Below are 288,358 nucleotides of genomic sequence, written 5' to 3' on the forward strand. Positions count from 1 at the left end.
CAAAGAAGGAGGAGAAAATGATTCCCCTACCTACATGGGGAGGCATGGCAAGTGAATTCTTTTCACCAAGTCCTGTTTCATTTTGTCAATTCACTAGAACCCATCTTGTGGGAGGGCCACTACTGACTCACCATGTAAAAATGGGAAGAACAGTTTCATTAGAAGTGGGAAGTTTCACACACTTCTTACATACACACATCAGGACGCAAAGTGGGGAGACATGGTTTGCCTGATGTCTAAGTGTCCTCAACTCGATAGAGAGATTTTAACCAAATATAACAAGAAGGCTTCCATTTAAGAATCTAGCTCCCTCTTCCAAAGCAGATGATGGGAGAGAGTAAGGAAGGGGGCTGGAGAAGTGGGGTAGAATAGAAGTGAGTTAAAATAAACCTGAGAGGAAAGAGCAGAATTCTCAAGAGAGGAGGGAAGGAAAACCTCATCTACACTTTCTGTTTAATGCCTGGCTCTGACCATAATGGCTTTCAAAGCAATAAAGGAAACAACTAGAAATGTATTATGTCGTGGGGAGAAAAGGTTGAGTTTTGTCTGGGGTGTGAGAACTAAGATTACAAATAGTGAAGAAAACAAAAAAGAGTGGTGTTTAGTTTTTCACACTTGTCACAGATCAAAAATCACATTTTAATCTTAAAACTTTGTTGTGATTATAACATTATCATTTTTTTCTATATTAAAAAGAGTAGGGCTTCCCTGGTGGCGCAGTGGTTGAGAGTCCACCTGCCGATGCAGGGGACACGGGTTCGTGCCCTGGGAAGATCCCACATGCCGTGGAGCGGCGGGGCCCGTGAGCCATGGACGCTGAGCCTGCACGTCCGGAGCCTGTGCTTCGCAACAGGAGAGGCCACAGCAGTGAGAGGCCTGCGTACCGCAAAAAAAAAAAAAAGGGTAAAGACTAGAACAAAACAATTGTTTCTGAGGTTTTTGGAAGTGTGTGAATCAAAAGAAAATCTTTTTTCCCTGCCTTCACCCCTGCAACAGGGGCTGTAACATCTCCAGGGTCCTGGATATTCAGTCTCATAGCATCTTGGAGTCTGGCTAAACCCGTGGGCTATGCAAATCTCACTCCTAGGTATTTAGCCAAATGAAATGTGTAAATACCTAGGAGTTTTTCCATTCACACGAAAACCTGTACACAAATGTTGATGCATCTTTATTTATAACCCCCCAAACTGGGCACCACCCAAGTATTCTTCAACTAATGAATGGAAGCCAACTGTGGTACATCCATACACTGTAACAGTACTCAACAAAAAAAAAAAGAAAAAAGGAACAAACAACAGATGTATGTAGCAGCAGCAGAAGGAGTCTCACGTGCACTTTGCTAAGTGAAAGGAGCCAGTCTCAAAGGGCTGTATGGTTCCATTTATTCTGGAAAAGGCAAAATAGACAGAAAACAGATTCCTGGATGCCCAGGGCTGCTGGTGAATGGATTGACTACAAAGGGGTACCAGGGGATTTTTGAGGGTGATGGAACTGCTCTATACATTGATTGTGGTAGTGGTTTTACAACTGTATGCATTTGTCAAAGCTCATAGAATTGTATACCACTAAAAAGGGTAAATTTTACTGAATGTAAATTATACCCCAACTTAAAAAAAGGCATGAACTGTGGAGTCCCCAGCCTGGGAAAAACCTCAGCTCCACCACTTCCTTTTGTGTGACCTTGGACAAGTTACTTAGGCTTTCTGGTTCTCGGTTTCCTCATCTGTACACGAGGGTTCAATAGCTCCTGCTTCATGGGTTTGTTACAAGGATTCGGTGAATAAACACAGTGCCTGACGCCCACTCAGCATCAGATCTCCGAATGACCATACAGCCAAGAGTCACAGCGTGAAGTCCCTCCCCACTGGGTCCTGATAGCTCTCAGCCCTGTACTCTTCCACCCCAGGCCTTCCGCCACCTGCCCTCTGTCCAGCCTGGATTCCTGGGGAGATATTGACGCCATCCTTTGAGAACTCTGGGAAGCAATCTGGGTTGCATTAGAACTTGGTATTACTGAAACCTGGCTTTGAGTTCCAACCAACTGCCCAGGTGGGGCATCCATTACAGTAGGTAACAAGATGAATCCCCTCTAAAGAGGTTTTCATTGATTAGGATTGATTAGGATGAATCATTCATTAGGATGAAGTTCAGGGCTTGGACTGCACTGTGGGCAGGAATTGAGTGCTCATTCGTTCACTAACAGAGGCAATCACGCAACAAGTTTGCATCCAGCAGCTCTTCTGTGCTAGGGTCTGTGCTGGGGGTGCTGGGTTGCAAGGGAGGGTCACACCACTCCTTCCCAGCGTCCGCCCCTGTGTGTGCACAGGGTCAGCTACAAACACCTCACTCCCTGGGGTCCTGGCTTTCTCAACTGCCATTGTTGAGGCCAAACCCATTCCGGAACCTAATGGTGCTGGTGAAGAGGATGGGGTTGCTGACCTAAAGAAGAGAAGGAAGTTAAAGGAATGTTTTTAATGGTAGTGGCTAATTTACAAGTTTCCTTTTCTTTTACTACTTTGAAAATACTTGTGATGGACTAGAGAGATACACAGCCCCTCAGATGGGGTAGAGAATTGAGGGGCGAGCACAAGAGGGCTTCAATTGATATTTATAATGCTTATTCCTTGAAATTTTTTTAAATGTCAATAGCCCTAAATGGTAAGTCAGGATGTTAGGAGTTCATACTCATGAATTACAATATACTCTGCACTTCTTCATATGTTTGAAATATTTCTTGTTAATATTTTTAAAGACATACTTCCCTCTTTTTTAGGTAACTGAAACTGTGGTGTGGGGCATTTTTTTTTTATCATAGAAAGGGTATTTCTGTGTTTACCTGAGTAATCAATCCTTCCTTGGAAATAATACCCTGATGCTGATTCTTTGTCTCTCTGTCTCTCTCTGTCTTTCTCCTCTCTGCCTCTCCATCTCTTTCTGTCTCTCTCCCCTCAGAATGTTCTACGGGATGCTGCCTATACAGGTTGGATGAACAAATTGATGACTTAAATCCTGACAGCCGGAAGTATTGGTACTTCAATGCCTTTAAATGCTTCCTACCGGCAGGTCAGCTGTACCTTCACACTCCCGGGGCCCGTGGCCACAGCATACTGCAGATGGGGCAGCTTTGAGCTCTCTTTGCTCAAGGACAGGCTCAGGAGAGAAAAGGACTGCATTTCAAAGGAAGGGGCGAGGGAAAGCGTGGATCAGCCTCGCCTCAAAGGCTAAAAATAAGCTGGCTTTGTAGACCTCCAACTAGTTGGCAGGAAAGGGGGAGGGGGGAAGACAGGGTAGGATCTTTGCATCCTGTTAAGCTTGTGCTGGTCAGAAAGAGTTAAACTGGGAGTCTCCATCCTAGGCTTTCTCCCAAATCAACTTCTTATAACTAGAGCTCATCACTCATCTCTTGGATAATAAATGTGATTAGTAGAAACCAGGTGGTGTTCTGTCCATCTGTCCCACTGTTAAGAGGAAAGCCCAGTGGGCTGGAGATGCAAGGCAGCCTCCCTGTATCCTCAGTGCACCTGAGCCTGGGCACCTGCCATCTCCGGGCACAGTCTCATCCTTGTAAGGGGTTTGGGGGCTGATGAAAAAACAACCCCTTCTTTCCCTAGAGGGTTTCATAACAAAGGAGATAATGGGCAGGAACTGCTTCCAGGCTCCTTGAGGAAATCCAGGTCATGTTCCCGGCTTCTTGCGGTCAGATGCAAGCTGCCCCTTTAGCCAAGTATGGATTTTTCTCTTCACTGGGTTTCCTTTACTCCTGGACTGTAAACTCTCTCAGTGAGACAAGGACTCCTTACTGTACGGGATGCTTCTCCTCCCCCACCCATATCTGGGTGTTTGTAAACCTGTCCAATATTCTTTCCAAAGCGATGACTTCCTTTGCAAACAACGGTTAGAGGCATCCAGGAAGCCCAGTAGCTGGCCGGCACTGGGGAATGTCAAAGATACAGGCTTGACAGAGATTCTGTGCTTGACAAAACTTTAGTCAGGGGCTTCCCTGGTGGCTCAGTGGTTAAGAATCCGCCTGCTAATGCAGGGGACATGGGTTCCAACCCTGGTCAGGGAAGATCCCACATGCCGTGGAGCAGCTAAGCCCATGTGCCACAACTACTGAGCCTGTGCTCTAGAGCCCGCGAGCCACAACTACTGAGCCCATGTGCCACAACTACTGAAGACCACGCGCCTAGAGCCCGTGCTCCGCAACAAGAGAAGCCACCACAATGAGAAGTCTGCGCACCGCAAGGAAGAGTAGCCCCTGCTCACTGCAACTGGAGAAACCCCGCGTACAGCAACGAAGACCCAACACAGCCAAAAAAAAAAAAAAAAACTTTAGTCAGGATCCTGATCTGTGTACTTCCTTGTAAAATCCAGTTTGGGCAAGAACCCTGCTAAGTCAGTTTAACCAGAACCCCCCCACCCTCGATATCTGGTCAGTTTCATCATCTTCCACCATCCCCAAGTGATGTCTGGTCACCCTGGTCTGTCTTCAGCAAGAATCCTGTGAGGTCAATTTAGCCAGAATCCCCCTTACCCTTGATGTTTCCTCTTAGTAATATTTCATCCCTGACCTCCATCCTCCTGCTTGGCTCTAAATTCCCATTTGCCCATGCTGTATTCTGAGTTGAGCCCAATCTCTCTCCGCCACTATAAAGCCCAGTTGCAGTGGTCCCTATAACTATTGTGTTGGTCCTGAATAAAGCCTGCCTCACCGTCTTTAACAAGCATCACCGAGTATTTTTTTTCTTTAACAATCTCCTCCTAGATCCCTGGGCTGAGCATCTGTCCCAGGAACGGTGAGCAAGGAACGAGGTTCTGCTTCTTTGGAGACACCAAGTAAACAAACTACCTCCCTACAAACTAGTTCTTCTTCAGTGAGATGACCTGTCTGTCAAACCCCACACCATGACTCACTCTAGCAATTCATTCTTCAGCATAGGAATCTCACTCAGCGAGGCTCAAAGCTGCCATGTAGCCAATTTCCCTTTTCTCTGGTGAAAATGCCCCCCACACTGGTTTTAAAGGTATATCAAGAACCCCAGCCCCTTCAACCCACGTGTTAATGCTAAATGTTTACCAGGACCTCATATGTTACAGAAACATGTCAGCCTTTACATGGGGGTAGCACTGAATATAGACGATTCTGTGCAACGTCTGAATGAGGTAAAAAGGCCCTCATTGCCTGGATGTGAACCCGAAAAACTGGCAGGTTCCTCCCCCTAAATTTCTAAATGTACTTCTTTGAATTACTTCTAAGAAAGAATATGAACAGCTAACATCTTTTGAGGCTTTACTCTCTGCCAGGCCCTGTGCTCAGCCTTTAAAGAGATCATTTCATTTAATCCCTCCATGTACAGGCGTGGCTGGTGACTAAAGCTGTAATAGGGTCATGAAACGTTCCACAGCCCCTCAAGCTTCACCAGGAAGAGGTGGAGCTGGGATTCAAGCACCCATCTCTCTAGCTTTGAGTCCAGGTCTCTTAACCACAATTTCCAGAAAGGCACCTGTTGAGATGCAAGCGGTCCAGGGTGGCAAGTGCACAAGAATAGACATTGGAAGACGTGTGCTTGAACCTCTAGGTCGCCTCCGAACTTTTTGTATGATTGTGAGGAATAGTACAACCTCTCTGGGCCTCAGAGATGCAAAAAAGGAAATAATGGTATTAGGTCAGCCTCCTTCACAAGAGTGGTGGATGGGATGGGTTTTACTGCTAATCTCTAAAGGGAGACAGAAAGGAGATAGGGAAACACAGGAGGAAGTTATCAAGGTTCCTCAGGCTTGCGATGGAAGCTTCGTAGAAAGTATCCCAGAAAGCATCCCGCGTCCCCACGGAGCTCCCTTTCTGGATGGTATCTGGAAGACAGACCCTCCCCGCAGCCTTCCTCGGGTTCAGTAGACACAAAGGGAGTTTGGGGGAAAACAACAAACTTGAAATGGGCAACTTTAGGTGTCCGGGTCTCAGAGGCTTCACTTACATATCAAGGGAAGTCACGATGGGCCCCCTTTCTGGGTGCTGGAAGCATTAAAGAGGAAAGGACTTTTCAAGGCCTGGCAACATAGTCATTTTCATTGAAATAGTACAAACAGATAAACGTCTGAGGCAGATCCTGAAGAGGCCCGATAACTGGCATCACATTTCTTTGATATTTGATCTATATCTTTTATTTATTTATTGGCTGTGTTGGGTCTTCATTGCTGAGTACCAGCTTTCTCTAGTTGTGGCGAGCGGGGGCTACTCTTTGTTGCGGTGCGTGGGCTTCTCAATGCGGTGGCTTCTCTTGTTGCGGAGCACGGGCTCTAGGTGTGCGGGCTTCATTAGTTGTGGCCCACGGGCTCAGTAGTTGCGGCTCGTGGGCTTTAGCACACAGGCTCAGTAGTTGTGGCGAACGGGCTTAGTTGCTCCATGACATGTGGGATCTACCTGGACCAGGGCTCGAACCCGTGTCCCCTACATAGGCAGGCGGATTCTTAACCACTGTGCCACCAGGGAAGTCTATATTTGATCTATATCTTTTAAAATATATGCAATGTTTTCATTCTAGTCCCCTGCATGCCCATTTATTTTAATAAAAATATACTTTTAATTACTTAGTCAAATTACTTATCTTTCCCCCCTAAAACCTTGAGTAATAAATTAGAGTTAATTATTGAGCACAGTGCTAGAAAATTTTCAGACATCATCTCATTTAAGCCTGACAGTAACCCTAATGGGGAGGTGCTATTACCCCTCCCCCTGCACAGATGGGGAAACAATTCTCCATTTCACCGCTGCCAGCACCATGCAGAGATGTTTAGCCTGTGGTTTCTCTCTCCTTGGTGTTAGGGATGAGTGCCCTCCTCTCTTTAAGGTCATATGAAAAAGTCTTTATAATTGTCATCTTCGAAGTATAAAAGGATATATAGGAAATATTATGGTAATCATAATTTCCTCAAACTATCCACTTCTCTAAGACTAAGAAGCCCCTCCCACTTCTTCAAAAGACCTGAAACAGAAAATTCCCTCTTGTATTGCATTATTTCAGATAAAGATTCAGTTTAATGTGGTGATTAAGCTGCTTGGACTTAAAGCATGGGCTCAGGAGTTACAAATCCCCACCAAGCCACTTCCCCCTTGTGTGCTCGTGGGCTAATCATTTACTCTCAGCTTCAGTTACTCACCCATAAATTGGGGATAATAATAGGACCCACCCATGGGTTGTTGGGAGGATTCAATGAGCTAATGCACATACAGCGTGTCACAAAGTAAGTGATCGATAAATGTGAAATGTTTTTCTTATTACAGAGATTTTGGATGGAGATTGCTTTCAGCAATGCCTATTAGTCAACAATGCCTGAAACCACGCTTCCAAGATTGGGAAATATACTGCCATTGATTTCAAATTCATCCTCAGATATCAGACTGGATCTGCTGACATTCGGCTGTGAAAATGAGATTCCTGAAGCAGCGTCTCGAATTATGAGCGTGGGAGTGGCTGTGAGGGTAAAGTCTACTGACTCCTGCCACCCAACTGAATTGCTTTAGAAATCTGGAAGCCATTTACAGGGAAGGACGAATCCATAAGGGGATCAGTTAGCTAGCACGGGGTGATCCCTCTGAGACCATGTCAGCACTTGCAGATATAATGAGATCACAGCTGCCTTGCCTCAGGGGGCGGCCCTAATCGCCCTCAGCCCTGGCTGAGCTGATGGTGTCTGCCCCCAGCTGCCCTCCAGCCCGTATTCTCATCTCTCTGGTGCACTGAGAACTCACAGAGACAGGGCCAGGCAGGCTTCAGATCTGCATAGCCACCCTTGGCACACGGTACCTGTCATGTAAATCCTTTCAGAATGAATTCATGGGAGGCTGTCAAATTCTCTCCACTCTTCTCTAGGGTATATCTGTGTAACCAGGGCCAGTGCTATGGCCTGTACCTATGGGTCAAAACAAGAGCCTTACAGCCCTTGCAATCTTCTTTTCCCAGACCTGGTACCTACGGCTGCCCTTCAGCTAAGTGTAACCTCAGAAAGAGTCAGGTCATTCAGGCACAATCTTTATATTCTTTATATTTTAATTGCATAAGTATCTTAGTCTCCTGGGTATCATCTTTCCCAAAGATTTCTGAAGCTGGACTACTTAGGCCAATGAAAGAGCTAATCTATTTTACGTTAATTCCGTTAGCTTTCTTGACCTAGTTTCTGAATTAGGAGAAAGATGGGGAAGGGGGCACCCTTCCACAGTCTTCTAAACCCCACCTAAGGAGAGGACTTGGGAGCTTTGGCTACTCTCCCACTCTGTCATTTGAGTGTGTGCTTGTCTCCCAACCCTGATCCTATATACGAAGATAGGAGAGAAGTAACATACTGGACAAACTTAATAAGAGCTTCCTTCCATGGACTTCATGGAGCCTGAATCCCCCACCCATAAAGAGATTAGTCTAGTGTCCTGACAAGGACCCTGGATTTATCATCATTGGCTCTGCCTCTTGCTGGCTGTGACATTTGGGATAATCATTTAACTTTCCTAGACTTCAATTGTTCATTTATAAAAGCAAGAGCAGCCTACGATATTTTTAATGTTCTCTGTAATACTAAAGACTAGATAGCCCTCTACAAATTCGAGGAACGATTAGTCTCCCTGGAAAATGCCTTCTTTCCCCGCAACATGAGCTGGTGGAAGGTTCAGAGAACAAAGGTCCCTAGGGAAAGAGAGAAGTTGCCAGCAAGTCACACTCAGAACAAAAAAAAAGAGAGGCTGCAGAACTCCCCAGGTTATCTCCCCAAACCTTTGTGGAGACATGAGAATCTCTCTCTGGCAGTTGCCTTTCCCATGGGAATGAATAGAAGCAGCGATTGTCCTGAAGACACATCAGTGGAAATCTTTGCCTTGAACCAGAAGCTCCTAATATATTAACTGAGGTAGGGACTGGCCCTTTTAGAGGGCAGAATACATCAAGACTTGCCTAAAGAACTAACCTGTGCTCTATAGTCCAAGGCTATTTTGGGTCTTAGAAACTATAAGTGCAATTAAAAAAAAAAAAATCAGTGCTCTCATCAACGGAAAGTCATTCCAGTTACTCAAAACTTCTCTCCACATATGTAGCCATGGACGCTCCTGGAGTCTGGCTACAGCATTTGAACCTTGTGCAGACACCAAACTACTCAGCCAGCAGACAAAACATAGGGAGCTCCAATCATCCAATCAAGAGACCATGAAAATATGGGCCATAACTCTCTGGCTCTGCCACTGCTCACCAAAGACAAAGTCTGGCCACCTTCCGGCCTTGCTGACGGTAGCTTCAGGGAGTTGGGATGGCCCAGGGTCCTCTTCCCCTCCTCTTTCTCTTAGTTGTACCCTAAGATTGTGGTGCACAAATAGAGAACTTTTGTTTTCTTACAAGAAAGGTATCTGTTTTCCCCAAAGTTACCTGAGAAGTGTTTAGCACCTCAGCCTCAGCCTTAATCCTGAAAACTTTCCATCTCCGGACTCTCTATGCCTTTGGCCACAAGCAGCCTCTCGAGGTCACCCCTGTAAGCCCTGCCCCAGTCCTCTGGAGCTGTGAGAGTCACAGGACAGAAGAGCAAGGTCTGCCCCGAACCCAAGCTCACCACGGGCCTGTCCTGTGGCCGGGGCATCTTGCGGTGACCTGGCGGGGCATGAGGAGGAGGTTGTGTTCTCCTCAGGAGTTGACGGTAGGATGCTCCAGGTCCCTCAGGCTCTATCCTGGCACCACTGGGTCTGAGAGGATCGATAGCTCAGCACCAATTTCAGTAGACCAATTGGGAAGCTCTGCTGTAGACCCTCTGCCCTCTAACCCATGGTTTCCTCATCTGCAAAATGGGAGAGTAACAGCAACCACACTGAGTGGTTGACCCCATGAGATTATTATGGAGGCAAAGTGCCCAGTACAGTGCCTGACACACAGCAGGCATTCACCACTCCTGGTGCTTTTTCCTTGCCTCCACCTCCATGCTGAAGTCCACTGCTGAGGCTGGTAAAACCATCTGATTTTCCAACTCTTGAGTGGTATGATCTATCAGTAGCCTTGCAGAAAACTAGGATGAAGAGTACCTTTCAGCGTTGCTTCCTTTGTTTTGTTTTGTTTTTGCCAGTGTTGGGTCTTCGTTGTTGTGCGCGGGCTTTCCCTAGTTGTAGCGAGTGGGGTCTACTCTTCGTTTAGGCGCATGGGCCTCTCATTGTGGTGGCTTCTCTTGTTGCAGAGCACGGGCTCTAGACACGTGGGCTTCAGTAGTTGCAGCACACGGGCTCAGTAGTTGCGGCGCTTGGGCTCTAGGGCGCTCGGGCTCTAGGGCGCCCGGGCTTCAGTAGTTGTGGTGCATGGGCTTAGTTGCTCTGCAGAACGTGGGATCTTCCCAGACCAGGGATCGAGCCCATGTCCCCTGCATTGGCAGGTGGATTCTTAACCACTGCACCACCAGGGAAATCCCTCAGCATTTCTTCTATTAAGAAAAAAAATTATCCACTAACACAATACAGTAAGTCCCCTACATATGAACCTTCAAGTTGCAAACTTTCAAAGATGCAAACGTGCATTCACATGTCCAATCACGTAAGTTAGTTTGCGTGTTTGGTGTACATTGTCACGTGCGTGCATCCTCTACAAGTAGTTGCGCTTTTGTGTATTTTACTGTACAGTAGTGTATAGAGTACAGTAGTACGGTATCTTTATTTCATGCCCAGGATGTCCAGAAGCAAGCGTAAAAGCAGCAGTGATGTAGCTGGTACTGCTAAGAAGTGTCAGGCTGCCTGGGACAACTTCAGTCTTCTAGCTAAGAAGACTCTGGTCTCGGGTGGGAAGGGTGCAAAATAGGTGAAGGGGATTAGGAGGTATAAACCTCCAGTTATGAAATAAAAAGTCACGGGAGTGTAATATACAGCATAAGAAATATGGTCGATAATATTGTAATAACTTTGTATGGGGACAGTTACTAGACTTATCATTGTGGTCATTCCATAATGTATGCAAACATAATATCACTATGCAGTACACCTGAAACTACAATAATATTTTATGTCAACTATATCTCAATAAAATAAAAAATAGGGAATTCCCTAGTGGTCCAGTGGTTAGGACTCCACACTTCCACTGCAGGGGGCACAGGTTGGATCCCTGGTCGAACTAAGATCCCACATGCTGTGCAGCCAAATAAATAAATAAATATAGAGAAAAAAATAACTTAAAAAACCGAACTCATAGAAACAAATAAACAAAAACCTCAAAGAAAACAAAAACAAAAAAAGAAGACTGGTCTCCACCGGCTGACACTTTTTTTTTAAATACGTTTATTTGTTTATTTTTGGCTGCACTGGGTCTTTGCTGCTGCGCGTGGGCTTTCTCTAGTCGCGGTCTCCGTTGCGGTGTGTGGGCTTCTCATTGCGGTGGCTTCTCTTGTTTCCGAGCACGGCCTCTAGGGCGCTGGCTTCAGTAGTTGTGGTGCACGGGCTTAGTTGCTCCGTGGCACGTGGAATCTTCCCGGACCAGGGCTCGAACCCACGTTCCCTGCATTGGCAGGCGGATTCTTAAGCACTGCGCCACCAAGGAAGCCCCCAGCTGACACTTTTTTTAAGTGTCTTAAAGATCCCAGGCCCACCTGTCTGTCCTGCTCTGTCTCCCCCAGGTTACTGGTTATGGCTCATTTCCCACAACTCTCAAAGTGCCTCATGACGGTGGCCTTGTATCTCCGGAGGCAAGGGGCGGTAAGCCAAGGTAGATGAGGCCTGATCCAGGAGACACCCGCCATCCTTCTCAGACCTACCTTCCTGGCTCCCACACCTTCATAACACTGAGGTCAATGCCTTCCAAGTTCTGGGGCCTAAGAACTGAGTTCCTCGTCAGGGCACTGGTACTGATGTGAGAGATGACTGATTAAGTGATTAACCGGGATGGTAGAAATACAAACCTGAGGCTAGTTATACATCTGCTAGTTTTTCATGTGGTTATATGCCAAACGCTTTCAAAAAGTCTGGCCCATTCATGATCCATTTACAAACTGCTACACAGACAATAAAAGCTGGATTTGAGTCTTAACAATAAAGTTAATTTTTTCAATACTTACACTCCGTTTGAAACATATGTTCGAAGAGGAATCATGTCAATAAAATAATCACTCCCTTAATGCTATGAAAGTTTTGTGTTCATTGTACTTCAGATCATTGCCACCTAACGCAATAGCACCACTGGTGTTCCTTTTAACTGACTTTATTGTTTTGGAACCATTGAAAAGCATTTTAAAGCTTTTGATTATTTTTTTTAAGCACTGACTAGGCCAAGCTGGTCATATGGAAATGTGCTCTATTTGGTGAGAAAGGGGAGGGGGAGAGAGCTCCTGAGCAAGCTGGGAATTGCCAGACACTACAGCCTGGTACATCCTCCTTGGGCTGCCATAAGGAGGGACTGAGAAATAACTGGCAAAGCTCTGTAGGTTGAGGAATGTCTGTACGAAGCATGCATGATATATATATAAAGAGAGAGAAAGGAGGAAACAGTAGAGATACCGATGTAGGTAGTCCAGATTGGTATAGAGATACGGGTACATATGAGCATTTGTAGAAAGATATTAGAGTGCTTCATAGTTTTCCAAATGCTTTTACACAGCATTCCAGGAATAACACTTAGTGAGCTTCGACTATGAGCGAGGTGTTAGGTCTACAAGGGGGACTCAGAGAAAGGCCCTCAAGCAGCTCACATTCTAGTTATTAACATGTAACATCACCTATATCTGTCCTATGAAATCCAAATGAAATGTTCACTGCTGTCAATATGATAACATAGATATCATCTGTTTGTTTATTTAAATTTGGAGATCCACTTGAGAGGATATTTTATTCATCCCTAGTTAATGGAGTGACAACAGGGTGAGCAAATGGAGACGGGAAGGAGGTAGATTTGCAAGGTCATTTGGTCAAGACATTGCCCTAGAAAAATGCCCTGGCATCTTAAGGGATCCCAGCACATCCTTTCTTGGTGAGTCAGAAATTGGTTTTGGCTGGCACTGTCCACAAGTTTGTGTTCCGGCATGGTGGTGCCCACACCTTTACCCCTGCATAGTCTAACACCCCAGAGAGAAGTAGATGAATGCCATTCTCCTGACCAACCGAACCAGTTAGGAGCCATGTTAGGAAAAAAGTTTAAACACAACAACAACAAAAAACACTTCATGATGAGACCTGAAAATAGAGCTTTTATCCTTGACAGCTATCCAGAGTAAGTGAGTTCCATGGCTGGAAGCCATCACGCCATCTGTCTGATAAGTCATTCAGAAAAGTTCCCCGTCTTCAGGTCTTTAAAGAAGAATGCCTCTAAGCCCGAATGACCTCAGCTGTGTGCAGAAGCCTGAAGCGCCTCACTTCTCTTCCCAGCCCTGATGCCTCTTCTGAAGTCATCCAAGGAATCATCCAATCATCCACTCAATTTCCTTATCTGGAAAAAGGATAAGCCATTCCAGTGCCTTTTGTTCCCACTTATCTCCCCAGGGAATTTGTGGTATCTGTGTACCTAGGAATCCTATCTAAAGTGTCCAATGTTACAGAGACCAGCAAAATGCCTGGGTGACTGACTTTGGATTGATTGATGTTTCCAGAATTTGAATAACTGGAGGATGTGGAAGTCGACGTCAGGTCTGGCCCTGTCTTTCGTGTTTCTGAAAACCTGGTGATATAAACAAGAGAGAAAATCGTGACTCTATTCTTTCTAAAAGACACTCTTCTGACGCATCACTACTATCTTCTGGGTCCTGGACCTATACACGGCATATTCTTGCTCACTTTTATATGGAAAAACATTTCTTTCCTTTGGTCTACCCACCGTGCCCAAGAAGAGAGACATGAGGTCGCCACTGAAACCAGTGCTGCTTGGAAGCCACCATATTGTAAACCAAGGCTTCCAAGTTCTGAAGCCACAGGGTGTGTCAAGAGGCACCCGCCCACGCCTTCTTTACCACTTCAATGGAAAGAGAGCTTAGCCAGGATTAGAGGATTTAAAGCAGCCAAAGAGAGTTAAAGCCAAAGAAGGACAGACTGGCATTGTCTTAGTGGTCTGCTTTCAGGCTCTATCTATTTATACTTCCTGTTTGATCAAACAATACTCAGGTTGACAGTGATTCGGACTTTATCTGGCATCCAAGTTACCTGGAGAGCTTATTAAAATTCGGATTACTGGGCCCACTCCAGTAATTTTGGATTCAGAAGGACAGAGGGGCCTCAAAACTTGCCTATTTCCTACAGATTTGAAGGAGATGCTAGTACTGCTGGTCCAGGGAATCACACTTGGAGAACCACTGGGTCGAAAGGTACTTTCTTTTCTTTTTTTTTAAAATAAATTTATATATTATTTTTGGCTGTGTTGGGTCTTCGTTGCTGCACACGGGCTTTCTCTAGTTGCGGCAAGCGGGGGCTACTCTTCGTTGCGGTGTGCGGGCTTCAGTAGTTGTGACGCTCGGGCTTCAGTAGTTGTGGCTCGCGGGCTCTAGAGCACAGGCTCAGTAGTTGTGGCGCACGGGCCTAGCTGTTCCGCGGCATGTGGGAATCTTCCCGGACCAGGGCTCGAACCCATGTCCCCTGCATTGGCAGGCGGATTCTTAACCACTGCGCCACCAGGGAAGCCCAAAAGGTACTTTCTTCCAGGTGAAAAATCTTATGTTCTGTGTCTAATTAGTGTGACCAGGTGTCCTGGTCTTGTTGGGATTGAAAGGTTTCCTTGAATGCAGGACTTTTCAGTGCTAAAAGTGGGATGGTCCTGAGCAAATGAGGATGGCTGATCACCCTAAAAATAGAAGAGATGGTGACAACCTAATCTTTTCAAAGTTTGGGTTAATTCAGCAGGCTAACTAGTTAGTTAAGAATTTACTCAGTCCCAGAGGCCACATCTGGGAGTATGAGACAAATTAAAGAGAATAATTGTAGTTCTTTCCTCAAAGAATTTCCAAGTAACACATTTTTATTGACTGCTTACTTATATGCTAGGTATTTGGCAGGGAGGGTACGTTGGTGAATAAGACAGACATGGGACCTGCCCTCATGGACCTGACTATCTAATGGGGAAGACAGAGAACCTGGGTGAACAAAGGTGAAATGGAAATAATTCTCCTCTTGAAGTGGAGTTATGAGGCTTAATTGAGTTAATGTCTGGAGCTACAAGAGGGAACAGTATGTGACAATTCTTATAATCACATGACCGGAATCTTCTGAAAAGTCCTGATTTATGAGATCACGTTTCCCAGTTTTTGCACGAGGGAAAAAAAAGGCCATGAAGATAGAAGTCAGAAACTCAGGCGTAGTCCTGGCTGGGCTATTCACTTCTGTCTGACCTTGAAAGAGACTTTGATGTCTTTGTTCCCCAATTTCCACACAACGTAAGAATCAGATGAAATATTATTATGGAAACACTTTCAATATCAACAAACTGATTTACTTGGAAGGCAAGTTATTTGGAAAGGTATCACACAAATTCCCTACTGTAGCCAAAGTATTCAAATCAGAATAATTTCTGTGACCTGTGGTTCTTTTATGGAAACATTTTTTAAAAATATAGAGAGCCTAGGTGAGTATAAGGTTTTCACTTTAAAGGAAGGAGCTTCCATGATTTAGGATGAGAGTTTTCTGAGGACATATGGAAAATTTTTCAAAGACTTGGAAATTTGCATCACTCTATTTGAATTCAAATTTCTAAAGCCAGAGATTCTAACATATACCTAAGTAGCTTTAGGAAAAAAAATACACATCTATTGTTGTCTCTATTTTTTCATCTCAAAAAAAGTCTTTTTTGTAAAGTTGAAAGCTATTTAAATCTATATTTCTAAGGCTTCCTTTTTTCTTCACTGGGTGTATGTATGTACAGGTATCCTAGGGGCTTAAGATGTATATCTGAGTCATGTCATCCCCTGCTGTCAACAATTTAGTAGTTTCCCAGGCCCTTAGATTAAGGCTTAAATAACCCTAGGCTAATGATTGTCAACCCTGGCTGCTTTACCTGAAGGAACCTAAAAAGAAAAAAAGAAAGAAAGAAAAACCTGTATCTAATCCCTCCTCCAGCTGAATCAGAATCTTTGTGGGTAGAGCCTGGGTAGTACATTTTGTAAAAGCCATGTGATCTGGCACTCATTACCTCTCCAGTGGCCTCTGCCACTGCCCTCACCTCCCTGGCTCTGCTCAGCCTCCCTGGCCGAGTCCTTGATACTAGACATAGTCCAGGGCATTTGCACATGCTGCTTCCCCCCTCTTGGCTTAAGCATTCCTTCCCTGACCTCCCAGAACTATACCAAATTGCTCCAATGCACATTCTCCTAGCACCAGGCCCTGGCCTCCTTAGCCCACCTCACGGCTGCATTGTACACTTACTTATGAGATCCTTGGTTTCACGTCCACCTCCGCACTAGGCTATGAGTTCCTTGAGATCAGAGGCTGGTTGGTTACTGCTCAGTGTGTCTTTCCCAGTTCCAGTGAAGGGCTTGACAATAAGAGGTGCTCAGTACTTATATCAAATGTAGAAAATGAATGACAGCATGGAAGATAATCCAGTATTTTGTCACAGGTTTTAAGAGATGAAAACATACACATTTTTTTTTTTTTTTCTGCTATACGCGCGCCTCTCACCGTTGTGGCCTCTCCCGTTGCGGAGCACAGGCTCCAGATGCGCAGGCTCAGCGGCCATGGCTCACGGGCCCAGCCGCTCAGTGGCATGTGGGATTCTCCCGGACCGGGGCACGAACCCGTGTCCCCTGCATCGGCAGGCGGACTCTCAACCACTGCGCCACCAGGGAAGCCCCATACACATTTTTTTAAAGTCATGTGTAAATCTAAGGAAGTATTGTCATAAAACATTGAACCTCATTTAACCTTAGCTATAACTTCCCCAGCCAAGATTCAAAGATAAGCATCATTTGGAAAATAAAATTACAGAACTAATATAACGAGCCATATCCTGTTGAGAGTTATTTGGGGAGGTGCCTAGAAAAGGAGGGTTGTCTGTTGCCTTTTCAACGCCACGATGGGGATCCACAGTTTGAGGCCTCCCTTCCAGAGAGATATTTTCTGAAAGAAGAGTTAGGCCCCGTGGTAACTGCATGCAAAGCCTGGCTCTGCTTTCATCCTGCTTCCACTGGGGCCTCCCTGTTAGTCGGTCAGTTAGTTCATAAATAATATCTGCTCCTAAATCCAGAAATGCAAATCGACCGGACTTCGGTTCACATATTTGTAGCTCAAAACATCAGAGAGCTTGAGTCTGCCATAGCCACTCCTGTAAGCCTCTGAAAAAAGCCACAGCTGGTCATCTTGAACAACTAAACTGAAATGCGCAGTAGGTAAAGTTAAGCCACAAAACAGAGAACTGGGTTCAGATCCTGCTTCTACCCCTAATTACCAGTGAGAGACCTTATGCAAGTTATTTAGCCTTTCTGCACCTATCTGTCCTTGTCCCTAAAAGGGCTTAATATTAATAGAACCACATCTCATCGGATGGTTTGTAGTTAAATGAATTAATACGCATGACATTCTTAGAATAGTACCTGGCACATAGCTCCTAGGAGCTCAAACTACCTCTGAGAATTCATGCTTGCCTTGAAAATGGGAATGTGAAGTGTGTATATATGTCTGCATCTAGTAGATCCAAAAATCACCTGCCGATATTGTCAGAATGATGGGAAAACCTAAAAGTCAACTCAGCTTAGAGAGACCATGCCCACACGAACACCCATACCCTACGTCTTGGGTCCCAGAAGGAGATACAGGGAACAGATCACATGCCCCAGGTAGCCACTGGTCCAAGGAGGATGAGAGACACATGAAACACAGTTGAATCCAACCTGGTGCTTGGATCCCAGAGCCAACAGCCAGCCTAGCTTAGTCAAGTCAACCTGTAGACCTATGAGCATGAGAATAAAGGATTGTTGTTTTAAGCAACTGAGCTTCAGGATAATTAGTTAGACAGCATAACTGTGGCAGTAGCAAGCTGACAACACCACTTCATGTCATAGGAATCCAACTCTAGAAAAGGGGGAGGAAGGTAGAGGCTGCCCCTTATGAGTTACATAAGAAGTGGTAAGCTATATTGATTCAGTCATTCATTTATTCCCTCATTCAAAAGATACCTAATGAGCCACCTACTATGTTTTAGATACTGGGGACAAAACAGTGAATAAAACAGATGGAAATCCCTGCTCCATGGCGCGTATATTCCAGTATGTGAGATGCATTTGCTACAGGCTTCCGTGAGCAGAGGAAATGGTTTTAGAGCATCTCGGCGCAGCCAACTGATTTACATTTGTTCAGCTATTACAACACAGGCTTTTAGCCATTCATGCAACCCAACTTAGTTCCCTTCTCTACTTCTCTTTTTAAAGGAATGACTTGCCCTGAGTTACTACTACTTGACAAGCACTAAAGCTACCTTATTTTTAATCATGACAAAATATCTAGCGCACGGTTAACAGTACAGGTTTCCCCCACTATCCGAAAAGAGAGTGTTCCTATGAAACTTTTCATATGCCGAAACGGCGTAAAGCAAAGAAGCAATTACCTTACGACACGTCTTGCTAATGGATGCTCACAGACACAGTTAAAAACTATGGCAGCTGGATGTTGAGATGCTGAGTGCAGTTCCCAGGGAAAGAGCTTGGCTGTTTCACTGTTGCTGCTTGGGGTGCGCTGCCTCCAGGATGGCTCATGCAAAACCAATGCTGAAGGCCTTTTTTCACTTTCCGACTGCTTTTTGAAAAGTGAAAATCCTCTTCGGATGTCTTGCAGTTATAGAAAACAGGTACTAATGCAGGTCTTTCGTAAAAGCGAAGGGGCATAAAGCAAACTTTCAAAAAGTACGGGATACATGTATTCTCATTACCTAACTTAGGAAACAGGTGAGAAAGGTGAAGTAATTTGTCCATAGTCAACAGCTGGGAAAGACCTTGGATTTGAACCAGTTATATAGCTACAAAGCCCTGTTTCGATGACGCCTATTGCCTCTCATCAGCCTGGCATTGCCCTGGAAGGTTTTAGATTAAAAGAAAATATTCTCTAATGTCTGATAACTTCGAGGTGTAATGAAAATGGTGGTTTCTGGAGATACCTCTATAACTTCATCTTCTCCTTCTAAATAAATTAGTTTCTTTTTTTCTGATTCATATTTCATGAGCACATGTGCTTTAAGCCAACTAGAAATTCTTCAAATTGCTACATATCTCAGAACATATAATCCTAGTTAGACCTTCAAATTTCTGGTCCAAAATCTAATCCCAAAACTTACTCCAAAAAAAAGAAAAAAAAAAAGCAACAGAAAACAACTCTTTGCCCTGGAATAATAATCTTAGAAGTCAATATAAATAATCAAATATTAAAGGTGATGGCTCTACTGACCAAACTTGAACATTAAAAAACAGTGATAATAGAGGACTACAACATTGAACAAAACAAAAAAAGGAATGTAGAATTCAGAGTTAAACATTTTAAAAGGTGGGATGGGACGCTATTTTTCAACAAATAAATGATAGATAATAAATGTAGAAGGAAGGATGTAATCAGAAAATTACCATTTTGCAACCACTGATGTAATAATAAATGCTTTGAGCAAAATCACCAATAGTTGCTAAATCATTGGGTAAACGATTTTGGGGGAACAGGATATTTCCTGCTCTCAAAGTATTACCTCTCTTTTATTCCTCATTAATGACAAAGGGTAAAAAGTACCTTTACAATAGAGAAATCTGATGGACACCACCTGAACCAAGCAGTCAAAATTAGCATCACAAATAATGGGTAAATTGATGCATACCTCCTGATGACTTGCAGAGGGAAATCCCCAAAATGTCTCATGTTATATCCTTGCCAAAAAATGTTTATCCAGAGTGCCTGATCACAAGGAAACAATCTGGCAAGTCCAGGTTGGAGCCATTCAACAGGACAACTGGTCTGGACTCTTTCAAAATGTCAATGTTGTGAAAGACGAACAAGAACAACAGGTGAGGAGACTGTACTAAATGAAAGAAAACCAAAGAGACATGACAACCAAATGCAAAACAATGCAACACTTGATCCTTGACTGGATTGGGGGGTGGAGTGGGGAGGACTTTAAAAGACATTCCTGGAACAATTGGAAAACTTTGGACTGTATTTCAGATAATACTCTTTCACTAATGTTAGATTTTGTGGATGTGATATTGGGATTGAGTTGTATAGGAAAATGTCTTTTCCCTTAGGAAATGCATGATGAAGTATTTGGGGTGAAGTATCAAGTTGTCTGCAATTTAATTTCCAAAGGTTCACCATGTATGTGTGTGTGTAGATAGTGAAGGGGTTCAGAGCAAGTCTCCCCAAAATGTACCACTTCGGCATGTGAATTATTTTGAGTTAACTTGAAGCTCAATTAACTTGAGCTTCAAGTTAATGTGCCCAAAGGAAGCCCAAAAGACTCAGGAAGAACTTTTTACCTACCCCTTAACTACTTAAAAGAATTTAGTTAGGGGTCTGGCTCTGAGAGAGAGCTATTACCAGAGATAACTTTCATCTGAATGACCTATCTGTTTGGCAGGGCAGCCACCTAATTACCAAACATCTGCTCTTCTTATTGTCTTGTGACTTACCCTCACCTTTGAAGCCCCATTCCTTAGCTCAGGATGGCATATAAGCCTCACTGTCTCCCTTGCCCTTGGGTCTCAGATTCTTATGGGGGCATCATATGTATGTCATTCAATTTGTTTTCCTCCAGTTACTCTTTCTTATGTTAATTTGATTATTAGACCAGCCAAAGCACCAAGAAGAGTAGAGGAAAAATTTTTCCTCCCCAACATTGGATGATAGATAGATAGATAGAGAGATAGATAAAGAATAGATAATCTCAAGCATGAAAAGAAAAAAGAGGATAGAAAAAGAAAGCAAATGTTAACAACTGTTAATCTAGGTGAAGAATCTAGCAATTTCATTGCTCTTTCTTTCAACTTTAAGTTTTTAAAAATTCAGAATAGAAATTGGGGGAAGAAAAATAAAGGTGTTGGAATAAAAGGTGTCTTCATTCCTCACCTTGCTGGCATTTGAAAAACGCCAAGATCTGAAGCAGATCATCCTGGAAGATGTGGTCCTGTCTGAATCCCTGGGTCAGGTCAACTGTCCTCACTGCAAACCCACACTGAGTGTCTGGCATTTTTATTCGGCACCCTCAGGAGCTGACCATGGGGTGATGGCTCCCCTGCTCCTTCCTTGAGTCTGGGACATTATGATGACTGTTTGGAGCTGGCTTTGATAGACAAGAGGATATTCAGGCATTGCTGGGAAAGACCGTGAAGGGTGAGTCAGGAAAAGAAGATGAGGGGGCAGAGAGACGGGATGTTCGCAGCCAGGAAGCAACTTAGGGAATGTGTGGGAAATGTGGAGGAGGGGAGTCTGGGAAAGGGTAAAGGAGCAGGGGCTTATCTAAAAATGCTTTAATACAAACGCAACGTCAGAAGGCTTATTTGGTCTCGTTTATTTACCTACCACAGGTTCCCACTGAGAAGTAGGCAGGCACCACTTACCTGCATCTCCTCACCCTGCCAGCGAGCATAATTCCTTCCACATTCTTTCACCCAAGCCCTCCTTGCCTTGCAAACAGCTGGTCTTCTTCAAGTTAATGTGCCCAAAGGAAGGAACAAAAAACCTTAGAGCTGGAATATGTGTGGAGGCAGATTGTAGGAGGGCAAGGGTAAAAACAGGAAGACCATGTTGGAATCTTTTACAGTCACCCCAGTGACGGATGATGGTGGCCTGGACCAGACGGTTACAGAGGAGGTGGTCTGGGGCAGTCGAATTCTGGATGCGTTTGCAGGCAGAAGTCAAGAGTGCTACCTTGCTGCCTGGCCTACAAACATCACTGGCCCCTCTAATGTTCCTATAGCATTCCCCATCTCTGTGGTTTATATTCTTCTTTAACAGGAGGGCTTGGTTCTCAGAGCCACAAGGCAAGTTGGAGTGTGGACCGAGGAAGGCAAATCCATCCTTGATCCTGGAAATAGGATTCAAAGGGCATGACCTTCTGATACAGATTGGTCAGCAACATCAGAGGAAGTCGGGTCCAGCTCAGTGCTCCACATTTTCCAGGAAGCCTTACTTTGCAATGTGATGCCTGCCTCCTATGAACCCAAAGGCAATCTCATCTATAGCAATAATATCCTACCTGACATGAGTATAGCACTTTACCCATGTTTTACACCATTTGGAGAGGTCTTTCCTAATGCCTAGACTAGATTATAATCCCTGTTCTTTTTCCCCCTGGTATCTTGTTCTTTCCCTATTATAATTCTCACTATATTTTATTGTAGATTTTTGTTTAATTATCTGCCTTTCTCACTAGATTGCAAACCTTTATGAGGAAAAGACAATGTTATACCTCTGGTGCCTAACACAGCACCTCGTTCATGAAAGGAATTTAGTACATCCCTACAACTGAATGAATAATCAGTCACCCTTTTAATTTTCAAAACAACTCTTCCAGGATGGGTGTTATTGTCTCCACTTCATTGATGAGGGGAAGGATCCGTTGGGAGATCGTTGTAACAAAGCTAGTTAGTGGAAGAACTAACTGGTAGTGGTACCCAGGTCCCAGTTCTCTCCTTTATGCTCCACTTGGAACCTAGAAGAAACATCCATTCATTTAATCAGTCAACACACACTTTTTGATTATTCCCCACACATCAGGCTTTACTTAGGGAACATACGCTCATTGGGGGACATACTAAAAGGAGTAAGATTTGTGTTCAGATGCTGGAAACCAGAAGCAGGGAAATGAACATGCAAATACATAATCGTATTATAGGGTGGTGAGAACCATGGGAGCTCCTAAGAGGAATGTCTAAATCTGCCTGGGTGAGGGAAGGCTTAAATGGGTCCATTTGATCTGGGTTTTGAAAAAAAAAAAGTACTTTTCTAGGAACAGAGCAGGAAAGGTTATTAAAGGACAAGGCTCATGGCTGGCACCTCCAAAGCTGAGTAACCTTGTTTCCGGCTCTGTTACTGACTCTCATGTCCCACCCAAGTCCCAGAAGCTGGCTTCAGGAAATGGAGGAATCGGTCCCAGGACCAGAGGCTTGCTTACCTCAAAAACAGTCAATGCAACAGGAGACCCACAGTGCGGAGCCAGGTTGCGTTGTACACATCCCTAGAGCTCACCTACCTGGGCCACCATATACAGATTAAAATATCTATATGAATGGCATTCATTGGATTCAGGCAATGCTCAACTCTCACCATCGCACATGTGGCTCCCACATCTCATTTCAATCAATATATAAAATCTATTTTTGCTAGAGATAAGAGAACGATGTAGGTCATCTGACATGGAATAAAGTGAGGTACAACTTGCTGCGAGTAATCGATCATTGGAACAAGGGAAGACCACTGGTTTATTGGAACCGAGGAAAAGTTGCCTCCTAAGAATATAACAAACCAGCCAGGGCAGTCAACAGTCCTTCTGAGATGTGGTGCTGGAGGGCAGCCAAGAGAGGAAAGTTAATCTGTGAGCATTGTCATACTGTACTAGGAATTGGGGAGGGGGGGACGCTATTACCATAAGCAGTTAATTGACAGGAATTTTTTAAATAGGAAAGCACAGTGATCATATTTACATTTTAGAAAGATAACAGACAGCAGTATGTTAGGGGAGCAAAGGACAGAGGCAGTGAGATTGTTTAGATTAATGAAGAAATACCAGTGAGAGATGATGAGGCGTCTGTCCAGGTAATGAGAATTAAGAGGAGGAAATGGATTCAGAAGCTATTTAGGAAATAGAGTCATCATGACCTGATGACTAATTGCATGTCAAGGGTGAGAAAATAGGAGGAGAGGATGACTCCTAAGTTTCTGACTTGGGAAAGTATTTGGATGGTGGTTGGAAGAAGAGAAAGAGAGAGAGGCATAGAGAAAGAGAATCTTTAGTGTGTGTGTGTGTGTGTGTGTGTGTGTGTGTGTGTCTGAAAATAGAATTCAGATTTCTAACTGTTAAGTGACTGTGGACCATAGGCATAGGTTTCCAGTAGGTAGCTGGATATGTGGTCTGCAATTTAGGAGAAAATACCTAGCAATTAGAAAATAGTAACTTGAGAGTGATCAGAGTTTAAATGGTAAGTAGGAGTGGATGAGGTAACCCAAGGAGACCACAGAGAGAGAGAAGGCTGAGGACCCAAACTTAGCGAACATCAACATTTACGGGGCAGTTAGAAGCAATTGCCCATGAAAAAGGCTGCTTTAAACCTTAAACACCACTGGGAGCCTTAGATGTTCTAGTTGGAATTGCATTTGGCTGCACGTAATAGAAACCTGACTTTCTCATCTAGAAGGCAGTCCAGGCAGGGCTTAATGAAGACTCAAGCTCCTTCCAGATCCTTTTGTCCTCATGGTCCTAAAATGGCTGCTCCACCTCAGGCATTAAGCCTGTGTTCCAAGCAGAAAGAAGGGGAAGGGCAAAGGGCAAGAGTCATTTGCCAAGCCTCCCCCTTTTTCTCAGAAAGATAATTGTTTTCTGAAAAGCCTCACCCATTAGGCTAAAAACTACAACTCATTGGCCAGGATTGGGGATACGAATATCTCACCCCATGGGTGCCTGGGAGAGATGAGGTGTTTTTGTTTTTTTAACTTTTTGTTTGGAAATAATGTCAAACTGATAGAAAATTTGCAAAAATAGTACAAAGGACTCCTGTATACCCTTCACCCCACCTTTCCGAATATTAACATTCACCACGTTTACTTTATCATTTTCTCTGCCTCATGCATATTTACTCCTACATACTTCAGGATATGCTTCCTTAAAGTAAGGGTCTTCTCTCACATAACCATAATACAATGATCAAAATCGGAATATTAACATTGATACAATTATTTAATCTACAGCTTTTGCCAATTGTCCCCCTCATGCGCTTTATCACAAAGAAAAATATATTTTCTACTCCAGGAACCAACCCGGAATCACACATTGCATTTTGTTGTCATGTTGCTTTAGTTTACTTTCAACTAGAAAGTTCCTAAAGCTCTCTTTATCTTTCATGTCATTGACATTTTTGAAGACCGCAGGCCAGTTACTTGTACAACATCCCTTATTTGGGACTGTCTGATGTTTTTTCATGATTCTGGTTACATATTTGTGACCAGAATCCTACAGAAGTGATGTGGTGTCCTTCTCAGGGTATCATATCAGGGGGCACATAATCTTTATTAACTGTGATCACTTGGTTAAGGTGGTAAGGTGGTATTGGTCCGATTTCCCTACTACAAAGTTACTATTTTCCCCTTTGAAATTAAATTAGTAAGAATGTGGGGGAGATGCTTGGCGACTATATCACCGTCATGTTTCTCATCAAATTTTCACCTGTTAATTTTAGCATTCACTGATGCTCTTACCTGAAAGAATAATAAGGTGATTGCAAAATAGTGATTTTCTAATTCTGTCATTCATTCTATAGTTTATTATTTTTCTTTTTACCCTATAGAAGAACTTTTCTTCTTCCTCCATCTATTTTTCAGTCTGAACTCATGGATTCCCAGTCTATTCAATGAGTTAAAATCAACAACCCTCTTTACATACGCGGGCCTCTCACTGCTGTGGCCTCTCCCGTTGCGGAGCACAGGCTCCGGACGCGCAGGCTCAGCGGCCATGGCTCACGGGCCCAGCCGCTCCGCGGCATGTGGGATCCTCTCGGACCGGGGCACGAACCTGCATCCCCTGCATCGGAAGGCGGACTCTCAACCACTGCGCCACCAGGGAAGCCCCGAGAGGATTGTTTTTAAAAGGGCACGTTAACACCTTGATAAAATCAGGCTTCTGTTCATAAAGAGCAAGAGGAGAGATGGAGATTGTGTGGGCAACCATTCGTGTCTACCACACCTAGCCCCTCACCATCCAAGAGCTGGTGGATTGAATCCAGGCGGCCAACCTGGCTTCTAACAAAACAACTTTGTTCTTGCTTTGTTCTAACAAAACAACTTTGTGCCCACATTCCAAAAAAGAGCCTCGAGGCCATGTAATTCCATCCATGCATTTCCTCACTGTCATCCTTTACCACCATCCTAAATGAGTACTCCTAGGGCCAGGGCCCTGTGTTGCACAACTCCAGGGTTGCCATACATATTGTAGACCATGAATGACCTACCAGAGCAGGGGCCGGCAAAGTTTTTCTGTAAAGGGCCAGATAGTAAATACTTTCAGCTTGTGTGTGCCGTTCAGTCTTTGCTGCAACTGCCCAACTCTGCCACTGAAGTGTGAAGGCAGCCACAGAAAAAATAGGTAAATGAATCGGCACAGCTGTGATCCAATAAAACTTTGTTTATAAATACTGACATTGGATTTCATATCAGTTTCATGCATTATTGGTAAGTGCAATTTTTAAAATGTAGAAACCAGTTTTAGCTCGTGGGCTTTACAAAAATAGGCAGCTGGTTAGGTATGACCATAGTTGTCCTCTCCCTGCCCTACTCAGCCCAGACTTGTCATATGCAGTGGCCCTGCCTCCAGCTGGGTCTCTTCTCCCTTACCCTAATCTCCAATCTGCCATCCCGCTCTGGGCTTTCTTTCCACCTTCTACCCTCTCCTTTCTCAGGCCTTTTCCTCTATGCCCCAGAACCTCCATTCAATTGTAAATAAACTTCTTTTCACCTTTAACCTTTTAGCTCCTTCCTTGACTCAACAGCAAAGTGAATGTATTCCCTAAGGAACTTTCTTCCTTTGTTGAATTCTGGAAAGGATACTACTCATTTTCCCACGCCCATGGGCATGGGAAGTGGTGTTGGCACTCTCCGTATTCCTCAATCCGACTTCTAAACCTTTATTCTTCCACCCTCTGGCAAAACCCCTTCCTCCTTTGAAGCTCTTATCATCCAACTCTTTGAACAACAGCTAACACACAGAGAGTGAGATCCTCACAACCTCTAGGAGATAGGTACCATTATTATCCCCTAAAGTCACACAGCAGGGCCAGGATTCTAATCCCAGCAGGCAGTGCTTAGTACCAAGATGTTACATTGCCTTTTTTCTATGGTCATGTACCATGTGGGTAACCATCCTGCATCCTCGCCTCACTATCCATTATCAGTTTGGCACATGGGCAGAAATAGATGCACACAACTTGAGTCATTTGAAGAGGATTTAATAGAGGAACTATCTATAAAAGTGCAGGCCAGGGCTTCCCTGGTGGTGCAGTGGTTGAGAGTCCGCCTGCCGATGCAGGGAACACGGGTTTGTGCCCCAGTCCGGGAAGATCCCACATGCTGCAGAGCGGCTGGGCCCATGAGCCATGGCTGCTGAGCCTGCGCGTCCGGAGCCTGTGCTCCGCAACGGGAGAGGCCACAGCAGTGAGAGGCCCGCGTACTGCAAAAAAAAAAAGAAAAAGTGTAGGTCAGTCTTCCTCAACCTTTTTTCATTATCATCCACCCTAAAGAGAAAAATTAAATCAATTTACTAATAACTTTACTAATTAAATTAACTTAATTAATAAAACATCCAGTTCACCCCAACCCAATCCATTCTTCCAACTACAGAGGAAGTCTTCTTTCTAACTGGACTCTGTGGTTGCCTCTGGGACAGGGAACTGAAAGGCTGGAGATGGGCAAGAGGAAGACCTTTTCAGCTTTTGTTTGCTGTACAATATTCATGTATCATCTAATTTTAAAATAAAATGTAATTTAAAAAATGGATCTAAAATGCAAATACGGTCATTCTTTCCCAGGCTCAAAACACTTCTGTAGCCCATCTGCCTCCAAGTTGAAATCCAAATTCGTTCACGTAAGGGCCCTCAGCATACTTCTTTAGCCACATCTGCACCACTTTCCACCTTAAACCCTGTGTCCAGACATGTGAGTTACTGAAAAGTAAATGCATTCCCTAAGCAAATTTCTTCCTTGGCTGCCAGTTTGCTCATAATGCCATTCAGTATCAGGCATTTTTGTGTACTTGCAGGTTCTACATCCTAGCATGCCAAGCCTCTCCATTCCCTCTTCACTTCTTCCTGGTGAATTCTTCTTCACTCTTCAAGGTCCAGCTAAAGTAACTGCTCTGCTCTCCCGTGGGAACAGCCGCCGACCTTCTCCTCCATGCCACGGCTCTGCAGCCGGTGATTAAGAGCACAGGCTCTGACGTCAGACTTGTGTGGGTTCAGATCCTGGATTTGTCACATACCAGTTGGTGATTTTGGGCAAGTTAGTTAACCTCAGTGCTTCAGTGTCCTTATTTGTAAAATGGAGATTAAAATATGTAGTTCTTCTCTTAGAAGGAGAGTGTTCATTCACCAAATATTTCCTATCTATGATACATCAAAACAGAAAGAAGTTCCTGCCACAGCAGAACTTACATTAGATTTTAGAGCAGGGGTTGGCAAACTATAGCCCTTGTGCCACATTGAGCCACCTGTTTTGTAAACAAAATTTTATGGGAGCATAGCCACACCCATTCATTTACGTATTGTCTGTGGCCACTTCCATGCCATAGTGGTTGAGATCAGTGGTTGTGACATAGATCACAGGGCCTGCAGAGCCAAAACTATTTACCTTTAAGAAAATATTTATCGTTTAGAAAAAGGTTTTAGCCCCCGCTCTGGTGAGATTGAGTTCATATATGTAAAGTGTTTAAAATTTAAAAACATTGCCTGGCCCTTGGAAAGCTCTCAGTAGATGCCAGCATTATTAACATTATTGCATACTCTTATAATAACACTTAACACAGGTACTCAGTAAAAATTTTTTGCGGAATAAATGAATAAACAGAGAGGTAAAGAGGAACAAGAAGCTGGGGTTGTGGAAGCTGCTGGAGGAGGATTTTCAAGAAGGTGGAAGTGGTCAGCAGGGTTAGGTGACAAATCAATATTGAAGGAAGATTGTCAGATTTAGCAATCAGATAAAATGACCTAAACTCGGAGCAGCTTATGTGAAGTGGTGAGGACAAAAGCTAGGCTATGGTAGGTTTAGGAGGGAGCGGAAATGAGGAAGAACAAATAGGAAAGTAGAGATTATACAGCTATGGGACAGCAAGTACTGAGATAAAAATGAACACATTTAGTCAGAAATGACTAAACCTGAATTTTTAAAAATCTGCTAACCAAAAATATCAGGTTTGATATACTGGGGTATCTGATGGCTCTTCTGCTCAACTCTAAGCTGTCTGGTGTTGGGTAAAACATCAATGGTTAAAATTCGAGTCCAGAACTAGAAGACAGACTTCAGGCAGAATCTTCAAGTCTGGACCATTAAAAGATTTATGATGATGTTGGTGATAATAAAGTAATGTTGTTTCTTTTTTCTCTTTTAAACACAACTCATTATTATTATTATTATTGTTTTATTTATTATTTTTTTGGCTGCATTGCGTCTTTTTGCTGTGTGCATGCTTTCTCTAGCTGCGGCGAGCAGGCAGGGGCTACTCTTTGTTGCAGGACGCGGGCTTCTCATTGCTGTGGCTTCTCTTGTTGCAAAGCACGGGCTCTTTGCACGCGGGCTTCAGTGGTTGTAGCACGCAAGCTCAGTAGTTGCAGCACACAGGCCCTAGAGCGTGTGGGTTTCAGTAGTTGTGGTGTGTGGGCTCGGTAGTTGTGGTGCCCAGGCTGTTTCTCTGCATCATGTGAGATATTCCCAGACCAGGGATCAAACCCGTGTCCCCTGCATTGGCAGGCAGATTCTTAACCACTGTGTCACCAGGGAAGTCCAATGTTTGTTTCTTTTGTGATGTTAATCATTGCGTCATCTTAACCGGTGTAAAATGAGAATTTCAATGCAAACAGCGATATAAATTTGCCTACAGAATATTTATTGTAATCGCAAAACAAAAACAGTACAGGCATTTTTGTTCATTCTATAAACATGTACTGAGTACTTTGCATGCACTATGCATTCTGATAGATATAGATATGTGTTTAGAACTTAGTTAATTTGGTCATTGCTTTCCCTATCCCCTCCAGGAGTTTATGATTTAGTTGGTGAAAAAGGCTAGTCCAAATAGGTTCAATATTTGTTATAAATGCTAAGGTACTAGTTTAGATGGGTTACAGCAGGGGCTCGAAAGAATAAAATAATTTATATGAAGCTATTTTGCCAGCTGTCAACTATTTGCCAACTATTTTTACATCTATACATATGTACATTAAGACTAAAGAGAATGATATCAACTCATAGCTGCTTTCTGGAAAACGTGTATGAGACATTTAGGATTCTGAACACATGAATATTATTACTGAGGTCTTTTTAAAGAGTCTACAAAAGAGTATGTTTAGTATGATCTTATTTTTATTAAAATATACACTATATTTTAATAAAATATACACTATACATAGAGGAAAAGTCTATAAAGATACACATTCAGAATATTATCAGGGGTTATACCTGGGAGGTGGGATTACTGGGATATTATTTTCCTTGCTATACTTTTTTGCATTTTAAATTTGTTTTTTTTTTTGTTTTTTTTCTGGCCACGCTGCCCAGCATGTGGGATCCTAGTTCCCTGACCAGGGATCAAACCCACGCCACGCCCCCCACCCTCCCACCCCCCCACACACAGTGGAAGCGCGGAGTCTCAACCACTGGACCAACAGGGCAGTCCCAGGGCTTACTCTTATAATCACAAATAACAATGGAACAAAACCATTGAATTTTAACCACATGTTACGAGCATACAACCTGTGTGCTTATAAGCTAGAGGTTTTTATGTTTTTTAGATTGTCAATGTTTGGTTGTTACATGAATAGCAACAAAAATTTCTTAGCCTACAAATGTTAGCAGATGATGTCTCAAAGAGATGTGTCTGGAAGTTAACTCTGTTGGTTAGTCCTCTTCTGCAAGTGGCAAACCAACCAGACACCTGCTGTTGAAACACTGGGATTTGCTTAAAACAGGGACTTCTGTGCATACAACGAATGAATACAGTGTGAATCACTTAGTTTGACCGCAAGTAACAAGACACTGGTAAAAAGTGGCTTAGGGCTTCCCTGGTGGCGCAGTGGTTGAGAGTCCGCCTGCCGATGCAGGGGACACAGGTTCGTGCCCCGGTCCGGGAAGATCCCACATGCCACGGAGCAGCTGGGTCCGTAAGCCATGGCCACTGAGCCTGCGCTCCGGAGCCTGTGCTCCGCAATGGGAGAGGCCACAGCAGTGAGAGGCCCGCGTACTGCAAAAAAAAAAAAAAAAAAAAAAAACAAAAGTGGCTTAAACAATAAAGACGTACTATTTCGCATCACCTAAAGTCCAGAGGTAGGTGGGTTCCAAGTCTGGTCAACTCAGTAGCTCAGAAATTCCAGGATTCTCAGTCAGCTCTCCTTTGATTTTCTTGGCATTCTCCCCCTGGAAGTGCTGAACACCACTGTCTCAAACAAGAACTTCTGAGGGCAGGCCCATATCTCTCTTTTGTTCAGGGATTCAAATTTTTTCCAGTATTTCCCTAGCAGACATCTCCTTGCATTTTATTGGTCACCCTGTGACAGTTCAGTGTAAGGAAAAACAAGGAAAAAAACAATGCTCAGTCAAAAGAAAAAACCGTGACCACCCCTAAACCAAGAACTAGAGAAAGGGATTACCGTTATTGCCCTAGACCAGCAGTGTGCAGTAGAATTTAACGGGAGCCATAATGCAAGAAAAAACGTATAGCTCCCTGGGAGTTCCCTGACGGCCTAGTGGCTAGCATTCCAGGCTTTCACCTTTCACTGCCACGGCCTGGGTTCAATACCTGGTCAGGGAACTAAGATCCCACAAGGCCCACGGCGTGGCCTACGTGTGTGTGTGTGTATATATATATATATATTTATATTTATATTTATATTTATATTTTTATATATATATAGCCGCCTGAGTAGTCTTTGGAAAGCCAAAAGCAAGTCTTCATTTTCTCCTTCATGAACGAGCTTCAACATCGATAAGCAACAGTGCGTCCTATCACCGTAACTAGAAATAAGCCCAAGGGTGCATCTGGTATTATTCCAACAAAGGCTCGTTAGTTATGGAATTTGGACTTTGAGTTCCTGAGGTACGGTTCTGGATGTGACCCTGACTATCTGTGTCATCTTAACGGAGTCACTTGGCTCATCTGGTCCCCAGTTTCCTCATCTTAAAACAGGTGGTCCTTTAATGTCCTTTGAACTCTAGTACTCCATGATTTTATATTACTGTTCAACCGGGGACCTTCCCAGCCCATATCTGAAATCAGAAGGCTGGGCCAGCAACACACAAGAAGTCATCAGAAGGGCACTTTCTCTGATGCCATGGAGCAAAAGGCACTTTTAGAGGGAAAGAAAGAAGGCAAACCATGGTGACTTGTCATTCATTTACTCAGTAAGTATTACAGGGCACCCACTATGTGTCAGAGTGACTCTCTATTCAGTAAGAGAGACAAAGACGTGGTCTCTGCTCTCAGTGAGCTTGGGAGGGAATATAGATAGGCAGATATCAAATTACAAAAGGTGTAAAGAGCGTTAGGGTAGAAGAAGAGGGTACACGTGGGAGGCGCCCCTAGCCCAACTAAGGGGAGGGGAGAGAAGCCTCCCTGGAGCAAAGCAAGTGATACCCAACTGAGGCCTGGAAGAAGAGTACTTGGTTGCCTCTCCTGGCATCATGGGAAATTGCCTGGCCTACTGGGCGTCTCATCCGACATTTTATCTTCTTCTCTTCTCTGACTTACTGTTTTTCTGGTCCTTTCTTCAATGCCTTTGCCCAGCTGTCTGTATATCTGGGATCTGGTGAGAGGACCACAGGGAAACTCTTGCAGCAAACTGAAAGTTTCTATTTCAGATCTTTCCACCACCATCATTTCCGTAATCCCCATAATCACCTCCACCACTATCACCACACCATCACTTCCACCCCATCATTGCTATTACCTTCACCACTACCACTCAACATCTCCACCATCATTTCCCCCATCAAAAGTACCACCTCTGCTACCATCAAAAAAGTACACAAGTAAGCCTTGCTTTAATTCCAAAATGATATATAAAATCTGAGTTAATACAATGAGCAAATTAAGGGATGATTATTTGCTTTTCCAAATTATTCAGTCTATAGCAATCTTAAATAGTTAAGTTTTCCTAGTGTTTTTTATATGTGCTTTGTTTTTTTCAGGCTCAGTGGCCATGGCTCACGGGCCCAGCCGCTCCGTGGCATGTGGGATCTTCCCGGACTGGGGCACGAACCCGCGTCCCCTGCATCGGCAGGCAGACCCTCAACCACTGCGCCACCAGGGAAGCCCTGTGCTTTGTTTTTTTTAACAAATATTTCAATTGCCTAGATCTCTTTAGGAATATACCTATTTTAAGAAGTAAAGCACACCAGAGACAGGATTTTCATGCTAAGAAAGAAGGGAAAGCATAATAAGTTTGAAATGTCTCTTTCTTCATTCACTAAATTATTGAGAAGAGTTTTATAGCACAAACAAATCTATTCAACATTAAGCAGTTTTAGTTACTTTGGCCGTAAGTCAGTGACTGTAAAGGCAGAAGTTAATTCTATCAATAGTACTCCTATACATAAATAGTATACCTATAAATATAGAATACTTATATTAAAATATATGACATACGTATATGCTTAGAGTATATTTTCTAATATATTTATCATATATTTGTATAAATAAATACATAGCACTTATATATGTGATCAATGTATATTATTACAAATATCCTTCCCTAACTGTGAAATTTGAAGTAGACTATAAAAATGGCTACAAATTCCTCCCATCCTTGTATGCACATCCCCTGCCATGTGACTCCGCTCCTCTTCTGGTCAAGAAGGAAAGTCTAATTCCCTGCTTCTTGACTTTTGACTCTGGGTTGGCTATGTGACTTCTCTGGCTAATGAGATAGTATAAACAAATGTGATGCAAGCAGAGGCTTGAAAAATGCATGTACTTTGGGGTTTGCCCTCTTGCTGATCTGGGAACCCTGCCACCACTGCCATGTGATCTAATCTGGGCAGGTCTACTGGAAGATAACAGACCACATGGAGCAGAGATGAGCTAGTCCAGCTCAGGCCAGACCAGTCAGCCTGCCAATCACCAGATACATAAGAGACCATCCTAGATCATCTAGCCCCAGCTGAGCTGGCCGAGGCCAGAACAGTCACCTGGTCTAAAGGCCACACACTCATGAGAGATAATGAAATGTTTATTGTTTTAAGCCACACAATTTTGTGTTTTCTTTTGTTTGTTTGGTTTTTGGCCACACAGCATGTGGGATCTTAGTTCCTTGACCAAGGATCAGACCTGAGCCCCCTGCAGTTGAAGCACCGAGTCTTTACCACCGGACCGCCAGGGAAGTCCCTTGTGGTGTTTGTTATACAGCAAAAGCTAACTGATACAGGGACCATATCTTACTGAGTTTTGTTTTCCTCTTTTCCTTTTACTCATTCCAAAAAGCTTGGGTAAAACGTTTGGTTGCCACAAACATATGATCTTTAATTTTCTTCCAATTCTAAAAGTTCATATTCTTATATTATTAAGCATCCTTTCTCAGTTATGAGCTTTACAGAAGAAAGAGGCTGGGGAATAAAGGTAGTAAAAATGAGGCATGATATTAAGAGTGAGAAGGGAGCTGGAGATGTGAAATAAGGTGGTGACAATGGGATGCTAAGGCCAAAAAGAGAGATTGGTACAACTCATATAATGTTGACTAACTTCCTGGGAGAAATTTGTTCTATTAAATCAGAATCTCTATGAAATTCCCTGGCACTGACCCCAGATGTCCCTATGTTAAATTGCAAACAGCAAACATACATTCTAAAATTCCCTTATGTTCCATTCCTTAGTTCCTCTCAATCTTTTTCACTATCCTAAATATGGCTTTCTATTTTGGTAGTTAGAATTTTTTTGGCTAGAAGTGACAGAAGCCCAACTTGATCTAAAAAGGCCAGATCATCCTCAAGCTTCAGGCAAGGTTGAATCCAGTTGCTCAACTGATGTCCTCAGGGAACTGTCCCTCCATCTCCATCTCTAGGTTCTGCTTTCCTATGTTCTGGCCTCCCTGTATCCCTCAATCCCTGACCTATTTTGTGGGTCTCAGAGTTGAGTGGTAGCAACTGTCTATTCGTGATCAAGCCCTCCTCCTGTTACCCCGATCATGTCAGAGGCACTGAGATCCATCCAATTTCCCAAGTCAAAAACTTGGAAGTTATCCCAGACCTCTCCATTAGTCTCCATATCTAATAGCTCATAAAGCCAAGTCATTTCCATCCCATCTGTGTCTTTGGAATTAGTTTTCCCTCTCCATGGCCAATGCCACTGTGCTTTGTCATGCATTGTTATTTCTGTTGTGGAAGAAGAAAATTTCTCCCTAACCAGTCTTTGCTTTGCTTCCTGCAAACCATCCTCCATGCCTGGAGTAATCTATTAATAATGTAAGTCTGAGTCTACCATTCCCTGCTTAAAATGGGTATGTAACTTATATAAGCCGCTCCATAAATTTAGGGTACAAACATGATCCCATTTGGGGAGTTTTCCAGTGGATCACTTGAACCTCACCTGCCCTGTTGGCAGAGATCTTAGGTTGAGTTCCCCAGAAATAGAGCCTGAGCTGGGGATAAGCGTTGTTATTTTAGAGGCCTTATTGCTTCCCTGCCACTGGGCTATGACTAAGCCCATTCTAAACCACCCTGTTTGGCCTAATTTATAATAGAGTCTTGGGGTAGGAGATCGAAGATTGGTGTCTTTCCTCCCAGGAGACCAGAGGCTCCTCATTTAAAATGCTGTGTACCTAGTGCCAAGCTCTGTCTACCTGGGGTCTCAGAGTGGGACCATGATCCAGTCATAAAGGATTCTTTTATGTCTGAGGTCAAAAACTCAAATGCCTACAGGAGCCAGAAGCCGGACAGACTCGGCAGCAACCACTCTGCTGCAATCAACTGTTACCAGGCAAGAATCTGGCACTCACCATCCCCACATCTTTGGAGTTTTTTCAGGAGGAGCTAAAAATCTTGATTTTTATGTGAAATATTCTGATTTCCAACTGTTAGCTTGATTTCTTTAAAAAAGCAGGCAAAACAAAATTTATCTGGGGCCTTATCTGACCCAGGGGCTATCAGTTTGCAAACCCCCAAACAATGGATGCCCACTTACCTTAAATTTGCATAACTATAGGGGCCCCTGCAAAGAGCTGGGACTGGACATAGCTCAGCTGTGAACCTGCTGCAAAAGGTTCCAAGACTTCAAGAGAGTCTAACCTCCTTTAGCATGGTCTCTGCTGCCTCCCTGACCTGCCCTTCTCCTCGCCTCTCTGTTACCCTGGCTCCCCACACTGTCACACCTTAGGGCCTTTGGGTCAGTTATGTACGCCCTCTCACCTTCCTTCAAGATCTGGCTCAAACACCCCTTCCTCTGGGCAGCCTTCCTTTCCCTGACCTCTGCTTTTTCTCCTGCTTACCGCATGTTTTAGAGCAGTTATGCCATTGTCCTAACGCTTTCTTCACGGGACTGTTGCCCCACCTGACTGAAACCCTAGAGGGCAGGAGGTTCATTGACCACTGTATCCCCATAGCCTCACAAAGCACCTGGCACTTTAAATGCAGGTTGGAGGAAAGGGCCTCCAGTTTGAAAAATAATGACCAGACCACTGCCTTTCACATGCCAGAAATACATCTATGAAGAACCAGTCATTTTATTTTGAGAAAATAAGTTGAAACTTGGTGTTTAAGAGAAGGGGTAAAAAACACCTCTGCATCCTGTCATCTTTAAAATGACTCCATATTTGTGAAATACAGTTGGAAAGAATAAGTGTTTATACTTCCTCATCTTTGGACGTAGCTGAAGCTTCTAAGAAGAGTTCTAGAACAAGAGAATGGCTAAACACCCGTTGCACTGCTTTTCTCCCAGACCTCAAATGTCCCCAGGGCTTTTACAGCCGGGGATGTTTGCTGCCTCGGAGGGGAAAGGGAACCAGCTCCTCCGAATGAAACAGCACTTCTACAGAGGCGAGGCCTTCTGAGGGAGAGCGAGCAGCCACAGCCGAAAGGACCCTTTGCATAATCTACTCATAAATTGAGGCTGCAGAGTTGTAAACTGAAACTCCAGGGGCAAACCCTAAGCGGTTACGTTTTCTCAACGAGAAGGTTGCCCAATCCTGTCAATCATCTCTTGCTCTCTCTCTCTCCCGGATGCGAGCGCGCGCGCGCACACACACACACGAGGTTCGGTGGACCGCTGCCTTGACCCTTGACTTTGAGCCTCTCTCCTACTTGATGTAGGGATTTCAGGAAGCAGCGAGCTTTCATTCATAATACATGAACTCAAGGGAGGAGGGAGGCAGGGACAAGAGCCTTTCATCTCTGCTATTTAAAATCCCAGCCTTACAGCTGAAAGGGAAAATGACCCGGGAGCCAACGCCATCGGCGATGAAGTATTCACGATAACAGGACGCAGGAGCGCGTCAGCGGCGTGCCCGCCGGCTATATATACCGCGCCGATTATGCAATCGGGCTCCAGCCATTCATGCCGGGACTGGGGCGCCGCGCGCCAAGGGTGGGGGTGGGGCATCATTCCCGGGTGCCGGGTCAGTTTCTGAGTTTGCATCATCCCCTTCATTACGAGAGAGCTTGGGTTTCCATTCCGGCCGGCGGGTCTGGGGGGAGGCAGCCAGGCTGCAAAGTCGCTTGGCACACCCTGGCACACACGACTGCTTATTTAAACAGAATAATAAAAGCACCCGGGCGCGGCCAAACTGAGCGCAGGGCTGGGCTCCCGGCAGGCCGGAAGGAACTGATAAAGCGGGAGCTAATGCTACCCGCTCCCTCCCGGGTCGGAAGTGTCTTCCGAGCGCCGGTCATTGAGAAATACCTAAGGGGCAGAATGGGGGTGAGGTGAGGACAGGCGGAACGCAGCTGCGCCCGCCTCGCGGGGCGGGGAGCGGGGGGCGCCGCGGCGGTAGGGGGGCTCCTGCGGGCCGCGGCCGGGCAGCACAAACCTTAGGGCACAGTGGAGTCCTCCCCCAATCACCCCCTATCCCACGCCCCCACACACCCGGGAGGAGAAGGGAACTGATTATCACCAGCCCACCCCGGGGAGATCTACACTCCCCGCCCTACCGGACCCCGACGGGCGAGAAGTGGGAGGACGCAGAGCGGGGGCGAAGGACAAGAAAGAGCAGATTGCTGAAAAGGAGAAAATGTCCGCTTCTCCCCGCGCCCTTGCGGGGCGGGAGGGGGCGGGGGCCGCGGCCGGCTTCCGACTTAAAGGAGACCTGCGGGTCTACTGAGCATGCCCGTCCGGCGGTCGCCGAGGGTCGCTCCGGTTCCGGGCTCCAGGCTTTCCAGGCGGCTGGCGAGGAGGATTCGGGAGGGGGTGCTCCCGGGCCCCGGACTCCGGTTGAGAGGCGGGTAGGTGGGGGTCCTGCTGGGGGCTCCGCTAGGTTAGCGTGAAGTTGTGAGCAGATCAATATTACTTTTGACGCTGTACGAGACACCTTTGGTTTGCTTTCCCTGCCCCTTGTTTCGCTGGTTGTGTGGGAGAGACCGTGATGCGGGTATTTAGCTCTTTCAGCAATGTCATTAAAGCCCTGAATCCATGATACCCCCTATTCTGGAAACAATCCAGTAGACTTTGATAACACCCTGATAGATCAAAAAACATTTAAGTTATTCGCCCACTACCGCCATTTATTTTTGGAGTTGCCGGAGTCACAGTTAGCAATTGATGGGGGGGAACAAGAGGTGACCTGCTAGGAACATTTTCATCAAAAGGCCCCTTTTGGGTAATGAAGAAGGCAGAAGAGAATTGCAAGGTTTTCTTTAGAGGAACACAGAGGACCAGGAGCGGTGGGGGGAGCATTTGGTAATCCACAGGCTAGAAGGAAGAAATGGTTGCCATTAATCTCCTATTTGCAGAGTGCGTAACACAGCAGTGCCTTCACTTTATAGCCATTTAATCCTCCCAACGACTCTATGTTGTGGGAGTTATCCTGACACTACAGACACCGAACCCGAGGCTCAGAGAACTTAAGGACCTGCTGGAGTCTGGCAGCAGGACAACCAATTTGGGACCTGGTTACTCCTGGACCTTGGAATGTTTTGTTCCTCCGGCTGCCTGGTCCCTGGGTTGGGCCAGTCATTCACTGCTATTAGCAGGGAGCTGGATGAATGAGTTGTGATAACACAGAATCAGCTTGCCTACCTGCAGAAATTAATAACCACCTCGCCTGCCACCTTGCCATTTGAGTACTCTGAAACTGGAGGGTGGCGCCGAAGAGATGCCCATTGGGTGGATAATTTTGACATGGACAAATGTCCATGTTCCTGGAAGTTCAGGAATGAATGAGTGGGAACTCTTTCAAACATTGTTGAGAAAAGCAACAATGGGCAAAGGTGAGAACTGGGTAGATGCCTTAGCCTTATGGGGATTTGGACAACAACGAGGTCTTGCTTTGTTCAGTGCTTTCTCATAGACCCTCAACGGCCTCAAAAACAGAAGGACAAGCGTGGCCTTGTTATCTTTGTTTTATAAAGAAACTGAAGAATTGCTAAAAGCCTCACTCAGGGTCTCAGGACTGCTAGGAGAAAACCAGAACCCAGGTGTTCCTCCCCTGTCTAGTGCCCTTTTCACCACCACACAGCAGCACTCAGCATCAAGGGTGGGTGGAACCCAATCCACGCCCACCAAGATCATGGTTATCGTAAACACGAAGGCTAGGGTAAACCACTAGCTTTTCCTTGACTCAAGGTGAAATTCTGTCTTCGGAGTACTTGTGGCTGTCCAAATGCATACATGTACACTTTAGGTATACTACATTTGAGGCATATAATCTTCTCTTAATTTGTTCAGTGGTTGCTATTAAGTTAAAAATCTCTGTGTAGTGTCTTGGCAGATTCAGGAGGATAGAAAAGTACTGCACTGGGAGATCAGGAAGGGGCAGAGACTGCATCTCTTGCTCCCTAGCAAGACCCCAGAAGGAAATATCCAATAGCTATGGAATTTGTGGGACCCACTGCAGAGTAACAACGTGAAGCCCCTTGTTCAAACACCATAAAGAATTTCAAGACTGCAACAGCAGAGCATCAAGCCAAGCAAAGATCCTGTTACAGTTGTTTAGGTTGCCTGCCCATTGCCTAGACAGTGCTGTTTTAGAAAGTGCAGGCCCATCCAGGCCCAGGGTCCCAGGCCAAGGCAGGAAAAATAATTTAAAAACAAAGGGGAGGTGGAGGGGGAACAGGGCTCGAGGAGCTCTCCATCTCCCCATCTCACTGTGCCAAAGCCCAGGCAGCTGGCAACCTCTGGGCCAAGAATTGTGGCGTTCAAGGGTCTGGGACAAGGGCCATCCTCCACCAACTTGAGAGAGATTTACTGAATAATTTAAAAAACATATTTGGGTTTACCTTTTAACCTGGGAAAGTCTTTCATTTCTACTGGAATGCAAACGTTTCTGGGTTGTGTTGGATTTCTTTTTTTCAATGTACAAATAATGATTCCTTAAAATTGCCCATTCCCCTACTAAGAAAAAAAAAGATCATAAGATTCACATGAAACTGAAAAGCCTCTGACGTTCAGAATCTTGGCAAAGGCACCTGTGCCGCCCCCCACTCTCCCGCTCCAAGGTCGGGGATAGTTGATCTTCTGATCGCGAGCACCCCTCCGGCCCTCCTCTGAGCTCCTCGTCTCCGCCCCCCCCCCCCCGCCCCCCTAGTCCTCCGATTTTTAATCCAGGGGTTTCGAAGGAGGGAGGGAACCAACCGGGAGCCAGATGTGTGCGAGTCTGCGGCTGCCGCCTCCTCCCTCCTCTCGGGCATCTTAAAACCCGGAGCGCTAACGAAGGAGGATCCGGAGTTAGACGCGGCGCAAGTAACTCCGCTCCGGGGCTCCTCCGGGAGTGGAAGCCAGGAGGGAGGGTGGGGGGTGGGGGGGAAAGGAAGCCGGGCATGCTCAGTAGACGGAACAAAGTTTTTTTTTTTCCTCCTTTTTTTTTTTTTTTTTTTTTTCGGTCGCAAGTAGGAAGCTTTTTGCACTCCACCACCTCTGGCCGCTGGGAAGACGTCATCGCTTCCGCCCTACTTCCTCCTCCTGTTGGCGGCGGTGAGAATCCAATATGGAGTAAATCGGCGGAGTCAAGAGATGGGGCTCGTACCGGGCGCCCTGCACCGCCTTCCAGGCGCACCTCCCCCGACCGCCGAGCGCTCCCCGGAACCGTGATTGGCCCGGTTCTCCGGGGGCAACCCCGGACCAAGCCCCCACCCGCGGCCCGCCCTCTCCTCCTGCTCTCAGCGGTCCCCGCCGCTCCACGGCGCTCTTGTTTTTCTCCTCCTCTCCCATCGCTGTCCCCTGCCCAAATCTCTCCTCTCCGCCCGCCCCCGAGCCCCCGGAGCCCCCCGCCCGCCTCGCCCCTCGGCGCTGCGGCGCTCACTCCCCCCCGAAGCTTGCCTGTGCACCCCTTCCCCCAGACCTCACCCCGCGCTCCGGTCGCCCTGCTTCCCCTTCTGCCTTCTGCGGCGTCCCCTTCATCTCTAGCAGCTCCCCCCAAACAAATCAGGCGATCTCCGGAGATGTGAAGAAGGGGGGTGAGCAGACAGGAAGATGAAGGGAGCAAAGCTGCCCGCCGCGGGACAGGCGTCTAGGTGAACAGGAAAATGACCGAAGAAACACACCCGGACGAGTAAGTTTGGCCGCGGGGTGGGACGAGGGTGCCCCGCAGGGGCAGCGTGGGGGCCGGGGCTGAGAACGCGGGCGGGGACTCTGGTTGGGTGAACTTGGCGTGGGGTGCAGTGACTCGCTGGCCTGTGGGCTTTGGGACGCGAAATTTCCTGCTTGTTGAAGTGAGGAGGGGGCGAAAACTGCTGCGGGCCAGCGGGGGCGCGCCTTGGGTCGGCGGGCTGGTGGCCGCTGCGGGGACCAAGGGCGCGCGGGTGACCTCGGGGCGGTCCCCGTTCCCTGTCCGGGGACTCACAAACACTCCTCCCGCCGAGATCCTCGGCGGCGGGAGCGGAAGACCTGACACCCCCGCTCCGGCTTCCCGGGGTCGGTGGGTTTTTACACGGTGACTTTGTGGCTCTCCCAACCGCCGCTAGCGCCGCGGTCCCTTCGGGAGCCCACTGGGGCCGAGGCTCCGCCATGTCGTTTTCCTGAATCGCTCTCATTTGCATACCACATTTTCATTCATAAAAAACACGGCGGAGCACAGGGAGGACTGGGCGCGGGCTGCGCGGGGGTCTGCGTGCGCCCGGGTCCCCGCGCGGGCCGGCGTGCTGGAGCCGCCCAGGGGTCCCGCGGCGCGTGTGAGTGTGTGTGCACGCGCCGGCGGGCCCAGCACAGGCGTCCCGCGGGGTCTGGGCTGCTCGCTGGGCGGATCAGAGGTCGTGCGGCGGGGGCGGGCGGAAGCGTGCGGGGCAGCGCGCTGCGGACACGTGTGTGTATGTATCTGTGTGTGTGTTTATCTGTGCGTGTGCGCGTGCACACGTGTACGTGCCCAGCCCGCGGGCCCGAGGGGAACAATGCTCGGGGCGCTTCGCTGGAGGGTCTCTGTGTAAAGCCTCCCGCGGGACCCGTGTCTTTCTCCAGCCCCGGGCCAAGGGTGCAGCTCCCTCCGGCTCCACGGTCGCCGAGTCCGGTTTGGCTTTCTCCCACCCGCGCCCGAGGCGTTTCCGATCGCGGATGCAATAGAATCAGGGCCGCCCGGCCCCGTGCCTGAGGTCGTCGGCTTCGGGTCCGAGCGGTCACCGCACCGCGGCGGCCGTCTCTGCTCAGTGGCTGTGCCCGCCGCCAGCCACTTTTTTTTTTTTTTTTTTTTTGTGAATAAGACGGTCTCCTTTATTGTCACATGATATCCCTCCCCTCCTCCCCTGCACATTCATAAATCCGGAGCCTGCCTCGGCTCCTTTCATTCAGAGCTGCCATTAGCCAAGGTAGCGGCGGCGCCGGCTGGGGCTCTTTGGCCGGGGCGCAGAGAGCGGGTCTGTAGCCGCCGGGACTTGCCTGGAGGGAGGCCCCGTGCGTGTGTGCAGGGGCGTGGGGGCTGTGGGTAGCCCCCGCCCGAGGCCCCGGGTCTTTTGCCCCCGCGAGCATTGAGACCCGGGGCAGAGAGGGGAAGTGACTCAGGGCTGGCCGGCGTTGAGGGCTATGCAGCAGGTGACAGAATGCTGTGCTCTAAGAATCTACTCATTTTTTTTTTTTAAATGCCCCTTTATCCTTTGGCGTCTGCTGTCACCAGGCTGGGCGGGAGGGGGTGTTGGGAGGGTTGGTGTTTGGGAAAGGGAATTTCCTTTCTGTGGGTCCCTAGGGAGCTTTGACTGTAGTAACTCCTGGTCTGCCGGACACGCGTCCGTAGCTGGAGAGGATCCCGCCTGGTGTGCGTGTCCGCTGCCCCACCACATCTACTGGTCTTTCTATTTTAGACCTTTTGCTTTGCCTTCATAGACTGTATCTTGAAATCGTAAAATGTTGCCCTTCTAGGGCTGAAATATGGGGCAGGGGGAGGAATATGCTGCTGCGCCTTGCCCCTTTTTGGACCTGACTAATAAACAGGTATTTTTATGGGTCCTTGTTTGGCCCTGCACACACAGTTAGCGGTAGCAGCAGGGAGGGACGGTTGCCATGCTCTGGGCTTGTTGGAGATTGGTTCATCGCCCTAGATTGGGTTCCTTGGCTCCATCCCTCGGGGATACTGGCCTGGCCGCTCCCTTTTCAGGGCAGCAGGTCGGCTGTACATCCTACCCCATCTGGTATCCAAAGCAAAGGGATTTCATGTGGAATCACCAGCAAGAAATAAATCTCTCTCTTCCAGGCTTTCTGAGCAGTTCAGCATGGAACCGGCTGCCCCCACTGCTGTCAGAAGCCCAGTTGAGACAATGGATATTTGAGGACAGGTTCTGGTTTCAGTTAGAGAATCAGAAAGCTGTGGCACCTTAGCGCACTGCAGAAGTGGCCTTCTCGGGATTTCTTTTAATGTAATGACCTTGTCATGAGACAAGAAATGCCTGGTAAGAAAACGGGCAGTTCGGGCTGTAAACTGCCATTTGTGGACTCTGTCCATTATATTGGTTAACGTTCTTATGTAATGATCCCTCTGAAAAAAATTCCTTTTACATGCTGGTGCCAGGAAGAAGGTTTCTCTCTGAGTTACAGAGCTAGCTGTGATTGCTTTTTTTTTGTTTTTGCTACCACTTTCTGGAAGCTCAGCTAAAATTTTTGCTTGATTATGGTAGCCATATTAGCTTAGGTTTTCGCTAGATTTGTTTACTGCTCCTCTATATTCATTACAGTCTCCTATTTTCTAATGGTTTTATGTTTGAGGTCCCTCAGATAATCTTTCAGAAGTAGACAAGGTGTGTTACTTATAAGGAAGTGACATCAAACTGGAGACTTGAGAGATATATTTGTGCATTAGGTGAAATAGATTTTCCTGATAGTCCACATATATTTAAGGGTTTTATTACACAATACAGGTGTTTAAATACGTTACATGTAGCATCAGAATACAATAACTCAGTCTTGCAACTGGTAAAATCATGCTTAATTTTTTTAAAATAATAAGTTTTGTCTTCTAATGTTCTTTTCCGTGTCAGTTTAAAACTCCTCCCTAGGGAATTCCCTGGCAGTCCAGTTTTTAGAACTCTGTACTTTCACTGCTGTGGGCCGGGTTCAGTCTCTGGTGGGGGAACTAAGATCCTGCTAGCCGTGCAGTGTGGCCAAAAAAGAAAAGAAAAGAGAAAAATAAAAGTGTTTTCTAATAAATACATGCTCATAAATTCAGGAATGCTCTTTTCGCTGATGGTCCTAAACAACAGCTTCCATATAGAAAATACCCTGATCCTTTTTTGATCCCACTCCAGATAGAAATGCATGTTAAGATTTACAACTCCACAGATCTGCTTTTTAATAATTGAAAAATTAACGAGCATCAATAAATTATTGAAAGTGGTCTTTTGTATACAGGGAGTAGAAAATGTTTTTTAAATCATATGTATTCTGTCTGTATTCTTAAATCATTTGATCACGGTTATAAATGATTTGGAAATTTGCAGACAAAATGAAGAAACCCTTCTCAAGCAGGAGACACCTGGCTACCATTCAGCTTTCTATTTTGTTCATGAACTCTTCTCTGCAACACACATCTTGCTGAGAATGGATTTGTAGCTCTGCCCTCGCACATATTTTCCCTAATGTTGGAAGATTTCCCATTTTTTTTAAAAAAAGGCTCTAATATTTTTGCTGAACCATTTCAAAGAAATTAGACATTAGAACTCTCATATCCAATTACTTGAGCTTACTTTCCAAAAGACGAGCATACTATCCCGTGAAACCACAATACCATGATCACACTTTACAAAATTAAGAATAATTCCCTGTTGTCTTTAACTCTCAGTCTCAACTGACTGAAAAATGTCTTTCTAACTGGTTATTTCAGCCAAGGGCTGAAGATCCCGCTTTAAATGCATTTGTAACATATTCTTATGGCTCAAGGCTTAGCCATTTGGTCACTTTCTGATCTAAGGCAAGTTACTTATGTATCTCACTTTGCTTTTATCTGAGTGAGTAAAATGGGAATAAATATTACTGATGTCGTGGAGTTGCCGTGGGAATTAAATGAGCCAGCCTGTGTAAAGCTTGCAGCCCACACTAGGAATAACAGGTGTCTGGTGTCGGCTCTGTGCTGGGCACTGAGATAGGTGTCTTACAGGCTCACTTTCAAATAACCGTGTGAAGGAGGTGTTACCCCATTTAACTGATGAGGAAGCTGAAGAGAGCAAATAACTTTTATAGCGCTTTACTCATTTAGTCTTCTCAACAATTCTATGCAGTAGATGGTTTTATTACCTCCATTTATAGGTGCGGAAATCAAGGCCCAGAGAGGTTAAATAACCCCAGCAGCCTGGCTCAGGAAGGACTGTGTTTTTAAAGCACCATGAGGTACTGTCTCAGAAGGGGAGAGGGTGGTCAGCCTTAGTTATTCTCAGAAGGGGAGAGGGTGGTCAGCCTTAGTCATTCTGACTTCAGAGCTCACACTGTTTCTGACAGTCACGCTGTCCCTAATTCTTCTGAATTGATGACAGTCTGTCATTGCCATAATTTCTTTCATTTCCCTTATCTTCCCTGAAAATGCTATGAAGCACATACTGAATTAAAGTGAATTTAAATAGACTTGGGCTTGAGCATTCTGTGATACACCTTAAGATAATGGGAGGAGTGTGAATTCAGAGTTGATTATTACTGGAATGTTCGCTCTACAGTCATTGAAATAAGAGTTGTGGTAATTAGACCCATTACAAGTATTGATCTGTTCTCTATGCATTAGCCTTAAAAAAAAAAGGGGTGTGTTTCTACTCTACCTGAATAGAATCCTTAAATGTTGAAAACAGAGTTGACTATGCAGAATTGGAATCTTGGTCTCTTCCTTAGAAAATCTTGAAAGCAAAACAAAAACCTTGGAAAGACCTTAACAAGCTTATAAGCCAGGACATTGTCACTGTATAAAGACTTTGTCATTGTATAAAGTGCCTACTGCAAGGCTGTATGTCTTGTTAGGTGGTGGGCCTGGACTAACCTCCATCTGTTGGGTTTATTTCCACAGGGATCTTAACAAATGCTACCTTTTTTCCAGTCCCTTTAACCAAAAACATGTATAAAAAGTGGATCAGTATCAGTACCGATACTATTCTGCTCAACAGTCTCCTTGCTTGTGCTGTTTATTCCGGAGTCATCTTTCTTCCTTTCCTTCTCCAGCAAGTGAAATTCTGCTCATTCCCCCCGCCAGCCAGCTCTGAGTCATTCCTCTTATGAGGTCCTCCTAGACTTTCCCCACCCCGACTCCCTAAGTCAAAACCGTGGGCTCTTTATAGCATTTTCCTCCCACACTGTGTGACAGTTATCACCATTTAGAGTTGGACTTACACCCAGCTAGATTCTGTCCCAGAACATGAGCTTTTGGGATTTAGGGTTACCTCTTAACTGCCTAGTTTTCTAACTGTTGTCCCAATACCATTGGGCACATTGTGGTTGCTTTTAATAAAGATCTATTAAATTAAAAAATGGATTTGATTATTTTAAAATGCTGTTTTGCCCCCGCAGACTAATGCAATAATTATAGTTGTCCTATTTGGTTAACTTAGGTTGTGTATAAACCTCCTTCTCAGAAACTCCGTGTTCACCTGAAACATGTCTTGTGGCAATTGGGTGCAGAACTATCTGGTGGTGGTGATCTGTGATTGACATCTCAAAACCATTTTGATTCCAATCACTGTTGTGAGAACTGGGAAGTAGAACGTCTTAAACACAATAAGCCAGGGCCTGTGTTTCTGCCTCTGCAGGAGAATCTCGGCAGAAATCACAGTATTATCAATTTGCAGTAGCTATAGGGTTCTGATGGAGTCTTAACACTTGAAGTTGGAGACAGCTGTGCTGATGAACTCCACTATTGGCAGAGTTCCTATATTATGGGGATGAACACAAATACACAATCTAACAGCAAAATCCTCAGAAACGGAACAAGATGATAACAGAGGCAGAGCAGGAAGTTTTTGTGTTCGGTTTTGGCTTGTTTTCTCTTAAGTAAATTGGGCTGATTTTTTTTTTTCAAAGACCCAGTCACATTGATAAACTCATTAACTATTCTTGTAAATGTTTCTTTTTGATCAATATTTAAGGCTAGAACACTGATGATTTTTTAAGGCATTGTCTAGGGCTTTTAGTCACTGGAGTCGAAGGAATGTTTTGCACTGGTGCACACCGTGCTCTGTGAAATGCGTTTTCTGTGTGCTTGCCCTAGTAGGCATAGAAGATTGTTACCACAGCTTGGTGTACCCTGTCAGGGAAAGGAAGTCAGGCCTGGATCTTAGTAAAATATTTGATATTAACTGGCATAGGAGTTGACTAAATTAAGAACCAACTGTTTTGTAACTACTCATTTCTCAGGTAATCTTTTGTCAACAATATGTTCACAGGGGGCACATGATAGCAAATCCTGTCTATGTTATTTATGCTACTTTCAAAGGGTAGTTGAAAATTTACTTGAAAACAAAATTTCTATGTTGACTTGCACTAAGGAGAAATGGATTTTGACTTCACCCTGGCATTTAGCAGTTGTGAGTGAAGAGATTGAAACAACACGGGCAGCTTCAAAATGTAGGGCTTTGGCCCCTCCTCTTTGTACTGAAATAACGACTTTTCAGATCTCGTTGTTTCCATTCTTAGATTTATCCCCTGTGGTCATTCATAAACGCTTAAAACTTAATTAGGCTAAGTTTTTTAACTTTTTAAAAATTATTTTTGGCTGCGTTGGGTCTTCGTTGCTGCACGCGGGCTTTCTCTAGCTGCGGCGAGCGGGGGCCACTCTTCGTTGTGGTGCGTGGGCTTCTTATTGCGGTGGCTTCTCTTGTTGCGGAGCACGGGCTCTAGGCGCGTGGGCTTCAGTAGTTGTGGCTCGCGGGCTTCAGTAGTTGTGGCTCGTGGGCTCTAGAGTGCGGGCTTCAGTACTTGTGGCTCACAAGCTTAGTTGCTCCGCGGCATGTGGGATCTTCCCGGACCAGGGCTCGAACCCGTGTCCCTTGCATTGGCAGGCAGATTCTTAACCAGTACGCCACCAGAGAAGCCCCTCAGGCTAAGTTTTTTAAGTTGTCTTTCCTAGTTCATCTTTGTGTTTCATTTTCATTGTTTATTCCTCTTATTTCTTTTTCTCATTGCTTTGGCTCTGCCTCCCTTATTGATTTTTCAGATAAGCACTGTTTGTTTTGTAATATTTGCATCCCACCCTAACTGAGAATGCACCCAGAAGCTTGGCCCGTCTGCCCTTCCCGGTGTGGGAATAATAGCTTATTGACCTGTATACCACATAGCTTGGCAGAGTGCTGAGCCCATAGTAGGCTTTCTGCAACCATTTATTGATTGGTTAACATAAATGTTCATTAATTGAAAAATAGTTTTACCTTATCTAAAAAATTAAATGACAATTCACATTGTACCCACATCCAAAAAGACTTTGAGTTTTATTGTTTGTTTGTTTTTGTTTTTTTCAGAACTACTGCGAGGGGCAGATTGTCATGATGGTAGTGGAAGAAACGTGGGCTTTGGGGTCACACTCTGCCTCTTCCCGCTACAGACTCTTAACAGTCAGTGTACTTATCTATAGTAGCATATAGTTGACTCTCTTGCCATCCCTGTCTGTGGTCTAGAAATCATATTACCAATAGCGTTCAAATTGTCTCTAAAACAAGAGTTAATAGGCTTGGTGGAAATGAGTGAGGCTGAGAGTTCTCTTAGGAGTAAGCTGGCTTATGGCTTGTTTTGTCTACTTGCGTGCCGTGTTGGTGTTCGCATTTTATATTTCCAGCCAAGGAATAAAGTGGATGCTGGACCAGAGGTTTAATTTAATCGTCAGCATCCCAATAATTTTACTCATTTTTACAGACCTTTGGAAGCTGGATAAGTGTGAATATAGTCTTAACATAGTCATTACATTTCTCTCCTTTGCTTAATAGTTTAAATCATATCTGGGATTTTTCTCACTCTCCAAATTCCAAAACCAGCCTGCTGTGCCAGGATGGTGTGCCCTGGCTCAGTGTTACTTTTCTGGCCCTGAAGGCTTAATGGTGGCCTTCTCACTAATCTGTGGGTGAACAGGTTTCAGATGAGGAGTTTGCTGTCTGCAAACCAGCTTTGAGGCCCCTACCATCCGTTCTTAGATGTCTTTTATGCTAAGGAAAATGAGTAGATTTGCTAGATTCCAGGTGTCCATTTGGAGTCTAGTATTCTCTGAATCTAAAGAACTTGACTTTAGAGCATACTTGGATCCTAACTGCAAAACCATGTATAAATTATTTATTGGCTAAAATAAATAGCAGTGGGGGTGAGGCTGGAGGAAAGGGAGAGACTAGCTGTGGAGTGCCATTCACTTACTGCACCCAGTGTTCCAGACACCTTACCTGTCAGGCAGGAGCTGAGCTGTGACTCGGAAGCACCCTCTGCCCTTGGGGAGCTTACATTCTAGCGTGCTAGACACTTCCATGTGCCTTAGGGGTGTGAGGCCAGTGTGGTCTGGATCATGGACTGACCGGCTGCCAGAGGTGTTTCCTCTCTTCTTCCTCTTCCTCTGCAGGGTTCCCCCCTCGAGCTGCAAGCATTGGGATTCCCAGATTTGGGGTGGAGGGAAGTCTTCCTCCAGAGCATTAGAGGAGCTACATGCCCTTCCTAGAATCCCCTAACAAGTTCTTCGAGTCATTTTTAGGGGGAGTGTGTGTGCGCTTGTGTGTTGCGTGTACATAAACTCACGCACTCATACGTGGATGGACTGTGCCCAAGAGCCAGAAGGGTCCACAGCTGCAGGCAAAGAAAAGATTCAGCCAGGTTAAGCATCTTGTCTGAGGTCACAGAGCAGGATTTGTTATTTTTACCCACAGTCTTTGACTTCAGATCCCGTGTCTGTAGAACAACATGACGTGTCATGACTTCACAGAGCCTCAGTTTTTGCAAAGAAACTATCGCGTGTACAGCTCGATTGACATTACCGTTGAGCGAATGAAGTTAGAATTCGTTTAGAATCCTGGAAATGCCTCGGAACTATGAGATGACATTTCTTCCTTGCATTCCTGTTCAGCTCTGTGGAGTAGGGGACCAGTGCCCACGGAGGTGGCCTTTTCTGTACTGATACAAAGAGCAGTTCCACGGAGACCTCTTTTGGAAAGAGAACCAGCCACCTTGCCCTTGATGGAGTGTGTGTGAGCAGGACGGCAAACCAAGCACGCTATACTCCTGGACCTGCTTTTTAGCCTAGCTGTTTTGAGAGGAGGATTAAACTTGAATGTGCATAGGAATCACCTGGGAATCTTCTAAAATGAGGATTCTGATTCAGTAAGGCCAGAGACTCTGCATTTTTAACAAACTTCCTGATGCTGCTGGTACTGCAGATCCAGGGACCTTTGAGTAGCAAGAGCCTGTCTGTGGCTGTGATGATGGTGAGCTCCCGGCTGCCAGGTTTGTGTCTTCAAAGGTGACCTCACATACTTGGCATTTGGAAGCTATTGAAGAAGCTCATTGGACAAGAAGGTGGTGCTTCCAGGCGGAGAGATATCATCAAGGGCCTGCCCTTCCCCATTCTTGGCAGGACCTCCAGCTTTGAGGTATAGCTTGATTTTAGATGCGAAGGTGCTGGAAGAAGTTTTTCTTCTTCTTATGGCTTAAAAAAAGTTCTTGGTGCATGCCAGGCGGCCCGAGAGATCCATCGCTAAAAGAGAAATAGGAAGTCCCAGCTCTTTGTGTGTAATGTCTGTCAGCTGGCATTCTGCACCTTCCAGACAAATCAGTCTCCTATGGAAAGCCAGCCGCCCTGGGAAGCAGGCACACTCAGCCCTAGAAGAAATCACAGGAAGTAATTAAACTGAGAAGGTCAGAGAAAGAGGAAGTGGTTGTGTTGTTTCTGAAGCGAATAGCATTGTTGTTCCTGGGGATCAAGATGATGATGTTTAAGTCTTCTGGAATGTGACTGCTTGGGGACTTGATTGTATTTAAATTGTAGCCCTTTTAGTTTATTCTTTTAGACAGCAATCTAGTTAGGAAATGAATTGCTTTTAGGTCTTATCAGGAATCCCCACGTGCTTAAGCAGAAGTCTTAGGCAGGGAGTTGCTTATAGCTTGGCAAATTGCACTTAAATGAAATGAATGTCAAGACTATTAAAGGTTAATTTTAGGTGTCTGGAGTTCTCCCTAATTCTCCTGATTAAACACTTGAACATAATAGTTTCCTTAATTGGAATAATGATAGAATATTAGCATGCATATTAAACCATTTACCCAAATTTGAATAGGGTTAAAATGCAAATGATCAATCACTTGTCAGCACTTACTCTTTAGAGATAATTCCTGGGGAGAGATGGGAAAGAGCCCGGAATATGAATCGGAAAGTGGCTTTCTACCTGAGGCAGCATTGCTGGGAAAGCCAAGAATAGACCAGAGGACTGAAGTAAGACCCTTTGTTTCCCCCCCAAAGAGGTACTAAAGATACCAACGCCTGTGATAAGTAATAACTCCAACAAGAAGGTAGATGGAGTGAGAAATCTGAAATGAGCTGATTGTGGACCCTCGTTGGCCTATCATATTTTTCTTTCAGAGGAAGAGGTCCCTCCCCAGCATTTAGGTACCCCCCCCTCTGAAGTTTTGAACTGATGCCACCACCCAGGAGTTGCCCAACAAGTGACTGGGGACCCATAAGCACTTCAAGTGTTGTTTGTGAAGCGAATATGTACATAACATCCGCCATGTACATGTATGACTCTTTCAATGTATGTAGCTACATTTATAGAATCATCAAATACAACCTCAATAAAATACTACTGTACTGAGTTCACGGTGAATGTTTGTGATATTTTTCTCAATTCACAGTTATTTAAAAATACAGCTCTAATCCCTGGGGAGGAGGGCCGAGCCCTGAATTTTCAACCTTTGAATACTTACTCTTAGAAAGTTGGGAATCGCTGCTGTGACCCTCATTCTGGATGTAAGAACACGAGTGTGGTCATTCTGTAGGGGATGCATATGCAAAGGGTGTGTTTATGCTCTGGGCCGTTTGGGGATTGGTTGGAAGGTCTGAAGGAAAGCAGAGGGCATTGGTTAGAGGTGGATGGGAGGAGTTGAAAATGAGTCAGGACATCCCCCCACAGAGACTTGGCACAAAGTTGGGTCTCCTCCTAAGAAGGGGTTCCTGGGGGAGTGTATCATCTGTCGTCCAGCTCTTCTCCCTTTCCCCTCCTGCATTTGCTGAACACCTGTGCTGGGCAGCACACAACTCTCTGTTGTGGAAAAGAGGATATACTCAACACTAGAAGCTCTTGAATGGATACCAAGTAGCAGAGAACATGGTACCAGGTTGCCATGTACAGTAAGTTCTGGGAGTCAGGAAACTTAGGTTCCCATCACTTCTTTGCCACTAAGCTGCCCTGGGACCTTCGGCAAGATGCCGAGCTGCTTCTCTGGACTTGGCTTTCTCATCTCTAAAATAAAGGGATTGGATAGTAACAGAATGTTGAAGAACTCTTGTAGCTCCAAGTATTGTAAGTAGAGTTCTTGTTTTAAGAAAACTTTTGTTCTTATTTATAAGTATAATATTCTTTTTAAAAATAGAGAGAAATACAAAGAAGAAATTCAAGTACTTCTTGCTGCAGTAGCCAGGGGAGAGTTCACTTTCGACCAGGTGGGACTTGAGTTTTAGAGAACTCAGATAAGGATGGTGGCGGTGATGGTGTGGGAGAGTGGTGGGTCAGGCAGGTTGGAGAGGAGGCATCTTATGTCCAAAGGTTTCTTCCACAGACGAGGAAACTCCACCTCTGGGTTTGTGCTTGGGGAGCTCAGAGAAAGAGCTGGTCCAGTCGGGCGAGGCTAAATTTGAGTGGTTATCCCCTGCCAGGCTAACAAAATACGTATTTGAGCTTTTGTTTCTTAGGTGGAATGGAGCTGTATAAAGTTTTGAAGCAAAGAAATGATAAAATGATATGTTGGTAAATTGCAACTAGTTGCAGGCTAGGCTGGAGTTAGGGAGGCCACTAAGAACCTGTATCTGGGCAGGGCTTTCCTTCTGGCTCTAATGAAATGCAGTAGGCCCTGCTGTGGGAACCTTTGTTCCAAAGAGGTTGTCCTTACGTTTATTGGAAGATAGGGGGGGTTCTGAAATTCAAAACAAAATTAACCAGCTTACTTTGTAGATCAAACTTACAGGCTAGTAATAAACCAGGTGAGGGGTTTTGTTTTTTGTTTGCTTTTAGCATTGTTACTTCTGCAGGAACACAGCACCACTCAATTGAAATTGCCCTTGTGAAGTGGAGAATACGTTGCCCTTTCTCGATGAAGTAAAATGGTTGCAACTTGACCATAAAATTATAAAACTGCAGAGTATCTTAGGACAATGCCAGCTCCCTTCTTTTACGGAAAAATTGCAATCCAGAGAGGTCGAGGGAGGAACCCAGGGTCACACAGCTAGTTGGTGCCTTGGGATATATAAGCAAGCAGATGTCATCTGGCCTTGGTTCCAGTCCCATTTTGGGTGCTGTGTTAAACATTCATGACAATTGTTACCCTGAGCTGTTGAACCCTCCAGAGACAGGAAAAAGATGGTGGAAACCTGTTCAATTTAGATAAACATAGCCCGTGTTGATGAGGAACCATCAACATTGAACAGAGTGTCAGCCTCGGTCAGCCCCTGCACAAGTTGAGAATAGGTGAGCTGCCAGGCGCTGTTCCTGCGTGGCTCACCTTCGGGTGGCAGGTAGGGGTCCCCAGGGGTGGCTTCCTCATGTGTGTTTCAGGAACAGGAGGGTAGGGAGTGGAAGCAGAGAAGGGCTACCCTCAGCTCCCCATTCTGGGGGAGAAAAGATGAGCCCTTAGATGAGAAGTTGAAATACATGTGACCAAGGTTTTTGCACCTGGGCGCTAGCAAAAAAGTCTATGAAACGTTACCTACGCTTGTCTTTCCTCCCCAGCTCCAGTGCCTTCTCTTCTCTTCGTGTGTTTGCTTTTGATGTTAACTGCCAAGGCGGTGTGGTCATAGACAGCAGGAAGTAATATTTGATATGCAGGTTTTGGGGGGTGGGGGAGGTGGGAGGTCGGTGGGAGGTCGGTGGGAGGTCGGTGGATGCCAGCATGGGAAGGGTGGCGGTTTTGGCGCACTAGTGTGAGAACTCCGAACATTTCTAAGCCAACAGGTGCTGTTACACCAAAGAGAGGGAGGGAAGAGTTGACCAGCTGGTCATATAATGAATATTTTTTATGGTATCATTTTACTTTCATTTTTGTAAGGCCGCTGCCCCACAGGTTAACTCCAGATAAAGTTGGGATTATCCCGTGTACCAGACCACATAGCTAAGTGTGGTGGCTGTGTAGAAACCTAGGCTTGAGGAAGAATAAAAACAATCCCTAAACCAAGACACACTATCCGCAAGAGCCCACGGTCCAGCAGACAGGCTGGGAAGGCACACCTCACCTTCCTTCTCTTGGGGTTCTACACCCCCCCGTTTTAATCTCCATCAGCTGGGCATCCTTCTTACTCATAGAGCAAAGGATCCCTTATGAGCCTAAAGACTGCGCTGTGGGGTTTCAGGTTCCACGTCCCAGTGCTTCTGGATCATCCAGATGGTCAAGGTGGTTTGGTTATAAATGGTTTACCTGCAGATCCCTCCTTTCACATTCCTCGTGTTCCGCATCTAGCAGTACAACAGTGACAAGGAGAACAGACAGCTGTGGTCCAGCGCCCACCCGTGGCATGCAGCCTGAACTAGAACTCCTCCCCTGACTGTCCTAATAAGGGCAGTTTATCAGTATATCAAGAGGCCCCAGGTGGAGCATATCCGGGTTGGTTTGCCATGCTTTCCTAGGACACAACACCTGTCCGTCATTCCACTCTCACCTTTCTCCTCCCTAGACCAATTGAATTAGAATTTCATCCTCACACCCTGTGTCAGTATTTCGAAAAATCTAGGAGATTCTACCGTATCTTGGACTAATCAGGGTTTCGAAGAGGGGAATACCACCAAACCTAGAGGGTTGTGACCAACCAAGATGGCACCACCCAAGGAGCATTACTCACTGTTTTTAAAGACCCCCCTGGGTTATGGGTATTAACTAGACTTTATTGTGGTGGTCATTTTGCAATAGCGAATCATGTTGTACACCTGAAACTAATGTTATAGGTCAGTTGTAGCTCAAACAACAAAAAAATTCCCCTGTCACTGCCCCTTAATTTATCCTGAGTCATCTGTCATACAGGAGGGGATTCAAAAGGTCACACACATCCATATTAGGGAAGGGGACTTGCTCTTTCCCTTCCCGCTTTTTCTTTGTGGTTCCATCTCATTAAAGTTAGTAACAAATAATTTCTTAGGGAGGAAGATACCAAATTGATGTTACATGTAAAGTGAGATCATAAGACACAATACAAAATAAACTCTAATTGTTGATCCAAGAGGCCTTCTATTTAATAAAGAAACATTCTAAAGCACACCAAGAAATCACCTACAGCTGTCCAAAATACGACTTTTTTCTCCTTTGCATTGGTTCGTTTTTTTTAATTTAATTTAATTTTTTTATACAGCAGGTTCTTATTCGTTATTCATTTTATACACATCAGTGTATACATGTCAATCCCAATCTCCCAAATCATCACACCACCACCTCCAACCCCCGCTGCTTTCCCCCCTTGGTATCCATACGTCTGTTCTCTACATCTGTGTCTCAATTTCTGTCCTTCAAACCAGTTCACCTGTACCATTTTTCTAGGTTTCACATATATGTGTTAATATACGATATTTGTTTTTCTCTTTCTGACTTCACTCTGTATGACAGTCTCTATATTCATCCACGTCTCTACAAAAGACCCAGTTTCGTTCCTTGTTATGGCTGAGTAATATTCCATTGTATATACATACCACATCTTCTTTATCCATTCATCTGTCGATGGGCGTTTAGGTTGCTTCCATGACCTGGCTATTGTAAATAGTGCTGCAATGAACATTGGGGTGCATGTGTCTTTTTGAATGATGGTTTTCTCAGGATATATGCCCAGTAGTGGGATTGATGGGTCATATGGTAATTCTATTTTTAGTTTTTTAAGGAAGCTCCATACTGTTCTCCATAGTGGCTGTATCAATTTACATTCCCACCAATGGTGCAAGAGGGTTCCCTTTTCTCCACACCCTCTCCAGCATTTGTTGTTTTGTAGATTTTCTGATGATGCTCATTCTAACCGGTGTGAGGTGATACCTCATTGTAGTTTTGATTTGCATTTCTCTAATAATTAGTGATGTTGAGCAGCTTTTCATGTGCCTCTTGGCCATCTGTATATCTTCTTTGGAGAAATGTGTATTTAGCTCTTCTGCCCATTTTTGGATTGGATTGTTTGTTTTTTAATATTGAGCTGCATGAGCTGTTTATATATTTTGGAGATTAATCCTTTGTCCGTTGATTCATTTGCAAATATTTTCTCCCATTCTTAGGGTTGTCTTTCCGTCTTGTTTGTAGTTTCCTTTGCTGTGCAAAAGCTTTTACGTTTCAGTAGGGCCCATTTGTTTATTTTTGTTTTTATTTCCATTACTCTAGGAGGTGAATCAAAAAAGATCTTGCTGTGATTTATGTCAGAGTGTTCTTCCTATGTTTTCCTCTAAGAGTTTTATAGTGTCTGGTTTTACATTTAGGTTTTAATCCATTTTGAGTTTATTTTTGTGTATGGTGCTAGGGAGTGTTCTAATTTCATTCTTTTACATGTAGTTGTCCAGTTTTCCCAACACCACTTATTGAAGAGACTGTCTTTTCTCCATTGTATATCCTGGCCTCCTTTGTCATAGATTAGTTGACCATAGGTGTGTGGGTTTATCTCTGGGCTTTCTATCCTGTTCCATTGATCTATATCTCTTTTTTTGCCAGTACCATATTGTCTTGATTACTGTAGCTTTGTAGTATAGTCTGAAGTCAGGGAGTCTGATTCCTCCAGCTCTGTTTTTTTCCCTCAAGACTGCTTTGGCTATTTGGGGTCTTTTGTGTCTCCATACAAATTTTAAGAATTTTTGTTCTAAGTTCTGTAAAAAATGCCATTGGTGATTTGATAGGGATTGCACTGAATCTGTAGATTGCTTTGGGTAGTATAGTCATTTTCACAATATTGATTTTTCCAATCCAGGAACATGGTGTGTCTCTCCAACTGTTTGTATCATCTTTAATTTCTTTCATCAGTGTCTTATAGTTTTCTGCATACGGGTCTTTTGTCTCCCTAGGTAGGTTTATTCCTAGGTATTTTATTCTTTTTGTTGCAATGGTAAACGGGAGTGTTTCCTTAATTTCTCTTTCAGATTTTTCATCATTAGTGTATAGGAATGCCAGAGATTTCTGTGCATTAATTTTGTATCCTGCAACTTTACCAAATTCATTGATTAACTCTAGTAGTTTTCTACTAGTAGCATCTCTAGTAGTTTTTCTACTAGTAGCATCTTTAGGATTCTCTATGTATAGTATCATGTCCTCGGCAAACAGGGACAGTTTTTCTTCTTTTCCAATTTGGATTCCTTTTATTTCTTTTTCTTCTCTGATTGCTGTCACTAGGACTTCCAAAATTATGTTGAATAATAGTGGTGAGAGTGGACATCCTTGTCTTGTTCCTGATCTCAGAGGAAATGCTTTCAGTTTTTCACCATTGAGAATGATGTTTGCTGTGGGTTTGTCATATATGGCCTTTATTATGTTGAGGTAGGTTCCCTCTATGCCCACTTTCTGGAGACTTTTTATCGTAAATGAGTGTTGAATTTTGTCAAAAGCTGTTTCTGCATCTATTCAGATGATCATATGATTTTTATTCTTCAATTTGTTAATATGGTGTATCACATTGATTGATTTGTGTATATTGAAGAAACCTTGCATCCCTGGGGTAAATCCCACTAGATCATGGTGTATGATCCTTTTAATGTGTTGTTGGATTCTGTTTGCTACTATTTTGTTGAGGATTTTTGCATCTATATTCATCAGTGATATTGGCCTGTCATTTTCTTTTTCTGTAGTATCTCTGTTTGGTTTTGGTATCAGGGTGATGGTGGCCTCGTAGAATGAGTTTGGGAGTGTTCCTTCCTCTGGAAATTTTTGGAAGAGTTTAAGAAGGATGGGTGTTAACTCGTCTCTAAATGTTTGGGAGAATTCACCTGTGAAGGGATCTGGTCCTGGACTTTTGTTTGTTGGAAGATTTTTAATCGCAGGTTCAATTTCATTACTTGTGATTGGTCTGTTTATATTTTCTCTTTCTTCCTGGTTCAGTCTTGGAAGGTTATACCTTTCTAAGAATTTGTCCATTTCTTCCAGGTTGTCCATTTTATTGGCATAGAGTTTCTTGTAGTAGTCTCTTAGGATGCTTTGTATTTCTGTGGTGTCCGTTGTAACTTCTCCTTTTTCATTTCTAATTTTATTGATTTTCGTCCTCTCCCTCTTTTTCTTGATGAATCTGGCTAATGGTTTATCAATTTTGTTTATCTCTTTAAAGAACCAGCTTTTAGTTTTATTGATCTTTGCTATTGTTTTCTTTGTTTCTATTTCATTTATTTTTGCTCTGATCTTTATGATTTCTTTCTTTCTACTAACTTTGGGTTTTGTTTGTTCTCTCTCTAGTTCTTTTAGGTGTAAGGCTAGATTGTTTGGGATTTTTCTTGTTTCTTGAGGTGGGCTTGTATAGCTATAAAATTCCCTCTTAGAACTGCTTTTGCCGCATCCCATAGGTTTTGGATTCTCGTGTTTTTATTGTCATTTGTCTCTAGGTATTTTTTGATTTCCTCTTTGATTTCTTTAGTGATCTCTTGGTTATTTAGTAACGTATTGCTTAGCCTCCATGTGTTTGTGTTTTTTACGTTTTTTCCCCTATAATTTATTTCTAATATCATAGCGTTGTGGTAGAAAACATGCTTGATATGATTTCAATTTTCTTAAATTTACTGAGGCTTGATTTGTGACCCAAGATGTGATCTATGCTGGAGAATGTTCCGTGTGCCCTTGAGAAGAAAGTGTAACCTGCTGTTTTTGGATGGAATGTCCTATAAATATCAATTAAATCTATCTGGTCTATTCTGTCATTTAAAGCTTGTGTTTCCTTAGTAATTTTCTGTTTGGATGATCTCTCTATTGGTGTAAGTGAGGAGTTAAAGTCCCCTACTATATTGTGTTACTGTCGAATTCCTCTTTTATAGCTGTTAGCAATTGCCTAATGTATAGAGGTGCTCCTATGTTGGGAGCATATATATTTATAATTGTTATATCTTCTTCTTGGATTGATCCCTTGATCATTATGTAGTGTCCTTCCTTGTCTCTTGTAACATTCTTTTTGTTTGTTTTGTTTTGTTTTGCGGTACGGGGGCCTCTCACTGCTGTGGTCTCTCCCACCGCGGAGCACAGGCTCCAGGCGCGCAGGCCCAGCGGCCACGGCTCACGGGCCCAGCCGCTCCATGGCATGTGGGATCCTCCCGGACCGGGGCACGAACCCGCGTCCCCCACATCAGCAGGCAGACTCTCAACCACTGCGCCACCAGGGAAGCCCCTTTGTAACATTCTTTATCTTACAGTCTATTTTATCTGATATGAGTATTGCTACTCCAGGTTTCTTTTGATTTCCATTTGCATGGAATGTCAGTTTCCATCCCCTCACTTTCAGTCTGTATGTGTCCCTAGGTCTGAAGTGGGTCTCTTGTAGACAGCGTATATATGGGTCTTGTTTTTGTATCCATTCAGGGAGCCTATGTCTTTTGGTTGGAGCATTTCATCCATTCATGTTTAAGGTAATTATTGATATGTATGTTCCTCTTACCATTTTCTTAATTGTTTCGGTTTTTTTTTTTTTTTTTTTTTTTTTTTTTTGCGGTATGCTCGTCTCTCACTGTTGTGGCCTCTCCCGTTGCAGAGCACAGGCTCCGGACACTCAGGCTCAGTGGCCATGGCTCACGGGCCCAGTCGCTCCACAGCATGTGGGATCCTCCCGGACCAGGGCACAAACCTGTGTCCCCTGCATCGGCAGGTGGACTCTCAACCACTGTGCCACCAGGGAAGCCCTCAGGTTTGTTTCTGTAGGTCCTTTTCTTCTCCTGTGTTTCCCACTTGGAGAGGTTCCTTTAGTATTTGTTGTAGAACTGGTTTGGTGGTGCTGAATTCTCTTAGCTTTTGCTTGTCTTTAAAGCTTTTGATTTCTCCATTGAATCTGAATGAGATCCTTGCTGAGTAGAGTAACCTTGGTTGTAGGTTCTTCCCTTTCATCACTTTAAGTATATCATGCCGCTCCCTTCTGGCTTGTAGAGTTTCTGCTGAGAAATCAGCTGTTAACTTTATGGGAGTTCCCTTGTATGTTGTCATTTTTCCCTTGCTGCTTTCAATAATTTTTCTTTGTCTTTAATTTTTATCAATTTGATTACTATGTGTCTTGGCGTGTTTCTCCTTGGGTTTATCCTGTATGGAACTCTCTGCGCCTCCTGGACTTGGGTGGCTATTTCCTTTCCCACGTTAGGAAAGTTTTCGACTATAATCTCTTCAGATATTTTCTCGGGTCCTTTCTCTCTCTCTTCTCCTTCTGGGACCCCTATAATGTGAATGTTGTTATGTTTAGTGTTGTCCCAGAGGTCTCTAAGGCTGTCTTCATTTCTTTTCATTCTTTTTTCTTTATTCTGTTCTGCAGTAGTGAATTACATTATTGTGTCTTCTAGGTCACTTATCCGTTCTTCTGCTTCAGTTATTCTGAGGCAGAAGATTCCTTGTAGTGTATTTTTCATTTCATTTATTGTATTGTTCGTCTCTGTTTGTTCTTTAATTCTTCTAGGTCTTTGTTAAACATTTCTTGCATCTTCTCGATCTTTGCCTCTGTTGTTTTTCCGAGGTCCTGGATCATCTTCACTATCATTATTCAGAATTCTTTTTCTGGAAGGTTGCCTGTCTCCACTTCATTTAGTTTTTTTGTTGGGTTTTATCTTGATCCTTCATCTGGTACATAGCCCTCTGCCTTTTCATCTTGTCTATCTTTCTGTGAATGTCCCAACACTCTGTCCAACTTCGCACAGCCAACTGGTAGAACTAGGCTTCAAATCCATGTATCGGGACTAAGAACAAAAGGGTTGACTGCTAAGCTGCTAGTGTTGGAGGGTCTCCTGCAGAGGCGGGGGGTGGCTATGGCTCACCGTGGGTACAAGGATAGTGGCAGCAGTAGTTCTGGGTAGTATTCCTTGGCATGAGCCCTCCCGGTGTCCACCATTAGCACCACCAAAGAGCCTCACGACTGTTTTTTATTAATTTTTTGAAAGGTTTGACTGAATCTTTAAAATCTCTAATAATTTTTTTTGGAAGTTTTCCTTAGTGATGTAACACAGATGCTTTTGGGATATGAATTTAGCTATTTTAATAAAGTAGTAAGTATAAGAGTTTTAAAAATTTTGTCTCTTTTTGGGGGTGATTCGAGCCAGTTAGTTTACAGGAATCAAGAATAGTTCTTGGGGCTTCCCTGGTGGCGCAGTGGTTGAGAGTCCGCCTGCCGATGCAGGGGACACGGGTTTGTGCCCCGGTCCGGGAAGATCCCACATGCTGCAGAGCAGCTGGGCCCATGAGCCATAGCCGCTGAGCCTGCGCGTCCGGAGCCTGTGCTCCGCAACAGGAGAGGCCACAACAGTGAGAGGCCCGCGTACCACCAAAAAAAACTAAAAAACAAAAACAAAAACAAAACAAAACAAAACAAAAAAAAGAATAGTTCTTGAATTTTATCTTTTTTTTTTGGCTGCATTGGGTCTTCGTTACTGCGCACGGGCTTTCTCTAGTTATGGTGAGGGGGGGCTACTCTTCGTTGTGGTGCACGGTCTTCTCACTGTGGTGGCTTGTCTTGTTATGGAGCATGGGCTCTAGGTGCGTGGGCTTCAGTAGTTGTGGCTCACAGGCTCTAGAGCTCAGGCTCAGTAGTTGTGGCGCACGGGCTTAGTTGCTCCACGACATGTGGAATCTTCCCGGACCAGGGATGGAACCTGTGTCCCCTGCATTGGCAGGTGGATTCCTAACCACTGCACCACCAGGGAAGTCCCTTGAATTTGATTTCTGACAAACCTTTGTTAATGTGGGACCAGCATCTGTTTGAATTTAAAGGAAAACAGCTATAGAATCATATGCTTTTACCTAGAAATGAAAATACATTGACTTAAAACCAATGTCTCTAACAAAAACTGATGCCAGATTTGAAGACTGTAGCTTGTCACCCAGAAGTGTGACACCACATGCAAATGAGGGAAAGGCTGAAAAAGCGTTTTAATATCTTAGGAGAAAATGTGAAGGGTGCACTTGAAAATGGGAGTCTTGCACAATAATATGAATGTACTTAATGCCGCTGAACCATACACTTAAAAATGGTTAAAATGGTGAATCTTATGTTGTGTATATTTTGCTACAACTATAACAAATTTTTTTTTAAATGGGACCAAGTCAACTAAGGACTTCGTAAGATCTCAAAGACTTCTTTGCAGAAAAATGGCAGCCTGAACACAACTGCCTGGGTCCACAGGCCTCAGACACCAAATCTCCTATTTCACATCCTCATTTGTAGATTTCCAGCTCCCTGTCAATCTACGCCTAGTCCCCTTTGCTCCCCTCTTCTGCCCCTCCCTCCAGAAAAGCTCCCTCAGGAAGCTGGAGGCAAGGTGGACCTTGAGATGAGGCCAGTGGTACCCAAAGTTGTGTATCTCCTAAAGGTTCCTCCAGTTGACTGTGTGTGTTTCTTTCTAGACTAGTGTGTCTTGACAAGGGGTTGGAACCTCTGAGAAAGCTTTAAAGGTCTAAACAGCTTTGTAGGAGAGCTAACAGCAGAGCTGGTCTTGGTTGTAGGTGGTGTGGGTGACGGGCCCTTCCCAGGCAGGGAGACCAGGGTTGAGGGCAGGCTGGCACAATAGTGACCAACAAAGCAGCCTTGGGCAAGCATTTTTACATCCAGAGCCTCGATGGTGAAACCATATGGGATGATAATGCAAAAAAGTGTAAAAACCAAGGAAGTGTGTCGGCCCTTCCGCCTTTCCTCTGTTTGGAAATGGGAGGACTCATAACCTGGAAGGTGAAATTACGAATCACTTAATTTAAACAAACGCATGAGAATGAACGTGTGCTGAGGCCATGCCTGTGAGAACAACAACTCGTCTTTTGAAAAGGTTAGGCCTTTTTTTGTTTCTTTTCGTAAGACTTGCTGTTTCCCTCTTTAAGTCGTTTTACTAGTAGCCTGTTGGTGGAAATTGGATCGTTAGAGCCTCTGAGGTGGCACACACCTCGAGTGGGAAGATTAGCAACTTCTTCTATAGCTTCTGTGAATTTTTCAAAAAAACTACACACTCACTGTTGTCCGCAAGTACTCATTTTGGCTGTTGAAAGTCTATACTCCTTCATAAACTGTTTATAGATCTGACACTTTCTGGCGTTGGGAATACTCAAGTCAGCACATTTGATACTTAGTTTGGCAGTCTCCATGTCCAGTAGAAAAAGCAAATGCTGTCATGAACCACTGTGATAAGCTTTGGGGAAAGGGTTACTCGTGGCCGGGGGCACATTTGTTCATGTGAAAGCACCCCCCGAATCCCCACCCCACCTCAGGGATGGAAACACGGGATCTGTAGATCCTCCAATTCAGGGAGCTGGGAAGTATGCGCCGTTCTGACACCCCGGATGGCCCTCCAGCTTCTACTCTGACACTTCTGAGATAAGGAGCCCTCATGCCTGGGGTGACTCGGGTATGTGGCCCTGACTGTCAGCAAGTCCCTCTATGGAACTACTGTCCTCTGCGGCGGCGACAGCCGGTTCCCTGCCGTTCTGACCGCCCCGCCGATACAGGACGGCAGCTTCCGCTGCCCAGACACCATCCCGGTCTCCTTATCAGTGTTCACGTTCAGCCGAGTCTCCTGTAAAATAGGGGTCCAGAGCTGGAGGTGCTTTTCATAGATGCTGTGGATGGTGGCCTCTCCATGTAGTCTGGGGTAGCGGGGCGCTGGGGTCAGTGCAGGGGCACCAGGCTGTTTGCGTGGAAAATGCGTGCTGCCCATGCTGAGCCTGTACCCTTGCTTTTCTGTGCTGCTTTCAGCTGCTCTGGGCTCTGTAGGAGTAGCTCTGTCTCCCTTTCAGGGGCATAAAGAAGGCTTTCCCGGTGCCAGCCTGAGTACTTGCTGGGCATCGGTTATTGGCTCTTGCTGTGCTGGGCAGGCCGAGGAAGGGAGTTCCCTGCTGCTCCAAAAGCTCTCTCCACTTCTGAATGAAGGACTCTAGTCTTTTGTATTCCCGGGGTGGTATTCTTTGGAAGCAGTGCGGAAGACCTGGTGAGAAAAGGTGAGTGAGTGAGCTGCTTAGAGCACTGAAATCATAGTTTCTTGAAGCTGGTCCTGGGCCACCTACTAAGCGTGGTTAGTCTAGAGGACTTGTTAAAATACGGATGTCAGCGGCCACCCAGACCTCCTGGATCAGCCTCTCTGGGCGTGTGGCCCAGAATCTGTATTTTTGAAAAGCTCCCCGAGTGATTCCTCTGCCTGAAAGCCAGAGTTTGAGATCTATTTCCTAAATTGTAATTACATCCTCGATGTTCGTTTTCTGAACCATCCAACTACTGAGTACTCAGGAATCTTAAAGGCCGCCTTTGTGCCTTTACTCCAGCCACCCAGTGCTGTTAATACTTCCTGAGTGTGTATTTACACAATCTGCATTTTATGAAGTCCATGAAGACGTATTTACCCAACAAGTCACCGGTGCTCCAAAGGTCAGCTGCCCTCGATTTGTATGAAAGGCTCTTAACTCAAAGTCAATTAACACCAAGATAGAAGCCGCTTAAAGCAAGGAAGTGACCTGTTCAGGCCGCCACTCCATCCCGAACTTTTCTCCCCTGTTGTAGTTTAGTTTTACAAGTCCCTTCATGCTAGTTAACTTTGCTTAGCCTATGCATGTGTGGCCCGGTGTAGCACACAGGTAAAGTACCATTTGACAGGTCATCATGTGAGAGTGCTGTTTAAAAGCAAGTAATTGAAGTTACTATTAAACGGTGCCGTGTTAGCAGTTTTGCAACTGACTAAATCACCCTCCCCACTGCAAGCAGCGGGGATAATCCTAGGAATGCTGGGGAAGAAGGGCAGAGAGACCCAGTCTCCCTCAGTGTTGCTTTCAGAGCCTGCTGTTGGATAAGTCTTGCCTAGGTCTAGAGCTGTGATTTCCTTGTTTTCAAAGAGTAATTCCTCAAAGACTTGCTAGAGGATTAAATGAGATAACCTGGGTTGTGTGCTCAGCTGTATGTGGAAAGCAATCAGTTGTAAAAGAGTATCTGCTACAGCTGATGGTGATGATTATAGTATAAAAGTGGAAAGCCCTCAGAGAGGACGAACAGTTACCGTTAGCAGTTGCAGGAGGCCAAGAGATTCAGCTGGTAGGCCTTCCATCGTGAACGCCGGGGGAGCAAGCAGCCTCAGGTCCTGCTGCACCGGCCAGGACCCCAACCACACACCAGCCAGCCGGCCGGGCGCACTGCACTGAGACACACTCCTCCAGGGAAAGGTATGGGCCATAACTCCTTCTGGTTTTTACTGTAGACCCTGTGCCTGACATCTTTCGCCTGACTTTTCATATGTGAAAGCCTCTTCCTTAAGAGCAAAAAGCTAGGTCCTCTTTTGGTTTGATTTGGGAACCATGTTGTGGCCTCTCCCGTTGCGGAGCACAGGCTCCGGACGCGCAGGCCGAGCGGCCATGGCTCACGGGTCCAGCCGCTCCGCGGCATGTGGGATTTTCCCGGACCCGGGGCACAAACCCGTGTCCCTTGCATCGGCAGGTGGACTGTCAACCACCGCGCCACCAGGGAAGCCCCTGGGAACCATTTTTGTCTGTCAGGGTTAAGAACCAGGATGGTGAGTACAACTACCGATAAAAAGGAGGCTGCCTGAGAAGAAGGTTTGATCAAACGCCAAGAGTGTGCTGAGGGGCTTCCCTGGTGGCGTGAGCCATGGCCGCTGAGCCTGCGCGTCCGGAGCCTGTGCTCCGCAACGGGAGAGACCACAACAGTGAGAGGCCCGCGTACCGCAAAAAAAAAAAAAAAAAAAAAAAATTAAAGTCTTCATCAGGAAACAAAATTCTTGTTACCATAAGTGAGGCTGTCAAGGTGGCTTTATTCTTTTTTAAGTAGTGTGCAACGTAAATTGCTAAGCGCCGCGTTCTTGTAGGGAGGTAGTAGGGCTTTTTAGTAAAGACCGTAGAATTTAGACCAGTGCTGTCCGATGCAAATACTACAGGAGCCGCATAAGTAATTGAAAATGTTCTGGTAGCAGTGTTTTTGTTTTGTTTCTTTTTTAAGTAAATAGAAACAGTGAGATTAATTTTAATATATTTTAATTCAACATATCTAAATCATCATTTCAATATGTAATTGATATTAAAAATTGTTAGAGATATTTTGCATTTTTGGTGCTACGCCTTTGAAAGGCAGTGTGTACGTTACACTTGTAGGGCATCTCATTTGGACCAGCTGTGTTTCAGTAGCCCCAGGTGCCTCCTGTATTACACAGTACCCCTCTAGACTAAGGCAGGCCTGGTGTCAACTCCTCTCTGCTGCTTATTAGCCATGTGACCAGGGATAAATCACCTGAACCATTCAAAACCTCACATGTAAAAGAGGGACCATAATATCTATTTTTCTGGGCTCTTGTAAGTATTAAGTCAGATGATGTATGTGCATAAAACTTTGGGTCCACAAAGAGGTGCTCTGTAATTGGCATCTGTGATTTTGAGATATCCACTGTTAACTGCATAGGGTTTGGATTAAAGGATGAGGGTTATGATGAAAGCCAGTATCAGGGCAATGCTTACGGGCTGAAGGAAAACTCCAGAGGGACTTCCCTGGTGGCGCAGTGGTTAGGAATCTGCCTGCCAATGCAGGGGACATGGGTTCAATCCCTGGTCTGGGAAGATCCCACATCCTGCGGAGCAACTAAGCCCATGCGCCACAACTACTGAGGCCCACGCGCAGAGAGCCTGTGCTCCGCAACAAGAGAAGCCACTGCAATGAGAAGCCCGCGCAGCACAATGAAGAGTAGCCCCCGCTCGCCGCAACTAGAGAAAACCCGCGTGCAGCAACAAAGACCCAATGCAGCCAGAAATTAAAAAAAAGAAAGGGGGGGGGAAGCCTATAATGTGAGCAAACAAGTTAAAATGTTTAAAAGAAGAAGAAGAAAAACTCCAGAAAACCTGACAGATTCCTGGGACTGGAGACTGGGATTTTGTACACAAGCCTTGGAAGGGGGCTTTGGGTCTGGCTGAGCAGTTTGCCTGGAGCTCTACCACCAGTTCAGAGAAGGTGATGTACAGGGAATTCCTGTAGGAATCACTGTGGCATCATAAATACAGTCTCCGCCTCAGAGGCAGGGGAGCTGATTTCAGATTTGGACCCTGTCTCTTGTATTGTATATTTATCTTCCTAGACTTTGGCTTCCTCATCTGTCAGCTGGGACTAATTTTATGAGGCGTGTGAGGATTCATTTAGACCCAGCAGTGAAGGTGCTTGCTGCAGTGCCCGTCATGTTTGAGCCAGGTGAATGTTTCTGGCATCTGGAAAGCAGTTTCAACTTAGAGCCTTGTTGAGGGGGCATGAGGTGTAGACAGAAGGGACAGATCGTGCCCCTCTGATAAGCAGCCTGAAAGATGGAACCAGCAAGAGAGGAGAGGGGCCCAAGAGACTGGATTTGCAAAGAACTCTCTCAAGCTGAAAACAGACTGATAAATCCTGTCTATGTCAAGTGAATGGATGTGGGGCGTCTAGAGCCCCTCACCCATTTGGTTCATTTAATACCAAGATTCTAGACTCTGCCAAGGGTCTGTGACTGTGCAGGGTGCCAGAGGGGACTCTGGGAAAGAAATAGGAAAGAGGAGGAACAGAGGCCTGGCCTGGTGGCATATTTTGGAGTTACCCTCCACATGCAGGCTATGTCATAAACATTCTGATAACATTCTTTTTTTTCTGCCCTTTTAGTCCTCTGACTTCCTTTCCCAGCTTTTGATACTTTTATTGTTTCTTCTGGAGAGCAAAATTATCACTAGGGCGTCACACCCTTTTGTGTTAGTAGCAGTATTTTAAGACACTCCCAAGAGCCCAAAAGGAGAACTGTCCTCTAAATGGAGTTCTGGGAAGTTACCTGTGCTCCCGTGGTGAAGCTTGAGCGGATACAGTGTCCACACAGGTAAAAGGACGACGTGATCCAAATACAAGTTGATCTTTTGATTTAAGCAAACCAGACACCAAAATCTAGGTTTGCAGAGCACGTGAACTCGGGTGTATGTGACAGTCAGTGTACACAAAGACTCGGCACAAAATTGCTTGAAATGAGCAGCATCCCCCCAGCCTGGAGCAGAGAGAAACTCTGCAGGCCATGCACCCACCCCTTTGATTTACCAACTTTTCTCCTGCATCTGTGGCCAACACAGCAACAGATTCGAGGCCACTCTCACTGAATCTGTACTTGATGAGGACAATTTAAATGTCTCTAAAGATTGTCATTTGATGGGTTTTCACTGCATAAGGTGTTTCCCTTGAACTCAGGCATAGGCATTAATCACCCTCCCCCCCCCACACCAAGTTCTTGTTAAGTCATTGTGATTTGGGAGTTTTTCATTATTCACATTAGCTGTGAGGTCCGAGACTTTCTCTCCTGGGACGTTTAGCCATGAATAAAGTTGCTGAATGCCCCCATTTGAGGAAGAGACTAAACTTTCTACTGCCCAAGTAGTGTCCAGTGACTTAGGGCAGAAGCCCGTGTGAGTGGAGGGCGCTGCCTCGCCTGCGGGTCTGAGCTCTCGGGAAAGGTGGATCTTATCTCTAGGGAAGTGGCGGCTCGCTTTATCTGGCCACTCTGGCGGAACAGGTTTGCTCCCAGCGAAGGAGAACTTGATGTTAACTCTTTCTGGCCTGTCTCGAACCTGCAGCCAGGAGGGCTGGTTTGTTGAGCAGCCTGAAGTCTGTGTTGCCACCTGCCCCTGACCTCCTCCTTGAATGGAAAAGATCCTCCCCAGAGATAAACAGTCAGGACATCTCAGGCATGGCGCACAGAGAGTGTAGTGACCGACTTCATTTCTGCCACCACCTTAGCCCCCTGTCACATTCTCTCTAAAAGCTCCTTGACACCTTTGAGACAAATGTGGGTCCCACCTCTCACCACTAGGCTCTTCGACTGGGGGGCAGGAGAGGGGGTGGGCACTGGTGTCACTTTCTGTGTTTTTAACATTTTGATTCATTATTCTTGACGGCTCTGGAGAGTGAATTCTAAAGAGGGTTGGAGGACTGGAACGTGTGTGGGTGGAGGTTTGGGTGAAGAGGGTTAGGAAACGTGCTTTCTTGCTTTTTCTCTGGGGGGCACAGGCCGAGGGATTTACTGCCTCTGGGATGGTGTTTGCGGCCCTGGGCATTTTGCCCTGGCTCTAGAGGGCCCTGCCACCTCCGGGTGGTTGCTTCTCTAACCTGAGGGCTGCGTCATCAGCTCCAAAGAGTGCCCACCAACAACATCTAGGCCAGAAGCACCATTTAACAGATGAGGACACTGAAGCCTGGGGAGTGGAGCCCCAGGTGACACAGTTGGCTGGCAGGGAGGTCTGGTTGGCTTGGTGGTCGTCTTTCCCCACCGGGATCATTCAGATGAGTGCCAGGAAGAAAGGGGTGTGTGTGTGGTGGGGGGGTGCTGCCCATTGCAGGCGGCCAGCTTTTTCCGCAGGATTAGTTTTGAATTTAAAAGAGTGCCTGCAGGGAAGTGGGGGCAGTCCCTGGGCAAAAAGGCGCTGGGTCTTCTCAGACAGGAGTGCTCTGGGGAGAAGGGCGGATGAGTCTGAGGACTTGTGGAGGGGCTCAGATGTAGCTGCTTAAATTAGTTAAAAGTGAGAAATGTAAATTACTAGCTCAAACCAAATGTCTGAACATTGTTATAAAATGAGGTGAAATCACAGAAAAGAAGATTGCCATGCAGCATTCCTCCCACAAAATGGCTTTTGTGTTCTCGAGAGCTCTGCGGGGCTGATCAATTGCTTGGGGGTTTTGAAGGCCTATTAAGTTCAGGTGTGTGTAATGGACTTTATTGGGGGGTTTTCCTCCTGCTTATTTGGACAGTCATTCACAGTTACTTTGCACTTGTAACAAAGCTGTGATGAAGGGGGAAAAACCCCTGTTAAACATTTTAACTCAGGGAGTATTTGGAGTCAGAATAAAAGAAGTAAGCAAGAGGAAAAACAGGATTTATGGCACTGGCCCTTGTTAACTGCTGTTGGAGTGACAAAAGGAAAGATGAAAAGGATATTTCAGTAACTACCTGAAAAACAGCTTTCTCTATCTACATTTTTATGTCGATTCTGTACTTTTCTCCACCAAACTGAAAAGTGCTCTAAGAAGGCAGTTTGAGTCCTGATTCTGCCATTTGTTAGTCAGGTGACCTAGAGCAGTTACATAAACTCTAAGGCCCTTAGTTTTCTCTTCTGGAAAATGGGCTGATGTAGGGACACACCTGGCTCAGAAGAAAGCATGCAGTAAATGTTAGCAAGCTGCTGTTGTCATCACCATTATTGTTTCTAATCATGTTTATAACACTGTGTCCATACTGCCCCGAAGATGGGAGAGAAGTGGGGAATGAAAGTGAGGTCTGCCCACGGATGGTGTCCTGGGCCAGTTGTTGGGCAGGGAGGGATTTATTTGGCAGAAGGGAAAGGATGATGTCCAAGCTGGGGACCTGTGCGTGGGATGACTGAGCCATGCCTGCATCTGTAAGAAGCAGACACGCGGTTTTGTAGACCCCCACCTGTACCCTTTGCCTGCTCAGTGGCTTCCCCCAGACCTTGTGTCCAAGACTTGTTGGGGGCGGGGTGTTGACGCTCCAGCTCCCAGAGACCCCAGGTCCACTCTGCACAATACGGTTTAGTTCCAGGAGAGCAGGACGTTTGCCTGTTTTGTTCATTGCTGTGTTCAGTGCCTGATATGATAGCGCAAGCAGTATCTGCCCAATGAGTGAATGGGGCCCAGTAGGAATAAGTACCTATGTTAAATTTATATGTGTTCCTCAAGAAAACGCCCCAAGAAAACTGTCACTGTTGAGACTGTTTAGTTGTCTAATAAAGAGAAGAGAGAAACTTTTAAAACAACTTGGTTTGGTTAAAGACACGTTGTATATACTTGTGCTTACCTAGTTCCCATGTAGTTCATTAATATATTTAATATATGTGATTAACTTTGTGAGTATATGTGATTACAGATTTTAACTTTACATGGTTGCCTGCCTACGCACAATCCTTAGGACAATTACGGGGAATATAATTAGCATGAACATTCCTTTTTTGAAAACTGACTATGCTGCTGCTTCTGGAGTGAAGTGTTTAAATGTCCTATTCACCTGATTATTGCTGTCACCAGCACAGCACCAGCAAATGCCCTGAGGTCCAGGCCTCCTAGACCAGGACTTACATGTGGGTGTGAGTCACCTGGGGCGTCTTGCTAACTTGCAAGTTCCCATTCAGCAGGGCTGGGCCCAGGGGCTGAGAGCCTGCATTTCTGTTAAGTTTTCCTGATGCTGCTGGCTGCTCTGTGGACCACACTTTGAGTAGCAAGGCTTTAATTTGTCTTTAGTTTTTTGAGGTTTCTCTTTGTGTTCTAAAGATGACTAGTGGGTTTCCCTGGTGGCGCAGTGGTTGGGAGTCCGCCTGCCGATGCAGGGGACACGGGTTCGTGCCCCAGTCCGGGAAGATCCCACATGCCGCGGAGCGGCTGGGCCCGTGAGCCATGGCCACTGAGCCTGCGCGTCCGGAGCCTATGCTCCGCAACGGTAGAGGCCACAACGGTGAGAGGCCTGCGTACAGCAACTGAAAAAAAAAAAAAAGATTAAAGATGACTAGTATATCATATTCTAAATGTTGACTTTTCTATACTTAATCCCTTCTGGAAATAGTTGTTTCCTTAGGAGGGCCATTGTTTGGTTTGCACATGGCCAACACAGTACTGCCAAGTATAGCTGCTCCTCGAAAAAGCTTGGACATTTCAGGATTCACTGTGGACCTTGAGTGAAGTCTGATGCTTTATATTTGGCTTTTGGGAATGTATTTGGGATTTTGGATGTAAATCAAATGTTACTGGGTTCAGTGTTGGCTAAAAGAATTGTGCCAATGAATTCTTTGGCAGAAGTGTAAAATGTCCCAACGTGTAGATTCGTTTCTCAGTTTGACTAAATGTGCTCATCACGGTCTAACCCTTTTTTTTTTTTTTTTTTTTGCGGTACACGGGCCTCTCACCGCTGTGGACTCTTCCATTGCGGAGCACAGGCTCCGGACGCTCAGGCTCAGCGGCCATGGCTCACGGGCCCAGCCGTTCCGCGGCATGTGGGATCCTCCCAGACCGGGGCATGAACCCGTGTCCCCTGCATCGGCAGGCGGACTCTCAACCACTGCACCACCAGGGAAGCCCCTGTCTAACCCTTTTTTGCTTAATACTGAAGCAAACCTTGATTATGAGTCTTTGTGTATCTGTACCATGCCTATTGATTTAATAATTTCTGAATTGTCAGAATGTCTTCAGATGCAGCTGCTTTGCAGAATTACATTGCTGTAATTCAGGCAGTAATATAGGTGTGCGTTTAACATCTACTTTGTCTTAAGATGCTGTGATTGCATAGTGAACTCTGATGGGAATTACTATGTGTTTACTAAGGCTTCACCTCCTTAGGTGCTGGAGCACCCCCTTCTCCCCTTTCTCTCCAGGCCTGCCTGGGTACCATCTAGTCCCACGGCTTTATGTACCATTCTGCACCTGTGTGCAGATGACTCACAGGTTGATTTCTCCAGGCTGGCCATTCCCAGAACTCCAGATTGGTGTCAGTATCACCACACGGACATCTAAAGTGCATCTAAATGTTAAGACGTTTTGGACATTAAATGTCCAAAACAGAACTTCCGATCTCCTAAAGGGGGGCAGCGCACTCACCTACCCTTCCCTGTCTTGACAAATGACACCACCATTCACTCAGTGGTCCAACTTTAAATCTGTGTAGGATGTACCATGGTCTGTTGATTTATATGTTCATGGTCGGTCTCCCTGTATGTAAGCAGGAACTACGTTTCTCTTTTCTCTAGTATACACTAGTGCCACCTAGAAAGTACCAGGACACAGTATAATCTTAAGTATTTGTTGAATAAATGAATGACTTTATCTGGAATGCAAAGAACTTTAGAGTTCTGCCAGCAGTTGGTATTTATTCACGACTGTTTGGACAAAAACTAAAATAACAAACATTATTCCTAAAGATTTTCTGCTTTGTTTTGTATTGTAAAGAGGCCATTTCTACTGTATGTCGGAAAGTGAGGTACTCTAGTTGTGTTCGAGTTTCTATAAAACCCAAGTGCCTTTAGAATTACCTAAGAAAAATGCACAGGTATTTGTATGTTTTAATATTCTGATTGCTTTACCATTTATAATCTGAGTGGTCTAATTGTTAGCATTTATTTAATTAAATTATTGACCCACCGCTATTGGCAAATACTTCTTGAGCTCTCACTACTTACAAAGTCTTTGTACTTGATGCTAGAAGGGAAAAAAATGGTGCAAGGCATGGTGACTGACCTTGTAATTCTGTTTGTAAACATTCAGTCCTTGATTTCTGGTTAGACGCAGTAAATTGAACAAGTGTATATATCTCTGCTTCCTCCCAAAACTCTAATAAAATGACAGTAAGGAATGAAAACAGAATGAACCCAGAAACCTCCCAGAGGGATAGCAACCATATTTTGCAAGATGGAGTGCCAGTGTGTGAATGTTGGCTTAGCAGAGAAAGCTGAAACCAAGCTGCCTGCTGCGTGGGTGGTGCAAAGTTGGGGGTGGGATAGAAGGCAGTTTCTGCTACAGAATCCTAAAGCCTAGGGTTCCAGATGCAGTACTGAACCAAAAACAGGGAGTGAGAGAACATTCCATCAGAGCATGGGAGAAAGAAAGGGAACACCATGAAATCCAGGAATCCAGCGCAGAACAGAAATGAAGGGAAGAAGCCACAGCCATGCAGCCACACATGTAGGCCCTGAGAACAGCCAGTCCACATGGGGGTGGTGTAGGATGGATGGTCTCAGAAGGGATGGCCTTCAGAGCAAAAATCCTTTTGATTGTATTGAAAAAATGCTTTTCAGCTCTGGCCCAGGTTGTAGATGAAATAATAATTGGTGCACTGAAAAGTAAGCAAACATTTTAAAAGAAGGCTGTTTTTAATGCAGGAATAAAACAAGCTTATAAGAAAGATAGCCATCACATTTTATTTTTGTTGTTTGTTTGTTTTTGCGGGCCTCTCACTGTTGTGGCCTCTCCTGTTGCGGAGCACCGGCTCCAGACGCGCAGGCTCAGCGGCCACGGCTCACGGGCCCAGCCGCTCCGCGGCACGTGGGATCTTCCCGGACCGGGGCACGAACCCGCATCCCCTGCATCGGCAGGCGGACTCTCAACCACTGCGCCACCAGGGAAGCCCAGCCATCACATTTTATAAGATCCACTTTAAATATTTATCTAATCATACCAGTGTACCACCAATTTTTTTTAAATTAATTTTATTTATTTTTGGCTGTGTTGGGTCTTTGTTGCTGCATGCGGGCTTTCTCTAGTTGTGGTGAGCAGGGGCTACTCTTTGTTGCGTCGCACAGGCTTCTCATTGCAGTGACTTCTCTTGCCGAGCACGGGCTCTACGGCGCGCGGGCTTCAGTAGTTGTGGCTCACGGGCTCTAGAGCGCAGGCTCAGTAGTTGTGGCACACGGGCTTAGTTGCTCCGCGGCATGTGGGAGCTTCCTGGACCAGGGCTCGAACCCGTGTCCCTTGCATTGGCAGGCGGATTCTTAACGACTGCGCCACCAGGGAAACCCCACCAAATCTTGATTTAATTAAAATGTCATATAACTACTTCAGGAGGAGTGAGGAGTGGAATTGTGGAAGGTGATATAAGAGAGCTAAGCCTGAGGAAGCCAGTGGATAATCACTAAAATTGATGGCAGAAGGGTTGTGCATCAGTGGTTTCACTGGAGAAGTATTCACACCTGCATATTCTCTACAAGGCTGCACGTAGCCCTGTCAAGTGCTTTGGAGGAAATGACATGTCTAAAGACGTCTAGCTAAGACTGCTGTCTTCAAGAAGTTTGCCATCTAATTAGAAAGGCCAGAGTCTGTGAATTAAATATAACTCCATATTACCTTGTATTATGAGCAAAGGGCCAAAAACATTGTAGGAATTTGATGGGGGAAAAGGGGAGATTTATGTTGGTTTTTAGGCAGTTAAGAGAAGCTTTGCAGAAGAGAAAGGAATTCAGTTTTGCCTTGAGAAGATTGGTACAGTTTGGGTAAAAAGGAAAAGAAAGATGTCCTAAGCCACAACCCAACCCAGTTACCAAAGAGAAGAGTTAATAATGGCTTATTTGTTCAAGATGGTGGCACTGAGGGCTGGGTTTATCACTTGGCACTGCTGTTGGCTGATTTCCGGCAGGCCTGGGTCATCTTCAGGATTTTCATCAGTGTTGGGATAAGGATCTCAGAGGCCGGGCCATGTAAATCATATAAGCCTGGTGAATGGGGTGTCAGGATATAGTGTGCATCTGTTTCACTATCAGAATTTTTCTACTTCAGTATTTCATTCAAAACAAAGAAAAGCCAAGTGTTTTTCCTTTTTCCTTTTCTTACGGCCATGACTGCATTTTTCTTGCATGAACGGTTCTTGTGTTCTTATTTAAAAGAAGAATTTGGCATATGGCAGACCTCCTCAAGCTATCTTTAGTTGGTTGTGGGGTGTAAGTGATTAAGAAGGCAGCTGTACTTGCTACCAACACAGGCTTTTAAGGAGTGAACTGCTAAGCAGACAGGCCTGGTTAGAAGTTTAGAATAGCCTCTTGGGATCAAAGATCTAATTTTTCAAGCACGGTATCAAGAGTCCCTCCCCTCAGGATTGAAGCCTGGAGGGCTGTTTATGCCCAGAAGCAGCGGGACTTATTTGTTTAAATGGCGGCCACTCTTGGCTCTGGAGAGGCAGCCAGGCTTCCCTTGGAGTAGACAGGAGGAGGCTGACTTCACTTTACTTTGTGTAGTTTGGCTTCAGTGCTCCTTTGGAATAAAACATTCTTTACTTCTCCGGTGTGTCCCAGGACAGATCCATCTCTGTCCTGTTGCTCAGTTACACTGTGGTGCTGGGTCCTTAAGTCTTCAAAGCTTGGAACTCCCTCTTGCCTTTCCTCCAAAAATTTGTTCTTTCACTCAGCAAATATTTACCAGTGTTCTGCCCTATCCAGGACTGTGTGGCTAACACAGAGATGAATCAGACGTGGGGCCTGTCCATAAATGTCGTCAGTCCAGGCCAGGACATCTTGCAGTGGGGCAGGTGCCCGAGAGTAGGGCCACGTGCTGCAGGGATTTAGAAGGGGAAGGTGATGAGTTAGATGGCTGAGTTGCAGGTAAACCCGTCATGGAGGAGGTGCCATTTGGGTTGAGCCTTGCAGGACAGGCTTAGCCATGCAGAGAGGGAGGTGTTTTAGGCCGAAGTATTTAACAAGGATTCAGACTACAAAGCGAGAGGAGGGATAGGGACCCTGAAGAAGAGTAATCAGTGCTTATTGAGGGCTCACTGTACCCCAGGCGCTTGGCCGAGGTATCAGCCTCGTTATCCCATGTAATCCTCATAGCAGCTTCTTTCCTGCTAACAAAACTAAGGCCTGGACCCCTTCAATAACTTGCCCAAGGGAGCTCAATAAGAGGTTAGAGTGGAAATTTGAACCCAAGACAGTCTGATTCCACGTCTCAAACTGTTGACCTCTTAAGACAGAGCAGGTATTGGCCACAGCAAAAGACATCTGAGGGGAAAAGGAGTAGTTTGAAAGGTAAGGTTTAGAAAAAGTGGTTTGGGGCAGATGGAAAAAAGAACCTTGAATGAGGAGCTAATTACTCTGTAAATCGCAGGGAGCAATGGAAGGTTTTTCACGGGGCGTGAGGGGACCCCAGCAGGGCTTCCAACTGTAAGGCAAAAAATTCGAGTTCATCACTAGGTGCCTGACACCCCTAATGTCTTTCAGTCCTCATAACAGCCCTATGCGATGGTGCTATCCAAGCCCCCTTATACCAACAGGGAAACTGAGTGAAAGTTTAGAGAGGCTAAGTGACTTGAGCCAGGTGGAACTGGGATTTGAGGTCAGAGGCAGAGAGTTCAGGCCACTGCGGGAGCCCATGAGAGACGGTTGGTGATGCACGGACTGGAAGACCGGAAGCCCGGATGTGGGAGAATTGGGGGGCAGCTAAAGGGCGTGTGAGTCCAGTGGCAGAGGTTTCCGACTTCCGTCTTGCGGGGTGCAGGTGTTGGAGGGAGCCCTGGGGAGTGCGTGGGAGAGGGCTCTGGTTGGCTTCCTTTCACCCCCCAGACTTGAAGGAAGGGTCGGGATGCGAGGTTCTGCCGCAAGTGGGGCGAGGGCTGCGCTAGGTGACGGACGAAATCCTCTGCAGAGGGTTAAAGTTGGTGAGAGTAGAGCATGGGGAGGAGGGGGAGGGGCCGCAGACTGAGCAACGCTGGACACTTAGAGCCCAGGCCGGAGAAGAACCTGGGATGGAATGAGGGACGTCGAGCAGCGGTACTTGGATGGGCGGCCAGTGGGCCGGACCCCTCTGGGGGAGCTGGTGATGGCGGGAAATTGCCAGATGTGGCAAGTCCTGCTGACCGGACAGCTCTGTACTCATTACACTTGTGGCTAGAGTCAAGCCCAACGAGAGCAGTCACGTTTTCCTTGTTTAGAAAATGAGTAAACATCGCTCGGATTGGCATAAACTTACCTAAAATGAGACATGGAAGTAGCATCATGTGAACATATAGTGGTTTAAAAAAAAAAATTCTTTTTTTTTTTTTTTTTTTAACTTCATATAAAAGGAAAAAAGACTGCTGGCCAGTCTTGAATATCTGCCTTCCACCTTCTTTGAGCCTCACTGTGCTCAGAACTGGGCTTGATGTACCGGGATATTGAGATAATAAGCAAGACAGCTCAGGGCTCCTAGCAAGCCTGCTATCAGAAATGGACAGAAGTGACAGAGGAAGGAGCCCTGCCCCCATGCGGGTTCAGTAAACACTAGGGGAGTGTGCTTCTTTCTTCAAGTTCAAGTGGGTCTGGTGAATGTTTGGTGAATGTCCGTGAAACATACTGATAAGAAACCAGTCTTCAGATAGTGTGTGGTCTTCAGTCAGATTGGCTCAGAGGTGATCCTCAGTTTGGGGGTTTATTGAAGCTGCTTTGCAACAGGAGGTCCATTAAGCCCTGTTCGTGTCCATTCACAGCGGCTTCCTGACAGACAGAAGCCTGTGCAGGGTGCCAGCAGCCACCTCCCATCCATGACCAGCCTCTAAAAGCAGCACACTTTGCCAGAACGCCTGTGAATTTTAAAAGCAGGGGTTCATCTGCGGAATCATCTTTCCGAGCCTAATGACGTGTAATTGCTTAGTTGTTGAACTGTGGTTGATCTATTTCTAGCAGATTAGCTACCTGAGAGGAAATGAGAATTTAAATTGTTCGCTGGACTTTAAAAAATTTACATCGGAGGAGACATCTGATCCACACATGCATGTGACACGGGGAAAGCTTTTTATTTTTTTCCCCAGGTAGCAGCCACTATTGACTCTGCCATTTTACAATTTTCTTGCCTTCTTGTACTTCTCACACACTCTACTGTCCTCACGGTAGCCTTGTGTGGTTTAAAACCCATTTTAGAGATGAGGAGCCCAGGTTCAGAGGTAAGTAGCTTATCAAGATCATCCCGAGGTGGCAATTGCGGGAGCTGGGATCTGGAACCCAGATGTCTCTGACTGCACCATGGCTTTCTGCTCCCATCATCACGAGTAGCCTGTCAGTGAGCAATAACAATTATTGAATGAATGAATAAATGAATGAATGACTTCTTCAAAAAGAATAGTCCATATGCTCCCCATACAAGAGGATATTTGAGATGATTGTTTGGAGAAGGGGGCCACAGATCAGGAGACACCAAAAGATCTCTTTTCATATCTGGTAAATCCCTTTATTATGATTATTAAGAAGGAAAAAACTATGATTATTCAACAAATAGGTATTGAGTAAAACTGCACTCTCCAGCTCTGGATTTGGGGTTGGAGAGCCAGGTGGAAGGGCAGGCTGGGGAGAGGTGCACATTCCCCACATAGTGTGCTTCCCACAATAGGACTGCATTTCTGTGCAGGCGGCTAAGAGGTGGCTGGATGCTATATTCGGCATTTTTTTTTTTTTCTTTGCGGTACGCGGACCTCTCACTGTTGTGGCCTCTCCCGTTGCGGAGCACAGGCTCCGGACGCACAGGCTCAGCGGCCATGGCCCACAGGCGCAGCCGCTCCGCGGCATGTGGGATCCTCCTGGACCGGGGCACGAACCCGTGTCCCCTGCATCGGCAGGCGGACTCTCAACCACTGTGCCACCAGGGAAGCCCTCGGCATATTTTGAATAACATGATGCTGCCTTGTTTTGATCTCTGTAGCAATAAATTTGTATAAGAACAATAGCTAGTTCTGTGATCTTTTACCTTTTGCAAAGGAGAGATCTGTTTTAAACTAACAAGCTCCTCCTTATTTCCTTATTTCCTGTTATTTAGTAGCAGGTAGAATCTCTCATTCTTTGGGTTCTGGAGCCAGAAGGGCCTGAGGGACCCCCAGCCTGCCCTTGTTATTGTACTGCCCTCTGCTTTCATCCCTCATCTTTTCCCCTCAACTCCTGACAATCCACTAGAACAACACTTACTTAGGAAGACTAGGACTGGCGAAGGAGGAGGATGGAGTGTCCCTGGCATGTTCTGCTTGATCCTGTTCATTGTCGAGTACTGCTTTTTTTTTTCTTTTTAATTAATTTTTATTGGAGTATAGTTGCTTTACAATGTTGTGTTAGTTTCTACTGCACAGCAAAATGAATCAGCCGTATATATACATATATCCCCTCCCTTTTGGACTTCCTTCCCATTCAGGTCACCACAGTGCATTAAGTATACTTCCCTGTGCTGTACAGTAGGTTCTCATTAGTTATCTATTTTATATATAGTATCAATAGTATACATGTGTCAATCCCAATTTCCCAATTCCTTCCACCCTCCCCTTCCCCCCTTGGTATCCATACATTTGTTCTCTGCATCTGTGTCTCTATTTCTGCTTTGCACATAGGATCATCTATACCATTTTTCTAGATTCCACATATATGCGTTAATATGATATTTTTTTTCTCTTTCTGACTTACTTCACTCTGTATGAAAGTCTCTAGTTCCATCCATGTCTCTACAAATGACCCAATTTCATTCCTTTTTGTGGCTGAGTAATAGTCCATTGTATATATGTACCACATCTTCTTTATCCATTACTCTGTTGATGGACATTTAGGTTGCTGCCATGTCCTGGCTATTGTAAATAGTGCTGCTGTGAACATTGAGGTGCATGTATCTTTTTGAATTATGGTTTTCCCTGGGTATATGCCTGAGTACTGCTTTTTTTTTTTAACATCTTTATTGGAGTATAATTGCTTTACAACAAAATGAATCAGTTATATATATACATATGTTCCCATATCTCTTCCCTCTTGCATCTCCCTCCCTCCCACCTTCCCTATCCCACCCCTCCAGGCGGTCACAAAGCACTGAGCTGATCTCCCTGTGCTATGCGGCTGCTTCCCACTAGCTATCTACCTTACGTTTGGTAGTGTACATATGTCCATGCCTCTCTCTCGCTTTGTCACAGCTTACCCTTCCCCCTCCCCATATCCTCAAGTCCATTCCCTAGTAGGTCTGTGTCTTTATTCCTGTCTTACCCCTAGGTTCTTCATGACATTTTTTCCCCTTAAATTCCATATATATGTGTTAGCATACGGTATTTGTTTCTTTCTGACTTACTTCACTCTGTATGACAGACTCTAGGTCTATCCACCTCATTACAAATAGCTCAATTTCGTTTCTTTTTATGGTTGAGTAATATTCCATTGTATATATGCCACATCTTCTTTATTCATTACTCTGCTGATGGACATTTAGGTTGCTACCATGTCCTGGCTATTGTAAATAGTGCTGCTGTGAATATTGGGGTGCATGTATCTTTGAATTATGGTTTTCTCTGGGTATATGCCTGAGTACTGCTTTTTAATGAGCTGATTCATTACTGAGAGTAGATCTCATGCAAATCTCCAGTTTGTATCCTGCAGATTTAATTTCTTAACAATTTCCTCATTTCAGCATAACTCCATTGTACCATGGGTTTTATGATTTCCTTTGAATGTAGAGCCTCACCTCACATTTTATTTCAAAACTGAAATAAATATTTAAAAAATGAAAACCTTAAAAAATAAACTAGAAGAACCCATAGGTAGATGTTTAACTCATCTCTACGAAAAGGATTGCCCACACATAGACGTACTGGAAGAAATTACAGAGGAAATCACTGATATCACTAATGTTTGCATGATAGCACAGATAATTTAACACAAAATTGCAAAAGAAAAAGTTTGCCTCACTTGTGATATATAGAGTTAATATAAAACTCTGAAGAGTTCAGGAAATTACAAAAAGAGACACTAAGGAAACCAGTAGAAAAATAGACAACTTAATACTTTAAAAAATACCAAGCTAACTGGTTAAAAGAGAACAATGTAGTTGGCTAAACATGGAACAAAATAGTCAACCCACGAATTATTAAAGAAATGCAGCAGAAACATAATAGCAGTTTCACAGCAGTTATTCCCCCAATTAGTAAACTAATGCAAATGAAACAATAGCATTTTTTCAACTGTTATTAATTATCAAACAGAAAAGTATTTTTTAATGCTGGTATGGCTTAGTCGGGGGGGCATTTTTCATATACTGCTGTTGGGAGTAGAATTTGGTGTACCCTTTCTGGAAAGCAATTCGGTGATATATATATATCAGTACATTTTTTTTTTTAAAGTTCATCTTTATCCAAAAGCCCTCTTCTAGAAAGTTAAAGATAATAATCAGGTGAAAACCCACTTATGGGCAGTGGTGTTTAAAGTTATGTGAGTTGAAAATGTCGATAAGAGAGCCTAGGAGAGTGGGTAAGCCACGTGGAACATCCGTATGACCAGATAGCATGCAGCCTCAGAAAGCAGTACTTTCAGGGAATTACTAATAATATGGAGAATACAGCATTGGGTGAAAACAGGATGCGGAACTCTGTATCTACATATCAGGATCCAAATTTTGCCTGAAACATGCATAGCAAGAGGACCGGAAGGAACTACACCAGCCTGTTAAGTCCTGGTGTGGTCATCTCTGAGCGGTGGTGTTACAGGCATGACTCTTGTTTTCTTACTTATACTTTTATGTGTATATTAAGGTGACTAACCATTCTGGTTTGCCCGGCACTGCCCTAGTTGTAGCACTGAAAGTCCTACCCTGGACAGTTTGTCACTCTAGTATATACGAGTACGTATTGAGATGAGTTTGTGCCATTTGGCAGGAAGAGCCAAAGATAAAGGACAAGTGACAAGCTGATGGGGCCTGGGGAGGAATCAAGCAATGGAGTTTCTAGTGGTACAATTAATATGACTTATTTTAGAAAGTGTAGGAAAAAATAAATACCCAATAACTTAAATGGTGCTCACATGTGGCCAGTATTGGTCTACATGCATTTCTTGGCTAACTCTCTTTAATCAACCAACCCTATGAAAGAAGTACTGCTATCACATCCCCCTTTACAGAGGCATAGAGAGATTAATTTACCCAGGTGCCCCTAGCTCTTGACAAAGTCTGGATTTGAACTCGGGCAGTCTGGATCCAGAGTCTGGGCTGTAAACCACCACCTGCATCTCTACAGTTCCTCCACTCCAGCCACTCCCGTTGCTGCCCCTCTTGACAATTACATTATTACTGCCTAGAGCAGGCTGCTGAGTTGGCCATGTTTGACTTAGTGCTGCTTCACTCCAGCCCCTGCCGTGGCTGGGACTGCCTTTGACATCCAGCAGAGGAAACACCTTCCCCCCATCCGGAGCCCGAGGTGGGGATTTCCATAGTAGAGTCGCTGGCCTCTGGTGATAGAGTTTTTTCAGTTTTGCCGCATGATCTTGTGGCAAGGGCTGGGTCCAGGTGCAGCTTTGGTTATTTCTGGAAACACTTCTCCTTTTCTTTTATTTTGTTAAGATCGCCTTACCAGTCGTCCTCTCTGAAGGTGATTTTGGCTCTTCTCCCCAGACCATCAGACATTTCTGTAGGTGTTGGAATCTTTCATGATGGTTCTGGACTCTGCAAATTTCCAGATGAGTCCAAGCATGGGGAGGGGATGATGTGTATATCAAGGTATCCATCCTCAGCTTTGTCCAGCTAAGACCCCTGTGATTGCAGGTTGCTTTATCGGCAGTGGTGATCTCTAGGTGGTGGATCACAGGTAGTATTTATTATTATTATTTTTTTGGCTGCATTGGGTCTTTGTTGCTGCATGCGGGCTTTCTCTAGTTGCAGCGAGTGGGGGCTACCCTTCGCTGCAGTGCGCGGGCTTCTCATTGTGGTGGCTTCTCTTGTTGCGGAGCACGGGCTCTAGGTGCGCGGGCTTCAGTAGTTGTAGCACGTGGGCTCGGCAGTTGAAGCATGCGGGCCCTAGAGTGCACGGGCTTCAGTAGTTGTGGCGTGTGGGCTCTAGGGTGCACAGGCTTCAGTAGTTGTGGTGCACGGGCTCAGTAGTTGTGGGTTGCGGGCTGTAGAGCGCAGGCTCAGTAGTTGTGGCCCACAGGCTCAGTTTCTCCTCGGCATGTGGGATCCTCCCGGACCAGGGATCGAACCCGCATGCCCTGCATTAGCAGGCGGATTCCCAACCACTGCGCCACCAGGGAAGTCCCATTCTTTTTGCTTACTTGCTTTAAACATTTCTTCAACAAACTTTCTTTACTTTCCAGATATTAAAAATGTACTTCAGGGTTTTTTTTAAACTTAAAATGAAGTTTTACTCCTGCAGAATTTCCAGCTCCTTCAAAATCTGTGCATGGCAAAGAGCTTCTTAACCCTCATTCAAGTTAGAGCAACTCCATTTCTGCACCAAAAAGAAATGCCTTCAGCCGTTGTCTGAACTTGTACCTTGCTGAGAACTCTGCCAGAATTTCTTGTTAATTGTTTGTTTTGCCACATTAATGCAACAATGAGAGGGCACTGGCATTCCTCACCCCTGAGGTTGAAGCACAAAATCGACATTTCTTTTTAGGTGTTGGTTGGGGGGAGGGATTTTTTTTTTGCTTTCAAATCTTAGAAATCTGTTATTTGACAAATAACAAAAAGTTTTAGGTTCTTAACTTCTTTATGGGGACTGTGATGTTTAGGCGAAAACAAAGTTTAAATGTGGACCTCGTGTGTTACATTTCCAAAGAATCTGTGTTTCCTTATCCTCTTCCTTGCAAAAAGTTCAAAAGTATATATGTCACCCTCCTTCCCCCAACACACTTTTTTAGGCGGTAAGAGGGAAGTAATGTAGCAAAATTATTCTTAATTGTAAAAGTAGAGTGTCTTCAGGATTTTTAATGTCCAGGGGAAAGACTATGCTTCCCAAGGCAAGATGTTCCCTTTTGCGGGGGTGGGGGGAAGACTAATATATCTTTGTATTGCTGCCTGTCTGGAAGGGGGATGAAGCATCTGCTGGGGTGAGAAGAGGGGAGGGTTGCCAGGTGGATTCCTGACGCTGGGGCAGAACTGGGAATCAAAGGGCCTTTTCACCCTTCAGAGGGAAGAGGGGTGGGGGCCTGAGAAGCGAGAGCGAGGGGACAGGCTGGGCCAGTCGGGATTTCCAGGTGCCTCGTGCCTACAGCTCCCTGCACAGGGCCAGCGTCCCTGCGGAGCTGTTAGAAACGCAGGATCCCGTGCGCCCCTCCCCAACCAGCGGCAGCTCCCCCAGATGGTTCGCCTTTAGTGCCTATGGAGACTGGTTGAATTGGTGGCTTGTGTGGCTGCCCAGGACAGCAATTTCCCTCTCAGCCTCCCAGCCAAGGAGACTGGGAGGAAGGTGGGTTGTGAGCTAGACTGAGGAAGATCATATAATTAAAGTTATAATATGATAATGTATTCTGAATACATAATATTAAAAAAATATAAATGTATAATATTGGACCACACGCTCAGAGTTTGGGTTTTGCTTTGGGTACCTAGGAAACGACCAAGAACACAACTGCAGAGAGAGGGGGAGAGAGAGAGAGAGAAGAGAGAGAGGGGGAGAGAGAGAGTGAGAGAGAGAGTGTGTGTGTGTGTGTGTGTGTGTGTGTGTGTGTGTGCGTGCGCGCGCGCGTGCGCGCGCGCGTTTGGGGAAGAATTGCTTTCTTACCACCCCCTCACCTCCCGCTGGTTTTGATCCCTCGTCTGCGCTGGTAGAGCCTGTGGAGGGGACCTAGGGACTTCCTATGCCATTGATAACAGCCCCTAAGAGCACACAGTAAACCCCACAGTGAGCGGACCAGGCCCTCCCAGCCATCCTCACCAAGAAAGACAGTGAAAGGCCTCATTATGCTCTCTGGGCTCAAGAAATCTCCAGCAGTGGAGTCACAAGCCCGTGGCATGGACCTTGGCTAATCTGAGCACCGCCCAGGATGGATGGGAGTGGAGACCTTAGCTGGGAGGCAGGTGCTGCGCGGGCAGGCAGGTGGGGCAGGCTACCCAGACGGCGCCCTGGGCTGGCATTACCTCACCCTTCTCCTTTGTCAGGCACTGATAATGTCTCTGGCCCTGCCCCTAATGGGAGACACACGATCCTTGCCTCGAGGGCTCAGATTCAGAGTTTCATAAGCTCTGGATTGACTCAGGTTAAACCTCTCCCCTCCAAACGTTGTACTGAAGTACGGGCCTAAACACAGCTCCTGGGTAAGGCTGGCTAATGCACTGAACATGGCCTTGACACGCGCTTCATTGCTAACTCAGGGTGGCTTTTAGATATTTGCTCTCCCTAGTTGTTCAGTGTTTGTTTATAAGTTCCCTTTTTTGCATAAACTTATATGTTTGGGTTAAATTTTGCATTTTTAGTTAATAGTCTAGACAGATCTGAATTGGAAACAACTCTGCCTTCTGTGTTGCCTAGGGCTAATTACTTTAATATTTCTGATTTTGTTGAACCAAATGCTACAGTATCTTCACTCTGGAGTTTACATGTGCACAATTACTGAACCTTTCCTGCTTAAGTCCTGTTTACTTGAAATATAATTTGGAAGCATTTACCCGGTATGGTTGAAAGTTTTGTATTATTTTTCGCTTACTAGTATCAGAATTGAGTATGTTTAGCTGTTGCTGTCCATTCAGTAAACTGAGACCTGAGTGTGCTTGCCATTATTTTGTGCAAAAACTAATTGATCAGGGTTATAAATTATTAGATAAGAAACTCAGAAGCCCCTGTTAGAGTTCCCACTCCCTTTTCCATGGTCACAGCTGGAGAATGGTATATGTATTCCTTATGCAGAAAGTACAACCAAGAGCCTCAGGTGCAGACTAAGGAGGAGATAGTTCTGGTAGCCATTTGGAGCTTGTGTTGCCTGTGTTCTGTGATGACAACTGGGGGAACCAGCACCGACTGAGTCCCAAACACATAACCCACCCCACAGAAGCCTTTTAGGGTACTCCCCGCAAAATCACCCTGTCACAGTGCGAGAGCCCCCAGCCCCTACCTTGGGGTTTTAGATACTCAGACTGTTTGCTGAATTTGTATTCATAATCGAAGTATTCTTCTATAATAGTAAAACCAGCTTCAACTTAAAAAAAAACAACAAAAAAAGTACCTGTTAAGGAGCCATACCTGGAGACTTCCCTGGTGGCGCAGTGGTTAAGAATCCGCCTGCCAATGCAGAGGACACAGGTTCGAACCCTGGTCCAGGAAGATCCCACATGCCACGGAGCAGCTAAGCCCATGCGCCACGACTACTGAGCCCATGTGCCACAACTACTAAGCCTGCTCTCTAGAGCCCGTGCTCCACAACAAGAGAAGCCCCTGCAATGAGAAGCCCACACACCGCAACAAAGAGTAGCCCCCGCTCGTCACAATTAGAGAAAGCCAGTGTGCAGCAACGAAGAACCAATGCAGCCAAAAATAAATAAATTCATTAATTTAAGAAAATATTTTTTAAAAAAAGAGCCATATGTGGGAGATGTTTGCTGGGTGAGACGTGGCAGCGAAAGCGGGTCTCTCCAAAGGGACATTGTAAAGGATGCAAGGCCTGGGACTTCTGAAACAACAAAGTGCTCTAAACCCACAGAGTGACAGCTGAAGAGCCCAAACCTGAAACGTCCTTCCTCAGACACCCTGAGCCTTGATTTCTCTTCCTCTCTAAAATGGGAACCAGACTGTAAGGGTGGAGATATCTTCTTGACAAATCCATGATGACGTTGACCTTACTAGGCTGGCAGTGCTGTTCTGGGTCTTGGGTGATCAGAGGGGACCTTACCTTCTTAAGAGGGAGCTACACAATAAGCAGGGCAACCAGTAAACAAGGAAGGTACAGATGGTCCCAATGCCAGGAGAGATGTGACTGAGAACAACTGGTCCAGCCCTCACCCCATGATTAACCTGCTCAATGATAGCTGCTATTGTTACTATGGTTACCGTTACTGAACGGCCTACTGCGGGGGAGGAGGTTCCTCGAAGATCTTCTAATACCAGAGGGTACACAAAGTTAATACCTGTGCTTTCTGGTACAGTATCCCCGCCTTTCTTGGCCTCACCATCTCCCATGAGAACAATCAGTTGACAAATGCTGGAAAAATCAACTTTGCCTGAATGTCTAGAAAGGTATTTGGGATTTCCAATATTTTTCTTCATGAAGAATAAGAAAGTGGGTCTACATTGAAGGGGTGGTGGTGAACAGTGTTCCACTCTTCTGCTCCCTAGTCCCTACCTCATTCTGCTTCTTTGCTCAGAAGGAACTTAAGGGCTCATAAGCATTTTCCCTGAGAAGGTCTTCATGTCAAGGGAAATGAGAAATCGTTTAAAGTTTCTAGGTGAGAACCCAAGGTTCTTGTCTTGAACCTACTTCCCAATGGCAGTGATAAGGCATTAAATTACACATGGCTCTACCCACCCCTGTGCCGGGCAGGGTAATGTGAAAGGTAGTGCTGGCACTGCTGTTTTCCTATCCCTCTACCACGCTCCCCATGGTCCTGGCGGCAGCCAGCAAGGTGGTGAGATTTCTGCCACTGGGCCACCTGTGAAGCAACTGCCGAAGTCAACATGTGCAGCTTTGGTGTCTGGCCAGTAGGTTTCATAATGGTGGTTAATGGAAGTTCCTGTTCGGACGCCCTCAAACTCGTGTGATTCTGTCTCCGGAGGACCTGGGCATCTCTTGCGCAAAAGCAAGATCTTTGGGGAATTTTTAAAAATTTTCCTTTTACCAGTTACTTGGCAAGGTCATAGGAGGCTTTGTAAGTGGCCGTTAGAGGTAGAGAGCAATATTCCTAGCGACCATTTAGTAGAAATGTATAGAGATCTAATGTGTACCGAGTTTTGTTCTGGAAAGGTGGAAGGGAAGGGCACAGTAACGACTAAGCAATGAACCCAGAGCCCTGGGACTCTTGGTCTAATTAAGGTGTGTGGAGGTGAGACAGATAAATTAAACCATGCTATCAACCAGGACCAGAGAACTCAGTGGAAGGGGCATCTGAACGGGTTACCTGAGAGGGTGGAGGCCCATTTCCTTGCCTTGAAGTCTTTGAGGGGAGGGGTGAGTTTCAGTGAGGGTGAGGCGAGGTGAGGCGAGGTGAGAAGGGTTCTTAGTGGTGGCGGCGCCCACTGCCCTCTGGGGTCGGTCTGAGGGAGGCGCATGGTAGGGGCCTGCCTCGTGGGTGTGAGCCAATGCCTTCACATGCAGCCTCAGCTTGGAAGGTCCCCACCACACGTGGTTTAATGCTCTGCTCTTGCCATTCTGAAATTCTTAATAATTTTTGAACAAAGCGCCCCACAAATTATTTTCCTTTTGCACGGGGCCCCGCAAATCACAGAGCCAGTCCTGCATATATTGAGATAGGGCTGTAAAGATGGGTTGGACCAGGTTGTGTAAAGCTCTGTCTATCAAACAGGAGAAGATTTGGCTTTTCTTCTCGAAGCAGTGGGGAGCCATGGAAGGTGTGGTGACGGGGGTTGGAGGAGGAGAAGTGGAAAGGCTGGTGAGGCCAGGGAGGCTGACAGTCTGTGGAGGAAGGCTGATCAGATCATGCAGGAACGGACGTAGCAGGAGCCAAGAGCTACCGGTCATGCACCTGGGGGAGATGGGCCGGCTTTGGGCCCTGGGGACGATGGCAGAGAGGGCTGGTGGCGATGCCTGAGCTTTCTAGCCGGGCTGAAGAGTCCACTGACCGGCAGGAATGTGGGAGGAAGGAGGCCCTGGGCAGTGGCAGCAAGGCAGATGTTTTGCAGGAGTGGGGCGAGGCCCTTTCCAGAAAGACCCGGAAATCTCTGGTGGGACAGCTTGTGGAAACACGCACTGCAGCTGCTCCGCTGCAGCAAATGACCTGCAGATCAAGGTTTCTGTCAGGATCGAGAGCTTCACTAGAACAAATATTCATCCAAAAATAAACTTCCCGTTCTTCCTGTTTTTATAACTTGCCTACTTCCTCCAAGTTTGAGGCTGGTCTCCAGTTCCGTGGGTTATTAATCTTCAGAGGATCAAGACCTCTATAGAAGTATTTCCTGTACATGTTTATCTACCAAGCCCTAAATTATATTTTCCAAATGATAAGAGAACTTTTCCATACTGATGTGTCAGGCTTTTCCTTTGAAGGGTTTCGATTTAGGCACCCCAGCCAGTAAGGCTGAAGCAGGATAGCTTATCCCAGCACACGGGAAGCCCTGTGATTGGGAGCTGCAGTGGGCTTTGATGGGTGTGCTCAGCCCACCTCCACCAGGCTAAAGGTGGTCTCTTTCTGACCAGAGCCCTAGGGAGACAAAGTGACAGCTGCAGAGGGCTCTATGTGAGGACATTTTAAACGCCCTACTGAATATCCCCAGGGGAATAATAGCTCCAGAAATGTCTCCACCCGCCTTAAGAGTTCAAAATACCCTTCATAGGACCATACTTTGTTCTTACATCTTACAACTTCCCGCGTCCTTTCGCACACGCGGTATACATGGTGCTCGTGACTGTGCACAAAGAAAAAGAGCCACGTTGAAGCTTGGGGCCAAGTTCAGACCCAATAGACAGATAGACCAGCGTGGCTCAGTAGGAGTGGACACCTTACTCCTCGGCCCAGTGAGTCCACCTGCCTCTGGAAGACTTTTTCTGGTCTCCTACTTTTTGTGCTTCACCAATCCCAGGCTAGCATGCTGGTGGGTATATTTTATTTTATTTTTCTTTTTTTCAAAATAAGTTTATTATTTTATTTATTTATCGTTTCTGGCTGTTGGGTCTTCATTGCTGCGCACTGGCTTTTCTCTGGTTGCGGCGAGTGGGGGCTACTCGTTGTTGCGGTGCGCAGGCTTCTCATTGCGGTGGCTTCTCTTGTTGCGGAGCACGGGCTCTAGGCGCGTGGGGTTCAGTAGTTGTGGCACGCGGGCTCAGTAGTGGCTCATGGGCTCTTGAGTACAGGCTTCAGTAGTTGTGGCACACGGGCTCAGTAGTTGTGGCTCACGGGTTCTAGAGAGCAGGCTCAGTAGTGTGGCACACGGGCTCAGTAGTTGTGGCTTGCGAGCTCTAGAGCGCAAGCTTCAGTAGTTGTGGCACACGGGCTTACTTGCTGCGCGGCATGTGGGATCTTCCCAGACCAGGGATCGAACCCGTGTCCCCTGCATTGGCAGGCAGATTCTTAACCACTGTGCCACCAGGGAAGCGCTGGTGGGTGTATTTTAAATGTAAATCTTCTTGTATGACTCTTACAGAGAGGCGGCGGGGACTGGGCTGTGTGGGTGGCGGCTTGTGCCTCAGCAGAACCTGGAAGGCTGCCAGCTGCCTCTCCTGAGCCCTTCCGAGGTGGGGTTGGCATGTCATGTTGTGCACAGGGCACCACCCCTCACCCTTGGCAATTCAGGTAACCAGATTGGGAATGGCCCACTGCTCTAGACCCGCACTGTCCAATACTTTAGCCTCCTGGGCTGTTGTGCACTTGAAATGAGGCTAGTATGAACTGAGATGGGCTGTAAGTGTACAATACACTTTGGACTTTGAAGCCTTAGTACCAAGAAAAAGAATGTAAAATATCTCCTTAGTAATTCCTTCATCTTGATTAAAAATATTATCCAAGATATTTTAGATATACTGGATTATGTCCACTATATTATTCAGTATTCTAATTAGTTTTGCCTGGGTTTTATTACTTTTTAATGTGACTACTAGAAAAACTTAAATTGCATGTGGGGCTCACGTTACATTTCTATAGGACAGTGCTGTGAGCTCAGCTGCCTGTTGTGGCTTTGAGGCGAATACAGGTCACAGAGGTCCCTCTGCCTGGTGGCCTGGCAGAGCGGTGACCCAGCCCTAACCATAGACTGCTCAGGGCAGTGGATGGGACAGCCTACTTCCAGGCAGAGGGTTAATAACTGAATAAGCAGCAGCAGGAATTTTTAAAAATCCTTTCAAAACTACCCCTCCTGGCTGAATTTTTTTTTCCCTTAGCCTCTTTCCCGCCCCCCACCCCGCACCGATTCAGAACTCTTTCCCTCAATCAGCTTGGGACATGCAGGGGTCGTGGTGTTCAGGGGGCTTATTGTTTCGCTTTATTCTCTTGTTTAGATTGTTCTTCTGCCCCAGATCAGGCTTCAGTAGCTGCCAACTCAGGAACTCTCCGGATGGGCCTGGGAAGCCACTATTTGAGACCAGTCCCCAGGTCCGTCACCCTCCACCCCTCCACTGCCTTTGGAGTCGTTATGCAATTGTAAACATATCTTGGGAAAACGCAAAGTGGATGTGAAGCTTCAGAAAGCCCTGCTTTGAGAAGTACAGAACCGCAGCCGACCTCCTAATGTCAGGTTGGCCTTTCAGGAAGAAAGGGGGGAAATTCCAACTGGTGTTTGAAAACCCCAAGTAATTCCCTGTTACAAGGAGTTTCATGTTGACTTCAGAGGTCCAGGAAGAACCTGATGGATTGTATAGTTATCATTTGCCAAAGGATATGACACAGTCAGATTTCTCTGCTTGGGCACCTGTGCTGACCGGCAGGGTGGCGGCGGGGGAGATCTGTCATCAGGCAGCAGAACAGCACTGCATCAGGGCACTCCGTAATTCTGACATCTTTTGTCCACATAGCTGTCTGTCGTATACTTAAGCTCTGCTGGAATAATTGACATAAGAAATCGCATTTTTTTAAAGTTCTTGCTCTGTGCGATGTGCTTTATTACACGTACACTTAATTGGCATCACAAACTTTGAGATACCCCAGAGTAGGCGGCATTGTTTCTCCATTCTATGGATGGAGAAAACGCACTTTAGAAAGACGAAGTAAGTTGTCCGAGGACTCATAGCTGGAAGTCGATGGGGCGGGGAGGGCAGCTTGGGCTGTGCGACTCCAGATCCTAGTGTTCAACCGTGGGGTGTCACTCGGCACTGCCAGACCAGCCCATGGATGTATTGCTCCATTCTGCACAAGCATTAGTTTGTTATCGAAACGTTGACGGCACAGGCTGGGACAGGACACCAGGGGAGGGTTCAGTCCTGGGTTGCTGAACCCTCCGAGCTAAGAATTGAATACTGTGGGTGCTTCTGAGCTTTGCTGGGAGGACACCCTCTCACCTGGCTTTTTTTTTTTTTTTTTTGGCTGGGTTGGGTCTTCGTTGCTGCGCGCAGGCTTTCTCTAGTTGTGGAGAGCAGGGACTACTCTTCGTTGCGGTGCGCGGGCTTCTCATTGCTGTGGCTTCTCTTGTTGCGGAGCACAGGACCTAGGCACGCAGGCTTCAGTAGTTGCAGCACGCAGTCTCAGTAGTTGTGGCACACAGGCTTAGTTGCTCCGTGGCATGTGGGATCTTCCCAGACCAGGGCTCGAACCCGGGTCCCCCTGCATTGGCAGGCGGATTCTTAACCACTGCGCCACCAGGGAAGCCCTCACCTGGCTTTTGAAATACTGTGTGCTACACAGCCTTCTCCCCATGTGTTTTTGTGGTGGAAGGTCCAGGGCCGACTTGCAAGATGTTGCATTTGCATCACCAGGGTGCTCTGCTGCTGTTGTATTGGTGCAGAAGGGGCAGCTCCACCAGTGGCTGGCTCACCTGGTGAGGTTTGGAAATGAGCCCAGGGGTTGAGAGCTGTATGCCCCGGAGTCCGACTGCTCTTTTGGTTCTGCCACCCAATGGGTTCATAGGGCAGGTTCTCCATTCTCTGGGTGGCAGTTTCCCCACCTGTAAAATGGGGGATACTCATAGGCCCTGCCTCAGGTAACTGCTGTGAGATTTCAAGAGGACACAGAAGGCATAGTGTCCTTGGCACATGTTAGGTCAATGTCAACCAACATTTCATTATGATTATTATTAATGCCATTTAATGCTGCGTGATGGATTATAGGCACATATAAAATGTACCATAAGATATCATGTGGCTTGAGTTTTTTGTTGTTTTAAGGCAAACAGTATCAGAGTATGTACCTTTGTATCTGAGTCCGTACACCTTGGTACTTGAGTGTATCTTTCAAAGCTGTGATCTCAGGCACCTCCATGCCCATCTCCATCTCCTAGCCATTTGCTTGAAACATTTTCAGGAGCCTTTTTGGAACTCTTCAGAAGAAGAAAAGGTGGTGATATTAAGTATTTCTATTGTAAAGCTAGATTTTAAGTTTGGAAATGGCCTTAAGTTCATTAGAGCTAAGTCTAATGAATAAGTCGACAATAAGCTTTGGTGATGGTTCCACTATAAGTTAAGAAATGGTGCTTAACTAAAAAGTAAGGATTGATTTTTTTTTAAAAAATTTTTAATGGCAGACTCATTTATTATAAGACTAGCCTTGGGCTTCCCTGGTGGCGCAGTGGTTAAGAATCCACCTGCCAATGCAGGGGACATGGGTTCGAGCCCTGGTCAGGGCAGATCCCACATGCCACGGAGCAACTAAGCCCGTGCGCCACAACCACGACGCCTGCGCTCTAGAGCCCGCAAGCTACAACTACTGAGCCCGTGAGCCACAACTACTGAAGCCCGTGCGCCTAGAGCCCGTGCTCTGCAACAAGAGAAGCCACCGCAATGAGAAGCCCACACACCGCAACGAAGAGTAGCCCCCGCTCGCCACAACTAGAGAAAGTCCACACGCAGCAACAAAGACCCAATGCAGGGCTTCCCTGGTGGCGCAGTGGTTGAGAGTCCGCCTGCTGATGCAGGGGACATGAGTTCGTGCCCCGGTCCGGGAAGATCCCACATGCCTCGGAGCGGCTAGGCCCGTGGGCCATGGCCATGGCCGCTGAGCCTGCGCGTCCGGAGCCTGTGCTCCGCAACGGGAGAGGCCACAACAGTGAGAGGCCCGCATACCACTTAAAAAAAAAAAAAAAAAAAAAAGACCCAATGCAGCAAATAAATAAATAAAATAAAATAAAAAGACTAACCTCGAAGGCAGTTCCAGAAGAAGGATTCCAGGCAGCTTTGACCTGGGACAGCATCTTTGGAACAGTAACAGAGTCTCCTAGGACCAAAACTTTAAAGGCAGGGGTTTGATGGTAAGTGGGCAGTACTAAGACCTATAAGGTTGTGTTTTGGGAGAAAAAATTAGCCTTATGTACACCTACTGGATTAAGTACCAGCTGAGTTGGCCTTTCATTTGCCACTTGTGTAGCTGCTGCTGAAGCTCATAGCAGGAGGTTTCCTGCATCCAAGGAGTAGAGGCCAAAATCTGGCTTTGGCCCTGGGTTGACTTGTGTTCCTGGTGTGTTTACCCCTTGTGACGTACAGAATTCAAATCTGAAGGTGGGAGTGTGTGTATGTCTAGCGCAGGGCCCTCAGCTTGCTGGCCTCCGCCAGGACTTTAAAGCTGGGCGTTTGAGAAGGACTCCTCCCTCCTTCTGGATTCCACGGACTTCTGAGTGGCTGGAGAGCGGCACTCAGCTGGGGCTCACCAGGGGTGGAGGACAAACGCATGTCCCCATGGAATGATGGAAGAAAGTTCAAGGGTTTGGTGTCTATAGATGCTCATGATGACTAATAGGTTCATCCAGGAAGGCTGGGCCACCAGCAACCTTTGGATTATTTTCTATGGGTGGATGTGAGAGGTGCCACGTTCAGTTTATCTTGGAGGACGTGGCTGTGGAATTTGTTTGGTCGAACTCCAGCTCTGCTGTCTATTGCCAGGTTGACTATGGCGTCATAGCATTGCCTGGGCCTCGTTTCTGTCCTGTGTAAAGTGAGAACACAATAACACTTCAGGGTGGTGGTGAGAGAGGGTCAGAGGGGTTCCGTCTATGAGAAGCTTTGACAGATGCAAGCTCTCCACCTCTCCCAGGGCCCTGAGAATGACACCAGAATTAACCCCATTGCCACAGAAATGTGGGCAGAGACCCACAGTTGTACATCAGAATATGCCACCTGTCACAGGAAAACTTCCCCAGTCCCTCTGTGAGGTGAGGCTCATACTCCCAAGAGGAGAATTGCCACTTCCTCTCTGCTTTGAATAAGGTCAGCTGTTAGGGGTCCATTGCCCAGCAGCTCTAACCCATTAAGCTGCCTAAGACCCACTGTCTCCTCTTAGAACAGACGCTTTTCTGTGGTAAACACAGTGTGGCCTCAGCAGGGTGCACATTGGCACTTAATTAATGCCCAGGTGAGTGAAGGTGGACAGTCATGTGAACTTCAAGCCTGATGTTGACAACAGGTCATCTCTTGTTTGGATTTAAAGTAGGCCCAGCTTCTGGCTTTCATCTATTTGCCAAGTCCCTGCTTGTACTGTATAGCTCTAGTGTCCTCCTTAATTGCACCAGTAATTCAGGTAAGCTTGGCCTGAGCCCCAGACTTGGGGGCCCTGGACCGACAGCTGAGTAGACTAAAGAGGTTGCAGGTAGACTCGAGCAGAAGGTGTCTAGCTTCCACTGTCCTCAACACTTACCCCTGACTTTTTCCTGAACCACGCTTTTAGGTTTCTGGAGCGCTGATTCTCAAACGTTGCTGTCCATTAGAATTACCTGGAACTTTGAAAAATCTAGAAATCCAGACCATGCCCTCAAACAATTAGGTTAGGCACCAATTTGAAAACACACACACACACACACACAGAACTCCCAGGTGATTCCAATGTGGAAGTTTGAGAACCAGTGTCTTACTTGACAGGAAGAAAAATCTTCTGGTGCAGTTACTTACTGAGTTGACTTGCTTTCGTGGGGTCACTAACTCTATCATCTGGGGCCAAGGTGTCCGTCCTGGGGGTTGAACTGCCTGTCCTCAGTAGTGAGGTCTCAGTGGCATATAGCTATTAAAACAACGTGTTTTCTTATGAAACATTTTACATATTCTCAAAGGTGAAGAGGGCAGTATAGGACTTCCCTGGTGGCGCAGTGGTTAAGAATCCGCCTGCCAATGCAGGCGACACAGGTTCAAGCCCTGGTCCGGGAAGATCCCACATGCCTCAGAGCAACTAAGCCCGTGTGCCACAACTACTGAGCCTGCGCTCTAGAGCCCGCGAGCCACAGCTACTGAAGCCCGTACGCCTAGAGCCCGTGCTCCACAACAAGAGAAGCCACCGCAATGAGAAGCCACGCACTGCAAGTAAGAGTAGCTCCCGCTTGCCACAACTAGAGAAAGCCTATGGGCTCCAACAAAGACCCAGTGCAGCCAAAAATAAAAATAAATAAATTTATAAAAAAAAGAAAAAAGAGGGCAGTGTAATGGAACCCATGTCCTCACCATTCAGCAGTCATTCACCACACACTTTTTTGAAGAGATGGGGTGGGTTGTATTTTAAAGCAAATCCCATGCATCATTTCATCCATAAATACTTCAATATGTATCTCTAAGAAATGACTTAAAAAATATAACCACAATACCATTATCACACTTAAGAAAATTAACAGTAATTATGTAATCTCATCTAATAACAAATCCATGTTCAGTTTTTTCCTATTTGTTTTAAGAAATGCTTTTATACATTTGGTTTGTTCCAATTTGTGTCCAAACAAGTATAGTTCATTTTTAATGTTTGGCTTTAACCCTGGGGTAATTAAGCCATCGCTGTGTACAAACACAGGTAATGATGCATGTGGACCTCTGCAAGGAGGTGTAAATGGCATTTGGTCTCCTCCATACTTTTCTTAGCCCTTCTGGTGGGACCTTGACCTGTCACAGAGGAAATGCTCATTGAGGCCCCAGCCGCAGCCACTTCTGTGCTGTTCTGCTTCTGCCTGAAGGCATGTTCCCTTTGGTAAACTTAGAATAGAACCTTCAGGATGCTTGTGAAAAGAGAATTATGAGTCAGTTCCGTGGACAGCTTAGAATTTCCTGCTCCTGTGCTGGAGGCGGTGGCTGGGAAGGGCTAGGACTGCCTCTTGGGCCCTCTCTGGGCTCTGCTGAGGGGTCCTATTAGCTGTTTACTTCTGGGGGTTCACCTGGGACTGAGGCTCTGTTGCGGGGAGCAGCCTACAGCTCAGCCCTGCCTCCCCAGGGGTGCAGCTGGCTCTGGGTGCCTTCACCTCCAGCTGGACCTCTGAGTTTAGGTTCAGATGATGACCAGCGACAGAGATGGTTACCTTATGCCCTCTGAGGCAGCACTAGACACCTCATAGTCATCGCTTCGGCACCATGTCTATGAGATAGAATGCTGTTAGAATTTCTTAAAGGGGCAGATGCCTGGATGTCTTCTAGGATGGATGGGGGCTGAGGCTTTCGGGGGGTGAGAAGGAGAAGAATGATAATTGAGTTATCATTAAATAATAATTGAATAATAATAATTCTGAGGGGTCAGAAGTTAAAGAATAATTGAATAATAATTATTATTAATGATAATAACTGAATGCTGTCTCACTCCTACAAATGTCGACGGAGTACCTACTCCATATGTATCAAACCACATCAAAATCTCCTTTTATATACTTCCAAAATCTGATTTTTTTCTGAAGTCAAGATTTCAGATGGATTTGTAGTTGTAAGATTTTCTTCTTTCTATCTCTGTACCATGATCAGGTAGTTACAGAGCAGTAAGTAAACATCTTAATATATAAAAGCAACTCTACTATATAAAGTTGTTCATCCCAGGATTGTTCTCAATGGCAAAAGGTTTAGAAGAGCCTAAATGTTCATTAATGAGGGACTGGTTAAATAAACCATGGTGTATCCTTATAGTCGGATATTGTACAGATGTAAGGAGGGAATGAATTAGTTGTCTATGTTTCCATATGGAAAGATCTCCAAGGGATAAAAAGCAAGGTCCAGAACATGTGACTGACATGCTACCTTTTTTGTGAGAAGGGGGGAGAATAAATGTATTTGCATAAACCCCGGAAGGATACGCAACTTTTAAAAGGTGGTTACTGCTGGCTTGTCAGGTGGGAGAAGAAACAGGACAGATGGGATGTGTTGGGAGTATACCTTTTTATATTTTGGTTTATAAATCATGAATGTGTTACCTAAGCAGAACAATTAACTGAATTAAAAGGGAAAAATACATCTATACTTACATTGTACAGATAAATTGATTACTTGTTATGCCCCATCTAATCTGTTTTGCAAGCTTCTGACCGCTGATTACCTGTACTTAAACATGCCAGGTCTGTTGTGAAATGGACCAGTGAGGCTCTGGCCAGCCCAGGAAATGTGTGGCATGTTCTTCCCGTGATGCCTTGCTCAGTAGTAGATTATAAATATTTGGTGCTATTCTGCAGCCCATAGGCTTTTTCCCTTCCTCATCCTGAGATCCAAAGTTGAACTGTAGGGGACAGGGAAGGTGGGCTGCCTGTGTCCTCCTGCACATTTAGCTGCCGTCTTCTGAGGAGGGGGCGTGGTGGGTGGAGCTGGGGAGGGTGGGCATGGCTTCCTTTCCCATTCTAGTCCCTCTGTGCAATCTTTTGCTTATGCATTGGCATCCTGTGTGCCATATTGTCTATGTTTATATTTATTTCAGCTTCTCTTGAGTGGTAGCAATCCCTCTGAGCTGAACTGGTCCCACCCTAGTAGCATGGGATGTTGTGATGTTAAGACTTGCTCTTCACATCCGGCATATTCTCAGTATCAGGCAATTCCTCGGGGCTCACAGGAAACAAACAAATGAAGTCCATGGAACAGTTTTCTCCCCCTTGAGTGGAGAAAGAGGTGCAGAGAGAATCTTTGGGGAGACTTCAAACACAGAACATGAAGGAACAAGCCTTGTTTAAAAGCACTCTGAAAGATGAAATTCAAGGACACTGAGGACCTATTCTTCTTCTGCTCTGCCACAAATGTACCTTTTATATTTTATTCCAGTTTGTGCATTTGGGGCTTACTCTTTGGTTTTTCATCTATAAAATAGGTGGGACCCGCGTTCGTTGTCCGTTCCCCCTCATTGTTCCCTCTTAGCCATCTGATACTTATTTTAATAAAACTTGAAGACTGTCGTTTTAAATGGCAACTAAGTGAAGAGAGTGAGTAAGCCCTCCTCTGTCCCTGTAGTAGATTATAAATATTTGGTTCCTTTGAAAGGGGGATGCTTGAAGCAAGTTGTATGTTCACCACCTATGCCTTCCCTACATAGAACTCAAGAAGCTTGTGCCTATGGCAGTGATCTGTAATCTTTATCTGATAGTTTGCAATGTATTGACTGGCAAGCCCTAACTCGGCTTCACTGGCCCATTTTAAAAATTTCTGATAGAACTTAAATGGCAAAGTCAGAAACACTTTTCAGAATGAGTAACTTTGGCTACCCTTCTGATGATTTATTTAACCTGGTACCTGAGAATTCTAGTGCAGGTACATATTCTGGACACCGTCATCTACTTTTCTTGTTTTGGAATCATCTCTGATTGCTTTTCCGAAACCAGAAGTTAACAATGTGACAGAATTTAGGGATGATTTTGGTTTTAGCTAGGTAGGTAATTCTCAGTAAAGAACAATGGACTTAGTGTCAGAAGTTTTAGGCCCAGTTCTTTCTGGCTGCTACAACTGAATCTGAACAAGAAACTTGGCCGATGATCTTAGTTTTCTCATCTGTCAAATGTGGTTGGTGTAGAAGTAGATATTTCTAAGGTTCATTTTAGAATTCTAGGCTGCTCTTCTGGGTTTTAGTTAACAGTCAAGGCCCATAAGGTGCTAAACCTGTAAATCACTTATTTGTCGCTAGGGGGTGCTGAACTAAAAGACGGAACAAAAAAATCTGGCTAAGCCCTACATGCAATATCTTTTGTTTTTTTTTAAATCAGAAATGAATAAATAGAAAAATGGGGAAATATTATTTCCCAATTATTTTTTAATAGGATTCAGATAGTGGCAAAGAATACATTAAATTTAATCTAACCCACACATTTAAAAGGATGCGGATCTCATGCCAAAGCTTGAATTGACTTTTCCTTACAAACATTAGTCAACAATAGCAGTTAATCTCCACCCCCTATTTAAGCCAATAAAGGTTAACCTGCATCTGTTGAATGAATGGAAGAAACTCAATCTACCAAGGGTTTACCATTTGCCAGACGCTGAGCTACAAAAGTGAAAAAAAACTTTTCTTAAGAGTCTCAAGTCCAATGGCAAAGATAACGTGCAAATCATAGCAAAATGCTGTCGTTGTGGTTCAGATAGCCATGAAGACGGAGAAGAGGGTGTGCTAGACTGTTCCCCTATCTCTAGTTTCTGTCTGTGATTAAAAATCCTGTGAGATTGTAAGGCTCAGCACCTGCCTATAATACAACCATGGCTAATGTTGACATTAGCTGCTATTGTTGACTAATGTTGTTTGTAAGGAAAAGTCAGTTCCAGCTTTGGCATGAGATCCTCATCCTTTGTGTGTGTGTGTGTGTGTGTGTGTGTGTGTGTGTGAGAGAGAGAGAGAGAGAGAGAGAGGTTTATTGAAATATAAACATTTGAGAACATGTAAGACAGAAAATAACCACAACATATATAGACACTTGCTGCAAGAGGACTTCTGAGGTATTTATCCACTGCCTAGGCTATCCATGTGCTATCACATTTTTTCCTGGTTAAATACAAGTAAGATGGGGAGGGGGAGGGGACAGAGCGACCCTGGCCGGTGGCTGCCATGTGACCTCAGGGCTGCACTGTCAGGAGAGCTCCTCTTGGCCCAGGGCCCCATTCTGGGGGCACCTGCTGGCGCTCCCACCCTCGGACTTGCTATTGCCGTTGAGGGCAGCAAGGGCTTGCCGAGAGGGCAAGCTGCGAGATCTGCATCCTTTTAAGCGTGTGGGTTAGTTTAAGCTGGCCTCTTAGATCCAGGGTCGGGAACATAGCTCTGCCCCAACAAGCCCTGAGTCTTGAACCAGCACTGCCCAGCTTTCCTTCCACTCCACTGTCTCCTCTGTCTCCTTTCATTACTGGGCAGTTTTCTCGTTTAGCTGTTATCAATTCATTCTTTGTACAATTTTGGAGCTTCAAGGACTGAACTAGTTTAAGCTCTGTGTTTTCTAGACAAGGAAATTGAGGCACAAAGAAGGGACTCTGCAGCCCAAGGTCACATAGCTAGTGGTAAAGCCAGGCCCAAGCTACTGCCTCCCAACAGAATAAATTTGCAGGATTTCTAACCCCAGTCATGTGCGCTGTATACGTAGGCAGATGATTAAAGAGTACTCTTGGGAGTTCTCAGAAGCGATTTCTATTTCCACAGCTGAATACCTGCAGAGCCATCTGACAAATAGAGGTGACTACCATTGTCTTGCATATGTTTTTAGCGACCAACAGCAATCAAGATGAGTGGTAGACTCCTCTTCTGAAGACTGTCCCTGCAATTATGCAGCATTTGAGTGGCTTCGGGTCTAATTCCGGCCTGAAGTTAGGAAGACAACAGATTGGACTGAGCTAGGCTGATGGCAGATTCGGGTCTAGTATGCTCAGTCTGTGCCGTGATCCTCATGATAACGAGTGTACCTTGAGGAATAAGCTGTCCAACCTTAAGCAGATTTCAAGCAAAGACCTCACTGTTCAGCCTGGCAGATGTTACTAAGTACACAGAGTCACCTCTTAGGCACTCCCTATGTGTGTGTATGGGGACAGAGACAGAGAGAAAGAGTGTCTTTCCAGGTCTTGAGGCAACCTCATCCCTTGAACTTAAAGTTCCACCCCTAGATGTAGGTTTGGTTTCTGTCTGCAGCCCAGGTCTCTGAGGCCAGGCCCTGTTGCCCTGTTTGCTCTCCAGGCTGGAAGCGAAAAGTGATCTGCTGGACGCCTGGCCTGCCCCTCGGCCATAGACCCAGAACCCTGAATGCTCTTACCTATTCCTTGCTAATCAAGTCCATGGTTCCTTCTGTAATTTCCCAGGGTGACATTCCCATATTTCTGATGTATTTCAGACTCCTTCTTCCTCTTTTATCAGTCTTGTTTGTGTAACATCCTGTGCTGAAAAATTCAGACTATCTAGCCTAGATCGACCTAGTAGCTCATTCCTGTTTTCCTCCACACAGGCCAGGAACAAAATTTGCAGGTGCATTAATATAGCCCTACAGAGTACCCCACACAAAATGGGCACCGGGTGAATGTGAGTTCCCGTTGCCTTTCCCTAAAGAAACCTGGCTGAATCCACAAGCCCAGCTCTGAAAGGTCCTCGTATCATAGGGACTATTATTAAAAAAAAAAAAAAAAAAAAAGATCTGCTTAGCTTAACAGCTCATATGCATTTCATCATCGCAGGTCTTCTGGCTCTGGCCGAGCTGAACATCCCCAAATTAACCGTGAGCTCTGGAGAAAGCCTTCCTTTACCCCTGTGCTAGACAGTTACACCTTAAAGGAACGCAGCTGAAAACTGAGCTGGCTGCAAGTGCGATTTGTCACTCTGTGCCATCTCTGAAATCCTCTGCTTCCCTCCTCATTCTTGACCAGCTGTAGTCCAACGCTCATCCTTCACTTTAGTATTTAACAAAGGTGGTTTTCTATTGGATTGACGTCGCAAAGATGTTGATGTATGCCGGGAAGGCAAGTGACCACCAGAAAAACTGGGTGTCTAAGTACCCCCCAGATTTCATCTCTGTCAGATCAGCTGGCTAAGACTTTTTTTTTTTTTGATAAGAGAACTAACTGAAGGCAGTTCGAATGGTTTCTTTTGTTCAAGTTTCCTCTCACAGAGACCAGTCCCAGGAGTCCCTTCACCTGCATTATCCATTAATACTGTGGGTTTATTTTCCCCAAATAAACAAGCGTTCCTGCCAAAGAAAATAGGCAGCACGACTGGATGCGGGGATGAGTCTTGGGACCTGCCTTTGAGGCGTGTTCTTCATTTTTCTGGGTTGGCCCCCAGTCTCCTCACAGGACTCCTGCTGGCTGGGGCAGTGTTGCAGCAGCCGTTGTTTCTGAAGGCCGCTTGTGCTGTATGAATCCTGCCCATGGCTGTCCAGCCCTCTTGAAAGCACCCTTCATTTCTTTTTGCTCAGTTTCCTAAATGCCTCTTCCAGATCATCTTTCACCTCTTGCTTGAGGCTCTGGGGACGCATGTGGTTTCGACATAATGCACAGATGTGACTTGGGGGAGGGAAATTACAGCTGTGGAATCACATCAGCTGAGGTCACTGGACTCTGAAATAGGGGAGGTCAGGAAGGAGGGGAGGCGGAAAGACCAACAGGCAACCTCAGGCTCTGTGGATTTCTCCACCCACCATGAGACAGCACTGTGGTGTGTGTTTTGCATTGTAAGGAAAGCATGAGCTACACAGCTCATGTGGACCAAATCACCAGAAATAATGCTTGTGTATCTGATTCTAAATTGAGATATTAAACAAAGTAAGGGAGCAACGACCAAAACTTCTATAGGGAAAAGACCTGGTTCTTTATCCACCCAGACGTTAATCACCAGGGGTCGAAAAACTTTTTCTGTAAAGGTCTGGATAGTATATATTTTCACCTTTGGGGACCATATGGTTTCTGTCACAACTGCTCAATTCTGCGTTCGTAGCTCTAAAGTGGCCACAAGACGATAGGCCACAGACCAGTGTGGTGGCTGGCCGTGATTTGCCCACGTCTCACAGTCTAAATTCATAAAACTTGCAAACGTCCTCATGGTTGTTGTTTGCATGAATTAACGAGTGCTCTGTAGGTGGCCAGGCCCTATACTAAGTACTTACTGTGAAAGATCACATTTATCCCATTCAGAACAATTCTCTGAGGTTATTAATAGTATTATACCCATTTTACAGACAAAGAAGCAAAGGCTTAGAGAACTTACATAACATAGCTAAGGGCCAGGCTGGATTTTGAACCAAGATAGCGTAACTCCAGGCTCAAGCTCTTTACCACTGCACGGCACAGCCTACGGTACCTACATCGTTGGCGTTCACATTTGCTTTTATGCTTTTAGATCTTGACATTAACCAGTATTGGGACTTTAGCCACCCTCTCCCCCCCGCCCCAAAATACATGCAAAGAGATAGTTGCTGAAAACTCTTGTATAAATTAATACATGACAAGAATGAAAAAAATAAGAGTCCTTTAGCGAGTTATAAGAAATTGGAAGCCATGTTCTGCTGTGCTTCCCAGGGAGTTCTGCTTCTTGACACCCAAGGATCAGTGCTGGGAGATGAATATTTAAAGGCCTAGGGAATTCAGAAGCCAGAGACCTCCAGGCTGATTTTCACGTTCCAAGACCCAGTGCTCTGAGGCTGGCCAGGTGGAGCTGGGCCCGGGCAGCTCTTCTGGATGGCCTCAGCCAGGGCCTACCCGCTCTTAACAGAACCACCAACACCAGCATGAGCTGTTAACCTGCTGTGCCCAGGTGCAAGGGTCCTCGACTGGCACTGATGGTGGCGAGGCCATTGTAGCGTGGTCAGGGCAGACTGCTGGTGGCCATCAGTGTGCAAGTCAGCCAAATAGAAATCTCCATTACAAATGGCAGAAACCGAGTCTGCGTGTCTTTTGTTCTTATAGTAAGTGAGGCGTGTTCTGAAGAAAACTTAGAGTAAAAGATCAGGGAAAAAAAGCATTCCGTAACCCATTACCTACAGCAGTAGTTCCCAAAGTGCTTTCTTCAGCTCATAGGAATGGGAATGGGTGAGCGGTTGCTGTGGCCAGATGAGCTTGTGAATTGCAACACTAAACAAACGGCATTCTCAAGGATGGAGTATGTTGTTTTCCCAAAATGTTCGTTCAGGGGGTTTTGGTTTTGCTTTGTTTTTGGAGCCTCTTATAAAATTGTTTGCAAGGAACACCCTTTGAGAAACCCTAACCCAGAGAGGCTTTCCTAACGTTTACATTTTGGTAAATTTCCTTATGGTCTAAGTTTTTTTTTTTTTTTTAATGAGTGAGGGGAGCAGCAGCAAAACTGTGGTGGCTATTAAATCCATAAAAATCTTGTTTTTCTTTGTAACAGGGATTGTGTAGTTTCTTGTTTCTGTGTTTATTTTGAAACTTACAACTTTTTTGTAAGTGAGAAATGAATAGTGTGAAGGACTCCTCTATATCCAATTCCCCATTTGTTAACATTTTACCGTATTTGCCATATTCTCATTCCTTTTCTCTGTGTGTATGTACATTATTATTGCTATTACTCTTGTATTTTTAAAAAAATATTTGGTTGTGCCAGGTCTTCGTTGCAGCTCACAGCCTCCTTAGTTGCGGCTCACTGGCTTCTTAGTTGTGGCATGCGAACTCCTGGTTGTGGCATGTGGGATCTAGTTCCCTGACCAGGGATTGAACCCGGGGCCCTCCTGCATTGGGAGTGCAGAGTCTTAAGCACTGCACCACCAGGGAAGTCCCTACTCTTGTATTTTTAATTAGTGAAATATGAGTTATACAGTTCTTTAAAGAAGTATGGATTTATTTCTTAAATACAGAAACTCAAATTAGGCTAGAAGTTCATTAATTCCTCCCATTTCTACCTGTTGCATTAAGGTCAGTTATACTTCGCAAGTGTGTGGAAGGTTATTTTTAAATTTCAAGGGGACATTTTGATAAGCCTGTAGCTTACAGTCCGATTGAGGAAAGAATCTGTCAAAACCAAGGAAGGCTTCAGTTCCGGCCCACACAGTCCTGAACAGTCTGGATTCGTAAGGGTCACTTGATGTGGTGTGAGGACATCACAACCGTTTGCAGCCAATTTGCAGCCCTCTTTGCCCAGTCCTTTGAGGCTGGTTGGCTGGTGGCTGAGGTGGGAGTCTCGACCTGACACTTCCTCCTCTCCTTCGGTGTCAGCCCTAAAGGGAGCAGTCCCGAGGCCCTAGGCTTTCATAGGACCTCTGTATTTCCAGTGCCCTGTGATGACTTGTCACACTTGGAGAACATACCTACCAACACAGATGGCTTTTTAAACATCTAGTTTCAACAATGATTTCCTTTAACATACATTGGAGCTTCCACATATGGGGTTTCTCTTGGCCATAAAATCAAAGCTGTCTTCCTCCTTCAGGTGGTTTAATCCAATTTGAGCATAAAGCGAGTCGTGCAAACGCCCTGCCACCTCCCGGTGAGGTTTGTTGGTGTGAGAGGACTTGGATGGGACTTCTATAATCTCTCATGGAACCTTTCCAAAACCATATAAGGAAGCTGGAGTCACCCATCCCTCGTAATGTCAATATTGAGCTCACGAGTGAAGTCCTCAAAGAAAGGCTGTGGAACAACCACCAGACAGTCTTGGGAGGAGAGGGCACCAGGCATTGATGGGTCCAGGGGCTGGGTGCCTCAGGACACGTGTATCGTACCTTCCAGCTGGCACTCCCCCACACCCCCAGGGCCGCTTGGTTGCCCTGTGTGAATGATGCCCCCATTCACACATATGGTGAGTTCTCACCTAACTAGAAAATTGCCTTGTGTCGGTACGATTAGCCCATAGGACTGAATTTTTTTCTTTTAATTTTTAAAAATATTTTGTTGTGAAAACTGTCGAAGCTACTCAAACGAAGAGGGAATAATATAGCCAGTTCCCATACACTCACTACGCAGATGCAACAGTTACCAAGATTTTGTCACATTTCTTTAAACTTCCCCTTTTTGGGGCAAAAATATTTCATAACAAATCCCAGATATTATAGCATTTCATCCCTAGCATACTTTTTCTTAAAAGTAGACATTTTATAAACACAATGCCACTATCCCACCTAACAGTTATTCCAGGGACAAAATTTTGATGTGTATTTTTTTTTTTTTTTAAACAAAGCTCTTGCAACTAGGTAACCTTACAACATAAGAACCAACATACTGATTTCACTGATAGTTTAAAAGAGGAGGGAGGGTCCTTGCTTTCAACTCTGAACAAAATTATTTGGGGATGGGGGTGGGTAAACAACGTGCCCTTGTGGCTGTATAGACTGTGATCTGGGGTATTGAGCCGTGCCATTTGCTCCCTGTGCATTTCACAGTATCATCAATGACTGATCATCAAAACTTACAAGAATTTTTTTTTAAACAACATTTTAATTGGAAAAAGCATCTGTCAGCTGTCAGACTTCCAGCTTCCACTTTTGAGAAGCAGGATGTTGAATGTGAGTAATGACACAACAGGCCTATAAAATGCGGACTAACCCTCAGATGACTCATCCAGTGCGATGCAGTATATTTGTCAAGGAGACTGAATCATATATGGGGGAAACCACTTCTCAAGCAGCCAGCTGGTTCTCAGGTCCGCAAGAGCCGATCCATTTTTCTCGGAAGCTCTATAGTAGTAATAATGCTAATACCCAGCACTTGGGCTCTACAATGTAGAGGAAATGGCATCGCCCGCCAGGTATGTGCTTACTGTTTATATGAACTTCATTTTCTTGTGGTTCTCCTCTGCCTAACCTTTCTGGTGTTTGCTTTTAACATTTTTTAAGGGAGGGGAAAAATTATTCTAATTGTGCAGAACTGAAGCGTGTGTGTGTGTGTGCACCCATGTGCGAGGACAGATAGGTAACCACTGGTCTTTTGATTGACACAGAGCTCTTGTCCACTCATGTTCCTTTCTGGAAACAGATTTCTCCTTAGACGTTCAGATAGAAGTGGTGTTAACCCGTCCCTTTTATTAAGCCCTGAGTTTAAAAGATGCTGCCTAGGAAACAGCAGAGGTGGTATACCTTTTTGCGGGGAGTGGGGTAGCTTAAAACTTTTTAAAAAATGAATAAGCAGAGATGAACTAAGGAGGTGGTCTAATGGTAACTATTTTATTTATTATGTTGGATTTTTTTTTCAATATTGTGCTTTTTCCTACCCCTCCAAGATGGATGACTTAATGCCAGAAAGCTTTATTCCCCGACTAAGTGAATATTTTTTTGCAAATCATAATTTGCTCATACTGAATTCATGCATTAACTTTTTCTAGGTGGGAGAAAGGGTGGTGGAGATTTGGTAACAACATTTAATTATAGCTTTCACATGATCTGAAGGATTGTTCTGCATAATTGGGAGGCTGTGTCGCCTGTCTGACCCTCTCTTCACTCACTAAATTTAAACAATGCCTGGCTAGTTAAGGCACATATCTTGTTTATTTGAGTGTATTAAACATTCCTCCAAGTGTTGACAGTCCATTCAGCGTCTCCTCATGTTTTTTAAAAATACTTTTTGTATCCTACTTGTTAGGGACAGATGCTATAGTTAGTTTATAGCAGTGCTATTTATGCTTTTCTGGTCTGTCTGTCCAAAATGGCTGGGTCAGGGCCTGTAACACAATTGCCCACAAATTTGCCTAAGATTTAGCATTTGTGGAGCAGCCCTGTCTGTGGCGGTAAATTTTGTTATCACTCAGAGAGCATTAAACAGATCTGAGGTTACCAAGCTGGAAAAACAGGCAGTCTTTTTTTCTCTTCCCCTTTCTTGTAAAGCCCATAATAATGACTTGTTTTCCTTGAGGTATGTGTATTCTAAACTGTCAGTAAATGTATTAAATTTATTTATTAAAATGCATTCAGCAGTTCCGATGATATGGTGAGCCAGCATGAAATGAGTTTGTTTGGTGTGTTTCTGTTTGTTTTGTAGATTAAGGGGTACACTATTTTTAGAATGGCCAATTTGTTTTTGGAGACAGGACCATCTCCAAATTTCATTAATTTTGCATTCTATAAATGAAAGCCACCTGTTAGGCTGTAACATGCTATTTATGGTAGAGGACAATAATGTGGAAGAACAGTATTTGAAATATGTGGGAGTTTTGCTAAGAATTTTCCTGCCCACATCTGTACTGCTTATTTTTATATGTGTGTGTGTACACACACATATATAGTGAATATTTAATAATAGCACTTGGCGATATTAAAAAAAATACTTCAGATTCAAAGTGAGAGTCCTCTTCATTCCTTCTCATTAACATTTTTTTTTAAAGTCATGGAAGAAAAGCTACTTTAGAAATGTAGCTTGAACTAAAGCCCGAATTTTGCCGTCTTACAGTGAACGGGGGTCTCTTGGAGCTTTGGTGGATGCCACACTCAGCCCAGGGCTCATTTTGTCAAAAGTCATCAGAAAAATAATGTGACTAAATAATGTGAATTAAGGGGAGAGGAGCTAATTTGCCCTGATTTCGCTAAAATCTTAGGGGTTTTTTTTTAACATCTTTTTTTAGTTTTTTTTACATCTTTTTGGAGTATAATCGCTTTACAATGGTGTGTTAGTTTCTGCTTTATAACAAAGTGAATCAGTTATACATATACATATATCCCCATATCTCTTCCCTCTTGCGTCTCCGTCCCTCCCACCCTCCCTATCCCACCCCTCCAGGTGGTCACAAAGCACCGAGCTGATCTCCCTGTGCTATGATCTCCCTGTGCTATGATCTCCCTGTGCTATGCGGCTGCTTCCCACTAGCTAGCTATTTTACATTTGGTAGTGTATATATGTCCATGCCTCTCTCTCGCTTTGTCACAGCGTACCCTTCCCACTTCCCCATATCGTCAAGTGCGTTCTCTAGTAGGTCTGTGTCTTTATTCCTGTCTTACCCCTAAAATCTTAGGTTTTGATAGCTTTTTTTTCCTTGAGGCCTACAGAAAGTATTACAGGCAGGTATATAAAAACATTTCATTTAAAGTTCTTGATTTATTGGCGTTTTTCTATGTCTGTGAAAAGGCCTTGGTCTCCTGTGATTGGTGCAGTTGAGGCTAACTCAGGTCCTGTCCGCATTATTTCAGGGCAGCGTGATTTCTTTCGGTTTTGGTTACTTTTCACCCTCAGGGCATATTGATCTCTGTAGTCACCCCTGGGGTTGTGGCAGCCTTTGGGAGCCCCTTGGATGTAAGCCCCAAGAGCCTCAGTCCAGAGTGACCACGTGGTTTTCAGATTCCTTCTTTTCCTTTTGAGGGAGAGGGGATACAGAGCGCAGTTGGTACCGTGGGTTTCCCATCATTCAACTTGGAAGCGATTGATAGATATTGAGTGAGACGCTGCCCTTGTTCAGAGCTCTGCGCTGGGTAATATCACATTTGAAAATGCTGTGATCCGGGCCCAGCCCTGTCCTTGCTTTCATTCCCTCTTCAGTGGGGATCCATCATTATAGGCAACAGTTTCCTCCTGGGTTTTTCATTCATGGATTTAGCCGGAGCCACTGATGGTTATTTGTAGAAGCAACTTTTACCTCTTCCCTTCTGGTTCTTCAGAATCTATCATTTCTTGGACGGCTCTCATATCAAAGAAAGAACTGCCCTACTCAAAAATTCATTTGATAGTTTCGGTGGCCGTGTCTTCTGAGCCAAGCAGACCGACAACCTGGGACAAAGGATTTTTCCCCCTTCTTCCTTGCGGGGAGTGGCAGTCAGGGAGGGTGAATCCTGAAAGCTTAGAGCGTCCTGGAATATTTTAGTGGCACAGGTTAGTAAACACCAAGGACAGTCTTTGTCAATCTTTGAGTTTTGAAGACCCCTCCCCTTTTTAGCATCGGCTAAAATTATATTCTAATGACTCAAAGCTATAATGAATTCAGTAATCCTTTCAAAATACTATACGTTATCTATCAACATTTAAAAATACTTATTTGTATTTAGAGAGACCTGTTCAGTGAGTTTGCAGTCTGTCCTTCTGTACTTGGTGGATGGTTTATGGATGCGTGGTTGTAACCGTAGCCCCCGGGGGAGAGCTGGACCTGTCCGTTGCCTGTTGTCCTTTGCCCACTGTTCTGCTGTTACACTGTCCTCCCCACATCCGGGGTTTATGGCCACTCTGCCTACACAGTGGGTGGGATTAATAGCACTTATAGATAAATCTTGTATCGTTATCTGGGAGTATCAACTTTCTCATGTGGCTCAGAAAAGCCAGAGACAGGTACAGAACAGCCTTAGGGCATCAACCCCTGCTCTTAAGGACATGTGAACGGGGTGAATGACCACTCTCTTATCAAACCAGTATGGACTCTTATTAGTCCTGAGCATTCTTCCAGGTATAAGTTTGCTGACAACCTGTTTGCATTGTCATCTATGCCCAGATTGCCTTAGGACAGATGAGGGACAGTTAATGGAAGCCATGCCCATTCATAGTTGGATTCTTAATCACCAGCATTTCTTCATGACTGATAATCACCAAAGAGCAAGCAAATGCCTTGGTGCCAGGATGGCAGTTCAGCCCTCTTAGAAAGCTGCTGGCTTGCAGGACAGGCTGCCTTCCTTGAGCACCCGCTTGAGTGCAGCTCGGGGAGTTTGCTGCACTGTCTTCACAGAGCTCTGTGCAAGGAACCACAGCCAGATACTATCTCTTCCCAGATTTCAACCCAAGAGATGACTTTTCATTTTCAGTGTTAATTCATAGAGTTGTAAAGATTTTCAGATTGGGGACGTACAAGTTGGGTTTGGCTTTTTTGTGGTTTTCTTTTAAACACTCATTCCTTGTGCCCATCCCGTGGAAGAGATGGGTTGCCTGCCATTGCTCCGGCCCCGCGGGGCCTGCTGTTTGACTGGGCCTCTTGAATTCCATCAAATGGAGTATAGACAGCATGTGTCATAGAGGCTGCTTGGGAAGAGTGAGGAGCAGAATTAGTGTCTGTGGGTGGGCATGTGTTCTCATCACATTGCCAAAGAACTGCAGTGTGCAAAATCTGGCAGGAGCTCATTCCAAAGAAAAAGAAAACAGCCCCTTTTTCTGCTTTGAAAAATACTAAAAAAAAAAAATCTAGCCCCCGTGTTGAAGAAATGGAACCATTAGAAAATCCTTGAGTGTGTGTGTGTGTGTGTGTGTGTGTTTCAAATAATTTTAAAAACTGAGGCTGGTATAGGAGAAATAAACAGGTACTAATCATAAAAAGTATTTTTAAGAGGGAAGAGATATGGGGACATATGTATATGTATAACTGATTCACATTGTTATAAAGCAGAAACTAACATACCATTGTAAAGCAATTATGCCCCAATAAAGATGTTAATAAATAAGTAAATATTTTTAGAGATTCTGTCACTTATAACTATATTAGTGATAAGTGACAGAATCTTTTATAGTTACCGTGAGAAGGTCTTGTAGTTTGTTAATCATTCCTCACAGTATAGAAGAATATTTCTTAAATCAAAGCGTGGTTATAATGTGTGTAGTTTGCACAGTGGACATATGCTACATTCATCATTAGAGGAGAGTTTTGTGGTTTTTTTAAAATAGAGGTAATGTTTACCTAAGGACAATAGAAATGTTCTTTAGCCAAAGTCCCAAATTTATGAATTTGGGGTCCTTCTTGAGTATACCTATTTCAAGTGGCCCCTTTTTATTTCTCAAATTAATTGACTTTGTGTGTGTGTGGCAAAAAACATAGCATAAAATGTACCATCTTAACCATTTTTAAGTGTCCAGTGTATTAGTGTTAACTACATGTACGTCATTGTACAGCACATCTCTGAAACCTTTTCATCTTGAAAAACTGAAACTATACCCATTAAACAACTCCCATATCCCCCTACCCCAGCTCTTCACAACCACCATTCTACTTTCTGTTTCTACGAGTTTGACTACTTTAGATAATGGAATTTAAAAGTGGAATCATGCAGTGTTTGTCTTTTTGAACTGGCTTATTTCACATAGCATAATGTCCTTAAAGTTCATCCATGTTGTAACATACGACAGGATTTCTTCCTTTTCTTAAAGCTGAAAAAGATTCTGTTGTATGTATTTTCTTTATTCATATCCCCTGATGGACATTTAGGTAATTTCCACCTCTTGGCTATTGTGAGTAATACTTCAGTGAACCGTGGATGTGAAATTAATTGCCTTTTGAGATAGGAGTTGACCTTCAATAAATGTGAGGGTTAATTCCCTATATGCAAACACACGAGAAAAAGTGCCATCGTGTCACATCACTCTGTGTTTAGCTTTTTCAGTTCACCCAAGAGCTTCCATATACCGAGTTTCTCACTGTGGGAATTTGCTGGGTGTGGAGCAATTTTCAGTCCCGGTGGCTCCCTTCAGGGATTGTGACTTCCCTAGGGGTGGGCTTAGTCCTGAGAGGCTGCTGAAGCACGCTGGTGAATGAGCTGGGCTGTGAGTAGTTCCTCTCGATCAGGCATTCAGACAGAAGCCCTTTCATCCTTTCTTCCTGATACTAGATGGCAGCCTGCAGCCACAGCACGGCTTCGTGGTAGTGTAGTTGCATCTGTTGGGCCACACAGACCGCCACCTTGCCTGTAAAGCTCGCTGCTAGAAGTGGGCCCTGGCTGCTGGATTGACTTCCCTCAGGCAGTGGTCTTTCGCTACCGCTGAACGCATGACCAAAAGCTTGGTCGGGCTCCCTGGAGCAAGCGTGTTGGTGGTAGCCAGGAAAGTCCATATTCAGCAGCTTATTAGCCTCCGAGGCTCTCGATTATCCGTGAAGATCATGAGTCTTAAAATCAAACGGCTATTAGTCTTCCTAATTATCTCTCATGTTCCTTGGAAGTTCTTTCTGAGATCAGACTAGAATACTCTCCTACAAATGAAACAACATTTTAAGAAGATGGTGTGAAACTGTGAGCCAGCTTCGTAGCTAGTTGGCCTACACATTCTCCTTACCCCCCAGTTCTTTTATGGCAGGAAAGAAACTGAATGGAAGCACGTGTACCAAGAGGATGGCTCTGTTTTGTAATATCTCAGAAGGAAATTGCCCTCGTAGGTCAAATCCTGTCCCTCTATGTATAAGTCAAGAACTAGTTGAGTTGCGTGTTGATCCTGTGAGCCTTGCCTTGTGGCTGCCTTTCTAACTGCTCACCGGCAGTCATCGCCATCATAAAAGAAAAGAACAGGGTTTCCCTGGTGGCGCAGTGGTTAAGAATCCGCCTGCCAATTCAGGGGACACGGGTTCGATCCCTGGCCCGGGAAGATCCCACATGCTGCGGAACAACTAAGCCCGTGCGCCACAACTACTGAGCCTGTGCTCTAGGGCCCGCGAGCCACAACTAGTGAGCCTGTGTACTGCAACTACTGAAGCCCACGCGCCTACAGCCCGTGCTCCGCAACAGGAGAAGCCACCGCAGTGAGAAGCCCGTGCACTTCAACGAAGAGTAGTCCCCGCTCGCCACAAATAGAGAGAAAGCCCGTGTGCAGCAACAAAGACCCAACGCAGCCAAAAATAAAATAAATTTATTAAAAAAAAAAAAAAAAACAGTTTCCCCAGGGACGCTTGTTTGGCATTCCTAAAGCGCTGGTACTGGTACCATTGTCACACTGCATTTAAACCAGTCCTTGTGAGTTTGGGTACCTTACGTGCTTTCTGTTTGGTTTGTCTGCTGCTTGCATAGATGTAAAGATTTCTCAGCCTTATTAGCAGGCGATCGTCAGGCTGGCTCTTTTCTGCCCTCTTCAAGATCCAGTAGTGCCAAATTCCAGGGACCCAAAATGCAGCCAAAATGAGGAGTTTAAGAGCTTCTCCTTGCTTGCCCTTTCTCCTGCACCCCACACCCAGGGAGGAAAACTCATGGCAAATCCCAGCCGAGAACTGGCTGTTCCACCAGAGGAGGGAAACAGGCTTCTGTTGAGATCGTCAGCGGGCAGTCAAAACCATTTGGGAATAGGCCTGTGATTCAGGTATTTTAGGAATTGATTAGGCTTCCATGGACCGAATTGGGAATCCTACTGCTCACCCTTTTAGGTTGTTCTGTGGGGAAATCACGTTCTCGTTTCAAACAACTGATTTACAAGTAAACTTTTTTTTTTTTTAAGATGTTGGGGGTAGGAGTTTATTAATTTATTTATTTTTGCTGTGTTGGGTCTTCGTTTCTGCACGCGGGCTTTCTCTAGTTGCAGCGAGCAGGGGCCACTCTTCATCGCGGTGCGCGGGCCTCTCACTATCGCGGCCTCTCTTGTTGCGGAGCACAGGCTCCAGACGCGCAGGCTCAGTAGTTGTGGCTCACGGGTCCAGTTGCTCCGCGGCATGTGGGATCCTCCCAGACCAGAGCTCGAACCCGTGTCCCCTGCATTAGCAGGCAGATTCTCAACCACTGCGCCACCAGGGAAGCCCCGACAAGAAAACTTTGACCAGAGCTCATTTGTGACATTGAAGCAGCCTGGACCCAGTGGGAAACCTGAAGTACACAGAGTTTCTTTATCAAAGGCCTATGAGTAAACGTCTCTCCCCATTTTTAAGTTAAGCAATTGCTTCATTGCTTTTTCTTAACATTTTCCCTCTTTCTCTCTGAAAGTAGTGAAGATTGGTACTGGAGTGGCTGTCTTGAGTCAAATGATAAAGCTTATAGGATGAACTGTTTGGGAGAAAAGAGACAATTTCTCTTCTCTTTTTTGCCTGAATTTGCTCCATAAGTATGTCTTGGCGATTTTCTTCCATTGTGGCTAAGGAGAATCTCGCATTTGTGGATGTGTAATCCCAGCCGGATGGTAGGTTGTACCTATTTTGTTCAAAGGAACTTATTAAAACGCAACTTTCATCATTTTCTTGCTTTTCTCATAGTACTTTGATAGCCCAGCTTTGCTCCTGGGAGCTTTATAATTGCATAATACCACTTGCACTGAGGGAGCCTATCTGTTAGTTTGTCATGGTTTCAGGTCTTTGTGGTTTCAGAGTTTTTCTTCAATTCGAAAGATGTTTTCGGTTGCATTTCACTGCTGAAAGTTTTCTGATACGCTTTTGTAGAATATTTGCTAAGTCCTCTGGCATGACTTTACGGCCATGTGGTTTTTTTTAACACAAAGTTATAAAGAGGCCAAAGTTGAAAAGGGACCTCAAAGGTCATTGGGCCCCCTCCCTCATTTTATACATGAACAAACTGGGGCTTAGTGGGTCTGGGGTGTCTCAGCCAGGAGTGAGAAGGAGTTGTGCCACAGAGGTCAAGTCTGCTGACGTAGGGCACTAGCTACACCCTGTGGATCCAAAAATGAGGATTTGCCTCCGTTGGTGTGAAACTTTGCCAAACTGGGGAGGACTTCCCAGCCCCACCCCCAGCTCTGCCATTTTTGCACGCGGCTATGTTAGTGATACTTGCTCTTTGATTCCTTTGACAATCAGTTGTCCATCCAGTACATTTTAAGAGACCCATGAGAATAACCTCTCTTATATCCTCTGGGTGACCTAGCTGAGATATGAGACCTTGGCCACAATCCTGGACCCCTTTAAAACAAACCGTGGGGAGTCTGCGAGAGTTGTTTGGAGATTGGATCTTAGTTCTTCATCTGTCCCTAATGCCAGTGACCTTGAACAAGTCCCTTCTCCGGTCTGGATTTTTTTTTTTTTTTAAGAAGATGTTGGGGGTAGGAGTTTATTAATTAATTAATTTATTTTTGCTGTTTTGAGTCTTCGTTTCTGTGCGAGGGCTTTCTCTAGTTGTGGCAAGCGGGGGCCACTCTTCATCGCGGTGCGCGGGCCTCTCACTATCGCGGCCTCCCTTGTTGCGGAGCGCAGGCTCAGTAGTTGTGGCTCACGGGCCTAGTTGCTCTGCGGCATGTGGGATCTTCCCAGACCAGGGCTCGAACCTGTGTCCCCTGCATTAGCAGGCAGATTCTCAACCACTGCACCCCCAGGGAAACCCTCCAGTCTGGATTTTAATTCTTCCATCTGAGTGAGGGGTCTGGAGTAGATAATTTCTACGATTCTTTCTAGCTTAAAAAGCGAGTAACTAACTTGTGTGGCTCTTCACCAGTGATAATTGAAGATCTAAGCTCTCCGTGCAGGCCTTCTAGTCTCTGCCTGGGAAAGGAAGAGGTCCAGAATTCTTCAGGGAGAACAAATGCTTCACATGTGCTTTATTTGTTTGTTAAGCTTTTCATCTCTGATGAGGGAGGTGGCAGAACCCTAGAAGAAAAGGAATTAAATGAATTGGTAATTCTTGCCTCCTGAAAGGGTGTCCGTGTCCAGTGGATCATGATCCAGTCAGCCTGTCGCTAACAGGACATGCTGACCTTCCTCCCTGTGGGCGAAATTATCACCTCCTTTTGAGAACAGGTCTTATTAAAGACTGGCTTGTAAAGGATTTTATAGCTTTAAAATTTGGTATCAACATAGGTAGATAAAGTAGTTTCCTAACCTTTTGACCATGGTTTGCTTTGGAGTGGAGGGTGGTAGGTGACAGGTAAAAAAATGGAAAATGTGTCCTGGATCACGTGAGGAGAAGTAAGCAGACTTTTCAGTACCTTTGTCAGCATCTTCTAGGTTTAGTGTTGATCTCCATTTAGAATCTAGCACTAAATTTTCTCTTTCTCCTTATATCTTCAAGTGTTCAGAAAAGTTGAAAGAAGTATACGGTCAACACCCACCAGCTCCAGCCTGCAAACTAGTATTTTACTTCGACTGCTTTATCACCCACATAATCTATCCATCCATCCCTCGGTCCATCTGAGACACCCTGTTATTTTTTTATGCATTTCAAAGTAAGTTGCAGATATGGTGTGCTTCTCCTGGATCAATTCAGCATGTGATCATTAATCACTCTCTTCCTTTTTGTTTTCTCTAATTTGTTAGAAAGCGAAGATTTCTGAGATAGTCAGGCGCAGAAGTTCAAGGGCTGCAATTTAAAGACCTGAATTGGAGATTATTAACTTTAAACAACTCCCTTTGCCATTTGTGTTTTGAAGTACCAATTTTTCTATTACATGTGTACTTTAATGTGGTGAGAGTTAATTTTGTTTAGTAATCTCACGTTTCCATTAGCTGGCCTTTGGGGGTTTAAACGTGGATCGTAAATACCATTTTTGGAAGGGTGTGTAAAACAGGGAAAGTCAAAGAAAATTAATTGCTTTTGGAGAAAAACATAGGAGAAGAAAGGGTTCTTTAGCTGTGGGTTATTTTGTTTCAAGTTGGTAATCCTTTGATCTTGATTAATTATGAACCCCACTGAACTCTGGGCTCAGCAAAGCAGCAGACAATAAAAGCAAAATCATAAACCTAGAGGCAGACTTTGGCCTCTCGCCTACCAGGACTCCTGTCCCCACTTCGCACTGTGTGATCACCCTGAAACTCACCCTTTAGGACAGAACCATTTCAGTCTGTAAGAAGCAGATTCATTCTATCTTGGTTTGAATAAGATAAATTTCATTTTTTTAAAGTGGCTTATTCATGTCGAAGTTGTTCGTGTTTTGATGATTTTTGAGAATAACTCAGAAATCTCCCATCGGTTGCCTTTAATGTTAACGAACTGTTGTGATAAAATCTTACTATGATTTCCTAAAATGTTTTAGGTGATCTTAAAATATCCATGTTAACCATGTTAGAGAATCTGTGTATAAGGCTATGGTAGAATTCACATTAAAATAAAACACAGATACATGGATATATTTATTTGTTATTTCAGTAACTGTCTACAGCAGATATGGTTCCTGGATGTACAGGTAAAAGGAACGAGGAGTGGAGGCAGGATGCAGACACGTCTAGGTGGGTCTGGCAGCCTTGCCTGGTGAAGGAGATTTGCCTTGAAAGGAAGAGTCTAAAATGGAATTATCCCCCTTGTGCTAACATAATCCTCATCTGAGGCAGTGCAGAGAATCATTTGATGCTGGGTTTTTAAAAAGAAACCTTTTCCAAAAATTTTTTTAACTTTGTTGAATTCAGTGGGATTGTAAATTGAAAATTTTTTTTAATTGTATTATATTTACTTCCAAATCGAAGGATTTTTGTTCGTGGTAGAGGGTTGTGTGAGTTAATTTTCTGGAGCCAGTGTTTTAAAACTCAAAAATAATTTTTTAAATTAATTTATTTATTTATTATTTGTGGCTGCGTTGGGTCTTTTGCTGAGCGGGGGCTACTCTTCTTTGTGGCGCACAGGCTTCTTATTGCGGTGGCTTCTCTTGTTGCGGAGCATGGGCTCTAGGCGCGCAGGCTTCAGTTGTGGCTTGCGGGCTCAGTAGTTGTGGCTCGCGGGCTCTAGGGCGCAGGCTCAGTAGTTGTGGCACACGGGCTTAGTTGCTTCACAGCGTGTGAGATCTTCCCAGACTAGGGTTCTAACCTGTGTCCCCTGCATTGGCAGGTGGATTCTTAACCACTGCACCACCTGGGAAGCCCCTAAAACTCAAAAATAATTTAAAATGCATTCCAGAGCCTCCTATTAAGGTAATTATCCACTGTAGAGATACTTGACAAATAAGGATACAGAGGTCCGGAGTGGTCTGTCAACCAGGAAACCCACCTAGGATTTAAGGGGCCCATATGCCCAGGAATCTCCAGTTCCCTGGATCCACAGGGTGGGGAAATTAGGATTTCTGCTATTAGTAGAGATTAGAGCAAGTAATCTTCAGATTTCAAGAAAAAATGATTCCTTTCTTCACCAATTGTACAATAAGCTACCATGCCTGTCCTGCCCTATCTCTCCAGGCTTGACCTCAGCCGGGTCTTGCTTCTCCCAGCTGGGTCCGTTACTCACCTCAAGAGATAGTGGCTCGGGAAAGTTATATTGACACAGGGAGAGTTGCCAAAGAGCCATTAAAAAAATCTGTCTTAGACACAACTTCTAAAATTGCTAAGATTTACTTCAGCCAACACTTTATTGCCCAGGTTTAACACTGCCCGGTGTTATGGTTTTAGGTTGTACATTAGCATAACAGCTCTAATGCCTTTATCTTTATTGTGCCCCAGTTATAAGTGATCCATCTTTGTGGATATTATATATTTATCAATAGTATTCTTGTGGTTTCTGAATTTAAATGTAGGTAGGAAAGGGTTTTTTGTTGAAGAAAAAAAAGAACTGTAGCTCCATCCTTAAGACATTGGATATATTAAATAAGTAAAATCAAAAGGTTTTGGTTAAATGATTTTTCCAAAAGGGGAAAAAAAAAATCGAGAGCAACAGAAGTATAATCTAGCTGAATCACTCTTTTCCTGTGGAGGATTTATGCTTGTTCAAACTACAGGTGAGGAAAGCTTAGAGGTTAAATTTTAAATTGTGGGTTTTTTATTATTTTTGGGGGGGGGCGCTGCATTGGGTCTTCGTTGCTGTGCGCAGGCTTTCTCTAGTTGCGGCGAGCGGGGGCTACTCTTCATTGCGGTGCATGGGCGGCTTCTCATTGCAGTGCATGGGCTTCTCATTGCAGTGGCTTCTCTTGTGGCGGAGCGTGGGCTCTACGCGTGCGGGCTTCAGTAGTGCACGTGAGCTCAGTAGTTGTGGCACACGGGCTTAGTTGCTCCACGACATGTGGGATCTTCCCAGACCAGGGCTCGAACCCGTGTCCCCTGCATTGGCAGGCAGATTCTTAACCACTGCCCCACCAGGGAAGCCCTAAATTGTGTTTTAAAGACAGTACAGTGGAGTGATTCTAATATAACTTTGTAAACCTTGCTGAGAAGGAAACCCCAAAACCAGTGTTTTGTAAGATAACCTCCAGCGTACCTGGGCGCTGCCGTGGGTATCACCACCTCCCGTTCAGCGTGGGAAGGTTTGCCCTTGGAATTGGGGCTGTCACTGAGGTGAGGGATCGGGGGCCACGAGAAGCTCTGACTTGCCTCGCCAGCTGTAGGTTTTTCTAGCTCACCAGAGTGCTCCCTGGTCAGTGTTTCCAGGCTGTGGGGATGTCAGAGGACCCCTAACTGCCTCTGGTATTTCCTCAACTATTTCCTCACAGGCCTCTTAAGCATCTGTCAAGCTTACATGTTTAACTCCCAGCCCTGATCTTTATTCCTTTGTGTCTTGGCTTCATTTCCTTTTCTTGGCCATTAAGGGTCACAGGACCCATGAACAGCAAGTACCCTCCACTTGGGACAGCTGGCAGGGTGTCCATTCCCATGGACGTCTGCAGGGTGTGTGTTTCAGCTCCACGTGCCAGAGAATGATTTTCGGTGTACATGCTACTCTGGCTCTTGTGGCTGAAAGTGTGAGGAAGCACTTGGAGATTGGAAAATGCACATTGTAATGTAAAGGAAAGTATTGTACATAATATTATAAACAAGGTAGGGGCATTTATTTTGAATCATGGAAACAGTAGCTCATAGAAACGAGTTTGCAGTGGTTATTCTAGAGGAGAGTTTTTGTATTAAAGTTTAAGTAGGAAAATAAAAGTACTAGAGGTCCATGTCTAATAAACTTCAACTTCCTAGGATTGGTTCTAAGGAATTATTTATAAGTTATTAAATTTAAGAATCATTCCTATTTCAAATATCAGTCATGCTGGCAATGTCCTTCGTAGTAATGGAGAAAACAACCCCTTTTAATACATGCACTATAAAATAGTGTGTGGGTGAGTAGGTCTATTTATATGCTTCAGGGTAGCTAGGTAGCCTGAACAACAAAGATGCTGGGCTTATATGGGGCATGTGAGGATGAGAATAAGCACGCCCCATGCCTCCCCCTCTGGCTCAGGGTGGAACTTGGACAGGGAGGGCTCTAGTGACCTTGCAGGACAGCAGAACTTACTAGCTGTGATGCAGGATTAAAGTGGGGATTCCTAGGGAATTCCCTGGTGGTCCAGTGGTTAGGACTCTGCACTTTCACTGCCAAGGGCCCGAGTTCAGTCCTGGTCGGGGAACTAAGATCCCACAGGCCGTGTGGCATGGCCAAAAATAATAATAAAGTGGGGATTCCTAAAACATTTTCTAGTTATCTTCACTCCCAGATTCTGAGCCCAGCACATAGTAAAGGAGGAAAACCTATTCACACTCCACAGTATAAGCAGGAACCCCTGCTTTCCGCCCAGTTAGTTTCTGGATGAAGGTTACATCCCCAGTCATTGCAAGGCAAGCACCCACCACCTTCCAGGTACCATGTTATATATTGGGGTTCCATTCTGAAAACTCATTACATGCCATTTTAAAACTGCATAAATTGATCACAAAGATAAAACACATAAAAGCTCTGCTGTATCGTCTGGGGGAATGACTCTGCATGGGCAAGATGAGCTGCAGCATCTCAGAAATGCAGGGACACTATGAAGATTGGATGAAGAGCCTGCTTTCTTCTCTGGGTGAATCTGGTCCCTGGCAGAGGGCCTTGGTGCCATGCATGCAAAGTTACGGTGTCAGTACCTGTTCGAGGTACCTGGATTCTCTTACTAGCAGATATGGGGGTAGGGCTGTTTCCAAGACCACTCTCCGTCAAGTGTACTTCATGGCTGATTTCATGGATGTTAAGTTAACTGTGGGGAAGCCTTTCTCTTGAGTGGTCTTAGCCCACTTTTTAGCTCCCCCAACTCTGATATCATGCAAGCCAGTTCTCTTTAAGAAGCAAACACTTGATGTTCAGAAAAGTCCTTCTCTGCTTCGTAGTGGCTGCTCATTTGCATTTGAGAGGAGAGCCAGGTACCTTCCCCAGAACTGGCTCCTGTGGGGTCTCGCACGTCTAGATGCTCTTCTTACCACTGTTGCCCGTAATGGCCTAACCATACAAACAACACACATTTTGTTTGACAGGAAGCGGGCAGAGCTAGTGTTCTACCTGTAGGGGCTTGTGCAGAGCTGAAAACCACGTTTCCACCATGCATAAAACTCCATTATGTACAGCTTTCCTTTCCAAACTTTATGAAGTTTGGATTGTATACATTTCTAAAACCAGCGCAGCCTACTTTAAAAAAAAATTCTTAAGTAGTTGATACCTACTAAAACTCAAGAAACCACCACCCTTTTAAATAGAACATGACCAGTCTCTTTGGCTCCTCAACTCATTTGATTCTGCCGAAATATTTTGTTGATCCTTTTTAAAAAGATGACAAGACACATGTATTTCACACACATACGTTTTACACATACATGTAATACTTTATATACACATAACAATTCGATTAAATCAAAGAGCTTTTTGAAATCTATAGGCTCAAGGAAGACTGGGGGTGGGCCGGGCGTGTGATTACAGTGAAGAGGGGTCCTCGTCCCCCTGGAGGACGTGGTGTTATATTTGGCTCAGCTGGCGGCTCGCGGTTGTGCTGGGACCAAAAGGGAGCCTGACAGGCGGCGATCTGGACTAATCCCTCTCAAGGTCTGGTGACGTGGAGAAGGATGGAAAAGAGGCCTGGGAGGAAGTGAATGTAATGTTTAGCATAATGGAGAGAACCCTGTGATCAGATAAGGGCTGGCTGCGTGGGGGCGGGGGCAGGGGGAGTATTTATGGCGGATGTCAAAGTTCCAGGCTCTATCTCTGAAGCCAGTGGGAGAGCCAGAGGAGCAGAGCGCCAGTTCCCACATGACAGACGGACTGCTTCCCTACAGGTGTGCCTGAAATGTAGGCTCAGACCTGTTCTTTATAAATCTGCCTTGCATTAATCATTGCTGGAGGTCCGTTTTGGATGCTCTCCTGCTGTCCAAGGCCCGACAAGCCTCCCTGCCACCCCGTTCTCCGACAGCTAAAAAAGGCAGGCAGTCAGGAAACCCAGTCCTCATGGGCCAGAAAGCCTTGTCTTTAAAGGACCTGCTTTTGTATTAAAGTCAGCCTTTCAGCAAAAATAATTATGATGGCTACAGTTGACCAAGCTTCTTTGTATCAGGCACTGGACCTCAGTTACTGCCTTTAACCCTCAGGACATCCCAGCACGGTGTAAGCTGCTTCTTCGTGTTTTGCAAATGAGGAAACTGAAGCTCAAAAAGAGGCTTCTTCAGCTGCTGAGAAGGTCAAGGCAGTGCTGACCTGTCTGGCTGTGAACATTCTTTACAGACACAATGCTGCCTCATCACTGTTTCCTACAATCCCTTTGTTTACTTCTGTAACGTGGCCCAGACAGGGCCTGGTTTGAATCTGGGGAGAACAGCTTAGAACATAAATGCCTGAGATGCAAAACTACTTGTGCCACCTTGGAATCAGCACCCCAAAACAAAAATCTAGCTTTAAAATTGTTCTTTCTCTCCCTCCCCATCCTGCCATGGGCTGTCACCGACCTCTGTTGCATGTTGAGTGATTGCAGGACAGCAAGTCCTGTTTTTACAAATAAGGCTGCATGTGGGGAGTGCAAAGCTTTGTCCTTCAAGGAACCACGTTTGGCCAGATCCCCAGCCCAATTTGAAAAAGCCAGTTTTACTCAAAATGCATATAAAGAATGTAGTGGTGTTCAGGTGGTGGTCAGACACCATTTGTAATGACATTGACTCTGAGGGTCAGTTTAACTCAAGTTCAGACACTAGGGAGGGCTCCATTCAGTTTGTGTTTGGACCCACGCCTGGAACTTCACCAGGTCCTAATCAGTTACACCAGTTGAACAGTTGAAACTTTCAGAAGCATGAGGTGATTGTTGTTGTTGACAGTAGCGTTTGGGGGGATTTTCTAACGCGTACCTGCAGCATTTTTCTTGTGCACATGAAGACGTGCATCTGCTTTAGCCTCTCCTGCTTCATCCCGCACCCCACAGACAAACCCCCGCATCTGGCTTAAGCATGTTGTTTAATTCTTTCCAGAAAGAGGCAGGGAGGGTGGGAAGGGAGTTTCTTCCTTCTTTATACCTTTTTGGTAGTAGAGTTCATTGTCCTTTCTGTTCTGGGCGGGGTGAGTGCCTGAATAACGTAAATACACCGCGGATAGGAAGCAGTTGGCATGCGGCCATGCAGCTGGATTATGCAGACACCCGTCGCAGCTTTCAGTGCAACACTTTATCCCCCTGCCTTGTTTTCAATAGTCACTTGCCTCAGTTAATGCTGGCGATTGGGGTTGCTGCCAGAGGAGATGGGGGTCTTCTTTCCCCCACTCTCAACACCAGGTCCTAATCAGTTACACCAGTATTAACAGTTGACCTGGTGTTCAGCTGTTAAACTGGTGTGACCATAGAGAAGCGCACCACAGAGAAGTCTGTGCCCTCGGGAATGGGCATGGAAGGAATCAGGGCAGGAAAAGAGGATGTTGCAGACCACAGTCGAAGGCCAAAATGAAGAGCCCCTGTCGTCTGGAAGCCAGGGGCTGGGGTATTTGTTTGAATCTCTAATAAATGATACTCTTTGGAAATAAGTTTATGGCACCAACATAAGTAATGCAAACTTCCCTTTTTCGTGTTTACTTAATCCCTTCAAAGGAAGGGAGAAGAGCACACAGCCGCAACAAAAAAAAAGTAAAAGCATGTTTTAGCAAGAGGCGTGTAGCGTTTCAGTTACTCACCTTGGCCATTTCCTGTTGGGATGAACCCACGGTACATTCACAGACGATTTGAGAAAGCTGTGTTTCATACTAGAGAATTACACATCCTGGGAACCCTTAGTTTTTCTAGAATAAATGGGGAATGTGGGGGAAGTGTATTCTCAAATTGTGTGTATGTAACTAAACAGATATTATAAAATGTTCTTAATCTCTCTCATCTAAAGGAATATGCATGTTGAATCCTGAGGTGAATGGATTAATGATAAAAACCACGTGACTTTTTAAATTCAGTTTTCCTGTTAATGAAAAGGAAATCTTTAGCCTATCCCAGTTAAGCCGTTGTGGCTCATAAGCAAATGAGTATTGAACACTATATTTTCTCAGAGATTTTCTTAGCTACAAATAATTTTTTAAAACCTGTTTACAAATATTGTCTATTTAACCCATTCATTCCTCGACCTACTACATGAAAGACATCACTCTAGGTTCTAAGGATATAGCGGGAAACAAAAAGGGCAAAGTCCCTGCTCTCATGGAGTTTACATCCTGGTTGGGAAAAGTGGGCAAACAGGGCAGATGTTGATTTAGTAGCATGTAGAGAGACAAAGCGCGGTGAGAAGATGTAAGAGGGATGGAGGGTGCTGCTTTATATAAAGTGGACGGAGAAATCTTCTCTAATGAAATAACCCTGGACAGAGACCCGAATGAATTAAGGAAATGAGCCTGGTTGGTGTGTGGAAAGAAGAGTGGGAAATGGGGTTTGAAGAGAAGGAAATAACGAGTGCAAAGGCCCTGAGGTAGGGTGCTTAATGCAGAGGACCATCAAGGCCAATGGGACTGAAGTGGGATGAGCAAGGAGGAGAGTAAGATATGCACTAGATTTTGACTTTTACTCGGAGTGATATAAGAAGCTTTTGGAGAGTTTGAATAGAATGTCGTAATCTGACTTACCTTTCGACTTCCTTAGAAAGTTGGGCAGGTATGGGAAGTAAGGAGGCCAGTTAGGAGGCTGTTGCAGTCGTCAGAGAAGTGTTCTGGATATATTTCAAAGGAAGAGCCAGTTGGGAATCACGAGTTCAGTCTTAAACGTGTTAACTGAGGTGACTACTAGATGCCAAAGCAGAGAAATCACACAGGCAGTTGGTTTTACTGATCTGAAGCTTAGGGAAGAGGTCTGGGTGTGTAAATGTGAATTGGGGCACTGTTAGCACATGGAAAATATTTAAGTGGAGTCGTTGGCCCTGGCTTAGATCATGGATCGTTTAGGCACAGTTAAAGGAGGGGAGGCAGCAAATACTGGTACCAAGTAGTAGGCGTGCTAGTGGGCACCGGTGCAAGGTCTCTTCTGAGTGTGTCTGTTTTCTCAGTGAAGGCTCTGAGCACTGGGCCTGCGGTGCATAGAAAGAGAGGGTTCTATGTTACTCTGCATCTTTGTTTCCCTAGAATCTGGTACAGTGCCTGGCATGTAGAAGATGGGGATGTATGTTTGAAGGATTAAAAAAAGCAATGTTGTTCCAAGAAAGAAAACAGCAAGTGAGAATTTAATGGCCTTGCCGAAAATCCAAATAAGTTTCGGAAAAGTGATGAAGAACGAAAAGAAGCTAGAGTTGGTCTCTGGAGGGGAAAGAGGATTTTTGGCCAATGTGCAAAGGAACTTATTGCGAAATCAAAGTTTAGACTGGAAAAAATAAAATCATAAACAGAAGGCTACACATGTGTAAAGGGTATTTGAACTGAAATATAAATGATCGCACCGTGAATTTGTGATTTAGGAGTGGGCTATCGTCTACTTAACGCTAAATCAGAAGATTATTATCCTTATAAAATGTTAAGCCTTGGTCATTCGTTATAAACCAAGTTTTAAGGGTTGAAACCATAATGTCCTCTTAAGTTAATAGATTCGTCTTTCCGAACTTATAGATACCAAACTGTAGATAGAAGTTCATTCGTTTTATTATTAATATGTCCACCTAGAAACTGGAGAATGTTATGCTTGCATACATTCTCAAAGATTCACAAATATTTTTTAATGACTGGGCGTCTTTTTTTTTTTTTTTTTTAAACGTACTTTTATATTGAGTTTAAGAGTTTGGGTTTTTCCCTGAACATTGATACAGGCTATCTTTTAAAGTTGCTGCCAGGCGTAGATTTTCTTTTGATGAGTCCCAAAAATGCTGGCTATGGTCCCCTTGCACTGTGAAACGTGTCCTCCAGCTCCAGACCATTGTCATGCCCCATTCTTCTTGTTGTTGTCGTTTTAGTGACAGCTATATTGTGCGCGTCAAGGCTGTGGTTATGACCAGAGATGACTCCAGCGGGGGATGGTTCCCACAGGAAGGAGGCGGGATCAGTCGCGTGGGGGTCTGTAAGGTCATGCACCCCGAAGGCAATGGACGAAGCGGCTTTCTCATCCATGGTGAACGACAGAAAGACAAACTGGTAATGGCAGACGTGCAGCGCGTGGGTTAAATTAGCCACGACTGATTTCTTGACATTAAATCATAGCCCTTTTCCTGTAGGTATATTTTTCCTTCTTTCTCTGACTTCAGACTCTTGCAAAAGCTTCCAAAGTTAGAATTCACAGGGCTGGCGCCAAATTGCAAAACCTAACCTTGGCTTTTCAGTGAAGTCACTTTTTACTACACACCGTATAACTCAGATGCTTAGAAGCCGTGCATTTGGCTGTCTTGCTGTCACTGTAACAAGATGTTCAAAATGAAAGTACGCTCTTTATTATGAATCACATCGTAGTGAGCTGTAAAGTCAGAGTTTTTTTAAACATTGGGTTTATTCATGGAGCATGCCATCAAGGTTTGGATGGTGAGAGATAGAATGCAAAGAGGAAGTGTCGTCTGACGTTACTTCTGAATAAATGTTTATCTCAAAAATACTGCAGCTTCTATTTCATAAGCTAATAAACAAAACACTTTTGGGAAAAGAAAGTAACAAAAAGCAGCGGCATTACACTCCTGTGTAATAATTCTACATGCTTAAAAATAGGCACTTTGGAGAGTAATCATTAACTCACAAAGATGGGGGCGTTGATAGTTTATAACATAGTTTCATGGAGGGACTGGATGTCCAGTTCTTTGTTATGAAGGAATCTATGATACGAAGGAAAATTGTCTGTTTTTAATTGGTGGCCTTGAATCTGGGAGAACATGCTCCTATCTGTATTCGATCCTGGAATGTATACTCCAAAGCCAACCATTGATTCAAAATGTGCAGGATCTCAACAGAGAAAATACAAAGACACCACAGGAATAAGTCAGTGGTACATTTGAGACCCTTGACAGCGGCATGTGTTGAGTTTTATGTGCTGAGTATACAAACTTAATCTTCTTCTGCAACCACTTCTTAATGTTTATAAAGGTTACAAAATAAGGCAGAACAATTTCTAAATGTTATATATGGATTAACAGAAATGGTATTTTCACACTTGATTCATTTCTGAAAATGAAATGAATGAAAATTTAAAGGGAGAATGTAGCTCATTTTAAGAAACATGGCCATTCAAGAAATTCCTTACATAATAGTCAAATAGTTAAAACATTCTTGTTTATAAGATATTCACAATAAAGGCAATGTAACCACACTAACAAGGAAAAGTAAAATAACTACCTTTTAGCCAGCATTTACCTAAGGGCTGAGTACAATGCTAGCCCTTTAGTTGAGATGTATCATTGTATCCTTACAGTAGCCTATATAGCTATAACTGAAGAAACTAAGATTCAGAAAGACTCCTTGTTCTGGATGACCCATCTTGGGGGCCGGGAACCAGTATTTGATACCCTGTCACTGACCCCAAACTGAGCCAAAGTCGCATGTGCATAACCACCTGTAGCCCTTTGATATAGTTTTTTTCCGCTTTGTGCGTATTTTTATTTTTACCTAGCTGTAATCAGAGCTCGTAAACAGTTTTATATCTGTGTGTGTGGTGTGGTTTTGTTTTGTTTTGTTTTTTTGGGCCACATGGCATGTGGGATCTTAGTTCCCCGACCAGGGATCGAACCCTTGACCCCTGCAGTGGAAGCGCGCAGTCTTAACCACTGGACCACCAGGGAAGTCCCTAAAGTTTTATATCTCATAAGATATTCTCATAAGAAATTTTTCATGTTGCTGGTATCAGGTTGATTTTCCACTGTTTATTTGAGGATCTCCTTAGTGTCAAATGTTAAGATTCCTTCCCTTCCCACTACCCCCAGTATTATCTACCTGCATTTTCCACACTTATTATTTACTTGGAATAAATTGAGGGGTCAAATTTTTATGACTTTTGATACTTGTACAAAGAGCTGCTACCAGCATATGTGAGAATTTTCTTTAACACACTGAGGGTCACATATTTTAAATCTGTACCAATTTGATTAGAGTAACAGCGGTATCTTGTTGATTAATAATGAGATCAAATGTTTTTCTGTTTGTTAAACAGTCTTAACTGTGAATTATCTGTCAGTGTCCTTTGTGTATTTACCTTTTGGGGCCTGATTTTTCTCCTTGATACGTATGCCCTCTGAGTATAATAAAGATACTCATCTTCATCAACATAGTTGCAGATATTTTTATAATCTGTTGCTTGCCTTTTTTATTTTAGTTGGGGTTCTTTTCCTACAAAAATTTTGCTAGAAAATTTTTTTTCCCTTTTTCCCTTTTTATTTTTATTGTTACTAGTTTTGTGTTAGCAAATTATTGTACCTGAATGGTTACATCTTTTTAGGTCTATTTTTTCCTGGTATTTCTGTGGTTTGTCACAGAATATGTCAACCTGGAATAGCCTTTAGATTGTCTAATTCAGCCCTTTCATTTTATAGATACATTTGTAAACTTGTATCGTACCACCGACTTGACCATAGTAATTGTGAGCGTCTACAATTTTGTTTGAGGCCCTTTATGTAAATAACCTCAGTTAAATTCCTGCAACATTCTGAAGGAGGAGGATACTACTGATATCATCTACACTTTGTAATGGGGAACCTCAATTCTCCAAGAAGTGATCCATTTCCCCAGTCTGGGGCACATAGTCATTAGCAGAGCCAGCACTGGGAACCATTTCATTGTGAAGCCAAAACCTGGTCCCTTCATACCAGCTCTGCATGGGAATAGGACAGTCCTGGCTGTGGACCAGCTTCTGTTGTGTGTTGCTGTTGAACAAGGATCGTGTGCCTCATCCCCTCCCCTGTCATGTTTCTCCATCACCTTCTCCCTCTTCTTGTCCCCCTTACATTCTGTGACTACACTTCTGGACTTTTATATATTATATCCACTAGTAGTTAAATCACACACCCATACACCCAGATGTGCTTCTGCATCTTTCCATCCCTCGCTGTGCCTGTTTCACACTCCGGTAAATCCGGGACTCCTAACACACAACCCCACACACACTTCCGGCAATATGGTGACTCCTCCTTTGGCCTCCAAGCTTACGTAATGCAGCATTTCTGCCCACTGGAGGGTATGAATCCTCCTGGAAGCTGTGCAAATGGGGTGGGGTTGTTGAAGGACACCCCTCCCCCTCAGTGGTGGAATGGCGAGGAGAGGGTGGAGATCATTTTGGGAATACAGAGAACGGATGGTATCAGAGTTCCCAGTATTCCAACCGGGACAACCAGCCTTTTCTGATAGAAACTGTTGTCAGTGGTTTTTCCAACGTAGTGCAGTTCTAGAATTCAGCACATTGGTTTTTGTTGTTGTTGTTACTTGACTTCTGTGTTGACGCCTGTGGACTTAACTTCCATTGTTTCTACGGGAAAAGTCTGTGTTCCAAATATCCATTCACAAAGTCGTTATTTGGATAATTTTTTGTGAGTCGGAGACAATCAAGTTTTCCTGAGAAATTATATGTAAACTAAAAATTTCTGAGTTGAATCTTATTTTAGATAGATTAGAGGATTTTACTTCTGAAATGAATCCTGTGCGAAACTACCTTATGAAGGTGAATCACAAAATCTAAAAGGTTGCATTCCAGTGCAGGTCTGTGAGCGCTCCCACACACATTTGGTGGGAGTCACAGCCGGCAAAGCTCTCTGAAAGGCAGTTTGGCAGGATATGAATTTAAAGTGTGTATTCCGTTTTACTTGGCAGTTCCACATCTAAACCCTATCCTATGGAAATAGACAGCAGAGCTTTATGGATAGCTACAGTTATCGGAGAGTTTTGGTCTCAGAATCCCTTTACCCTCTAAAAATGTATTGAGGACCCCAAAACGCTTTTATCTTGTAGCTTCTAGCTACTAATATTTACCATACTAGAAATTAAAACTGAAATTGTTAAAAAATCTTAATTAAACAGTAGTGTTAGCATAAATGACATTCTTTACAGGCAAGAATAGGCAAATAACTATATAACTATTTTCCAGAAAAAAAATAATTAGAAGAATAGCGTTGCTTTGCATTTTTGCAGATCTCTTTATTATCCGACTTAATAGAAAATAGCTGGATTCTAATGTCTACTCTTGCTTTCAATCTGTGGCCATATGTTTTGGTTGAAGTACATGAAGAAAATCCAGCCTCACACAGATACGTAGTTGGAAAACATAGAAATATTTTAATAGCCTTTTCAGACCATCGTAGATAGACTTTGATGCTACACCAAAACTCGGCTCGTAGTAGTTTCTTAAATGTGGACTCTGAAACCATATCAGTGACCTTTTTATACTCTATTACATTAAAATCCACTGGTTTATCTTTCTCTTTGCATGGATCTTTTACTCATTCCTGATTTTGTAACGTCATGCATTGGTCATTTGGAAAATAATGGTTTACTGAGTTAAACAGATCTTCCAAATGTTGACACATTTAATTCTACAATATCAAAAAATCACATTTCTTAATATCACCACTGATCTCATTAGAAAAGTCTTAAGTATTGGGAAGCTGTCCAAAAAATTCTAATTTTCACTTGAAAGTTGAAATTTCATTATTGGCAACAAATATCTCCTCGTTCTCCTTGAGGTGACAGGCTTGCTGTGTTCATCTTCAAGAAAATGTCCTCCAAGTACCCAAGTCTGAATAACCGTAGTTCACCTGTAGGCTGTTCTTTCGAGTAAACCTGGTGATCCATGAGGAAAGTAGTTGGTTCAACTCACAACTGCAGCAATTACACACCTTTTTCCTTGAGACAATCGTCATTCTTCCCCATGCAGTAGAAGTAAGAAGGATGAGAGATACTCTTTCCTTTTCTAATTACACATTTGTGCAAAGCCAGAGTTTCTTCCCATACTTCAGCCAAAGCAACGTATTACAGCGGATCAAATGCAGAAGCAGATATGAGAATCCAATTATGTGTACTTCCCATTTCATCACACGAGATGAAAGATGTGTATTCACAGGTCAAGATGTAATAATTTTTAACTGCTTCGTCAAGTACAATCCTACGTAAGACTGGCCTTTTTTACTTTGACCATGTGACAGTGGTGAATCCGGTGACTTTGGTACTGTTTGGTGCCACTGCCTGGCCTTGATTCATGCCTCAGCACAGCAGTTTTACCCACCATTCCTTTTGCACCATTAGCAGAACTGGCAACACAATGAAAAAGCAAAAGTATCTTAATACATGAAAATAGTTTTGCCATCCCAGACCCCGTGAAAGGACCTGGGGGTGCAGAGGGAAGGCTCCCAAGAGACCAAACTTTGAGAACATGTTCAAGGATGTTCATTCCAGCATTAGACAGTGTAAAAGCAACCAATTAGAAATGACTTAAATGCCCATTAGTGTGGAGAATGGCTGAATAATTTTAATATATCCGTACTGAGGAATATTATTTATGCAGCCACTAAACAGAATCCTTTTTACCTTCCTGTATCTCCAAGACACATTTTGGGGAAAAAGGCAAGTTAAAGACCAATTTATAGGCTTGGCTACATTTAAACAGACTCACACACACACACTTACATGCATATGTAAAGAAGCTGCAGGAAGGGAACTGGAGTTGTGTCTACCATACCGACAGTGGGCAGTTCTGGAGAAGGGAGAGGCGTTGAGGCTAGGGACGGTGAGATGGGCAAGAATGGAACCTTCATGGACTCACCTAAATTACTTAAATCTTCTACAATATGGATTTCTTGTATCGATTTTTTTGAAACCTCCAACAAGAATATATAATCACTTTTTGTCTCCCCACGCATCTGATTTAAAAAGCTATTTTTAAAAGCCTTTCTCAACTTTTAAGTCAATGCCTAAACTTCACTTTAGAAGATTGATACCTATTATGCCAAAACTTTACTAGAGGGCTTATACCTGTTAGGAAGATGAAAGCATTTGAACGTTTTCATTTTTGTCATTAAACTTAGATAGGTAATGATGTAATTTTGTTTAAGAGAACAAAGAAGTGGTATCTGGCCTCCTCCCCCTCACATAATTTAGGTGGCTGAACTTTACTTTTCTAAGAACTTATTGCACTTCTCTAGGAAGATGTACCTTTGGAATAATCTTAAACACAGAAAACGTCAACCAAAGACTAATTTTTTTCACCCAAAAAATAGGGGAAAATCCAGAAGTCTTTGTTTTTACAAAAAAGTTTATTTTGAGACTTTGCATTGAGACTATTAAATTCTAAAATAGATAACATTTGTTAGTTAAAGCCTTGGTTATTTGGATATCCCCAATTTGGAATGGGGCTGGGCTGACATTTAATCATTGTGCTATTCTTAGGGGAAAATGGCCATAGTAAGCAATTTAATCATAAATAGAACTGTGCGAGGGGACTGTTGTCTTCATTCAATACAATGGAATAAAGTTAACTGGGACTGCTATTTGATATGCCAATTTGACTATTATTCTCATCTATTAAGTTAGGGAACATTTATTAGGCAATGTTTAATTTCTGTTTGCCTAGATGTATTCTTGAAAGTTGTGCTCATTTAAAGATATTCTCTCTAATTGGAATTTTTATTAATTTAGGCAGGCCTTGATTCTTTCACTTAGTTAAAAATTAATAAGATCAAAAAAAAATTAATAAGATCTCATTTTGTTAAATGTAGAAGTTTGCCAGAACAAGATCAAAGCTAGTAGAAGTTAGCAAAATCATTTTGATATATATATAATGGAACCATAGAAATAAATATTGTCAATATTTTGGAGCTTTCTATGAATAAAGACTGGAGTTTACGTTCGCATGATTGCAATGCCTCTTTTATTCTATAATCTTAAACTCTGGTATCTCTACCCGCAATAGCACTCTACACACAGAGGGAGTTATTTTATAAAACATCTTGATCTTTTACAGTCTAGTTAGGGGAACAAAACTAATGCACACGAAACTGGTAGAGAATAATATGAAACCAAGGACTAAATTGTGAAGGTGACAAAAACGGAAGTAAATAAAAGAGTAAAACATAATGCGATATACTGGGAAGCGTGTGTGGCCCTGTTAGGTTTCTTACTGTTTGGTGTTTTCAAAGCATGTTCATGTGTACGTTCATTGATAACGTTGGTGTTGCTTCCGCTTTAGAGATAAAAAGGTCAAAGGTCTAAGCCAATCTGCTCAAAGTCATAGCTTAGTCAAAAGGCCGTTCTGAGACGAGATTGCTAGAAATTTGGAGATTGTTCTAATAATCCAGATAAAAGGTTAGTAGAGACCTAGATCACGGTAGTAGCAATTGAAACAGGGTTGATACAAAAGATGTTGAAGGAAAAATGAAATGGACTTGGTGAATAATAATACGGGGGATAGAGAAAGCCGAAGAGGCAAAAGAAAACCACAGAGATTTGAGCCAGAGAGAATAAAAAGAGAGGGGTTGGCATTGCTAGATAAGGGGAAGTTACTAGGGGCAGAATTTTCAGAGCAAGTTAGTTATTTTCTCAGCTTGTTGAATTTGAGGTCACTGAGAGACACGCATTAGGACAGGAGAAGGAAGATTGAGAATCCACCAAGGGAGGACCACCAAGGGTACGGGGTAGCAAGGAGTGCATGGTCAACAGAGGCAGACAAAGCCTTCCTCCAAGAAGCCTTCAAAGATACGTGAAGGCAGAGGGGAGGGTTTTCGTTAGTTGCCACCAAGGACGATGGTTCCTAGTTAGCTTTTTGTAACCAGACACAATCATGACGATTTAACAAGTAACCCGCCTGTGTGTTTCAATCCTTCAGGTGGTATTGGAATGCTATGTGAGAAAGGACTTGGTCTACACCAAAGCCAACCCAACCTTTCATCACTGGAAGGTCGACAATAGGAAGTTTGGACTTACTTTCCAAAGCCCTGCTGATGCTCGAGCCTTTGACAGGGGAGTGAGGAAAGCAATTGAAGACCTTATAGAAGGTATTGAATTTATTACTGCATCCTCAGCGGGACTATGGGAGGTTTCCAGGTTCTTTTTAATCTGAATTGTCTGCCATCATATATTTGTGGATTATTTGCAGGAAGGTTGGGGGCCAGGTCAGTAGAGGCCAAAACTTTAGGGACATCCAAGGAGAAAAAAACTTTAAGTGACAGTGCAGGGGAAAAGGAGATGGGTTTCAGAGTAACGAGTGGTTCCAATTGGTTTTTAGACTCTGCTCTGAAAAGACAAGTTCTAGACTTCCATGTGAATGACTTTTTGATGTGTTTTACCTTTCCCTGACTATTGAGAAACAGCTTTGGTCAGATTTGGTCCAGAGGTGGAGAATAGATTCTAATGGGCCCAGAAATCTCCATGCCTTCCCACTGTTGTGTAAGGAGAGCCCAGGGGGTACGTCTGCTACTGAAAAGGCAGAGGGATCTGTGACTCCTTAGTCCCTGGGTGAGCAGCTGGTAAACACTGTGTTGCATTTAATCGTGGCCTGGAAGGCTCTTGGGCAGTGAGTTCTCGTGGGCTTTTCTAGAATCCACAGAGTCCAAACACACAAATTCTCCACTTCGACACATTCAGTTATCAAATCAAAGGGTTCAAGCTTCCATAGCCAGGGCCCTGTGAAGAAAGGAATATTAAGCAAGGCACGGTAAAGCCAAATTCAGAATTTGGGGAGATTAATCACAAAAGAATATATGTTTTATTTGTATATGAAAAAATATGTTCTGAAGTCATTTTCTTCCTTGTGGATTTGGGGGAAGAGAGAAAAGCAAAAGAAACATCTCTTAACATCAGCAGGGAGACAGTTCTGGCTGGAACACGAATCAGGGAACTGCAATCCCAGGGTGGCCAAAATGAGTAACAGCCAGTGTTCACATCATAGATCTGACACAAGTGGCAAATGTTTAAAATCTTGTTATTAAACATAGCTTTTAAATGTTTAGAAGAGAAAGTATCCTGTATTATTGGTAGAAGCAGTATGTCCACGCACTTAGTCACTGAAGCTACACACAAAATTTGATTCTTTTGTAATTTTTTTCTCTGTATACACTCTACCTAGCTCTGTTCTATCGAACTTGCCTTAAACGTTGATTGACTAGAGTAATTCAAATAGTAGAGAAAAATCCTCAGAGATCAACAGGAATTGCACACAGGGTATTGTGGGACTTGTTTTTCCTCCTGTGATCCCTCATTGGAAATGTAAATGTTTCTCATTTCTTTCTGAGCAAGTCTTTTGATTTCAGTTTCATGTAATAGCAAAATATTTTCCAAATGTACATTTTGTAAGACCTAACGAAGAAAAGGAGAAGATAGAGACTAAATTTCCCTTTTGGTAGATCTATCACTTGTGCAAATTTTTTTTTTTGTGGTACACGGGCCTCTCACTGCTGTGGCCTCTCCCGTTGCGGAGCACAGGCTCCGGACGCGCAGGCTCAGCGGCCGTGGCTCACGGGCCCAACCACTCCGCGGCATGTGGGATCTTCCCAGACTGGGGCACGAACCCGTGTCCCCTGCATTGGCAGGCGGACTCTCAACCACTGCGCCACCAGGGAAGCCCTACTTATGCAAATTTAAGTATGTTTTTCCTTTTGGCCATTAACAGCGTCAGTTGATTTGATCCACACATTACGGAGTGGTATTAGGAAAGAAAAGGGGAAGTTATAGTGATTTGCCTACCAGAATGAAGAAAGCGTTGAACAGATAAACCAGTTGAACCCTAAATGACCATTTTTTTCCCTGATGGAATAAACTGGGTTTTCTGACATGAACCTAAATGAACCTAAATGTTGGCCCGCAAAAACGAAGAAAACTCATCGATACCCTAGTATTGCAAGAGAAAACCTCTTTGCCCAGGTATGAGCTTAGAAGGTGGCTCCCACAATCTGGGGTTTAGAGTACAGTGTCTGAATTTCAGTACAGGAAGCAATCATACTAGCTACTTAGTCAAATCCCCTCGTGAGTAAATGAAAAGCCCTGACCTCTAAGTCCAGTTATGCAGTGAGATTGTGGCCCGTCCAACCCGGAGTTCTCCATCCATTGCTTTTCCCACTACACAGTGGGGGCACGGGGGTCGCTGGTGGAGGCCGGTCATGATGCTGCTGGCCTCTGTGGTGCCTCTCTGTGTACTTGGTCTCCAGTGGCCAGTGAGGGAGTTTGAGGGATTGATTTGGGAACAACAGTAGGCAAAGTTCATTTAGGGAACATGCTGGCTAAAGTCAATTAAGAAGGGTAAATTAAAAGCATTTAGTTCCCAGGTAACATATTTCTGCTGGTGATTCACATGTGAAAGGAATAGGATGTGGTTTATTTAAACATACTTTTTTAAATGATTGGCTTTGACTTATCCTCTTTAGAAACACTTTTTTTGTGATTTTTGTGTCTTTTTAGGCTCAACAACATCATCTTCCACCATCCACAATGAGGCTGAGCTTGGTGATGATGACGTTTTTACAGTAAGTTCCCATTGTCCTTTGCTTTCCAGATGAGTTGGTGAATAATCAGAGAGAGGTTCTGTTTAGGGGCATGAGAGACACATCGCAATTTGGTATTTGCTGTTGCTGTTGGGATGCTGTCAGGGAGATCTCTGCCTTGTCATAATTTTGCTGCCCTGGGTCTTCCCTGGTCCCTCATGTTGCCATGATGCTACAAGACACATAGTATCGGCTCTCCTAGAGCTGTCCAGGGCGCGCTTCCGGTCTTCCTTCACACTTAAGGTGACTAGCCATCCTGGTTTGCCTGGGACTGTCCTAGTTTTAGCACTGGAAGCCCCTAGTCCAGCAAAATACATACTTCAGTCCCAGGCAAACTGGGACAACTGGTCACCCTACTCTCAGAGTTTTGCATTAACAACCAGCTCCCCCAACCTCCCTTGCGCGGCGGGTGCGGGGCAGGGGAGTAGCGTTCCTGATGAGTAATTAAACATCTGATAAGAGTCCTGAAGGCGGAGTTGAGGTTAGAGCCAAGTGTGCTAAGGCAGGAAATGGCTTGGATATTTTGACACAGCTTGAGTTAATGGGATGTAACTGGAGACAAAATGATTTCTCAGCTTGCCCCTTCACTAAAATTCTGTGCTTTTAGAAGTTAATTAAACAAACAGTTCAGTGTGCACCTGCTGTGTGCTTGTGCCATCAGGAGCTGTAGGGCAGCATTTCAAAGTCTCAGCCTTGACGCACAGGAAGAAATACATTTGAATTGTAACCTAGGACACACATCCATAGAGATCCCAAACCAGATCGTATTTCATGCCCTGCGTTGTGACTTTTTTCTCTTTTTATTTTCTTCTGCTTTTCATTATGAAACTTTTCAAGCATACAGGAAAATTTAAAGAATAGTACAGTGAACACCTGTATACTCTACACCTAGAGGCAACAGTTGTAACATTTTGCCCCATTTGCTTTATCTGTGCATGCGTGTGAACTTACACACGCACACACACATAATTTTTCTGCTGATCCAGTAGAAAGTAAGTCGCCTCTAAATACGTGAGCATGCATCGCGTAAAAATAAGGCGTTCTACGATACAACACCATTACTGGACCTAAGAAAATTAATAGGAATTTCATAATATCATCTAATAGTTCCCTGATAATTCCTCAGTTGTCCCAAGAGTATCTTTTATAAGCTGTGTTTTTATTTAATATTTTAAATATTAGTTGCAATCCTTTAACTTTATTCCCGACCCGCTCATCCTGCAACTAGTAATTTGAAAAGCACTACTTTGGGAAGACAGAGGTGTGTGAACCCAGCTCAAGCCCTCATGGAGGTCACTGGGTGGTCTGGACAGCAATGAGATAGGCCTGTGAGAAGCTTAGAAGCCAGCACAGACCGTAAAGTGCTCTGGCCCAAGGTCCTTTACAAGGAGGGTTGTGGGGGTCAGAGAAGACCCCTGGGAGCTGAGGCTGGACCAGACCTCGGTGGCATTAGAACAGGGTTTGGGAACGGGCTTCGAGGCGGGGAGTGAAGGTGGCAGCAGGGATGCATGTACTGAGTTGCCTGAGCATTGCAGACCCCGACCTGACATGAGTAGAGAGTGCTTGGGACGGGGGCAACGGTGTGTGTGTGGGGGGATATGTCAGGAAGTGAACTCAGTTGTGCCTCCGCACAGCGGCTGGTGTAATGTGGCTCTGAGCAGGCTTCCTATAGCGCTCCAAGCAGATCCTCTCGACAGTTGGCATGTTGCTTACATCTGTTCCTTTGTCACGTTTTGAGAGACAAACAACAGCAGGCGGGTTAAAAGGTGGCTTCCTGTGCTCCAGAGCAAAACTGTCATTCGCAGCTGCTTCCCAGCTACCTGCCAGAAGTGATTTATGGAAGCAGGAGAGGGCAAGAGGGAACAGGCTGATGATGGAAGCCAGCATCCCTCCTGGTTTTGTCCTTTAATCCACAGGGAATCAATGTGCTGTTCTAGGGTAAGGCCGAATGCCTGGAAGGAAGTATAGAAACAGCTCCGCTGCTTCCAGACACTCGGAAACTCACTGCAGGAGGAGTGCGACTTAATTGCATTCCCTGTGGGCCCTGATGTCTATGATCCTTGCCTTCATTCCACTTGTTTACAAACAGGGGCCTATTAATAATACTACCTCCCTTCCCCAAGACAAGCCCAGTCATTAAGCCATTGACTATCAGCAACATCCCATGTAAGGATGGGAGTGTCGTCAGGGACTAATGTGCCAGGTTTCCTGTTTGTTCACGAGCTCCCTGTCTTGAGACATTTTGTCCTAAGAAATCAGGGAGATTTCTGAAAGCTGGAGCCATGGAAGAGAGCAGCTGCGTTAACTCCTGTGTAGCCTATAGCTTCCCAAGGTTTGTTGCGTTCTAAAACTTATATTGGTAAGACAGATGTTTAGAACTTGGAACTCATTTATTATAGAAAGAGTATAAATGGTGATAGACCCTCTTACAACTTTTGACGAGCCAGAATGAGAATTTTCTAAGAGAACAGCGTATGTGGGAGAAAACCTTTAGAGGCATAACTTGAGGAACCAGGAGGAGGTCTTTTGTTTCTGCTGCTGGAACCAGGAGTTTCCCTCTGTTTCAGGGGATTCCTTGGGACCGGGAGGAAAATAGGACACTGGACAACATATGGATGCATGTTCCACGTTGGGGGATGAAGTGGAGGAAGGGGCACCCCCATATCCACCGTGGAGAAGTTGTTGGGCTTGGGTGCTCGCCAAGCATGGGCTGTCTCATACTTTCCTGACTCTCGGCGCCTAAACCAGCCTGTCCCCCGACTTCTCAGGATGGTAATTAGCATCCAGCTTGGCATGTGTGCACGCGTGTGCAGACACATACCCACGTACTCTGCCCATGCGTCTTGCCAGTCGCCAACACATTGCCTCTGCAGTCATCCCACGCCTCTCCTGCCACCAGCCTGGTGTGTGTCCACATCTTTCCTGATGGAACCACCACCAGAGACTCCAGATGAGCCACTGCTCTGATTTTCTGAGTCTTGGGCTATTTATCCATCTATGTGTCTTAGTATTTCTCCCTGAACCAATTATGATTGTTCTCTCTTCTTTCAAATCCCACAGTACTCTTGTTTATTTCTCTCTTGCTACTTGAAAGCCTGCCGCTTTTTTTGGTGTTCGTATTTTATCTGCTGAATGAATGACTCTTCATCTAATTAGAAGCAGTCCTCATTATAATCTCTACAACCTTATAAAGCTTTGCTGTATAGGTGCTCAATAAATGGGTGCTCTGAACCCCAATATAGTACATAACAATCATAGCGTTTCGTATTTTACTCATTGGCTTTATTGCTATCCTGGGGGACCATCTAAAGGTGGGTGAGTTTGAGGGATTCTCAGTAGCTTCATGTCATATTTTTCTTGCTGTGTTTTCCGACGCATCTACAACTAGGAGACGAGCTCCAAGCATCATCACCCACTCTAAGCCTTTGGCTGTTCATGTTCCTTGTTGCCGTCCACCCCGCACGGTCTCCTCTGCTCCCTGGGAGACCTCAGATACCGTGATCCATCCAGGTGCACGCGAATCCCTAGGTGGCCAGGGTGTGCCCGGCATTAAATACGGATGTGGGAGGGAATTCCAGTGCCTGAGCCATTTGGTACAGATTTGTAAGATGAGTAATGGAGAGGGTATAAAGCAACGACAACAGAGGCTAGTGTTCTGTGGCGGGCATTTGGGGGCCCTGGTGAGAGTCAGCCCGCTCTCATCCGTGCCTCTGGCAGACAGCTTTTCATTTCTCTCCCCGGAGCAGGAGAGCCTTGAGAGGGACAGAACGGAAGGACCCTCGAGAGTCTATTCCTCTGTTGTGCTTTTGTCTTGTGGGGGAGACACGTGCTCTGGCGTGTCTTGTGGAGGAGGCCCACGTGCCCTGGAGAGATGGACAGTGTAGCTCCGCGGAGAGGCCGAGCTGCTTTGCTCCCCAGCCTAGGACTGACGTTCTCCTGGAGCCCTACAGTTGAAGACTCTGGGCCCAGAGGGTTTGGGGCCCACAAGGAAGGGGGGTCATCGGGGATGGGGAGGCAGTGAGTAAAGGGACTACATAGAACTAGAGAGGCTCTGGGTTTTATAGTCATTTAATGAACAATCTTCCAAGTTCCTATCTTGTAGGATTGGATCCATTGAAACCTGGTGGTTTATTTACTGCTGCAGAGCTCTAAAATCATTTACAAATGGTATTAGCATCTTCGTAGCTAGACAAGGAGAATTTTAATACGATCTTGGGAGAATGCAGCTGCAGGGTACACGTACTTCCAGAGCAGGCTCGTCGAGAATCTGTGGTCAAGTGCTGTCGGTGCTTCAGCTGTCATTGTGCTGAGTGGCTGGATTCTGTCTCTAAAGCTGGGGGATTAGGGAAATATTTGCTTTATAGAAAGATACTTGGGGTGTAGAAAATAGCTAAGTCTTCATCTTCCATAATAAGAAGGCCTTAAATAATATCCAAAGCTGCAAATCAGGAAAGAGTAGTATTAACAAGATGCTGTTAGAAAGATGGAGAGAGAAATACAAGGAGAAAGAGCCACAAGAATTGAAGGTTTATTTCTCTGGGGAGTGAGAAGCTGAGATGGGGAGGGGCGAGATCGCTACTTGAGCTATTAAATGATATACACGTATTGATTTTTTTTTTAAGAAAGAAAAAAATAAGAGGGAGTTTGCTCAAAAAGGCGGGGAGGGGGGTGGTCAAGGGAGGAGGAAAGTGTGTCCACCGTGGAAATAATGGCACATTAAAGGTAGGAGACCTGACAAAAGAGTTAGCTGGAAATGTTTGGCTTGCAAGGAGGTGAGAATACCTGTAGACGTGCCAACTCCTCGGCATTCTAGGTCTTGGAATTGGAAGGGATTTTTTCATGTCAGCTGAGCCAGCCTCCTTCCTTCTGGCAAACAAAGTAGGATTTGCCTCATTTTATAGACACAAGTCGTGCAGTCAGATGGGCTACTTGCCTAAGATGACACAGCCAGTTCATAGTGGAGGAGCAACAAACACCATCTCCTCGCTCATCCCGTTCACCACTGCCGTTTTGCTCTGCATTTATTGAATAATTATATTTGTGGTATTTCAGCTGCTCTATTTTTTATATGTCAGTCTTATGCAAGAGTTATGTTTTAGGTTCTCCTGGACCCAAGTTGGAAAGGGGAGAAGAGATAAGAGGATAAATATGTAACCAGTGCCCCGTGTGGCCCATTCATGTGACGGACTTGGAGCCCGAGTGTGTGTTACAGCCTAGAAGTCCGCAGAATAGCAATACGAAGTCCGGCCCTATATGAGGTTTTTTTTTTCTTTTTTATTTATTTGGTTCTGCCGGGTCTTAGTTGCGGCACGCGGGATCTGTTAGTTGCGGCACGCGGGATCTTTTAGTTGCGGCACGCGGGATCTTTTAGTTGCGGCATGTGGGATCTTTTAGTTGCGGCATGTGGGATCTTTAGTTGCGGCATGTGAACTCTCAGTTGCGACATGTGGGATCTAGTTCCCTGACCAGGGATCGAACCCGGGGCCCCCTGCATTGGGAGTGCAGAGTCTTAGCCACTGGACCACTAGGGAACTCCCTATAAGGTTTTGATTTATTTTCCCACCTCCAAGGTTTATTCTCCCACCTCAGTATTGCTTCTGGATTTGGGCAGCACTTCTCAATAGAGATTCCTAATGAACCCCTCACACTTCACAGCATCCATCCTATGTAACAAGTTAACTTCTCTCTTGTGCACCTAGAATAGCACTAACTGTGTACCGTCATTTGCAGAATCGAGAAGAGTCATTCATAGCATTTTGTGTGGGTTGGAATTCTCTCCTAGAACCCAGTTAAGAAAGGCTGGCTGGGATATATGTATACATATAGCTGATTCACTTTGTTATAAAGCAGAAACTAACACACCATTGTAAAGCAATTATACTCCAGTAAAGATGTTAACCAGCCTTTCTTTTTTTTTTCTTTTTTTGTTTATGTTGTGGTGTTTCATCGTCCTTTAATTGTTTAGGTAGGCAGTCCTCCTTCACGTAGGAAAAATGTCTTTTACAGCATTGTCAGATTTTAGCCATGTTTTTGCCCAGACTGGAAAACGTGGTTCTTCCTCGTGCCCTATGCTTGAACCCTTGATATCCTGTTCCTCACAAGCTGCATTTGATTACTTTCTGGTTATTCAGAGCAGTTGCTCCTAATGACATCTCCAACACCTCCTGTCCACTTCAGGTATTTTCTAAAGCGTGGCTAGAACATGTGGTTGAAACCAAAGTATGAAGCAGCAGTTTGTCTTAGGTGAGCTTTTGAGTCTTTGCAAGTTGTGGTTATTTTCATTCTTGATTAAGTAGAAAAAAATGAATTTGTGGAACTCTGTAAATATCAAGCTTTCACTTATAGAAGCAGAAGACTGCAGCATACCACAAAGTTTTCCTTTTCTTGAAGAGTTTTTTCCACCTAATCCATCCCCAACACACATTAAAACTGAAGGCAAATCTACCAGTTTTGTAATAAATGGGGTTCGTTTACTGATTTTCTAAGAAAGGGGATGTTTTTAAAAGGTAAAGTGGCATATGACTCCTGTTTGTGCAGAGTTTGGAAGTTGGGGGGAGGCCAGGAGTCTAAACTTGGTTCTGCCATTAATTAGCTGTGATCATTGATCCTTTTGGACTCAAAACCTTCCCAGGGTGAAATATTTCCTTTGAGTTTCTGTTTGCTGGCCCAAGGGGAGGAGAAGGAAAGGCACTGTGGCGTGGGGCTATCCCTGGCACTGTGCCCTGCACTTTCACGTACGTTACTGTATTTGGTCCTCACAACTGACCATGAGGTACTTATTGACACTTCCATTTCTGCAGATAAAGTCCCCAAGGCTCAGAGAGGTGAAGCAACTTGTGCTCAGTTCCATACACTGTTCACCTAGAATGCAAACCCCAAATCTGCTTGTGACTTTCAGAGAACTTTAAGAAAAGGAAATATTTATTTAATAAGTTTCAATAGATTTCGCATATGAAATATACCAGATTCTCATCATTGCCAAAGAGCCGCCTAAATAATGGACTTTTCAACTAGTACATTGGCTTAAAACCTCACTGACTTCTTCAGTGGCACTGTGGGGTTCTCTTGTGCCCGCCTGAGAGCCCCAGTCACATTTTAGAAGGTCAGTTGATCGAAAATGTTTCTGTTGGGCTTCCCTGGTGGTGCAGTGGTTGAGGGTCCACCTGCCAATGCAGGGGACACGGGTTCGTGCCCCGGTCCGGGAAGATCCCACATGCCGCGGAGCGGCTGGGCCCGTGAGCCATGGCCGCTGAGCCTGCGCGTCCGGAGCCTGTGCTCCGTAACGGGAGAGGCCACAACAGTGAGAGGCCCGCGTACCGCAAAAAAAAAAAAAAAAAAAAATGTTTCTGTTGTCTTTACCCTTGGAATTAAGGGACTGGGATAGAGTGGTGCAGGAACAGAATAAGTAAAAGAGAAAATAGGTTGAAATGTAAATTACCTCTACAGAGTTTGACTAGTGGAACTAATCTATGGCGGTTTGTTAAGAAAAGCAAAAATGTTTTGGGGGAAGGACAGCTATGCTTTGTGGATGACACCAGGGAGCGGCGTCCCATTAATGCTGCTGGCTGAGACCCAGCACTGCTTGGGGTGGCATGGAAGTTCTCAGAAGATGGGTGGGAGCTGCTTTATCTTCTGAATGCCAGTAATTATCAAGCTCACATTGCACAGTAAGAGGAGGATCTTTTTATTCAACACGTAATACCTACAGTGGCTAAATTAAAGCAATTAAATGTCTAAGGTTCAAACAAAAGCTTTGAGATGCTCTCAATTTCAGGAAGCCCAAAGGCATTTTGGTAGTCCACCAACTTGTGTCTTTCTTCACTTACACATGTATCATCTCATCTTTTTAAGCTGTGGATAGTAATATACTACTATTTCCATTTTATTAGTTCATGCAGAGTACATGTTCAAGGTTACCTGAAACCCGCTTCCTGATCACAGCCCTGCCAGTGAAGCTAAGCTGTGGGTTTATCAGAGTCCTTTCCTTTCATGTCAAAATTTCACCTAATTTCAAAATTTAGAAACATAAAACTGTTTTTCCTATAAATTTTTTTATTTTTGGCTGCGTTGGGTCTTCGTTGCTGTGTGCGGGCTTTCTCTAGTTGTGGCGAGCGGGGGCTACTCTTCGTTGCAGTGTGCTGGCTTCTCTTGTTGCGGAGCATGGGCTCTAGAGTACGCAGGCTTCAGTAGTTGTGGCGCGCAGGCTTAGTTGCTCCACGGCGTGTAGGATCTTCCCGGACCAGGGCTCGAACCCGTGTCCCCTGCATTGGCAGACGGATTCTTAACCACTGCGCCACCAGGGAAGCCCCAAAACTTGTGTTTTTTTCTTAATGTGTGGGAATTTTGGTTTTGTTGTTGTTTTTCACCGTAGAAGAATGCCCACTTTATCTACCCTCCGGGTCCTGGACAGAATAATGTCTTAGAGTCTAGGACAGAGTCATCTCCTTTCCCCCCACCAGCAGCCTCTTAGACCCACACTGCCTGCTAGCTGGAGCCGTAAAAGATTTCCTGCTCTGCTTGCCTCTTTGAAAGAGGACACCTGGAACCAATGTAGGCCCTGAGGACAGGTGAGCCAGTGCGACCTGTTGACAGAATGGGGGACAAGTTCCTGTTTACCAAAGGGAAAAGGATTAGCCATAGGCCTGCCAGTCTAACAGCTACTGAGGGGAAAGGCTTGCTTTGCTGAAGAGTTAGAAACGACAACTCAGCGCCAAACCACCGGAGCCGGCAGTCTCCTGACGCCCAGAACAGTTTACTGTCTTCTGAGAGGCAGAAGATGCCCAGACTTCCATGAGATCAGTCTCATCTCCCAGCCCGAGGCTGAGGAGAATGCTATATACTTATATATAAATGCACATGTGCATACATGCTTTTTAAAAAAATTAAATGGAAGCCCCTGCAACAGGAAGAATATTGAATATTGCTTTGGTTGTATCAGTGGCTGAAATCTATTTTGGTGGTAGATTGCAGTAAAAATAATACAAATTGGGGTCATAACTACTAGCTAGCTGTCTTTAAAAATTCAAAACATCGGGAATTCCCTGGCAGTCCAGTGGTGAGGACTCTGCACTGCCACTGCAGGGGGCCCAGATTCGATCCCTGGTCAGGGAACTAAGATCCTGCACAGGGCGCAGGGTACAGCCAAGAAAAAAAGATTCCGCAGCATCTACAAGACAGGGCAGAATTCTGCTTTTGTCAGCCTGAATTAATCCTGCAGCTTTTTTTCCTGTGTGGTGATGACTTCTTATTTTATTTACTTTTTATTGAGGTATAGTTGGCATCCATCCTGTGGCTCTCGAATCAACTAAGCAATAGTCTGACTCCTCTGTAACGTTCTGAGGAGGAAGCCAGAACGATTACACAGAAAAGTTTTAGAACTCAAACAGCCCTTGGAGATCATCCAGGGCGACTCCCTGTTTTACACATGAGGATGCTGTGGCCCACAGAGGTTAACACCTGGCCAAGACACGTGGCCTAGCCTGGCCTAGAGTCGAGGTTTCCCAGTTCCCTCCGAGGAGTGCTATTTTTGCTTAACGTTTCTGTATGATTCCTGGATGGCGCAGATTAGCTCCTTAAAGAGTTTCTTCACTTCGTTTTCTATGCCTTATTCAAAACACATAGGCCTGTCACTCCCCAGAAATGGCTGCTCGGATCAGGCTTGGCTCTACAAGCTGCGTGTTCACATCAGCTCATGTGCTCCTGGGGATACAGAGAGGATCAAGCAGCTGTACTTGTTTGCTTGCCTCTCTGGAGGTGGCATCCGTCCCATGTGCCTCCATCCCCAAGAGAGACGAGAAAATTAATGGTTGGTTGCCAGCCTCCCAGTGTTTTCCCTACCAGTGTGGACTTGATCAGGCTGGTCGTGTCTCTATTTTATTAAGGTTGGAGGGGCCCACTCTTTCATGTTAGTGCCCTCTGACTCTTGCTTCCACCTCCTTTCCCTTTCTTTTTCTCAGCCTCCTGTGCTTCCTTATTAAACTCTTGTCTCAGATTACTGCCTTTAGGACCAGGCCATGCAAAGCTTATTACTCAAAATATGTGTTTTAATATAACCACAGAAAAATTTGAAAATGTAGTCAAAGGTGTACCCCTTAAAAGGGGGACCAAATTTAGGTGGTTAAGAAACGTAACTCCCATACATAAAATAGATAAGCAGCAAGGATGTACTGTATAGCACAAGGAACCATATGTAATATCTTGTAATAACCTATAATGGAAAATAATCTGAAAAAATGTATGTGTCTGAATCACTTTGCTGTACACCTGAAACTAACACAATATTGTAAATCAACTGTACTTCAATTTTTTTTTTTTTAAAGAACTTCCATGTTATAGATATTGTTCCAAAGTATAGAAAAAGGTAGAACACTGCCTAGCTCAGCTGACAGGACTAGCGTAACCCTGCTGCAAAAATTAGCAAGATGAGCTCAAGTAGAGGAAAAACAGGGGCCAAACTCACTTATGAATCTAGACGTAACGTTTAAAATATTACCAAATCACATCAAATATTTATAAAACAAATGTAATGAAAGACCAGTAGAGTAGATCGTATCCCAGGCATGCAAAGATGGTTTATATTCACAAAGTTTAACTGTTTGATTCATGCATTAATGAAACAAAGGTGAGAGACTGTAGTCATCTCAATAGACACAGAAAAACCATCTGGTTACATCCAACATCTTTTGGTGAAAACTCTTAGAATCTAGAATCCAAGGAAACTTTTGGAACTTTATAAATTTATTTATTTATTTTTGGCTGCTTTGGGTCTTTGTTGCCGCACACGGGCTTTCTCTAGTTGCGGCGAGCAGGGGTTACTCTTCGTTGCAGTGTGCGTGCTTCTCACTGCGGTGGCCTCTCTTGTTGCGGAGCATGGGCTCTAGGAGCATGGGCTTCAGTCGTTGTGGCATGAGGGTTCAGTAGTTGCGGCTCGCAGGCTCTAGAGCGCAGGCTTAGTAGTTGTGGCGCACGGGCTTAGTTGCTCCACGGCATGTGGGATCTTCCTGGCCCAGGGCTTGAATCCGTGTCCCCTGCATTGGCAGGAGGATTCTTAACCACTGTGCCACCAGGGAAGTCCAAAACTTTGGGAACTTTATAATCACTCCAGTTATCTGGAAACATTATATATAACAGAGAATCATTAGAAGTCCCACCAAAGTTAGGTTCAAGACAAACAGAGACATTCTGGTTTTCCATATCATGCTGGAAACCCTGGCAAAATGTAGTAAGGCAAGAAAAAGAAGGTACAAATATTGGAAAGGAGACCAGACTATCTTTTGTGGGTGACAGGATTTGCTTAGAAAAGTCCAGAGAATCACTGGATAAAGCATTTGAATTTTTATGAGTTAAGCAAGGGGACCCGATCCACAGGATCAGTAACTTTTCTATATAATCAGTAGTGACTGTTTAGAAAATGGAAATGCTTAATCTCATTTCGTTTTTGCAGTAACCCTGAGGACAATTTTTGCTCCATTTTGCAGATGTGAACACTGGAGTTAGAGGTCACCTTGACCAAAATCAGACAACTTATAATTAGCAGAGAATTGATTCAAATCCAGTCTGCCTGGGCTGAGACCCTGTTTTTTAGCATTATAACATTCCATCGCATTTCTGTTGTTCAGTGCCTCATGTTAGGTTACAGCCTTCTTAGTTGGACATCTTTTTAACAGAGCATTGACACTGAGCTGGAGTCGAACGCAAACCCAGAGGCAAGTTTTTTTGGCGGGTACATTTGCAGGTGACAGTGGTTGTGCGCACTGCTTCCGGTCACACGGGACCTCCTACAAGTGGGCGGCGCCGCAGTGGCAGTGTCTGGCCTTGTTCACAGTGGGTGGCATCAAAGGCTGGCACTGCCTGCTCTGACTCAGGAAACCTGCCGCTGAAGCCACCCCACTAAGGAGCCTAAGGTCCCCAAGCACAGAGGACCTCTGCTTTTGTTCTTCTTGAGCTCAAACCTGCAGCACTTCCGAGATTCCCTCGCCCCACCACCAAGGCGAGCTGAAAACGCAGCCAGTCTTTCCAGGTTGAAGGTGAAGCTCTCCGATTGGTAGGTTGGTGGGTGTCATTAGCTTGTGCACACAAGTAACAGAGACACGTTCTAGAATCTTGCTTGTTGATGTGCGGATGTGCACAGCCTAGTGGCTGCTTTTCTCCACGAGCAGGGAAGGGGGCACCAGTCCAGAGGTACGTGTGATGAAAGGTTTTTCCTCTCGCCTCTCTTGGAGATACCCTGATAGTACATTCCTTCTGTTGGTGGGTCACTTGAGCCTCTTGACAAGATTTATCTGATAGCAGAGATGGGAAGCCTCAGCTTCCGATGGAACCTCTGCTGCGTGCTCTAAGCCCAGAGCAGGCTGGCGGCAGGAGGCTGTGGGCCGGGCTGGGACCTCCCCGCAGGAGGCGGTAAACTGGGGGCACACCTCAGCCTTCTGGCTTCACCGCTCCTCTGTACAGATTTGTTGTCAGAGTAGGAGAATTCGAAAGGCCTTTCTCAGTCTCACGTTCTCTGAATTGTCAGAAAATTGTCCAGGAACTTTGCACTTTACAGTGGGAAGAGGCTGGCCGGGGCTGGGGAGGAAAGATGGGAGCATTGGAAGGGAGAGTCTGATTGGCTTAGGAGTACTAGGAAATACCGGGTGTGCCTGATTTCTCAGAATGACTTTCCCTACATTGTTAACCTGGACACAGGTCACAGAAAACAGGGTGGATTCAGGTGACTAACACCAGGTGAGGGATGTGTTCACTGAGTTTCCAAGAACTAAATGGCAAGTGTGTATTACAGTGTTTAGTACGAGGGTAGCTTCTAACCTAAGACGTGCCTGGCACACGGGTGTTGGATAAGAGTTTAACCCTTGAGATTTGAATCATACTGAAGGGCCCTTATCTACTGATTCGGAAAGTATTTATTGAGATCTGTAGAAACCTTTGTATTCTTAACATCTTTATTGGAGTATAATTGCTTTACAATGCTGTGTTACTTTGTGCTTTATAACAAAGCGAATCAGTTATACATACACATATGTTCCCATATCTCTTCCCTCTTGTGTCCCCCTCCCTCCCACCCTCCCTATCCCACCCCTCCAGGCGGTCACAAAGCACCGAGCTGATATCCCTGTGCTATGCGGCTGCTTCCCACTAGCTATCTACCTTACGCTTGGTAGTGTGTATATGTCCATGCCTCTCTCGCTTTGTCACACCTTCCCCTTCCCCCTCCCCATATCCTCAAGTCCATTCTCTAGTAGGTCTAGTAGGACACAGTCTTTATTCCTGTCATACCCCTAGGTTCTTCATGACAGTATTTTTTTTTCTTAAATTCCATATATATGTGTGAGCATACGGTATTTGTCTCTCTCCTTCTGACTTACTTCACTCTGTATGACAGACTCTAGGTCCATCCACCTCACTACAAATAGCTCAATTTCATTTCTTTATATGGCTGAGTAGTATGCAATTGTATATATGTACCACATCTTCTTTATCCATTCATCCCATGATGGACACTTAGGTTGTTTCCATCTCCGGGCTATTGTAAATAGAGCTGCAATGAACATTTTGGTACGTGACTCTTTTTGAATTATGGTTTTCTCAGGGTATATGCTGGGTCATATGGTAGTTCTATTTGTAGTTATTTAAGGAACCTCCATACTGTTCTCCACAGTGGCTGTATCAATTTACATTCCCACCAACAGTGCAAGAGGGTTCCCTTTTCTCCACACCCTCTCCGGCATTTACTGTTTCTAGATTTTTTGATGATGGCCATTCTGACTTGTGTGAGATGATATCTCATTGTAGCTTTGATTTGCATTTCTCTAATGATTAGTGATGTTGAGCATTCTTTCATGTGTTTGTTGGCAATCTGTATATCTTCTTTGGAGAAATGTCTATTTAGGTCTTCTGCCCATTTTTGGATTGGGTTGTTTGTTTTTTTGTTATTGAGCTGCATGAGCTGCTTATAAATTTTGGAGATTACTCCTTTGTCAGTTGCTTCATTTGCAAATATTTTCTCCCATTCTGAGGGTTGTCTTTTTGTCTTGTTTATGGTTTCCTTTGCTGTGCAGAAGCTTTGAAGTTTCATTAGGTCCCATTTATTTTTGTTTTTATTTCCATTTCTCTAGGAGGTGGGTCAAAAAGGATCTTGCTGTGATTTATGTCATAGAGTGTTCTGCCTATGTTTTCCTCTAAGAGTTTGATAGTTTCTGGCCTTACATTTAGGTCTTTAATGCATTTTGAGCTTATTTTTGTGTATGGTGTTAGGGAGTGATCTAATCTCATACTTTTACATGTACTTGTCCAGTTTTCCCAGCACCACTTATTGAAGAGACTGTCCTTTCTCCACTGTACATTCCTGCCTCCTTTATCAAAGATAAGGTGACCATGTGTGCGTGGCTTTATCTCTGGGCTTTCTATCCTGTTCCATTGATCTTTCTGTTTTTGTGCCAGCACCATACTGTCTTGATTACTGTACCTTTTAAGTATAGCCTGAAGTCAGGGAGCCTGATTCCTTCAGCTCCGTTTTACGTTCTCCAGATTGCTTTGGCTATTCGGGGTCTTTTGTGTTTCCGTACAAATTGTGAAATGTTTTTTTCTAGTTCTGTGAAAAATGCCAGTGGTAGTTTGATAGGGATTGCATTGAATCTGTAGATTGCTTTGGGTAGTAGAGTCATTTTCACAGTGTTGATTCTTCCAATCCAAGAACATGGTATATCGCTCCACCTCTTTGTATCATCTTTAATTTGTTTCATCAGTGTCTTGTAATTTTCTGCATACAGGTCTTTTGTCTCCTTAGGTAGGTTTATTCCTAGATATTTTATTCTTTTTGTTGCAATGGTAAATGGGAGTGTTTTCTTGATTTCACTTTCAGATTTTTCATCATTAGTGTATAGGAATGCCAGAGATTTCTGTGCATTAATTTTGTATCCTGCTACTTTACCAAATTCATTGATTAGCTCTAGTAGTTTTCTGGTAGCATCTTTAGGATTCTCTATGTATAGTATCATGTCATCTGCAAATAGTGACAGCTTTACTTCTTCCTTTCCGATTTGGATTGCTTTTATTTCCTTTTCTTCTCTGATTCCTGTGGCTAAAACTTCCAAAATTATGTTGAATAAGAGTGGTGAGAGTGGGCAACCTTGTCTTGTTGCTGATCTTAGTGGAAATGCTTTCAGTTTTTCACCATTGAGGACGATGTTGGCTGTGGGTTTGTCATATATAGCCTTTATTATGTTGAGGAAAGTTCCCTCTATGCCTACTTTCTGCAGAGTTTTTATCATAAATGGGTGTTGAATTTTGTCGAAAGCTTTCTCTGCATCTATTGAGATGATCATATGGTTTTTCTCCTTCAGTTTGTTAACATGGTGTATCACGTTGATTGATTTGCGTATATTGAAGAATCCTTGCATTCCTGGAATAAACCCCACTTGATCATGGTGTATGATCCTTTTAATGTGCTGTTGGATTCTGTTTGCTAGTATTCTGTTGAGGATTTTTGCATCTATGTTCATCAATGATATTTGCCTGTAGTTTTCTTTCTTTGTGACATCCTTGTCTGGTTTTGGTATCAGGGTGATGGTGGCCTCATAGAATGAGTTTGGGAGTGTTCCTCCCTCTGCTATATTTTGGAGGAGTTTGAGATGGATAGGTGTTAACTCTTCTCTAAATGTTTGATAGAATTCGCCTGTGAAGCAGTCTGGTCCTGGGCTTTTGTTTGTTGGAAGATTTTTAATCACAGTTTCAATTTCAGTGCTTGTGATTGGTCTGTTCATATTTTCTATTTCTTCTTGATTCAGTCTTGGCAGGTTGTGCATTTCTAAGAATTTGTCCATTTCTTCCAGGTTGTCCATTTTATTTTGAAACCTTTGTATTCTGAGACACCATCCCCTTTTCTCCTGAGTTTGTATGAGTCAGGGCACACTGTCTTACTTGGAATAGTTGTACTCGTATTAATCTCACCAAGATTAACACAGAGCAGGCACTGGCGTGGGCTCTCCAGGGTTTGCAAAGCAGCGATGTGGTGCGTTGAGATCCCACCGCGCTTGGAGGGCAGGGTCTGCATTTCTGTCCAGCTCTGCCAGTGGTTGCCTGCCACCGGTCGGCAGGATCCCGAATTTCTCCGAGTCTGTGTTTTCCTGAGTGTGATGTGGAGACAATATTTTGCCTGCAGTGGTGTTCGGGCCTGGCACATCATAAGCCTTCACATAATGTGAGACTGTTAAGGGTTGTTTGCTTTGTCGTGCTGTCAACTTGCAACCACCGGTGTGTTAAAAGAGGGAGGCAGGATCTGCAAAGACATAAGGAAAGGGTGGGTGAGACTTGGAGGACAGACCAGAGTTTGGAAGAAAGTAAAAATTCTTGTGTATCAGTCTGGTCTCTTTCAGTTGCTGGGATTTGAGGGGTAAATAGCAACTCTTTCCTATCTGAGTTCTGAACCAATTGAGAAAAAACGATAGGAGCCCTTTCTTTACTGATGAGGTTAGTGCTGGCTTACACCTGTGGCAAGTGGACATTCCAGGAACGGACCCCAGGATTAGACAGACCTGCCCCACCAGGCACACGTGCGCTGGGGTCTCCACACCCTCCCCGCAGTGGGGTGGGCCCTCGACCTCCAGGTAGACCGCACTGTCCCAAGAATGGTTGCCAGCACATGCAGTTTGCCAGTTGGGTGGCTCCCAAGAGGTAGAGGGAAGTAGCAGGCTCTGGACACCCTGTTCCATTCCACCTGCTGCAGAGGAGTGAGGCAAGAGAGAGGCCAGGAATGTGATGCAGGTGGAAGGCTGCCACAGAGAAGGAATCGGGAATGGGGGAAAGGTGCACCCAAGGGCCGAACCCAACGCATTCTGGGTTAAATTATCAAAGGGAGTTGGCTCTTACCTTTGGGACATCTTAGGGTGGATCAGGATTCAGGCTTGGAGGGATCTAGAAGCTCAAGCGGTGTCTGCGGGGGCCTTCTTCCCTTGGGTTTGCCTCACTTCATCCTCACACAGTTTCTTTCCCTGCCGCCTCACCAGGATTCCAGGCTTACAGGACCCTTAGCTCTTAACTTCAGAGAGAGAGACAGACAGCATCTTTTCTGACCTCTCCATCAGAAATCTCTCCATATTGCCTCAGGGAGGACTGTGTGGGTGTCCATATCTGAATTAGTCACTGGATTGTGGGACTGGAAACAGCATCAGCCCTGCAGCACATGAACCAAACAGAATCAAAGAAACATCCAGGAGGCTTGGGTTTCCCAAGGCATGCTGCACGTGTCCACCAGGCTTTAAAAATTAACATCAGTTGTGCTGCATGATGGAAATACGGGTGTCTTTTCTTTTTCCTGGATACTTATACTCCCATTTTTCTAAGCATTGATTACTTTATAAATGGGGGGGAATAACTTTTATAAGTCTATTTGTTTCAACCTTACCTTGCTCTTTGGAGGATCTATGACACGAACAAAAAACAGGAAAATAAAAGGAGATAAATAAGCAAATGCGATAAGGGGAATATAAGAGTGAGAAGCAACAGCAAAGGAGAAGTTCCTAGATATTTACCAGAAACAGGACACCTAGATATCAAGGAAAACCTTTGCATTTATTTGCGGAAAAAAAAGGGGCGGGTGGGGTCCATCACTCTAAGGAAGTAGAGGTGTAGTGAGAATTCTGAGGGGCCCTGGTTTTAAAGGCAGTTGTCAGCTGTACTTGACAAAAGTCTTTATGAGACCGTCACCTGGGGTCACCGGGGAGCATGGAGCACTTAGGTGGTGGGCATACAGGGAGGCGAGAGGGCCTGTGCTCTGTCCACAGCCACAGTCCATTCTGATAGCTGATCACCTTCCTAAGACACCATCGTGCAGGCTCCAATCTGAACTCGTCGCCTCTACTGGGAAAACAGCTCTGCTCTCCCTGTCCAGAGATGGTGACCCCCCCAGGCTTGCCTCCGAGCCGAAGATTACAAAATTTCTTCCTGGAAAGCCAGTACCTATGATACCCCCGAGGTATCCTTCATCTCTGAGACGTCCCCAGGCTGGGATTAGCCCCACAAAGGAACATATGGGTTTGATTCTTGCCTGTTTGCATCTCCTCTGCTTACCCGAGGACCTCGCAGCCAGGGCCACAAACAGGTGACCATTCTTGATCCAGCTGGAGCGCACCAGCAGCAGGCCTGGTGCGGTGAGCCCTTCCCCAAAGCCGGTCACTGCTCCCACAGTTTGAGAAAACAAACCCAGCTTTCCAGGGTCTGTGGCTGGGTTTCTCTGCCCGCCGTGTTTAAACAACCTGGCGCTTCAGGGGTCCTCTGGCCTCCCAGAGCCAGGATAAACTCAAGATTCTGGGGAATCCAGCGAGACGCCACCAGTGTGCGTAGACGGTGTGTTAGGTTTTTGTGCGGGTTTGGTTTTTGTTTTTTTAATTAACTCACGGCTATCTCCTTCTACACAGACAGCTACAGACAGTTCTTCTAATTCGTCTCAGAAGAGGGAACAACCTCCTCGCACAGTCTCCTCCCCCACGTCCTGTGAGCACCGGAGGATTTATACCCTGGGCCACCTCCACGACCCATACCCCACGGACCACTATCACCTCGAACAGGTGAGCAGCGGTCTCGTTCCTGGGGGGTCATGGGGTGGGCGGCTCCTGATCCCGGAACAGCCTCCTTCCCCTGGCGTTCAGCCACACGCCAGAGCCTAGGCCTCTTCTCCTGCTTAGTACCTCCGCCCCCATATTGGAGGTGGTGCAGGCGACTCACCCTCAACGCAGAGTCTTCTGTGCGCTGGGCACCTCGCCAAGCCCTTCATGTGCTTTATCTCCTTTAATCCTCACAAATCACTCACAAGCAGGTCCTCCGCATCCCCAGTTGAGAGATGGGGACGCTCGAGGCTTAGGGAGACAGAGTCCCTGCTGGAAGAAGATGGAAATGCAGGTCTCCGCTCACGCAGGACACTATGCTACCTCCTGGTAGCATACTGTGCCTTAGCATACGCTAACACTATGCGTTCCTGTGTCCAAAGGGCCTCCCGGCTTTGTGTGAAAGCACAGGACTGCGATTGGGACCACAGAATACTGTACACTTGGCTTGAGCGCCCTGGCATCGCGGGCTGCAGGCCCAGGCTTGCTTGGGGAGCTGTAGCTGGAATTCAGTAATTCAACAAATATTTACCAAGCGGCCGTTTTTCAGAGCAGGTTCTCAAACTGTGGGGTGTGGACGGGTGCCCACGTGGGTGATGTGGCCACCAGTCTGCTTTGAAAAGAGAAAAAGCACGAGGCACTGAGGTTTTATAACATAGATTTATATGACTTTTTTTCAAAATCCATTTTACTGTGTGTGCTTCCTAATATTTTTGGCATTAAAAGTTCTTTTTTAAAATCACATTATGGGAGCAATAGATGGGAATTGACTTTTTGATTCTCCTTACTTTGCAAAATAAATTATTAGCAAAGTCTGTGTCAGCTCCCAAGATTTGTTTTGAAATAATGAAGGATTGTGATTTGCCAAAGTTGGGGAAACTCTGACATGAAGAATCTGGCAGGAATTAGGGCAAATCAGAGCCTGTGAGACGTGGCCCTTGCTCTGGTGGGAAGTGATGAGTAAAGCTAATCACCATGTGATAAATTCTAGGACAATATTATAATGACAATGTTGGCAACAGGTACCAAGCACATCCTGTGTGACCGGCCCTATGCTGACACCGCACAGATTCTTTCTCTTCATTCTTTCAGTAGCAGTAGCCCTATGCAGTTTGCTCGTCAGGGAAACCAAGTCTGAGGCTTAGCGACTTGCTGGTAAATTTCATGGTCCGAATTCCACTCCAGTGGGTTTGCTCAGAGCCATGCTCCTCATCCCTTCATGCTCGGGGCTTCCCTGGTGGCGCAGTGGTTGAGAGTCTGCCTGCTGATGCAGGGGACACGGGTTCGTGCCCTGGTCCGGGAAGATCCCACATGCCGCGGAGCGGCTGGGCCTGTGAGTCATGGCCACTGGGCCTGCATGTCCGGAGCCTGTGCTCTGCAGCGGGAGAGGCCCGCGTACAAAAAAGCCTTCATGCTCAAAGGGCGTCGAAGGTGGAAAATCTCATTGTTTGCCACAACTGGGATGCCCTGTGCAAGGCAGGCTTACCTGCATCCACTCAATAACTATGTATTCAGCACCTGCTCCTCTGGACAAGGCACTGATGCAAACTGTAACGGGACAACCTGCAGAGATGACTATTCCTCCCTAAGGGATGCAGGTTGGGTTTGAAGGCTAGAGGGTGTGGCCCTGGGTTGGGCCATCCCGGGCTCAGATTCCAGCTCTGCTGCTCACCACCTGTGAGATCCTGGCAGGATTCAAACACAGTTGGCCTCTGGAGCCTGTACTCTTACCCTTTGCATATCTCAACATATCTCAACATCTTATCTTCCCAGCCAGATTACAAGGTACTTCTGAGCCTCATAGTTTGCTGTTCTGCACGTGACCCACAGTGACACATGCGTTTTATATCATGGCCCAGTAGGCACACGTTATGTACACAAAGATAACAAGGGTACTTACCTTGTAACATGCAGTGCACTCCAGTGTTCTGCTGTTTCTCTGAACAAAAAAGAAACCAGTCTTAAAAAAGAGAGCATGCTGTACAAAAACAGGTGAAACTAATCTAAGCTGTTAGAAATCAATGTTCCTTAGGGGTCACTGTTCCTTACCTTAGGGGTGGGGGTCACAGAAGGGAGGTTGAGGATATTCTAGGGAGGCCTCAAGTTCTGCTTTCTGATCTGGGCATGTCCAGCTTCTGAAAATTCACTTTACTCTTACGCTGTGTATACTTTCCCCCCCATATATGGTAATACTGCAACAGAAAGGGGGGAAATGCTGGTCTCCACCCATTAAATTGACTTCCTGACCCAGGAAGGGATTGGGACTCACAATTTGAAATACATCTTTGACCCACAAGCTGTTCAGTAATTACAGGATGGGTCAGTTCCTTAAAGCAATGCCTTTGCCAAGGTGAAAGATGCGTATCGGAGGTTTGTTTTGCCACTGCTATGAAGTAACGCCTCCTTTTTCCTGGGGCAGCCGATGCCAAGGCCCTACCGCCAGGTGAGCTTCCCGGACGACGACGAGGAGATCGTGCGCATCAACCCCCGGGAGAAGATCTGGATGACGGGCTACGAGGATTACCGGCACGCGCCGGTGAGGGGCAAATACCCGGACCCCTCGGAGGACGCGGACTCCTACGTGCGCTTCGCCAAGGGCGAGGTCCCCAAGCACGACTACAACTACCCCTACGTGGACTCCTCAGACTTTGGCCTCGGCGAGGACCCTAAAGGGCGCGGAGGCAGCGTGATCAAGACCCAGCCCTCCCGGGGCAAGTCCCGGCGGCGGAAAGAGGACGGGGAGCGCTCTCGGTGCGAGTACTGCCGCGACATGTTCAACCACGAGGAGAACCGGAGGGGCCACTGTCAGGACGCGCCCGACTCCGTGAGAACTTGCATCCGCCGGGTGAGCTGTATGTGGTGTGCGGACAGCATGCTCTATCACTGTATGTCAGACCCCGAGGGGGACTATACAGACCCGTGCTCGTGCGATACTAGCGACGAGAAGTTTTGCCTCCGGTGGATGGCCCTTATCGCCTTGTCTTTCTTGGCCCCCTGTATGTGCTGTTACCTGCCCCTGCGGGCCTGCTACCACTGCGGAGTGATGTGCAGGTGCTGTGGTGGGAAGCACAAAGCAGCTGTGTGACTCGGTTTCCCTCCCCACCGCCCTCCATCCACAGCCCTAAGGGGACTTGTCTCCTCCATCCTCTCATCTCTGCCCGCTCCTGGGTACCCAAGGCGCCGTTCCAGCCTGGGGAACCTGCCTGGTGGACTCTGCACCCCTGCATCAGTCTCACCCACGTGTGCGCACACAGTGTTCTAAGGCGAGGAACCGCCGCCTAGACCCTCGTGTATTATTAACAATCTGTAATCAAGCTAACCGTCTCATCATCCAGGTGTTGATTTCATGTCCTTCCTGCCCACCTCTTCCAGTTCCAAGGCACCTTCAGTGGGAACTGCTGATTTTTGGGTGGGTTTTGTCGTTGGTTTTTCCAGGAGCTCCGAAGACCATCTTTCTCTTGGTTGAGCTTGCCTGTGGCTGACGAGTTTGCTTCCTCAGGTTCCTGTGGAAATGGAATGTCAGAATGATGAAACCCTGCCAGATGTATTTTAACCTGCAGTCAGTGATTATGTATAGGAGGTGAGCTAGTTAACAAACTTCTACCACAAAACGAGATCGCTTTAACTTTTCTAAAGCCAAACTTCCCATGTAAGCTGCAGTTTCTACCTTGAGCCCATCATCATCTTCTGTCTCCACACCCCTCCCCCCAAAAAAGTCGGTCAGTTACTTACTGATGCAAAACATTCTCTCGTAAAATGACTGAGAACTGAGCCTTAACTTCAGATTAACTTGCGAGAATCAGGAAAATTCTTTAAACTGCATCGCATCCTCTCAGACCAGGGCTAGAAAGGGGGATTCCAGGTTTCTCCGAGCCTCCCTGGTTACCCCTAAAGGAGAACTTTTTAAAATTATGTCACCGCCACTTGTAAAAATTTAGCAATATCAGAAGAAACCGCTAATGAAGTAAGGAATTTTGCTTATTGTTTTGCAAACCAAATAGTCTCTTCAAACCAAACCAGTGTTCTCCCGAACACGGTCCAGTTGAGAAACGCTAAAGGTTGTAAATAAAACTTACGGGAGCTTTTTTCCCCCCAGTGGCTATTTTCTATTATTAACTGGGGGAAATTTTAAATGTCATCAATTTGAAGAGTGGTGGGTTGCATTTTGTTCATGGGTTTGTGTTTTTGTTTTCATTTTGGACTCAATTTCACGTCACCAAATTCTTCGTTTACACTTGGGAAAAAACAAGGCCATATGTAAAAACCCTTCCGATGCCTAAGTGTCTTTCTCCTGCAAACCCAAACTTGCCACTTTGGGTGCACGGATGGTTAGGTCAGCAGGCTGGGTCCACCTGTCGCCTTGCCACATAGGAGGCTTCTAATTAGCTGGAAAAGAGTATTTTTCTAATATATTGCAAGGAATAGCCAAATGTTATTGCAGAAAGAGGAAAAGTGAAGAGTGGTTACCTGTACCTAGCATAGTACAATCAGAACGCCGTGGAGACCATAGGGGACAGGCTTGTCAGCGCTGGCTCTTCCCACCATGATCTTCCTGTGATTATCGCCAGCTGAGTGCATGGCCTCATTCCTCTCTCCCCACTCCCCCCATCCCTTCTCAATTGCACACAGGACATCAGTCTCCAAGGAAAGGGACTTTTTTTTCTAGTCTGCCAATCATATTGGGAAAGTGCTAGCCACACTTACCTTCCTGGGAATGTTTTCAGCTCACCTGAGAGCCCTTTGCAGTTCTTTATCAGATCACCGATGTAAATACCCAGTGTGCTTATGAGTTTGTTGGTAGACGTTTTCATTTGTCGAAGTGACTGGTTTGGGTCTTCCAGTTTGGGAAAGGAGCAGAGAGCTGTTAATCTGGTGATGCAAGAAAAGAGCCACTTCCCAGCCTGGAGAACATCTAGAAACCTTCAGCCAGCCTCCAAATGCTGTCGAAAGACCATCTTCTCCCCCGTCCTGAGGCATTTTCTCAGGGTCTTTCTCAAGGTCTCCTCTCTACAAAGCACAACACTAATGTATGTTTTGTTAGACCTCAGTTCAAGCGTCCCTATTTATTTCAGTAAGAATATACCTATCCCAGACGCTTTTGTTTGCCCTCTCTGTTTATTCGTTATCTGTTTCTATCTTCCTTTACCCCTTGTCCTTTTCCACCCCTTCGAAGAGTTAACGCTAGTGACTCTTACTCCGCGTATCCTTTTTGGTTTGTGTAGAAGGTACAAGGACAGCCACGGGGACATTTATGTAAATACGTCTCTCTCTAATTGCCACACTGCAGCCGAACAGTGTGTAGTATTTTCCCAGTCAGCTTTGCCATACTGATGTCAACCACCTAAGAGAAATTATTCAGATTTTATTTTTGTATCTGTGGTAACAAAACATTAACCAAAAGAGTTTGTTTGGAAGCTTTCCCCGAACCTCCCCCCCACCCCCCCCCAAAAAAACCCACCAAGCTATTTGCTCACATTAACAAATTAAAGTGCCTGAAGCGTAATTCATTCTTTACCTGTATACTAAAAGCCCCGTTGTATTGATTTTTTTATAATAAGCCTTTTTACCTCTGTGTAAAAAATATATATACAAGTGTATGATGTACATTTTAGTTCTTAACTTTTTTTTATGGTTTCTAATATGTATGACCAATGTAGCCATTGCTTTAAAATGTACCGTGTAAATATAAACACATCCTATGAGATCGCTGGCTTTGGGATGTTTGTCTGGAGACGGTGGCGTTCGAGCCTCTGCGGACGTGGGAGCTCTCGCACACAGGATGGGAAGGGGTTTCCTTTTGAGGAGGATGTGTGGACACCGGTCTGTTCTTGAGGCCCTTCCCGCCTCTGGTTATGTCATATTCCCCGGGGGAGACTGCAGCTCCTTGGGCTCAGATGCCTCAAGTGAAAAGAATGCTGTATCACCGCCCAGGGAACACCCCCTCTTCCTCGGCCTGGCTTCCCCCAAGCGTGCTCCACGGAGGGAGCCGCTGTACTTCCTCTGGGTTGTTTCCCACTGACTCCTGCTGAACCTTAAGAGTGTGTTTGTGTGGAGTTTGGAAGATAGTTTCTCACAGAACACAACTGTTAAAACTCCAAGATCCTTGGTCTCCTCAGAGCGGTTGGATTTTAGTGATATTTGGCCCACTTTCAGTTCCAAATGGGATCTTTGGATACGCAAATGTTACAGTGACAAAGTGTGGAGTCCTTTAAGGGTAACAGAAGAAAATTTCAGCTTCTTCTCTAGAGAACCAAGTAGGGGCCTTAAAAAGAGATGTGCAGAGGGGTCCCTTCACATTAGTCTTGACTCTTGCCAAAAAGGGTGACTTTTCCAAACCACTGGCAAAGGTGAAAAGCAACAGGAGATGCTGGGAATTAGAAAGTGAATGGAGAGAAACAAGCCGTGAAGATTGGTAATTGAGATGATTAGAGAACTTCATAAGAGCTCTTTCATTAGACTGGGAGGGGCACAAACCAGGTTAATAGGGGGTGAAGAGTCAACATGGAGTCAATAAAAACATCAAACGTAAAACATGTTTTCAAGAAGTTTGATGGTCAAGGAATAGGGGGATTGCTCTGAAGGAGAATTGGTGAAGTAGAAAAATAATATTTGCTGAGACAGTATATATTCATTTACTGATTATGACAATCCTGAATAAATGGCTCTGATTTTTAAAAAAAGAGAACTTGGAAGGCACGTCCAGAGCTTCAGGGGGCCCGAGATCTGACCTCACGCCACCCTCCAAGGCACGTCCCTCCTGTCATCCCTATTTGAAGTTGAGGAACTGAGGCTTAGAAGGGGTAAGTAACTAAGGTCACCTGTGGTCTCATGAGGCAAGGACCAAACCAGATGACTGACTGCAGAGCCCAGGTCCTTGCCAGCCCTCACTGATAGCTCTGTCCACCCGCTCCGTTTGTGGCCTTGAAAAGTGGGCGCCAGGAAGAGCCTTGCCCAGTCCGGGCTGCTACAGGATTCATCTGTCATCTGGTGCCCTGTGCGCTCAGCCAGGAGCTGGGCTCTACATCCGTCATCTCCTTCAACCCTCTTCGGAGTAGAGGGTTCATTTCCACTTCACAGGTGAGGAAGCAGGGGTAGAGAAACACGTTACTAGTCATTAGATAGTTACTAGCCGTTAGCCCTTGGGCAAGTGATGTCACCCTCCTGAGCCTCAGTTTCCCTGGGTGTAACAAGTGGGATAGCCACCCTCAGCATGTCATGAGGCTCAATGATTACAATTCACACTATCGTTACAGTGCAATACTCAGGAGGTGCTTCAAAATGCTCCTTCCTTCCTCAATTCCTCCTCTATTCTGGGACCCTAGGAAACACCAAGAACTGGAAAGGACAGCATCTTTGGAAGTACAGGAGGCCGAAGCCATTGTGGATATTTTGTGAGTATGTAGACCTACAAAATGTGTGTGTTGGGATTTCTTTTTCTGAACCTCTCTGCAATTCTAAATTAGGTGTTTCTTCGCTGCTGGCCCTCCCAGATCCCTTCACAGCCCTCGAAGGCTGCGGAAGGGCACAGGGCTGGCTGATTCCTTAGGAGCCAGTGCACACAACCTGCCGTACAGAGCCGCCTTCCTCAACCTCCAGCTCCGCTTCTGCGGCCTTTGGGGTGTGAGTCGGTGGCCTCATCTCCTGGGCCTCTGTTTCTCCCTGCTGCACTCCTGTTGCTAGTTACCACTCACCCTTAATGGTGGGCGCCCCCCAGAAAATCAGGAGATCTTCCCAGGGGACAAAGTGTTGTCACAAGAGTTCTGTTTCCCAGGGATTCAGGGTGGTTTGTTATTTGAGCGTGGCTTTCAAACAGGCTGCCACAGCGCCATCCATGTGAACGAGGGGCCAGAGCTTGTAAAAGTGTGCCGGCTGCTTGCAGGCGCTCTGATTGCAGGCCTGTTGGGCTTTCTGATTTGTGGGGTTAGCTGGTTAGAAATAGCACACTTCGTCTGTTTGTTTAGGCCCGAACCAGATGGGTGGAGTGAAGGGAGAGGACCCTGGTGACATCTTGCACCACCAGATACCAGTTGTGACCTTGCAAATCAGGGCCCTACCATCTCCTCAGCTAGAGCAGCCACCTGTGTTAGTGGTTCCTTCCAGGCAAGCTGACCCCCTAAAGGGCAGTGTTGGGGCCAGGGCGGAGGTGGGGTAGAGGGTGGAGAGTAGGAGGAGACAGGCTCTGTAAATTTATAAAGGAGGAATAAAGCCAGTTACGTGATAGTCATGCCTTGTACCCTTTTCCTCTCATTGTGTCTTGCCCTCTTATTTTTTTTCCCCAGTTTTGGGGGAGGGCTGTGATTATTATAAAAGTAATATACATAGTCATAAAAATGTCATACACCACAGAAGTTTAAAAAGGTGTGTCTCCTCGTACTAGTTTGCTAGGACTGTTCACATCATCATCTCTCTCTGTGTATCTCTGTGTCCAAATTTCCCGTTTATAAGGATATCAGTCATACTGGATTAAGGTCCACTCTAATGGCTAATTTTAACTTGATTATCTCTGTAAAGACCTATCCCCAAATAAGTTCACATTCTGAGGAAAGAGATTAGGACTCCCTATGAATTTGGGAGAGACACAATTCAACCCATAACACTCCTCTGTCCCACCCAAAGTAAGCACTGTGTGTCCTTCCAGATTTTTCTATACATTTATACACAGATGTGTGTATGTGTATACATTTGTGTGTGCATGTGTGCATGTGTTTCTTTCCTCTTTGGAGAGGATCAAAAATACAGCTGTGCATCTACCTATACTGCTCTGAAACCTGTTTTTTTTGTTTTTACTTAAAAATACATCTTCAGCCATTCTATGCATTTTGATTGGAGCCTTTAGTCCATTTCCATTTAAAGTAATTACACACACACACACACACACACACATTGCCATTTTGTGAATTATTTTCTGACCGTGCTGTAGTTTCTCTGTTCCTTTCTTCTTCTCTTGCTCTCTTCCTTTGTGATTTGATAATTTTCTTTAGTGGTATGCTTAGATTACTTTCTCTTTTGTATATCTACCATGGGTTTTGCTTTGTGATTACCATGAGGCTTACACATAACAACTTATAACAGTCTATTTTAAGTTGATTACATTATGTTCTAAAGGTCTACATTTTTAATCTCCCCCCACTTCATTTTCTGTTTTTCCTGTCATACTTTACTCCTTATCCTTACATACTTTACTGTATCCCTTAACTAATTATTGTAGTTATAGTTATTTTTACTGCTTTTGTCTTTTAACCTTCATACTAGCTTTATAAGTGATTAATCCACCACCTTTACAACATTCGATTATTCTAAATTTTACCATATATATATATATATACCTTTACCATTGAGATTTATAGTTTCATATGTTTTTCTGTTACTAATTAGTGCCCTTTCTTTTCAACTTAAAAGAAGTCCCTTTAACATTTCTTGTAGTGCTGGTTTAGTGATGCTGAACTCCTTTAGCTTTTGCTTGTCTGAAAAACTTTCTCTCTCCTTCAACTCTGAAGGACAACTTTTCTGGGCATAGAGTATTCTTGGTTGGTAGTTTTTTTCTTTTAGCACTTTGAATATATCTTGCCATTGCCTCTGGCCTGCAAAGTTTCTGCTGAAAATCAGCCGATAGTCTTATAGTAGTTCCCTTGTATGTAACAAGTTGTTTTCCTCTTACAGCTTTTAAGATTCTCTTGTCTTTAACTTTTGACATTTTAATTATAATGTGTCTCTATAGAGCCATCTTATGTACTGCCTATAAGAAGCTCACTTCTGATGTAAGGACACACAGAGACTGAAAGTGAAATAATGGAAAAAGAGCAGTTCTAAGAGGGAAGTTTATAGTGATAAATGCTTACATCAAGAAACAAGAAATATCTCAGATAGACAACCTAACTTTATACTTCAAGAAACTACAAAGAGAAGAACAAATGAAGCCCAAAGTTAGTAGAAGGAAGGACACAACAAAGATCAGAGTGGAAATAAATGAAACAAAGACTTAAAAGGCAATAGACAAGATCAAGAAAACTAAAATCTGGTTCTTTAAAATGATAAACAAAATTGCCAAACCTTTAGCTAGACTCACCAAGAAACAGAGGACTCAAATAAATAAAATCAGAAATGAAAGAAGAGACATTACAACCGATACCACAGAAATACGAAGGATCTTAAGAGACTACCGTGAACAATTATACACCAAAAAATTGGATAACCTAGAAAAAAATGGATAAATTTCTAGAAACATACAACCTATCAAGATGGAATCAGGAATTCCCTGGTGGTCCAGTGGTTAGGACTCGGCACTTTCGGTGCCATGGCCTGGCTTCAATCCCTAGTCAGTGAACTAAGATCCCACAAGCCATGCTGTGTGGCCAAAAAAAAAAAAAAAAAAAGAAAGAAAGAAAAATTAATACTAATCCTTCTCCAGTTCTTCCAAAAAATAAGTAAAGAGGAGGAAACACAAATTCATTTTACAAGACCAGCAGTACTCTAATACAAAACCAGACAAGGACACCACAAGAAAAGAAAATTCCAGGCCAATAAGCCTGATAACCATAGGTGCAAAAGTTTTCTACAAAATATTAGCAAACCAAATTCAATAATAATTACAAGAATCATACACCATGATCAAGTGGGATTTATTCCAGGGATGGAAGAACACTTCTGAATCTTCAAATCAATCAATGTGATACACCACATTAACAAAATGAAGAACAAAAATCATTATAATCTCTATGGATGATACAGAAAAAGCTTTTGACACAATTCAACATCCGTTTCGATTTTTTTTTAAATCTCATTACAGTGGGTTTAAAAGGATAGTACCTCACATAATAAAGGCCACATATGACAAGCCCACAGCTAATATCATACTCAAGGATGAAAAGCTGAAAGGTTTTCCTCTAAAATCAGGAACAAGACAAGGATGCCCACTCTCACCGTATGTTTTAATCAACATAGTACTGGAAGCCCTAGGGAGAGTAATTAGGTGAGAAAAAAGAAATAAAAGGCATCCAAATCAGAAAGGAAGAAGTAAGACCGTCTCTATTTGCAGATGACATGATATTATATATGTAGAAAACCCTTTATAAAGACTCCCCCCCCAAAAAAAACCTGTTAAACTAATAAATTCAGTAAAGTTGCAGGATACAAAATCAATATACAAATGGCTGATGCATTTCTAGACATTAATAATGAATTATTAGGAAGACAAGAAAATAATCCCATTTACAATCACACCAAAAAGAATAAAATGCCTAGGAATAAAATTTATCCAAGTAGGTGAAAGACCTATACACTAAAAACTATAAGACACTGATGAAATAAATCGAAGAAGATGCAAATAAATGGAAAGATATTCTGTGTTCATGGGTTGGAAGAATTAATATTGCCAAAATGTCCATACTACCCAGAGCAATCTACAGATCCAATAAATCTCTGTCAAAATTCCAATGGCATTTTTCACAGAAATGGAACAAGCAATCCTGAAATTGTATAGAACCACAAAAGACTCTGATTAGGTAAAGCAATTTTGAGAAAGAAGAACAAAACTGGAGGCTCCCTGATTTCAAACTGTATTACAATGTTATAGTAACAAAAACAGCATGGCTTCAGCATAACGTCAGACACATAGATCAATGCAACAGAATAGAGAACCCAAAAATAGTTCCGCACATACACGGTCAATGTATTTACAGAAAAGGAGCCAAGAATGTACAATGGGGAAAGAATAGTCTCTTTAACAAATAGTGGTGGGAAAACTGGATAGCCACATGCAAAAAGCTGGACCACTATCACACCATACACAAACGTCAAAATGTACTAAAAACTTGAATGTGAGACATGAAACCATAAAAGTCCTAGAAGAAAACATCAGTGAAAAGTTCTTTGACATTGGTCTTGGTGGTGATTTTTTGGATTTGACACCGAAAGCAAAGGCAACAAAAGCAAAATTAAATAAGTGGGACTACATCAAACTAAAAATCTTCTGCACTGCAAAGGAAACCATCGACAAAATGAACAGGAAACCTATGGAATGGGAGAAAATACTTACAAAGTATATATCTGATAAGGAGTTAATATCCAAAATATATAAAGAACTCATACAACTCAATAGCAAAACCACAAACAATCTGATTAAAAAATGGGGAGAGGAAATGAATAGACATTTTTCCAAAGAAGACATACAGATGGCCAACAGGTACATGAAAAAGTGCCCAACGTCACTAGTCATCAGGGATTGCAAATCAGAACCACAATGAGATATCACCTCACCCCCATTAGAATGACTATCAATCAGACAAGAAATAACAAGTCTTGGCAAGGATGTGGAGAAAAGGGAACCCTCGTGCACTGTTGGGGGAAATGTAAATTGATGCAGCCACTATGGAAAACAGTATGGTGGAGGTTCCTCATAAAATTAAAAATAGAACATACGATCCAGCAATTCCACTTCTGGGTGTTTATCCAAAGGAAATGAAAACACTAACTCAAAAAGACAAATGCACCCCAACGTTCATTCTAGCATTATTTACAGTAGCCAAGACACACACACTGGAATATTACTCGATATTATAAAAAAGAAAGCTTGCCATTTGTGACAACGTGGATGAACCTTGAGGGCATCATGCTAAGCGAAATAAGTCGGAGAAAGATGAATACTGTATAATTTCACTTCTATGTGGATTCTGAAAGGAAGAAAAATGAACTCATAAATACAGAGAACATATTGGTGGTTGCTAGAGGGAGGGAGTGTGGGGTGGGTGAAGGGGGTCAAAAGGTACAAACTTCCAATTATAAAATAAAGTAAGTCCTGGGAATAATGTACAGCATGGTGACTATAGTTAATAATCTATATTGTATATTTGAAAGTTGCTAAGAAAGTAAATCTTAGAAGTTCTCATCACAAGAAAAAAAAAATTTAACTGTGGTGATGGACTTGCTGTAGCGATCCTTTCACAGTATATACAAATACTGAATCAGCACGTTGTACACCTGAAACTAGTATAATGTTATGTCAATTATGTCTCAATTTTTTAAAAGCTCTGAGAATACAGTTTTCTTTCATTTAGTCAGACATTAAAGAGACTTGCAAAATATAAGCCAGTGACTCTCTTCTCACTATTTTTTTTATTTGGAAAGCAGTTTTTCATTAAAAATGTTATTTATGTTAACATGCAAAGGGCTCATTATTTAAAATAAAATTTTAATAAATATTTTTAAATTTCTCAGTTTTAGTTTCTAATGCAGTCATATCAATAACTGTACCCTACTCAGACTGAAGCTCTTTGGGGTCCTCAATAATTTTTGAGTATAAAGGGATCCTGAGAACAAAATGTTTGTGACCTCTTCCTCTCTTTGGTCAACAGGCTGTTTCTTACTCAATTCTGCCCTTTTTCTCTTCAAATGCAGTTTTAACTCTGCCTTTTCTCTTCTGGGTACTTTATATTATCTTCTTATTTTCACCAGCTCTCTTTGTATCTCTTCTTATATCTCAGACTGTTTTGTTCCTTCTAAGTTCCTTCTTCAGCCAGTTCCACTGAGACCATATCTTCTTGCATCTCTCAGAGGACACAGCGCAGCTGTTATCTAAGATCAGCCTCTGTTTCTTGTAGAAAAATCAACCACAGTCATGCTCAGAGAGATCTGCTATTTCCAAGTCTTGAGGACAGCTTTTCTCTCCTTCAGGCTCTACTGTCTTTTCATTGGCCCCTTGTTGGTACTTTTTTTTTTTTTAAAAGAAGATGTTGGGGGTAGGAGTTTATTAATTTATTTATTTTTGCTGTGTTGGGTCTTCGTTTCTGTGCGTGGGCTTTCTCTAGTTGTGGCAAAAGGGGGCCACTCTTCATCGCGGTGTGCGCGCCTCTCACTGTCACGGCCTCTCTTGTTGCGGAGCAAGGCTCCAGACGCGCAGGCTCAGTGGTTGTGGCTCATGGGCCTAGGTGCTCCACGGCATATGGGATCCTCCCAGACCAGGGCTCGAACCCATGTCCCCTGCATTGGCAGGCAGATTCTCAACCACTGCGCCACCAGGGAAGCCCGGTACTTTTCCATCACATGGAGAAGTACCCCTCTATCCAGGCTCAGTCTTGCCCATCAGATGAGGTAAACGCAGGGTCCTTAGCCTCCCACTTGGGTGCTGGCAGCTTCCTCTCGGGGATAGGAGCCTGCCTGGCTCAGACGCTCATGCTGGTGGGCATTGTCTGGGGTGTCTCTGAGCCAGCCTGGTGTGGTTGTCCTGCTCAGCTTTGGGGATCTCTGATTAGGCTGGAAAACCAAATGTAGTTTGCAGACGGCTGAGCAGCCACTCCCAGCACCTTCCCCTTTTTTACCACTGTTGATGGCAATTTCTCTAGCAATTAAACCTCTGAAGATGGTGCACACCTTCAGCCATCCTCCTCTCTCACACGCTGTGTTGCATGCTGGGATCTGTACTCTTTGTCATTTAGAGAGAGGCAGAAAAGGAGGATGAAACTACTCTCTGTCTGACCTCGAAGATAATTCCTGCCTGCCCAGGTGGAAGATCATCACCAATGAAGGAACTGAGTAAAACGAAACTACTTCCTTTCTTCTTGGGGACTGTCTGTCCCATTCTGGCTCAGAGGGGGCAACACAAATGGTGCGAAATCCAAGAATGTTCTTCTGAGTGCATCCCAGTGGACAGCGTGGTTAGTGAAAAATCTGCCTGGAGTTTGGCTCCCAGCCTCCCCTTTGGTCATAGGGTTGTTGCCAGGTTTCACATTTGTGTGGGACTTTCTGGGAATCTTAGGGAGATGCTGCAAGGGGTATCATGTGTGTCTGGTCTGCTTCTGCACTCACCTGGGGGGGGGGGGTCTTTGGGAGTCATATTTGTGGCTTGATGCAAAAACCATCTCGCGTTTTTGTCTTCTTTTGTCAAGCCTGGGTAATAACTACCTCTGTCTCATGCTCGCCATGCTCCATTAGTAACTATGGTTGCCTTCTGAGCGTCTTCCAAAAAAGCCTTTCCTTGCCAAAAGAGACAAAACTGATCATGTCTGCCCAGCCTGAAAGCTGACATTGTAGGCCATCACAAAACCAGCCTGTGCAGCGTGCAGTGGAGGAGAAACACGGGACCCGCAGCTGTGGCCCTTTTCTGAGTCTCCCCTCTGAGGCCAGGAAGTTGTGGTGTGGTTCCTGCATGCTGCTTTTGAATGAACGTCTTTGCTTCCTTGCTGCCTTGATGCGACAAGCAGAAGCCACTTTTGAAGATGCCTTGCCCCGATGGGGCCCAGATATTTACATAGTGGCCTTTCAGCCCATGAGCAGTGTGCACCTCTGCAAATATTTTAGGCCTCCCTGCATGCTTGTGGGCCCCTAAGTGCCATTCACCAGCTTTTAAGTTTGTTCTGCAGGCAGTGAGTCACCGAGAGGGAGGCCTGACTCAGAGCACAGCGGGCCCCGGCTGTCTGCCTCCGCCACCTCCTACCGCTGCAGACTTGGCGGGGAAGGAAGCAGTGGGTTTTACAGCTGGTGTTTTTGGTTTGGAAAAAAGAGAGAGAGAGAAAAAAGAATTTCTTTTAAAAAATACCTTGCACATGTAAAATGACACTAAATGTAAGTATATATGCAGTATTTTGAGACGAGAGAAATGGCGTGGTTTGCATGATTCATCACTCCTCTTGATGACAGCAAAGGAGGTTTGCACTCAGCCTCTGGTATTTTGGAAGTTTGTTCCAAATGCTCTGAAAAGAGAGAGAGGAGGACCAGCTTCCTCGACCCTTCCTCAGAAAGAGGGTCGGGTCTGAGCTAGATTAGGGCAGCACAGGTTTGCTTCTGTTCCTCTCATCTGACTGAAGATTCTCATTTTTTCTATCAAAACCTGGGTCAACTGCTTCTTCATGGGTGCAGGGGGGCCAGGGTGTGGGGACGGGAGAAAGCCATACTTTCCCGAGTCTGACTTGAGCCTAGAAATATATGTTGACAGGGCCAGATGGGAGCGTCCTGCCCTTGCTGCCTCTCAGCAGGTGCACTGGGCTCCCCAGAGGCGGGCCGAGCATCGCCAAGGTTGGGCGGCCAGTGGCCGGGAACACGCAGTCTTTCTAGGATTCGGCCTTTGCGAGTTACCAAAACATGGTGTGCTGCTCTGAGGCTGACACATACCTTGGCAGGGGCGTTGGGACTCCTGCCCAGAGCTGGGAGTCCCTGAGGTCAGGCTGGCCTCCAGGCTGCAGTTTGGAGGAGGGGCCTCACGGTGGGTGGGGTGACCTCTGTGGATGGACGCACCGCCTGGGAGCACCGTGGCCACAAGAAACAGGCTGACCCCGGGAGCAAGGGCACAGTTAGGGCACCCGGGGAGAGTCTGGCAGCAACACGCCCAGGCACCCCACATCCCCGCCCTCACATGCACCACGAGAAGGGAGGACCTCCTCGCTCCCTCCGTCACAGGCTCACTGCAAGTTCATTGTCGGGATTAAGCAGCCCTCAGCATAAAAGCGGACCATCGTAACTCTGAAATTCAGAACTTCACTTTTCCAAATCTGCGTTACACTCAAGTTTGGCGAAACAGAGTGCTTAGTCCAAAAAATTTTTAAATTAGCTCTATTCTTCTGTTTCTTGCATTGGGAGGCAGTTTCAAGAGTATTTGCCTTATCAAGAGACCTTAATAGACATTTCTCCAAAGAAGACATACAGATGGCCAGTAGGCACATGAAAAGACGCTCAACATCACTAATTATTAGACAAATACAAATCAAAACTACAGTGAGGCATCACCTCACACCAGTCAGAATGGCCATCATTAAAAAGTCTACAAATAACAAATGCTAGAGCAGGTGTAGAGAAAAGGGAACCCTCCTACACTGTTGGTGGGAATATAAGTTGGTAAAGCCATTATGGAGAACAGTATGGAGTTTCCTCAGAAAACTGAAAATAGAACCTGCCATATGATACAGCAGTCCCACTCCTGGGCATATACCTGGACAAAACTATAATTCGAAAACATACCTACACCCCTGTGTTCATAGCAGCACTATTCACAGTAGCCAAAACATGGAACCTAAACGTCCATTAACAGATAGATGAATGGATAAAGAAGATGTGGTACATGCATACAGTGGAATACTACTCAGCCATAAAAAAGAATGGAGTAATGCCATTTGCAGCAACATGGATGCAACTAGAGATTATCACACTTAGTGAAGTGAGTCAGAAAGGGAAAGACAAATACCATATGATATCACTAGTACGTGGAACCTAAAATATGGCACAAATGAACCTATCTACAAAACAGAAACAGACTCACAGACATAGAGATCAGATCAGACTTGTGGTTGCCAAGGGGTTGGGGGGAGGGAGAGAGATGGACTGGGAAATTGAGGTTAGTAGATGCAAACTATTACATTTAGAATGGATAAACAACAAGGTCCTACTCTATAGCACAGGGAACTATATCCAATCTCCTGAGATAAACCATAATGGAAAAGAATATTAAAAACAAAGAATATATATATATGTGTGAGTCACTACAGCAGAAATTAGCACAACATAATAAATCAATTATACTTCAAATAAAAAATTATTAAAAGTATTTCTGTCATAAAATATGACATTATCTTCATTACATTTATTGTCATGTAAAAAGCAACCTGAAATTGTATTAAGCCTTGAAAATGTGCCAGTGCACCACAATCAGAAATAAACACAATCCATACTGAAGGCATAAAATTGACCGATACTAATAAATTTCAATTAATATAGAAAAAAAAGAATATTTGCCTAATAATTTTCTAAGGTTCAGCTCTGCGTTTGTTGTGTGGGGTTTTCTGTACGTGTGTTTTATTTGGCAATAAGACGGTTAAGACTACCTGGGCTCTTTGGTGGGGCTAATGGCAGACTCTGGAAGGGCTCACGCCAAGGAATACTTCCCAGAACTTTTGCTGCCACCGTCCTTGTCCCTTGGTGAGCCACAGTTGCCCCCGCCTCTGCAGGAGACCCTCCAATACTAGCAGTGATATCAACTTGTGAAAAGGCCTGGCCAGTTGTCATGCAGAAAGTCTCTATTCTGTACTGATCTCTCTATTTTCCCATGGCGTGAAATTGTCTATGCGCTGGCTTTCTTATAAACTGGAAGATACACCAGAAATACATGTACACGTGGAACAACTCCTACAGAACACCTACTGAATGCTGGCAGAAGACCTCAGACCACCCAGAAGGCAAGAAACCCCCCACGTACCTGGGTAGGGCAAAAGAAAAAAGAATAAACAGAGACAAAAAGATAGGGATGGGACCTGCACCAGTGGGGGGGGAGCTGTGGAGGAGGAAAGGTTTCCACACACTAGGAAGCCCCTTCGCGGGCGGAGACTGCGGGTGGCTGAGGGGGGAAGAAGCCTCGGAGCCGCAGAGGAGAGCGCAGCAACAGGGGTGCGGAGGGCAAAGTGGAAAGATTCCCGCACAGAGGATCGGTGCCGACCGGCACTCACCAGCCCGAGAGGCTTGTCTACTCACGGGCCGGGGCGGGCGGGGCTGGGAGCTGAGGCTCAGGCTTCGGTCAGAGCGCAGGGAGAGGACTGGGGTTGGCGGCATGACCACAGCCTGCAGGGTGTTACTGCGCCACGGCTAGCCAGGAGGGGGTCCGGGGAAAAGTCTGGACCTGCCGAAGAGGCAAGAGACTTTTTCTTCCCTCTTTGATTTCTGGTGCGCGAGGAGAGGGGATTAGGGGCGCTGCTTAAAGGAGCTCCAGAGACGGGCGCAAGCCGCGGCTAAAAGTGCGGACCCCATGCAGGCATGAGAAAAGTGAGGGCATGAGACTGCTAAGGCTGCTACTGCCGCCAGCAAGAAGCCTGTGTGCGAGCACAGGTCACTATCCACACCCCGCTTCCGGGAAGTCTGTGCAGCCCGCCACTGCCAGGATCCCGGGATCCAGGGACAACTTCTCTGGGAGAATGCACGGCGCGCCTCAGGCTGGTGCAACGTCACACTGGCCTCTGCCGCTGCAGGCCTGCCCCGCACTCCGTGCCCCTCCCTCCCCCCACCCACCCCCCCCGCCCCGGCCTGAGCCCCCGAAGCAGCTGCTCCTTTAACCCCCTGTCCTGTCTGAGCAAAGAACAGACGCCCTCCGGCGACCTACACGCAGAGGCAGGGCCAAATCCAAAGCTGAGCCCCTGGGAGCTGTGAGAACAAAGAAGAGAAAGGGAAATCTCTCCCAGCAGCCTCAGGAGCAGCGGATTAAATCTCCACAATCAACCTGATGTACCCTGCATCTGTGGAATATATGAATAGACAACGAATCATCCCAAATTGAGGAGGTGGACTTTGAGAGCAAGATTTATAATTTTTTCCCCTTTTCCTCTTTTTGTGAGTATGTATGTGTATGATACTGTGTGAGATTTTATATGTATAGCTTTGCTTCCACCATTTGTCCTAGGGTTCTATCCATCCGGTTTTTTTTCTTAATAATTATTTTTATTTTAATAACTTTATTTTATTTTATCTTATTTTATTTTACTTTATCTTCTTTCTTTCCTTCCTTCCCTCCTTCCTTCCTTCCTCCCTCCCTTCTTTCCTTCTTTCTTTGTTTCTTTATTTCTTCTTCTACTAATTCTTTCTTTCTACTTTTTCTCCCTTTTATTCTGAGCCGTGTAGATGAAAGGCCCTTGGCGCTACAGCCAGGAGTCAGTGCTGTGCCTCTGAGGTGGGAGAGCCAAATTCAGGACACTGGTCCACAAGAGACCTCCCAACTCCACATAATATCAAACGGCGAAAATCTGCCAGAGATCTCCATCTCAACACCAGCACCCAGCTTCACTCAACAACCAGCAAGCTACAGTGCTGGACACCCTATGCCAAACAACTAGCAAGACAGGAATACAACCACACCCATTATTAGGAGAGAGGCTGCCTAAAATCATAATAAGTCCACAGACACCCCAAAACACACCACCAGACGTGGACCTGCCCACCAGAAAGACAAGATCCAGTCTCATCCACCAGAACACAGGCACTAGTCCCCTCCACCAGGAAGCCTACACAACTCACTGAACCAAACTTAGCCACTGGGGACAGACACCAAAAACAACGGGAACTACAAACCTGCAGCCTGCAAAAAGGAGACCCCAAACACAGAAAGATAAGCAAAATGAGAAGACAGAAACACACAGCAGATGAAGGAGCAAGATAAAAACCCACCAGACATAACAAATGAAGAGGAAATAGGCAGTCTACCTGAAAAAGAATTCAAAATAATGATAGTAAAGATGATCCAAAATCTTGGAAATAGACAAAATGCAAGAAACATTTAACAAGGACCTAGAAGAACTAAAGATGAAACAAACAATGATGAACAACACAATAAATGAAATTAAAAATACTCTAGCAGGGAGCAATAGCAGAATAACTGAGGCAGAAGAACGGATAAGTGACCTGAAAGATAAAATAGTGGATATAACTACTGCAGAGCAGAATAAAGAAAAAAGAATGAAAAGAACTAAAGACAGTCTCAGAGACCTCTGGGACAACATTAAACACACCAACATACAAATTATGGGGGTTCCAGAAGAAGAAGAGAAAAAGAAAGGGACTGAGAAAATATTTGAAGAGATTATAGTTGAAAACTTCCCTAATATGGGAAAGGAAATAGTTAATCAAGTCCAGGAAGCACAGAGAGTCCCATACAGGATAAATCCAAAGAGAAATTTGCCAAGACACATATTAATCAAACTGTCAAAAATTAAATACAAAGAAAGCATATTAAAAGCAGCAAGGGAAAAACAACAAATAGCACACAAGGGAATCCCCATAATGTTAACAGCTGATCTTTCAGCAGAAACTCTGCAAGCCAGAAGGGACTGGCAGGACATATTTAAAATAATGAAGGAGAAAAACTTGCAAACAAGATTACTCTACCCAGCAAGGATCTCATTCAGATTTGATGGAGAAATTAAAACCTTTACAGACAAGCAAAATCTGAGAGAGTTCAGCACCACTAAACCAGCTTTACAACAAATGCTAAAGGAACTTCTCTAGGCAAGAAACACAAAAGAAGGAAAAGACCTACAATAACAAACCCAAAACAATTAAGAAAATGGGAATGGGAACACACATATCGATAATTACCTTAAATATAAATGGACTAAACGCTCCCACCAAAAGACACAGATTGGCTAAATGGATACAAAAACAAGACACATACATATACTGTCTACAAGAGAACCACTTCAGACCTAGAGATACATACAGACTGAAAGTAAGGGGATGGAAAAAGATACTTCGTGCAAATGGAAACAAAAAGAAAGCTGGAATAGCAATTCTCATATCAGACAAAATAGATTTTAAAATAAAGACTATTAGAAGAGACAAAGAAGGATGCTACATAATGATCAAGGGATCGATCCAAGAAGAAAATATAACAATTGCAAATATTTATGCACCCAACATAGGAGCACCTCAATACATAAGGCAAATACTAGCAGCCATAAAAGGGGAAATCAACAGTAACACAGTCATAGTAGGGGACTTTAACACCCCACTTTCCCAAAAGGACAGATCATCCAAAATAAAAATAAATAAGTAAACACAAGCATTAAATAATACATTAAACAACATGGATTTAATTGATATTTGTAGAACATTCCATCCAAAAACAACAGAATACACATTCTTCTCAAGTGCTCATGGAACATTCTCCAGGATAGACCATATCTTGGGTCACAATTCAAGCCTTGGTAAATTTAAGAAAATTGAAATTGTATCAAGTATCTTTTCCGCCCACAATGCTATGAGACTAGATATCAATTACAGGAAAAGATCTGTAAAAAATAAAAACACATGGAGGCTAAACAGTACACTATTTAATAATGAAGTGATCACTGAAAAAATCAAAAAGGAAATAAAAAAATACCTACAAACAAATGAAAATGCAGAAACGACGACCCAAAACCTATGGGACACAGCAAAAGCAGTTCTAAGAGGGAAGCTTATAGCAATAAAACACTACCTTAAGAAAATGGAAACATCTCAAATAAACAACCTAACCTAGCACCTAAAGCAAATAGAGAAAGAAGAACAAAAACAACCCAAAGTTAGAAGAAGGAAACAAATCATAAAAATCAGATCAGAAATAAATGAAAAAGAAATGAAGGAAATGATAACAAAGGTCAATAAAACTAAAAGCTGGTTCTTTGAGAAGATAAACTAAATTGATAAACCATTAGCCAGACTTATAAAGAAAAAAGGGAGAAAACTTAAATCAATAGAATTAGAAATGAAAAAGGAAAAGTAAAAACTGACACTGCAGAAATACAAAAGATCATGAGAGATTACTACAAGAAACTCTAGGCCAAGAAAATGGACAACCTGGAAGAAATGGACAAATTCTTAGAAATGCACAACCTGCCAAGATTGAATCAGGAAGAAATAGAAAATATGAAGAAACCAATCACAAGCAATGAAATTGAAACTGTGATAAAATATCTTCCAATAAACAAAAGCCCAGGACCAGATGGCTTCACAGGCAACTTCTATCAAATATTTAGAGAAGAGCTAACACCTATCCTTCTCAAACTCTTCCGAAATATAGCAGAGGGAGGAACACTCCCAAACTCATTCTATGAGGCCACCATCACCTTGATACCAAAACCAGACAAGGATGTCACAAAGAAAGAAAACTACAGGCCAATATCACTGATGAACATAGATGCAAAAATCCTCAACAAAATACTAGCAAACAGAATCCAACAGCACATTAAAAGGATCATACACCATGATCAAGTGGGGCTTATTCCAGGAATGCATAGATTCTTCAATATACGCAAATAAATCAACGTAATACACCATATTAACAAATTGAAGGAGAAAAACCATATGATCATCTCAATAGATGCAGACGAAGGTTTCGAAAAAATTCAACACCAATTTATGATAAGAAAAACCCTGCAGAAAGTAGGCATAGAGGGAACTTTCCTCAACATAATAAAGGCCATATATGACAAAGCCACAGCCAACATCATCCTCAATCGTGAAAAACTGAAAGCATTTCCACTAAGATCAGGAACAAGACAAGGTTGCCCACTCTCACCACTCTTATTCAACATAGTTTTGGAAGTTTTAGCCACAGCAATCAGAGAAGAAAAGGAAATAAAAGGAATCCAAATCGGAAAAGAAGTAAAGCTGTCACTGTTTGCAGATGACATGATACTATACATAGAGAATCCTAAAGATGCTACCAGAAAACTACTAGAGCTCAGCAATGAATTTGGTAAAGAAAACACTCCCATTTACCATTGCAACAGAAGAATAAAATATCTAGGAATAAATCTACCTAAGGAGACAAAAGACCTTTATGCAGAAAATTAAAACACACTGATAAAAGAAATTAAAGATGATACAAATAGATGGAGAGATATACCATGTTCTTGGATTGGAAGAGTCGACATTGTGAAAATGACTCTACTATCCAAAGCATTCTACAGATACAATACAATCCCTATCAAACTACCACTGGCATTTTTCACAGAACTACAAAAAAATTTTCACAATTTGTATGGAAACACAAAAGACCCTGAATAGCCAGAGCAATCTGGAGAATGAAAAACAGAGCTGGAGGAATCAGGCTCCCTGCCTTCAGACTATACTACAAAGCTACAGTAATCAAGACAGTATGGTTCCGGCACAAAAACAGAAAGATAGATCGATGGAAAAGGATAGAAAGCCCAGAGATAAAGCCACGCACACATGGTCACCTTATCTTTGATAAAGGAGGCAGGAAAGTACAGTGGAGAAAGGACAGCCTCTTCAATAAGTGATGCTGGGAAAACTGGACAGGTACATGTAAAAGTATGAGATTAGATCACTTCCTAACACCATACACAAAAATAAGCTCAAAATGCATTAAAGACCTAAATATAGGGCCAGAAACTATCAAACTCTTAGAGCAAAACATAGGCAGAACACTCTATGTCATAAATATCACAGCAAGATCCTTTTTGACCCACATCCTAGAGAAATGGAAATAAAAACAAAAATAAACAAATGGGACCTAATGAAACTTTAAAGCTTTTGCACAGCAAAGGAAACCATAAACAAGACCAAAAGTCAACCCTCAGAATGGTAGAAAATATTTGCAAATGAAGCAACTGACAAAGGATTAATTTCCAAAATTTACAAGCAGCTCATGCAGCTCAATAAGAAAAAAATGAGGAACCCAATCCAAAAATGGGCAGAAGACCTAAATAGACATTTCTCCAAAGAAGATATACAGACTGCCAACAAACCCATGAAAGACTGCTCAACATCATTAATCATTAGGGAAATGCAAATCAAAACTACAGTGAGATATCACCTCACACCAGTCGGAATGGCGATCATCAAAAAAATCTAGAAATAATAAATGCTGGAGTGGGTGTGGAGAAAAGGGAGCACTCATGCACTGCTGGTTTGAATGTGAGTTGGTACAGCCACTATGGAGAGCAGTATGGAGGTTCCTTAAAAAACTACAAATAGAACGACCATATGACCGAGCAATCCCACTACTGGGCATATACCCTGAGAAAACCATAATTCAAAAAGAGTCATGTACCAAAATGTTCATTGCAGCTCTAATTACAATAACGGAGAGATGGAAACAACCTAAGCGCCCATCATCGGATGAATGGATAAAGAAGATGTGGCACATATATACAATGGAATATTACTCAGCATTACAAAGAAACGAAATTGAGCTCTTTATAATGAGGTGGATAGACTTAGAGTCTGTCATACAGAGTGAAGTAACTCAGAAAGGGAAAGTCAAATACCGTATGCTAACACATATATATGGAATTTAAGAAAAAGAAATGTCAAGAAAAACCTAGGGGTAAGCCAAGAATAAAGACAGAGACCTACTGGAGAACGGACTTGAGGATAAGGAGAGGGGGAAGGGTGAGCTGTGACAAAGTGAGAGAGAGGTATGGACATATATACACTACCAAACGAAAGGTAGATAGCTAGTGGGAAGGAGCTGCATAGCACAGGCATATCAGCTCCGTGCTTTGTGACCTCCTGGAGAGGTGGGATAGAGAGGGTGGGTGGGAGGGAGACACAAGAGGAAAGAGATGTGGCAACATATGTATATGTATAACTGATTCACATTGTTATAAAGCATAAACTAACACACCACTGTAAAGCAATTATATGCCAATAAAGATGTTTAAAAAAATAAGAAAAAAACACACTTGCTTAAAAAAAATCTAGAAATAATAAATGCTGGAGAGGCTGTGGAGAAAAGGGAACTCTCTTGCACTGTTGGTATGAATGTAAATTCACACAGCCACTGTGGAGAACAGTATGGAGATTCCTTAAAACACTACAAATAGAACTACCATATGCCCAGCAATCACACTACTGGGCATATACCCTGAGATACAATAATTCAAAAAGAGTCATGTACCAAAATGTTCATTGCAGCTCTATTTACAATAGCCCAGAGATGGAGACAACCGCAGTGTCCATCATCCAATGAATGGATAAAGAAGATGTGGCACATATATACAATGGAATATTACTCAGCCATAAAAGTAAACGAAATTGAGCTATTTGTAATAAGGTGGATAGACCTAGAGTCTGTCACACAAAGTGAAGTAAGTCAGAAACAGAGAGAAAAATATCCTATCCTAACACATGTATAAGGAATTTAAGAAAAAAAAAGTCATGAAGAACCTAAGGTTAAGACAGGTATAAAGATACAGACCTACTGGAGAACAGACTTGAGGATAAGGGGAGGGGGAAGGGTGAGCTGTGACAAACCGAGAGAGAGGCATGTATATTTATACACTACCAAACGAAAGGTAGATAGCTAGTGGGAAGCATCCGCATAGCACAGGGAGATCAGCTCGGTGCTTTGTGACTGCCTGGAGGGGTGGGATAGTGCAGGTGTGAGGGCGGTAGACGAAAGAGGGAATAGATATGCGAACATATGTATACGTAAAACTGATTCACTTTGTTATAAAGCAGAAACTAACACACCACTGTAAAGCAATGATACTCCAATAACGATGTTTAAAAAAAAGAAAGAAAAAAACGGAGAAGACTCAAATTATAGAATTAGAATTGAAAAAGGAGAAGTAAAAACTAACACTGCAGAAATACAAAAGATCATGAGAGATTACTACAAGGAACTCTAGGCCAACAAAATGGACAACATGGAAGAAATGGACAAATCCTTAGAAATGCACAACCTGCCAAGACTGAATCAGGAAGAAATAGAAAATATGAACAGACCAATCACAAGCAATGAAATTGAAACTGTGATTAAAAATCTTCCAACAAACAAAAGCCCAGGAGCAGATGGCTTCCCAGGCGAATTCTAACAAACATTTAAAGAAGAGTTAACACCTATCCTTCTCAAACTCTTCCAAAATATAGCAGAGGGAGGAACACTCCCAAACTCATTCTACGAGGCCACCATCCCCTTGATACCAAAACCAGACAAGGATGTCACAAAGAAAGAAAACTACAGGCCAATATCACTGATGAACATAGATGCAAAAATCCTCAACAAAATACTAGCAAACAGAATCCAACAGCACATTAAAAAGATCATACACCATGATCAAGTGGGGTTTATTCAAGGAATGCAAGGATCCTTCAATATATGCTAATCAATCAACGTGATAAACCATATTAACAAACGGAAGGAGAAAAACCGTATGATCATCTCAATAGATGCAGAGAAACCTTTCGACAAGTTCAACACCGATTTATGATAAAAACTCTGCAGAAAGTAGGCATAGAGGGAACTTTCCTCAACATAATAAAGGCCATATAAGACAAAGCCATAGCCAACATCACCCTCAATGGTGAAAAACTGAAAGCATTTCCACTAAGATCAGGAACAAGACAAGGTTGCCCACTCTCACCACTCTTATTCAACATAGTTTTGGAAGTTTTAGCCACAGCATTCAGAGAAGAAATGGAAATAAAAGGAATCCAAAACGGAAAAGAAGTAAAGCTGTCACTGTTTGGAGATGACATGATACTTATACATAGAGAATCCTAAAGATGCTACCAGAAAACTACTAGAGCTAATCAATGAATTTGGTAAAGTAGCAGGATACAAAATTAATGCACAGAAATCTCTGGCATTCCTATACACTCATGATGAAAAATCTGAAAGTGAAATCAAGAGAACACTCCCATTTACCATTGCAACAAAAAGAATAAAATATCTAGGAATAAACCTACCTAAGGACACAAAAGACCTGTATGCAGAAAATTACAAGACACTGATGAAACAAATTAAAGATGATACAAAGAGGTGGAGCGATATACCATGTTCTTGGATTGGAAGAATCAACACTGTGAAAATGACTCTACTACCCAAAGCAATCTACAGATTCAATGCAATCCCTATCAAACTACCACTGGCATTTTTCACAGAACTAGAAAAAAACATTTCACAATTTGTACGGAAACACAAAAGACCCTGAATAGCCAAAGCAACCTGGAGAACGTAAAACGGAGCTGAAGGAATCACGCTCCCTGACTTCAGGCTATACTTAAAAGGTACAGTAATCAAGACAGTATGGTGCTGGCACAAAAACAGAAAGATAGATCAATGGAACAGGATAGAAAGCCCAGAGATAAAGCCACGCACACATGGTCACCTTATCTTTGATAAAGGAGGCAGGAATGTACAGTGGAGAAAGGACAGCCTCTTCAATAAGTGGTGCTGGGAAAACTGGACAGGTACATGCAAAAGTATGAGATTAGATCACTCCCTAACACCATACACAAAAATAAGCTCAAAATGCATTAAAGACCTAAATTTAAGGCCAGAAACTATCAAACTCTTAGAGGAAAACATAGGCAGAAACTCTATGACATAAATCACAGCAAGATCCTTTTTGACCCACCTCCTAGAGAAACGGAAATAAAAACAAAAATAAACAAATGGGACCTAATGAAACTTTAAAGCTTTTGCACAGCAAAGGAAACCATAAACAAGACCAAAAGACAATCCTCAGAATGGTAGAAAATATTTGCAAATGAAGCAACTGACAAAGGATTAATTTCCAAAATTTACAAGCAGCTCATGCAGCTCAATAACAAAAAAACAAACAACCCAATCCAAAAATGGGCAGAAGACCTAAATAGACATTTCTCCAAAGAAGATATACACACTGCCAATAAACACAGGAAAGAATGCTCAACATCATTAATCATTAGCTAAATGCAAATCAAAACTACAATGAGATATCATCTCACACCAGTCAGAATGGCCATCATCAAAAAATCTAGAAACAATAAATGCTGGAGAGGGTGTGGAGAAAACGGAACACTCCTGCACTGCTGGTGGGAATGTGAATTGGTACAGCCACTATGGAGAGCGGTATGGAGGTTCCTTAAAAAACTACAAATAGAACGACCATATGACCCAGCAATCCCACTACTGGACACATACCCTGAGAAAACCGTAATTCAAAAAGAGTCATGTACCAAAATGTTCATTGCAGCTCTATTTAAAATAGCCCAGAGGTGGAAAAAACCTAAGCGCCCATCATGGGATGAATGGATAAAGAAGATGTGGCGCATATATACAATGGAATATTACTCAGCCATAAAAAGAAATGAAATTGAGCTCTTTATAATGAGGTGGATAGACCTAGAGTCTGTCATACAGAGTGAAGTATGTCAGAAAGAGATAGACAAATACCGTATGCTAACACATATATATGGAATTTAAGGAAAAAAAGTCATGAAAAACTTAGGGGTAAGACAGGAATAAAGACAGAGACCTACTGGGGCACAGACTTGAGGATAAGGAGAGGGGGAAGGGTGAGCTGGGACAAAGCGAGAGAGAGCTATGGACATATATACACTACCAAACGTAAGGTAGATTGCTAGTGGGAAGCAGATGCATAGCACAGGGATATTAGCTCAGTGCTTTGTGACCGCCTGGAAAGGTGGGATAGAGAGGGTAGGAGGGAGGGAGACACAAGAGGGAAGAGATATGGGAACCTATGTATAACTGATTCACATTGTTATAAAGCAGAAACTAACACACTACTGTAAAGCAATTATATCCCAATAAAGATGTTAAAAAAATAACAAAAAATACTTGCATAAAAAAATAATCTAGATACAATAAATGCTGGAGAGGGTGTGGAGAAAAGGGAACCCTCTTGCACTGTTGGTGGGAATGTAAATTGATACAGCCATGGTGGAGAACAATATGGAGGTTCCTTAAAAAACTACAAATAGAACTACCATATGACCCAGCAATCACACTACTGGGCATATACACTGAGAAAACCATAATTCAGAAAGAGTCATGTAACAAAATGTTCATTGCAGCTCTATTTACAATAGCCCACAGATGGAAACAACCTAAGTGTCCATCATCCGATGAATGGATCAAGAAGATGTGGCACATATATACAATGGAATATTACTCAACCATGAAAAGAAATGAAATTGAGCTATTTGTAATGAGGTGCATCGACCTAGAGTTTGTCATACAGAGTGAAGTAAGTCAGAAAGAGAGAGACAAATACCGTATGCTAACACACATATATGGAATTTAAGGGAAAAAAATGTCATGAAGAACCGAAAGGTAGGACAGGAATAAAGACACAGACCTACTAGAGAATGGACTTGAGGATATGGGAGGGGGGAATTGTAAGCTGTGACAAAGCGAGAGAGAGGCACGGACATATATACACTACCAAACGTAAGGTAGATAGCTAGTCGGAAGCAGCCGCATAGCACAGGGAGCTCAGCTCAATGCTTTGTTACCGCCTGGAGTGGTGCGATAGGGAGGGTGGTAGGGAGGGAGACGCAAGAGGGAAGAGAGATGGGAACATATGTATATATATAACTGATACACTCTGTTGTAAAGCAGAAACTAACACACCATTGTAAAGCAATGATACCCCAATAAAGATGTTTAAAAAAATAGAAGGAGAAAAAGGCAGAAGACTCAAATCAATAGAAGTAGAAATGAAAAAGGAGAAGTAACAACTGACACTGCAGAAATACAAAAGATGATGAGTGATTACTACAAGCAACTCTATGCCAATAAAATGGACAACCTGGAAGAAATGGACAAATTCTTAGAAATGTACAACCTGCCAAGACTGAATCAGGAAGAAGTAGAAAATATGAACAGACCAATCACAAGCAATGAAATTGAAACTGTGATTAAAAATCTTCCAACAAACAAACAAAAGCCCAGGACCAGATGGCTTCACAGACGAATTCTATCAAACATTTAGAGAAGAGCTAACACCTATCCTTCTCAAACTCTTCCAAAATATAGCAGAGGGAGGAACACTCCCAAACTCATTCTACGAGGCCACCATCCCCTTGATACCAAAACCAGACAAGGATGTCACAAAGAAAGAAAACTACAGGCCAATATCACTGATGAACATAGATGCAAAAATCCTCAACAAAATACTAGCAAACAGAATCCAACAGCACATTAAAAGGATCATACACCATGATCAAGTGGGGTTTATTCAAGGAATGCAAGGATCCTTCAATATACGCTAATCAATCAACGTGATAAACCATATTAACAAACTGAAGGAGAAAAACCGTATGATCATCTCAATAGATGCAGAGAAACCTTTCGACAAAGTTCAACACCGAATTATGATAAAAACCCTGCAGAAAGTAGGCATAGAGGGAACTTTCCTCAACATAATAAAGGCCATATAAGACAAAGCCATAGCCAACATCACCCTCAATGGTGAAAAACTGAAAGCATTTCCACTAAGATCAGGAACAAGACAAGGTTGCCCACTCTCACCACTCTTATTCAACATAATTTTGGAAGTTTTAGCCACAGCAATCAGAGAAGAAACGGAAATAAAAGAAATCCAAAACGGAAAGGAAGAAGTAAAGCTGTCACTGTTTGGAGATGACATGATACTTATACATAGAGAATCCTAAAGATGCTACCAGAAAACTACTAGAGCTAATCAATGAATTTGGTAAAGTAGCAGGATACAAAATTAATGCACAGAAATCTCTGGCATTCCTATACACTCATGATGAAAAATCTGAAAGTGAAATCAAGAGAACACTCCCATTTACCATTGCAACAAAAAGAATAAAATATCTAGGAATAAACCTACCTAAGGACACAAAAGACCTGTATGCAGAAAATTACAAGACACTGATGAAACAAATTAAAGATGATACAAAGAGGTGGAGCGATATACCATGTTCTTGGATTGGAAGAATCAACACTGTGAAAATGACTCTACTACCCAAAGCAATCTACAGATTCAATGCAATCCCTATCAAACTACCACTGGCGTTTTTCACAGAACTAGAAAAAAACATTTCACAATTTGTACGGAAACACAAAAGACCCCGAATAGCCAAAGCAACCTGGAGAACGTAAAACGGAGCTGAAGGAATCAGGCTCCCTGACTTCAGGCTATACTTAAAAGGTACAGTAATCAAGACAGTATGGTGCTGGCACAAAAACAGAAAGATAGATCAATGGAACAGGATAGAAAACCCAGAGATAAAGCCATGCACACATGGTCACCTTATCTTTGATAAAGGAGGCAGGAATGTACCGTGGAGAAAGGACAGCCTCTTCAATAAGTGGTGCTGGGAAAACTGGACAGGTACATGCAAAAGTATGAGATTAGATCACTCCCTAACACCATACACAAAAATAAGCTCAAAATGCATTAAAGACCTAAATTTAAGGCCAGAAACTATCAAACTCTTAGAGGAAAACATAGGCAGAAACTCTATGACATAAATCACAGCAAGATCCTTTTTGACCCACCTCCTAGAGAAACGGAAATAAAAACAAAAATAAACAAATGGGACCTAATGAAACTTTAAAGCTTTTGCACAGCAAAGGAAACCATAAACAAGACCAAAAGACAATCCTCAGAATGGTAGAAAATATTTGCAAATGAAGCAACTGACAAAGGATTAATTTACAAGCAGCTCATGCAGCTCAATAACAAAAAAACAAACAACCCAATCCAAAAATGGGCAGAAGACCTAAATAGACATTTCTCCAAAGAAGATATACACACTGCCAATAAACACAGGAAAGAATGCTCAACATCATTAATCATTAGCTAAATGCAAATCAAAACTACAATGAGATATCATCTCACACCAGTCAGAATGGCCATCATCAAAAAATCTAGAAACAATAAATGCTGGAGAGGGTGTGGAGAAAACGGAACACTCCTGCACTGCTGGTGGGAATGTGAATTGGTACAGCCACTATGGAGAGCGGTATGGAGGTTCCTTAAAAAACTACAAATAGAACGACCATATGACCCAGCAATCCCACTACTGGACACATACCCTGAGAAAACCGTAATTCAAAAAGAGTCATGTACCAAAATGTTCATTGCAGCTCTATTTAAAATAGCCCAGAGGTGGAAAAAACCTAAGCGCCCATCATGGGATGAATGGATAAAGAAGATGTGGCGCATATATACAATGGAATATTACTCAGCCATAAAAAGAAATGAAATTGAGCTCTTTATAATGAGGTGGATAGACCTAGAGTCTGTCATACAGAGTGAAGTATGTCAGAAAGAGATAGACAAATACCGTATGCTAACACATATATATGGAATTTAAGGAAAAAAAGTCATGAAAAACTTAGGGGTAAGACAGGAATAAAGACAGAGACCTACTGGAGCACAGACTTGAGGATAAGGAGAGGGGGAAGGGTGAGCTGGGACAAAGCGAGAGAGAGCTATGGACATATATACACTACCAAACGTAAGGTAGATTGCTAGTGGGAAGCAGATGCATAGCACAGGGATATTAGCTCAGTGCTTTGTGACCGCCTGGAAAGGTGGGATAGAGAGGGTAGGAGGGAGGGAGACACAAGAGGGAAGAGATATGGGAACCTATGTATAACTGATTCACATTGTTATAAAGCAGAAACTAACACACTACTGTAAAGCAATTATATCCCAATAAAGATGTTAAAAAAATAACAAAAAAATACTTGCATAAAAAAATAATCTAGATACAATAAATGCTGGAGAGGGTGTGGAGAAAAGGGAACCCTCTTGCACTGTTGGTGGGAATGTAAATTGATACAGCCATGGTGGAGAACAATATGGAGGTTCCTTAAAAAACTACAAATAGAACTACCATATGACCCAGCAATCACACTACTGGGCATATACACTGAGAAAACCATAATTCAGAAAGAGTCATGTAACAAAATGTTCATTGCAGCTCTATTTACAATAGCCCACAGATGGAAACAACCTAAGTGTCCATCATCCGATGAATGGATCAAGAAGATGTGGCACATATATACAATGGAATATTACTCAACCATGAAAAGAAATGAAATTGAGCTATTTGTAATGAGGTGCATCGACCTAGAGTTTGTCATACAGAGTGAAGTAAGTCAGAAAGAGAGAGACAAATACCGTATGCTAACACACATATATGGAATTTAAGGGAAAAAAATGTCATGAAGAACCGAAAGGTAGGACAGGAATAAAGACACAGACCTACTAGAGAATGGACTTGAGGATATGGGAGGGGGGAATTGTAAGCTGTGACAAAGCGAGAGAGAGGCATGGACATATATACACTACCAAACGTAAGGTAGATAGCTAGTCGGAAGCAGCCGCATAGCACAGGGAGCTCAGCTCGATGCTTTGTTACCGCCTGGAGTGGTGCGATAGGGAGGGTGGTAGGGAGGGAGACGCAAGAGGGAAGAGAGATGGGAACATATGTATATATATAACTGATACACTCTGTTGTAAAGCAGAAACTAACACACCATTGTAAAGCAATGATACCCCAATAAAGATGTTTAAAAAAATAGAAGGAGAAAAAGGCAGAAGACTCAAATCAATAGAAGTAGAAATGAAAAAGGAGAAGTAACAACTGACACTGCAGAAATACAAAAGATGATGAGTGATTACTACAAGCAACTCTATGCCAATAAAATGGACAACCTGGAAGAAATGGACAAATTCTTAGAAATGTACAACCTGCCAAGACTGAATCAGGAAGAAGTAGAAAATATGAACAGACCAATCACAAGCAATGAAATTGAAACTGTGATTAAAAATCTTCCAACAAACAAACAAAAGCCCAGGACCAGATGGCTTCACAGACGAATTCTATCAAACATTTAGAGAAGAGCTAACACCTATCCTTCTCAAACTCTTCCAAAATATAGCAGAGGGAGGAACACTCCCAAACTCATTCTACGAGGCCACCATCCCCTTGATACCAAAACCAGACAAGGATGTCACAAAGAAAGAAAACTACAGGCCAATATCACTGATGAACATAGATGCAAAAATCCTCAACAAAATACTAGCAAACAGAATCCAACAGCACATTAAAAGGATCATACACCATGATCAAGTGGGGTTTATTCAAGGAATGCAAGGATCCTTCAATATACGCTAATCAATCAACGTGATAAACCATATTAACAAACTGAAGGAGAAAAACCGTATGATCATCTCAATAGATGCAGAGAAACCTTTCGACAAAGTTCAACACCGAATTATGATAAAAACCCTGCAGAAAGTAGGCATAGAGGGAACTTTCCTCAACATAATAAAGGCCATATAAGACAAAGCCATAGCCAACATCACCCTCAATGGTGAAAAACTGAAAGCATTTCCACTAAGATCAGGAACAAGACAAGGTTGCCCACTCTCACCACTCTTATTCAACATAATTTTGGAAGTTTTAGCCACAGCAATCAGAGAAGAAACGGAAATAAAAGAAATCCAAAACGGAAAGGAAGAAGTAAAGTTGTCACTGTTTGGAGATGACATGATACTTATACATAGAGAATCCTAAAGATGCTACCAGAAAACTACTAGAGCTAATCAATGAATTTGGTAAAGTAGCAGGATACAAAATTAATGCACAGAAATCTCTGGCATTCCTATACACTCATGATGAAAAATCTGAAAGTGAAATCAAGAGAACACTCCCATTTACCATTGCAACAAAAAGAATAAAATATCTAGGAATAAACCTACCTAAGGACACAAAAGACCTGTATGCAGAAAATTACAAGACACTGATGAAACAAATTAAAGATGATACAAAGAGGTGGAGCGATATACCATGTTCTTGGATTGGAAGAATCAACACTGTGAAAATGACTCTACTACCCAAAGCAATCTACAGATTCAATGCAATCCCTATCAAACTACCACTGGCGTTTTTCACAGAACTAGAAAAAAACATTTCACAATTTGTACGGAAACACAAAAGACCCCGAATAGCCAAAGCAACCTGGAGAACGTAAAACGGAGCTGAAGGAATCAGGCTCCCTGACTTCAGGCTATACTTAAAAGGTACAGTAATCAAGACAGTATGGTGCTGGCACAAAAACAGAAAGATAGATCAATGGAACAGGATAGAAAGCCCAGAGATAAAGCCATGCACACATGGTCACCTTATCTTTGATAAAGGAGGCAGGAATGTACCGTGGAGAAAGGACAGCCTCTTCAATAAGTGGTGCTGGGAAAACTGGACAGGTACATGCAAAAGTATGAGATTAGATCACTCCCTAACACCATACACAAAAATAAGCTCAAAATGCATTAAAGACCTAAATTTAAGGCCAGAAACTATCAAACTCTTAGAGGAAAACATAGGCAGAAACTCTATGACATAAATCACAGCAAGATCCTTTTTGACCCACCTCCTAGAGAAACGGAAATAAAAACAAAAATAAACAAATGGGACCTAATGAAACTTTAAAGCTTTTGCACAGCAAAGGAAACCATAAACAAGACCAAAAGACAATCCTCAGAATGGTAGAAAATATTTGCAAATGAAGCAACTGACAAAGGATTAATTTCCAAAATTTACAAGCAGCTCATGCAGCTCAATAACAAAAAAACAAACAACCCAATCCAAAAATGGGCAGAAGACCTAAATAGACATTTCTCCAAAGAAGATATACACACTGCCAATAAACACAGGAAAGAATGCTCAACATCATTAATCATTAGCTAAATGCAAATCAAAACTACAATGAGATATCATCTCACACCAGTCAGAATGGCCATCATCAAAAAATCTAGAAACAATAAATGCTGGAGAGGGTGTGGAGAAAACGGAACACTCCTGCACTGCTGGTGGGAATGTGAATTGGTACAGCCACTATGGAGAGCGGTATGGAGGTTCCTTAAAAAACTACAAATAGAACAACCATATGACCCAGCAATCCCACTACTGGACACATACCCTGAGAAAACCGTACTTCAAAAAGAGTCATGTACCAAAATGTTCATTGCAGCTCTATTTAAAATAGCCCAGAGGTGGAAAAAACCTAAGCGCCCATCATGGGATGAATGGATAAAGAAGATGTGGCGCATATATACAATGGAATATTACTCAGCCATAAAAAGAAATGAAATTGAGCTCTTTATAATGAGGTGGATAGACCTAGAGTCTGTCATACAGAGTGAAGTATGTCAGAAAGAGATAGACAAATACCGTATGCTAACACATATATATGGAATTTAAGGAAAAAAAGTCATGAAAAACTTAGGGGTAAGACAGGAATAAAGACAGAGACCTACTGGAGCACAGACTTGAGGATAAGGAGAGGGGGAAGGGTGAGCTGGGACAAAGCGAGAGAGAGCTATGGACATATATACACTACCAAACGTAAGGTAGATTGCTAGTGGGAAGCAGATGCATAGCACAGGGATATTAGCTCAGTGCTTTGTGACCGCCTGGAAAGGTGGGATAGAGAGGGTAGGAGGGAGGGAGACACAAGAGGGAAGAGATATGGGAACCTATGTATAACTGATTCACATTGTTATAAAGCAGAAACTAACACACTACTGTAAAGCAATTATATCCCAATAAAGATGTTAAAAAAATAACAAAAAAATACTTGCATAAAAAAATAATCTAGATACAATAAATGCTGGAGAGGGTGTGGAGAAAAGGGAACCCTCTTGCACTGTTGGTGGGAATGTAAATTGATACAGCCATGGTGGAGAACAATATGGAGGTTCCTTAAAAAACTACAAATAGAACTACCATATGACCCAGCAATCACACTACTGGGCATATACACTGAGAAAACCATAATTCAGAAAGAGTCATGTAACAAAATGTTCATTGCAGCTCTATTTACAATAGCCCACAGATGGAAACAACCTAAGTGTCCATCATCCGATGAATGGATCAAGAAGATGTGGCACATATATACAATGGAATATTACTCAACCATGAAAAGAAATGAAATTGAGCTATTTGTAATGAGGTGCATCGACCTAGAGTTTGTCATACAGAGTGAAGTAAGTCAGAAAGAGAGAGACAAATACCGTATGCTAACACACATATATGGAATTTAAGGGAAAAAAATGTCATGAAGAACCGAAAGGTAGGACAGGAATAAAGACACAGACCTACTAGAGAATGGACTTGAGGATATGGGAGGGGGGAATTGTAAGCTGTGACAAAGCGAGAGAGAGGCATGGACATATATACACTACCAAACGTAAGGTAGATAGCTAGTCGGAAGCAGCCGCATAGCACAGGGAGCTCAGCTCGATGCTTTGTTACCGCCTGGAGTGGTGCGATAGGGAGGGTGGTAGGGAGGGAGACGCAAGAGGGAAGAGAGATGGGAACATATGTATATATATAACTGATACACTCTGTTGTAAAGCAGAAACTAACACACCATTGTAAAGCAATGATACCCCAATAAAGATGTTTAAAAAAATAGAAGGAGAAAAAGGCAGAAGACTCAAATCAATAGAAGTAGAAATGAAAAAGGAGAAGTAACAACTGACACTGCAGAAATACAAAAGATGATGAGTGATTACTACAAGCAACTCTATGCCAATAAAATGGACAACCTGGAAGAAATGGACAAATTCTTAGAAATGTACAACCTGCCAAGACTGAATCAGGAAGAAGTAGAAAATATGAACAGACCAATCACAAGCAATGAAATTGAAACTGTGATTAAAAATCTTCCAACAAACAAACAAAAGCCCAGGACCAGATGGCTTCACAGACGAATTCTATCAAACATTTAGAGAAGAGCTAACACCTATCCTTCTCAAACTCTTCCAAAATATAGCAGAGGGAGGAACACTCCCAAACTCATTCTACGAGGCCACCATCCCCTTGATACCAAAACCAGACAAGGATGTCACAAAGAAAGAAAACTACAGGCCAATATCACTGATGAACATAGATGCAAAAATCCTCAACAAAGTACTAGCAAACAGAATCCAACAGCACATTAAAAGGATCATACACCATGATCAAGTGGGGTTTATTCAAGGAATGCAAGGATCCTTCAATATACGCTAATCAATCAACGTGATAAACCATATTAACAAACTGAAGGAGAAAAACCGTATGATCATCTCAATAGATGCAGAGAAACCTTTCGACAAAGTTCAACACCGAATTATGATAAAAACCCTGCAGAAAGTAGGCATAGAGGGAACTTTCCTCAACATAATAAAGGCCATATAAGACAAAGCCATAGCCAACATCACCCTCAATGGTGAAAAACTGAAAGCATTTCCACTAAGATCAGGAACAAGACAAGGTTGCCCACTCTCACCACTCTTATTCAACATAATTTTGGAAGTTTTAGCCACAGCAATCAGAGAAGAAACGGAAATAAAAGAAATCCAAAACGGAAAGGAAGAAGTAAAGTTGTCACTGTTTGGAGATGACATGATACTTATACATAGAGAATCCTAAAGATGCTACCAGAAAACTACTAGAGCTAATCAATGAATTTGGTAAAGTAGCAGGATACAAAATTAATGCACAGAAATCTCTGGCATTCCTATACACTCATGATGAAAAATCTGAAAGTGAAATCAAGAGAACACTCCCATTTACCATTGCAACAAAAAGAATAAAATATCTAGGAATAAACCTACCTAAGGACACAAAAGACCTGTATGCAGAAAATTACAAGACACTGATGAAACAAATTAAAGATGATACAAAGAGGTGGAGCGATATACCATGTTCTTGGATTGGAAGAATCAACACTGTGAAAATGACTCTACTACCCAAAGCAATCTACAGATTCAATGCAATCCCTATCAAACTACCACTGGCGTTTTTCACAGAACTAGAAAAAAACATTTCACAATTTGTACGGAAACACAAAAGACCCCGAATAGCCAAAGCAACCTGGAGAACGTAAAACGGAGCTGAAGGAATCAGGCTCCCTGACTTCAGGCTATACTTAAAAGGTACAGTAATCAAGACAGTATGGTGCTGGCACAAAAACAGAAAGATAGATCAATGGAACAGGATAGAAAGCCCAGAGATAAAGCCATGCACACATGGTCACCTTATCTTTGATAAAGGAGGCAGGAATGTACCGTGGAGAAAGGACAGCCTCTTCAATAAGTGGTGCTGGGAAAACTGGACAGGTACATGCAAAAGTATGAGATTAGATCACTCCCTAACACCATACACAAAAATAAGCTCAAAATGCATTAAAGACCTAAATTTAAGGCCAGAAACTATCAAACTCTTAGAGGAAAACATAGGCAGAAACTCTATGACATAAATCACAGCAAGATCCTTTTTGACCCACCTCCTAGAGAAACGGAAATAAAAACAAAAATAAACAAATGGGACCTAATGAAACTTTAAAGCTTTTGCACAGCAAAGGAAACCATAAACAAGACCAAAAGACAATCCTCAGAATGGTAGAAAATATTTGCAAATGAAGCAACTGACAAAGGATTAATTTCCAAAATTTACAAGCAGCTCATGCAGCTCAATAACAAAAAAACAAACAACCCAATCCAAAAATGGGCAGAAGACCTAAATAGACATTTCTCCAAAGAAGATATACACACTGCCAATAAACACAGGAAAGAATGCTCAACATCATTAATCATTAGCTAAATGCAAATCAAAACTACAATGAGATATCATCTCACACCAGTCAGAATGGCCATCATCAAAAAATCTAGAAACAATAAATGCTGGAGAGGGTGTGGAGAAAACGGAACACTCCTGCACTGCTGGTGGGAATGTGAATTGGTACAGCCACTATGGAGAGCGGTATGGAGGTTCCTTAAAAAACTACAAATAGAACAACCATATGACCCAGCAATCCCACTACTGGACACATACCCTGAGAAAACCGTACTTCAAAAAGAGTCATGTACCAAAATGTTCATTGCAGCTCTATTTAAAATAGCCCAGAGGTGGAAAAAACCTAAGCGCCCATCATGGGATGAATGGATAAAGAAGATGTGGCGCATATATACAATGGAATATTACTCAGCCATAAAAAGAAATGAAATTGAGCTCTTTATAATGAGGTGGATAGACCTAGAGTCTGTCATACAGAGTGAAGTATGTCAGAAAGAGATAGACAAATACCGTATGCTAACACATATATATGGAATTTAAGGAAAAAAAGTCATGAAAAACTTAGGGGTAAGACAGGAATAAAGACAGAGACCTACTGGAGCACAGACTTGAGGATAAGGAGAGGGGGAAGGGTGAGCTGGGACAAAGCGAGAGAGAGCTATGGACATATATACACTACCAAACGTAAGGTAGATTGCTAGTGGGAAGCAGATGCATAGCACAGGGATATTAGCTCAGTGCTTTGTGACCGCCTGGAAAGGTGGGATAGAGAGGGTAGGAGGGAGGGAGACACAAGAGGGAAGAGATATGGGAACCTATGTATAACTGATTCACATTGTTATAAAGCAGAAACTAACACACTACTGTAAAGCAATTATATCCCAATAAAGATGTTAAAAAAATAACAAAAAAATACTTGCATAAAAAAATAATCTAGATACAATAAATGCTGGAGAGGGTGTGGAGAAAAGGGAACCCTCTTGCACTGTTGGTGGGAATGTAAATTGATACAGCCATGGTGGAGAACAATATGGAGGTTCCTTAAAAAACTACAAATAGAACTACCATATGACCCAGCAATCACACTACTGGGCATATACACTGAGAAAACCATAATTCAGAAAGAGTCATGTAACAAAATGTTCATTGCAGCTCTATTTACAATAGCCCACAGATGGAAACAACCTAAGTGTCCATCATCCGATGAATGGATCAAGAAGATGTGGCACATATATACAATGGAATATTACTCAACCATGAAAAGAAATGAAATTGAGCTATTTGTAATGAGGTGCATCGACCTAGAGTTTGTCATACAGAGTGAAGTAAGTCAGAAAGAGAGAGACAAATACCGTATGCTAACACACATATATGGAATTTAAGGGAAAAAAATGTCATGAAGAACCGAAAGGTAGGACAGGAATAAAGACACAGACCTACTAGAGAATGGACTTGAGGATATGGGAGGGGGGAATTGTAAGCTGTGACAAAGCGAGAGAGAGGCATGGACATATATACACTACCAAACGTAAGGTAGATAGCTAGTCGGAAGCAGCCGCATAGCACAGGGAGCTCAGCTCGATGCTTTGTTACCGCCTGGAGTGGTGCGATAGGGAGGGTGGTAGGGAGGGAGACGCAAGAGGGAAGAGAGATGGGAACATATGTATATATATAACTGATACACTCTGTTGTAAAGCAGAAACTAACACACCATTGTAAAGCAATGATACCCCAATAAAGATGTTTAAAAAAATAGAAGGAGAAAAAGGCAGAAGACTCAAATCAATAGAAGTAGAAATGAAAAAGGAGAAGTAACAACTGACACTGCAGAAATACAAAAGATGATGAGTGATTACTACAAGCAACTCTATGCCAATAAAATGGACAACCTGGAAGAAATGGACAAATTCTTAGAAATGTACAACCTGCCAAGACTGAATCAGGAAGAAGTAGAAAATATGAACAGACCAATCACAAGCAATGAAATTGAAACTGTGATTAAAAATCTTCCAACAAACAAACAAAAGCCCAGGACCAGATGGCTTCACAGACGAATTCTATCAAACATTTAGAGAAGAGCTAACACCTATCCTTCTCAAACTCTTCCAAAATATAGCAGAGGGAGGAACACTCCCAAACTCATTCTACGAGGCCACCATCCCCTTGATACCAAAACCAGACAAGGATGTCACAAAGAAAGAAAACTACAGGCCAATATCACTGATGAACATAGATGCAAAAATCCTCAACAAAATACTAGCAAACAGAATCCAACAGCACATTAAAAGGATCATACACCATGATCAAGTGGGGTTTATTCAAGGAATGCAAGGATCCTTCAATATACGCTAATCAATCAACGTGATAAACCATATTAACAAACTGAAGGAGAAAAACCGTATGATCATCTCAATAGATGAAGAGAAACCTTTCGACAAAGTTCAACACCGATTTATGATAAAAACCCTGCAGAAAGTAGGCATAGAGGGAACTTTCCTCAACATAATAAAGGCCATACATGACAAAGCCACAGCAAACATCACCCTCAATGGTGAAAAACTGAAAGCATTTCCACTAAGATCAGGAACAAGACAAGGTTGCCCACTCTCACCACTCTTAATTCAACAAAGTTTTGGAAGTTTTAATCACAGCAATCAGAGAAGAAATGGAAATAAAAGGAATCCAAAACGGAAAAGAAAAAGTAAAGCTGTCACTGTTTGGAGATGACATGATGCTTATACATAGAGAATCCTAAAGATGCTACCAGAAAACTACTAGAGCTAATCAATGAATTTGGTAAAGTAGCAGGATACAAAATTAATGCACAGAAATCTCTGGCATTCCTATACACTCATGATGAAAAATCTGAAAGTGAAATCAAGAGAACACTCCCATTTACCATTGCAACAAAAAGAATAAAATATCTAGGAATAAACCTACCTAAGGACACAAAAGACCTGTATGCAGAAAATTACAAGACACTGATGAAACAAATTAAAGATGATACAAAGAGGTGGAGCGATATACCATGTTCTTGGATTGGAAGAATCAACACTGTGAAAATGACTCTACTACCCAAAGCAATCTACAGATTCAATGCAATCCCTATCAAACTACCACTGGCATTTTTCACAGAACTAGAAAAAAACATTTCACAATTTGTATGGAAACATAAAAGACACTGAAGAGCCAATGCAATGTTGAGAACGAAAAACGGAGCTGGAGCAATCAGGCTCCCTGTCTTCAGGCTACACTACAAAGCTACAGTAATCAAGACAGTATTGTACTGGCACAAAAACAGAAAGATAGATCAATGGAAAAGCATAGAAAGCCCAGAGATAAACCCACGCACACATGGTCACCTTTACTTTGATAAAGGAGGCAGGAATGTACAGTGGAGAAAGGACAGCCTCTTCAATAAGTGGTGCTGGGAAAACTGGACAGCTACATGTAAAAGTATGAGATTAGATCACTCCCTAACACCATACACAAAAATAAGCTCAAAATGCATTAAAGACCTAAATGTAAGGCCAGAAACTATCAAACTCTTAGAGGAAAACATAGGCAGAACACTCTATGACATAAATCACAGCAAGATCCCTTTTGACCCACCTCCTAGAGAAACGGAAATAAAAACCAAAATAAACAAATGGGACCTAATGAAACTTCAAAGCTTTTGCACAGCAATGGAAACTATAAACAAGACCAAAAGACAACCCTCAGAATGGTAGAAAATATTTGCAAATGAAGCAACTGACAAAGGATTAATCTCCAAAATTTATAAGCAGCTCATGCAGCTCAATAACAAAAAAACAAACAACCCAATCCAAAAATGGGCAGAAGACCTAACTAGACATTTCTCCAAAGTAGATATGCAGATTGCCAACAAACCCATGAAAGAATGCTCAACATCATTAATCATTAGGGAAATGCAAATCAAAACTACAATGAGATATCATCTCACACCAGTCAGATTGGACATCATCTAAAATCTACAAACAATAAATGCTGGAGACGGTGTGGAGAAAAGGGAACACTCTTGCACTGATGGTGGGAATGTGAATTGGTACAGCCACTGTGGAGAACAGTATGGAGGTTCCTTAAAAAACTACAAATAGAACGACCATATGACTCAGCAATTCCACTACTGAGCATATACCCTGAGAAAACCGTAATTCAAAAAGAGTCATGTACCAAAATGTTCATTGCAGCTCTATTTACAATAGCCAGGACATGGAAGCAACGTAAGTGTCCATCAACAGATGAATGGATAAAGAAGATGTGGCACATATATACAATGGAATATTACTCAACCATAAAAAGAAACGAAATTGAGTTATTTGTAGTGAGGTGGATGGACCTAGTCTGTCATACAGAGTGAAGCAAGTCAGAAAGAGAAAAACAAATACCGTATGCTAACACATATATATGGAATCTAAGAAAAAAAAAAAAGGTCATGAAGAACCTAGGGTTAAGACGGGAATAAAGACACAGACCTACTAGAGCAGGGACTTGAGGATATGGGGAGGGGGAAGGGTAAGCTGTGACAAAGCGATAGAGTGGCATGGACATATATACACTACCAAACGTAAGGTAGATATCTAGTGGGAAGCAGCCACATAGCACAGGGAGCTCAGCTTGGTGCTGTGTGACCACCTGGAGGGGTGGGATAGGGAGGGTGGGAGATGCAAGAGAGAAGAGAGATGGGAACATATGTATATATATAACTGATACACTCTGTTGTAAAGCAGAAACTAACACACCATTGTAAAACAATGATACTCCAATAAAGATGTTAAAAAACATAGAAGGAAAAAAAGGGAGAAGACTCAAATCAATAGAAGTAGAAATGAAAAAGGAGAAGTAACAACTGACACTGCAGAAATACAAAAGATGATGAGAGATCACTACAAGCAACTCTAGGCCAATAAAATGGACAACCTGGAAGAAATGGACAAATTCTTAGAAATGCACAACCTGCCAAGACTGAATCAGGAAGAAGTAGAAAATATGAACAGACCAATCACAAGCAATGAAATTGAAACTGTGATTAAAAATCTTCCAACAAACAAACAAAAGCCCAGGACCACATGGCTTCACAGGCGAATTCTATCAAACATTTAGAGAAGAGCTAACACCTATCCTTCTCAAACTCTTCCCAAATATAGCAGAGGGAGGAACACTCCCAAACTCATTCTACGAGGCCTCCATCCCCTTGATACCAAAACCAGACAAGGATGTCACAAAGAAAGAAAACTACAGGCCAATATCACTGATGAACATAGATGCAAAAATCCTCAACAAAATACTAGCAAACAGAATCCAACAGCACATTAAAAGGATCATACACCATGATCAAGTGGGGTTTATTGACGGAATGAAAGGATCCTTCAATATACGCAAATCAATCAACGTGATAAACCATATAAACAAATTGAAGGAGAAAAACCATATGATCATCTCAATAGATGCAGAGAAACCTTTCCACAAAGTTCAAAACCCATTTATGATAAAAACCCTGTAGAAAAAAAAAAAAAAAAAACAACCCTGCAGTAAGTAGGCATAGAGGGAACTTTCCTCAACATAATAAAGGCCATATATGACAAACCCACAGCCAACATTATCCTCTATGGAGAAAAACTGAAAGCATTTCCACTCAGTCAGGAACAAGACAAGGTTGCCCACTCTCACCACTCTTATTCAACATAGTTTTGGAAGTTTTAGCCACAGCAATCAAAGAAGAAAAGGAAATAAAAGGAATCCACATTGGAAAAGAAGAAGTAAAGCTGTCACTGTTTGCAGATAACATGATACTATACATAGAGAATCCTAAAGATGCTACCAGAAAACCACTATAGTTAATCAATGAATTTGGTAAAGTAGCAGGATACAAAATTAATGCACAGAAATCTCTGGCATTCCTATACACTCATGATGAAAAATCTGAAAGTGAAATCCAGAAAACACTCCCATTTACCATTGTAACAAAAAGAATAAAATATCTAGGAATAAACCTACCTAAGGAGAAAAAAGACCTGTATGCAGAAAATTATAAGACACTGATGAAAGAAATTAAAGATAATACAAATAAATTGAGAGAGATACCATGTTCTTGGATTGGAAGAGTCAACATTGTGAAAATGACTCTACTACCCAAAGCAATCTACAGATTCAATGCAATCCCTATCAAACTACCACTGGCATTTTTCACAGAACTAGAAAAAAACATTTCACAATTTGTACGGAAACACAAAAGACCCCGAATAGCCAAAGCAATCTGGAGAATGAAAAACAGAGCTGGAGGAATCAGCCTCCCTGATTTCAGCCTATACTACAAAGCTACAATAAACAAGACAGTATGGTACTGGCACAAAAACAGAAAGATAGATCAATGGAACAGGATAGAAAGCCCAGGGATAAACCCACGCACATATGGTCACTTTATATTTGGTAAAGGAGGCAGGAGTGTACAGTGGAGAAAGGACAGCCTCTTCCATAAGTGGTGCTGGGAAAACTGGACAGGTACATGTAAAAGTATGAGATTAGATCACTCCCTAACACCATACACAAAAATTAGCTCAAAATCGATTAAAGACCTAAATGTAAGGCCAGAAACTATCAAAGTCTTAGAGGAAAACATAGGCAGAACACTCTTTGACATAAATATCACAGCAAGATCCTTTTTGACCCACCTCCTAGAGAAATGGAAATAAAAACAAAAATAAACAAATGGGACCTAATGAAACTTTAAAGCTTTTACACAGCAAAAGAAACTATAAACAAGACCAAAAGGCAACCCTCAGAATGGGAGAAAATATTTGCAAATGAAGCGACTGACTAATCTCCAAAATTTACAAGCAGCTCACGTAGCTCAATAACAAAAAAACAGGCAAAACAATCCAAAAATGGGCAGAAGACCTAAGTAGACATTTCTCCAAAGAAGATATACAGACTGCCAACAAACTTAATCATTAGGGAAGGGCAAATCAAAACTACAATGAGATGGCATCTCAAACCAGTCAGAATGGCTATCATTAAAAAATCTAGAAATAATAAATGCTGGAGTGGGTGTAGAGAAAAGGGAACACTCCTGCACTGATGGTTTGAATGTGAGTAGGGACAGCCACTATGGAGAGCGGTATGGACGTTCCTTATAAAACTACAAATAGAACGACCATATGACCCAGCAATCACACTACTGGGCATATACACTGAGAAAACCATAATTCAAAAAGAGTCATGTAACAAAATGTTCATTGAAGCTCTATTTACAATAGCCCAAGATGGAAACAACCTAAGTGTCCATCATCCGATGAATGGATAAAGAAGATGTGGCACATATGTACAATGGAATATTACACAGCCATAAAAAGAAATGAAATTGAGCTATTTGTAATGAGGTGGATAGACCTAGAGTCTGTCATACAGAGTGAAGTAAGTCAGAAAGAGAGAGACAAATACCCTATCCTAACACATATATAAGGAATTTAAGAAAAAAAAAGTCATGAAGAACCTAAGGTTAAGACAGGTATAAAGATACAGACCTACTGGAGAATAGACTTGAGGATAAGGGGACGGGGAAGGGTGAGCTGTGACAAAGCGAGAGAGAGGCATGGATATTTATACACTACCAAACGTAAGGTAGATAGCTAGTGGGAAGCAGCCGCATAGCACAGGGATATCAGCTCGGTGCTTTGTGACTGCCTGGAGGGGTGGGATAGTGCGGGTGGGAGGGCGGTAGACGAAAGAGGGAAGAGATATGCGAACATATGTATACGTAAAACTGATTCACTTTGTTATAAAGCAGAAACTAACACACCATTGTAAAGCAATTATACGCCAATAACGATGTTTAAAAAAAAGAAAAAAAGGGAGAAGACTCAAATTAATAGAATTAGAAATGAAAAAGGAGAAGTAAAAACTAACACTGCAGAAATACAAAAGATCATGAGAGATTACTACAAGGAACTCTAGGCCAATAAAATGGACAACTTGGAAGAAATGGACAAATTCTTAGAAATGCACAACCTGCCAAGACTGAAATAGGAAGAAATAGAAAATATGAACAGACCAATCACAAGCAATGAAATTGAAACTGTGATTAAAAATCTTCCAACAAACAAAAGCCCAGGACCATATGGTTTCACAGGCGAATTCTATCAAACAATTAGTGAAGAGCTAACACCTATCCTTCTCAAACTCTTCCCAAATATAGCAGAGGGAGGAACACTCCCAAACTCATTCTACGAGGCCACCATCCCCTTGATACCAAAACCAGACAAGGATGTCACAAAGAAAGAAAACTACAGGCCAATATCACTGATGAACATAGATGCAAAAATCCTCAACAAAATACTAGCAAACAGAATCCAACAGCACATTAAAAGGATCATACACCATGATCAAGTGGGGTTTATTCAAGGAATGAAAGGATCCTTCAATATATGCAAATCAATCAACGTGATAAACCATATTAAGAAATTGAAGTAGAAAAACCATATGATCATCTCAATAGATGCAGAGAAACCTTTCCACAAAGTTCAACACCGATTTATGATAAAAACCCTGCAGAAAGTAGGCATAGAGGGAACTTTCCTCAACATAATAAAGGCCATACATGACAAAGCCACAGCAAACATCATCCTCAATGGTGAAAAACTGAAAGCATTTCCACTAAGATCAGGAACAAGACAAGGTTGCCCACTCTCACCACTCTTATTCAACATAATTTTGGAAGTTTTAATCACAGCAATCAGAGAAGAAAAGGAAATAAAAGGAATCCAAATCGGAAAAGAAGAAGTAAAGCTGTCACTGTTTGGAGATGACATGATACTTATACATAGAGAATCCTAAAGATGCTACCAGAAAACTACTAGAGCTAATCAATGAATTTGGTAAAGTAGCAGGATACAAAATTAATGCACAGAAATCTCTGGCATTCCTATACACTCATGATGAAAAATCTGAAAGTGAAATCAAGAGAACACTCCCATTTACCATTGCAACAAAAAGAATAAAATATCTAGGAATAAACCTACCTAAGGAGAAAAAAGACCTGTATGCAGAAAATTATAAGACACTGAAGAAAAAAGTTAAAGATGATACAAACAGGTGGAGCGCTATACCATGTTCTTGGATTGGAAGAATCAACACTGTGAAAATGACTCTACTACCCAAAGCAATCTACAGATTCAATGCAATCCCTATCAAACTACCACTGGCATTTTTCACAGAACTAGAAAAAAACATTTCACAATTTGTACGGAAACACAAAAGACCCCGAATAGCCAAAGCAATCTGGAGAACATAAAACGGAGCTGAAGGAATCAGGCTCCCTGACTTCAGGCTATACTTAAAAGGTACAGTAATCAAGACAGTATGGTGCTGGCACAAAAACAGAAAGATAGATCAATGGAACAGGATAGAAAGCCCAGAGATAAAGCCATGCACACATGGTCACCTTATCTTTGATAAAGGAGGCAGGAACGTACAGTGGAGAAAGGACAGCCTCTTCAATAAGTGGTGCTGGGAAAACTGGACAGGTACATGTAAAAGTATGAGATTAGATCACTCCCTAACACCATACACAAAAATAAGCTCAAAATGCATTAAAGACCTAAATTTAAGGCCAGAAACTATCAAACTCTTAGAGGAAAACATAGGCGGAACACTCTATGACATAAATCACAGCAAGATCCTTTTTGCCCCACCTCCTAGAGAAATGGAAATAAAAACAAAAATAAACAAATGGGACCTAATGAAACTTTAAAGCTTTTGCACAGCAAAGGAAACCATAAACAAGACCAAAAGCCAACCCTCAGAATGGTAGAAAACTTTTGCAAATGAAGCAACTGACAAAGGATTAATTTCCAAAATTTACAAGCAGCTCATGCAGCTCAATAACAAAAAAACAAACAACCCAATCCAAAAATGAGCAGAAGACGTAAATAGACATTTCTCCAAAGAAGATATACACACTGCCAATAAACACAGGAAAGAATGCTCAACATCATTAATCATTAGCTAAATGCAAATCAAAACTACAATGAGATATCATCTCACACCAGTCAGAATGGCCATCATCAAAAAATCTAGAAACAATAAATGCTGGAGAGGGTGTGGAGAAAACGGAACACTCCTGCACTGCTGGTGGGAATGTGAATTGGTACAGCCACTATGGAGAGCGGTATGGAGGTTCCTTAAAAAACTACAAATAGAACGACCATATGACCCAGCAATCCCACTACTGGACACATACCCTGAGAAAACCATAAGTCAAAAAGAGTCATGTACCAAAATGTTCATTGCAGCTCTATTTACAATAGACCAGAGGTGGAAAAAACCTAAGCGCCCATCATGGGATGAATGGATAAAGAAGATGTGGCGCATATATACAATAGAATATTACTCAGCCATAAAAAGAAATGAAATTGAGCTCTTTATAATGAGGTGGATAGACCTAGAGTCTGTCATACAGAGTGAAGTATGTCAGAAAGACAAAGACAAATACCGTATGCTAACACATATATATGGAATTTAAGAAAAAAGAAGCCATGAAAAACTTAGCGGTGATACAGGAATAAAGACAGAGACCTACTGAAGCACGGCTCGAGGATCAGGAGAGGTGGAAGGGTGATCTGGGACAAAGCGAGAGAGAGCTATGGACATATATACACTACCAAACGTAAGGTAGATTGCTAGTGGGAAGCAGATGCATAGCACAGGGATATCAGCTCGGTGCTTTGTGACCGCCTGGAAAGGTGGGATAGAGAGGGTGGGAGGGAGGGAGACGCAAGAGGGAAGAGATATGGGAACCTATGTATATGTATAACTAATTCACATTGTTATAAAGCAGAAACTAACACACTACTGTAAAGCAATTATATCCCAATAATGATGTTAAAAAAAATAACAAGAAAATAGTTGCATAAAAAAATAATCTAGATACAATAAATGCTGGAGAGGGTGTGGAGAAAAGGGAACCCTCTTGCACTGTTGGTGGGAATGTAAATTGATACAGCCATGGTGGAGAACAATATGGAGGTTCCTTAAACAACTACAAATAGAACTACCATATGACCCAGCAATCACACTACTGGGCATATACCCTGAGAAAACCATAATTCACAAAGAGTCATGTAACAAAATATTCATTGCAGCTCTATTTACAATAGCCCGCAGATGGAAACAACCTAAGTGTCCATCATCCGATGAATGGATAAAGAATATGAGGCACATATATACAATGGAATATTACTCAACCATGAAAAGAAATGAAATTGAGCTATTTGTAATGAGGTGCATCGACCTAGAGTTTGTCATACAGAGTGAAGTAAGTCAGAAAGAGAGAGACAAATACCGTATGCTAACACACATATATGGAATTTAAGGGGAAAAAATGCATGAAGAACCGAAAGGTAGGACAGGAATAAAGACACAGACCTACTAGAGAATGGACTTGAGGATATGGGAGGGGGCAAGTGTAAGGTGTGACAAAGCGAGAGAGAGGCATGGACATATATACACTACCAAACGTAAGGCAGATAGCTAGTGGAAAGCAGCCGCATAGCACAGGGAGATCAGCTCGCTGCTTTGTGACCGCCTCGAGGGGTGGGATAAGGAGGGTGGTAGGGAGGGAGACGCAAGAGGGAAGAGATATGGGAACCTATGTATATGTATAACTGATTCACTTTGTTATAGAGCAGAAACTAACACACCATTGTAAAGCAGTTATACTCTAATAAAGATGTAAAAAAAAGAAAAAAGATGGTTAAAAAATTAAAAGTCCTCTACAGAAGAACTATCAATTGAGTAGCACCTAAAAGCTACTATTGATCCCCTAGTCTACAATTATTAACAATAATGACTGCAGGCCCATTCATGTAGCCCACATTCACGTGGCCCCACTAGCCTGTTGCCTTGGCAGAAATGCGTACTACTCAGGGTTACCCATGTGGCACTCTGCCACTGCCTGGTCTCTTGCAATTAGGTTTGGCCATGTGCCTATTTCTGGCCAGTGGGCTGAGTGGAAGTTACCTAGAGAGGCATTTAAAAGTCATCTCTTAGTGTGACCCTGCTGCATTCTCTCCACACAACCCCCAAGCACTGTACACATCGCCCCCAGGGCAATCATAGAGGCCACGCACTGAGGTGGAAAGCCACAGGTGAAAGCAGATGGGGTCACTGAGTCACTACAAGATGAACAGCTGACATGGGGGAGTGGCCTGGATCAGGAAGTGAATGAATAAGGAAAAAAATAAATCTTGGTATTCAGCCAATATAATTTTGGATTTGTTTGTTACCACCAAAGACTGTCCTGACTGATACAAATATGGCAGCAGTTAACATAAGAAACTTCAGCATGAGACAAAAAGCCAGCTTCATTCAGTGAAGGAAAGGCAAAAAGGTGAGAAGACGACACCCTCCCCCTTGCTAATCAGTCCTGCACACTCTCCCCTGAGCCCGGGACGGGCTTCAGGATCTTCTCAAGACTTACTAAGAACTAGAGAAGAGGCAAACCTCTGTTGAGCAGACCTTCTTGAGACATGAGGAGGCAGGGGAGAGGGCAGTGCACGAGGAGATGGAAGACACGGCCCCATCCCACGGTCCACCCCAACATGTATGCTGTGTGACCTTGGGTAAGCTGCTTCACCTCTCTGTACTTCAGCCCATGCCTCCTTAGGTGTGACAGGTCTCCACCTGCCTGGGGTGGCCGGCAGAACAATTGACCTTTACTGCCCCAAGTGGGATGGGATGAGATGGTGGCTGGAGAGAGGAACCTTTGCTCTCCACATTCTTGTTCTCATTGAGAAATGTCACTGGGGCACCCGGCAGTGCTGAAGTCTGTTACTATCGAAACTGGAGGGCAGTATGGATGGGATGTCCCAAAGCCAAGAGCCTGCATGGCCCCCTGGGTGCCATCCCCAGCACCCTGGAGATGAGAGAAGTGCAATCTCTGCTTCAGCAACCTGGGAGGGACCCCAACTGTCCCTGGATGTCATCTTGCTCTTGTGATCAAAAGCACACACAACGTTGCTCTCACATATGTGCAGGAGCATTTGCCTGACGATGCTTACTGAGACATTGTTACTGATGGCAAAAATCTAGAAAGGCCAAGAAAAATCTAGAAAGTCCTAAATGTTCCTCAAGAGTGGACTGGTTAAGTTTTGATATAGCCATACTATGAATTATGCAGCCATTTAAAAGCCAGGCAGGTGTCTCTGTACTGACGTTAAAGACTTCCAAGACATATCAAGCCAGGTGCACGTAGTGTGGAGAGCACACAGCCATTTGTATACACACACATTTAAACACACAAGCATGTACACGTCTGTGTGTGTGTTCTATACAGCTGGAAGGCAACACAAGAAACAAGTAATGGTGGCTGCAGTGGACTGGGGTCTGGTGAGACAGAATTAATTTTCATTGTAAATTCTTTTGTACTATCTTTTACCATATATGGATATATTTGGTTTTCCCTAGAGTTTTTTGTCAAAGAAGTAAAGAAAGGAAACACTGGCTTTGGATTCCAATCCTAGATTTCAAGCCAATCTTCACGTCCTCATAACTGTGTGATCTTGGGCAAAGCTCAGTTTCCTCATCTGTAAAATGTGGATAATAGTAGTGCCTCCCTCACTGGACTGTTGTGAGGATTAAATGAGATCATATGTAAGAGTTTAGCCCGGGGCCTGGCACCCATTAAGCACTCTTGGCAACCATTCATGGCGCCCATTAAACTATTTTTGATCAAGCACGAAGCTCACTGTCCATTTGACCACGGGGCCCAGATATCTGACAGTATCGTTAAGACCATTCCTTGAAGAGTGAGTGTTGATATTAGTTTTAATATTTTATCACCTGGCAGCATCTTGTAGAAAACACTCATTTGCCTCTTCCTGTGCCCTGCCCAGCCTGCTATTAACAGTCTCCAAAGCCTTCTTTTTTTTTTTTTTTTTTTTTTTTTTTTTGCGGTCGCGGACCTCTCACTGTTGTGGCCTCTCCCGTTGCGGAGCACAGGCTCCGGACGCGCAGGCTCAGCGGCCACGGCTCACGGGCCCAGCCGCTCCAAGGCATGTGGGATATTCCCGGACCGGGGCACGAACCCGTGTCCCCTGCATCGGCAGGCGGACTCCCAACCACTGCGCCATCAGGGAAGCCCCCAAAGCCTTCTTTAAAACTGTGCTCCTCCATATGGTTTCCCCAAACTCCTGCTCAATATACAGGGTTGCTATATAGCTGACTGAACATCCTTTTCTCCTTGAGCTTTTACGGAGGATGTGAGGGAAAGGGCTCTTCTTACCAAATAAGGGAGAAAAGTCTCTCGAAGCCATTAGGTGTCTGACACCGATTCAATTACCCCATCCGTGCCCTTTTCAGCTCAGCACTTCCTAAACTTCATTAGTGCTGTAGCACTGCTGCCATCGACCCTTCTCTGAGAGCGTCCTACAGAGCAGAGGACAAACTCCATCGCGGCAGATCACTGCGGCACTTCTGCTTCCTGAACAAAGGGCTCTGGGGGCCTCCCGGGCTGAGAGGAGGGCCCAGATGAGGTTGTAGGGCCCAGTACAACCTACCCCAGCCTGGTTCACATCACCCAGAGTTTCAAGTGATCTTAAAAACAACCTTGGTGGGGCTTCCCTGGTGGCGCAGTGGTTGAGAATCCACCTGCTAATGCAGGGGACACGGGTTCGAGCCCTGGTCCGGGAAGATCCCATATGCCGCGGAGCAACTAAGCCCGTGCGCCACAACTACAGAGCCTGCGCATCTGGAGCCTGTGCTCTGCAACAAGAGAGGCCACAATAGTGAGAGGCCCACGCACCGCGATGAAGAGTGGCCCCCGCGCGCTGCAACTGGAGAAAGCCCTCGCACAGAAACGAAGACCCAACACAGCAAAAATAAATATTAAATAAATTAATTAAAAAAAAAAAAAAACCTTGGTGCTCCCAGGTTGGTGAACACATCCGCATGAGGGGAGGGTGGGGCACCCTGGTTCCCTGGGGACAGAAGCTCCTGCATTCGGCACCCTTCCGGACCTTGCCCTGGCTGTTCATCTGTATCCGTTATAATAAACTGGTAAACAAATTTAAAGGGGGTAAAGAAAGAAAAAAGGAGAGTCAAAGAGTGAAAAATGAAGAGAGTTGAAGGAGAGAGAAATTTTCCCTAAGTAACTAGGGAATGAAGCAAAAACAGAACATACATGAATACGCAAAGGAAATTCTACTCAACTGGTTATTGTTTCTAGTAAAAGACTGACTGTGATATATGGTAAATATCCTCTGGAGTAAAACCAAGACAGGAGGAAATTGAGGCTTGGAGAGGTCAAGTAACTTGACGAGGTTAAGGGACTAACCCAGTTTTCTCATCTGGTCTACATGATCCCTGAAACTCCTACCTCCAAGAAAAAGTAAAAACATAAACTTCTGTTTTTGTTCTACAGTCTTAAGAAATACAGCATCTTTCCCAAGAACAGAAGCAGACTGTTGTACGCCTTCCCTTGTTGCACAAAACTGAAAATGAATAATTTTTGTATTAATCACATTAAAAACTGAACATTACACTGAAAACAAACAAACAGAAAAACAACTTGGGCTACCCTGGTGGCACAGTGGTTAAGAATCTGCCTGCCAATGCAGGGGACACAGGTTCAAGCCCTGGTCCGGGAAGATCCCACATGCCACGGAGCAACTAAGCCCGTGCGCCACAACTACTGAAGCCTGCGCTCTAGAGCCCGAGAGCCACAACTACTGAGCCTGCGTGCCTAGAGCCTGTGCTCCACAACAAGAGAAGCAACCGCAATGAGAAGCCCACGCACCACGACGAAGAGTAGCCCCTGCTCGTCACAACTAGAGAAAGCCCACGTGCAGCAACGAAGACCCAATGCGGCTAAAAATAAATAAATTTATTAAAAATAAAGAAAACAACTTAAGAACTTGGGTTCTATAGCCTACTTCGGCTTACTCTTTGTAAGCAAAATAGCTGTAGTCTATCCTACGGCTCAACAGAGCCCAGCCACAACTGCCTTACTTGTCTGTTGGACCAAAGGTTATAAGAGGCTTGAGGAAGGGGACTGCTTACGTACCCACGAAGCATCCATTGATGACCTGATCGCTGAGAGTGGGAAGCAGATCCCAGGGAGACTGCGTCCTTACGAGCTGTAATCACGGAACCAAGGAAAGCATCTTGAAAGTTCTAGTTGGCACAGATGGAGCTGCTTGTCTTTGAAAATATCACTGGGCTTGGACCATGAGCATCTTGGCGTCATCCATGAGAGACTGGAGACCAGAGGCCCTTCCCCTCCCAGGTACCTGTAAGCTACTGGATTCATACGGAACCATAGAGGAAAGGGAGAACATCTGCCTCCTGAAATATGACTGAGATGGAACTCCTTGCCACCACGGCCAGTGGAAGCTTGGAGTCCTACTTAATTAGGGGTACAAAGTAATTGTGATGGTTTTGCATCAATAGTCGGGAACTAAAAGTCATATCAACTATATTTGTATCTCTGGTGCCTAGCAGAAATGTTGGCACATAGTAGGTGTATAATGAATGAATGACCAGTCCTGAGGCCTTGTGAGATCTTCAGGCATCAGATGAAAATTCAATTACTTTTCATAAGTTCTGCTATTCTCAAAGGCAGAGAGTGGGCTCTCACCATTTAGAAAATTGTTCACCCCATGAGAGAGCAGAAATCCTCCCTAGTATCACATGCCACTCTCCTGCTCCATCCCTCCAATGGCTTCCCATCTCACTCTGAAGAAAATCAGAGTTCTTACCATGACCTTCACAGTCCCACAAGATCTGCCCCCCCCATCTCTCCGACCTCATCTCCTAATACCCTCCCCGTCTTTTACTCCCTTAAGCCACATTGGCCTCCTCGTTGTTCCTCAAGCATGCTCCTGCCTCAGGACGTTTGCACTTGCTATTCTAGCTGCCTGAAATGCTCTGCCTTGAGATCTAGGCATGGCTTCATCCTTTACTTCCTCAGGTCTCTGCTCAATGTCACCTGTTTAGAAAAGCCTTCCCTGGGAATTCTCTAGTGGTCCAGTGGTTAGGGCTCGGTGCTTTCGCTGCCTGGGTTCAATCCCTGGCTGGGGAACTATGATCCCGCAAGCCGTGCAGCACAGCCAGAAAAGAAAAGCCTTCCCAGATCACTTTACCCCTCTCCATCCCCCCATCCCACACTCAGTGCTTATACTACTTTATCTTCATAATATTTAGATGACAAATATATGATACAGTTATTTATCTGTAGTTCTGTTTCTCATGAGAGCAATAAGAGAAGAGATCTTATCTGATTCCCTCCTGAATCTCCCATGCTTAGAACAGTTCCTGACACATAATAGAAACTCAAGAAATCTTTGTTGAATAAATGAGTGAAGTTAACCAACAAATTTGACCAACAAATGGCCTAGGCTATCCCACCCCCTAGGTATTCTCTCCAAGTGAGATTTAATTGGCATGAATTTCAGAAGGAGAATGTTAGAGCTGGAAGAGCCCTTGAGATGGCTGACTTCTGCCCTTGTGGGACCCTGCAAGGGCCGGGGTGTAGGCGCCTGAGGCCTGGGGCTTTCCGCTGATGGTAAGGAAGTCACCTTGATGAGGGGAGACTCCCAACCCGGTGCTCCGTGGTGTCTTCTCCAATATCACTGGGCTCAGGGCAAGAGGGAAATCCCAGGGATGGTAAGCACCATCTGAGAAAATACATTTGGGAAACCCTGGGTGAAACCAATCTCCTTACTTCCCAGGGCCTAGGTAAGCTTCTGTGCCTTGTGGTTCTCCAAGGTGGGGCGACAATAGATTGCATTTCTCAAACTTTTTAAACCCTTTTTCTGGAGAACTGTTTTTGTGGGATTTGTGTTCTCTGGGACACAGCTCGGAAAACACTGGTTTCATGCTTTCTTCCTCCTGAAGAGCCATCTGAAGTTGTGTGGGAAGCTGCGGGAAAGCCGGATGCTTTGCTTACCTAAAGAAGCCAGAGATGGGAGTTTCCCTCAGCACAAAGCCAGGCTCACCAGCATCTTGCATCTCTCGGAGGAGCCCTGAAGCAGGTCGCTTTCTACACTCTGCCTCCTCTGCGACCCCCTAGACCTGAACAGGCTCCCTTCAGCATCTCTGTGCTCAAGCCCTCCACACGTTTCACCAGGCTCATCTTTTCCCCTCCAGGTGTCATCTTCACCTGCCTGCCTTCCACCTACCTCCTGAGGCTCTGCTGGGAGAACTTCCTGGAAGTGCCCCTCTTCCCTGCCCTTTGGCAGCCCCCTTGCCGAGAGCCACTTAAATAGCTGGCCAGCATCGTAAAGGAGACAAGCGGTTTCCTGAACAGTATGTGCGTGATCCAACTTTGTAAAATAAGGACACATGTTGCAGGCATGTTCATGTCCATCTACACAGAGAAAGAGGAGGCTGGGAGGTGTCCTCCACCAGGGTGACAGTAGTTATCTCTGGGCAGCTTTTCTGTTTAGCTGTATCCTTAAATTTGATTTTCCCACGTGTGTTTAAAAAGAAAAAGAAAGCTCATGGAAGTGTCACAGAATCTGCAGCTGTCATTCCACTCCTCACTAACCACGTGACCTCAGAGCACACAACCTCTCGGGTTCCTCATCTCAGAGATGCCCCACCTTTTTCCCTCTCGGAGGTTCTCCGGGAACCGTCTCTGTTCTGTCACTAGACTGCAAGCAGTTGGAGAGCAAGCGAGCGTCCCCTGTATCACACCTCCTCGGCATCCTTCCGCAGGACCGTGCGGTGCCTTGCACGCTGCAGTGTTGTTATTTTTTTATTACTGCAGGTGCTAAATAAATCCTCAGTGCCTGAGCCCAGAGCCACACACATTTATCCTTGTCATCGCTCCAATTCTATGTGGCTGGGACAGAGCCGAAGGCGCTGGAGACGCAATAAATCTGCTCTTTGGGCCCCACCCACTTCTCCACCAAGCGGATGTGGTTGCTAGGAGCCAAGGCTGGAGTGATGGGCTGAGGCCCTGTGAGTTGGGAGTCCTGGAGAAGGGCTGGCTGGCTTCACAAACTCCCCTCCCAAGAGGTGTGTGAGGGCTTTGGGCAGTGATTTCCCCAGAAGGAAGGAATGAGGCCCTGAGCAGGCGCAAAGGCAGCAGGTAAGAGCCATGCCTGGGTTTAGTCCCGCCTCAGCCCTCTGGTCCCCACCACCTTGAGCCTGGGCAACTCACATCACTGCTCGGGCCTCACTTTCCATGCCCATTAAATGGGACAATAGCTCCTATATTTTGGATTATCATGAGAATAAAATGAGAGTCGGCACATAGCAAGAGCTTATAATGATCAAGCGGTACCTCTTAAGATGGTTTCAGGGTCCAAAGACAGTCCGAAGTGAGTAAGTAGCTTTTAGGTGGCTTAGAGTTCAGGGCTGGCTTCCTGCCTGGACCCTTCCCCAGTGCTACCCAAGCTGCCGTGGATATAACTCACTTAAAGCAAGCTCCAGTTTTGACAGGGGGAGGGCCCATCTTTCCCCTATGCTGTACAGCCTTGAGTGGATATATGAAGCAAAAGCAGCCCATGGTGTATCTTTTGTGTGTGCCAGGCATCTGCTAGGTATTCCATATCCCCTTCCTAGAGAGGACATCCGTCAGGGTGCAGAAGAATAAGGCTGTGTCTAAAGCCACACAGTATAATAAATGGTGGCACGGGGGCCAAATGCTGCCAAGTTACTCCACCGGAAGAGAATCAGAACCTCCTACAAAGTCTGCTCACCCCTATTTTGTCTTGCAGACTCTGGAATTTTCCATTCCATTCGTTGAACCCCATTTGTAGCAAAGACGTCTCAATGCATCTTGGGAAGGAATGTGCTAATGGTACTATAGACAAACTCACTTCTCCCACATCTTAGCCACACTGAGTGCCACGCCTTTAAACAATGCTGAGACATTCTTCTTAGGATATTTGTGGCACAGGGCGGAAGCCATTATTGCCTCCTTGCAGCTGTGTTCCTCTAGGTTAGGGACTGTGATAGAGACCCAGAACTAGGTGCTGACTGAAGGGGAAGTGCTTCTACCAAATCCTGTGGGTGGCCTGGGGCCTCTTGAGTGTTCCCTGAAAACTCATCGTCAACATGGGAGGGGAGAAGACTAGAGCCACCAGGTGCTGAAGAAATGTTTCCTGGCACGAGGATGCTTGGTGACAGTCACTTGAGGAACACAGCTGGGGGGTGGGTGCTCAGTCATTTAGACACACTGGAGTTTCACATTTGACCTTTGGCTTCCACACGAGATTAAGGGACAGAAAACTTTTCAAAGTCACTTTCTATTTACATAACTAGTTCAAGGGTGATGGTGGAGGTGGGGAATCCAAAGTCTACCTAGACAACTTCTGTTCTTTTTTATTTATGCCAGTGGTTTATATGTTTAAGTTTCGGTTTTGTTATAAGGTTTGTTTGTATGACAAATGAAGTTCATGGATCATATAAGTCATCTATACACATTTTTAAAAGGTTAATGTAATACCCTAACTCTAATACAGAGTTTTTAACGTGAGAACTACTGATATGGGGCCATGTAACTCTTGAAGTGCTGTCCTGTGCACCTGCAGATACTAGCAGCATCCCAGGCTTCTACCCACAGACCTGACAACCAAAAAGTTCTCCAGATATTGCCAAGTGTTCCCTGCGGGGAACAAAATCATCCTCCGTTGAGAACCACTCCTCTAACATAAAGGATAAATAAAAAGGTGATAATGTGTAATAAAGTAACATGTATTTCAAAATATAATTGCTCACGCATGGCTGGACTGGGAGTCGCAATGAAGCAGCCACCTGCCTGCACCTGCTGATAGTGAAGGGGTTTGGATTTAAGAGAAGTAAGAAGATCAAGAGCTCTTTCTATAAGAAGATCAGGAAAGTGTAAGGGTAGAAGTATGGATGGACACTAGAAGAAAAATGAGTGTTAGGCTAATAATAGAGAACACTTAACTGTACACATGTGAAAGAATAAAATTACTATAATTAAAATAAAGATAGTATACTGAGATCAATAAGACTCAATCATAAATGAGCTGGCACTTATTTATAAGTACAGCATCAGGGTAGTTCCCAACTTTATGAGCAGGGGTGTCACTATAGAGACAGAATCTCTGGTATTTAACAAGAATTTGGGGCTGTATCCTGTGAGAGGACGGACTGAAAGAGGCCAAGTGGTAGGAAGACCTCTGAGGAAGGAATCAGAATAATGTTGAAAAAGAACAGACCAACTGAAAAACAATTTGAAAGTGAAATTCTTGTAACCTAGATTTCTTATCATTGTGCCTATGTGTGTGTGTGCGCGTGTCTGTATGAATATAGATGGCAACATTATAACAGTATTTTTTAAAATAACAATGAAATTCAATGAGATCCTTGTATTACATGAGCCTACAAATTTCTATCTGGTTCAAGATCTATTCAAAGGAATCTCAAATCTCTGTTACATATGTTCAGTTGGTTTCATTGCACAGTACTGCCCTACTGCATTGAAACACTTTTCAGGAAAATTTGTAGTTAGAAACGCTTACTGTGTAGAACCAGCAAGTTGCACAGCATGAGTAAGTTATACAGTCATTGCCGGACAAGATCTTTCTTCCGTTTAAGTTTCTTTCCGTGGAATGGTCTTCTAAATTACTGGATTTTCCAGTAACGTTTTAGAACTTATGTTCAGAATTATCATGTTCTAAGTATTGCTGATGTACATCTGTAGTGAGTTTAATCTGGGAGAACATTCAAAAGTCACGTGGGACTCTCCCAAACACTGCAGGACATCTAACTTCCTCCTCATCCCCAGATGCCAATGGGCATGTCACCCAAAAACTACACCCATCAATTTCCAAAACGCCCCCTCTGGGACACCACAGCTCCTGTAGATTACCCCAGACTTATATGACCACATCCCAGATGTGGGTCACTGCCACCCAAGACCTCATTGACAAGCATCCACTATATGGACACAGATTCAAATGTCCCTCCCATCAGCTGGTGTTTGGGGCACAACATAGGTACTTCTATTATCTCCACTGCTAGTATCTTTACTACCTGTAACACTTCTATGCAATTTTTATTAATCATAACTCAATGACACATTTGATGAATGGTATTAACAAGGTAAATGGGTAACATCTGTTGAGAGTTCACTCTGTGTCAGACCCTGGGTGTGTTAGCTTTGTTATTTCATTCAAACTTCACAGTAACCCTATGAAGTAGATACTATTATTAGACATATTTTACAGGGAGAGTTTCAGAAACTGGTCCAAAGTGACCTAATGAGTGACAAAATCAGAATTTGAATCCTGGCTCTTACTCTATTTGCTATACTATTTCCCCACAACTGTCTTCTCTGTATTCAATTTAAGCCAAAGAAGTAAATGGCAAACCCACACACCTACGGTCAATTAATCTTCGACAAAGGAGGCAAGAATATACAATGGAAAAAAGACAGTCTCTTCAGCAAGCGGTGCTTGGAAAGCTGGACAGCCATATATAAATCAATGAAGTTAGAATACACCATCACACCATACACAAAATAAACTCAAAATGGCTTAAACACTTAACCATAAGATGTGACACCATAAAATTCCTAGGAGAGAACATAGACAAAACATTCCCTGACATAAATCATACCAATGTTTTCTTAGGTCAGTGTCCCAAAGCAATAAAAATAAAAGCAAAAATAAATAAACGAGACCTAATCAAACTTATAAGCTTTTGCACAGCAGAGGAAACCATAAACAAAATGAAAAGACAACATACAGACTGGGAGAAAATATTTGCAAATGATGCAACCGACAGGGTTTAATTTCCAAAATATACAAACAGCTCACATAACTCAATAACAAAATAAACCAAACAATCCAATCAAAAAAATGGGCAGAAGACCTCAATAGACATTTCTCCAAAGAAGACATACCAGATGGCCAACATGCCCATGAAAAGATGCTCAACATCGCTAATTATCAGAGAAATGCAAATCAAAACTACAATGCAGTATCACTTCACACACATCAGAATGGCCATCATTAAAAAGTCCTCAAACAATATACAACATTGTAAAACAACTATAACCCCCCCAAAAAATCTACAAACAGTAAAAGCTGGAGGGGGGTGGAGAAAAGGGAACCTTCTACACTGTTGGTGGGAATGTAAATTGGTGCAGCCACTGTGGAAAACAGCATGAAGGTTCCTTAAAAAACTAAAAATAGAATTACCATATGACCCAGAAATCCAACTCCTGGGCACATATCTGGAAAAGACAAAAACTCTAATTCAGAAAGAAACGCCCCAATGTTCATAACAGCAATATTTACAACAGCCAAGACATGGAAGCAACCTAAATTGACAGATGAATGGGTAAAGAAGATGTGGGGTGTGTGTGTGTGTACACACACACACACACACACACACACACACACAAAATGGAATATTACTCAGCCATAAAGAAGAGAAATAATGCCATTTGCAGCAACATGGATGGACCTAGAGATTATCATTCTAAATAGAGTAAGTCAGACTGAGAAAGACAAATAGCATATGATATCTCTTATATATGGAATCTAAAATATGATACAGATCAACTTAGTTACAAAACAGAAACAGACACAGAAATAGAAAACAAACTTATAGTTACCAAAGGGGAAAGGGAGAGGTGGAGTGACAAATTAGGAGTTTGAGATTAGAAGATACAAGCTACTATATATAAAATAAACAACAAGGTCCTACTATATAGCACAGGGAACTATATTCAATATCTTGTAATAAACCACAATGGAAAAGAATCTGAAAAAGAATATATCTTAATCACTTTGCTGTATGCCAGAAACTAACACAACATTATAACTCAACTGTACTTCAATGTTTAAAAAAGGAAAAAAAAGAAAAAAGGGACTTCCCTGGTGGTGCAGGGGTTAAGAATCCACCTGCCAGTGCAGGGGACACTGATTCGATCCCTGGTCCGGGAAGATCCCACATGCCATGGAGCAACTAAGCCCATGCAGCAATGAAGACCCAACGCAGCCAAAAATTAATTAATTAATTAATTTTTTAAAAAGTAGCTAGCCACAAAGCATACTTTTTTTTTTTTTTTCTGCAGTATGTGGGCCTCTCACTGTTGTGGCCTCTCCCATTGCGGAGCACAGGCTCCGGACGCGCAGGCTCAGCGGCCATGGCTCAGGGGCCTAGCCGCTCCGTGGCATGTGGGATCTTCCCGGACCGGAGCACGAACCCGTATCCCCTGCATCGGCAGGTGGACTCTTAACCACTGCGCCACCAGGGAAGCCCACAAAGCATAGTTTTATAAAAATTTGTATGTTTTTATACCCAAAGTTTATTGAGACTCAGTATACATGTGGCACAGCCCCCTACACCACCTGTTCAATAGTCCTGTGCACTTGGAAGAACTGGAGTCGAGGAAGGGCTGATGGAATATTGCCCTTGAAGCCCTGAAAGGTACCTGGTTATGAAAGAAATATTGAGCTAAATTCACCATACCCAGAATGGCAGATAGGATTCATCTCAAGTGTCAGCTGATTGATTGGTTGTGGCTGTTAAGGTTGAGAAGGACTTTTAAGGCAAGTTGCAGGTGTCATCATCAATTAGTAATGTCTGCCCTGGCTCGGGAAAGGGCATGCAGTAGCCCCCATGTTAGGAAGTTACTGTCCCTGTTTCCCTAGGCAGGAAACTGTACACTTTAGAAAAGTTTTCAAAAATAGGAATAAAAATGAAAATAGAAAAGTTTTCAACAATAGGAATAAAAATGAAAAGGAATCTTTGGTGCAGTTCTAAATTAACCAGAAGACTCCAGTTCCTCAGAATATCCTTCTCACATAGCCATAGAAACATCAAGGTAAGAAGGACCTTCACAATTAATTAGACTTATTCACTTTAGAAATGTTTTCAAAAATAGGAATAGAAACGAGGAGGAATTTTCGGTGGTGAATTCTAAGTTCGCCAGGAAACTCAGTTCCTCAAAATATTCCATTCAAGTATTCATAGATACTGGAGGCTAGGAAGGACATTTGAGATTAATCCTGTGGTTCTCAAATTTGGCTTACGGTGTAATCACCTGGGGAACTTTTGAAAAATTCCGACGTCTGGGTTCTGATTTCATTGGTTTGGGGATGGGCCCAGGAACTGGCATTTTCTTAAAATTCCCCTGCTGGTTCTCATGCCCAGCCTGGATTGAGAACAACAGATTTCGTCAAAACCCCTCATTCTACAGATAAGGAAATGGAGACTGAGAGCAGAGGGATGGTTTTCCCAGGGACTCCAGGGACACAGCTGGTGGTGGGGTGCAGAGCAGATTCTGGTCTGGGTGTGGGGTGAAACCCCTGGGTCCTTGAGGTTGCAGAGCTGGAGTCCTAGAGCCCAAGTCAAGTCTCATAACCTGAGTCCCACTGGCCACTTTCCTTATAGCTGACTCTCCAGCTGAGTGTGACCACGCACCTCAAGACCGCCGTTTTTTTGCTCCCTCAACCCCTGCTCCTGGCACTCCTGAAGAGAAGTCCAGACATTTCCCCCTAGGCCTCTAGTGCATATCTGGTGTTTCCTGCCTCTTGCCATATGTGTCGCATTGTATGTCTTGCTTGTCCTTGATGTCCCTGGATAGCAAGTGAAACAATAGTGAGATCGACAAACCACCGCCCTAAAGTAACCTTTAAAAGGCTACTTTTAAAAAGTTTAAAAGGAGCAAGGGAAGGAGAAGTGCGCTAATGTTTGTGCAATGCCTCCCGTGGGCCAAGCACCTTACATATTTATCCTCTTGACAACGCTGGACGGGAAATATTATTACTCCATTCTACAGATGGGGAAAGGTGGATCTGAGAGGTTAGGTGACTTGCCCAAGGTCACACAGCTAGCAAATGGCAGTCAGGATTTAAGCCACTTCTCATCATTGCCCTCTGCAACCTCCTCCACTAATGTGGTAGTCCCTTAGAAGACAAGGTATATCACCCTACAGATTGCTTATTAGTTACAAAGCAAAGATGGTAACTATGCAGGAGAGAAGCCTGACCACGCATGGACCAGGTGAACTAAAGGAACCGTAGGTGGACATCACCCAACATCACTTACGTTGTCTTTTGGCCAAGGCTACGTAACCTGAACCTAGTCACTAGGAAACATCTGAGGAACCCAAATGGAGAACAGTCAATAAAATCACTGGCCTCTATTCTTCAAACATTTCAATGTCAACGTCAAAGCTGAGGAACTGTTCCAGAGTAAAGAAACAAAAGAGACAAGACATCTAAATGCCATAGGTGGTACGGGATTTGATTCTTCACTGGAATGGGGGAAAATGCTTTGCAAGCTTGTTGGGCCAATTGAAAAACTTGAATATGGAGTGTAGAAGAGAAAACATTGTGACAGTATTAGAGTTCTTGAATTTGATCACTGTACAATGGCTCTGTTCTTAGGAAATACTGAGGTACCTTAATACCTTTAATACGAGATAAAGGGGCACGACGTCTCTCAAATGTTTCGGGAAAAATAAACATTGCCGCAGTGTTCCTTAGAGTAGCCAGCAGAGCTAAGCCCACAGTAGACAGTGAATTTTGAATCTTCGTTTTTATGTGATTAAATAATTCTCCAGTTTCCTGACAACAGGAAAACACTTGGCAGCGTGGCTTTCTTGGTTCCTAACATTTCTGCTTGATTTTAGAGGAGGCACAAATACAATTCTGATGCTTCACCAGCCTCCTCCCCACTCTACTCCCAGCTCCTCTAAGGAAGGGGGAAAACACTGTGAACTTGTCTTATTTTATGATCATTTATAAATTCCTCCACATTTCCTGGAAATTTACTTGGGATTTTATTACTCTTGCCATATTCTTGGGGTGAAAAAAATAAACTCAGCAGGACCTAACTGAGTACATTCTCTGCTCTTCTTCTGACCTTCCGCTCCTATGAAAATCGTTAAGTCAGATGCTCACTCTACCAGATGGAGGGGGACTGAGTGGGGCCTCTCGCTTGAAAACGAAAGTCATCTTTAGTTTGACAAATATTGAGCCAGCCTCTACTCTGCGTGGTATACAGAGTTCTTATCTCAGACATTTAAAGGAATGAACACATTCTATTTTACTGAACTAAATGTGTCCGAAATACCTCCTGTGTCCTTCGTTGCAAAGCACCAGTTTCATTAAGACAGAATTGCGGGACTTCCCTGGTGGCACAGTGGTTGAGAATCCGCCTGCCAATGCAGGGGACACAGGTTCGTGCCCTGGTCTGGGAAGATCCCACATGCCGCGGAGCAACTAAGCCTGTGTGCCACAACTACTGAGCCTGCATGCCACACCTACTGAAGCCCGTGTGCCTAGAGCCCTTGCTCCGCAACAAGAGAAGCCACCGCAATGAGAAGCCTGTGCACTGCAACGAAGAGTAGCCCCTGCTCTCCGCAACTAGAGAAAGCCCGCACACAGCAACAAAGACCAAATGCAGCCAAAATTTTAAAAATAAATAAAATTGAAACTTTAAAAAAAAACAAAAGACAGAATTGCATCCTGGCCATTTGGGACAGGAAGTACGTATACTAGTCAGGGTCTTAGCTGCGATCAGCGTAACCTGCCCTGGACGGTTTTAGCAGAAAAGAAGAGAAATTACTAAGGGATACGTGGGAGCTCACTCAGTTACTAAGGAGAGCCACCACCTCCCCTTGTGGACACAGCCTCCGCTGCCCACACCTCTGACACTGGGCACTGGAGAGCAGGGGCCCTGTGCGGCCGCACTCAAGAGCCCCAGGCCTGTGCTGCTTCCCACCCCCTCGGCAGGAAACCATTCCTCTGGGGGTCTGCTTCCCAAGTGGAAGTGCCTGATGGGCACACCGAGCAGTGACTTCTGTCTCAAGGAGGCAGCACTTAACGATGTAGAAAAACCCCTAAATATGGGAAGAGAGTTCCACAGAAGCTTGGTGGCCACAGTCATCATGACCACATCCACGAATACAGCACCGACGAGGCAACCAGGGAAAACGCCCAGCTTCTAGGTTGTTTTCACGCTCACTAGGCTCCTGTACTTGCCTTTGCTGTCACCATCTTCCCTCTGTTGTTCTGGCATTTCAAGGCTTATTCTGAATACAAAAAATGAAATCTGGAAAATCCTCAAATCTTAGTTCTAAAGTGAACCTTCTGAGGAGGAGACTGGAAGTAATAACTATTTCAAGCACCTGGAAATCTGCTGTTTCCAGATGAGAAGAAAGGGGTCCAGGAATGTGGGATGTGGCCACCGCTACTGTGTCTATGCTGCTGGCCAGGACCATGATTTTCCAGAACGCGCCTTGCGTAGTGTTAATAGACGCGTGGCCAGAGCGAGGAAGGAGGCAGTGATTACGAGAGGGACTTTGCGCCGGGCAAATGAAAGTCCACTCCATTTCCTTTCTGTAGGACTTCCCTGAGACTACTATGCTGCAAGGGAGGTTCATGCAGCCATGCCCTAACTCACTGGACCACAGAGAGTAAGGTGTCTTGCTTGGGTTTCACCAAACACTGTTAGGGAAATTACCCCAGGCTGCTTCTCACCCAGGTTAGAGCCCCAGAGAACAGTTAACTTCTTCAAATTCAAAACTCAGAGACTTTCATGCAAATACAGTGATTTTAAATGTCACTGGCTTCAGACCAACTTTGAGGGCTACTTTGAAAAGGGAAGGAGGGATGATACCTGCAGACATTTAGCCCCTTTCAAGTTCTGTTGAATGACTAGGGAAGTTACTTTACCTCCCCACCCCACCGTTTGATTTAGGAAATGCAGCTTGAAAGCTTTCAACCACGGGACCCCTAACCTTACATGCAAGCTTTAAGATTCAATGAGTGTAACTAAAACAGGCTAAATAACACAGGCTAAATAACACAGGCTAATAATGTTATCCAGTGAGGGAAAACAGGTGTTTCCTACAGAGTCAGTTCAATACACAGGGACTTTCAAATGTGCTTATCTTGCACAAACTGAAACGAACATCGTCATGAGTTGATTTTGTTATTTTTTTTTGTTTTGCTTTTTGGCTCACTGTCAAGTTCAACTTGACAGATCACCTTCAAATTAATTTAACACATATACGTGTACAAAACTTGCAAAAACTTTGGCTCCCACGTGAGCTGGCCCTCAAGCCCTTCACCAGAACAGCTGCGTTATGCTGACCACTTCCAATTGCAACATACCGTTTGGTTTAGTAATCCCTGGCGCACCTCATAATGAGATAATTTAGCAGCCTATTAAAATGTCCACCACTCCTACTTTTTAAAGGTGTTTGTTTGGTTCTATCCAAAGGGCCATTAAGATATTGGGAAAAAAATCATCTCTGAGGTGTGGCCCACAGCATCAATCCCGAGGAATCTCTCCTTTGATTATAAAAGCACTGAATTGTGAAGGTCACCAGGCAACAGCCCAGTTACTCTAAAATAGTTGCTGCTGGAGACTCCTTCATTTGGAATGGGTTTTGATGAACACCCAAGAGATCATTTCATACTTTTTATCCGTATATTCACTTCTTTTAAACCACAGTTTTTTTTTTAAAAAAGTGATCCATTATTTTCAACCAAATCTCATAAAATGTATTTCATCCTCTCATGGAAAACTGAAGGCAGACTGGCAATATAAATTGCTTTATGGGATAACCTGCTACATATATTTTTAAACAATTTATGTATAGGACTTGATGTGTCTAAATATCCAGAAACATAAGAGGAATCTCTTTCCAGGACCTCTTTAAACCAAGTCAGGCCCTCCAACGCTGGGTTGCTTTTTTCTTGGTATTTCCATTCCATGTGAAAACATTTAAACTAGGTCCTAACCCTCAGCTGTCCCAAGAGTACGTGAATTACAGATCCTTGCACATCTGAAGTACTTTCTTGCCGCTTTTTTTGGTTTTCTTTTGTTTTGTTTATGCTACACAACTTCCCTCCTTCTTTCCTACCCTTGGCTCCCCAGGGCTTTTAGAGATGGGCTAACCACGAATCATGTCCTCCTGCAGCAGCGACGGAGACCCAGAGCCAGGACCCTCCCTCTGCTCCTGGCCAAAGGGGATGAAAGCAATAAAGGCCATCTTAAACAGCACTGCTGTTCACGGCGCAGAGATCTGGGAAACACCCTTGAATTCAGAGAGCAAGCAAATTTAGCTGCTACTTAAGTGACACACAGCTGCTCTGCATGGGAGCAGAGTCACTGTCTCCCAGAAGGCAATGGCCCTCCACAGTTTAGCCTCTGCAGATGGCCTCCCATTAGGTTGTCCCCCATGCATGACAGTCACTCTGAGAGCGTTGCCCATGCACTCGCCACCCTCAGAGCATTCCATACAGGGCAAGTCCTTAGCAGATTTAAGTGATTCAAATGTTTCCCCTCCCCAAGTGTTCTTTTCAAGGGCCATTTGGATTCCAGGGGCCACTGCTAACCTTAATAACTGACATTCTTTCCATTTCTTGCCTTCCTGTGATGAGTGGCGATTTTGAAATCTCCACTGATGAATTTGTCAAGTTCTGATCTAAATTCAGGGCCAGAATGAACACTTGCTAGGCAAAAACTAAGCCTCCCCCGAAAAAAAGTTTGAGCTTGATAAATCCTCAAAGTGTGACAAGCCCCTCTGGATTTAAATGCCTTTGCCCAGCAGACCACTGACGTGTTTACTCCCAGTCTCCACTTAATTTTTTTCATGGGAATGATTTGCTATAAACAGAAGAGCAAGCTCTTATGGGGCACTTCATATCAAAGCGCTTTTTTAATGGCACTTGGGATGTCAGCCACTCCGGGCTGGGGCACTTTACTCATGGGCTTGAGTTAAATTAAGGCACACAAGAGACAAGTGCTTTTCCCAAGGCCTCTGAGTGGAGGGTGGAGTCCAGGCGAGGTCCTAAGCTGGTCGAGGCTTAGAGAGACAGAGAGACTCCGATGACCATCACGCAGAAACATGGCAGGGTGTTGAAGCCAAGGTTGTGAAGCCAGAGAGATGCTTGAGTCCAACTCCGCCTCTGAATTTCCTAGCTCTGCGTCCTTGTTCCAGTTACTTGACATTTTTTTTTTTTTGGTCACACCGTGTGGCATTTGGGATCTTAGCTCCCCGACCAGGGATCGAACCCGCACCCCCTACATTGGAAGTGCGGAAGTCTTAACCACCGGACCGCCAGGGAAGTCCCCGCGTTACTTTACCTTTGCAATCTATTTTCCTATCTACAAAGTGAAGGTAATAAATCCGATTTGAAATACAAGAGAATGCTGGTAAAGTGCCCTGAGGGACAGCGCCTGGTTCTGAGTGTGTGCTCAATAAATGGTGACCATTACAGCTTTCTGTCGTGTTGGCATCCTTGTCGCTAATGCTTCCTATGTGACTCCGTTAATGAATGTAGAGCCTGAAGACCTCTGTTGGCTCAGCTCACAGAAAGTCAAGGAGCTTTAAAAGTTCAAAAAACACTTGTTTAAGATGCATTCTTGTTCTCTGAAAGGCAGTAAACCAGGAAAATGTGCTCCATTTCCAAAAGGGATTTCAAACAAAGGCCCTTTGAAACAGATGAGACTGGCAACACTTTCCTTTGTAAGTAAAATTAAGGTACAGTAATAACGGAAGCCCGTCTTCTCTAGTCTTACAGTAGGGGGAGGGGAGAGAGGGAGGGGAGGGGGAGGGGAGGGGGGAGGAGAGATTAACCGGGAATCCAAGAGTCCCTGGTGGTAAATTCTAGGCGGGAGAGCCTTTGTCTTCATTCTGTTAGAAGACTCCCAATTAAATGAAAGCTTTGGAAAAACACACCCAGGTTTTTATCATTGAGGCTGTAGCTTAATTTTGAACAAAACCCCCCGGGTTTCTGGTTCATGTTTTTCTAAGTGCAAATGAGCCCTTCTGAGAGTGCCACCACCTCAATTTCGGGAAGTGGGGCCAGGTATCTGCGCCATAATTAGCTCCCCAAGAGAGTCTCAGGCACCCCAAGGTTTTCGAACCACCAGCCTGAACGTCCTAGGAGAGGAAGAGGTGGGAGAGGGAACACCTCGGAGACTCGGAATTCCCTCTTGGTCTGAATGGAAACAGTTTACACTGACATTGTCACAAATCCAAGAGATCTGGGGTAAACGGTTTCCTCATTTCTCCTCCATAAATCAGCGTGGAGGTTCTTGGCCAGCTCTCTCCTTGCGGGGTGGGCAGCTGTGAGTCAGCGAGGGGCTTACCTCCTCATCTCCTAAACTCGTCCTGCCTTTTGCAGATGCAATTCTTTCCCTGTCTGCCTCACACATAATTATTTTAGCAGACAAGCTCCACGCCTGTAGAAAACAGGATATATTCTTGAAAGTAATTATTGTACTGAAATTTAGTGGGAAAAGGCCCTCCTTCGGTGTGAGGTTTTTGAATCAAAGCAGCTAGTGAAGAGGGCTTCCATTTAGTTTAGTTTGCCAGTTAGCAAAGCTTGAGCTATAAGAGTTTAAGATGTCATTTCAGAGAATGTGGGAACAGCAAAGGTTTTTTTTGTGATCCAGGCCATATTCAGAAGTTTTCGTCTCAGTGATTTGACGGCAGAGATGGGGGTGGGAGTGCCACAAATCTAAGCTTCTTTAGACTCTTAAAACATGGGCATTTCATTACATAAATCTTTCCCCTCATATATTTGTTCGAAAGACCCACAAATGCAACAAAACAAAGAAAACTTTCATTTAGAATGCTCAAGGAAGCCTTTTCAATTTTTTTTAAAAAAACAAATACCTAGGAGAAGATTTCCATTGGCTCACACCACAAATCTTAGCTTCCCTTGAATGGTATGAAGAGAAAAAATGTTTAAGGCGTAAGAGTGCTACATATATAAAATGGAAGAGAAAGATAACTCAGCCATCTCTTTTCTGAGATTAGTAAAATTATCCAAAACTTAAAAAAAAGACAACCATGAAATTGTCACACCGTTTTAAAAGAGTAGTAGCTTAAAGTCAGAAGACAGTTTTCCTAGCACAGCCTTCACCTGTGTGTTTGAGAAAAGGCAAGTCGGAAACACTGATACCCCCCAAATCCACATTACGAACAGCATTCTGCTTTAGGGGACCTTGTGATTTTTCAGTCAGTTTTCATGTCATAAGAAATGTATTGATAGCAGTCATTAAAGTGACTATTGGACATCATAAACATTTCCACTTTTGGACAAACTTTGCGTCAACACAGCGAACAAAGAAGGCTCTAAACATCTGATACACATTTTTAGCTAACTGTACTATCAGAGGTGGTGCTTAAAATGCTGGAGGATATTTGCTGTGTGCTCCAGGGTGAAATGGAAAATTTAAGAGACGCTTAAAACAGTAGGAATGAGATATGCAGGCAAACAAATAGCAAGAAAATGCATCCAGCATCAACCACACACTTTCCTTCTACAGAAAATGCTAAAACTTACTTATATGAGCTATATAAGAATTAGGTTCAGAAGATAAAAGTCACTTCCTACTCACCCAGAGGATCCACCAACCTCTTCCTTGGAGAGCGTCTCTGCACTGAAAACTAACCACCTCCTCACCTGCAGCTGGTTACTTAATTTTAATATGTAGTAGCTGCAGTGCCCCGCCCCCCTCCGTGCAAATCTCTGGCTACAATTATTCCTGCCTAAAAGGGCAAATGCAAGAGTAAGCTTTTGTTTCTCTCTCTAGCAGCTATCAACTAAAATAATAAAATTCCACAAACTTCCAAATTTTATAACGAACTGAGCTTACAAAAAAATCAAAACTTGAATCAATCATATATAAGTGGTCTCCCCACTGCATCCAAGTTCGCTTGTATGTTAGTTGCATGGAACTTGAAACAGATATCTCCTCTCCAGAAGTAAAGCTACATCTGGTAGGTGGGCTCCTTGGCCAGACTACAAATCATTTCAGTCAAGTGCCTGGATCGTAGTACTAGCTGTACTACCTTGAGTTCAGGGAGCTGGGAACCATGCAAGTCAGAAGGGAGGAGAAAACAGCTCTAAAAACCACTCTGAAATAAGCAGTTTGCTCTGGTTACTTCACCACTTCCAGCACCCAACTCGCATCTACAGGGGCCCCTAAAAAGTGAACTTACCCTCCTGACTTGTTCACTCTCCTCAGGATCCTGCCTGTTTTCACCAATGGACTCAGGTGAAACAGACCTTCCCTCCACTTAAATCACAAAGAGCTGCTAATAATCTTCACTAGGTGTCAGTCTGAGTCACTGGACTTCCTTTTAACTCACACCAACCTGTAAATGACTGATGGTGCTTTAACCTTCCCAGAAGAATTTGCATTTTGAGCAAAGGATAGTATCACCACCTGAACTGAGGATTTGTTTGGGGCGGTGGGGTGGAGGTCAGCGTCAGTTTCCAGGGCTTGTTGACTTCTGAACCTATTTGCTGAAAGCTCTAGAAGTTTTCAGAAGAGCGAGACAAGGGCATGCAGGTGTGGGCCCTGGGGAGCGGGTCCTGTTCGTCCTGTTAATATCCTACAGCAGGGGAGTGAGGGCTTTGGCGGGGATCAGAACCATCAGTGCAGTTGGAAAACAGGCAAATCCTCAGGCCCAAGAGTCAAATTTGGAGGTCCAGAGTGGGGCCCAGGAACTTGCGCTTTTAAACACTCCATGTGATTCTGACTTCAAAGACATTGAGAGGCAATGATCTGAGTATTTTAAAAATTATATAATTATACTCTAGCTACATAAATTTTCTGTAGGATACTTAACATATTAAATTCTACCTAAACTGCTAAGTAAAAGCAAAACAAGCAAAATGGCTTCCCTAACTGATCAAGATCCTTTGAATTGTACCTAGTCAATAGTTTTAGGTTCCAAACCAACATTCCTTCTCAATAGTTCTTAAATTGAATGCCAAACACTTTCACATGTAGATAGATCTAAGAAAACATATACAAACACACACACACATTTGGAGGTACACTGAAGATTTCAAATTAAGGGGTCAAATGTATATTATCAACTTACTACTTTCAACATTTGAACCTCAGTTAAGGCCCAAATTTCTCTGTCTTTTAATTTTTTTTTTTTTTTTTTTTTTTTGTGGTACGCGGGCCTCTCAGTGTTGTGGCCTCTCCCGTTGCGGAGCACAGGCTCCGGACGCGCAGGCTCAGCGGCCATGGCTCACGGGCCCAGCCGCTCCACGGCATGTGGGATCTTCCCGGATCGGGGCACGAACCCGTGTCCCCTGCATCGGCAGGCGGACTCTCAACCACTGCGCCACCAGGGAAGCCCTATCTAGGTAACACATAGCCTTCACATTGTGTTATTATAAGTAGTCTAGGAATGATTTACAGAATACAGGAGGACGTGTGTAGATTACAGGTAAATACCATGCCATTTTATATAAAGGACTTGAGCATCCTTGGATTTTGTTATCCTGGGGGGGGACACGTGGGTAGTGTCCTGGAACCAATTCCCTGCTAATACTAACTACTAAGAGCTGCCTTATTTACATCCCAACTTTATTTTTACTCTGTAGCTAAAGTAACTGCAATATGGCAGGGTTAAAGTCAGTAATTTGGCCTTTACAAAGCACTCAACACTTGCAAATATACTTTTCCAGGTCCTTCCCCCACCTCCTCCACTTACCTCTGATGTAGCATTTTCAAGCTTCTAAATAGTTCAAGAAATTTGAGCTGGAGGAAAAAAAGTGATCCTACAAATACCCCCAGGTACTGTGGGTAGTTGGCCAATTAGTCCAAGGTTAGACAGCATGTTAAATATTGAGCTAAAATCAATCCTTGAGTTTCTGGTTCACTTTTGTTGGATACCCTCTTCGATGGTTCTAAAATTAGTAGTTAATAGCCACACTCAGTTGTACAGTGGTCAAGGTTTGTGGGTGAAAAAAAGAATGAAGAGCACTGAGACATTCATTCCCTCAACAATGACACCTAATACAGTGCCCCTCTGTAACATGGACATAGCAATCACACCATTCTTCTGGTGACCAGGAAGAGACTGGATAAAAGACACCAGAGGAGAACCTCAGGAAGTCCTGAGTGACTCTGGCCGTGAAGGGAGCAATGAGGTTGAAGCACACAAGTTCATGGAGCAAGAAAAACAAAAATCCTCACATCTGCTCCCCAGACCCCATCCTCAAAGGCTAGTATAAAAGTAAGAAAGGGCTGGGTCAGCTTAATAAATTCATGTGTCTTTAGTTGCTTTGTTAAAAATAATATGCCTAGAAGTCTGCAGATGAGGTAAAATGTTGTTGAAAAGAGGCATGTTCCATATAGATCTCTCGAGCATTCCTAACACTGCCAAAGCCTCCTTAAATCTTCCGGGAGACAAAACAGTCTCCTAGAGGGAAAAAAGTCTAACAGAGCTGTAGCTGTGATTTGCTTTTATTCCTAGGGTTTTCCGCCCCCCCTTAGGTATTTAAAATCATATCAGAAATAAAGATCACACCAAAAATAAATTATTTTTTGTCATATAGTAGAATGTCACTGAACTGAACTTTGCCTAACAACTAGCATAAAGTTGTCGATACGTCTTGCATTAGCAAAAACGAAAATATGAATAAAAATAAGAAAATGAAACCAAAGAGAAATACTATTAAGAGGAAAAACAAAGACAAAATTCAAATTTACTTTGAAAAATCTGATTTTATTTTCTGAATCAAAAAGAAGTATATTCATGTTAAATTTAGAATGTTTAACTTTCCATTGATCTCTCAAAATACTTTCCAAATATTGTTGACAGTGCTCAGAACTGTGTAAAAGTTAACATCCAATACCACATTTTTTTTTCCAATAACACATTTTAAAGAAAAAAGTTTAAATGCAGGACCTATTTCTAAGAAACCCTTCTCAAAGGTCAAGGCATTGGCAATTCTAATTTTAAAAGAAAAGAATTTTAATTATTGGAAATTTAAGTGACAAAGGTTTTCAAGAGCTATATATCAGATCTCTTTTAAAACCGAAAAAAATTTAATTTCTGCGGGACTCATACCTGACACTCCAATTAAACATGATACTTCCCCACCCCACCCCCAAATTACTAAATGCGTTATTTCACCTTGGAATAGGAAAATTATAAAATGTAATTTAAAAACTATACTCTTTCTATATATTAATACATCATTTTAACTGTCATGTTTGCTAGCAGAATTATAAAATTAAAACCAAATTCTACATTCAAGGGACAAATGACAAATGCTTTCATTGCTTTATTTAAGAGTCTATCCCATTTTTTGTTGTCTTCTACCCCCATATTTTAAAATCATGACCAAAGGTCAGAAGTCAATCCATTTACCTGAAATGAACTAGTAGATACTGGTCCTACATCTGTGTCCTTTAACAACTCAGTATTCAAAAGGCTGGGGTGGGGGGGATTTATAAGAACATGACTTAGGAACACTTTAGAATTCCAAAGTGACTCTGATACCCACGTCCCTAAAATCTAACAAACGTTATTCATAGGCTATTCACGTGTACTGAAGCATGTCCAGCATGCAGGCAAACTTCTTTTACTTGTTCAAATTGAGGTAAAACAGACAAAAAATACACAATATTAACAGAAGCTGCATAATTAAAACTAACCTTCTTTTGCTGCTCATTTCATATAAACTGATTTTTAAGTTTCTTCACAAAAAAACAGATGCTATAGCCAATAATTTCTCCAATTTCAGTCACCCAAAAAAGTACGCTTCTTCTTTCAAAGTCGTTATTAGTAAAGAATGTTTTGAAATGAAGAAAAACATTTTTCTCCAGAATGTGCATTTTGTACTTAGAGTGATACAATTTCTTATTACTTTATTTTTCAAATTTAGAAGGAATTCAAGTCTGGGTACTATTTGATATTTTTTCAGATACCAAGCAATACCAACAGGATTCATAAATATGGTTTTCTGACAGGTAAATCGGCTAACATTTACAAAATACCAACAATTCTTCTTTCAAGCTTAAGATGGCTGAGATTTAGTAGTTATGATTAGTTTTTCAGTACAAATATGCATTTAAATCTTGATTTTTTTTTGGCCAACATTTTAAATAGTCAAATTTTACTCCACTTCCAGGTTTTAAATGAAAACATAGCAACAAAAAAAAACTAGTGAAAATTACCCAACTGGCACAAGTCCCATATTTCAATGTTATTTTTAACCCAATAATTATAACCTACTGCCAGTAATTATTTATATGTATCTACTTGTTTTTATTAAATAAGCACTGGTTGGTTATATAAAAGAATTTTGCAAGAATGGTACTTGGCACTGGGTTACCTTAATGCTTCTGGTATTAACAGAAGCACTTAGAAAAATACCAGCTCTTAAGCACTTTTTGTCTGTAATTTGAATTTCCAAAAGCTTTTTTTCAATGTTACTTTTCCATTGGTAGATTCTAGGGAGTCTACTCCCAGCTGATCTGGTTGATTTTAAAAAACAAATAAAAAATCCCTAAGTCACATAATAATGGGACACTACACTTGCTTTTTACAGCATATGGAAATAGTTCCAGGCAGACCAAAAGTAGAAAACCTGCCAAATCAAAGTATTGTAAATAAAGTTCATCTTACGTACCCCAGAGCAGAAAAGCTCAAAAATCAAAAAAATAAAATCAAACCCCCCCCTTTCCTCCAAGCAAAACCCCACCCCAAACGCTTTAGTTCTGAGCCAACCATTTCCCTAAAATGTTAATACCAGAAGCTTTAAGGTACTTAAAGCTGCAGCAGTAACACAGAAAGCGCCACACCACAGGGGAAACGCTACAAAGGGTTCAGCAGCCGCCCACTCAGCCCTCACCACCCTACCCCAATAACACATAAAAGCTCCTGTGGAAGTTGTTTTTTCTTATGCTAATAAAGGCATACCACCTAGTGTGCTAAAGACTAAAAACTAGCAGCATTAGAACAGGAAAGTGAAAATAGGAAGGCTACAGGAATGATCTAAATGCCTACTTAGGAGAAACAGAGCAGCAGACAGGACCCCGGCCCTCTAGTGTTTGCAGGGAAGTGGTGGAATTAAGCAGTCAGATTTACCCACACCAACACAAATTTAACAAAACTTCTGCAAGACACCAGAATAAAACCTGACCTTTCCAGTCAAAGGGCACAGAGAGGCCTCATCCATGTCCTGGAGTTGAATGAGTTCAAAGATTGGCAATAAAGGAAAAAAGAAAGCATTAGGGGCGTGATGGGAATCAGCTTCGCAGTTTATCGAACCGTCACCCCAAGTTTCTCCAGCACACGAACACCCTTCTCTTGGTATTCCTGTCGGGTCATCCAGAAGTTGTCTTTGTCCTTCATGATGTCCGCTAGAACTGCGCCACCCAGGAATACCATGTGCTTTCTGCGGGGTGGGTCTTCAATGCGGATCTTGAATTTCTAAAGGAGAAAGAGATGATAAAACGTCACACGCGTGGTGCTTTCTGCTTTATGAAAATGACTTTTTCTTATATTCTCTTGTTGAATTCTCACAGAGGTCCTGTGACGTAAGTATCTCAGTTAGAGAGAGAAATTTTGTAATTTGCCCAAAACTCACAGCCAGGAGATCACACATCCATCCCAGTGTGCTTAGAACAGTCGCAATGTACACCTGTGGCCCCATCGTTAACTACACTCCTTGTCACTCTCAAAAGCAGCCTGATTTGAACAAAGAATTCCATGTTCGCCCTACCAAGAGCCCAAGTACCAGAGCCCTGTGACAGGTTTCCCACTAATGGGCAAATCACCTGGCCAGCTGTCAAATGAAGAATTGGGATAAGCGGACTGCTATAGTGTTTCTTCAAGGTCTCACGCCCCTATGATTGTAGTCCCATGCAATAGAGTAAGTTTTAAGTTCTTTTCTTATAAGCAAAGCTCACTTTCTATTCTCTCAAATTCAAACGAAATGTTCTCAAAATAAACAAGGCCTAATACGGTCAAAATAAATTATGAGGATGTTGGAAAAAATGAACACAGTAACCAAAATTAAAGACAAGCAGGAGCCACTATTAACTGTCTAACAAAGACCTCCATCTGTAGGTCAGTCAACACCTGAAAGAGAAACCTCAAAATGAAACAGCAGTTTTATTTACAAAGTCACAAATCCCGCAAAAAGACTCAAAATAACTATGTCATTCTACATTGTCTTTACATCACATAAATGAACCGTAGGATCTGTCATAACACATGACATAGAAAAACATGTTTACTTATTAATTCTGAGGCTAACCTACTGTTCTAACTGTTCTAGTTACTTTTTTACTCTTTGGCAAGGGTCAGCAAACTTCTTCTGCAAGGGACCAGAGACTAAGCACTTGAGGCTCTGCAGGTCTCTCTGGCAACGCCTAAAGACTTAATGATCCTTTAAACAAGTCAGATCCTACCATCTCTGCGCAAGATCCTCCTTCCTCAATAGGAGGAAAGCCAAACTCTTCCCCGTGGCTGAGGAAGACTTACATCTTATCTCACGGGAGTACTTCTCTGATCACACTACACAAAGGAGCACACCGTCTCCCCCAATCACTGCCCGCTCTCTAGCCCCTAACCTGACTTCTCCATAGTGCTTGTTACTACTGGTATATTATTCACAGACTAAACGCGGGGATTTTTGGTTTTGTTCACCACTGTTTTGTTTCTCCCACCATCTAGACAAGTGTTTGGCACCTAGAAGGAGTTCAAGAAGCATTTGCTAAATAATCATCTGAGACTGATTTTAAATTATATCTATACTCAAAGTCAGACAAATGAGTGAAGTACTTAGACAACATGGCTCCTTTTGAGTCTTTTAATTTGTTTAATGTATGAGTCCACACACAACTTAATTTCAACAATTTGAGTCACAAATAAAAGATGTGACATAGTGTCTCTAATACAGCCCTCTGTAGGATGTAATCTCATTATATAAACTGATCAAAGTTGGTGAGATGAACCTCAGAGATTGATTTAGAATTAAACGACTCTTAACTGAGTGCATAGTATGTATAGTATACTTCACACAGTCCAGGGTTTGTAGAAAAAAAATCAATGCCAAATAACCACCAACTGTTACGTACTAGTTTAAAAATTTCTTCCTACTCTACACACCAACAACTACCAATTAAAGTCTGTTTCAAGAGCTATGATAGTTGACGGGGATGCAAAAGAACTGGAGACACGGTGTTGTTTACAATCTGATTGGGGAGATAAGACATATGCAAGAAACAGCCAGAAAATAACTCAGTCAGAAACATGAGACAGTCCAAGAGTAGCACTGAATGCTGACTACATATTAAAAAAACAAGTTAAAAAAAACAAACCCAAAGGGGTCTTTCTCTCCCCATAGTACAACAGGTTCTTCCCATATACTTACAGGCACCTCCGGCTCCAGGCTGTTTGTTACAGATGAACCAAAACATCTGGCCCTGGGCCCAGGTGCCTCGGGGCACACTGAATACAGAGGTGCCCCGGCACTAGGACCGCTCTGAGACAAAGCTCATCTTGAACCATTTACTTCTTCCTACCTCTTCAAGGCTACACCAGACTGCATTAGGAATTTGTTTAGAAAGACTTCTTGCTCCCTCTGGTGGCTGTCAAGAGTCACAAACTATTTTACAGGGTTTTAAAAGTATGTTAACAGTTGGATTATTGATTGATACTTACAGAAAGTTTTTCCACATCTCCCTTCAACACTCGTTCTAAGTAAAGCTGTTTAAGCTCTCGTTCCAACCGTGATGGCAGCCCAGGGTACATAGTAGACCCTCCAGAAAGCACAATGTGCTTATAGAATTCAGATCTAGAAAAACACAATAGGTATTCATTAGGGGTTTCAGATTAGGAAAACAGTATCTCAGAGTTGCTTTTATTTACATCAGCCTCAGGTGGCTGCTGGGAGAATTAAATAAAATTCAACATGTAAACCACAAGGCTGAATGTTTGCTATTACTACTGTTAATAGATAATAAACCCTCTCTCTATATAAAATTATTAGCATTTTGATAACAATACTTCTAAAGCACATAACATTTTCTTGCAAATGTAATTGAGTCTTTTAGTGATGACCAGTTTACATTACAAACTTGCAGTATTTGGACTGTGCTATCACAGTGCTTCCACGGAGCCACTTAGATGTGGTTCTTTACTATAATTAACCATATTCTACCACGATTCCAGTTCTTGCTTTGCTCCTTTGCTTTGAGGCCGTCAGCTACTATTTTTGGTGAGATTGATGTGCTTGCTTCTTAGAGCAGTCCTCGCTTTCTTCCTTAAATATGCTGTTGGTCATGATACCAGATAATCAAATCTAAAATAACCGCATATGTAGTAAAAGTAATATCATCTGAAGTGAGGGTCTGAGGAACTCTTCTCCTAGTAAAACTCAAGAGCTAAGTCACATCCATTTTGGCCTCATTCAAACTCACTTCCAGGTTTTTGCTTACTTTCAGGTTCTCAAAGGCTCAGGCTATTATAATTCTAGCTTCTAGAAGTTCTGTGTTGTATTTAATTGCAGAAGTATGCACATGAGTGTGACATAAACTAAGTTGTTGAGGTATAGCTACATGTGGTAAGTGCCCATGGACATTTATTTTTCTTTTATTTTTTAAATTAATTTATTTTTATTTATTTATTTTTGGCTGCACTGGGTGTTCGTTGCTGTGCACGGGCTTTTTCTAGTTGTGGCGAGCAGGGGCTCCTCTTCGTTGCGGTGCACGGGCTCTTCTCTGGTTGCCGAGCACAGGCTCTAGGCACGCGGGTTTCAGTAGCTGTGACTCACAGGCTCTAGAGTGCAGGCTCAGTAGTTGTGGCGCACGGACTTAGTTGCTCCACAGCATGTGGGATCTTCCCGGACCAGAGCTCGAACCCGTGTCCCCTGCATTGGCAGGCGGATTCTTAACCACTGCGCCACCAGGGAAGCCCCCCATGAGCATTTACCTGTATGCTTTCAACACACAGGACATGCAAAACAAAATCTGAGTTGTGCTGCTTTTCAGTGCTAGCAACGTGGAGAGGGTACTGAACCTCACTCCATTGCTTTAGGAACACCAAAACTTTAATCACTACCAACAGGAATGCACTTTGAAATATAATTTTGCTATTAGTGATCATTAAATCAAGGGACAAAAGCATCTACCCAATCCCTACCATAAGAATTGATCATAATTATGAAGTTTAGATGAGATTTTTGATCATCTTCCATTAGATTTATAGCTTTTTATAAGCCAACTGCTATTTTTATTAATTTCCATTACCAGACTGTTCCCCAGCCAGCCCACAAAAATTAGGGGGTTATTTCATTCAGGGTTAAATAAAGAAGTAGGCAAACACTTGCTTAATAAAATGCTTCTGAGTGAATTTCTCAATAACTTGAGTACAAAGGAGAGCTTTCTAAACTATGACTCAAACTCTAGATGCAATAAAAGATTATAAATCTTTTTATGTAACTAAATAAAAACAAAATTTTGTATGGCCAGAAACACCATAAGAGACAAATGAAAAATGACAAACTGTCTGCAATAGATATCACAGAGCTAATATAAAAAGAACTTCTTCAAAAACTGAGAGAAAACATTTTTTTTTAATTCCACAGAACAGGCAAAAGCCATGAACAGATAATTCACCAGGATAAGATATAAAAATGGCCCTAGACATAGAAAAATATATTCAACTTCAATCTTAAGAGAAACGCAAATTAAAACTACATTAAGATATCATTTCTCACTCATTAGACTTGGCATAAAAGTAAAATGCTGAAAAACTGTGTGAACAAGCTGTTGGGGACACAGGTGCCCTCATATATGACTGGTGGGAAAAAGAAAGGGTATAACTTTCATAGAAGGAACTGAGCAATAACAAAACCACACACATTTATCCTTCAACCCAACTATTCCCCCGAGACATTTTTTCAGAATATATATGCCCAACAATACAAAGATACAGTGTGCACAAGGTTATTAAATGCAGCATTATCACTGCATTATCACACTGGAAAAAAGAATGCAACTGGAACAAAGAATAAGGACAACCCCTAGGAAGCAGCAGATGTAGAGAACAAACGTGTGGACACCAAAGAGGGAAAGCGGGGGCGGGGCAGGGGATGAACTGGGAGACTGAGATTGACATACATACATAAAACGGATAATAAAAACCTGCCGTATAAAAAGAAGGCAGTTTTAGACATTAAAAAAAAAAGCTTGTTTCAAATACATTAAGTGAAAAAAGCAAAGTGCAAAGGATAATAAAAACCTGCCGTATAAAAAGAAGGCAGTTTTAGACATTAAAAAAAAAAAGCTTGTTTCAAATACATTAAGTGAAAAAAGCAAAGTGCAAAGGAGTATTTACAGTATGCTACCTTTTGTGCAAGAAAATAAAAAAGAGGGAGGAGGACTAGGGTGAAAGACAAGGGGTGGGGAGAGTAATACTTCTGAGTATACTTTTTTGTATAGTTTTCACTACCTATTCAGAAAACAAAATTAAAGATGAGCCAGGAATATCCTGTGCCACAAAACAGAATGAAGTAGAATGTGCTCAAAAAGAGATGAGGGCACATCAAAGGACACAGGAGCTTGCTTGAAGGGGTTCTCACAGGCAATATCAGGAACAATTTAGCACCAAAATGAAATAAGGCAGTAATAATTTATAATCCACCAAATAAAATCATGAGACCATACTGATAATCAACAAACAAAACAAGGGAGAAAGGAAAAGGACTTCTTTATGCTAGAATGCCAACTAATAAATACAGAATGACAGAATGAGAAAAAATCACCTTTTTGCAACCACCACAATAAAAATGGGTTTAGGCAAGAATCATCAACAGACGCCAAAAGGGGTGGGGGCCAGAGTTTGATGAGGAACAGGAGATTTACACAGTCTCAAAGTATTTTCCCACAAATTACTTAAAAGTCAGGAAAGGAAAAAAAAAGAAAACGTACACAGTGGAGAAAATAGGAAACTTCATTAAGAGTTTAACACTAATATCACCAATTCGGAGCAAACAGACATCACTCTGGATGTGATAACCTGAGAAGGACACATCACTTAAGTACTGTTCTAGCCAAAAATGCACAATCTAAATCTAATCATGAGAAAACATTCAAACCCAAATTGTTCTCTGCAGAGATATCAATGTCATAAAAGACTGAGGAACTATAATAGATAAAAGGTGACTAAGAGACATAACGACTAAATACAATGTGTGACCTCAGATTTGATCCTTTACTGGAGAAAAGAAAAACTGTATAAAGGACATTATTGGGACAGTGAACAAAACTGAAATACAGATGGTAGATAAAAGTATGTCAGTAATCAATCCCCAGAACTCAATAATGCACTGTGGCTGTAAGAGAATAGCCTCATTCCTAAGAAATACAAAGTGAATATTAAGCAGTAAAGAGGACTTATGCATACAACCTACTCAAATGGCTCAAGAAAGAAAAGAGAGAGAGAGCACACGAACATGCAGAATGTTAAAATCAGTAAAACTGAAAACTGGACAGTGTATAGGAGTTCTCTATTCTATTCTTGCAACTTTCAACATTTAAACTGTTTCAAAATAAGATTAAAGAGGCACTTGAGACACAATGATATATGCTGTTCAACAACCAGTGTCATCCTATCAGAAAACTGAGTGAGACAACAGACAACTTGGTCATTCTAGCTATTTATATTCCATCTATTTCTTTTCTTTTTTTTTTGCGGTACGCAGGCCTCTCACTGTTGTGGCCTCTCCCGTTGCGGAGCAACAGGCTCCAGACACGCAGGCTCAGCGGCCATGGCTCACGGGCCCAGGTGCTCCGCGGCACGTGGGATCTTCCCAGACCGGGGCACGAACCCGTGTCTCCTGCATCGGCAGGCGGACTCTCAACCACTGCACCACCAGGGAAGCCCTATTCCATCTGTTTCTGATAAATAACTTTGAAACAACAATTTCTAATGTACCTGGTATCGATGTCAGCTGCCTGGATTGTGTTAAAAAGCAATTCAGCAACACCTACTCCCTCAACATTGATCAAGTGAGGCTGAAACAAAGCTTCTGGTGCTTCAAATCTCTCTCCCCCAACTTTGATAATGCGGCCATCTGGGAGCTAGAAACCAAGAACAATCAGGTATCAGCAAAAGATTTAAAAAATTCCTAGTGCTCTTTAGATGTTAGTACTTATAAACTTATAAACACCTGTTCTAGAACCAAAATCATTATCAGCAATATATTTCTCTGAAAATACATTTTTGAAAAAAGATTAAAAAGATAAATTAAATACATCAAAATAATTGTTTTTATTATCATGCTATGTTCTGCTTTTAAAATGGTATGTCACGGCCCCAAATAGGAGGAATTTCTTGGAGGATTCGCCAACGCACGAGTGTGTGATGGTCCACTGGTGTGTGCAGGTGAGCACTACAGGTGGCGCTGATCGCCCATGGCAATTGGATTTTTGCTGGGGTCAGTGTTGCTTATTATTTTAACACATATGTGAGTTTATGGATATTTTTACCATGGAGCACAGACAAATTCAATTAAAAATTTTAAGTAATTTCTTTCACCAAATAATTACTCTGGGAAACTTTATTATTTTGTCATCAAAACACTTTATATCACGTGTGAAACTTCTGTCAAATCATTTAATCTAAAAAAATTGTATGATCAAGAAAACTTAAAGAATATTGACCTAGACTATTTATTGGGCAATTCTGTTGTATCCTACTTACTAGGTCCTATTAAATTTTAAATGATAATGAATAATTTTAAGAAAATGAGATTTAAACAACTGGTCAGATACCATTACAACATGACCTTGTGCAGAAAACTCTTAAGTTACATCATGTTTATATTTAATTAAATGAGAAATGTTAAACAAAAACTCCCTCACAATTCACTGAATTGACCTAAGTAACAAGCATGCTTGTATACGCTGGCATTGGACACATTTCTGTATGACATACCAGAATTAGTTTTACATTAACATTTCTAACAGTATATTTGTTTAAAATAACATAATTAAAATAATTATGTTTAGATTCCAAAACTGACTTTCCAATATGACAAAGCATGATGAAGCAAGTTCCTTAAGACATTTACCCCCGTTTGCTATGATGGTTTACAAGTATGTGCAATCACTCCAAAATTATCTTTTTATAAATCACATCAATGACTTTAAAAAAAATTTACCCTTAAAAAAAATAAACTTTAAAACCCAAACTTGAAATCACCCCAAGATACATGGAAAAACTTCACATGGCACACTACTGTTACCAAAACCTCTGTACCTGGCCCTTCCAGCCTCTGATGGTGTGGCTCTTCTCAAAGCTCTATTTGCAGGCCAGCCTGGGGCCACCTACCCTAGGAACTACCTCTTGGATCTGTTAAAACTGTATGCTTCCCATTTCTTTGCACCAAATCTTACCCTTTCCTTTAGTTGTCCACTCTTATCCCTCTTCATTTACTCATCAGTTCACTGTTTATTTGTTGCATGTATTTTTGTAACCTACCTCAAACTCTCTGAGAAAGGAGAATAAATAAATAAAATATGTCTTACACTTCTAGTTCCCTTATCCTCTGCCTCATGACACTTTCTTCCAAAGTCAGGTAGGTGACAAATTATATATCTAGGGTAACTGCCAAGAAGGCTTCAGGAAAGAATCCCCAGAGCAAATCTGGAGATCATTAAGTTGCAAAGTATTGACTTATTGACTATTTGGATCAGTATCTTCTAAAATTAAACAATATAACTTATAAAAATTTATAATTATTTTTATTCTTTTTTTTTGATTTATTTAGTTTTGGCTGCGTTGGGTCTTCACTGCTGTGCGCGGGCTTTCTCTAGCTGCGGCGAGCGGGGGCTACTCTTTGTTGCGGTGTGTGGGCTTCTCATTGCGGTGGCTTCTCTTGTTGCAAAGCACGGGTTCTAGGCGCACGGGCTTCAGTAGTTGTGGCACGAGCTCAGTAGTTGTGGCTCAACAGCTTAGCTGCTCCGCGGCACGTGGGATCTTCCCGGACCAGGGCTCGAACCGACGTCCCCTGCATTGGCAGGTGGATTCTTAACCGCTGTGCCACCAGGGAAGTCCCTATTCATTTATTTTTGTTTTTGTTTTCTTTTGGCTGTACCATGTGGCATACACGATCTTTAGTTCCCAGTCCAGGGATCAAACCCATGCCCCCTGCAGTGGAAGCGCAGTCTTTTTTTTTTTTTTTCCAATTTTTTAAAAAATAATTTTTATTGGAGTACAGTTGATTTACAATGCTGTGCTAGCTTCAGGTGTACAGCAAAGTGAACCAGATATACATATACATATACCTACTCTTTTTTAGACTCTCTTACCATATAGGTCATTACAGAGTACTGAATAGAGTAGCCTATGCTATATAGTAAGTCCTTATTAGTTACCTATTTTATATATAGTAGTGTGTATATGTCAATCCCAATTTCCCAATTTATCCCTCCCCCACCTTATCCCCTGGTAACCTTTTTTCTTTTTTTTTAAAATATCTTTATTGGCGTATAATTGTTTTACAATGTTGTATTAGTTTCTGCTGTACAACGAAGTGAATCAGCTATATGTATACATATATCCCCATATCCCCTCCCTCTTGATCCTCCCTCCCACCCTCCCTATCCCACTCCTCTAGGTCATCACAAAGCATCGAGCTGATCTCCTTGTGCTATGCAGCAGCTTCCCACTAGCCATCCATATGGAAGCATGGAGTCTTAACTGCTAGACCACCAGGGAAGTCCCTATAATTATTTTTTAAATGACTATTATGTACATATTTGTGATAGGTTGAGCTTACATGAATCAAATGGTTTAAGAATACTTGCTTTTATTGCCTATCACTCAATTTCATTTTAATAACTACTAGATCCTAGCAGCACCAATGACATATTGGACCTTACAATTCTTAGTTGCAGGGGATGCCCTGTTCATTGTAGGATGTTTAACAGCCTTCCTGCAAAGCTGTAACAACCAAAAAATGTCTCCAGATGCATTGATCAAAGATGCAATGTGGAAGTACTTTATACCCAGATGAATGACAGACTTAAAGACAGCAATACATTAAAAATTCAGGGAGGATCAACTCCCCTAGTGTAAACTATAACTAGGTTCTAAGTCTCATCAGTTTCAATTTCAAGTTAACATTTGTTTTGAACATCTCATTAAGAAAATACTAAGTCAGGAAGACTGCCACCTACTGAATTATAAAAGCCATCCTATAGGATGACCACTTCCCAAAGTATCTCAGAACACCAGCCCCATGAAATGCTGAGGAATTACTGCAGTCATGTACAAATCAGCATATCAAGGCTCTGAGAAGTCCTTTAATAAAGTGAAATCAACTCTCTCCCAAACTTACCTGAAAATGTAGCCCCCATTTTAATTTTTGTGAAACACCTATTAACATCTCACAGAAATAACATTACGTGAAACCCATGCTGAAAAATGCTATTCCAGGTACTAGAGTCTCAAAATAATATCTCACATCTAACTGCATCCTAAAGTAGAAAAGCAATACATGATTTTTGCCTTATTTCATGTTATACGGCATCCTAAAATAATTAAATCATAGAATCATAATGTAGAAAGACATTAAAGATCACACATATACATATTATAACAACCCAAACCAAAAATACTGGATTCTAAGAAAACCTCCTTAAGCATACACCAATAGCCAAAGTTGTCCATTTTAAAACCACATATATATTATACACTGGAAATACTTACTGTGTAAGATTCAACTAATACTGTAGTTTCTAAGGCCAGTTTCTGCTCTTGCTCAATATTATACCCCACATAACACAATTTTTCTTTAATCATGCGAACTGTTTCAAAATCAGCAGAATGGTTGAAGGCGTAGCCCCGCAACAGAAGCAGCTGGTACAAAAAAATAGCAGTAAATCCACAAGTAATCTGAATGAGTTCAACTCTGCAAAAGCGATTAATGCTCTCTAAATATGTCACATCAATACCAAATGCAATGGGCAGTGAAGCCTTAGCTCTTACTGAGTATTTCAGAAATGGGAATATTACTTGCCATAATAGGATTTATATTTCAGTTTCACAGAGAGACAGAATTAACAGTTCATGAATAATAAATGGCCAAAATGAGCAAAATATCTATTAATAAATAATATTTTACACTGGACTCCTGTAATTCTGCAATTTGCTCAATCAATACCATATTCATGAAATACCCCAGGTCTTAACGAAGTTTTATCCCTAACTTCTATTATGTCTGACACATATTAGATGGGCAATAGCATTTGTTAAAAAAAAAAAAACCCACATAATATGCATCATAAACAACATTTTCATATAAAAACTTAAGAAAACAAATCCCCTTATCTTTGGGCTTATGTTCAAAAGAAATCCCTTGGGCACTCCTTTGGTAGTCACCTTCGAGTAGAATTTTGGCTTAGAATAAGAGTATTATAATTCTCATTAACAATCTTATTATTACTTTAAATGAGATTAAAGGAACCCAATGTCAAGGTGAAGACTTAATGCAACCTAATTTATTGCACAGATTTCATCCTAGAACAGTCTCTTCACAGCAGCACCAATGACATATCGGACCTTACAATTCTTAGTTGCAGGGGATGCCCTGTTAATTGTAGGATGTTTAGCAGCCTTTCTGCAAAGCTGTAACAACCAAAAAATGTCTCCAGACACTGCAAAATGTCCCTGGGGGGTAGCATCATCCCTGACTGAGAGCCACTGACTGACCTGGAGGGAATACACTAACTACAGAATTCTGGTACAGACAACATTCTAAACCTTTTTTTCCCACATTACAAAAAACCCACATGCCTCCAAATAGTGGCCTTATATACTTTATCCAGCAATGTTTTAAAGAAAATTATAACTAATTATATTCACAAGTACACTTTATCATCCACCTGTTCAAAGGAAGGTCTTATGGCAGAAAGGTTGCCTAGGTTGTTCAAGGAAGTTTTAGAGTCTTCCCCCATCTTTGAAATACCTCTCTACCCATTCCTTGGGAATAGTAAATATAATTATGTAATGATGAACTCTCATTAGTATATATATACTAATATATATACTATATATTATATTATATATAATATATATATTATATTATATATATAATATATAATATATATTATATATTATATACAAGAGATCACGTGTGTGAATCTCATATGGATTTTATATGAATAATGAACTGGGCCACTTCTCTGGTGGTGCAGATTAGCTAGAATCCTGAGATGATACACTCAATTTTGTGTTAAGTTGGTACGCACAAAACTACAAAATCTAATTCTATGATATTTTTTTTTTTTGCTTACCTTGATAAGATATCTGGTAATATCCCTCCCAGCAATATCCAGTCTCCTGGTAAGGTGAGGGAGAGAAAAGCCTTCATACACTGGGCAAATGTGAGTCACACCATCTCCAGAGTCCACCACTACTCCAGTTAATAAACCTGTGGAAGAACCATGAGGTTGTAAATAAAAAGCCAAATCAGAAAAATCAAAGCCAGCAAATTTCAAATATTGGTAAAGAAACCAAACTAGAAACGTCACCAACCAGAATGGTCTAAAAGCCAGCATTTCTTTATTACTTGCTTATTTTGCAGCTTATTTCGAATACACAGACACTAAAGTCAGTGTTCTCTCACATGCCTCCTGTGAGACTTTTAGTCTAATCATGGGCTACCCCAGGAGATAGCCCTAGGACTATTTTTCAGAACTAGGACGGAAAAATACAACATGGTCTTTATTTTTGCTTCCAACTTAATCTGGATCCCTGAATTCCCTTAAAGTAAAATTTTCTAGAGCATCATGGATAACTTTTACGAAAACCATTGTGAAAGGTAAATATTACACAAGTTGATAGTGAACCTGTTGAAATAATCTAGTTCTTTATTATTATTTTTGTCATATGACAAAACTGTGTTTGGAAAATTTGTTGATACTAGATAGCTAGAAATCTGAGAACAATTCATCTTGACTAGCCGAAGGATCATTTCAATTATTCACCAGAAACCAAAAAGACAATGTCAGTTAAACCTCTTAAAAAACAGCAGGGAAGCTGCCTTGTTTCTCATATGTGCTGTTTAAAACTATAAATAGCTGCAAATTACTGTTTCACCTTTTGTGTCAGGGTTAATTCAGGAAAGACAAAACTTTTTCTGACTCATGTTTTCTAGTAGTTTTTAATAGTCTAATAATATTTTTAACAACAAAAAAAATTTTAACCAGAATATGCATTATCTACAATTTGCTCAAGCATTCTTTTATCATTGTCCCATCCCCGAGTAGGCACTCTCCCTCTTTCTCATTATGCACTAAGTAACTGATTTATCTTGGAATACGTTTATTCAAACCACCTCCTACTGAGGTTGATATAATCTGTTTTTCCTTGACTGATTTTTTAAGTTTCATAAAAATCATACACTGCCTCTTAAGGTTGCATTCTTTTAAACAAGAGACTTTCTATTGTAAAAAAGAAGAATCCACAATATCATTAATTCAAAAATACTCCCAGTAATATCAACTAAAGCAGCAATTTACATATTTTATTTTCCAAATAGACCTTCCCATCCAACCTCACCTTATTTTCTACACTCCCACTAGGTTACATACTGGCCTCTCCCTTATGTATTTGACCGGATTCCAGTGCCACACCCTTCTGTCACTGGATTATTCATTCTTTCCACCTCATTCCTAAAGATTCTTTAAAGCTCAATCTAGTTCTTACCTTTCCATTTATACCTTCCCTGACCACTTTAACTTCCAGCCCAGACTCCATGATTTGTTATTCCCCTCAATCCTGTCTGCAAAATGCAGTCAAACATACTTTCCTGAATCACTGTGTTACCTCTCTCTTATTCAAAAACCTTCCCTGGCTCCGAATGCTGCTTCTTACTTTTTTTGGTTTAACTGGTTAGCACTAGCCACCTTGTTTAAGAAGGAGAATTTTTCCACGGCTTAGAGTTCTTTTGATTAGTATTACTGGACTATCATTTCTCAAAATTAAGAATTCAACAGTTAAACAAAAATAGCTAAGTATCAGGAATTAAAAGAGGGTATCTTCTCCTTGGACAGAAATAAATTTATGAATACTACTAGAAAAATCTGTTAAGGTAAATTTCATTCAATTAAAACAAAATATCATTTCAGCAGAAACGTCCCATCCCCACCCCCTAAATGCAACTATTATTACCAATTTCAAAGCTTAGATTCAAAATTTTTAATATCTATTTTTCCAAAGTATTTTCTAAAATAATTTCTGAAATTTACTTTAAAAAAAAAATGAAACAAAATTACCTAGGTGCACACAAGCACTAATCACTCACAGCTGGGCTGTAACTGCCTTAAGGACAAGGAGACCACACGTAGCTTACGGAGTAGCTTACTCTACTCACTGCCATATCCTCTGCACTAAACAGAAATCGAGGCACATGCTACACTTGGTGAATGAATAAAGCCTCTTTAAAAATTTAATTCTCCCCAAGTACTTTCTTAGTATCTATATGTAGTAGTAAAGACAGTTTAAAAACCCAGTATGTATTTTGAAAAGTGATTTTTACTTATGCACGTGTAGAATCAGATGGATCACCACAATATTAGTTTGTTTCCCAAGTACAACTGACCCCTGAACAACACGGGGGTTAACCTGCATATAACTTATAATTGGCCCTCTGCATCCATGGTTCCTCTACATCCCCAGATTCAACCAACCACGGACCATGTACTGTAGTATTTACTATTAAAAAATATTCATGTATAAGTGGACTCATGCAGTTCAAACCAGCATTGTTCAAGGGTCAACTGTATTGTCATACACTGCTTAAGTACTAAGGCTTGAGACTTAATTGTCACCTCCTTCAGAAATCTTCTCTGACATGCTGAATCAATTTCTGTACCTTTTCCCCATTAGATTCTAAGTCCTTGAGGCATCTTTACATTTTAAGTGCCTAACAAACTCTGTAGCACATATCTGATGGCCCCTTAAGTTCTCAATAAGACCATCAGAATATAAAGAGTTCTCCCTACATGGCTACTATTTTATTCCCAATGGACAGCAAGGCAGTTACTAACGGCAGTACCAAGAAAACACAGTAGCTCCCCTCCATTAAATCCACCTCAAAAGTTAGGAAGGCATTCTCAAATGTCTGCCTTTTCTTTTGTATTTAATCTATTATGTATTTGACAAACATGATTTATACTAACATTTTGGCTCTATTTTTTTTTAAACTGCCAATTCTGAGGACAAATTCCATTTTCATTCTCCACTTTATAAAACATTTTTTACTTTAAATAGCCTAGAAGAGGGAACCTTCTACTTTTAAAAAAATTGAGAAGTTTCTTTTTCCTAAGTCTTTCATTGTTTAGTAAAGAAAATAAAAATGTGTATATTTTATTTGACAAATTTTAGAAATTGTGGAAATATCTGAATAAATATTTTAAAAATTTGAATAAATATAAATACATACATATTGTGCTCTTCTGGGACTTACAACTTACCGAAAAATCAAACTCCTCTGACACCAAACATATTTAATGAATATTTACTGAACTGATTATACTAAAAGTTAAGCTTCACCTACCTTGAGCATACAAAGTCAAAACTGCCTGGATGGCTACATACACTCCAGAAAACTGGTAAGTTTCAAACATTACCTGAAAATGGAAAAGGAAAGGGAAAATATTAGTATTTAGAAATTACATAATAAGTATGTATAAGGTTTCTTGATGGTCAGAGTGGATTAGCTATCCAAAATAGAATCAAAGAACCCAAAAGAATCCTCCATTCTCTTTAGCTCTTTTTGCTTCTACTGAAGTCCTGCTGTCACAGAGCTCCAATTTTGGGGACAGATTTTTGAATACACACTAAGTCCCCAAGCATTTCGTAAGTGCTACAAAGCAAAGATTTCTGAGTGTTTTAGTTAATGGCTAATTAGAGTGAAAGAAAGCATTCTGCTTTTGAACAAGCCTTTCTTCTCAACTGATGTCCCTTAAAGGAAATATCTTTTAATTTAAAGACAAACTATAGAAATTGCTTAACTGCTTACCTTCGCATCCCTCTCCCTCAACCTGGGCCAAGAAAGACTGTGTCTCTACCTCCAGCAGTTAAAAAAAAAAAAAAAAGGTAATAAAACAGTAGGGCAGGAAAACAAAAATAAACACAGCAACTCCTGAATGCTGGCAGATCCTGAATGCTCAGCAGCTGAGCCTGCCCTCCCCACTGGAGCCAAGGCTGCATTCCACTCTCTGCCAAGGTACACTGCAGGGAGGAGTTCCCTCATGCCCTCTCTGCTCCCAACCATGCTCATTCTCTGTAGTGTAGGTTGGCTGGGAACATCCTATAGGATTTTCTCTGTCATCTACACTGAGCATTCCTTGATTGGCAGTGCTGACTACTGCTATGAATATCTCATATTTAGAAATTCTACAACTGACCACAATAAGAATTATACAGAATTTAAATTTTACAACTCTGGGGAATTCCCTGCAGTCCAGCAGTTAGGACTCCGTGCTTCCACTGCAGGGAGCACAGGTTCGATCCCTGGTCAGGGAACTAAGATCCCGCATACAGCGTGGTGCAGCCAAAAACAAAACCAAAACCAACAAAACTGAATCACTGTGCTGTACACCTGAAACTAACACAACATTGTAAATTAACTATACTTCAATAAAATTCAATTAAAAAAATTTAAAAATTCTAAAATACATACATACATAAATAAATTTTACATCTCTGAAACACATACTCATCAATTAAGCAACTAGATATTCTAAGTAGTATTCTACTCCATCATCCTTTATTCCCCCACCACAGGGATGAAAATGGAAGAATAATGCTATACAGTTGACCCTTGAAAACACAGGTTTGAACCGCGCAGGTCCACTTAATTGCAGGTTTTTTTCATTAAATAAATACTATACCACTACATGATCCGAGATTGGCTGAATCCAGTGATGCAGAACTGGAATAAAGAGGGCCAAATGTAAAGTTATACACAAATGTCTGACCGAGGGGGGTGGCACCCCTAACCCTGCATTGTTCAAGGGTCAACTGTATTTGCATTTATCAACTTGACAGTCTGATAGAATTTGTTTTTACTTATAAGATCATTAAAAAGTATCTGTAGTTCTAATACAACTTTCTGGATGAGATTGAAGTAGGGCATTATCAATCATAGCCAAATTTGCACTCATGAGTAAAAAAGAGCATTAAACTAAAGATGAGACCTTAGAGTGCAGTAAGACTAATTCTTGTCATTTTTGCAGATTAAAAAAATATGTGTCCTAGTCAAATAGCTAGTTAGTGGATGACACTATACCTGTCATCTCCCTAACTTTTCATTTGAAAGAAAACTTGGTTTTCATTCTGGTATTGTGTTACTTTCCAAAAGGTTTCCTTGTGTAGTAACCTTTTGATTTAATGCAAAAATATCTCTTCATTCTGATTTTGTAATGAGCTGCTAAAAATAAATAGCAATTACAAATGACTACTTATCCATCACAAAGTATTAGTGATTGTAAACCATTCAGAAAGTGTAAAATGGGGCTTCCCTGGTGGCGCAGTGGTTGAGAGTCAGCCTGCCGATGCAGGGGACGCGGGTTCGTGCCCCGGTCCGGGAGGATCCCACATGCCGCAGAGAAATTACATAGAAATTACATCCCATGAGCCATGGCCACTGGGCCTGTGTGTCTGGAGCCTGTGCTCCGCAGCTGGAGAGGCCACAACAGTGAGAGGCCCGTGCAAAAAACAAAAACAAAAAAAACTCAGAAAGTGTAAAATGCAATTAAAATATGAGCTAATACAATAAAGCCCATCTTTCATAGTTTTAGGGGTGGCTAGGGGAAAAAAGTAATAAAATACGAAACATAAGAAATGATATGGATTCTGTAGCTAAAACCATGATCTCAAAATTTTAAAACACTTAATATAAAAATTCTAAATCTCTTCCAAAATTTCCATAAACATCTAAAGATAGCCACTGAGTAAAACAAGATATTTACATTAAGTAGTATCTGGAAAGCTACTAAAATACAAAGCAATTAAAGGTTTCTATCTCATATATAACAAAATGAAAGACAACCTTGAAAAGTTACCTATCTAAACTATTAAGAATGTAGACTTTCTGCTCTCTGTAACTGCCTACCTCATTAGCCATTTCAACCTCGTTTCCCAGCTCTCCTCTATCTCCCTGGCCCTTCGCCTTCTCACCTCTGTCTACTATCACTTCTTTGGTGAACCATATTATCTATATCCTCATGACTCTCCCAAGTTTTTATCCCCAGTCCCAGACTTTTCTCCTGAACTTGATCTTAATAACCGTCTACTAGACATTTTTGCTTGGATGTCTAATGAAGACCTAACATGTCCAAAACTGGACTGCTGATCCATTTCCCTCCCAAATCCTCTTCTACTATCTCAGTCTTTCCCCATCCTCCAGTTACTCAAGCGAAATCTTTGCCGTTATCCCTCTATTACCCACATCTAAGAAATCAGAATATATTTTGGCCCTACCTTCAAAACAGAGCCACAATCTGGCCACTTCTCATTACCTTCTCTGCTACTACCCCTAATCCTAACCATTATTATCTTGTGCTTAGGTAACTGAAAAAGTCTCCAAACTGGTCTCTCTTGTACCCTTGCCTCCTTATGTTCTATCTACATTCAACACAGCAGCCACAGGAACCTAAATCTGAGCATGTCCCTTCCTTGTACATTTCACTTGGAGTTTACATCTAATTCCCTATTAGAGCCTACAGGGCCCTAGATTGCCCCATTACTTCTCCCACCTCGTCTCCTGTTGCTCTCCCACACTGGCTTCCTTGCTGACTCTCTAATATGCCAGGCTTGCTCCCATTTCAAGACCTTTACACTGGCTACTCCCTTTGCCTGGAATGCTCTTCCCAAATATATTCTGGCTAACTCCCTTTGTTTAAATATCACCTTCTCACAGACACATACTACCACATTCTATGAAAAACGCAGCCTCCCTACATTCCCCATCCCCCTTAACCTACTCTTTTTTTTTCCCTTTAGCATCTATTATCTTCTAACAAACCATTCAATTAACTCACTTTTTGCTCTTTTGGTCTGTTTTCCCCTGCTAGAGGATCAACTCCATGGCAGCAGGACTTCGCTTTGTTTACTGGTATATTCTACTTATAAGTAATGACTAACATAGTTAGGTGCTCAATAAATAGGATCTGGGAGAAAATAACAATTATTCTTATTCCCTTTATTGTTAAGGACAACGGTAAGATAAAAGAAAAAACATGTGCTTTAACATCACATCACAGAAACACATACGTGCGCAACCCATCTAAAAACTTACCTCTACAATCTTCTCTCTGTTTTTGGTTGGGTTCATAGGAGGTTCTGTGAGCAAGATTTTACAATTCCTGGTATCTATGTTAAGTTTCTCTGGTCCAAATGTATAGTCCCACAGGTGTTTCATGTCATCCCAATTTCGTACTATGCCATTTTCCATTGGGTAATTAACTTCTAACATTGAGCGTAATTCACTTGCCTCATCACCAACCATAAGATCCTAGAAAATTATAATATCAAAGCTTTAGACCAAATTTTTGTATAAAATACCTTCAGAAAATTATCCTCCCATAATATTTTGGAAAACTTGGGAATAATTAATTTTAATCTTTCTGGCACTTTCAGACAAAGTTCTTCATTCCACAAGTTAAAAAGGTCTTTTCTTTCATGAACAATGCCTTGCAAATCTTAATCATGAATAATAAATTTTTATGTACAGCGTGGTTTAAATCAATAAATTGACCTTACCTTTAATACATATGTTTCCAAAAGAAGAGCATTAGCACAAATAAACCCCACATTTTCATATTTTGGAGGGTTTTGTATGAGGTTTCATCTGTTTCTTTTGCTCAAATGTTCAAAAAATAAGGCCTGTGATATGTGAGATAGCACATCAGGGAAAAAAAAAACTTGTAGAAAAATGCTCAATGCATGCAGCACATTTCTTTGTACTAAATATCAAAATGATAAGTGTAACTACTATAAAGCATAATGAGAAGCAAAAAATAAAAGGATGTTTTATTACACTGTAAGAATGGACATATGCACCACATAACTTGTAAATTTCACAAACTTCTACCTATATATGTCTCAATTAGAATTGAAATTAAGTTTCAATATATGCCTCACCAAGATGAATGATAATTTGTAGAGATACAAAAAATTAAGACAAAGAGAAGCAATTCTTCTTTAAAATTATCTCATGAGCGACATCTTCAATCTTAAAGTATAATACTGGAAAACTATGCTATTACACACGAAGCAGAATACTCACAAGTCTTGTCTCCAATGACAGCATACTTAAGATGACCCACATTTCAAAAGTCAAATTTTGTGTGTATAATAAGGCTAATGATGTCCCAGAATTTAAATTTATTTTAGAAATCAGCTAGTCAAAATGCTAAATAATCTTGATTTCTACATATACTGATGAATTCAATTAAAATAAAAAAACCCTAGTATCAGAAATAGCTACTATTTGCTTTAAGACCTTAGGATATTTTAAAACAGAAGTTTAAATACATGTATGACTTTAAAACTTTTAAAAATAACTATTAAAAAAAAAGAGAAGAGATAAACAAGGGTGAAGACTCTAAAAACAACACTAATAAAAAAAACCAAACAGATTTCCAGAAAATCCACTGAAAGCAACAACAAAAAGGAAAAACAAAGTTAAAGCACATGCTAGAAATGTTCACTAAAACTTTTCTGTTGCAACTAATTTTGTATAAAGTTAATTTACCATAACTTACTCAAATTGCTTAAATATTAACTATTTAGAATCATCTGATAGGAAAATGCAAAACTAAATATCTATATTTGTGAACTCTAGTAACTGACATGCATTTGTTGAATTACTTATGGAGAAGTATACTGATAATTTCAAATGCATCAAAAGACAAGATACACTGATGGACTGACAGATGGATAAATGGATAGATATGTGATATATCAGTACAGTAAACATTAATATCAGAATCTAGGTGATGGATGTATGGGTTTCACTGCAAAATTCCTCCAACTTTGCCGTGTATTCTAAACCCTTCTTAATAAAATGTTAGGGGGAGGAATTTATACCTCCAAGTACATATATTACTTTTGGCCATCAATATAACTTAATATACAATTTTGTTACTTTCTTCTAGAATATATCTTTCTTTGTGTTATACAAGGTAATAACAGATCAGATAATTAGATGGTTTATATCATCGATATATATTCACAACTACATTTCAACAAATTTAGTATAAGTCTGGTCTGATTTCATCAGACTGTTTAGTTTTTATTCCATGCAAGAATAGGGGCTTACATATGTCTGATCTAATGCCAACTCAAAATAAAAGTGTCATGGATCTACTTCTAGGGCACACATACCATAAATAATTAACTGAAAAAAACATCTGGCATTGAGTATCTTACCATCCCTCTGAACAAAGAGGACATTTAAAATGGAAGAAAACGAGTATTAACTTATCAAATTAGTGCAAATAGTCTTGACTAACTCAAGCTACCTAATTTAAAAATGTATCGATATCTAAAATTTTATTTCAAAAAATCCTAAAACATATAGTTTTCCTTAGAACATTTTAACTTCCAAAACCCCAAAATGATAAAAGGTTATGTAACTTGCCCGCATCTCCAAGACCAAAATTATAAGCCATCAGATCAGGCCTTAGTTTTTTACCACCCACCTCATCATTGGACCAAGCCTAAACCATCACCTATTACCTGAAAGAATGAAAAATTATAGTAACTGTCTGAGATTTTGTTATAAAAGCATTTGTATTTTATGAAAAGCAGGCAGTGTAGATGAGATTTGCCAAGAATCATTCTGAACAATGTCACCTCAAATTAAAAGTAGAGCAAATATACTTTAAAACCACAATTAAATTCCTAGAACAAAATTTCATAAAAAACATTAAATTAAGCCTACACTGTTCTCTACAAGTGCACTTTTTTCTTAATCTCCTCCAGATTTTAAGACAAATGCATGATCTTTTATTTAGGATAAATGTAGGAATTTCCACTTTTAAATGCTTTTGTTTATTCAAAAGAAAACTTCACAAAGTTACTGTTACTAGTTAAAATACATATCACTAGAAAGGCCTGATATTAACCTCTGTCAAAGCTGCTTACAAATATTAAAAACAAACAAACTTGAAAATACCTACTACAGAAAGCACTTTGACTACCACAGAAAAATATGGTGAAAGAGTCAATTGCCTGGGATGCGCCTAGTTCTAGTTCAAAAGAAAAAGGTGCCACACAATGGTATTTATTTAGAGGAAGAATCTATTGTCTATGCGAAAGTCTTACAAGACTTCCACCTTTTTCTTATTTATACTCAGATAATGCAAAATCTGCTCATCGATAAGGATAATATAGGAAACAAGTCAATCTCTTTTTCTCCCCCTTTACTATTTATAGTTCATTTGCACATTAAAATTTTACTCAGTTTATTAAATACACATATGATACCGTACTGGATGCAAATATATACACATATATATAGAGGCTATGACAGGCAGTGTTCAATTTAACAATGGTCAATAAAGTGGATTTATCCAAATGCAACAACTTCACCCCAATTTTCTGGATCACACATATCCTAAATAAAGCCACTTGGTTTCTAATAAAATGCACACCACATTCCATTTTAATCGTAACATTCATCTACAAAAAACACAAGGAAAACAATTCAAAACTATGTTAGTAATTAGTTCTGATTTGGTCCATTGTATGCAATCAGGAAAGTATAGGACTTAATTAGTTGCTACCAAATTGAAGCAATGAAAAAGGTTAAAAATCAAAGTACTTAAAAATTAAAAAATTAAAATATGGAATTACCCCCCTCCCCAATACCAAAGGGACACAAAACAACAACTACTGTCCCACCAAGCAAAAGTGGAAAACAAACAGAGAGCATGTGTGTAACCTCACTTACCATCTTTTTGTTATTCTACTTCAACAGGTCAAGAAAGGTGAAGAGAGAGAAGGTAGAAGTAAGAGTCAGAAAAGGCCTAAATAAAATCCTCACTGAAATTTTTAAACATACAAGCAATAGAGACAAATTAGGTCGAGGTCAGATGCAGTACTACTACAGTTTACGGAGTTAACAATTAGGGCCGAATTAGCATGGACAGTTATTACTCCTGAATGAAAATAAACTCATTAAACAATTTAAATTTCCAGTTTTTAGTCTACCACATTTTAGCTAACAAGACACAAAAAGTATAAATCAATCCACTAGGCATAGGAATTCCAAAAAAGTCATATTTCTTTAATTCATTACTGAATTTAAGAACCTTAATTAAGGAAAATAAATAGCAGAAAAGGTCTAGCTGAGTAAGTAAAGGGTATTTAGAGTTGACTTTCCAAGCTCTAGTAGTCAAGTTAAATTTGACACAGGTCTGTTTTCTTTCACTGTTTTCTACTGGAAGACAAATTAACTTGAAAGACTTAAAAGATTAAGCAGATTGAACAGAAGTGAGCCAATCGAACAGACTGACAAACCATACAAGCAAATGCTACTGGGGAATTCCTTAGCAAAAACGTCTTACTAGGATATCCTCTAGTTTCATTTCTATCACTTGGCCTTAAAAAGCAAGAAAATGGTAATTATTGTGACTATGCTGGTCAATAAAAATAGCTATATGTATCTTAATACCTCAAAAATGTTATTATCCATAAAGTATATAAAAAAGCCATTCTTCTTTAAAAGGCTGATACTGAATAAAAGTGTGACTTCCAACATCATTAAAAAGTTTATCCTTATCACTATTATTAGCTAAATTTTAAGTTGAGTTCATTTAAGATTGAATTCAATCAGAACGAAAGGAGTTCACAAAAAGAGAATACAGAATTCCACAAAATTCCCAAAAGACCCTAAAAAAACCCCCAAAACAAAAACAAAAAACCTCTCATATTGAGTATCCCTTCTGATTGTAACATAACAAAACAGAGGCCAGAATCATTCACTCTTTTAAGTCTTTAAAAAATTAACACAGAACCTAAGTTTCAGTTTGTACTTTTATTCACTGTGTAATTCAATTCTCTAGTCCCAACAGCAGAGAGCCACCAAGTAGCAAACCTCTACCACCTACTACCACCTTCCTAGAAATCTCAAATAAACGTTCCAGAGAGGCACACACTAACTCACACACTAACAATTCAGTGAAGTCTTGCCAAGGACTGTCCAGATAGGACCAACAATGCTAGTCCGTTCACAAATGATGCAGTAAAAGGGCCCCTAAATGTTACTGCATTTTGTATAACCTGATCCCTAGGCCACCTGAAAAATTTAAGTCAATTGGTGACCACTGACTTTTGATTCTTTTTCTTCTACAATATTGTAACTCCCACTTGATTTTCAATCCCTTTAATAGAAGATAAAAATCTATCACCCTTAACATCCAGTCACTCATGTTAAGTACAGTAGGTAGGCAATGACAATATTCCCTTCCCTCTCCTCGTGCTAAGATAAATACAAGGCCAAATAAAGACTTGCACAGCTTCCTCCTGCACACTATGGAAATCAGTTATACTGGTGAAAAGAGGAACCAATAAGATTTATATCCTGTGTTTCCTGACTAGCTATATAAAAATGTAGGGGGATCAGGCCATGAGAACATGGGAAGGAAAAATCTTAGGTCCCAAAGAGACACCAACATAGAAAAATATATGGAACTGAAAGACATAAAAATACCAGGCTGATTTCTTTTAAAAATTATATTAGGTAATAGGACTTTAAGTCACTAATACAGTATTCACATCAACATAAAAATCTTACTAAGTATTTTACTTCATTCAGAGAGTGATGGCATCAAGCTATACTTAAAGTCAGATGAAATTAACTTCAGTTTCTGGTGCCTTTCTTCAGGTGTTGATAAAAATTTTAAATATAAGAAATTCGGCCCTCCTCCTTTGCCTTTCAAGGCATCACATTTTAAAACTACTTAATTCAAAGAACACCTCACAGGTTTTGCTCCTCATTTATCAATAAATAAAATATTACCTTGATTTCAATGTTTCCCACTTTGGTGGTTGATCTGATAATAGGTCTTCCAACCAAAGCTGGGAAGATGTGTTCTGGAAAGTTGGAGCCTGCATATCCACACTTCACAAACTGGAAAAGAACAGTAAAAGTGGGTTAGTGTCAAGGTATTTATGATATTATCCTTTTAAAAACTGTATCTGAAAAGTACCACTTTGCATTTATATAATATTTTAAACTTTTGTTGCTTTCAAATTACCCAAAGTAGTCACCCCATCTATCATATCTTCCATTTATTTCCCTTATGGCACTACTACCAGAGTTCCCGTTTCCTTACTGGTTAACTGCTTATTTAGTGCCTAGGTCTCCCCACCACAGGGAGCTAAGCTGAGCAGTTCATGCTGGAGCCCACTGCCTTGATGCACAGAGGGGAAGGGACAAATTCACTCAACAAATGCTAAGGATTTTTAAAAGAGAAATGTCAGAAAATGAACAGAACTAAAGCAGCTTTTCATTCATGTCTGGCAATTCACTTAAGCAACCCCATTTATGAAAATGGGAAAATCAAATGGCATATGGACTAGCATCAAAATAAACATTTATTAGGCATTTTGGGCTATTTACATCTTTATACTTAGACAAACGTATTCAGTAATAACAAATGACATAATTTCATATTCAGATAGTGTACTTCTCCAATGAGGACGTATCACTGATTCTAATACTACTTCCATTTTATGAATAAGAAACTGATGTACTAGGAGATTTAACAATCTACAGTAAAACTGAAAATAGAACCAAGGGTTTTTAGTTCTTATACCAATAATACAGTCTGTTTAGACTTATTTTTAAGAGCAGCCATTACAAGGAAAAGGCAGTTTAAAACTTCAGGGTGGGAGGAAGAAGCTATAAAAGAAAGGAAATGCAATCAGTCTCTACCCTCTCTCACCAAGCCTTTATTCAATGTATGGTACACTGTGCAAGGATTTTTGTGTCTATTGATGAATCCCAAGCACCTAGAACAGTGTCTGACACATACTAAATGCATACTATTTAACTGATCAATAAATATTAGAAGTTTTGCTGTTGACCCGTATGATACTATGATTATTTTAACCTAGAGAATATGTTTAATATTGAGAAAGTCTATTGTTCCATGGCTTCAGGTACCATATTCTCTTAGAAGAATTAAGGAGAAAAACAGTAACTGAATGTGATGCATGATAGTAATAACACAGAAGTGGAGAGAAAGCTGTTACATACAAGGAACTGTTTTGTTTGATAGTGGTAAAGGTTAGCAACTACCTGAAACTCACTGACTTCTGACTAACCCTCCAAAATATAAAATTTTTCTACTGCAAAGACAATCTTGTTGGAAATGATGTTGATGAACCGCATTTAATTATAAATAGTCTAGAACATTCTGCCATGCATAATTTCAAGTCTTTTATATATAGAGCTCTTAAAAATATGTTGAAGTCATGTCTTTAGCAGACTAAAGCTACTGGTATGAAAAATATGCCTAAAATTTTAAAATTGCATATTTCCAATACCACCTGAATTCGTATCTCCTCAGTTCACGTTTACATTTTAGAACCTACATAAAACACACTGCTCAGATAGGTTTTCTTCCAAACTCACAAAACCTAGTCCTGCTTAGTTTACCATTCAGCCACATACCCATTTCTAAAACTATGATACAATTCTGACCGGATTAGCTTCCAAGGCAGAAGTTACTGTGATATGATGGCATATGCAATAGATTACCTGCTTGCTCATACCTCTCTCTCCATTTGAATAGTGGATGATAAAGAGCAATACACTTCCCACCCTAAAAAAGTGTTCAACAGAATTCAGAAATGCTAGTCCATTTTTCCACAATGTCTTCCCAAATAATTTAACAATGTGACCCAGAAAGAGTTGGAGTGACAACTGCCACAGAGGAAAAGAATAATACTTAATATTTTCTAGTCTATTCAAATTAAAAGAAAATGAAAAAACCTCTCACACGCTTCTCTTCTAAATCAAACTCGCTTTTGTCCTTAAGTCAAAAGCCAGCTCACCTGACGTGAATGGAAATCAGATGCAAAACCAGAGAATCTCTTCTCATTACCCCACCATATCCAAATTTCTATATAAATAAAATTTGTCATGATCACCAGCTTTAGTCATAATTTATACATATGTTCCAAATATAGAAACCAAATATAATGTAGACATTAAATTCTTATGTATTAACATAATGAACAGATAAGGACACTGGGTGGGTCAAAAAGTGTCCATTCACCAGACTGAACATGCTCACATGGGTATAAATGTTCTTAAAAAAAATGACAGAATGAATGAAAAAAGAACCTACAAGTTTGTAAGGGCATTTTTAGCACATTAAATGTAAACAAATGATTTAAGTGAGAAATCGCAACACAAGGTAAAGGTGGGGCAGGAGCCTGGGATGGGGCGTAAGCCAAGTCCTGGTGCAGGGAGGAGGCTGCGAAGGTTGACGTGCCTCCCCTCATTGAGCCAAACACACTGGGAGACGTGCAACACAGTAAATCCATAATCACATCACTCAATGTTTACTGATTATAACCTGAACAATTATAGATGGGTAGTTTGCACCTTGAAATTCTTGTCTGAGCATACTTCACGGGACAAAATATTTGCCAAGTGCCTGAGGCAAGATGACAAAAAATTAAGAACTCCTGAAACTATAAAAATAATTGTAAACTACTATTCCTGTGCTTTATAAAAAATGGAAATTTGGCTTTTAGTTCAAATTAAAGATACCAATCACTTATTAATGAAATCATTTATTCTGCTTAAGCAGTAGCTTACTGGAAGTAGATGCTGCCACAGTAATCCAGTGCTAGCATTACTACAGGGTACTAGTGTTTGGTCAAAATGGCAAGTGCTGCACTATTTCACATTATTTCAAATGTGAAAGCATTAATAGTTATAATAACAAGAATATAATTACAATGATGTATTTCTCAATAACATATAACCAACAGACAACCTGCCATTTCCTTTCTTGTAAAAAGCAAGTATTTTTTAAAAGATCTAAACCACGATGTAATAAAATACAAAGAAAATATTCTTTTTTAAATTATTTGTTTGGTATCATTTTTAATCCTGGAGATATCTCCCCCCATTCCAATCATTTTAAGACTTGGTGGCTTAGTTCTCTCATTGTGTGCAGTAACGCTGTTTAAGAAATAGATTTTACCATATATAGTTTCCTCTTCATAGCACTGTGGTTTAAACTGGCTCCCTTACTTCCTACTGAGTCATCAAATGGTAAGAACATGAACAATATAATGTTCTTTCAAGCAACAAAAAAAAGCTCATCTACATTTGCTCTAAAAGTACCTTTCTCCCTCAAAAAATAAACTGGGATTTATAAAGTCTCATTTGGACTTATTTAATTTGTATTTTTCCTTTATTAATTTAAATTGATGATATTGACATATTAATTTAATTGCATAGTGATTATTCTGATCTCAGACCACCAAAATATTTATTATATTTATTCCAAAGCACTTTTTTTTTTTTTTTTTTGCGGTACGCGGGCCTCTCACTGTTGTGGCCTCTCCCGTTGCGGAGCACAGGCTCCGGAAGCGCAGACTCAGCGGCCATGGCTCACGGGCCCAGCCGCTCCGCGGCATGTGGGATCTTCCCAGACCGGGGCACGACCCCGTGTCCCCTGCATCGGCAGGCAGACTCTCAACCACTGCGCCACCAGGGAAGCCCTATTCCAAAGCATTTTATAGGGTGAAACCAAACCTGTTTCTGATTTGTTTCTAACTCAAACACTCCTAAATTCATTATATAAATCTGTATAAGCCTGATAAAGGCCATAATACTACAAATGTGGATTGTAAAAGTGTAATTACCTAACACTATAAGCTACTTTGTATCACTAGACCCTAAAAATTATACCAGTCACACAGTAGGCACGCCAGAAGTCTTCACTGTTGGTGAACTAACTCAATGTTGATGAAATCACCCAAGTTTGATAAAAGAATATACAACACCAGGGGCCCAGGCCCCACTCTTGCAAGGCACCCAAGCCTAAGCAGATCTCCACATTTTCACCTATCTGGCCACTTTCCGCAGCTCTATTTTAGGTGCAGGTTTGGACGAAGGCTCCATTTTAGGTTTGAATGGTTATGAAGGTGAAATGCATAAAGTACTGGAAATGGATGAGCATTTCCTCCTCTAGGAGGAAAAGAGACAGTGGTCAGCTTGGGAGCTAGTGAGGAAGAAGAGCGGGACCAACATCTGGCATGTGATCACAAGAACTCACCTACTCTTAGGGCATTCGATTCAGGGCCTGCCAGAGGGGCTTAAAAAATCAAGTTCTCAGGACTTCCCTGGTGGTGCAGTGGTTAAGAATCCGCCTGCCAATGCAGGGGACACGGGTTCGAGCCCTGGTCCAGGAAGATCCCACATGCCATGGAGCAACTAAGCCCGTGCGCCACAACTACTGAAGACCGCGCGCCTAGAGCCCGTGCTCCGCGACAAGAGAAGCCACCGCAATGAGAAGCCCACGCACTGCAACAATGACCCAACGCAGCCATAAATAAATAAATTAAAAAAAAAAATCAAGTTCTCAAATACCTATAATTTTAACACCTAAAATGTGTAAGAGGCAAACTGCTTTGGAGTAACAACTATTTCCATAAGTTTTTAGAAATTTAATTTTAATATCTTCTTTATTTAATCATAGAGGAATCATTAGACCTTCAGGTACCTAAATAAAATCAAACTGACTATGAAGTATAACCATAAGAAATACAGAATCTAAGTGGTTCCTAGTTCTCTAAATTTTCAGAAATATCACAGCATTCATGACTACATACCACATCAGAGCGGTTTCTTCATTTGAAGTCTACCATGTCCTATAGAAAATCTGGATAAAAATTTTAGAGTAACTAGAAACATAACACCAAATATGTAAGTTTTTGTTTGAATTAACTACACTTTTCTATTTATGTCATAGTAACTGATCTTTTGTCTTAAGAAACAAGATTCTTAAATTATGGATTAGACATAAGACTAATCAATAATATACAATCAGTTTTCTAACACAGATAAACTAATGAAATAGTAACATAAAAACTAAATATTATGGGACTTCCCCAGTTGTCCAGTGGTTAATACTCCGCGCTTCCACCTCGGAGAGCGTGGGTTCGATCCTGGTCGGGGAACTAAGATCCTGCATGCGGTGCAGCCAAAAAGAAAATTTTTTTAAAAAAGAAGAAGAAAAAAAACCCCTAAATATTATGAGAAAACATATACTACAAAAACAGGGTTCACTGTCCTTCAAAGAGGAGGAATCCATTAAAACATAACTGACTTCAATTTCTAAAGAAAAAAGCTGACATATTCACAAAACAAAATATATTAACATCGACTTTTAAAGATTTACATTTATTTAGAGGTCAATTTGAGACTACAGTGGGAATCAGGCTAATATTTTTTAAAAAGCACCTTTAACTGAGTTTTAAGTGTAAAAGTAATACATGTTTATAGTTAGTTTCATTTAAAGATAGTTTAAAAATACATGGTTTGTTAAAAAAACAAAGAACAGTTTTCCAATAATTCAGAAGGGTGATGAAGTCCTTCCCACCTTACCTCACTCTTATCCCTAGTCTCACAGGTAACCACTATGAACATACATTTCTTATAAATTCTGCCAAAACTTTCATATACACATACATTTGTGGACACATAAATATCTTTAATAAAGATGGAATTGCTGTAAAACTATTTTTAAACTTAACAATAGATCTTAAAAATGTTTCTATAGTGGTGGACCTGCCTCCTTTTCTTTAAGTACTATTCCATTTTGTATGGATGTCTTCTTACTCTCATCCGTTTTTAACTTAGGTCAGATAAAGCTAATATCATCATTGCTTGTAAAAGTCTAACAAATTCAATCAAGGGCAGCATATTATAGCTGTGAATATCAGCTCTTTTTTCCCCTCAACAATCCAGTTTCCAAAGGGCTTTAAAGTTCAAATAAAATCTATTTTAATTCATCTATCACATTTATGGAAGGAAGGGGATAAAAGTCACAAAATACTGCAGCTCCAAGATGGTTAGGACTTGTTGTAATGTAGGGAGAAGTGATCACTACAGAACTCATCCAAAATAAGTAACACTTCTGTCTTCTAATTTGCTGATTTTGCTGCCCAAAATACATTTTTTTTTAATGGGGTGGGGGGGGGCGATTGAAAGAAACCACCTTCAAATAATTTCTATATCAGTGTTTTACTCAGATTTTTACAATTATTTGCATTTTAGAATCTTAAATACTAACATTACCTGTATTCTGCAAGTAAGGAAAAAAAGGAGGAGGGGTACCCAAACTGATTAACTTCCCCTAAGGTTAGTGGAATTAACACTTGGGCCTTAAAGGGTGCAAGATCAACCACTGGAACACACTGGTCTCTGCGGGGCTGCACCTGGGCCAAATTTCCAGCATGCAGAACAAAAAGTAAATGATGCGCTGCCGACCTGGTCTCCCTTCCCCTCAAAAAACAAGAAAACAAAAAAACAAACACTGCGAAAGGACTGAGGCTCACTGCATGACAGCACTTCCCTTTTTTCTTTAAACCCGCTTCCTGCCTCCCGTTCTGTATCTTCAACTATACAGGAAGAGGAAGGCCTCTAGATCTTCTTTTTACACACCGGCAACCCTGGGGAATGGAGCCCTTCTGGAACACACAAACCCAGCCTTCTACTCCTCCGGCCCTTTAGCCAGCCAGAATCCCGCGGCTCCAGCGCGGGGCCGGCCCCGGCCGGGCAGCAGGTGGGAACCCCATCCAGTGCCGGCCTCGCCCGCCGTCCTGACCCCGAGCTGCGGGAGTGGCGGGCTCGGGGAAACTAAGGGGCCCGACCCTCTCGCGCGCCACACCCACGGAGGCGGGAAGCGAGGCCCTAGCCCCTTGGCCCCGGGGGCCGAGGGCCCAGGGGTGCAGCCCCGGGCGCCAAGGGCCCGCGCGCCCCTCGCTCATCCCCTGCCCGAGCCTGTAGCCGCTGCAGCCTCCCCGCGAAGCGCTTACCCCGGTGCCGTTGTCGCACACCACCACCTTCCGGCCCTGGCTGTCCATAGTGCGCCCGTAAGAGAGCCGGAGCCGCCGCCACCGAACAACCTACAACCGCCGCCGTCCGTCGGTTCCTCTTCCTCCTCCTCCCTCTTCCCGGCCCCTCCCGCGGCCCAGCTTTTTTCTCCCACCCGGAAGTGGCCGTCCGCCCCTACCCGCCCCTGCCCGCCACCTACTGACTGCCGGCGCGGAAGAGGTGAGGACGGGAGGGAGGAGGCAGAGACTGGCAGCGGTGAGCTCCAATAAGAAACAAAGGAGCCCGAGGTCCCGCCCACGGCGCCGTTTCCGGCTTCGGTTCCAGCTCCGCCTTCAGGGTCGCCGCCCATGCAGGTTCTTCCTGTCGGCGTCTTGTCCCCGGCGCTTCACCGGGTGTAAATGGCCGCCGAGGTGGTGGCCGCTGCAGTCTTCTCCTTAAGGCGTGGCAGGAGTTGGGGGCTCCGCTTACCCGGCTGAAGGAGGCGCAGGCAGATGAAAGATATCTGGTCTGTGGCGAGACCGCAATGGAATGTGACAGAGAAGCCTGCCGGGAGGGCGGGAGGCGGCAGACACCCTTGCTAACCCCACCATTGAATGAGGCTTGGTGTATCATTGCTTGTAAGCCTTTTCAGTGGGCAGAGCTGCGATGGTACAGACACATGAAATCGCGCATTTACACCGATTCCTCCAATTCCAGCCCAATCTGTCTTTGCCCGGTTCGCCCTTAGTCAAGTGAACAAGAGTAGGTGCTTAACGATTCCAGCCTCATTGCTCACCACTTCCCTTGCAGCAGCATGATGTTGCTTCACACCTCTTCAGTATATGTACCTATCTGAACCCAGGCTCTGTGCTTTGAAATCAGACAACCCCAGTTTCAAACAAGGCCCCGCCACTCAGGAATTCTGTGATCTGGGCCCACGCTACATGAGCCCTCAGTTCAATATTATAATACCAGACTGCTTTATAGTTTCACTTTGTTTTTTTATTAGACAGTGGTTTTCAAACCTTATAAAGGCATAGAATGCTTTATTCAAATTTAATATTATATGGAAACCCAACATATAAAAATAGATCAAAGTATGGGAGCTCCCTGGTGGTCTAGTGGTTAGGATTCCTCACTTTCACTGCCAAGGCCCAGGATTCAATCCCTGGTGGGGGAACTGAGATCTCACAAGCCGGACAGCCAAAATTTAAAAAAAGAAAAGAAAAAAAAAAAGATCAAAATAAAGCTGCCATAGTTGTTGGAAGTTTGAGAAGTTAGTCTGAGTAGGAGGCCTCGGGGGAATCTCTTCCCTGCATCTGCTTCAGTAGTCATTGAGGTACCTCAGCCTGCTGAACTTTGCAGTAGTTCATAAATTACATGTCTTACTTTTCTGGACCCAGTGCCTAACACTGTGTAGTTTTCATGGAATTATATTTAATTGGTCCCAGCAAATTGAATTCAAGCATTTCTGTGTCCTTTTACTTTTCCTCTTTATGAAATTAAATGGATTACTAATTTTTACTTTTTAAGAAGTAACATTTGTTTTCTTCTGATTATAAAATCACCACATGCAGATAGGAAATATCAACAAACATCTATTTGCTACAGTAATGAAAATGCAGCAAAACGCCTTGATTATGCAAATACAGATATAATGCTGTTGGCAACTGTTTCCTGCCTTCTGCACCAGGCTCATCCTGGTCATTTCCCTTTCCCCAAAATAATGTGACCTCACATTTTAGGTGACTGAATTTTTTTGTGTGTGGGAGAGCTTCATTTCTAGCCTTCTGCTGAAATTGTAGGTATATTATTCTGCACAAAATCTTGCTAGGCAGCTATTTCCTTTTTACACATGACAAAACGGGGGCTTTAAAAAATTAAGTCTAGGGCTTCCCTGGTGGCGCAGTGGTTGAGAGTCCGCCTGCCGATGCAGGGGACACGGGTTCGTGCCCCGGTCTGGGAAGATCCCACATGCCGCGGAGCGGCTGGGCCCGTGAGCCATGGCCACTGAGCTTGCACGTCCGGAGCCTGTGCTCCACAACAGGAGAGGCCACAACAGTGAGAGGCCCGTGTACTGCAAAAAAAAAAAAAAAAAATTAAGTCTACCAAGAACTACATGCAGAAATCAATATATTTATAAATGCCAACAGCTAACAATCTGAAAATTAAGTAAGGAAAACAATTCCATTTACAAGAGTATCAGAAAAATCCAAATAAATGTAACGAAAGTAATGCAAGACCTATACGCTGAAAACTACAAAACATTGCTGAGAGAAATCAAAGATCTAGGTAAATAAACATACCATGATCATGGATTGAACATAAGTTGACGGTTCTCTCCAAATTGATCTATAGATTCAATATAATCTCTATCAGAATGGACTTGAGGACATGGGGAGGGGGAAGGGTAAGCTGGGGTGAAGTGAGAGTGGCATGGACATATATACAATACCAAATGTAGAATGGATGGCTGGTGGGAAGCAGCTGCATAGCACAGGGAGGTCAGCTCAGTGCCTTGTGATCACCTAGAGGGGTGGGATAGAGAGGGTGGGAGGGAGACAAGAGGGAGGGGATATGGGGATATGTGGATACGTGTGGCTGATTCACTTTGTTATACAGCAGAAGCTAACACACCATTGTAGAGCAATTATACTCCAATAAAGATGTTGAAAAAAAATATATATATATATATATAATCTCTACCAACACCCCAGCAGCCCTTTTTCTTTTTAGAAATTGACAAGTTTGATTCTAAAATTTATATGGAAATGTAAAGGAACCAGAATAGCCAAAGCAATTTTGAAAAAGAAAAGCAAAGGTGACAGACTTCTGCTACCCGATTTGAAAACTTATAAAGCTACTACACTAATGAATACAGTGTGATATTGCCACAAGGATAGACATATAGATCAATGGAACAGAATAGACAGCCCAGAAATAAACCTTTACATTCATGGTCATTTGATTTTCAACAAATGTGTTAAAACAATTCAATAGGGAAAGACTAAAAAAATTTTTTTTAACACAAATAGTGCTAGGACAATTGAGTATCTGTGGTGCGAGGGGGAGAACTTTGACCCTTACCTCACACTATACATAAAAATTAATTCAAATGGATCATAGACCTAAATGTAAAAGAGCTAAAAGTCTATAAATTCTGGAAGAAAACAAAAATCTTTTGATGTTGAGTTAAAGATTGCTTAGATATGACACCAGAGTCATGATCCATAAAGGAAAAAAATTGACAAGTTATACTTAATAGAAATTTAAAACTTTTAATTCATGTATTAAGAAAAGATAAAGACAAGCCATGGAATAGAAGAAAATATTTGCAAATCATATATCCAACAAAGCACTTATATCCAGAAAATATTAAGAACATTATAACAATAAGAAGACACATTACCTAATTTTAAAATGGGCAAAAGATTTGAATAGACGTTTCACCAATGAAGATTTATGAATGGCTAATAAGCACGTGGAGAGATGCTCAACATCATTAATCATTTAATGCAAATTAAAATCATAATGAGATATCACTTCATACTCACCAGAATGCCTATAATCAGAAAGAAAACATAACAAATGTTAGCAAAGATGTGGAGAAACTGGAACCCTCATACATTGCTGGTAGGAACATACAGCGCTGCAGCAACTTTGGAAAGCAGGTTGGCAGTTTTTCAAAAAGTTAAACATAAAATTACCATACCCAGCAGTTCCACTCCTAGGTATATATCCAAGAGAAATGAAAGCATATATCCACAGACTTGCGTACAAATGTTCATAGTGGCATTACTCATAATAGGTGAAGAGTAGAAACAATCCAAATGTCCTTCAATTTGTAAATGAGTAAACTATGTGGTATATCCATACAATGGAACAGTGTTTGGCAATAAAAAGGAAACTACATACCATAACATGGTTGAAACTTAAAAACATACCAGCTGCAAAAGACTATGTATTGTATGGTTCCATTAACATGAAATTTCTAGAAAAAGTAGATTTGTAGATATGGAAAGCACATCCATGACTGCTTGGGCTGGGAGCCACGTTTGGCTGAATATAGGCATGAGAGAACTTTTATGGAGTGATGGAAATTTAATACTTTTATTTATTTATTTATTTTTGGCTGCATTGGGACTTCACTGCTGAGTGGGGTTTTCTCTAGTTGTGGCGAGTGGGGGCTACTCTTCGTTGCTGTGAGCGGGCTTCTCATTGTGGTAGCTTCTCTTGTTGCCGAGCACAGGCTCTAGGTGCGTGGGCTTCAGTAGTTGCGGCTCATGGGTTCCAGAGCGCAGGCTCAGTAGTTGTGGCGCACGGGCTTAGTTACTCCGCGGCATGTGGGATCTTCCCAGACCAGGGCTCAAACCTGTGTCCCCTGCACTGGCAGGCAGATTCTTAACCACTGTGCCACCAGGGAAGCCTGAGTGATGGAAATTTAAAACTAGACTTTGGTGATGGTTGCACAACGGTATAAATTTACTAAAATCATGAAACTGTACATTTGAGACCTGTAAATTATACCTTGTAAATTCAACAGAGTTGTTTTTAAAAATTGTTACCTGCCCAAATTCATCAAATTATCATATATCAGAACTAGGAATAGTTATGGGTATGCCTGACTCCTAAGTTCCGTTTACTCAGGATTTGGGGGAACTTTAGATCTGTCATGAAAACCTGAAGCTTCAGTTGGCATCCCAGTTGGAGATGACTTCCTTAGCATTTCACTTGGACCTGATTTAGCTTCTGTACTCAAATGGAACAGTATGTTTTTATGGTTGCAGAGCAATACAATGACTGTTAAAATACACTCCTACTCATTGATATGTATTCTACTTGAGAAGGAAAACAATTGAAGTAAGGTAATAAAAATAATTAACTCTTTTCTCTCCAGAATTTATAGATAAGAATGATTTCCTTGGAATCTCTTAAAAATGCAGTTACTTGTGTCTACAGTTTCTAACTTAATGAGCACAAAGTCACCTTGGGAATGTTTTGAGTAAAACTTTAATTCACTCCAAAGGTGTTCACTCATTTTAGAAACTGATAGTATTACCATGTATATTACACCTTATTCTGTACCTGAAGAACTCAGGAAGAGGACATCCATATCATTTATTTGGTTGATATGTCTCTTAAGATTCTTTTAGTCTATAACACTTCTCCATCTCTTTTTTATACTATATTTTGGGTGAATAAACTGGATCATTTGTCCTCTAGATTTTCCCACATTCTGGATTTAGCTGATTGTATCCACGTAGTATTGTTTTTCTTGTTCCATGAGCCTCCATAGTTTTTGTAAACTGGTAGTTAGATCTAGAAGTACGATTAGATTAAGGTTCAATTATCTTGGCAAAAGTATTTCATAGGCAGTAGTATGTACTTCCTATTGCATCACACTTGAAGAAACATAATGTCAAGATATCCCATATTTAGTGATGTTAAGATTATTCACTGGAATTTGGTGTTACCAAATAATCTATTACAGAGTTCCCCATAAACTTGTCACTTAGGACTTGAAGCAGCCATCAATGATTGTTGCCAGATTGGACCAAAAAACAGTCAAGTACTGTTTGCCTGACCCACAATTTCTCATTTCCAAAGCTAAGAGGTTTTGACCTGATTAGCTGCGGCAGTTGCTTTCAAATAAGAGTTATAGTTTTGAAATTAGGCTACTTAAATGACTTTTAAAATAAAAAAAAACAAATCTCATAGGCATTAAGTGTACAAAGCTATAATTTTTTTTTTTTTTTTTTTTGCGGTACGCGGGCCTCTCTCTGTTGTGGCCTCTCCCGTTGCATAGTGCAGTCTCCGGACCCGCAGGCTCAGGGGCCATGGCTCACGGGCCTAGCTGCTCCGCGGCATGTGGGATCTTCCCGGACCAGGGCACGAACCTGTGTCCCCTGCATCGGCAGGCGGACTCTCAACCACTGCGCCACCAGGGAAGCCCCCAAAGCTATAATTTTAGTTGGCATTTTAGTTGTGATATTCCTCGCTCAAAAGGTTAATCTCCTCCCACCTCACCATATATAAAAATTAACTTGAAATGGATCAAAGATGTAAACTTAAGAGATAAAACTATAAACCTCATAAAAGAAAAGAGGGGGTAAATCTTCATAACCTTGGATTAGGCTTTGGTTTCTTCGATGTGATGCAAAAGCACAAGCAACAAAATAAGAAATAGATAAAATGCACTTCACCAAAATTAAAAAACATTTGTGCTACAAAAGACACGAACAAGTGACTGAAAAGACAACTCACAGAATGGGAGAAAATATCTGCAAGTCATATATCTGATAAGGGACTTCTATCTAGCATATTAAAGAATTCTTAAAATTCAATAATAAAAAGACAAATAACCCAATTTAAAAATGAGAAAACGGGGCTTCCCTGGTGGCACAGTGGTTGAGAGTCCGTCTGCCGATGCAGGGGATGCGGGTTCGTGCCTCGGTCCGGGAAGATCCCACGTGCCGCGGAGCGGCTGGGCTCGTGAGCCATGGCCACTGAGCCTGCGCGTCCGGAGCCTGTGCTCCGCAACGGGAGAGGCCACAATAGTGAGAGGCCCGCGTACCACAAAAAAAAAAAAAAAAAAAGAGAAAACGTTTTTAATAGACATTTACACAAAGATATACCAATGGCCAATAAACACATAAAAGGAAGCTTAGCATCATTAGCATCAAGGAAACCATGAAGTAAATGCAAATCAAAACCACAGTGAGGTTCCACTTCATACTTACTACGATGGCTATAATCAAAAAGATGGAACATAACAAGTGCTGACCAGGATGTGGAGAAATTGGAACGCTCATGCATTGCTGCTGGGAGTGTAAAATGGTGCAGCTGCTTTAAAAAGCAGTATTTACCTTTCTCAAAAGGTTAAACATAGAGTTAACGTATGACTCAGCAATTCCACTCCTAGGTATACACTAGAGAAACGAAAACATGTCCACACAAAAACTCACACACAAATGTTTACAGCAGTATTATTCACAATAGCCCCAAACTGGAAACAACCCAAATGCCTATAAACTGAAAAGTGGATAAACAAAATATAGTGGCATGTCCATACAGTGCAATAATATTCAGCCATAGAAAGGAGTGTAGTACTGCTACGTGCTACAACACGGGTGAACCTTGAAAACATCACACTAAGTAAAGAAGCCAGTGACAAAAAGCCAAATATTGTATGATTCCATTGATATGAAATGTCCAAAATAGGCAAATCTTTAGAGACAGAAGGTAGATTGGTGATTGTCTTATGACTGTCAGGGGTTTGTCAGGGAGGAGCAGAGAAATGCAGAATGAGTGCTAATGGATATGGGCTTTCTTTGGGGGATAATGAAATGTTCTAATATTGCTTGTGGTGATGGTTATACAACTCTACCATTATATTGTTTTTTTTCTAGTTTTATTGATATAGTTGACATACAGTATAGTATATACTTCAAATAAATGAATTGTATGGTATCTGTATATCTCAATAAAGGTTTGTGGTTTTTTAACTTTCAGGATAAAAGTTAAAGCAGTTCACTCAGAGACAAACTCTACTGTTTATGATGGACTAAAACTTGAATTCACTGATTCTATCAGTACTCCTTCCAATCCAAAAGCTATTCTTCCTACCAAATACTCTAATTCCGTCACTGAATAAACTCCAGGTCCTAAATGCTGTCTTGCTTCACCAAATAAAACTGAGATTTCTGGCATAAATAAATAAACTGAATAAATGAATGGATGGATGAATGAATGAATGTTAGTATTCTGCCTAAGTCAGTTGAGGGGATATGCTAACATATTAGGACTATAAGACTGAGAAGGATAGCCGTGGGGGCCATTTTAGTGGCAGGATAGTGTAAAAGTTAAGGGTTAAGAATCCAGCATCATAAAGACTTGGATTTAAAACCTGGTCCCCCTGCTTCCAGGCTCTCTCCTCGGCAAACTGCTCAATCTCTTGAATGCATTTTCTCACCTGGTCCTCACAGCAGTCTTAAAATATAGGTATTGTTAGTCCCATTTTTTTTTTACCGATGAGGAAACTTAAGCTCAGTAAATTAACTAGTCAAGTTCACTTTTCTATAAATGGTAAAACTGATATTCAAACTTTTGTCTGCCTACTTTGAAAGCTGTGCCTCCTAACCAATCATATACCACATACCAGTTTATTAATTTGTGGTGGGAGACATACCTTTCTCTTGACCAAGAGGTTTAAGTCATCTTTTCAGAGGCTAATTTTCTAGTTTCAAACACTTGGGACATTGAATTAGTAATTAGAAAATTGATACATGAGTGTGAACTCTGAGCAGAGAAAATTGAGGATGTCTTCCGTGCAAAGAGTCTAGAGAATTCTGCCTGCTTTCCTAATACCAGTAGGGCTCTGACCAGACTGGGCATCGTTATTCACTCAGCAAATATATTTAGAACACCCGCTCTATGTCAGGTCCCATTCTAGGACCTGGATGTGGTCCCAGCCTTCATGAAGCTTACATTCTAGTTGGGAGAGACAAATGTTAAACAAGTGAACTTAAAAATACGATAAATTCAGATAACAAGAAGTGCTATAAGGAAAATAATAGAATATGACTTGGGATGGGGGACACCACTCTAAGAAGGTGACACTAACCTGAGCCTTTGTGTCCATTAGGATTAGATTCAGCTGTAAGCGACAGAAAACCTAGAACAAAGTGACTTTAAAATGGTGTTATTTCTCTGCCACATAAATGAAGTTTGTAGGTTAGCATTGTAGGGCTGAATGACACTCTACAGCAACAGGGATCTAGTCTCCTGCATCTTGTTTGCCCCCGCCTCCATTCTAATTCATGGTTGGTTGTGATCCAGTTACCATTTCCACATGCCAGCCAGTAGGAAGGAGGAAGGCAGGTTAGGGGTATGGAGATGGTCAAGAAAGGCAAGCATCTTCCTTTTAAGGACCCTTCCTGAGAGTCCCATATACTATTTCAAGTTCCATCCCACTGGCTTGAACTTGGCCAGCCATATCTAGCTGTTAGAGAGGCTGGAAAATGGAGTCTTTGTTCTAGATGGCCATGTGCCAAGCTAAAAACAGGAGGTTCTATTTCCAAGGAAGAGAAGAGAATGGACATTGGGGATGACTGGTGGTCTTTGCCTTATATGATGAGAAGAACCTAGCTATGTGAATATCTGGGGGAAGATCTTTACAGGGAAGGTAACTGCAAGTACAAAGATTCAAAGGGGAAAAAAAGAAAAGAAAGAAAGAAAAAATTTAAAATGAGGTTGTTGGACTTCCCTGGTGGCACAGTGGTTAAGTTTCAATTTGAGAATCATTTGAATTATCTACATAAAATGTATAAAATTTGGTTAAGTTCAGAATTTATCTATCTTTAACCTAAATAAGATACTCTGTTACCTCAATACTGTGATTAAAATCTGATGTTAATAATTTGCTATTGAAAAGAGAAGAAACACAATGCTGATGGGGGCAGTGATAAATTTAAATTTCTAATGAAAGATGAAAAAGGAGTATGTTCCATGGCCAAGTCCCCCAGCAGCAGCGTGTAGAACAGCATGAGCTTTTGTCACAAGCTGTCAGGGCCTTGAAGCTTAACAAATGAGTCTAAAATAAAGATATGTAAGTTTATGGAAATAAAAATAGAACTTAATAAGACAAAGCTCAAGCCCTGCCTCTTCCATTGGCCTGGAGGTCTAGGGTCAGCTTCTTCTACCTTCCCAGTATCACTTCTTATCTGTACTCTGGTCTTTATGAGTCCAGCTGAGATCTTTACCTACAACTGCCAGAGGAAGCCATGAGCCCTCTTCAAACTCTGACTCATCTCCTAGTCCTGGCTTTCAGAGAAGGCGTAGACAGAGAGAGGAGTGAGCGGGAATTAACTCTCTTTCTGCCACTGCTAAAGCAACATAGCAGTCTAGTTCAGTGGTTTCCAACCTTCCCAGCACGAGAACCCCCCAGAGTACACTTTGCTGTTTAATTTTGACTGTTGCTCTGCGCTGTTGCCAGACAGAGCACATCCTCTATTTGCTCACCGTGCACAGGTGACTGTCTGACACATGCTCCAGTAACTTGTGGCATACCCTGAAATAATCAGTATCACTGCCATGAAATAGCAGTATCACTGATATTTGGCAGAATATTGAAAATAGCCCACAGATGCCCATGATTACCTTCAGACTTGTTACCACCCCTTTCTTTTAAAGATGAGTAGATTGAGGTACAGAGAAGTTAAAAGATGGAATAATGGATATAGGTAAACCATGGAATAATGAATCTAGTGGAAAGCATCCTGAACCATGAATAAGAAGACCTGGCTTCTAATCTACATTTTAAGAAGATTTAACTTTGTGATCCTGACCAGACTTTTTAAGCTTTTCTCACTTTACACAATTCAGCTTGGGTTTTTTGCCCCCAATAGATGCATTACTCTGTGAATTTATAAAAAGTCTTATTATTATTAGTTATTTTACAAATCACAGTTATAACATTGAAATCCATGTTCTCTTTTATTTTTTCATTGGGTGAGCATTAAGACGATCAGATAGGCTCACCTCATATGCTTGTTCCTTATTCTCCTTCCTACGTTTCCTTTTTCTCCTTAATTATCAGAACAAGATTCACCACGTTCACCCCCCATGACCTGTATTAACATTTCTAGAAATACAATCAGTTCTTTATGTGTGTTCAGGTAAACATAGGTAATTGACACGTGACACTTGAATTGAAGTCACACTGTAAATGAGAAATGCAACGTGTTGTCACCTAGAAGAATGTTGGCATTGATGACCAGACATCAACAGTGGCAGAGAAACCTAAGTGTGTTAACGTGGACTAACTCATGTTGGAGAGCTGTCACTTAATTTTGGTGACATGGCACCTGCATTTATCACATAGTGCAGAGAGCTTGAGTTTCTTTTGAATATCCGGATGAGATTTCATCTTGGAATGTAAAGTTGCCACAGGGAAACAGACCTGTGCAAACCTGTTTGGGCATTGTGAAGGATAAATGATCACTCTTTACTCTTTGGTTAAGATTATGGGACAGGGATACTTGCCACGTTGATTTGTTCTGACAATTACACTGATGTAGAAAAAAGGCTTTGTTAAACATTATAGATATTTTCGTAAATTTCGAGGACCTCAAGGAAAAGAGTTTACTGGGGATTTGCTAGTGTCAACTTTGTACAACCTAAAAGCATAACCTATTACTCATTTAGGAAGCATGGAATGAAATCACTAAGCATGTTACAGCATGATACTATTCCTGAAAAATGAACACTAGTCCATTTATTGGAGGATAAGTGGAGTCAAAGGTCTAAATAAATTAAACACTAACAAAGTCTCATTCTTACTAGAATAGTAGCTTACTGCTATTTACTGAGCAACTCTTTTCTGCCACACACTATACTAAGCCCTTTCAATATATTATCTAATTTAATTCCTCACGTCAATCCTATGAGGTACTATTATCACTACTTTACAGTCAAGAGAAGTAAGACTAAGAGTTTAAAATCAACTACCTAAAGTCTCACACTTGGTAGGAACATCAGAATTCAAACCCAAGTCGCTCTGATTTGTTTCTGTTTTTGTTTTTGTTTGTGGTACGCGGGCCTCTCACTGCTGTGGCCTCTCCCGTTGCGGAGCACAGGCTCCAGACGTGCAGGCTCAGCGGCCATGGCTCACGGGCCCAGTCGCTCCGCGGCATGTGGGATCTTCCTGGACCTGGGCATGAACCCGTGTCCCCTGCATCGGCAGGCGGACTCTCAACCACTGCGCCAGCAGGGAAGCCCAAGTCTGTCTGATTTGAAGTCAGAGTTCTTTCCATGATAAAATGCTGCTTCTGTTTTTTATTCTGTGCTTTTTTGTTTTAGTTAATAATTAACTACATAAATAATACATGAATTCATTCTTCTCTTAAAATATAACACATTACAGATACACATTAAGTTTCTCTTTTTTTTTTTTTTTAAGTCTCTCTTAATACTCATCATTAACCCCAGTTCCTTCTCTCTTTCCCAGAAGTAATACTGCTTTAAGTTTTGGTGGATCCTTAGAGATTATTTATTTACTTATTTATTTATTTATTTACTGGCTGCATTGGGTCTTCATTGCTGCATGCAGGCTTTCTCTAGTTGTGGCGAGCGGGGGATACTCCTCGTTACGGGGTGCAGACTTCTCATTGCGGTGGCTTCTCTTGTTGCAAAACATGGGCTGTAGGCGCACGGGCTTCAGTAGTTGTGGCACGCGGGCTCAATAGTTGTGGCTTGCGGATCTAGAGCGCAGGCTCAGTAGTTGTGGTGCATGGACTTAGTTGCTCTGTGGCGTGTGGGATCTTCCCGGAACAGGGCTCGAACCTGTGTCCCCTGTGTTGGCAGGCAGATTCTTAACCACTGTGCCACCGGGGAAGTCTGAGATTATTTTTTAAATATCCATTAGATTCACAGGAAAAGATATTCAACATCATTAGCCATCATAGAAATGCATATTAAATCCACAATTAGATACCACTACATACCTATTAGAATATTAAATGACTAACATAAAATATAGTGATAATATCAAATGCTGTAAGGACGCAGAAACTGGATCTCTCATACACTGCTGGTCAGAATGTAAAATAATACACTCAGCCTGTAAATTTCTTATAAAACTAAACGTCACTTACCATACAACGCAGCAACTGCATGCTTAAGCATTTACCCCAGAGAAATGAAAACATACATTCACAAAGAAACCTGTATAGGAATGTTCATAGCAGTTTTATTTGCAACAGCCCCAAACTGGAAGCAACCCAAATGTCCTTTAATGAGTGAATGATTAAACAAAATGTGGTACATCCAGATTATGGAATATTACACAGTAATAAAAAGAAACTATTGGTACACACAACAACTTGAATGGATCTCAAGGGAATTATGCTGAGTTAAAAAAAAGCACTCTTAAACGGGTGATATACTGTTTAATTCCATTTATATAACATTCTAGAAATGACAAAATTTTGGAGATAGAGAACAGATCAGTAGTTGCCAGGTGTTGGGGATGGGTATGACTCTGAAGGTATAGTTTGAGAGATCTTTATGATGATGGAGCAGTTCTGTATCTGGATTGTGGCGGTGGTTACACAAATCTATATAGATGTGATAAAATTGCACAGAAGTACACTCATACAGAGACTTCCCTGGTGGTCCAGTGGTTAAGAATCCACCTTCCAATGCAAGGGACTCGGGTTCGATCCTTAGTTGGGGAATTAAGATACTACATGCTGCCGGGCAACTAAGCCTGCCCGCTGCAACTACTGAGCCCAAGTGCCACAACTAGAGAGAAGCCCGCATGGTGCATCGAAAGATCCCGCATGCTGCAACTAAGACCCGACACAGCCAAAAAAATAAATAAAATAAAATAAAAATTTAAAAAAATACTCTGGGGGAAACAATAAAGAAGGCTAGATTCAGCAAATGGGCAGAATCTTGATAATCATTGAATCTGGAAGATAAATACATAGGAGTTCATTGTACTTGTCTACTTTTTACTATTTTAAGCAATTTTATAATAAATTTTAAAGTGCTTTATTATAAAAGTAATAGAAAACATGGAAGGAGGAGGGTAAAGCTTAGAAAAGTAAGAGAAAAAAATAGAGCTCATAACCTACTATCTAGAGACAACCACTGTTAAAATTTAGGTGCATTTTCTTCTAGTATTTTTCTGTGTGAATTTTGATTAGGTTTTCATAATTAAGATGAAAATCTGTATGTAGATTTGTGTTCTGCTTTTTCCCTTTACATATATAATCATTTTTAATACCATCACGAATTTTCTTAAGCATAGTATTTAATGATGGCATAATAGTCCATTGAGTAGTTAGAGCTAAGCTGCATTTGCGACCTCTCCTCTGGGCTCACATGAAGATTTCTAATAAGGCATTTATTCTGTATCACATTTTTGTGGGGAGAGGTGCAGTTTCCTCCTGTATACCAAACCTAACACAGTGCTTAATACATACTAGATACTTTATTTACATAAATTAAATGAAAAAATTGATTTTTTTTTGATTATTCAATTAGCTGCACACAATGGCCCATGTTGCTTTATTTTACCAAGCAAAATATCACGAAAGACCATGTTGGTGTCCTTATTTGAACTGGCATTTTACTGAATTTCAGAATATTAACCCACTCAAAAATTTAAGTGACTTTGCTTAATAAACCTCTACTGGTTCTTATTGCCTACCACCCGATCTTAGAAGAACTTACCAAGCATTCATATAGTAGTCTATTCTACAATTGTGCTGGAGATCAACAAACTTGTCTGGCAGCAAACTGGTATTCCATGAATTCTTCACAAGAGTACCGCAAAATCTTAACTAATGTGAAAAATTAATACTTTCCATAACTGAGTATACACATGGTCATGGTGATGCCTGTCTGCTACGACCTGGAGCTGAGAAGGTGATGTGATAGAGCACAAATTGGCACCTCATTTGCTTTGAGGTAATTGCCTTATAATGTGACAAAAAACAGGCACCAAAGAAAGTTTGCTTGTAACCTAGAACATTAATAAATTAGCTGTGGGAGAATAAGATTGTCAGAAAAATCAAAGAATAATTCAAAGAATTAATTACTAGCATGCTTTTTTATTTGTATACTAGAAAGATAAACTGATTGATTCTATCTAATGAAAATGAGACAGGATTCATATAAGGAAAATAGGAAAGAGGTGAGAAAAATTACAACCTGAGAACAGTGAGCTTTGTTTTCCTTTTCTTAGCTGTGGAATATTCACTGATGGACCATTGTAACACAGAAGAGCAAACTTGACTCCATATTAAGTCTATTCCTTTAGCTCTAACGCGGGTGCTCTGTTGCCTGTGCTTAGTCATGCTGGCTCTGCACCTTTTGTAAAAGAATGTTGCCTATAGCCTGAAATATACATGATAGCACATTCTCAAGGCTCTGAACTTTAAAGGTGTAACACTTTTCCATTCATATGGAGATAAAAAGTTACAGAACAGAGAATAACATTTGTCTTGTTGAAGGTTTATAGGAATATCGTGACCAGACCTGCATAGACAGCTGCAAGAACATAGGATTCCAGCACCAAGAAGTTTGCAACAAACAGCCACACCCCCTCCCCTTTCAGTATAAAAGAAGCCTGAATTCTGACTTGGGTATGGTTCTTTGGGACACTACTCCACCATCTTCTTGGTCTGTTGGCTTTCTGAATAAAGTCACTATTTCTTGTCCCAACACCTCATCTCTCGATTTATTGGCCTGTTGTGTAGTAAGCTGTATGAGCTTGGTAACACTGTGTGATGTCTACCTGTATCCTTTATTAGCGCATTTTGTTCATCTTAGTTAGCCCAGGTCTACACATCAGCATTTCTCCAGGGTTCACAAGTCAGAAGAGTAAATGGTTCTACTCAAATAGGACACAGTACTGAAGAGTAACCAAGCTAAAATTTCATAAGAGAATTTTCTCTAACAAGTGATTGGCTTAATTAAACTAAGTTAAGCTGGCTTAATCAGAATATGAAATTAGTTGACTCATGTAACTGAAAAGTGTAGGGGTGGACTTCAAGCATAATGTGATCAGAAACTCAAATAATGACATCAGGACTCAATTTCTCTTTTCCCATCTCTTGATTACATTGCTATTGTGTTGGCTTTATCTCAGGCAAGCTTTTAGCTTGAGATGGTAAGATGGTGTCAACAGTTCTCCATCCTATATCATTCTGGGTTCAAAGTCAGTTGAAAAGAAGTCTTTTCCCGTGACTCATCGTGATTAGGCAAATTTGGTCAAATTACCTCCGCTGAACTAATCACTGTGACCAGGGAATGGAATTCCAACACTTGGCCAGTCCTGGTCACATGCTCAAGTCTTGATGGAGGGACGGTACCCATTTGCTGCACATGGACCAAGAACAGGAAGAATTCCTAACAGGACACCAGAGTGAGGTTACCAAAAGAAGGGGAAATGGATATGTGCCGAACAACCAAAAAGCCACAGGAGGCCTCCACAGGGCAGTAATTATATGTATCAGTTAGGACTTTTTCTGACACAGATGAAGTAAAATCACAAATTTTTCTATGGCGGGACAATCAAACTAAGACAGAAAGAAAAAAATAAATAACGTGCCCTCTTTGTGTTAGGTCTTTCCCAACGTAAAACGTGCATCTGCATTATACATTAACCAGACCACCTCAAAGCAGGAGCATGTAATCAACCTTTGAGAAAAATGGTATTTCTTCAGATACCAGCACTGTAATTTTTTTAAAAAATTAATTAATTAATTAATTTATGGCTGCGTTCGGTCTCTGTTGCTGCATGGGCTTTCTCTAGTTGTGGCGAGCGGGGTCTGCTCTTTGCTGCGGTGCATGGGCTTCTCATTGTGGTGGCTTCTCTTGTTGTGGAGCACAGGATCTAGGCGCACTGGCTTCAGTATTGGCTTTTAAAAAATAAGGAAAGGGGACTTTTCTGGTGGCCCAGTGGTTAAGAATCCGCCTGCCAATGCAGGGGACACGGGTTCAAGCCCTGGTCTGGGAAGATCCCACATGCTGCAGAGCAACTAAGCCCATGCACCACAACTACCGAGCCTGCACTCTAGAGCCCGCGAGCCAGAGCTACTGAGCCCACATGCCATAACTACTGAAGCCCGCGTGCCACAACTACTGAAGTCCGCGTGCCTAGAGCCCATGTTTTGCAACAGGAGAAGCCACCGTGATGAGAAGCCCGCACATTGCAACGAAGAGCAGCCCCTGCTCGCTGCAACTAGAGAAAGCCGCCACGCAGCAACAAAGACCCAACGCAGCGAAAAATAAAATAAATTTTAAAAAATAATAAGGAAGGAATTTATTGAGTTCTGTTCAAAAATTTACCCAGGATTTGTTTTAATCAGGTAGGGTAAGACACACCCACATGGAAATGATTGTCATGAAAGAAGAAGTTTATACTCACAGATCCCTAGAAACAGGAGGCCCAGCATGCCACACAGGGCCATGTGGGAAGGGACCAGGGTTGGTCAGGGGGCAGAGAAGATAGAGAGTGGAGAACGTGGCCCAGAGCCATTAAAAGGGTTTTGATAAGAAAGAATGGGTGAAACAGGGTTGGTAACTGAGTAAGTTTAGGATTGGATAGTTGATTTATTCCAGTAGGCTCTGGGCTATGGGATGGTCTCTAGCTGTCTGGTACCTGGCCCTGGGTTGATTTAGGGCAGGGGGAATATTGGCTTGGTGTGTGAGAGTTTGATAAAGGAAATAATTGGGGAGCTTGACTCTGGATTCTTTGGCTTGTATGTCAAAGGCACGCTCTGGGTGTGGGAGAGGGAACGAGCAGGGAGAGTCATTCGCTATCTATCTCTAAGAATTAGCTAGCCCTGGGAGGGGGAGTCTTTCCAGGATCAAGGCCTCAAATGCCAGAGCATCAAGAATATAGAGAATAAGAAGGTATAGTCAAACACAGCTCCCATAACTGAAAAGTTCAGATAAATAAATTTTCCAGCATAGCTAGATATGGCACATAAAATGTTATCTCTGGGCTTCCCTGGTGGCGCAGTGGTTGAGAGTCCGCCTGCCGATGCAGGGGACACGGGTTCGTGCCCCGGTCCGGGAAGATCCATGCCACGGAGCGGCTAGGCCCGTGAGCCATGGCCGCTGAGCCTGCGCGTCCGGAGCCTGTGCTCCGCAACGGGAGAGGCCACAACAGTGAGAGGCCCGCGTACCGCAAAAAAAAAAAAGAAAAAAAAAAAAGTGTTATCTCTGCATTGTGCTCGGGCTCCACCTGGTGGTTCCAGACAGTTACAGACTCCACTGCTGCCTTCTCCATCCCCCACTCCATGATGCCTAAAAGAAGGCAGCAGCTCTTTCCAACATCCTTTCTGCCTCAAATCCAGAAGGAAAGAAAGAGCTTCTTTCCTCCAAGAACCAAACAAAAATCCTGGTCCTCGTTCTAATTGGTCACGTTTGGACCAATCACTGTGGCCAAGGAGATGTGAAGTGTTTATTGACTGAGGGAGCCCCAGTGCTCCAACCACACTGATTGAGAACAGAGAAGAGGCGGCTCTCCAGGGATGTTCTGGTGTGCTATTTTCTCTGAAGAGTGGGGAATGGATGCTGGGAAACCAAAGCAACAGCTGTTCACTACGCAATGAATCTCAGACATGTTTATCCTCGGGTGGCCAGTACCTTGTAATTACTGCTGACTTGTTTAGTGAAACTTTGAGTCTTTCAATCCAGTCACATGTGCCATCAAGAACTGTAGTATTTAAAAATGTCTCATTGACACTCAGGAGTTGAGAACCACTGTCTTAGAGTTAGTTTAAGTTGCTATATTAGTTGACAAGAGTTGATCCTCCACCTAACCCTCACCATCCCCCATTTTTTTTTTTTTTTTTTTTGCGGTACGCGGGCCTCTCACTGTTGTGGCCTCTCTCGTTGCAGAGCACAGGCTCCAGACGCGCAGGCTCAGTGGCCATGGCTCACGGGCCCAGCCGCTCCGCGGCATGTGGAATCTTCCCGGACTGGGGCACGAACCCGTGTCCCCTGCATCGGCAGGCGGACTCTCGACCACTGCGCCACCAGGGAAGCCCAATCTCCCATCTTATAATACTGTCTACATATGTCTAGTCTTTTGGTATTTCATTTGTTCTTTAAGATTTTTCAAATCGCTGTTAGCAGTTCTGTGATCACGTCTGCAAATTCTTTTATTGCAATACAATGCAATTTCTCTTGACATTTGAATTCTGCTATCATCGGCTTTAATTTCATCTTTAAGATATTCATTCTACCAACATCCATCCACTCCTTACAAATAATGTAGCAGCTATAAGACCCCAGGGGGTGTATTGACAGATCCCCATCCCCAGCTTCTAGGGAGAGCTCTGATGGGTTTAATTCAGTGTAATTCCCTCTCCCTTGCAGCATCATTGGTCTAGGTAACCTAAATAGAAGCCCGTTGCATGGGATTGGCTGATCTCTAGAACTGGGTCAGAACTGGTCTGATGAAGGAAAAAAATTTTGTTCGAAGATTTAAAAAATCCTATTTATTTCTTATTTGGATAGTATTGTGTCTCTGCTTTCACTGAATTTATAGTGTAGTGTAGAAATGAGATATAGACAAGTAATTGCCCCTGATATGCCCTCTGGAGGATTCTCACCCTCCTCTGATTGAGCTGCCTGCCCTGCTCCCATATCAGTTTAGATGGTGGTCATGGAGAAAGCCTCCAATATCTACAGAACACTGTAATTCCTTCTCAATTCCAATACCAGTATATTTGAGCAATGCATTGATACTTCTGTCTTTAGGAGCTCATACAGCAGTGTGTGTGTGTGTGTGTGTGTGTGTGTGTGTGTGTGTGTGTGTGTATGTGTGTCTATATAGCTATATCTTTGTTAGTCATTTTGGGATTGTGGATCTAAGAAAGGTCATAATGATTTGTTTTCATTGGCAAAGTAGGAGATTTTTAACCTATAGATAGAAGTTTATTAAATAATGAATGTGTGCACAGATTTAGCTGCAAAAAGATGCTCTTTAAAGTGTTTTTAGAAACATTTTATAAATGTTTTATTAGAATGTTGCAATAAGCATCTTTAGTAGTTAAATCTTTGTATACATAAATATCTCCTTAGAATGTAAATGCCCAGAAGCAGAATTCTTTATATACAATCTTTAAGACCCCTATTCTGAACTACAAGCACCTTAGTTTTCTAACTCGTTTTCTTGCCTCTGATCTCTCCCTCCATTCTGTCTTTCACTGGTAAATGTATCTTTCTAAAATATTGTGCTCATTACTTTAGATCCTTACTGAAAACCCATCCTTTCCCCTTGCTGGGACCCAGTTCCTTACCCTGATATCTGAGGACTTTCACAATCTGACTCTGCCTCAGATTTCTAGGCTTTTCTGCTACCGCTCCCCTGTATAAATCTTCCATTATAACTGAAGTCATCTACTCCCTACCCACCATTACACTTTGCAACTTCCTATCTTTGCACATCTGTTTATGCTTTTCCCACCTCCTGCAAGAAAGGAGGTGGGAATTGTACAATAAAGGAAATGTTAGAATTAGGAACGAGTAATTCAGTTTATCACAACCCTCTATAAACCTTTCCCCCACCCACTTTTCCCCACTTGACCCAAATGGTTGAGTTGTCCTGCGTTTGGTGCTGAAAACATCAAAGTATATGTGTTGATCCTCCCTTCCTTCCTGTTCATCCCCGCACCCTCCCCAGAGCTGAGGGCTATTCCACCTGCTGCCTGGGGGTTCCACTTCTTTTCCATTCCACCATCAGAGTCTGGGCTCACCCTCCTCACCCAACCTGCCCTCTCACTTGTTCAGGTCCATCTCCACCTGATTCATCACTCCCCTGTTCTCCATCTATAGCCCTCTGGGTTCTGCAATTTTCTGGCCGTTTCTAATCTTCTGTGTTTCTGCTGCTTACCACTCTCTCTTTGGTCCCCTTTTCTTCTTTCATTATGTTTCCTGTCTCTCAGGTTGATGCTTCTTAGCTCCTGTGTGAAGAGACAGGCCTTCACGGTGCCGAGAGCATGCCTTTCTGTCGTTTTCAATAATTGTCTTCTCAGAGTCCATCAAGCAGAACATGCTTTTCCATCCTGCTAGGCTCTTTTCATCACGGCCTTCCTTCCTTTCCATTCCTTCCTTGTAGACGATGCAGCTGTTCCTGACACCTGAATGCCCTGG

At 42.8% G+C, this 288,358-nt stretch overlaps 2 protein-coding genes and 1 long non-coding RNA gene across 4 annotated transcripts; 1 reads left to right on the forward strand and 2 right to left on the reverse strand.

The window, feature by feature from the left end:
* Positions 1-40,867: 40,867 nt before the first annotated feature.
* Positions 40,868-160,202, forward strand: SPRED2 (sprouty related EVH1 domain containing 2). 2 transcript variants are annotated; one of them, XM_079940694.1, is made up of 6 exons: positions 40,868-41,532; positions 127,909-128,086; positions 135,732-135,900; positions 138,299-138,363; positions 156,792-156,941; positions 159,397-160,202. In XM_079940694.1, exons 1-6 carry the CDS (start codon positions 41,507-41,509, stop codon positions 160,060-160,062), a joined length of 1,254 nt encoding a protein of 417 aa, XP_079796820.1. In that variant the 5' UTR covers positions 40,868-41,506; the 3' UTR covers positions 160,063-160,202. The 2 variants fall into 2 exon arrangements, with proteins under 2 accessions (XP_079796820.1, XP_079796819.1); XM_079940693.1 differs by lacking the exon at positions 40,868-41,532 and having other exon boundaries at positions 127,624-128,086.
* Positions 156,965-162,651, reverse strand: LOC307195987. The gene is made up of 4 exons (XR_013831014.1): positions 161,682-162,651; positions 160,298-160,480; positions 158,878-158,916; positions 156,965-157,250 (listed from the first exon to the last, which is right to left on the reverse strand). It is a non-coding gene; the product is annotated as an uncharacterized lncRNA (long non-coding RNA).
* A 70,637-nt stretch (positions 162,652-233,288) lies between these two features.
* ACTR2 (actin related protein 2) lies at positions 233,289-267,820 on the reverse strand. Its single transcript, XM_079940845.1, has 9 exons — positions 267,682-267,820; positions 260,633-260,743; positions 254,903-255,118; positions 251,156-251,228; positions 247,890-248,026; positions 246,304-246,453; positions 242,524-242,669; positions 238,249-238,381; positions 233,289-236,010 (listed from the first exon to the last, which is right to left on the reverse strand). The coding sequence occupies exons 1-9, from the start codon at positions 267,727-267,729 to the stop codon at positions 235,840-235,842; spliced, it is 1,185 nt and encodes a 394-aa protein (XP_079796971.1). The 5' UTR covers positions 267,730-267,820; the 3' UTR covers positions 233,289-235,839.
* Positions 267,821-288,358: the final 20,538 nt, after the last annotated feature.

Source organism: Stenella coeruleoalba (genome assembly GCF_951394435.1).
Source record: "Stenella coeruleoalba genome assembly, chromosome: 13".
NCBI lineage: Eukaryota > Metazoa > Chordata > Mammalia > Artiodactyla > Delphinidae > Stenella > Stenella coeruleoalba.

Excerpts from the sequence above, each read along its gene's own strand:
- SPRED2 (XM_079940693.1), top strand. The coding sequence starts at position 127,877 with ATGCCCCATTCTTCTTGTTGTTGTCGTTTTAGTGACAGCTATATTGTG. Across the intron at positions 128,087-135,731 it reads AACGACAGAAAGACAAACTG|GTGGTATTGGAATGCTATGT; the intron begins GTAATGGCAGAC and ends TCAATCCTTCAG. Across the intron at positions 135,901-138,298 it reads AATTGAAGACCTTATAGAAG|GCTCAACAACATCATCTTCC; the intron begins GTATTGAATTTA and ends GTGTCTTTTTAG.
- ACTR2 (XM_079940845.1), bottom strand. The coding sequence starts at position 267,729 with ATGGACAGCCAGGGCCGGAAGGTGGTGGTGTGCGACAACGGCACCGGG. Across the intron at positions 246,454-247,889 it reads TTACCAGATATCTTATCAAG|CTGCTTCTGTTGCGGGGCTA; the intron begins GTAAGCAAAAAA and ends TTTTTGTACCAG. Across the intron at positions 238,382-242,523 it reads GCAGCTGACATCGATACCAG|ATCTGAATTCTATAAGCACA; the intron begins GTACATTAGAAA and ends GTGTTTTTCTAG.